The sequence below is a fragment of the Stomoxys calcitrans genome, chromosome 4, assembly GCF_963082655.1.
Source record: "Stomoxys calcitrans chromosome 4, idStoCalc2.1, whole genome shotgun sequence".
In the NCBI taxonomy this organism is placed as follows: Eukaryota; Metazoa; Arthropoda; class Insecta; order Diptera; family Muscidae; genus Stomoxys; species Stomoxys calcitrans.
In genome coordinates this window covers 161,783,178-162,071,535 of record NC_081555.1, presented here as the reverse complement: position 1 = coordinate 162,071,535, position 288,358 = coordinate 161,783,178, and the positions used below count along the sequence as shown (strand labels likewise).

The 288,358-nt window shown below is 37.9% G+C and overlaps 9 protein-coding genes across 10 annotated transcripts; 3 read left to right on the top strand and 6 right to left on the bottom strand.

Moving 5' to 3' along the window:
- Positions 1 to 20,144: 20,144 nt before the first annotated feature.
- LOC106087823 (T-box transcription factor TBX1) lies at positions 20,145 to 49,035 on the bottom strand. Its single transcript, XM_013252999.2, has 7 exons — positions 48,972 to 49,035; positions 47,761 to 48,157; positions 34,466 to 34,979; positions 34,240 to 34,396; positions 30,282 to 30,443; positions 25,094 to 25,161; positions 20,145 to 21,486 (listed from the first exon to the last, which is right to left on the bottom strand). The coding sequence occupies exons 2-7, from the start codon at positions 47,963 to 47,965 to the stop codon at positions 20,502 to 20,504; spliced, it is 2,091 nt and encodes a 696-aa protein (XP_013108453.2). The 5' UTR covers positions 47,966 to 48,157; positions 48,972 to 49,035; the 3' UTR covers positions 20,145 to 20,501.
- A 31,270-nt stretch (positions 49,036 to 80,305) lies between these two features.
- On the bottom strand, positions 80,306 to 89,683 carry LOC106087833 (uncharacterized). The gene is made up of 3 exons (XM_013253009.2): positions 89,541 to 89,683; positions 81,408 to 81,521; positions 80,306 to 81,332 (listed from the first exon to the last, which is right to left on the bottom strand). Exons 1-3 carry the CDS (start codon positions 89,599 to 89,601, stop codon positions 80,863 to 80,865), a joined length of 645 nt encoding a protein of 214 aa, XP_013108463.2. The 5' UTR covers positions 89,602 to 89,683; the 3' UTR covers positions 80,306 to 80,862.
- A 15,730-nt stretch (positions 89,684 to 105,413) lies between these two features.
- On the top strand, positions 105,414 to 106,573 carry LOC106087815 (uncharacterized protein F58A4.6). Its single transcript, XM_013252985.2, has 3 exons — positions 105,414 to 105,899; positions 105,975 to 106,089; positions 106,150 to 106,573. The coding sequence occupies exons 1-3, from the start codon at positions 105,553 to 105,555 to the stop codon at positions 106,420 to 106,422; spliced, it is 735 nt and encodes a 244-aa protein (XP_013108439.2). The 5' UTR covers positions 105,414 to 105,552; the 3' UTR covers positions 106,423 to 106,573.
- Positions 106,574 to 108,231: 1,658 nt separating this feature from the next.
- On the bottom strand, positions 108,232 to 121,777 carry LOC106087831 (bleomycin hydrolase). Its single transcript, XM_013253006.2, has 8 exons — positions 121,654 to 121,777; positions 114,773 to 114,939; positions 114,462 to 114,707; positions 113,138 to 113,275; positions 112,825 to 113,073; positions 112,542 to 112,768; positions 112,356 to 112,476; positions 108,232 to 108,817 (listed from the first exon to the last, which is right to left on the bottom strand). The coding sequence occupies exons 1-8, from the start codon at positions 121,655 to 121,657 to the stop codon at positions 108,602 to 108,604; spliced, it is 1,368 nt and encodes a 455-aa protein (XP_013108460.1). The 5' UTR covers positions 121,658 to 121,777; the 3' UTR covers positions 108,232 to 108,601.
- Positions 121,778 to 123,446: 1,669 nt separating this feature from the next.
- Positions 123,447 to 124,704, top strand: LOC106087814 (uncharacterized). The gene has a single exon (XM_013252984.2). The coding sequence runs from the start codon at positions 123,487 to 123,489 to the stop codon at positions 124,699 to 124,701; it is 1,215 nt and encodes a 404-aa protein (XP_013108438.2). The 5' UTR covers positions 123,447 to 123,486; the 3' UTR covers positions 124,702 to 124,704.
- Positions 124,705 to 127,738: 3,034 nt separating this feature from the next.
- LOC106087813 (uncharacterized) lies at positions 127,739 to 129,189 on the bottom strand. Its single transcript, XM_013252983.2, has 2 exons — positions 128,905 to 129,189; positions 127,739 to 128,841 (listed from the first exon to the last, which is right to left on the bottom strand). Exons 1-2 carry the CDS (start codon positions 129,043 to 129,045, stop codon positions 128,392 to 128,394), a joined length of 591 nt encoding a protein of 196 aa, XP_013108437.2. The 5' UTR covers positions 129,046 to 129,189; the 3' UTR covers positions 127,739 to 128,391.
- Positions 129,190 to 130,270: 1,081 nt separating this feature from the next.
- On the bottom strand, positions 130,271 to 132,050 carry LOC106087810 (U4/U6.U5 tri-snRNP-associated protein 2). The gene is made up of 3 exons (XM_059367339.1): positions 132,038 to 132,050; positions 130,688 to 131,918; positions 130,271 to 130,621 (listed from the first exon to the last, which is right to left on the bottom strand). The coding sequence occupies exons 1-3, from the start codon at positions 132,048 to 132,050 to the stop codon at positions 130,375 to 130,377; spliced, it is 1,491 nt and encodes a 496-aa protein (XP_059223322.1). The 3' UTR covers positions 130,271 to 130,374.
- Positions 132,051 to 135,568: 3,518 nt separating this feature from the next.
- LOC106095381 (uncharacterized) lies at positions 135,569 to 264,859 on the bottom strand. Of its 2 annotated transcripts, XM_059366616.1 has the most exons (7): positions 264,335 to 264,859; positions 258,335 to 258,664; positions 178,606 to 178,618; positions 139,006 to 139,264; positions 138,705 to 138,931; positions 138,051 to 138,640; positions 135,569 to 137,981 (listed from the first exon to the last, which is right to left on the bottom strand). In XM_059366616.1, exons 4-7 carry the CDS (start codon positions 139,198 to 139,200, stop codon positions 136,123 to 136,125), a joined length of 2,871 nt encoding a protein of 956 aa, XP_059222599.1. In that variant the 5' UTR covers positions 139,201 to 139,264; positions 178,606 to 178,618; positions 258,335 to 258,664; positions 264,335 to 264,859; the 3' UTR covers positions 135,569 to 136,122. The 2 variants fall into 2 exon arrangements, with proteins under 2 accessions (XP_059222599.1, XP_059222600.1); XM_059366617.1 differs by lacking the exons at positions 178,606 to 178,618; positions 258,335 to 258,664; positions 264,335 to 264,859 and adding an exon at positions 178,507 to 178,598.
- On the top strand, positions 145,634 to 156,291 carry LOC106087832 (caspase-1). Its single transcript, XM_013253008.2, has 4 exons — positions 145,634 to 146,236; positions 149,200 to 149,375; positions 149,446 to 149,605; positions 155,883 to 156,291. Exons 1-4 carry the CDS (start codon positions 145,867 to 145,869, stop codon positions 156,155 to 156,157), a joined length of 981 nt encoding a protein of 326 aa, XP_013108462.2. The 5' UTR covers positions 145,634 to 145,866; the 3' UTR covers positions 156,158 to 156,291.
- Positions 264,860 to 288,358: the final 23,499 nt, after the last annotated feature.

Genomic DNA, 288,358 nt, shown 5'->3' with positions numbered 1-288,358 from the left:
GTTCAATTTTGCAGAACAAAATATTGGCTTTTTTGGTAGCCATATACAACTATAGACCGATCTGAACCATATAAGACTCGGATGTAGAAAAGTCTAATATAAGACACTGTGTCAAGTTTCGGCAAAATCGGATTATAAATGTGTATTTTATGGGGCCAAGACCATGAAAATCGATAGATCGGTCTATATGGCAGCTATATCCAAATCTGAATCGATCTGGGCCAAATTGAAGAGGTCTATGGAAGAGCCTAACACAACTCACTGTCCCAAATTTCGGCGAAAGCAGACAATAAATACGCCTTTTATGGGCCCAAGACTTTAAATCGAGAGATCGGTCTATATGGCAGCAATATCCAAATCTGGACCGATCTGGGCCAAATTTTAGAAAGTTGTCGAAGAGCCTAAGGCAACTCACTGTCCCAAATTTCGGTAAAATCGGACCATAAATGCACCTTTTATGGGCTCAAAACTTTTTATCGAGAGATCGGTCTATATGGCAGCTATATCTAAACCTGGACCGATCTGCGTCAAATTGAAAAAGGATGTCGTGTGGCCAAACACAACTCACTGTCCCAAATTTCAGCAAAATCGGATAATAAATGTGACTTTTATGGGCCTAAGACCCCAAATCGGCAGATCGGTCTATATGGGGGCTATATCAAGATATAGTCCGATATAGCTCATCTTCGAACCTGCCTATGGTCAAAAGAAGAATCTGTGCAAAGTTTCAGCTCAATATCTCTATTTTTAAAGACTGTAGCGTGATTTCAACAGAGAGACGGACAGACGGAAGGACATGGCTAGATCGTCTTAGATTTTTACGCTGATCAAGAATATATATACTTTATAGGGTCGGAAATGGATATTTCGATGTGTTACAAACGGAATGACAAAATGAATATACCCCCATCCTTCGGTGGTGGGTATAAAAACGACCGATTGGTGTGGTTTATGGGCTGGTGGCATCATTGGTCCATTTTTCTTGAAAGACGACCATGGAAGAATCTCGTTACCCTGAACTACAATCGATGTAAAATCCCGTTTACACTGCTCTTTAAATCCGGATTTAGTGGCTCATTCATCTTTTTTCCTTTATAAAATCAGCTGACGAGAGCCTTAAATCCGGATTTTATGAGCAGTGTAAAAGGGGTTTCAAGCCACAATATGCGACTTTTTTTTGAACTATTAAAGCTACAAATATTTTTCCTTCTTGCTTTGGCCTCTTCCACCCCAATATACATGTGATGATATGTTGCAGTATTCTGCCAACTGGTTTGATGCTTGAATTTTTGTCACTCTTGATGTTGATTCTGCTCTCCTGCTGTTGTTCTTTTGTGTACTCCATAATGAGTTGTTGGTGTTAATTGAAGTGTAGGAGATGGTGATGATGATGGCAATACTTTACCGCGATCATCTCGTAGCGTACGACAGCTATAAATTCTAAATTCTGTCGGTTTTCGAGTGACACAGAAGTGTTGTAATAACGTTTTCTTTGGCTCGTGTACAGCCTTCGTTGATATAAAGGAATTTTATATAATTTTATTGTTTCGTTTTTTTTTTAAAGATGACTTTTATGGCTGGATTTAAAAATATGACTTGTTTCCAATCCCACATTGTCCATTGTAGTATGAACATATTGATATAATTGTTTTCAGGAGTTGAAAGCTCTTATGAACCTATTACCAACGAATGGGTATGGGCTAAAACAAATATCTACAAATGAAGTTGTCTTAAAAATTTGGTGTGAAGTGTGCCAAATTGCTTTTCATGAACTTGTACTCAGGATTCACTGAATAAGGTTAAGCCAAGCAATCAACCGAAATATAATTTTTTTAATTTATGGCAGTATCTGGATTCACTAATAGAAGTTAGGTCACTTGCGAAACACAAAGTGGATAGGCCCCATGAACATCATTAACGATTTCAAATCTGCCGATTGAAAATGTCATCAAATAGGAGAAAACGTAAACAAAGAATGAATGCAAAAAGAGAACAATTTGACATCTTCAATGCCAATTACTATCAAAAATTACAAAAGTTTTATGTCGGCTGATCGCTTAGCTTAACCGTATTCAGTGAATCCTGTGGCAGTACTTGTCAATGCCAAGCATGACATAATTACCAGGTAGTGTACCGTAAACAGCTGAGTACAATTTTTTCTCGCGAAGTGCACTGCTTGTCAACGAGTTTTGGTTGAGTGTGTGTTATATAGTTAAGAACCATAACACACACAAACAACGAAAAATGACCGGAACTAGTTACATACACAAAATCAGAGTTGCACCAATCACTGATTTTGACAGATAGTGCACTCAATATTCTGTTTTGGGCAACTGCCACTACCTGTAAATAAATATATCTTGGCATTGAGAATTTCAACTTGTTTTCTTTTTACATTCATTTTTTGTTTATGTTTTCTCCTATTTGATGACATTTTCTATTGGCAGATTTGACTTAATTACGTTGATGGGACCTATCCACTTCATGTTTTCCCAAGTGACTTAACCTTAACCTTCAGCCCAATCGAAAAAAAATTGCGGCTTCTAAGGACTCAAGAAATCAAATCTGCAAATCGATTTATATGGAAGCTATACCAGGTTATAGACCAATTTTGACTTTACTACGTCCAGTTGTTGAAAGTCAAAACAGAACACTACATGCAAAATGTCAGGCAAATCGGACAAAGATTGTGGCTTGTAAAGGCTCAAGAAGTCAAATCTGGAGCTCGGTTTATATGGGAGCTATATACGGTTATAGACCGATTTGGAACGTACTTGGCACAGTTGTTGAAAGTCACAACAGAACACTATATGCAAAATTTCAGCCAAATCGGACAAAAATTGCGACTTGTAAAGGCTCAAGAAGTCAAATCTGGAGATCGGTTTATATGGGAGCTGTATTAGGTTATATTCATAACAGAACACTTTGTCCAAAATTTTAGCTAAATCGGACAAAAATTGCGGTTTCCATGGGCTAAAGATGTCAAATTTGGAGCTCGGTTTATATGGGAGCTATATAAGGTTATAGACCGATTTGGACCGTACTTGGCACAGTTGTTGGAAGCTATGATTTGCAAAATTCTAGCTAAATCGAATAAAAATTACGGCTTCCAGGGGCTCAAGAAGTTAACTCGGGAGATCGGTTAATATGGGAGCTATATCCAAATTTGAACCGATATGGCCCATTTGCGACGACCTATATCAATAAAAATATCTGTGCGAAATTTCGACCGCTTTCGCGATAACGACAGACTGACGAACTTCACTAGATCCACCTAGAATGTCGAGACGATCAAGAATATATATATGTTATGGGGCCTTAGATCAATATTTCTGTCTTAGTCTGACATCCTTTATGCTGAAGACTCCTGAGAGGTTGATGGAAACATATCTTAGGGCAAAGATCACTGGAGATCCCTTGTCGCGGCAGCAGCACGTATATAGTAAAGGAAAAATACTGCAGTTATCATACCTATAATGCTATATGGTGTTGTGGTCTGGTGGACGGCGCTTCAAAAGTCCAACTACTGCTCAATACATAACCGGATCCAAAGGATGGCTTGTTTGTGCATCGCAGCCGCATTGAGGACGATTCCATCTGATGCACTGAATTTAATGCTCCCTTAACCTTAATGTCGTGAGGTTAAGTGAGCTTTCTCATTGTTCATGTGGCGACTACGGACACTGTGTTATCCTTGATACAATATGCGATGTTCCAGGCAGTGTGGATTACACCCTACCTGAGCCGCTTTTTGATAAAAAGTACTGTACCACTATTCCTGATAGAACCGATTGGAACTACGATATCCCTGGACAGAAGTTACATAGACTTCTATACAGATGGTTCCAAACTAAACGACCAGGTGGGCTTTGGGGTGTACTCTAAAGATCTAGAACTGGTCAGATCGAAAAGGTTACCCGACCACTGCAGTGTGTATAAAGCGGAGAAACATACAATTAAGCAAGTGGAGGAGTGGCTAAGATATAATGTCATTACGACGATTGACATAAATATTTTCTCAGACAGCCAGGTAGCCATGAAATCCCTGGAGAACGTATTTCTGAACACAAAAACGACCTTTGACTGTCGCAGATCTCTCAACCAGATGGCTGAACAGTTCAATTTTTTTTTTATCAGCCAACACACACTGGATGTCTCCTTTGAAAGCAGTGCATTGCGTTGGCGAGAGGAAATTAGGAATTGGACGGGGGAAAAGGATGTAGTGCTTATTGACATTTGTCTTAAATCTTTGGATGTCAAAGTGGGTGGGAAAAACATTAGCCGGAGGTCGATTCCACATACGAACGGTTCGGGCGAAATAAGAATTCTCTCTATAATGCATTGTGCGGTCCGCTGGCCCAAACGGGTGTGAGTTCTTGGAATGCCTAATATCCCTGACATATATCCTTACATCAGGAATAAGAAGACGAATATCAGACGAACACACACCATGAAAGTACCGATAGAACAGAGTCAAACAACCTACATTGCGACTATGATAAAGGGAGGCAATAGAGTTGGATCCCCAATCAACGCCATTGCTCTTCTCTGTACACGGTCCAGTAGCTCCATGGATGATTTTGAAGCTCCAGCAAATCCAGGCAGAGTGTATCGTCCATAACCCGCCTCTTGTTCTCAATCTCTCGAAGACTCGGCGTATGGTCGAATGAGTACGAATGACAGAGATTACTGTCATCCGCAAATGAGTAGATCGGATTCGATGCCTGCCCCAAAAAATCGTTGATGAAAATAAGAAAAAGAGAAGGAGAAAGAACAGAGCCCTGGGGTACACCTGCGGTCAATTTGTGCTCATTGGATGAGAACAAGTCCATCCAACCATCTATAACAAGTCGACTAGTGCGATTTCTGAGAAAGCTCGAACCCATACAGTTGGTCGCTAAGAAGGCCATTAGACTCTAAATACCTCACAAGATGGTGATTAACCATGCTCTCCATGACCTTGGAGAGAGCGGAGAATATGGCAATTGGCCGATAATTCGTAGTGTTGTTTGCCTCACCTTTCTTGGGTATTGGCTGAACGTTCGCAACCTTCCAAAGCGCCGGGAAGATTCCTGCACGGTAGGCAAGGTTGAAAAGGTTCCGTAATGGACGAGCGAACGTCGAAGAACACTTGCGTAAGACAAGTGTTGATATTCCATCCGGGCCCGGGGATTTATTTACGACTAGATTCTCAAGAGCCCTTTTAACTCCAGAAGTTCGAAAAAATATTTGGGGCATGACGCTAGATACTTGTTCGATTGAGGGGAGTGGTTGATTGATATCCGGCAGGGAAGAATTCCCTGCAAATATATCATCCAACAGGTTAGCCTTATTAACCGGGTCAGTGAACGTTTGATCATCCTTAAAAAGAGTTGGAATATATGAAGAACTACCCTTTACTCTTTTCACGAACGACCAAAAGCTCTTACTTCCTCGTGTAGAAGCAAGAACTTTAGCACGCAGACGCTGTTCGTAAAGAAATTTTTCGCGCCTAGGCACATTGGCACACGAAGATCTTGCCTGCTTGAGCAGCAGTTCAGTATTGGCATTTTTATCCAAGCGCCAGTTCCTGAATGCCACCTCCTTCGATCTGACAGCATATCTGCATGTCTGGTTAAACCATCTTTTGTCGTCTGATTTAGCCGTTATAGTCTTATTTGGAATAAATGTTCTCATTCCATTTAAAATTATCTTCTCAATCATTTCAGCAGTAGCATCATTGGCTAGAACAGATGTGGTGGGTATAAAAATCGGATTAGATTTGTATAAAGCTCACTTATTATATGTTCGTCCGATTTACATTAATATTGAAATTATGTATTTCTTGACCGATTTTCTCAAAATGTTGTACAATATCTTCTTTTATGACTTTACCTGTGTACCGATTTTGGAAGTGATCGGTTTAGATTTAGGTATATCTCCCATTTAAAGAGTGATTTGTTAAGAGCTTGATATCTTTTTTTTAAAAAAACGCATAAAATTTGCAAAATCTCTTCGGTTCTTTATTTGAAACGTTAGATTGGTCCATGGCATTTACTTTTTGAAGATAATTTCATTTAAATGTTGACCGCGGCTGCGTCTTAGGTGGTCCATTCGGGAAGTCCAATTTTTGGCAACTTTTTCGAGCATTTCGGCCGGAATAGCCCGAATTTCTTCGGAAATGTTGTCTTCCAAAGCTGGAATAGTTGCTGGCTTATTTCTGTAGACTTTAGACTTGACGTAGCCCCACAAAAAATAGTCTAAAGGCGTCAAATCGCATGATCTTGGTGGCCAACTTACCGGTCCATTTCTTGAGATGAATTGTTCTCCAAAGTTTTCCCTCAAAATGGCCATAGAATCGCGAGCTGTGTGGCATGTAGCGCCATCTTGTTGAAACCACATGTCAACCAAGTTCAGTTCTTCCATTTTTGGCAACAAAAAGTTTGTTAGCATCGAACGATAGCGATCGCCATTCACCGTAACGTTGCGTCCAACAGCATCTTTGAAAAAATACGGTCCAATGATTCCACCAGCGTACAAACCACACCAAACAGTGCATTTTTCGGGATGCATGGGCAGTTCTTGAACGGCTTCTGGTTGCTCTTCACTCCAAATGCGGCAATTTTGCTTATTTACGTAGCCATTCTGTATTTTATACGGTTTTACACCAAGATCTTTGCGTAAAATCTTCCATGTGGTCGAATAACACAAACCCAATTGCTGCGAACGGCGACGAATCGACATTTCACGGTCTTCAGCAACACTCTCAGAAACAGACGCAATATTCTCTTCTGTACGCACTGTACGCATTCATGTGGTTGGTTTAATGTCCAATAAAGTAAACTGAGTGCGAAACTTGGTCACAATCGCATTAATTGTTTGCTCACTTGGTCGATTATGTAGACCATAAATCGGACGTAAAGCGCGAAACACATTTCGAACCGAACACTGATTTTGGTAATAAAATTCAATGATTTGCAGGCGTTGCTCGTTAGTAAGTCTATTCATGATGAAATGTCAAAGCATACTGAGCATCTTTCTCTTTGACACCATGTCTGAAATCCCACGTGATCTGTCAAATACTAATGCATGAAAATCCTAACCTCAAAAAAATCACCCTTTATATTTTCGGTCGTCTTTGACTAATACTATAGTATTGGAAGCAGCAACTTTCTTAGTTTTGCTTACTTCAAAAGTTTTCGGACACCGTTGAATTCGTGAGGAAAATCACGCAATATGTAAAGTTTTCTGTGAAAAACATCGCAAAAACCAATATTTTTTGGACGTAAAAATTCAAGGTCGTTTTCAAGCCCAAAAACGCTGTAACTCCTTCATTTTTTTCGAATTTCGAAAATTTTCTAGCATTCCGCAGTTCAAAATTCGAAGACGATTCGAACAATAAACAGAATTACTTAAAATTTCACATTTTATTTTTTTTAATTTTTTTTAGCAAAGGCCCCCTTATGAAAATTTTCAATTTTTGATGAGAAAATTTTTCGAGTTGAGTATACAGTATTGAAGATTACGGCAAAAAATTCGGTTTAGTGCAACTCTAATGTTTTTTCTTCAAAAAACAAGCTCAAAATCGCATAATTAATATCCAAAAATTGCTAAAAAAAAACATTTTTTAGCCAATCCTTACAAAATTTGGGAAGAAAGTTTTACTTGTGAATTTCAAAAATATACATATGCATCGCCCGATTTTTACTTCAAGAGCCTTTGCAAGCGTATTTCTTGCTTTCTTCTACCTCTACCACAATATGTGCGGTTATTCGTCGGAATCGGTTCAGATTTAGACATAGCTCCCATATATGTGTTTGTCCGATTTTAGCTTATACCGCAATAATTTTGTTATTTGTGGACCAGTCTTTATGAAATTTCGCATGAAGGTTTCTCTTATAACTCTACATATAACTGCTAAGTTTCTTAAAAATCGATTCAGATTTAGATATAGCTCCCATATATACGTATTTTCCGATTTTAACTTTTACGTTCTCTACAAGCGCATTTATCGGATCTACCGATTCTCCCGATACAGGGTATTGAGCTAATAAAAGGAACATTTTTCATCCGATTTAGATGAAATTTGAAACAGTGCGATTTGATAGACTTGTTTGCCGAATGTCGTCCAGATCGGACCATATTTGGATGTAGCTGCCATATAGACCGATCTCCCAATATAGAGTATTGTATAGAATATTGTGTAGAGTATCAGGTTCACATTCCCTATTTGGCCCAATCTGGACGTTATTCAACAAAAAGGTTTAAAGGGGTGTCAAAACGCACTGTTTCAAATTTCATCAAATCGGTTGAAAAATGCTCGTTTTACGGATCCAACACTCTATTTCGGGAGATCTTTCTATATGGTAGCTATATCCAAATATGATCCGATCTGGACGATATTCCACAAAAGGGTTAAGAGGGGTACTAAAACTCGCTGTGCCAAATTTCATCGAAATAGGATGAAAATGCTCCTTTTATTGGCTCATTACACAATATCGGGAGATTGGTATATATGGCAGTTATATCCAAATTTGGTCCGATCTGTACCATATTTGACAGGAACACACTATGCCAAATTTCATCGAATTCGGATAATAAATGGATCCTTTATGACTTCAATACCCTACATCGGTAGATCGGGTGGTCGGTCTATAGTCAGCTATAAACAAAAATAGTCCACCCATCTCTATGCATACTCAATCTGGTGTAGGGTATCAAATTGATAAATTTAATATTATGCCGGGATTTTTTCTGAAAATAAAAAATTAAAAAAATGTTTGATGCAATAAATATTTTCCGTAGAAATTGTAATTTTTTGAAATTTTAGACTTTACCGCCTCATCCAAAAATTCCTACCATCTCCATAGCCAATGCGTTTTCATAATTTTCAATATCCCAAAAAAAAAGATTGTGAAAACAAATTCTCAAATTAATTTTACAGCTATCACAACTGACACATAATCTCAAGTAGTTTTGCTCTCCTTTCTATTCCTTCCTGCAATAGAAGACTCAAACTAATAGTTTCTACAGTCCAAACTAAGATAAATGGGAAAATATGTTGGGTGGCATAAACAGATTTGTTTATTCAATCGTAAATCATCGAACATATCCTTGTTTGAAAGGACTTTCCTCCTACAGCCCAGCCAAAGTTACATAAAATCAGTGACCAATGTTTGAGTTGATAAAACTGAAATTAGCTACAAAAAATGAGAAAAAAACGAGAACTCCCCTCTTGACATCCCGTTGTGTTGATGTTAAACAGTTTAAATTTTTTCATTGCCACTATCACAAGGATTTGTATATGCCGTCTGTCCGGGCCTTGTAAGGTGGCTAAACATAATCTTAAGATTTACAGTGCGGTAGGTACCTTCATTCATTCTTTCACTCACTCAGTCACTCATGCTGAAGTGTTTTGGTTATGTGCCTGGATTGTCATTTTGGCATCTTGCATCTAAACAAATGCGCCGAAAAGTGTCACATTTCAAGGCACATCATCCCTGCTCACAAAATTAATTCCTTGGCACTCTCCAATGGTGTGTTCGGTTTCTTTCCAAACATTGATCTTGCCTTGGCGTTTAGATTACACAGCCACTTGAGATTTCCTTGGGGCTCTAAATGTGCAGTGTGTGTTGGAGTATCTTTTGTATGTGTCGGCTGTGTGTGAAAGTCTAATCACTTTCACAATGTCATTTTGGGGGTTAAAGGGAGGTGAGCGAGTGAGTGAGGGAGGGTTTTTAAGGAACGTGTGTAACTGATCTATCCATTTGTTTATACAATTAGCTGCAACATTGTAGCGTCAAGTCATCTCATGTCAGTCATAGTTAAATGCTTTACGTGATAAGATAGAGAAAAAGGGGTGTCTAAGGTCCTGGCGATATCCTCTCTTGTTTTGATTTAGGTGATGAAGATTTTGCTTCAATAAATAAATTCTCAATTTTTTTTTTGGAGCGAAGATCATCAAATTTTACAATTTTTGTTTGTTTCTCTTTCGAGACGAGCTCAATGATCGGAGATTGCAAATGGAAAAGGAAAGCCAAAGATTGGCAATTAAACTACTTCCGTGGTACACACGATTCTGTGCATCGGTTGAAGTTGTTTTGATGGCTTCCAACGCTAGACAACGGCAACGACTCTCACTATTGTGGGTGTGTGCCCAAGTTCGAATTCCGGCCTTACTCTGCCAAATTTTTTAATTTTGTTCCCCTTTTAGGGCGAAGATCATCAAATTCTACAATTCTAACCAGTTCCTCTTCTCACTATTCCTCCGTGTGCCCAAGTTCGAATTCCGGTGTGCTCTGCCAAATTTTTTAATTTTGTTCCCCTTTTAGGGCGAAGATCATCAAATCCTACAATTCTAACCAGTTCCTCTTTCGAGAACTGGAAAAGGAAAGCCAAAGATAGCAACACACACCAACCACTATGGGACGCGTTTCGTCTCTTGTTAGAAGATTTTTCAACCATATTAGGTATGATGGCTTCAAGGGCCGTGCGTTGGTATGTTGTATTTGAATCGTATTAATTGCGAAAACGAATCTATGATACAATTACCACATTAACCACGCTCGGCAACCCTGTCTATTAGCTGTACTTTTTCCCAATGCATGTGTTTTTGTGTGATGACAGACTTTTTTTCTGTGGCAATTACACTTCTTTCGTGGTAAACAGGATTCTGTGCATCTCTTTTTTTTAATTTGAACAAAATCACAAACATTAAAAGGAAAGGGGGTGTTGGAAACGGAATGACGAAGTAAATGTATGTACCACCGTCCTATGATACAGAGTATAAAAACGTGATTGAACCAGTATTCCACCCTGGTAAAAAATAAAAATACTTTAAAAAAAAAAAAAAAATAGAATCATGACAAAATCTTTAATTATCTACCTGTTCTCTTTGTTATGTGTGTTGCAAATGTTTGCATGCGCTCAAGCGCAGTGAGAAACACCGGAAAGCTGCAAAATCAACAGTTTGTAACCATATGCTCCACTCAACTGACTTAATTTTTGAAGAAATCACCGTTTGTCCCGATGATATAGCGGGGCTATGGCAAACCATAGGTTACTCCAAATCCGTACATGGGTACCAAAAGACTCCCTCAAGAAACCAATAATACGACAAGATTGTCAAAATGCCACTGAAGACAAGAATGCGGCTATATGCGAATATAAAGCAACCCTGTAGTCAGTAGCAATGCACCAGGCAAGATATAGGAGAGAAAGGACAAACATCTATGTCGCAGGCAGAAATAAAGGGAAGAAATTTTACCACAGAATTAAACACCAAAACGCATAGTTAGAATAAGATCAGCATACACCCAGAGAAATTAGCCCACTGATACCTTTTTTCTGTTACAGGAAACATTTTTGTTTTTTTTTTACTAACAAATTTCACTGAGTGTGGTAGTAATGCGGCTGAAAAACAATAAGGCAGTAGGAGACGATGGGTTACAAGCTGAACTATTAAGGACCGGGGGCTGAGGTGGTAAGGAATGTATATATGTCAGTCAGAATAGGTAAAGGACAACGAGAGCTCTTGATTTGTAAGTTGAACTATTTAAGACCTTAAGCGACATGCTAATCAGGAGTGTGCAACAGTTTGTCTGTGTAATCTGGTACCTGATGGTTGGAGCCTCATAATACTATCTCCCGTATAGAAGAAGAAAGACATGAGATTGTGTAACATTTAGAGGGGAATAAGTCTCATTCCCATCGTATGAGAGATTAAAATTTAGAGGCCCAATCTGGACGTTATTCGGTAAAAAGTTTAAGAGGGGTTCCGTTTCAAATTTCATCAAAATCGGATGAAAAATGCTCTTTTTATGGGCTCAATACTCTATATCGGGAGAACGGTCTATATGGCAGCTATATCAAAATGTGGTCCGATCTGGCCGATGTAGGACACAAAGGTGTAGAGGTCCATCAAAACTCATTGTTTCAAATGTCATCAAAATCGGATGAAAAATTTTCCTTTTATGCGTATTAGGCTAGGCTGGATAAGAATGAGGATGATACCAGACTTAGTCGTCTAGTTATACGCCGAGGTCGTAATACGGCCCATTGTGATCTCTCAATAGCCTTTCTCTCTCAGATCCAGATAGTTTAAGGGACACCGCCAATGATTCCGGCACATTTCATCAATGTACCCCTTCGTACCACTTTGATGATAACTTCAATGATAGGATGAAAGATTTTAATCCATCTAGATAACTCCTCCAATACCTGAAGACAAAAGATTCTCATATAAATTTTTCCTACCGTGACTTATGCCGAATGAAGCAGAGGAAATGACAAAAATCCTCCGCAGAGTCAGTTCCCTGGCTTTAGTGGTAGATGTGATCATTTCTTATGCCTATGCGAGTCATATGTGTAACTTCTTATATCCTGTTATAATTCTTATAACCGTTCCTAGATGAATCTTCTTCCATTATTCTTTGTATGCCTATAAAGAGATACTGGGCAAAGAACTATTGTAGAAAAACTGAAATATAGGTGATGGAAAATGAGCGATAGTATCAATACCATCGATATTTATTATAAGAAATATCGAAAACATCGTACGTTGCGATTATCGATAGTTTTCCAGCTCTACTACAGGATCCGATACCCTGACTTAATTCAATCTCCATCTGACCTCTGCAAATTACCAGCAAAAGGGACGTCCTTTGCCATCAATTTCCTTAATCTCGAGGTTTCATTGTTTAATTCCTTCTTGTAGACCCTCAGTTTGTCCCTATAGATCACCCATAACTTTCTGTCGGCACTTATACTTGCCGCATTGAACGCCTTTCTTGCATCAGTTCTGAGTAACCTGAGATCCCTATTCTACAATGTTTTGTTCTTTCTATTTCTGGGCCTCCTGGCCAAACAAGCTAGCTTATAGCCGAATGTCATCTCTCTATTGATCTTTGTTGTCTGTACCACGTAATCAATGTCAGTTTGAAGGTTTTTGGGGTGGAAGTTAACTGCGGTGCTCTGATTGTTGGGTTACTATAAGGGTGCGAACAAAAATTTACTTTATTCGGCACAACCATCTCGGAGTTCTTGAATTTGTCATCTGGCTGGACACCACTGTTCCGAAGCACAAAATTATATTTTGATATCAACAAATATAAAATTTTAAACTAAAAAATTTAAAATTTCTTCCAAGATCCATCGCTTGCCTCCCCTGCCATGTGCCTATGAACGTATTCCCATTAAAATTGTACAGCTCCTGCTTATATGTGGCAACAACATCAGAGGTAAATTAAAGAACAGCGCCAGAACATTCAGCTCTAGGATTTGTTTCCCCTTCCTGATATGCTGCATATTTGCTGCACCAACATCATTGTTTCTCATTTCGTTTGGTATTCAATGCATTTGGAATTTTTACATTCAACATTCAAGTGGTTAAATGATCTTTGATGTTACCAAGTCAAGCATTACACACCTCCTTCTTGTTTTTTGTTTAGATTCTATTTTGTGGTATTTTATGAGGTTTTCTGTTAAGAAAAAACTCCATAAATGTTTATGCACCATGCCATAACCCATACCCCAAGTTTATGAAGGAGGAGGTATCTGCTCGCTCTCAGCCTTATATGTGAAGTGTTTATTTTTGGTAGGATTTTGAGTACTTTTTTATGTAGGTTCGCTCAAGGTATGTTTACACTTTAATTTTCAACGCTCCGCCCCCTCCGAGTGAAACATTGTATGGAGTTTATCTCTATGGGTAGCGTTGAAGCCTTTTGGATATGGCACGTGTAATGCAATTGAAGTTGGATTTTTGTTATTGTTCTGCATCTTTCAATGCTGATATATGTTTTACGAAAAAAATAAGTAGTAAAGTTGGGAAAAAAACAATATCGCAATAGGAAAAAATTGCTTCTTATGCAAAATTACTAATCTTCTTATATATAAAATGGATTTGTGTTTGTTTGTATGTATGTTCCGTATAGACTCAAAAACGGTTGAACCGATTTTCTTGAAATTTTTACAGATGGTGGATAACGATCCCGTGGTGAAAATAGCGTAATTAATTTTTTTTATATCTGAAGGGGGGACGGACCCTCCCCCTTACCCTACTTTTTAGAAACACCAGATCTCAGAGATGGGTACTGCGATTTAAGCGAAATTTTTGTGTGCTCTCTTATAGTAACCTAAAACAAAAATTTGGTATCCAAATTTCGAATGGGGTACCTAGGGGCCCGCCCTCACACCCAAAAAACTACCGAATATATATATACACCATTAACGACAATATGGGACTCAAATGAATGGTATTTAAAATTAGAAAGTGTATCTGATATTCAATTGTTGGACCAAGTGCGTGGGGGACTATCCTAACCCCCAAAACACCCTAAATCGGACATATTTACTGACCATCAAATGAAAGGTATTTGCGAGTATAATACGAATCTGGTATCCATATGGGACCAAAAACACCCCCCAAACAGTACCTATTTACTGAACATGGCAATATGGGGCTCAAATAAAAGGTATTTGAGTTCAAAATAGGAATCTGATATCCAAATGTGGGATCAAGTGTTTGGGGGGCCACCCCTTCCCAAAAAACACCCCAAAGAGGACAAATTTGCGACAGTAGCAATATGGGGCTCACATGAAGGGTCTTTGGGAGTAAAGCACAAATCTGATATCAATATTCGTGAAAAAGTGCCTACGGGGCCACCCGAACCTTATAACATCACCCAAATAAAGCTTATTTGCTTACCATTGCAATCTGGGGCTCAAATAAAAGGTATTTTAGAGTAGAACCTGAATTTAATATATATTTTCAGGGCCAAGTCATTGAGTGGGCGCACCATCCCCGAAAACACCCCCCAAACCGGTCATGTTTGACGACTATGGGAGTATGGAGCTCAAATAAAAGGTATTTGGACGTATTTGTTCACCTTGACAATTTGGGTCTTAGAGAGTGTGGAGCTCGATTTTGATAGTTTTTAGGGCCCATACCCCAAATCGGACATATTTGCTGACTTTTGCAATAAGGGAAAGGTATTTGAGATTGGAAAGCAAATTTAATATCCAACTTTGAGGCCAATGGCAATATGGGGTTCAAAATAATCATATTTGAGGGTAGAGCACGATGCTGATGTATTTTCAGGGCAATGTGTTTGGGGATCACCCCACTTACCGACCTTGTCAATATGGGGCTCAAATGAAAGGTATTGTGGAGTAGAGAACGAAATTGATACCCACTTTCGGGACCAATTTTCTACCCATTCCAATAACACCCCTCAAAGAGTACAAATTTACCGACCATGGCAATATGTGGCTCAAATAAAACGTATTAGAGATTGGATAACGAATTTGATAAGCAACTATGGGAACAAGTCATTGGGGGACGCCTCATAAAAGGTATTTGGACGTATTTGTTCACCTTGACAATTTGGGTCTTAGAGAGTGTGGAGCTCGATTTTGATAGTTTTTAGGGCCCATACCCCAAATCGGACATATTTGCTGACTTTTGCAATAAGGGAAAGGTATTTGAGATTGGAAAGCAAATTTAATATCCAACTTTGAGGCCAATGGCAATATGGGGTTCAAAATAATCATATTTGAGGGTAGAGCACGATGCTGATGTATTTTCAGGGCAATGTGTTTGGGGATCACCCCACTTACCGACCTTGTCAATATGGGGCTCAAATGAAAGGTATTGTGGAGTAGAGAACGAAATTGATACCCACTTTCGGGACCAATTTTCTACCCATTCCAATAACACCCCTCAAAGAGTACAAATTTACCGACCATGGCAATATGTGGCTCAAATAAAACGTATTAGAGATTGGATAACGAATTTGATAAGCAACTATGGGAACAAGTCATTGGGGGACGCCTCATCCCATAAACTCCCCTTAAACCAAAGGCAATATGGGGTTTAAATTAATGGTATTTGAGAGAAGAGCATGATGCTGATATTATGCTCTCATCCCCGAAAACACCCTTAAATCGGACATCATGAGAAAATCGGGCTCAAATAAAGTATTTTTAGAATGGAGTACACCTAACATCCATACTTAAATAACCCAATCCAAACTTAGACCAATAGAGGTCATTAGGGATTCAGATTAAGGCATTTATATTGCTACACTGTTAGTCAAGAGATATACATTTACTATTTTCGTAGCATGGCATTCAATTAAACCTCTTTAATTGTCGAAAATAAATATTCAAAGGATAATTTTGTTCCATATAAAGTAAAAGAAGGCGCAGAAGGAGCCGGCCCTGTCCAGCAAGTTATATATAAAATTAAATAGTAAAATTCAACGTTCATCATCTTTTCATATAACTTATTTGATGCAAACGGATGATTGAGATATATTACCAATAACAAAAAGGAATTATTTCTTTCTTTTTCTTCTGTTTTTTTTTTTATAAATTGTAACCAGTGATTCTTTCTATACACAAAGAAAAAAAATAAAAATCGATTTCAATCACAAAATTAATTGATCCAATTAATGTTTTAATTGAACCAGCTTCAATCACGAAAATGATTATATCAATCAACGTCATTAGAAAAGTGATTAAAAAAAATTTCATTAAAAAAAATCGCATATTCGATTAAAAATTATTGAAAATTAATCCGTGTTAATCCAGTACGTAGAACCGGCTGCCATAGTATTGCTATTTATTTGTCGAAAGGTGGGACGTATGGGACTTTTAAATATCCTTCCCTTTAATTGTAGGGAAAAAAGTCTTTAATTAAATTTTCTTAAGCATGATACTTGAAAATGTTTTAAGATTCGATTAAAAAAATGATTGAATCAATTAGTTTATAATTACAACGATTATGATTGGAACCGAATTTTCAGGTTCAAATAAAAAATTAATTGCATCAATTATATTGTTAATTTAATATGATTGAGTCAAATGATTTTTTAATTGAAACGATTTGATTTGCAATTAAATTTTTAATTGAAAAATTTTTTGGGATTTTTTTCTGTGTACACACCAAAACATCCATGTTCATGCTTTGGTTCATGTAATTTTTGTCTTGGTATGGTTTGGTATGTCATGGCTAATGATAATTTCCATAACCATCTGTGTAACTAATGATGTTTTACAATGAATTCTTGACATTTTGTTACGATTGCCGAGATTTGTGCCTGTCAAAAAACTGTCACATGAAGAAGGGCATCACTTGATTTGACAGTCAAATGATGGAACACCAGCAATACACACTTACATATGGTCTTTTTTTTTCTCTTTACAGGGAAATATTGAAGAAAATGACACTACAAATCGATTAATGTAGTCAAGGTCAAGGGTGAGTGTGAAATTCCTTTAATTATAATTTGAATTTGATCTATGATGTTTAAGTATAGATGCATCTACATCGCACCAAGTCCTTATACGGCTTTGCGCTGTGTTGTATAAATAATTTTAGTGTTTACAAAACGAAAACAAAATATTTTTGTTGTTGATTTCTTAATGTATGATATGTTTATTCCAATAAAAATAAAATAGAGAAAATATAACATGTACACAATTGGAGTCAGAATAAATCGGGAGTTGGTGTTTATGGCAATTGTACCTGTAGATTTTTTCAAAATTTTGAAAAATACATTTTTAAATCTAATTTCTATCGTAAAAGGTATAACATTTTTATTATACCCTCCACCATAGGATGGGGGATATACTAATTTCGTCATTCTGTTTGTAACTACTCGAAATATTCGTTTGAGACCCCATAAAGTATATATATTCTTGATCGTCGCGACATTTTATGTCGATCTAGCCATGTCCGTCCGTCCGTCTGTCTGTCGAAAGCACGCTAACTTCCGAAGGAGTAAAGCTAGCTGCTTGAAATTTTGCACAATTACTTCTTATTAGTGTAGGTTGGTTGGTATTGTAAATGGGCCATATCGGTCCATGTTTTGATATAGCTGCCATAAAAACCGATCTTGGGTCTTGACTTCTTGAGCCTCTAGAGTACGCAATTCTTATGTGATTGGAATGAAATTTTGGACATAGTGTTTTGATATCACTTCCAACCACTGTGCTAGGTATGGTCCAAATCGGTCCATAACCTGATATAGCTGCCATATAAACCGATCTTGGGTCTTGACATCTTGAGCCTCTAGAGAGCTCAATTCTCATCCGATTTGGCACAAATTTTGTACAACGGCTCCTCCCATGGCCTTCAACATACGTGTGCAATATGGTCAGAATCGATCTATAGCTTGATACAGCTCCCATATAAACCGATCTCCCGATTTTGCTTCTTGAGCCCCAGTTTTGCAAACGATTTGTTTGATTAGTTCATGTTTTGAAAATGACAACGAGGCGCTTTCATATACAGTGAGTACAGCGAGTAATTTCTTATAACAGTGATTAATGCTATAAGCTATGAATTCGAGATAAAAATACTCCCTAGTGCTGAATGGTGGCTGTTTTTCAAGATTATCTACTCAACATCAACTTGTTCGTTTTACTCTATCTTTAGTGTCTCGCTCTTCAGCTTTTGTGCAGGTCTTTGCTATGTATATATCGCCCGATTTTCACTCCTAGAGCCACTGCAAGCGCATTTATTGACAAATCTTCCAAAAATTTTGTACAACGGTTTTCTCGACGACTACAACAAAAAAAAAAAAAGATTGCTTGAAATCGGTCCAGATTTAAATATAGCTCCCATATATATCTTCGACCGATTTTGTGAAATATTGCAATAAAATGCTCATTTGTTAGCCGATTCTCTCACTTAGAATTACTTGCAAAATTGAGATAGTTAAAAATGATCATGTGATGAAAATTGTGCACTTTTATATTTCAATGCCAGAAGGGGGTTGTGTGAGGAATTTCGCTGCAACTGAACAACCCAAAACGGTATGTAGCGCGATCTGGTAATATGGGGTCTCGAATGTAAGGCGAACGAATCTGACAAAAAAAAATGACGTCAAGTGTTGGTGTTGAAGGGGTCATCCTATTTTCTTAGACACCTATCTTGACAATGAGGTTTTTACAAGAAGACTACGAACCTTACTTTGAAATATGGATTCAACCTTCAGAAATTTTTACCCCAAAAAACCACCAACGGACATGTAGCCTTACTATATATAGAATAGAGTAGGAGTTTGACATCGAAAGGGTCTCCAAAACTGCTCGAAGGACATATTTCCGATTCAAAAAAATCAAGGTCTAAATGAAAGGATTTTAGGAGTAGAGTACGAACGTAACATTGAAACATTTAACAAGCGGCTGAGAGTCCGTCTTATACCTAAGTTGGCATGTAGCCAAATAATGGCAATATTCAAATAAGGGTATATGGCAGCAGTGTAAAAATTTGTTCCGTCCACATAAAAAAGATCTAAACAGTAAGCATGGTAAGCACCTGAAATGGCTGGCCACCTTCACTTCCCACCAAACGGATATATAACCCGATAATAACAATATGGGACATTAATTATGCTGATCACTTATATCCGAATAACTGATAGACAAATAAAAGAAGATATACTACTCACTGTTCCAAATAAATCCTATACCGGGATATCGGTCTATATTTATACCTAAATATAATCCGATCGAGAGGAGGCCACCGTAGCGCAAAGGTTAGCATGTCCGCTTATTAAGCTGGCGTTCGAATCCTGAAGTGAACATCCTCCCCTCCTTATGCTGGTGACATTTGTGAGGTACTGAACCATTTGGTATGGCAGCCATGTGTAAACTTCTCCACAAAGAGGTGTCGCACTGCGGCATGCTGTTCAGACTCGGCTATAAAAAGGAGGCCCCTTAACATTGAGCTTAAACTTGAATCGGACAGCACTCCTGTTCCTTAATGGAACGTTCATGGTCAAATTTGCATAATCCGATCGAGGCCATATTGGCAAGGATGATGGGCCTAGAATAACTCGCCGTTTGAAATTTCAGCAAAATAAGATAATAAATTCGTCTTTTATGGGCTCAAGACACGAAATCGTAATATTGGTCCATAGGACAGCTATATCTATATATACAAGTTAAAAAATTATGGAACATACATTTCGCCATTGGTGGCATTGCAATTTTATTTCGCTTGTTGACCAAAAAATTTTTGGCTCATACATAGAAAAAAATTTGCTCATACCTGTACTAGTACCGGTTGGATCCACCTACTCTTAGCGCACATTTTGCTAAAGTTACCTTTCTTCTTTTTATAAAATCCAATTTTCCACAAAATAAAATCAGGAATATATCTTTAAAATTAAAAATATTTACAATTTATTAATCTTCTTTTCTTAATAAAATTATCTAAAGAGTAAAACATACAGATGGTGTAAGAGAGACAGGGAAAGAGAGAAATTATGACAACAGATGTCAGGGATGCTTTCTTTGGCTTTAATTTTGGCCGAAGAGAAATATTCAATGTTAGAGATTACAGAGATGGGGTTTTAATACTTTGTTCTCTTATCGTGAAATGAGAAACTTAAATACACATAGATTAGATGACACACATTGAAATACTATTGAACTTATCGAACCTTTAATACTATAACATTGTTACTGTTCTTTGGCGGCCAATGAGAGATGGTTGGTTGGAGAAGGCCCTTTTATCTTGGCACTAGGTCAATATAGCCACCAGGTCTCATCATTTGATGTGCTGCAGATCCATAAAAAGTCTGATAACTACTCATGCCATAGGAATTGGCTGAAGCAGAGACACCATTGCCTCCCAGGACCCCGCTGCTATTAGGGTTGCCAATGCCATGAGCATGGCTGTGGCTATGGCTTTGTCGCATATGTCCTGCAACCTTTATTTTCTCATAGGGATTACCATAGCTGTGACCATGATAGTGAGGATTGTGATAGATGGGTCCATAATTACTATTGTCTGCGGCATAGGCCTGACCCAAAGAGGAGTAGAGATTGGCCGAACTCATTACCTGGCTGGTAGCTGAGGCGGCGGCGGCAGAGTGGCTGTGATGGTGGTGCTGTTGCGGCGAGCTCTGTGATATAACCTGAGAGTTGAGATTCAAATTGAGATGAGTGTGATGGGCATGAGGTGAGGAGGTCATGAGGCCTGTGCTGGATGAGGAAAGCGATGACGCAAGGCCACTATTGCCCACTGCAGCTGCCGAAGAAGCTGCCGCCGTTGCGTTAGCATTATTCTGGCTGCTGTGACCATATGGCGAACTGCTGCTGTGATGCGAATGATCCGTTTTGGGTGAAATGCAATTGCTGTTTAGCAAGCCATTATGTGCATGACCATTAGGCGTTTGATAGCTTATGAGATCGGGCGAGGTGCCAGTGGTGGAGGGTGTGGATGGTGTATTGCTCATGGCATGATGAGAGGGTGATGTGACGATCATGGCACTGTGATTGTGGCCATCAATATCTGTGGCACTTGCCGTGGTGGCATCTTTGTGACCATTCTTCAGTGGGTGCTGTGCATGTTGATGGCTGTGGTGATGCTGATGCTGTTGATGGTGTTGTTGCTGCTGTTGTTGCTGTTGATGATGCTGCTGTTGATGTTGTTTCATTCGGGCATGACTTTCATGACTCATTTGATTCATTGCCATGCCGCTGTTTGGTGGTCTGGAAAAAACAAAACGACAAAAGTAAGAAAAAAGTAAAAAAAAACATATTCCAACATCAGTACGAGTATCTTCAAAATTTATATCTCTTTTGCATATTGATTTCGGAATGAACAAGAGAAAAAAAAACGTATAAACAATTATAATTGTTTCTTTGCCCGTCCACCAAGCCAAAAGATTGTGCGACTTTTCTTCACATGTATGTATGTATATACGACTGGGAGATGGCCGCATGTTTGTGTATATGCATGTGTAAAAGTATTGTGTGCTTTTATTGTTGTTATTAATAATATTTTTTTGTTGGCTTCATTTCGTTATTATTTCAAAAAAAATCTCTAAGAAAATATTAAATTGTGAAGTGTGTTTGTTATTTTTGGCTTCCCCAGAAAAAGGGCCCTTTTCATTTCAATCGTAAATTGTTTATAAAATGGCCCATTTAATAGCATCAAAATACGCAGTAGACTCAAATGGCCTATCATACACTAAGGCCTCGTTTAACGAGTTTCATGTGATTAATAAGGATGCAGGGTCTTTGGAAGTAGAATACAAATCTGGCATCCAGTTTTGAAACAAGCATCTAGACTTGTAGATTATGTAACTCAAATACCTGTGAGAGTAGAGATTGAATCTGTCCTGGAATTTTGGGACCAATTATCTGAGGGCCGCACTAAATTCAAAACGGACATCTTATATTGGGTTACCCAAAAAGTAATTGCGGATTTTTTAAAAGAAAGTAAATGCATTTTTAATAAAACTTAGAATGAACTTTAATCATATATACTTTTTTTACACTTTTTTTCTAAAGCAAGCTAAAAGTAACAGCTGATAGCTGTGAAAAAATTTGTCAACGCCGACTATATGAAAAGTCCGCAATTACTTTTTGGGCAACCCAATATATAAAAGTCACAAGTGATTCAAAATTTTCCGATTCCGTAGGTTGCTGCGGGAGGATCCAAATAGCCGACTATATTAAGTAGATTTATATTAGACTGTCGCATGCTAAAAAGGAAAATTTTTTTTCTCGGTGTCCACATACGGACAATCGGTACATAAAGGATACGCGGACAGGCGGACATGGCTTAACCTAAGCAGGACGAACTACTGTGTCGAACCATACACTGCATTGCAGCTACGGTGGTGACGCAGGGTACAGTTTACGTTCTGACTAGGGTGTAGATTTATTTGTAGTTTTAGATTGTTCGTATAATCGATCATTGGAAAATTCAACATTTAATCGAAAAGGACCGAAAGATGTTGTCGATTAACTGATTAATCAATTTGTATGTCTAATAAAATAAAACAGCATATTTTCTGAGATGTTATCCCTCAAATATTTTGCATATATGTTAGGTTAGGTTGAAAAGAGGGTGCAGATATTAATCCATGCCACTATGGACATACACCTAAGTCAGTAATCGGCTTGTTGTGCGCTCTTAAGACTATAAAGTAACCTCTAAAAAGAAAATTTTAAGTTAGGAATTCCATGCTACTTACAAAATCCTAAATTGTTTTCACTACCACTCCCCTAAGTTGGTGTCTGGTATTGTGTCTCCACCTAAGTGCCAGTATCTTTTAGACGCGAAAACCGGGCAATGACAAAGGAAATGCTCCAACGTCTCATAATCTTCCCCGCATGCCCTACACATGCTATCACTCGCTGCACCGATTTTACATAAGTGAGTCCGTAGTCCTATGTGTCCCGTTATGACGTTAATAGCTATACTGACCTCCTTCTTACTTCCTGTCAGTAATAGCCTCGTCTTCTCCTGATCTGGATCCCCCCATAGGATTTTCGCCGTCCTTCCAATCGTTTCGCTGTTCCACAATGTTGCATGCGCCGTCCTCGCCCACTCCCTTAACTCGCACTGCGTCGGCCCGAAAGGCTTCGGATTAACCAAGTTTATTGAGGGCAGTCCTTTGGTCTTCACCGCTAAATTGTCTGCGCTTTCATCGTTTTTTATCGTTTTGTTTATATTTCGAGACGAGCCAGAGATCACAGCACACACCAACCAATATTGGACGCGTTTCGTCATTTGGTTCGAATAGCTCATCGGCCATATTAGGAGTGGAGGCTTCAAGTACCATTTATTGGTAGGTCGTTCTTATACCGTATATACCGCGAAAACACGTCTATGGTGTAAGCACGACACTAACACAACTCTGGCACCTTTCATACTAATGTGACACTTTCACTATAACTAAGATATTTCCAAAGACAACCACACTTTGAAGGCTTTGAAAGATTTGGATCGACCTATTAATAGTGTGTTGGCAATCAGTGCAAGATTCAGCGCGGACTTTATGACCAAATGTCACCGCCGATGGGTCAGTTCTTGCTCCCAATACCGACCACAATCTTAAAAAAGAGATATCTTTACCAATTTCACAGTAAAAGAAGAATTTTGGCAATTTTCGATTTTGAAAAAATGTGAGGTGTGTCAACCGCCAAATCGGTATATGTTTTGATATAGCTGCCATATAAACCGATCGTGGGTCTTGACTTCTTGAGCCTCTAGAGGGCCCAATGCTTATCCGATTTAACTGAAATTTTGCACGTAGTATTTTGGTATCACTTTCAACAACTGTGCTAAGTATGATTCAAATCGGTACATAACCTGATATAGCTGCCATATAAACGGATCTCGGATCTTGACTTCTTGAACCTCTAGACGACGCAATTCTAATCCGATTTGGAAGAAACTTCGTACAACGGCTTCTTTCATGACCTTCTACATACGTGTCTAATATGGTCTGAATCGATCAATAGCTTGATGCAGCTCCCATATAAACCTAACTCCAGATTTTGCATCTTGAGCCCCTACAAGGCGCAATTCATATCCGAATGAACTGAAATATTACACAGCTGAAAATATTTTGATGTTTTCGACAGAATTCAAACTCAGACGTTTTTTGTCTTAGACACACCTCCTGGTGCATAGATTCACCAGGGTGGCCATAATCATAAATTCAAGAAAGTTCAAATAAGTTGTACGATTTTCTTACTAATTTTTAACTCTTTGCTTGCTTTAAATTTTTGACCACCTCAACTCACAACTACTCGTCAATCGAGGCCTCAGTGTTTAAATAAATTTGAATTATGGCTTCGTCAAAGCAGAAAAGTGGGGGCGCATATCGTTAACACTTGGCCATAATTCACAAGAATTCCTTTATTCTTTTGCAGTTTGTGTGCTTTTGCCAGCCACATTTGATGGAATTTGTTTAGTTAATGAATTGTTTGGTATTTGCTTGGCTTTTGGTTTCATTTCGTTTCAATTCAATTCAGCCACAACACACTTAAATTTTTCTCACTCTTAGGCTTCTCCACAAATTTTGGGCATTTTTTGTTTTTTGTAGTGTGTTTGGGAATTCCTTCAGATGCGCCGAGCTAGAGCAGGCTAACACACTAGCCTGGCACACACGGCGCATCTGTTTATAAGCAGATGTACCATCATCACCATACGAATGGATAAATCAAAACAAAAATCCGTTTAGTTTTTTTTTTTTTTTGACTACAAGCGCAATAAATATTGGATTTTATTTCCTAATGTATTGGAATTTAATAAAAGCAAAAAACGAAAACAACAAAAATTGAAAAATGAGGTACTTACGCATCACTCGTTCCATCATCTCTAAAGCCCTTGGCAAATGGATTGCTGACAATTTTCAATTGTGTAACCTTAAAAACAAGGGAAATGAAGAAAATTAAAACAAAATCTCATTATTACAAACTCATGTAATTGAATTTTATTATTTGAACTTTGAAATTGCTCTTTTTTTGCCACAAACACTTTCTTGGCTATGAACAGCCATAATAAAATGCCAAGAATTTTAATTATTTTAGACTATCAAAAATGCTGTAGGTAGTAAAGATTGTACAGAACAAAGACCTGCATAAAACACTGCAAGTGAACAACAAATTCTTACAAAATTTCACAAATGCAAACATTACACTTATAAGAATATGCACTTTGTACATGAACACTAGGGGGGGTTAAAAAAATTATTACTAAACACGTAAAAGCGTGCTAAGTTCGGCCGGACCGAATCTTATATATCCTCCATCATAGATCGAATTTGTCGAGTTCTTTTTCCGATATCTCCTTTTAGGCAAATAAAGGATAAAAGAAAAATAATTGATTCAATATTGGAGCTATATCAAATTATAGTCCGTTTCGGACCATAATTGAATTGAATGTTAAAGATCATAGTAGAAGTCATTGTGTAAAATTTCAGCCAATTCGAGTAAGAATTGCGCCCTTTAGGGCCTCAAGAAGTAAAATAAAGAGATCGATTTATATGGGAGCTGTATCAGGCTATAGACCGATTTGGACCATATTTAAGAAGTATGTTGAAGGTCATGGGAGAAGTCGTTGTACAAAATTTCAGCCAAATCGGAAAAAAACTATGCCCTCTGGAGGCTCAAGAAGTCAAGATCCCAGAACGGTTTATATGGCAGCTATACATATTTGAACCATATTTGACACAGTTGTTGGAAGTCATAACATAACACCTCATGCAGTCAAATCGGATAAGAATTGCGCCCTCTAGTACCTCAAGAAGTCAAGATTCAAGATCGGTTTATATGGCAGCTATATCAAGTTATGGACTGATTTAAAACATACTTAGCACAGTTGTTGGAAGTCACATCGAAACACGTTGTGCAAAATTCAGTCAAATCGGATAGGAATTGCGCCCTTTAGACGCTCAAGAAGTCAAGACCCCAGTTAGATTCATATGACAGCTATATCAGGTTATGGACCGATTTTAACTATACTCAGCACAGTTGTTGGAAGTCATAATAAAACACCTCATGCAAAATTTCAGCCAAATCGGATAAGAATTGTGCGCTCTAGTGGTTCAAGAAGTCAACATCCATGATCGGTTTATATGGCAGCTATATCAAAACGTGGACCGATATAGCCCATTTACAATTCCAACCGACCTACACTAATAAGAAGTATTTGTACAAAATTTCAAGTGGCTAGCTTAATTCCTTCGAAAGTTAGCGTGCTTTCGACAGACAGACGGACGGACAGAGGGACCGACATTGCTTTAATTTGACTTAAAATGACATGACGATCAAGAATATATATACTTTATGGGGTCTTAGACGAATATTTCGATGAGTTACAAACAGAATGACGAAATTAGTATACCCATCCTATGGTGGATGGTATAAAAAGATGTGTGGCTTACAATCTACTCTAGATGGAATGGCATGTGAAACACCATAATCCATTTGACATTGCCCGGATGATATTTCTTGGTCGAAATTGAAATCGGGAAACGGATAGTCAGTGAAATGCTTCTAGCAACAAATCACTTTTGTTGACTTTATGTTCTTTGCTATGCTATTGTTTGAATAGAAAGCATTAAACAATGGTCTAAAGCCGGACAATATCCAGCAATGGAATCTCAAAAAACAAATAAAAAGGCGTTAAGTTTGTTCGTTAGTAGCAATATCAAAAAATAAAACGATCTGAACCATATACGACGCGGATTTCGGAAAGCCTAACATAAGTCACTGTGTCGAATTTCGGCGACATCGGACAATAAATGCGCCTTTTATGGTTCCAAAACCTTAAATCGAGAGATCGGTCTATATGGCAGCTATATCCAAATCTGGACCAATCTCAGCCAAATTGAAGAAGAATGTCGAAGGGCCTCACACAACTCACTATCCCAAATTTCGGCAAAATCCGACAATAAATGCGCCTTTTATGGGTCCAAAACCTTAAATCGAGAGATTGGTCTATATGGCAGCTATATCCAAATCTGAACCGATCTGAGCCAATTTGAAGAAGAATGTCGAAGGGCCTAACACAACTCACTGTTCCAAATTTCGGCGGCATCGGACAATAAATGCGCCTTTTATGGGCCCAAAACCTTAAATCGAGAGATCGGTCTATATGGCAGCTATATCCAAATCCGGACCGATTTGGGCCAAGATGCAGAAAAATGTCGAAGAGCCTAACACAACTCAATGTCTTTAATTTCGGCGTAATCGGACAATTAATGCGCCTTTTATGGCCCCAAAAACCTTAAGTCGAGAAATCGGTCTATATGGCAGATATATCCAAATCTAGACCGATCTGTGCCATATTGCAAAAGTATGTCGAGGATCTTAACTTAACTCACTGTCTAAAATTTCGTCGAAATCGGACAATAAATGCGCTTTTTATGGACCCAAAACCTTAAATCGAGAGATCGGTCAATATGGCAGCTATATCCAAATCTGGACCGATCTGGGCCGAATTGCAGAAAGATGTCGAGTCCCAAATTTCAGCAAAATTGGATGATAAATGTGGCTTTTATGGCCCTAAGACCCTAAATCCGCGGATCGGTCTGTATATATATAGACCGATATAACCCAATTTCGATCCTTACCTATAGCGTGATTTCAACAGATAGACGGACAGACGGAGGGACATGGCTAGATCATCTTAGTATATCATCAGAATATAAATACTTTATAGGGTCGGCAATGGATATTTCAATGACAAAATGAATATACCCCCATCCTTCGGTGGTGGATAAAAAAAAAAAACAAGTAAATGCGCGTAAACTTCGCCTACTGATTTTTATATATACTCAACCATGGACTGCATGGTGTGCGTTCTTTGAATGAATTTTTCAAATAAATAGGCACTCTAGGAAATTATGGACCGTATTTGTCATGGCTTTCAGAAGTCATAAAAATAACAAGTTACAAATTTCATCCAAATCGGATAGTAATTGGGCCTTCAAAAGGTTCAAGAGGTTAAACCGGTCGATCAGATTATATGGGATCTACTCAACACAGTCGTTGGAAGTCATAACAAAAAACCCTTCTTACAAAATTTCAGCCAAATTGGATAAATGTTTCGGCCTATAGAGGCTCAAGAATTCAAGATCTGAGATCGGTTTGTGTGGCAGCTATATCAGGTTATGAAGAGATTTCAAACATTCTTAGCACAGATATCGGAAGTCAAAACAAAACACTTTGTGCAAATTTCAACCAAATCCGATTAAAATTTCGGCCTCTAGAGGCTCACAAAGTCAAGATGCTGCTATATAAAAACATGGATCGATAAAGCTCATTTGCAATTGCGGTTAGGAGAAAGTTTCCCAGCACTCTAAGAGATATACTTCAGGAAGCTCTACGTGCAACAGTGAAGTGGGCTACCGAAAGTGGTCTAGGTATACATCCGTGCAAGGCAGAAGTAGTTTTCTTCAGCAGGAGATACAAGTTGCCTATAGTCTCACCTGTCTCCTTGGGAGGAGAGAATGTTCCATTCGCAGAAAGTGCAAAATACCTGGGTGTTTTGCTGGACAGGAAATTGAACTTCAAATCCAACATTTTGGAAAGGGCAAGAAAGGCAACTTTTGCCCTATACACCTGCAAGAGAACCATTGGCATAAGTTGGGTGGTTTTGACCGCGCGTCATGCATAGGGTTTATATTGCAGGTGTCAGACCTATGATGCAATATGGTGTTGTGGTCTGGTGGACGGCGCTAAAAAAGTCCACCTGCTATTCAATAGTCACTGTGAACGACACCATCTGATGCACTGAATTTAATGCTACATCTAACGCCTCTGGACATTGTTTCTAGGCAAATTGCTGCCACCAATGCCGTGAGGCTATGGGAGCTTTCTTTTTGGTCATGTGGCGGCTACGGACACTGTGTTATCCTTGATACGGTGTCCGATGTTCCAGGCTGTGTGGATTACACCCTACCTTAGCCGCTTTTTGATAATAAGTACTCTACCACTATTCCTGATAGAAACGATTGGAACTACGATATCCCTGGTAATAGAAGTTACATAGATTTCTATACGAATGGTTTCAAACTAGATGCCCAGGTGGGCTTTGGGGTGTACTCTTAAGATCTAGAACTGGTCATATCGAAAAGGTAACTCGACCACTGCAGTGTGTATCAAGCGGAGATACATGCAATCATGGAAGTGGGGGAATGGCTTAGATATAATGTCAAAACGACATCTGGCATACATTTCTTCTAAGACAGCCAGGCAGCCAGGCAGCCATTAAATCCCTGGAGAACGTATTTCTGAACACAAAAACCGCCCTCGACTGTCGCAGATCTCTCAACGAGATGGCTGAACAGTTCAAAGTTCACCTGTTCTGGATGCCGGGCCACAGAGATATCCCAGGGAATTGTAAAGCGGGCGAGCTTGCGAGACTAGGACTACCTTAAATATTCCAGGGATACTAGAATCTGTGGGTATGCCTCTAGCGACATGTAAGCTAAGTTTTAAGGATCAGGTCCTAAGGACAACGAATGATGGTCGTAAAGATAGGGCTGTGAGCATTCCAAAACTATGTGGCCTAATCTAGACGTGAAGAGGTCTACCCGCTTTGCTGTCGTTGGCTTCAACAGATGTCTCAGTCATTGTGTCCGTCATGACAGGAAAACATGCTGACAGACTGAAGGTTGCCAGCAACGACTTTTGCAGAAGCTGTGTGTGTCCCGCGCTAGCAGAAGGAGTTCGACTTTAGGTTCTCATTTCTTTGAGAACCTGTCTGCTTTAGCAGATGTGAACATTCGCAAGTTCTTGGTCTTTTTACAGCGACCTGGATGGTTCAATGGTAGGAACTAGAAGGCATCTTCCGTCTTCTGTTCCTGTGGTATCACAATAATTGAAAACGTCTAAGTGAGTCTGATGGCAGACTGCCACTTAAACCTAACCTAACCTAAAGGGCAAACAAAATTAGAAATAAACAGAACAAATTGAATTTTATATTTAAGTAGATTGGAGAATATCTCTGGAATCATATTTTTTTATTTTCTACTTACACGTTGATTTTGGTAGGCAGTAACGGCTGTAAAAGATGTCTCGGTAAATACAAATGTTCGATAATGGCTCGAGTGTTCACTTTCATCCATAGATGCGTTCTTTGGTGGCAAATACACGATGTGGAAACGAGGCTGGTAACGGTGCATGGAATTTAGTATAATCTAAAAAAAATTGTTAAAAAATTTAAAAGTCAGTAAAATCTTTAAAAATGAAAAATGGAGCATAGGTATTTGCAGGTTAGGTAACACAAAGTGTTAGCAAGTTCACACTGGTATATGTCTGTTAAACTAGAAATGACACCTACATGATATTTGTTTATTGTTTATAAACCACCAAATCGTTTGCTATTGAATTTATTTTAAGAAAAAGTTATTCCTGATGGAGTTTAATAGCGTGATTGGGTTTGTTTTGGCTAAAAAATCGCAAACAGCCATTGTTGGCGAACTTAAACACCTCAAAGGGTGTTTAAGTTCGCACCATAAATCGTTTTAATGATACTGGTAGTGAAACGCCATGGTGGTGGTTCAGAAAAAACTGAAACAGCACCTGAAAGGGTTAGGCGAGTATAGGTTCGAATGCCGTAAAGGCAATCGAAAGGCTAGAAAAGTTACCCAATTGAGCAATTCGTATTATCCTAAAAGGTTCGTGTTTACTCAACCGAGCGCGCGTACGTGAATTTGAGTCTACAAACTGCCACCCAAAGTAATTTTCCATCTCAGGTTATGGTATGGACAGCTTTGACCGCCGAGCCTGGCGTCAAAATAAATGCGACATATTATTGGGAAAACATTTTGAAAGATGCTTTGGAGCGTGGGCACGCAAACCTTTCGGTCGTAGTGCATAGACAATCGAATGACTCATAATTCATGTTTCGAACTTCATTTCGTCCACACAGTGGCTGTCCAATGCCTACGGGATATGTGTAGTCAATTGCCCCAAATATACCGGTCCTATACTGGAGAATTAGTTACCTGTCACATGACAAATCCTACAGGGAATGAAAAGTTTCATGCCATAACTTATGATTCTTAGTTATTACCTAAAAAGTTGCTTAATTATTGTTAAAATTTGTTTATCCGTTAAATATATTTGACAACTAATGTTATCTCCCTTAAAAATACTTGCAAAGTATACTCATCCTCTTCGAACTGTCCCAGGACCTATCCTATGGTGTTCGAATGGTGGTAATTCGTCACCTCGATCGATAAACCCTTATAAAAGAGATAGGGTTTTCTATGTTAGGGGACGAAAACTGGGACCGGTCCTTATCACCAGAGGACCTATCCCGTGGCAGGTTTGGGACCTGTCCCACTTCCCGTAGGGATTCGCCAGATGCCAATCCGAGAAACTTTGACCCCATTATAGAAAGCAAGGCAAGGACTACAAGTATGCCAATATAGATGCCCTGTAGCAATCCATTGTACGAGAATGGTCCAAATACCGGCCGATAAAACTCGTGCAGCTTGCAATTTTTGACCGACTCAGAGTAAGGTTTTGAAATTTAGATTACTTCCACATGTTTTTGTGATTTGAATCAATAAAAAAATTGTTCACACAAAGAAATACTTGGTAACACTCCTTGTCAGCTAACCTGTATATTGTCAGTCTGTAAGCTGGAGTAACATACCACGCGCAGCACTTATGCGTGCTTAAGCAATCAAATGCGCCCACATGCGTTTTTTGGGTTAAATTACATACCATGCGCTTTTTGCTTCACACTAATTTGTAAAAATCTGCTTATTTTTGTCATTTCCAATGTTAATTTTAATGGAAATTGTCAATAATCGTGTTTTAATATTAAAATCGTAGAAGAATTTCTCTAATTTACGATACTACAAAGCAATTTTTGAACAGTAAACATATTCAAATCATGTTTTGCCTCCTGAAACGCGTTCAAAGTTGAGAATTGGTAAACTAAAGGTGGAGTTACATACAATGTGCGCGCACTAAAAACGCATCAAAATGCAACTCTGCAAATTAATCCCACAAATGCAAAACGCAAAAGTTAAACAATTTTTAACTTTGACGCCTAAAAACACTTCTTCACGCATGGCAACACAGAATGGTGCTCGAGTTCAATTGCCAAAGTTGAAAACTTTTACGCGCCGCTATTGTAGAATTTGTTGGCAGAGTTGCATTTTTTAATGCTTTTTTAGTGCGCACGGATGGTATGTAGCTCTACCTTTAAGGTGAAGTTACATACTATGCGCGCCCATTACAAATGCAACTCTGCAAACAAATCCCACAAAAGCTACACGCAAACGTTAGAGAACTTAACTATGATGCCTTAAAACACTACTGGACGTATGGCAACATAGAATGAAGCTCGAGTTCAAACGCCAAAGTTAAAATTGTTTAACATTTGCGCGTTGCTTTTGTGGGATTTGTTTGCAGAGTTGCACTTTTAATGCGCTTTCAATGCGCGCGCATAGTATGTAACTCCAACTTTATTCCGCCAGATACGTGCGTCCATTTATTATGTAACTCAGACAACACAAACAAACCTATTTAATTTTTTTGACATGCACGCATAAGTGCCACGTGAGGTATGTGACATTCTTCATAGATACATCTCATTCATTTATATTCATTTAGACATTCCGTTTGCAACACATCGTAATATCAATTTCCGACCCTACAAAGCATATATATTTCGGATCGTCGTAAAATTCTAAGACGATTTAACGAAGTCCGTGTGTCTGTCCGTCCGTTTGTTGCAATCACTCTAGAGCCTTCAAAAATTGGGATATTGAGCTGAAATTTGTCACAGATACGTCGTTTTGATGCATCTTTCTTGAACGGGCCAAATCGGACCATATTTGGATATAGCTGATATATAGACAGATTTTCCGATAAAGGGTCTAATGCCCATAAAAACTTTATTTTTCATCCGATGAGATTTTAAACAGTGAGTAGTTTAAGGCTTTCCGACAACTGACCCAAATATTTTTTAGATCGGACTATATTTAGATATAGCTACCATATACACCGATCTTCCGATAAAGAGTCTGAAGACCATAAAAGCTTTATTTATTACCCGATTTCGTGAAAATTAGCAACAGTGGGTTATTTTAAGCCTCCCGACACCTGACCTAAATATGAATTAGATCGGTCCATATTTAGATATAGCTGCCATATAGACCGATCTCCCGATAAAGGGTCCGAAGCCCATAAAAGCTTTATTACCCGATTTCGCTGAAATTTAAAACAGTGGATTATTTTAAGCCTCCCGATATCTGACAAAAATGTGGTTCAAATCGGACTATATTTAGATATAGCTGTCATATAGACCAATCTCCCGATAAAGGGTCTGAAGGCCATTAAAGCTTTATTTATTATCCGATTTCACAAAAATTTAAAACAGTGGGTTATTTTAAGCCTCCCGACATCTGACCTAAGTATGGTTCAGTTCGGACTATATTTAGATATAGCTGCCATATAGACCGATCTCCCGATATAGGGTCTGAAGCCCATAAAAGCATTATTTTTTATCCGAATTCGCTGAAATTATGAATAGTGCGCAGTTTTAAGCCTCCCTACATCCGACCCAAATATGCTACAGATCGGACTATATTTAGATATAGCTGCCATATAGACCGATCTGCCGATAAAGGGTCTGAAGCCCATAAAAGCTTCATTTTTTAACCGATTAGGCTAAAATTTGAAACAGTGATTTTTTCTGAGCCTCACGATATCCGACCTTAATATGGTCATGTCGGTTTATATTGAATATATCTGCCAAAAAGACCAATATTTTGTTCTACAAAATTTAATAGTCTCATATATATAGTAGCCCACTCAATATCCGTATCGAATTTGGGTGCATAAGTTATCCAATTTTCACCGGATTGTGACAAAAGGGGGTTTTCACCCACCGAGGTGGTGGGTATCCAAAATTCGGCCTGGCCGAACTTACTGTTTATTTTAGCATTTAAATTATTTAAGCACTTCACTTACATGACCATTTTCATCCAATTGATTATTGGTCAATTTCAATTTATCAAAAGAGATGATTTGTTTCATCCAATTCGCTCCGGGAGCTGGTGAGTCGGGATGGACATGTATGCGTGGCGGTGAGATGGGATCTGCTTTTCCGGCCACTACCCAACTGGAACTGTTTGGAAAAGAGTGATTATAAATTACATACTACATTCCCTTTGTTTAGATATTTTTTCCAACTTACTTATGGAACGCATAACGATAACGCTTGTCATCGACTGGTACAAAATCCATCATCATTATATAGGTCGCCTGAGGATCGAGGCCACCAATTCTAACTTGAAATGTGGGAAACATGCGACGACCCGATTTGGTGACTATCATCTCGGTGCCTTGTTCGTGAAATTTGTCCCAAAGCGTTTTGGTTTCCAACACCACCACCGCCTGGGCCAATGAGGGATGTAAAGTTTCTTCATCTTTATTGCTGCTACCGTTTGTCGCATTGCCGTTTGTGGCTGTCACATCTTTTTTGTTTTTGTTTGACTTTTTATTATTATTGTTGCCATTGCTATTGTTGTTGTTATTATTATTATTATTGTTGTTGTTATTGTTATTGGTGTCATTGAAATGGGCGTTTGTGTTGACAGATTCATCTTTTCCGCTGCACGAACTGTTCGTCTCGATGTCTGACATTTTGGATTCGGCACTCTCGAGTGGCTTATAGCTGCCGCGATCTCTTCCTGCCGTTTGTATGCACGCTGTAACGATGCCAACCAAATAAATGTGAAGGTGTGAAAATGGATATTTTATTTTTATACATATATTAGATGCACGTGTCAAAGGTCATTAAAGGTGGCAATGACATTTAGTTTGAAAAAGACATAACATTTTAAGAAAGAATAGGAACATCTTAGAGACTATATAGTTATCGATATCATGCGATAATAATAGCCCAGAGCATGAGGTCATGCGAACAGCTGAGTACAATTTTTTTATATATGTTTTAATTTTGCAGTAAATCTAAATGTCAAAGGCTTGGTAACACAGCTGTGATTTTTATCTAAAATCTTAAAAAGAATTTCTATTTTATCCGATATTACACACATAAGCAACAAAACAGTGTTCTAATAAAGAAAATACTAATATAAAACAGATTTAAAGAAGATAAGTTGTAAAACAAAATTTTTTTCTAAAAGCACTTTGACATTTCAATTTACGGCATTTGCCACTTAAGGTAGTTTCTTTCGGGGTAGATTTTTGTTGTTGTGCTATTGACGCTACCTCTTAATTATATCATGAACCCAGATAAGCATAACCTATTTATTGTGATTAACTCCGTGTAGTAAAGCATATAAAAACGAAAAATAGTAAACTTCAAACCGCTGTTTGTCAATCTTTGCTCTGTTTCATTTCAGTACAGGATAGAAAAGCCGTGAGTGCAAAAACAAAATGCAGAAAACGTTTCCACTGCAATTCTGTTTGTCTGCCAAGAGGTGGTAACGCTAGGCAAATGGCGTTGTCCGAAACAATACGAGGAAAAGGTGTAAATAATTGTAAGATTTATAAATACAACTTGCAAAATCTGTGTGGGCACAGAAGTCAAATAAAATTTATTAATTTTTGCACGCAATTTTATAATTCACAATAGAGAATTTCTGCGAGTGGCCACACTTATTTGTTCAAAACATATAATGGCAATCCTGACGACAGATGTTCTACATAAGCCTTCACTGGTAATTTATCCAGAACTTCGTTGTCCTGGATAGATGCAATTTTCATACAAATTCCATTACACTGCACTATAAGTACTTAATTAAAATACAGCTATTTAATCAATTCAATTGGGCAACACTATCGATTGTATTTTTATACCCGTCACCGCAGGTAGAAGCACGACGATATATTAATTTTGTCATTCCGTTTGCAACACATCGAAATATCCATTTCCGAACCTTTTTCGTATATTTTGGCTGTCGAATATATAAGGGCTGGTTTATCATTCTCCAGTTATAATTTATCGTATCAAATGTGCTCAAGATGTCAAATCGAAAGATCGGTTTATGTGGGAGCTATATCATGTTATAGACCGACATACTTGGCATAGATGTTGAATGTCATAACAGAAGTCTTCGTGCAAAATTTCGTTGAACTGGTGGCTTGGACTCCAGGTCTTCTTTTTGATTGGCAAAGACACGCCATTCAAAAAGTGACCTGATGTCAACTCGCTCCACCTGCATTTCATAATTGAAAACCCGCTGTCGCTCGTGCATCGTGTTAGAAAATTTCAAGATCTTAAACTTTCGTTTTATATTCCATGGAAGGAGGAATTTCTTAAAAAGCCACACATGCGGTAGTAGTTGAATTCCGCAGTCGAAACCGCATAGCTGTCATACGCATTGGTGAAAAATCCCGCTTAAGTTAAACTAGATGGAGTAATTTTTTTTTTTAATTTTGGTGTTATTCAATGTATTTGAATTCGCAAAAGTGAAAATCGTTTAACTGCAAATACCGCTAAACTGAAAAAGTTTTTACACCCTAAATTCCATTTTAATATAAAACTGAAATCGCGTGAATGAAAAAGTTATTTTTATGGAAAACTATATGGAGTTTTAAAATGCCAATTTGCTAAAAATTTGAACAAGGGCAACATTCCATTAAGGGCAAACTTCTCACATATCAATGAGTCCTGTCCGATTCCAGTTTTTTAAGCTCAGTGTTAAGGGCCCTCATTTTTATAGCCGAGTCTGAACGGCGTGCCGCAGTGCGACCCCTCTTTGTGGAGAAGTTTTTACATGACTGCCATACCAAATGGTACAGTACCTCCCAAATGTCGCCAGCATTAGGAGGGGATAACCACCGTTGAAAATTTTCATGATGTTCTCGCAAAAATTCGAACCCAGGCGTTCAGCGTCATACGCCGACATGCTAACATCTGCGCTATCTGCGTTCAGCGACGAAGCTCATTTTTGGCTCAATGGCAGTATTGTCGACCTTGCAAGAGCTACCAATGCATCTAGAAAAGTCACAGTTTGGTGCGGTTTATGGGCTGGTGGCATCATTGGGTCGTACTTCTTCAAAGATGATGCGAATCGTAACGTAACTGCCAATGGTGAACGCCACCGTGAGATGATATCCAATTTTGTTTGCCCAAAATGCAAGAGCTTGACTTCCATGACATGTGGTTTCAACAAGAAAGCGCCACATGCCGCACAGCACGCGTAACAATGGATTTATTGAGAGGCGAGTCCGATGAATATTTTATATCACGTTTGGGACAGGTCAACACCTTCAGAGTTTTTTTTGAAGAGCTATGTTAAAGTTCATGTCTATACAGACCGCTTCAATTGACGCATTGGAAAACAACATTGAAGCATTTATTCGTGAGATACAGTCCGAAATGTTGGAAAGAGTATGCCAAAATTGGACTAAGCGGATGGACCATTTAAGGTTATTTGTAATTAAGTCACCATTTGCATGAAATAATCTTCAAACAATAAATTATATGGACCGTACTATCGATTCAAATAAAGATTTCATGCATTTTATACCCACCACCGCAGGATGGGGGTATATTCATTTTGTCATTCCGTCTGAAACACATCGAAATGTCCATTTCCGACCTTAGAAAGTATATATATTCTTGATCAGCGTAAAAATCTAAGACGATCTAGCCATGTCCGTCCGTCAGTCTGTTGAAATCACGCTACAGTCTTTAAAAATGGAGATATTGAGCTGAAACTTTGCATAGATTCTTTTTTTGTCGGACTACATCTTGATATAGCCCCCATATAGACCTATCCGCCGATTTAGAGTCTTAGGCCCATAAAAGCCACATTTATTATCCGATTTTGATGAAGTTTGGGACAGTAAGTTGTGTTAGGCCACTCGATATCCTTCTTCAACTTGGCCCAGATCGGTCCAGATTTTGATATAGCTGCCATATAGAACGATCCTCCGATTTAGGGTCTTAAGCCCATAAAAGGAACATTTATTATCCGATTTTGCTAAAATTTGGGGCAGTGAGTTGTCTTAGACCGTTCGACATCCTTCGTAAATTTAGCTTAGATCGGTCTAGATTTGGCTATAGCTGCCATATAGACCGATCCTCCGATTTAGGGTCTTAGGACCATAAAAGCCACATTTATAATCCGATTTCGCAAAAATTTGACACAGTGACTTATGTTAGGCTTTTCGACATCCTTGTCGTATATGGTTCAGATCTGTCTATATTTAGATATTTGATAGCTATATCCAAATATAGACAGATCTGAACCATATACTTTGTTTTACACAATTGAACAATGTCTTGTACTTATCCACTCAATATTCGTGTCGAATTTGTTCCAAATCGGACCATATTTCGATATAGCTGCTATGGGGTAAATATGCATAAATTATGCATTTTTCACCGGATTATGATGAAAGGTGGTTAACATATATACCCGAGGTGGTGGGTATCTAAAGTTCGGCCCGGCCGAGCTTAACGCCTTTTTACTTGTTCCAAATTGTATATGTTTTTTTCAACTTTCCTAGAGCTCTTAAAAAACACCCCCTCTACGTAATCAAAATGTGTTTAAAGTACCTTTAGCTTTTCCTTATGGGAAACATTCAATGGGTCTAACCTAGATTTAAGTGAAAGCAATCCTTATCGAAAAATAAATCTAAGCTAATTTAATGAATAAGGGCTTGAATTCAGACTTTCATTTATTAGTCGATTTACATCGATATCGATACCGTTACTTAACGCTCTCAGATGTGGCAACATCACCTAAATTCGATTATTTTGTTGCTACCATTCCCCAAAATTAAAACTCTGGTGCGCTATTTAAAGCAATCACACAAACATTGAAGAAAAATGTTGTTTGGTGGGGAATAGCGTCAAGCTTGACAGAAAAACAATTATTTGTGCCAAATACTAATTGATTTTCGAATTCATTAAATACAACAACGAATGGGGCAGCCACAATGGCAACTATCGAATATCTTTGTGTGTTGTGTTATACTATATGGTGTACGTCTTTCTGTCTGGCCATAGATCTTTCCAAATTCCTCTTTCACTTCTCTCCCTTTGTTGTTGTTTTTGGATTCCCCCAAATCAGTGCAAGAATCCATGCATGCCATCTGGTAAGATAATACGAGTACCAACAAATCACATACAGATTGTCGCTTTGGCCAGACGGTTGATATACATAACCCATGCAATTTTATAGTCTGGTCGGTGCTACAGAAATTCCCTTGCTATTCCCTTTTATTTGTTGCCAGCAATTAGGTTGATGATGGTGGCATAACAATCATTAGGTCATGGGTCATAAACAGCAATGACTTTGAAATGAACCGAGGGATAGATTTGAAAAGTATTTTTGAATTGTTTTGAATTTGTTGTCAACGATACATGGAGAATCTAATATTGATCGTAGGGTTCTTAACAATTTTCTAATGGATTAATTCTTCTTTTACCCAATATTCTCATTAAATATCTAAAACTAAAGCCTAATTTCGTTTAATATACCATGGAGAGGATTGGAAGACTTTGAGACATTTAATATTCTGATCAGTATAACCCACTATGATATGAATACACCAATTGTTAGATTACTTAGAGAATTTAATATAAATGAAGCTACTAGCATTAGCCAATACTTCTTTCCCATGGAAAACTTCTTTATTTACTTTTGAAGTTAAGCCAATGGTATAGTAATCACACTGCAGATTTTGTTTCCATCACAAAAAAAGTTGCCTTAATGCCTAACGTAATGTAAGATTGCTGAACACAATGAAACCATATACATATATCTCTGAGACATATTGCACATAAATATATCATATTGAAAGTTTTGAACATTCTGATGTGTACTCATATTTGTTTTCCTCCTATGACTGATTAATTTGACTCATGTTCTGGTGGTGAATGTTCTTCTCCACCACCTCTTTCACTTTTATGGCCGAGGGTTTCTTTTGTCTTGCAGACATTGTAAGCAAACCCCAATGTTGTATTTTGGAGTTGATCGTTGATCTATAGACAAGAAAAAGGGAATAAATTCAAAGTGGCCCCCCCTTTTTGCCCACTTTGGGTGAAGTTACTTTCAGATGATGTGATGCTCGAAAGATGTTTTCGAAATTTGTGTGTAAAGTGTCTAAATTTAGATAGAATACAACTTGTTGTTACAAGCACGCGGCAGTAATATCATCCATACGATCACTGATCATCCATTTCATACCAACACAAAAAATAAAAGGAATGATGCAGTAGCTGATAGTACTACGACGCATATTTATGAGGATCATCCATCTATCTATCTCCCCGCCATGGTATCGACTGCAAAGAAGCCAAACATTACAGATCGACTTAACACAAAAAGTAAAAAAAAAATAAAAAAAATGAAAACTTGTGTCGGTGGCGTCGTCGGTGTACCATTGTCACTCAACACTTTCAGAATATGACTATAAATTGCTAATTAAGTGCTTCAAAAATAAATTTCAATTATTTTATGCGCTGAAACATTTATGGCGGTCGATTATTAAAAACTACACAAAAATAAAAACAAAAACTAAAATCAAGGGCCAAGATTATAATGCTTTTAGAATCTTCAGTTGAAAAAGATATTCATTTGAATTTATGTGGGACAAATTACTCTAAGTATATACGAGTTCTTTGTAGTGTAGCCAAAGAAAATATAAAATATTAAAAATCTTCTCTTTAACAACATTGAATGCATAGAGTATTATAACATATACATAGCCTTAAATTTCTGGGGATGAAGATAAAAGTTAAGGCTTAAAGGCTCATCGCTTCGAAAATAAGATTAACCCAAACTACATGAACTGGCGAGATTTCCAAAAATGTTGTCTGACCAGTTTTAACGTCGCAAGTCTCAGGTCAAGATGAAGAGCACGCAGATAAAAATAATTTTCAAAAACAACAACTCTGGTCGAAAAACAACTACGAAAGTTGTTAATTTTCCTGCAACAATTTATTTTGAATCTCAACGATCCAAAGTACAAATTTGTTTTTGAAAAACACTCTTTGTAAGCCAAAATATAACAACAACAACAATATATCCATAAGCAAGGCAAAAAACCATCGAACCAGCCAACGCATGTGCTTTGCTTCGATTGGTGGTGTTTTTGTTTTCTTTGTTCGGATCGCGCTGCTTTGTCTCGTTCGTTTTACTGCTGCTCTCGGGTTTTCCTCCGTTGCTCTCTACTACTACCCTTAAAAACAAATTTTAATAATTTTGGTGCCGCAGAGTATTGAACTCATTATCTCATGTTTGGTAGTCTTGCACGCATCCTCTAGCCTACCGAGAAGGAAAAAACCACTCTAAAATTTTTTTTCTGAATACGAAATTAATATTTTTTATGCTGAATTTTCCAAATTAATGAAAAAAAGAATTATTTTTTTTTTTTTGGCCGAACGAGGGACTCTGACCTTGGTTTGCAAGTGATGAATGGCATGGGAGTTTTGTGTTCTTCATGGTAGTACACCTATTTTAACAACTACCTCAACTAAAGAGTTTATTGGAATTCCAAAAAATTTTATTCAATTTATTTGTCAAGTCTCTTGTAGAGTCTTACTTACGTTCTTAAAAAAATAATGCCTTCGATTCAATGCTAAAATTCGTTGAGAATTTAAAGTTTCCCATACAAATTTGGTAGTTTTTTTAAGAGTTATTTTTTCCTGTATAGATCTTAACTATGAACACCCTCCTGTAGGAATAGGTGAAATATTGGTTTGCCCAAAAAGTAATTGTGGATTTTTCATATAGTCGGCGTTGACAAATTTTTTCACAGCTTGTGACTCTGTAATTGCATTCTTTCTTCTGTCAGTTATCAGCTGTTACTTTTAGCTTGCTTTAGAAAAAAAGTGTAAAAAAAGTATATTTGATTAAAATTCATTCTAAGTTTTATTAAAAATGCATTTACTTTCTTTTAAAAAATCCGCATTTACTTTTTGGGCAACCCAATACTTACTTGTTCACACAACTGTTTCTAAAAATCAACCTTGTCCTCCCCCCGTCATGCTATCGATGCTTAGATGGCCAACCACTGGCCATATAACCTAAATACTAACACATTAATGACAAACGAATAGAAAAATTAACTAATAACAAGTAAAAGCGTGCTAAGTTCGACCGAGCCGAATCTTGGGAACCCACCACCATGGATTCTGCTAAAAATTTATACAAAATAAATTAAGTTGTAGGGCATAATTTTATTCTACAATACATACTAAACATCTGTCAAACCAAAAAAATTTAAGCTTCTAGGAATTGAAAATGGATGATCGAGAGACCGGTATACATGAGAGCTATATCAGGTGAAAGACCGATTTTGGCCGTACTCGGCACAGTTGTTGGAAGTCATAACTAAACACTACATGCAAAATTTCCGGCAAATATGACAAAAATTGAGGCTTGTAAGAGTTCAAGAAGTCAAATTACTTGGCAAAATTGTTGGAAATCATAATAAAACACTAAATTTCAGCCAAATCGGATAGGAATTGCGCCCTTTAGAGCCTCAAAGAGTCAAGACCCTTGATCGGTTTATATGACAGCTATATCAGGCAATGGACCGATTTCAACCATGCATAGCACATTTGTTGGAAATCATAACAAAACCCCTCATGCAAAATCGAATAAGAATTGCGCCCTCTAGAGGCTCAAGAACTATCATCAGGATATCGGGTTATATGGGAGCTATATCAGGTTTTGCAACGATTTAGACCATACTTGGCATACTAACTGACACAGGCTCCTCAGTTACAGTCTGAAAGAACCTCTACGAACCGTTAAATACCAAATGAGGTTTCCGCTAGGAAGACAGCTTATCGTATTTAAAATTTCCGCTGAAAAAGATATTTCGAGATGCAGGTGTGATAGGCATGGCACACTATTCACAAAATAATACCACACTGAAAAAAAGTTGGCCCAAATTGTTTTTTTATTCGTTGGATTTTTGTAGAGAAAATGAGCCAAAGAAACAAAACTTTAAAATAAAGATGCTATCTTTAAATTCAATTTCTAATTTACTAACGGACATGACCATCCGTTTCAAGTTTTGGTCGCTAATTTATTCTTATTTTACTTCATAGATGACTGTCAATTTATTATCTTTTGGAAAATTCTTTTTTTAAACTAAGCAGATGTTTAACCCAAAAAAATTACACATTTAAAGACGCTGCTATTGGTAAGGCTATTTTGCGTCTTTAAAAACGGTTCACTGTTGTCTTGTCCCAAGGTCAATTTCCTAACTTTCAACGATATTTTGAGCTGCATTGTAGATTTTTGTCTTTAAAAACAAGACAAGCAAAGTTAAGCATTAATTAACCTACCATTTCAAATAAAAAATTCTTAATATGAAGAAAAATATTTTTCACCAAAGGGAATGTTTACTTAAAAAGTTGGAAAGTTGAACATTTTTAAATTAAATTTGTTAATCTTTGGCCCGAATCGTTAAAATTGGTACAACATTTTTTCATCGCATATTCCTCGCCTAGCCGACGGACCGATATTTTTGATCGGAAAATACTCCTTAAAAGTGGGTCTAACAGTGAATCGATAAAAACACAGTTAATGGTAAAAATCCTTGGAAAATTGTGAATCGAGCAAACATCAAAAGTTGAAAACTAATGACTCGACTATGAAAAGGAACACAACTTCAGTTGAGTTGTCAACGGCAAAATAAATATGTTATAGAAATATCCATTTCTGTATTAAATTGCAAATGTTTTTACAGTTTTCTTAGTAGTTGAACGTTAAAAACACTGATATTGAATGAAACTAAGAGAGTTTTTCAAATTTGTGCTGATTCTTATTTCATGGTTTTATCTCCTGCCAACGCAACTATAGTTGAGCGACAATCCATAATCGACTCCTAAAACTTTGAGAAAGAAACTACTATAAAGAAATGAACAACACTCGTTTTTAAATAAAACGAAGAATAATCACCCTTATTCCCGTTGTCAAAGGCGAATATTACACTTCGTTGTATTCTGTAACTTATTCGCCTTCGACAGTTTGATAATAGAAAAATATTGTGGTAAATAGAAAAAATCTATAAAAGTAAGTTCATACTCTTTGGACAAACAGCCCGATATAATTTAGAATTTTCGTCAAATGTGACAGTCGAATTTGACGTGATACCAAAAATGTAAACGAATTTTCGTCTTCGAAAACCGTAATACCATTTTGTAAAAATGTCGACATTCGACTACGCCATCGCCAATCGGAATAAGGGCGAATATTGGCTAATAAGTGTACTTTGAAATATACTATAGGCAGATTAGGATTAAAGCACAATACACCAACACTACCAGTGTTGTTATGGGCATATGGATATTATGATGTATGGATATGAGGAAAAACATCTCGAAATTATGTGCCGCCGCGAAATTTGGTGATGAAGCGACGGATATCAAGAAATCTATTCAGCTAGTCGAACAAACTACTGCTATGAGCATCTAAGTAAGAAAATTATCGTCTGAAAATGATGGCAAAGAGGATGCGAAATCATTCCGAGGGATTGCAAATGCAAATTGGTCCATGAACATACCATCAAGAAACAGGGGCAAACTTCTCACATATCAATGAGTGCTGCCTATTCATGTTTGAGCTCAATGTTAAGGTAAATTTAGAAGTAATACATTATACATACATTCAAGATTTAAGTTCTTGGGCCTATACAAATGCAGTTTTTAATCAATTTTGCTGAAATTTATGAGTTGTAGTAGATCCTAACATATCCTTCCCGAATATGGTGGAAATCGTACTTCATTTAAATATAGCTGTCATACATATAGACCAATATTCTGTGTTACCGTCTTGAACAGTAAATTGTATTAGACCCTTCGACTTCCATGCAAAGTTTGGTCCAAATGGGACCATATTTCATGTAGCTGCTATTAGTTCATAAATGATGAATTTTTCACCGTCAAAAGGTGGTTAATATATATTTATATCCTAGGTATTGGTCATGCAAATTTCGGCCCAGCCAATTTTTATGCCATGGTTATTGTTTACTCTTTCACATTATTCCTTATACTTTCAAAATCATCTTCATCGACTCCTGTGAGCTTATTGTTCATACTGTTTTCAACCGATGACCTGATTCCAGGTTCAATATTATTTCTGATATCATGCATTTGACCCAGGATTCACTGAATAAGGTTAAGCCAAGCGATCAGCTCACATCATTGTTTTATAATTTTCGGTAGTACTCGGCATTGAGGATGTCAACTTATTCTCTTTTTACGTTCATTCTTTATTTATGTTTTCTCCTATTTGATGGCATTTTCAATGGGCAGATTTGACATCCTTAATGATGTTCATGGAGCTTATCCACTTTATGTTTTCGCAAGTGACTTAACTTTCTACTAGTGAATCCTGCATTGGTCCAGTGTTCAGTAATATAAGGTTGTGTCACTTGCGAAAACAAAGTGAAAAGAAAAAAAGCCTTCCGTGTGATCTCTTTAATATCCTGCTGGAGAAGATTATACGAGATGCAGATGTGAAAAGCTAGGGCACACTAATCACGAGAGAACACATGCTGCTCGCCTACGCCGACGACATCGACATCATAGGTCGGTCACTGGAAGTAGTGACTGCAGCCTTTGATAGAATTGAAAGAGAGTCAGTGAAAATGGGTCTGGCAATAAATGGAGATAAGACTCTCAAAACGCCTTGTAGAACCGAGCAGATAAAGAATATGGAGAAAATTGGGAACCACAACTTTGTGATAGTCAGTAACTTTATCTACCTTGACACCGCCGTAACCGAAACGAATGACATCAGTTTTTTGATAAAGTGAAGAATAATCCGGCAAACAGATGCTACTTTGGACTAAGTAAGCAGTTTAGAAACAAGGTTACCTCTCGACAGACGAAGATTACAATGTACAAGACACTGATATTACCCGTGAAGCATGGGTACTTGTGAAAGCAGATGAGGCAGTGCTTGGAGTATTTGAGAAAATGATTCTTCGTAAAATATATGGACCAGTTTGCGTTAATGGAGAATCTAGGCGACGTATGAACCACGAGCTGTATAAGCTGTATGACGACGATAGCATAGTTACACGCATCAAAATACATCGGCTGCGTTGGCTAGGTCATGTTGTCAGAATGGATGAAGAAGCTCCAGCAAAGAAGTCTTTTGAAGGCAAACACGGTGGTACACGCAAACCGGGAAAACCAGAAGCCCGATGGAAAGATCAAGTGGTGGGAGACACCTCGAAACTTGGTGTCAGAGATTTTAGAATAAGCGCAGAAGATTGAGGCGCTTGGAACGCTATTATACGTTCGTGAAGTGGAACAAATGTTCTGTCATTGCCAATTAAAGTAAGTTAGTAAGGATATTGGAATAAATGTGCAACTTTTTGAATTTCATTGAATATACGGGTAGACATATGTCTCAAAAAAAAACTACAATACATATGAGAATATATGCTAATAAGAGCGCGCTCTACATAAGACAAGTCTTATGAATACAGAAAGTGGCAGCTCATATGACATATCTGATAATGTAATAGGAGTTTTAATGATAAAAATTCAATAAATTGTATTGGGTTGCCCAAAAAGTAATTGCGGATTTTTTAAAAGAAAAAGAAATGAACGTTAATCAGATATACTTTTTTACTCTTTTTTTTAAAGCAAGCTAAAAGTAACAGCTGATAACTGACAGAAGAAAGAATGCAATTACAGAGTCACAAGCTGTGAAAAAATTTATTAACGCCGACTATATGAAAAATCCGCAATTACTTTTTGGGCAACCCAATATATTGGCTGATCGCTTGCCATAACCTTGTTCAGTGAAACCCGGCATTGGTCTTCGTTTTTAAGACAAATTACAACCAATTGTGTAATGTTCGTTGGACTGCCCTTCTAATGAAGGTTATGATCTGATGCTATATATTCAGGAGATGGATAAGTTGAGCATTTACAAAAAATCTGTTTATAACTATTTAGTCGATTCGATTTCGTAGAGTGTACTACAGATCCTGTATAGTTTTTCATGTTTTTACTCGTCTGGTGGGTAAAAGAATTGAAATAGAATATAACTCCCACATGTGGACAAAAGCTTCAAAATCATTATTTAATCATTTTACACGATTCTAAGAAGACCAATGATAATACTAAATCGAATGTACAGCTCTATATTCTCCTTGAACACCGTCGGAACTAGGTTGCTTTGAATTGTTGTAAGTTGTAGTGTTCCTTTTGAGAGGTCGGAATGTTTGTGAGAAATACAAGAAACTCACTACTTTGCTATATAGCCGGACCAAGAATTTGTTTTTAGAAAATGAACACGACTTCCGTTTAATATTGTTCTACCATCTATAATATGATATGTCAGAATCACACATAATTGCCATTATCATGATGGAAAGTATTGCTTATTGCTCAAGATGGGATTCTACTATTTATCGTGTTGAATCCCATTTCTACGCTGTGAAAACTAGTATTTTTGTTTCCAATAACATCGTACATTATAGCGTACATCACTAGCAACTTAACAACTAACTGGTTAAAATGTAGAAAAATACCTTCAATTTGTTTCATTGGACTCAATGCACTCATATAGGGTGAAGACCAATGATCCGTGGTGGTGTAACAACCATAATCCGTTATATTAGCTGTAAGACTGCCATTATCCATGAATGGCATAGAGGACATTAGGGCACTGGAACATTCCGTAGGACCCATAATGTTGGAGGTAGGCGGAGGACGCATGTAAACAGTTTGATGCATATCACTTGGCGAATATCTTCTAAAGTATTTTAATTATATTTTATTATAAACTTTTCTCAATTCAACTAAATTTTCAATTTTCCATTTGATTAGAGATCACTTGTTTTTATGTTACAATGCCGTTAACAGATTTATGTTCTCTTTTAATTTGTTTAAACATTTAAAAGTGCCAATTGATTTGACAGATAAGAGCTAGATCGGTCGAGTGTAAAAAAATTTGCACTGGGGGAATTTTAATTTGATTAATTTGCTATGCCATGGCTCACATCAACAACATATCAATCACAATTCTCACAAAAACACCTGTGATGTTGTTTGGGGCAGGGAGATTTGGTTTTTGGAACAACAAATCGGCTTTTAATCTCACACCTAACAAGTATTTCGCACTGATGTTCTGAAAATCATCACCGCTGTTCGATTAGAGACCAAATTGGTTGTATACTTTATATGCTTTAGCTTTGATTGCTGTTTGGGGTTGTTTGCTATTTTTTGACACTTTTGCTTTTCGTTTTTTATTTCTTTTGGTTTTGCCGATCAGCGAATTAATTAAACTTTCAACAAGTCGCCGAGGATCAGTGATGGAGGCCCGCTCGCTCACTCACTACAATTGTTGGTATTTAAACACCGACGTTGTCGTTGTCTTGAATACTCGCAAACATCACTATTGGAACGCGACGCGGCAGCGTAAGATGGCTGTTTTTAGTTTTAGAACTGATCAACCGTTGTGAATTGACACTTCACTAAAATTTGCATTTGTTTTTCATTTCTTTCATTCATTCATTGGTGATTTAAGTGCGAACTGATCCATGCGAAAGCGTGGCACCAATCAACAAAAATTATCTCTTTAATGACACCGAGTGTGAAGGTTCCTTTCTTCTTTATATGTGCACAGACAAACTGGCTGACTGACTGATAGGCAGAGTTAGCGAGCGCGTTCTACCATCCAAACGATCGAGTGATTGTGCTTGGTGTGAAATTTTTCCTAAACCTGTGTTTTTTTCTTTACTTCTTTGGATGTTTCTTCCACATCCCCGAATAGCAGCAGAAGAACGGGCAAAATTGGCTTGCTTGCTATCTTAGTAACGGGTTAGACTAAAATAAACAGACTTGCATGTTTCTCGAGATCAGAGAGTCGTTGTTGTCGTCGTCGTCGTTCTTCAGATCACCATCATCGTCATCATCATCATCTTCACCATAGCCAGCATCAGTTCATCAGCCAAGTAGTGCCACAGCACAAGCAGAGCAGACATGCTCAAAAGGGGATCTGTTTTTAGACCAATAGCACCTCACATGCCGCAGATGGCGGCTACAGCATCAGCATTATTTGTATATGTGTATAGTGTTTGGCTGATTGTGTATTTCCCCCTAAATAGTTTTTGTTGCTATAGTGCTCACTTTCACTCACCACATCACTTGAGTTTTTGCTGCATGCTCAGCCCCCGCCTGCCTGTATGTTAATTGTGGCCTGAGAGATTTACTATTCATAACCATGTGTAGGTTGTCCACTCACATATCATCAACAACAACAGAAGCCACAGTGTAAGAACACTCATGTTTTTGATTGGCTAGCGCAGGCAACCCAATGACCATGACTTCACTTGAGTGATAGCGGATTTGTGGCGGTGCTTCTTTAAAAAACGACATTAGGAAAAAATTCTTTTATAGGGCCATAAGAAAATCTCAAATTTTGTGGTGTGAATTAAAACCTTTTAACTGACGTTGCTTATTACAAGAGTTACATTTGCATTAGCACAAAATCCTATTTTCCATCTTACGATATGCTGAACGCTTATAGCGAAAATAGACCCGTTATTTTAAAAATAACTTGATCATTCACAATAGATTCATTTATAATACTTGTTTTCACAGTAGATATAATATCATTAGATGTATTCACAATAGAGTTATTCGCAATAGACGTATTTCTTGAGTTGGCCACATGTATTTGTGACAACATAGAAAAAAATCTGTTATAGGTATATATTTGCTATTAAGGTTCACAAACAGTTTTCCCGAAAGAGGTGTTTAAGATTGAGTAAAATTATGAGTTTTTTCTTAAGCGGTCCTTTTTTTGGCATAAGAAGAAAATAGGTGTTCGTACGAAAGAGGTATTCACTCGACTGATAAGCCTGCACTGGATACCTTTGTAGAACTTTATTGTGTTGAATAGGGGTCATTATAATTTCACTTTATAGCACTGTACACACCGTATGCAGAGGTTAGCATGTCCGCCTATGACGCTGAACGCCTGGGTTCGAATCCTGGCGAGACCATAAGAACATGGCAACCTTTGTGAGGAACTATGTCATCTAAAACTTCTCTCCAAAGAGGTGTCGCACTGCGGCACGCCGTTCGGACCCGGTTTCAAAAAGGAGGCCCCTCATTATTGGGCTTAAACTTGAATCGGACTGCACTCATTGATATGTGAGAAGTTTGCCCCTGTTTCTTAGTGGAATGTTCATAAAAACTGGAAACAGATGTTGTGCTTTATTTTAGTCCTATCCAATACATGTCAGTTATATCCTGGCTAGAATATGAGTGCAAAATTTTACTGGCTAGTTATCCATAGCTTTCGATAACAGATAAAAATGACCTATTAATCGTGTTTTGAACTTAATATTGGGTTGCCCAAAAAGTAATTGCGGATTTTTCATATAGTCGGCGTTGACAAATTTTTTCACAGCTTGTGACTCTGTAATTGCATTCTTTCTTCTGTCAGTTATCAGCTGTTACTTTTAGCTTGCTTTTGAAAAAAGTGTAAAAAAAGTATATTTGATTAAAGTTCATTCTAAGTTTTATTAAAAATGCATTTACTTTCTTTTAAAAAAAATCCGCAATTACTTTTTGGGCAACCCAATAGTACCAGAATAAGACATCAAAAAGAATTGTGTGAAAAAAGCTTTTTTTTAACAGAATCATATTCGACGGTTGCATTTTATATTTCGGGATTGGACAACCCTTGTGTTGCAATGCCAACTGACAGCTCTATCGTAAAGCTTGACATTTTTGAGATTATATGTACTCAGAACGTTTTGACATACGAGCGCTATTTGCGTTGTTTACAGTAACTTTAAAGATTCATCTCGCCCAAAAAAACGGAACTAAATCGTGAACATTTTCGTGCGTTTATTTTTTACAACTTTCGACGTGGATTAACTAAACAACAGTGTTTCGATGACCTTAATTAGATTTTTGGCGATGAAGCTCCATCAAGGACCAGTGTTTATAGAGGGTATGGTGAATTTAACCAAGGTCGTAGTTCAACACGAATTTCGTGAAGGTCGTCCAAAATCAGTTGCTGTTCCAAAAACCTTTGATGCTGTGCGCGAAGATCGTCATGTGACTTATCGTGAGATTGAGACAACCTTAGGCATTAGTGAGATCAGCATACATTCAATATTGCATGAACATTTGGACGTCAAAAAAATTTGTTCGCGTTAAATTCCAAACAATTTGTCAATCGCTAAAAAAAGGCTGGTGTCTTTTGGTCGAAAGAAATGTTCCATGGCATAGTGAGGGGTGATGAATCGTGGATTTACGCGTATGAGCCCGAAAGTTAAGAGCAGTCGACTGTGGGTGTTCCAAGATGAGCCAAATCCAACAACAGTTGGTCGCGCACGAAGTACTTCCAAGCAAACGATCGCCTGTTTTTTTTTGGAAAAACTGGACATGTCGCAATCGTACCACTAGAACAACAGTCAATTCTGGGTGGTACACAACCATTTGTTTGCCAGTTGTCTTCAAAAAACACACCGCCGTAGACGTATCACTCGTCACCACGACAATGTGAGCTCTCACACATTGGCTCAAACATTGATAAGTCATCCGCCGTATAGCCCTGATTTGGCACTGAATGACTTCTTTTTATTCCTGTACATAAAAAATAAAATGAGTGGTCAACGTTTTTCGACACCTGAAGGAGCAGTAGCATTCAGAATGCATGTTTTGGATCTGATTAGGTTCCATAAAGTATATATATTCTTGATCGTCATGTAATTTTAAGTCGATCTAGCCATGTCCGTTCGTCTGTCTGTCTGTCTGTCCGTCCGTTTGTCTGTCGAAAGCACGCTAACTTTCGAAGGAATAAAGCTAGCCGCTTAAAATTTTGCACAAACACTTTTTGTTAGTGTAGGTCGGTTGGGATTGTAAATGGTCCAAATCGGTTCATGTTTTGATATTGCTGCCATATAAATCGTTCTTGGGTCTTGGTTTCTTGAGCCTCTGGAGGGCGCAATTCTCGTCCGATTTGACTGAAATTTTCCACGTAGTGTTTTGGTATCACTTCCGACAGGTATGGTCTAAATCGGTTAATAACCTGATATAGCTGCCATATAAACCGATCTCCCAATTTGACTTTTGAGCCTCTAGAGAGCGCAATTATTACTCTATTTGCCTGAAATTTTGGAGGTGGTGTTTTTCTATGACTTATATTTTTCTATTTAAAAATATCATTCAAAGAACTTAACAAATTCGGTCCATGGTGGATGGTATATAATATTCGGCCCGGCCGAACTTATCACGTTTTTACTCGTTTTCATTTTATTTCTCCATCCAGGTTCCTCATTTATATCTTATTCTTGGCTTCATTTGAATTTGGACCTTCTTGATGTAGCAAGGGCAAGCATCTTTCATGGATCCCACTTTCGCTGCAAGATGGTAATGATCCAAGTTGAGGTTCGCTCCTCGGATCGATCTACGTACGTCTAACGTTTAGTTACTGTGTTTTAATTTATTACTATTATTTTTTTATCTATTGTTGCCTGATATCGATAACTATCCAATACAAATTTGGACTGATATTCTTTTCAGAATATCTTCCAGGCACTGGATAGAACTTAAATAAAATATTTTCCACCTATCACAACGTCATCAATTTATTTTCTAACATCTTGATCGGGGACGACAATGTGATCTTGTGATAATCACAATGTTGAAATCTGGAGCTGATAACTATAATGTTTTAACCTATGGCGTATGGGGACTAAATTATTCTTCTGCCGGGGCATGGGAAGATGCAAATGAGGAATGTGACTAGTCTCTCATGCATCGGAGTTAATGTCTCCACACATTCACAGCCAAACTCATGCATCGTCTCATGGCAGCTACAGGACAACGCGTCAATTTTCGGTGTTATTGTGGCGCCTCTCCCGATCCATTGCACTTCTTTTAAGGCGGTAATGTCGGCCTTGTACTTTTCCAATACATTCGCCAGTGCGTATACTGCACCTGCTTTATAAAGAGTTAGGATATTCCGCGTGCAGATTTGTAGATTGTGGTCCATAATTCGTTTGCAGGATTGTCAACGTTGGGCGAGTTCATTTTTATACCAAAAACCTTAGGATGGGATTATACTAATGTACCATCTCAAAATATTAATATGGGACGCTATAAATTATATATATATTCTCAATCGTCTTGACATTTTGAGTCGATCTGGATACGTCCGTCCACCCGTCTGTCGAATCGCAATAGCGCTCGAACGAATGAAGATATCGGCTAAATTTTGCACTGATACTTTTTATTGGGTTGCCCAAAAAGTAATTGCGGATTTTTTAAAATAAAGTAAATGCATTTTTAATAAGACTTATAGTGAACTTTAATCAAATATACTTTTTTTACACTTTTTTTTCTAAAGCAAGCTAAAAGTAACAGCTGATAACTGACAGAAGAAAGAATGCAATTACAGAGTCACAAGCTGTGAAAAAATTTGTCAACGCCGACTATATGAAAAATCCGCAATTACTTTTTGGGCAACCCAATATTAATGTAGTTCATTGAGGATGGCAAATGGATTTAGATTTGAATGTAGCTCCCTTATAAATTTGGCGCCCAGAAATTGCAAATTTTGTCCGACTTTGCTGAAAACATATAAACAGATCTCCAGACTTGTCATCTTGAGCTCCTCGAAGCTGTAATTGTTATCCGAGTTGTCTGAAATTTGAAATGTATTGTTTTATTATGACTTCCAACATCCTTGGTAAGTATTTTTAAAATCGTCCAATAACCCGATGTAGCTGTCACATAATCCCATCTCCCGATTAGTTTTCTACAGCTCCATTAAGCTTTAATTGAACAGGAAGTACGTAAACTACACACGTGCCCTTCAACTAAGTTCATTTGTGAACATTTTTAGCGGAACTCATGTTTGTGGGTTCCCAAGTTCGGCCCGGCCCAACTTAGCGCATTTTTACTTGTTTCAAAGTAATGAAAATTTTCTACAAGTACAGGTTACTAGCACACCGTATTAACCATGAAAACATGTGAGTTTTGTGGAATTCCATACGTATGCCTTGCCGTAGCGAGCCGCATGCTTCCAGCCGCCCCTAACCTGGGAACAGAGGCTGATGATGGCCATTTTAAGGCGCCATTAGCTCTCAATTTCATTTCGAGTATCGCAGGCAGCCAGTTTTTAGTTTGGTATTCCTAGGTCGTTGCGAGGCGACCGCAACTGCCACGTGGTGCAAAATTTCAGCCAAATCGGATGGGAATTGCGGCCTCTAGAAGCTCAAGAAGTCAAGACCCCAGATCGGTTTATATGACAGCTATATACGGTTATGGGCCGATCTAGCTTTACTCCTTTGAAAACTAGCATGCTTTCGACAGACAGACGGATGGACGGACATGACTAGATCGACATAAAATGTTATGAAGATCAAGAATATATATACTCTAAGGGATCTCAAACGAATATTTCGTTTAGTTACAAACAGAATGACGAAATTAGTATACCCCCATCCTAGGGTGGAGGGTATACAAAATTTTGGACCAGCCGGGCCATCGGAGCATGTAGAAAAAAACGTAGATGATCGTGATGGATGATGATGATGATAGATTTTGAAAACTGAATCTGGGAAGTTATGGCTAGAACCTTGGAAGAACAGTCATGAGGTTATTCAAACGCCAATTTATTAAACAAACCACGAGACTGATAGGACAAGGACAATATCCATTCGTCGCATTCATGGTTTTCAATGCACAACTTGTGAACAAATGTCATTCCCAGCGTCAAGTCTTACAACTCGCTTTAGCTCCAAGTTATCTTCACACCGATTCTGAAGAATCTGAATACACTGGGAGTCGAGTATCTGACAAAGGTCCTTAACCTGCAGCTTACACTTTTATGGGTTCAATGGGGTATCCCCTCTTAATGCTGGGGAAATTTGCTAGGTATAAACTCACACAAAAACGTATCCTCAAAGAGGTGTTCCCTGTGCCACGCTGTTCTGACTCGGCTATAAAAAAAGGCCCCTTATCTTTGAGTTTCCACTTGAAGTTATATCTATGCAAGGAGCTTAATCTATGGAATAGTGTATATGGTTGGTTAAATAAACACCAAATACCATTTTTTAAATATAGGGTTTTCCATAAGAGCTCTACAAAAGATTTTTTTCGGTTAGGCTAGGTTGAAAAGGTGGTGCAGATATTAATCCGTCCCATGTCACTTTGGACATACACCTAAGTCAATAATCGGCTTGTTGTGCCCTCTAAAAGCTATAAAGAAACCTCTAAAAGAAAAACTTAAGTTTGGAATTCCGTGTTACTTACAAAATTCTTAACTGTTGTGTCTCCACCTAAGTGCCGGTATCGGTTAGACGCGAAAGCCGGGCAATGACATAGGAAATGCTCCAACGTCTCATCATCTTCCCCGCATGCCCTACACATGCTTTCACTTACTGCAACGATTTTACCGATTTTACATAAGTGAGCTCGTATGTGTTCCGTTATGATACCAATACCAATCCTTCGTCGACCCGAAAGGCTTCGGGTTAACCAAGTTTATTGACGGCAGTCCTTTGGCCTTCACCGCCAAATCGTCTGCCCTTTCATTTCCCCTTACTACGCTATGGGCCGATGGGGATTTTGCCAACCTCAGAGAAGGCGTTAATCTTCTTCTTACACTGAAAGACTGTTCGTGTGCTTACCGTCCTGGTTGTTATTGCCCTTATGGCAATTTTACTGTCGGTAAAGATTATCATACTCGACGTCCTCGCGTTAGCATCACACCACTTCACGCATTCCGTGATCACCCGGATCTCCGCCTGCAGGACCGTATTATGGTCAGGCAGTCTAAAACAGATCTAAGTCCCTGGGTTCTCAATGTATTCCCCAGGTCTACTCTATCATCTAGCTTTGATCCATCCGTGTAACATGATCTTCCTGATGGCAATACTAGGGTTCCGTTAATTCAAGTCTGTGCCGATGGCAGCAGTGCCTCGCACTCGACAACAAGGTTCATCGCAGGTATCCGATCGGAAACCCCTTCCCTTCCTTCCAGGTTCCTTATCTTCGCCTCGATTAAACCGTGGAGGTATGAGCTGCTCTCAATCCATTCTTCCATCGCCTTAAGTCTCATAGCCGCAGTGGCTGCCTTACTCCTAATCTGTATGTCAATGGGTCGGATGTCTAGAATAGTCTCCAGTGCTCTAGTGAGCGTGGCCCTTATCGCTCCGCCTATGCCAAGACAATATGTTTTCTGAACCTGTTGTATGGTCCTTATGTTGCACTTTTTCTCCATAGCAATCCACCAAACTACTGAGGCGTAAGTATATATTGGTCTAATAACGCTCCCGTAGAGCCAGTGGACTATTCTCGGATTCAGGCTCCATTTCGAGCCAACGGCCCGTCTACATAGTGTCCAACATCTGTGAGCCTTTTCAGTACGCTCCTGAATTTGACACTTCCAATTCAGTTGCCTGTCCAAGATCACACCTAAGTATTTGACCTTGTCAGATATCGAAATCGTCTTATTGAGGAAACATGGTGCGATAAATTGGCCCACCTTCGTCTTCCTCGTGACCAGGCATATTTCAGTCTTCTCTGGGTTAACATTGAGACCTCTGGGTCTAGCCCAGTCATATGCCGTATGCAAGACCCTTTCGGCTCTTCTGGATAACTCGTTCTGATCCTTACCCCTTAGAAGTATTATAAAATCGTCTGCCTAGCAGACGGTTCAAATTCCTCCTCAGTCAGCATCCGTAATAGGTAATTTATGGTGGTCACCCATAGGAGTGGCGATAAAATGCCCCCCTGTGGCGTGCTTTGTGCCACTTTCTCCCTTATATTTATGCCATGGGACACACAATTTATCTGTACCTGTTCCTTAGCCAGTCTCTAAGGACCGGGTCCACCCGGTACTGGTCTAAGGATTGGATGAGTGTGTCGGTCCGCACATTGTTAAAAGCCCCCTCGATGTCAATGCATACCGCCAGTGAGTACATTTCGGCATCGAAGGATTCTTCTATTTTAATTAAGATTTTTTTAAATGGATAACGGTTTTGGATATCAATGATATTCTTTATTCCTGTAAAAGTAGGTTCGATGTCAATATGTATGGAACTCGATTTCTTTTGCATAACCACCATGGGCACGCTTGCAGAAGTCCAGACGCTGAACCCGTTTTTTTACGGTTTCAAGCATAAATCGGCTTTGTTTGATGTCCCTATCGGTTTACTTTTGTAGCGTCCCTGTTTAAAACCCCCTTTAAAAATTAATTCAATTTGCTTTCAAATTGTTCCTTTGTTCCAATTTGCTTATTTCCGTCGTTATTCTCCTTTATGGGTGCACTTTTTCCTTGAAAATACATTATCGCATAGCTTAAAACAGGTCCATGAGTGTTTCTTCCCTTTGTTAGTATAACTCATAAGGCACATAACAAAAACAACTCACATCAGTGAGAGCAAAGACTCAAACAATGAGAACTCATTGACTTCTCACTCAATGGCAACTAAGAAAGTAACGCCCACATTCTCATACATGTCTATGCAATTGAGGCCCAACTCTCAATTATTCCTAAAAGAAATGCTCTACAAACAAACAACACAGGGGCAGCTGTATTGTATGTGTGTAAGCATGCATGGATTTTGTAATTAAAACAGCAATAAGCCAAAACAAAATGGTTATCGATTGTTTACTAGAACGACAACGATAGCATTAACTCAATTGATCGATAATAATAGCTCTTTCGATGTCTTTTTGCCTTCTGTGTTGCTGTTAATGCCATGGATGGTGGGTGGGTGGTTGGCTGGCAGGCTGTGGGTGTATAGTTGGGTGTTTTGTTTACACTACTGCGCAATGTTGTGTGTTTGCTTTTCGGAAAAAATCGAATGATCTCGCTCTTAGGTAAACAAAAGAAATGGAATTGTTTTAATTGCATTCTATGGTTATTGATTGGATTGCTGCTGGGGGAGGTTTTCCAAATCGTAAATATTAATGGAGCACAGTTATGATGCCAAGCTAAACAAATTATCACAAGAGCCATAGGGTGTACTCGTTGGCAGCAGCGGTGTATTCAGTGGTGTCTGTCTTACAAATCGATAAACAAAATGGAGTTTGGCTCTTGCCTGTTCTGTTTCATGAAATTTATTTCTTCCAGGCTATTGATGGTTTCTCTGGTAGTGATGTTGTTCTGCCCCAATAATCTTTTGGGGCCAACATATGTATGCGGCATAATGTCTGAGTGGTAGGTAGTTGGTCTGGTTTATGGATAATTTAAATGCAATCGATTTTCCTTTCGCTTTAGTTTACTTGTTTTGTGTCTGTTTCATGTCTTTGGCACTATAATTTTGTTTTTCACCTGGTCCTGATCTACCCGAGTACTAGCACATAAACTTACCTGTTGTTATTTTTAATTCTTGCGGTTGTTTAATTAATTTCTTCGTTTAGAGAGGTGGGGGAAAAAAGTTCAATGTTTTTTCCCAAGGCAGACATTCCAAAATTAGTATGAGTTCTTTTTTTCTTGTCACGGGTAGAGGTTTCACTAAAAGGGCCCTTGTGAGCATTTGAGGTAGTTAAAACTTATTCAAATTGCTGTCCTTGTATCAAAAATTAAATATCAAATTTTGATCGAATCATAGCTTCCTCCAGTCACAAAGAAGGGAATTCGATATTGGCTACATATGCCGAACCTTAGATTTAGAAAAATATTTTTTCAGCTGCTGATATCAGATAATGGCGTTCCGGAGAATACCACAGAACCAATCCATGATGTATACCGCCTAGTCAGAATCTGGTGATGAGGCGTTGCAATAACCTGCTGAAGAACAACAACGCAGCGAGTACCGATGGGCTGCCAGCTAAACTATTCAAAATCGGAGGCGACAGATTGATGCATCAGTTTGTCTGTGTAATTCTACGAGAGATTGATTATTGGTCGTGGACATGAAGAAAGACAACTACAATTGAATTAGAGTGAAAATTAAAACCGTATAGTGTCAAAGGCTAAAATCTAAACGAAATGATAGACCGTTATCAGTGCGACGATGTAGCTCCTCAAAGAAAAAAAATATATGTATCCATATCTCGGAATAGGTACTACCTATAACGAAAAAAAAATTTAAAGCCTTTTGGAGTAGGCTAGAAAAGGACTCCAAAGAGACAACATCTGCGGTGGTGGCGTCAGACCGCAGCGTGTTGTCCTCCCCTCCTATAGGTGTGGGTGCCTTGGCACCTGTAGTCGAGTGTAATGCTTCAAGCGCACAACTAGTCGTCAGACTTATTAATGAGGAAGAGACGGATAAACCAGAGGGATGCACAGTTCGTCCGCGGCCTTTAAGTAAAGGTGGTGTTTCTGACTCGGATTCAGACAGCGACTGTGTCAATGAAACATTCATCGCAGCCGAATCGAGAGATGACGGCAGAAGTGAGCGATGCTCACAAGCAGACCGAGAAAGCCATCCGGTGCACGACGAAGGAGACAGAGGAGTATGTACCGGCAGCGTAATTGGGCGAAAGTGTAGGATGCTGGTAGGGATAGAACTGACATTCCAACCACTTCTACGGAAGCTGGAAAAAGAATCAGATCTCCCGAAGAGCATAACACTGCTAAAACACTGAAGAAGAAAAAGAGCTGCCCGCTTTCAAGTACTCTGGGTAAACCAAGCCAGCCATCCCGCAATGGAGACTCCAGACAGTGTCCTGCGGAGGTAGACAAATTTGGAACAGGAACGAAGGAAGCGCGCACGGCCCCTGAGTCTTCATGGAGGACTGTGATTTCCAATAGGGGGCCGGAGCCGCCCTCTTACGCCAGAGTGGCAAGGAAGCATAACAGAGATGAGCTGACTTATGCAGTCATCAATATCGGCTGTGCATCCGGTAGAATTCCACCATTTTTGATTATTGAACATGTGTGGAACTCTGTAGAGGGTCCACTCATACAAATGATGAGCTGCGAGTTTAGAGGGGACATCTTTACGCTGCGTTTTGCGTCGGCGGAATGTATTGATACCGTCAAACAGCTCGTCAGAGGTATTCACGCTCCCTGGGAGGACGCAAAGCTCGACCTGGTAAGAAAGATGGATATCCCCCAGCTCACAAAGGCTACGGTCTTCATCAAGCGATGGAGCAGTAAATTTGCGACGGAACGCATGTTGGGATTCTTGGGCAAGCAAAACGAAGGTTTGGTCGCAGAGAAGTGGGGGGTCTGCCACAGGGAGGAGAAGGAAGAATGAACTCTCTTTGTGGTTGGCATTGATCAAGTCTCCGTGACAAGTTTGGCTAATATTAAAGGCATGGCGCACTACGGGAGCAAAGCTGTCTTTTTCAAGATTGGGAAGACTAGGATTGGCTGAAATTTTAATTCTGCGACATCAGGCCGTGCAGTGGCAGGTGACTCAACACCGCTCAACAAACAAGGGACCGACAACGAAACAATCACGGCATCTCTCAATATTGGAAAGACTAGGAGAAGCAAAGATCCTAACACTAAAATATCAGGTAGTGCAGTGGCGAGAGACCCAACACGGCCTAACAAACAGGAACCCGACGACAGACCCATCACCTACTTAATGATTCGGAATACTGCGATAGGTAAAGATCCTAATATTGGAACATTAGGGAGCGCAGCGACAGGAGTCAGAATGCAACCCAACGAACAGGGAGCTGATGATGGTACCATCACCTACTCCTAAGAAGCCCATTTACTTACGATTTGGAAGGCTAAGATAGGCAAAGATCCTAGTATTGAAACATCAGGCTGTACAGGGAATGGAAACCCAATACAACTTAACGAACAGGGACCCGACGATGGAACCATTACCGACTTTATAAAGAGTCGGAAGACTAGACTAGGCAATGAACCTAAAACGATGACATCAGGTAGTGCAGTGACAGGAAAGTCAATGCAGTCTCAAGAGCAGGGAGCAGACGATGAGATCATCACCTACGCCCAAGATGCCCATTTATTGGAGGACCAATGATTGAGGTAATCCAGATAAACCTCCATAGGATCAGGGAGGAGGTATTAGATGTGACGATAAGTTCGGAAAATCTTATCGATGATGTTCAGGATTGGAGGGTCTCCATGGAACACTCTTTCTCTGACCATCGCTACATTAAGTTTAGAATAGCACGGCCAGCGCCGAATCTGATAAGCTTCCGGAATAAGTTGAAAATCAACTGGACAAAATTCGGAAGGCTACTCAGAAGAAGACTTGGGCAAGATAATTTAGATTGTCCAAGCATAGAAGACATGGACGAAAATGTCAACAGGATTACGACTGCACTGGTGGGGTCCTTCGAAGATAGTTGTCCTCTTCGGGAAAGGAAATCAGCCCAAGAAAAATCCTGGGAGATTCGCAATATTGGGAAAGAGGTCCGTATTACACGCGGCTCAAGGACTACAAGAAGATTATTAGAGCGGCAAAACGTGTCTCCTGGAAGCTTTTCTGCGAACAGGTCGATAGCGTTAATTAAGATAAAAAAGTTTCTATCAAAACCCATCCAAACTGAATCTTTAGTAGACGACATTAGAGCGAGTGCAGAGACAACGGAGGACATGGTGAGGCTTTTGATGAAAACTAATTTTCTTGGAATAATGACGTTGATCGAGGATTTATAATTACGGAATGTATGGTGAAGGAATCCTTGAGGAGCTTCAAACCATTTAAGTCACCCGGACCTGATGGAATAATTCTGGCGTTACTACAGAAAGAGACAGACTATCTGTCGCCTCATCTGGCCACAGCGTGACTAGGACATATACACTCCGAAAGACTGGCAGAAGGCAAGGGTGGTATGTATACCCAAACCCGGCAAGGCAAGTTATGTGACACCAAAGGTCTACGCCTTACGACCTTTCTACTCAAAACCATGAAACGTATTGTGGACACCATGGGTAAAGAGTAGGACATCCAGCTGACTGCTCAAATACGAACTGCATGCCTATGTCAAGGAAAGGTCGGTGGGGACTGTCCTGCACGAGGTTGTGCATAAAATGGAAGAATCCTTCGATGCCAAAACGTACACCCTGGCGGTATGCATTGACATCGAGGGGACTTTTAACCGACACACCAATCTTTAGACCAGTACCGGGTGGACCTGTTTCTTAGAGACTGGATAGACCATATGCTAAAGAACAGGTACAGATTAATTGCGTATCCCATGGCATAAATATAAGGGAGAAAGGCATCCCACAGGGTGGCATTTTATCGCCACTCCTATGGGCGACCACCATAAATGCCCTGAGGAGGGTTTTGAATCCGTCTGCTACGCAGACGATGTTATAATACTTCTAAGGGGTAAGGATCCGAACGAGCTATGCAGAAGGTCTGAAAGGGTCTTGCATATAGTATATGACTGGGCTAGACCTAGAGGTCTCAATGTTAACCCAGAGAAGCTGAAATATGACTGTTCACGCGGAAGACGAAGGTGGGCCAATTTAACGCACCACGTTTCCTCAATAAGACGATTTCGATATTTGATAAGGTCAAATACTTAGGTGTGATCTTGGACAGGAAACTGAATTGGAAGTGTCACATTCAGGAGCGTACTGAGAAGGCCCACAGATGTTGGGTACTATGTAGAAGGGCCGTAGGCTCGAAATGGGGCCTGAATCCGAGGATAGTCGACTGGTTCTACAAGTGCGTGATTAGACCAATACTTACTTACGCCTCAGTAGTTTGGTGGACTGCTATGGAGAATAAGTGCAACATAAGGACCATACAACAGGTTCAGAGAATATGTTGTCTTGGCATAGGCGGAGCGATGAGGACCACGCCCACTAGGGCATTGTATTTTAGATATCCGACCCATTGACATACAAATAAAGTGTGAAGCAGTCACTGTGGCTATGAGACTTAAGGCGATGGGAGAATGTATCGAAGATGGGAGCAGCTCATACCATCACGGTATAATATAAGGAAAGAGGTTTACGATTGGATACCTGAGATGAACCTTGAATTCGAGAGTGAGGCACTGCTGCCAGCGGCACAGTCTTGGATTGACGAAACCCTAGTATTGCCATCTGGAAGATCATGTTATACGGATGGATCAAAGCTAGAGGATAGAATGGGCCTGTGGTCTACATAGAGAACCCAGGGACTGAGATCTGTTTTAGACTGTCTGACTATAATACGGTCCTGCAGGCGGAGATCCGGGCGATCACGGAATGCGTGAAGTGGTGTGGTGCTAACGCGAGGACGTTGAGTGTAAACATCTTTACCGACAGTAAAATTGCCATAAGGGCATTAACAACCAGGACGGTAAGGTCACCAACAGTCTTGCAGGGTAAAAAGGATATTAACGCCTTCTCTGAGGCTGGCAAAATCCGCATCGTTTGAGTACCGGGCCATAACGGAATAAGGGGAAATGAATGGTCAGACGATTTGGCGGTGAAAGCCAGAGGACTGCCGTCAATAAACTTGTTTAACCCGAAGCCTTTCGGATCACCGCAATCCGAGCTAAGGGAGTGGGCGACGAATGCGCATGCATTATTGTGGAACAGCGAAACGGTCGGTAGGACGGCGAAAATCCTTTGGGGGGATCCAGATAGTGAGAAGACGAGGCTATTACTGAAAGGAAGCAAGAAGGAGGTCAGTATAAGCTATTGGTATCATAACGGGACACATAGGACTACGAGCTCACTTATGTAAAATCGAAATCGGCAAGTGATAGCATGTGTAGGGCATGCGGGGAAGATGATGAGACGTTGGTGCACTTAGTTGGGGACACAATACCAGACATGTAACAACTTAGGGGAGTGGTATTGAAAACAATTAAGGATTTTGTAAGTAGCAAGGAATTTCTAGCTTAAATTTTTCATTTTAGAGGTTCCTTTATAGTTTTTAGAGCGCACAACAAGCCGATTATTGGCTTAGGTGTATGTCCATAGTAGCATGGGGCGGATTAATATCTGCACCCTCTTTTCAATATAACCTAACCTAAAAATTATACCAAGCTCCAAGCCTTAGCGTAGCTTAACTTAAGTTTTAGGGCCTTCGGTTCATTTTGGCCTTCCCGTTTGCAATGACGTGAGTGTTAAAAAAAATTGTTTTCATGGCTTATTTAAAATCACATCATAACCATGTACTTTTATTTTCTTCTGGAACCTCCATTTGAATTGTGTAATTAATGAAGAATTTAATTAAAATAATTTTTGTTTACTTTTATTTAATCTTCTTAAACAAACAACGCCAGGAGGAGGCACAGCAGTAATAGCAATTAAGGAAACACGCAACAAAATCAAAATGTTTTGGTTTTTATACCCACTACCGAAGAATGGCGGTATATTCATTTTGTCATTCCGTTTGCAACACATCTAAGTATCCATTGCCGACCCTATAAAATATGTATATTCATGTCCGTCCGTCTGTCTGTTGAAATCACGCTACAGTCTTTAAAAATAGAGATATTAAGCTGAAACTTTGATCAGATTCTTTTTTTTTTTTTGTCCATAAGCAGGTTAAGTTTGAAGATGGATATCGGATATAGCCCCCATATAGACCGATGCGCCGATTTAGGGTCTTAGGCCATTAAAGCCACATTTATTATCCGATTTTGCTGAAATTTGGGACAGTGAGTTGTGTTAGGCCACTCCATATCTTTCTTCAATTTGGCCCAGATCGGACCAGATTATAGCTGCCTTATAGACCGATCCCTCGATTTAAACCCTTGCGCCCATAAAAGGCGCATTTATTGTCCGATGTCGCCGAAATTTGGGATGGTGAGTTATGTTAAGCCACTCGACATACTTCTGCAATATGCCACAGATCGGTCCAGATTTAGATATATCTGCCATATAGACCGATCTCTCGGTTCAGGGTTTTGAGCCCATAAAAGGCGCATTTACTGTCCGATTTCGACGAAATTTGGGAAGGTAAGAGCCTGACGCTCTTCGACATTTTTCTGCAACTTGGCCAAAATCGGTCCAGATTTGGATATGGCTGCCATATATACCGATATCTCGATTTTAAGTCTTGGACCCATAAAAGGCGCATTTATAAACCGATTTCACTGAAATTTGACACAGTGACTTATGTAAGGCTTTTCGACATTCGTGTCGTATATGGTTCAGATCGGTTTATTTTTAGATATACCTACTTAAAAGACCAATATTTTTGTTATACACAATTGAACAATGACTTGCACTTATTAGTATTTGGTCCAAATCGGAACATTTTTCGATATAGCTGCTATGGGACATAAGGTATAAAATTTTCACCGAATTTTGATGAAAGGTAGTTTACATATATACGCGAGGTGGTGGGTATCCAAAGTTCGGCCCGGCCGAACTTAACGCCTTTTTACTTGTTCTAAAGTGAATAGAAAGTCTTCTGCAATTTGTTTTTTTTTTATTAATGTTTTAATATTCATTTCTTGTGGGCGATTTTAAGCTAAAGGTAAATCGCATTTCTTTATCAATAATGGCTGCAAAAAACTTAATTATTCGTTTAAGTTGTTTCAATATAAACATTTGTAAACATTTATATGAAACAAGTACAAGAAAATTAATTTTGTATTTATAAAACATAAAAAGAAACAAATTTAAATAAGAATATGTGGGAAAATATTGAACAAAATTTTTATTGAACGAAATGTCTATTGTTTTCTTTTAGTGGCTTTAGAACACTTTGGTGTTGTTAAGAACAATACTTCGTTGAGGACAGCACCTGCAATGAAGATGAAGGAGGGACTAAGATTAGTAAATTTAAGGTCCTTGTTTTAAAGTCTAGCTTCTTTAGTTCGAAATCCTTCGAGCAATGATAAAATCTTAAACATTTGGTGGTTTATTCGCACAAAATTTTTAGATATGATATGGTCTAGAAAACTCGATTCATGGCGGGCTTGTTCTTTAAATCTGCGTGCTTCTTTATACCCTACATCACTACTGTGGTACAGCGTATGATAACTTAGTGAATTTGTTTGTAACACCCAAAAGGAAAAGAGATAGACCCATTGATTAGTATACCGATCGACTCAGAATCACTTTCTGATTTGATTTAGCTATGTCTGCCTGTCTGTCTGTCCATATTAATTTGTGTACAAAGTACTGGTTGCAGTTTTCATCCGATCGCCTTAAAATTTGATATAAACATGTTTTTCGGCCTAGAGACGAAGCCTATTGAAATTGGAAAAAATCGGTTCAGAGTTGGATATAGCTCCCATATAAATGTTCGTCCGATTTGCAGTAATAATTCAATAAAAAGGTCATTTGTTAACCGATTCTCTCGAAATTTGGCAGGAAAGATTTTCTTATGACTCTCATTGGTGACATTGTTGGTGAATTTCATAGAAATCGGTTCAGATTTACATATAGCTCTCATGTATATATATAGCCCGATTTTCACTCCTAAGAGCCTGTTGAGGCGCCGATTATCAAAAAAAAGAACGAAAGCGTATTTTCAGCTTATTTATTCAGACAGCTAAAATCTGGAAATTCATTTTATTATTTCAATAATTTGTTACAGGGGTTTTCTTATTACTCTTTCTTTTATACATACACTTGTGCTTTACATTAGGAGCTTATTTTAATCGGTCGCTTTTACATTGACGTCACAGTCTCGATGAATAATTTAATTTTCTTTTCAAGAGATGTTAGACGAAAGAGTGAATGTCTATACGTTTTGCATTCTCTTTCTTCTTCATCATTTTTTTCCGCATATCATGTTGTCAGTGGTGGAGTGTTGTAAAGCGTAGCGTCTGGTTGTCATGATTGACAAGCCAAGCCAGAGTTGTACAATTTTGCACCGCAACACAATCTCCCCCGTAAACTTTGTGCTTCAGCTCATGGTTTACCTTCTCACATCTAGTTTTGCCAGCTTTACCACTGGACGAGTGAGTATCCCATTCTCCGTCCTAACCACTGCGCTGCGTACGACTCCATCTTTGCCCCTGTGCGTGTCGAGCACAATACCCTTCATCCACGTATTGCGCTTAGTATTCTCATCCACAATTATTACAACATCATCTATATTTATTGAACTCTCCCCACTGCCATGCCATTTTGTGCGTCTGGTTAAACATGGTAGAACCTCTCTCACCCATCTTTTCCAAAAGTTGTCGGCAATGGCACTGGATATTCTAAACATTTTGCTCAATGCCGAACCGCTGCTGTTTACGTTTGCTCGCTCTCTTATTCCACCGGACGAACCAATTAAAAGGTGGTTTGGAGTTAATGCTTCACTCTCCGAAGAGTCTAGAGGTACATACGTTAGTGGCCGCGAGTTTAGAATGTTTTCTACGTCAGCTAGTGATGATCGTAAGACTTCTTCGCGTAGTGCGGCTTGTGGTAGAATATCCATCAAAATAGATTTTACTGACCTAATCATTCTCTCCCACGAACCTCCCATGTGGGGAGAAGATGGGGGATTGAAGAACCACTCAATCATCGGGTGTTCTCTCTGAAGGTCATTTGTGGATATTTTTTCAATTTCTTCTTCCAATACTCGGCTTGCACCACGAAAATTCGTTCCATTATCTGACATAATGCGGTTTGGTACTCCACGACGGGAAATGAATTGTTTCAGCACAAGTAGAAAAGAGTCAGTGGATAATGACGGGGCAATTTCTATATGTACTGCACGCACCGTCATACAAGTGAACAAAACGCCCCATCGTTTTTCTCTGCGCCTTCCAACAACTACTTCAAAGGGGCCGAAGTAGTCTACGCCTGTAAAGTAGAACGGAGGTGTAAACGGTGAGAGTCTTTCCATTGGCAGTCCGCTCATTATTGGAGGTATAGGCCGAGCAATCTTATTTTTGCAGTATTGGCAATTTTTTGCAATTTTACGAACCGTAGCTCGTAATCCTGGTATCCAAAATCGTTGGCGGACTTCATTAACGACGATTTCATTATGATGGTGATGGTACTTGCGATGATAGAAGTCCAATAATAGCTGTGTAACTCTATGTTTCTGAGGAAGAATAATAGGTCTTTTAGTGTCAGTTGGGATATTCTGAACTAAATCGATACGGCCTTTAACGCGCAAGATACCAACTTCATCCAAATAGGGTGAGCATTTAAACAATGAGCTACTTGGTAACAGTGATTTGTTTGATTTCAAAGTTGAAATTTCCTCAAGATACGCTTGCTCTTGACAGGATTTAAATATGAACAGCTCGGCCATATATATCTCTTCATATTGGATAAGTTGCTTAAATTCGATTTTGAAAGTACATTTACCCATTACTAAGTGGATAAATTTAAACACCAATTTTTGACTTAAACGAAGTATTTCCCATTTACTTATTCTGTTTGGGTCAGGAACTAATGTCGACAAGGGGAATCCCGCTTGCTTAATTTTTATATGACAGCTTAATTCTGCATCTACGTGAGGAGTGTAGGATAACTCAGAGGTTGGCCAATCCGATTCATTAGAATATAAAAATGGTGGGCCTGTAAACCATCTTGTGTTGGAGCTTAAGTTGGGCCCACAGTTCCATTTTGTGGCTTCGTCTGCCACATTTTGAACAGATGGAACCCACCTCCACTGATTGATGTGTGAGCGTTCTAAAATTTCTCCGACTCGTACTGCCACAAATTGCTGGAATTTCCTCGCGTCTGATCTAATCCAGTATAAAACATCTTTGGAATCAGACCAAAATGTTTTACGGTGTATCTCGATAGACATCTCGCTTACGACAAAATTAGACAGTCGCAATCCAATGATAGCAGCCATTAATTCCAGTTTTGGCACAGAAATAGGCTTTAATGGCGCCACCTTGGTCTTAGAAGCGATCAGGCTACATTTTACGTTACCTTCGCTTTCGACCCTTAAATAAGTCACCGCAGCATAAGCATCGATGCTTGCATCTACAAACGTGTGAAGCTGAACATTTGAAGAATGGCCGTGACATCTTGGTATGCGAACATTTGATAAACTCGGTAACAAACATGTCCAAGCTCGCCATTTCTCACACTCTTTGTCGCAAAGGGGTTCATCCCAATTCACTCCTGACCTCCAAATTTCCTGCATAATGATCTTTCCTTGAATGACAAACTGACCCAAAAGTCCTAATGGGTCGAAAATAGACATTATCACCCGTAAAACGCTTCTTTTTGTAGGTATGATACTTTCGTCAAACACTTCAGCACCAAATTTTCCAATAAAGGTAAGTTCGTCATGCGATGGGGTCCACCACATACCTAAGACCTTCTCAAACTTTCCATCCAGATCTGCAATAGATTTTTGTAACTGCGTTTTAGGCTTCTGCAACTCGCCCAGAACTCTATCCGAATTAGAAAGCCAGTTACGCATTTCGAATCCCCCTTCTTCGTGAATAAATCGAACAATTTTTGCCATTTCTATCATCTCCTCATCTGAGTCTAGGCTTTGAAGCCAATCGTCCACAAACATGTTATTTAAAATTGCATGCACAGCTTTCGGATATTTAGATGCAAAGCGCTCGGCATTTTTGTTTTTTATAAAGTTGGCCAAAGAAGGGGAGCAGGAGGCACCGAAGGTCATGACTGTCATTGCATACACATCAATTTTATCTTTATCCATTCCATTACGCCATAAAAACTTTTGAGCCTGCTGGTCTTCTTTTGCAATGCGGATTTGGTGAAACATTTCACGAATGTCACCCGAGATAGCAATTGATCTCTCACGAAAACGCAGCAAAACACCCAATAAATTGTTAAGCAAGTCTGGCCCTTTTAAGAGTACTGTATTCAGCGAAGTATTATCAACTGCGGCCGCGGCGTCCCAAACAATGCGTGTCTTGTTCTTGTTCTTATTAGTGACTGTAAAAATGGGGATGTACCATGATTTCCCGCCTGAGGTTATCTCATTTTCCTCCAACTTCCTTATGTACCCCTTTTGTCTATAGTCATGAAGCGATTCCAGAAGAAATAATTTCAAAGGAGGGTTTTTATTCATTTTAGCTTCAAGACAATACAATCTTCGACAAGCCATAGAAAAGGAATTTGGAAGGTTTATGTTGTCATACTTCCATAACAAACTAGTCTCCCATACCTTTTCCTTTTCAATATATTTAGTGTTTGATTGCATGATTTTTACCGCTCGCTCGTCGTTTTTAGATCGAAGAGGGTCTTTGCTTATACTTATGCCCACCGAGTCTAAGGAAAAGTAATGTTGCAATAAGTCATCTAAGCGATCGTCTATTTTATGAGGGCAGACGTGCATTAACCTGTGTATGGGAGTTTTATCGGCAGTAGGTCGTCCATATACACCCCATCCGATTCGACTTCTTGTAGCGATTAACCCATTATTTGTGCCTTCTCGAATTTCCAGAGGAACACAAAGCTTTGCATTATCGATTCCGATAAGAATTCTTGCTTTAGCCGATTGATATGGTGTAATCGGCAAATTTGCCAAATATTCACAGCTCTCTATGTTTTCTTTTGTGAGGGTTTGTATAGGCAAACTAAGATTTGCAATAGTTCTTACATTTCGCATTTCCATTTTGCTCTCTGGTTGCAAGTGTGATGATACACGTAACGAAACTATTCTTGACATCTCATCTATTTGTGTAACGTCACCCGTCCATTGCAAGCACAACTCCTCTGTGGGCCCGCTTAGGCCTAACTGCATGGCGAGCTCGTTTTCGATGAGTGTACACGACGATCCCTCATCAATGAGGGCAAACGTGTTTAATGAATGCGATTTTCCATAAAGTGTAACAGGAATGTAGCGAAATAGCGCCTTACTTTCCCTTTTATGAAACATGACAGAAGTATTTAAATTCAAGTGTGGCTCTTGCGATTCGATTGTTTTATTTTTATTTTCACTAGATCCGTTTTTATGTAGTAAGGGGTTGTGTGGTTTTGTGCAGTCGTCCACTCCGCATTGTCTTTTCCAATAACAACGTCGCAGTGAGTGTTTCTTGAAGCAACGCAAGCAGAGATTGTTTTCTCGTATATAATTCCATCTTTCGTTGATAGTGAGCAACAAGAATTCTGGGCATTCGGCTAGTCTATGGCTTTGTTTACATTTAGAACATACAATTGCTGTGTTAGCTCCCTCTTTTTTGTCATCCGTGACGTCATGTACGTTTATGCGTTCTTTTGTATGCTTTTTAGATTCGTCATTGCATGTTGGCACAAATGACGTCACTTGGGATGCGCAAGCCGCTAAATTGTAAAGCCACCCATCAAATACAGAAATATCAACATGAGACGAAGAGAAACGGTATCTACCCCAATCTAGTTTCAAATCGCACGGCAATTTGTCTACCAGCTCATTTAAGAGCATTGGGTCATTTAAATACTCAGAGAGACCCATTGCCTGCATAGTAGTACGATAATTTTGTACAGCGAGAGCAAAATGAATGAGAGTCTCCAATTTTTCTTTTCGAACAGCTGGATGCTCTTTGAGTTTTTTTTGCAGAGTCAGGTGAATTATCTCCGGCCTACCATATAACATGCGCAAAGTCTCCACTGCAAAATTTACAGTAGCGGGTACCATAAGCTTCCCCCTTACGGCCTCCAAAGCCTGCCCTTTCAAACTTTTCTGCAAACGTATTAAATTTTCTTGTTCTGTAAAGCCGCACCTTTCAGTCGATTGCATGTAATTCGTAATGAAAACTGGCCACTCCTCGGGGTTGCCATTAAACACTGGTAAATCTTTGCTAATGACTTGCCGTGCGGCTATTTGGGAAGTGGACAGTGTTATGTCAGCTGTTGAATGAAAAAGAGATTGTGCAGGTATCGAAGATGGCATGTTGCTGTAGTTCATAGAGGGGGCAGCAGGTAGATAACCGTAATGTCCAGACTGATTATGGAATTGTGCATAAGGGATGGAAGCGGAATTATTGTTGCATGAGAACTGGGTTGAAGCGAGATGAGGAAGTGCCTGGGACGGAGGACATGCGAAGGATTGAGAAGGTTGAGAAAATGGAAGACTAAAAGTGGGATTATGTAAAGAATTGCTGACGTTGTTCTGCACGGACTGGGTGTTGTTATTCTGACGCGAACCACCAAATAACGAATTTGAACTATTAAATAGACCTCTTTGATGATTAACTCCAGTCCCTGCACCGTTGAATAAATTCTGGTTGCTTTGATACGCACTGGAAGAATTTGTTAATACGTAACCAGTCTGCGGTGCAACAGCCGGTTGTCTTCTACTAGTTTGTTGACTGTTTTGTATTTCAAAAACTGTCGAACTGCAGGCGCTCGGAACAAACGTACCTTGACTTACAGTGGTTGTGAATTTATTTGGAGCAAGTGTTTGGTTCACAGAGCTTTGAATGGAGAGTGCAGACATTCTACTGACCTGGTCCTGAATTTGTTGTGCGTTCGCCGGTAGTTGAGAGTTAGGGAGAGCAGTTGGCAGACTCTGTGAAGACGATTTCGAGGAAGAGGGGGCAAGCCAACTAACGTGATGTTCCTTGTCAGTAGACTTAACTTTCACAAGCTTAGCCGTAGAGCGAGCTCGCATTATTGGAAGTCGTGCCAAACCAGAGCGTGTGCGAAGGGGTGTAGACGATGTCGTTTTTCTTACCTTAACCTTTCCCTTGGCTGGAGGTGGATCGGCATTTTCATTGGGGGAAACATCTGTCGGCAAGTTTTGTCCGTTTTCAGTTTTATCCTCCGCGCCAGAGGTAGTTGAAGTGGATGGGTCTTGCGCGGTTGATGCTGCAACCGGCGATGAATGCTTATCCAAATGGTTCTCAGCAGCAGTGGGATCCAATGTTTCTTTAGAGTTTGACATAATGAGTATGTTTGAGGTTATGTAGCAGAATGAATCAGCGTGTTTGCAGTCCACTTAAACCTTCAAAGTTGAAGTTGTAGATAAACTCCAAGTATTTTAGTTATGTTGAGGCGCCGATTATCAAAAAAAAGAACGAAAGCGTATTTTCAGCTTATTTATTCAGACAGCTAAAATCTGGAAATTCATTTTATTATTTCAATAATTTGTTACAGGGGTTTTCTTATTACTCTTTCTTTTATACATACACTTGTGCTTTACATTAGGAGCTTATTTTAATCGGTCGCTTTTACATTGACGTCACAGTCTCGATGAATAATTTAATTTTCTTTTCAAGAGATGTTAGACGAAAGAGTGAATGTCTATACGTTTTGCATTCTCTTTCTTCTTCATCATTTTTTTCCGCATATCATGTTGTCAGTGGTGGAGTGTTGTAAAGCGTAGCGTCTGGTTGTCATGATTGACAAGCCAAGCCAGAGTTGTACAATTTTGCACCGCAACAGAGCCATTGCAAGCCCATTTATTTACCAATCTTCCCAAAATTTTGTACAACACCTTCCTCGACGACTACCAAAATATCTGAGAAGATTGCTTGAAATCGGTTCAGATTTGGATATAGCTCCCATATATATGTTCGTCCGATTTGCAGAAATATTGCAATAAAATGGTCTTTTGTAAATCTATTCTCTCAAAATTTGGCAGGAAGGATTTTTTCTTGACTCTCGACATTACTGATGAATTTCATGGAAATCGGTTCAGATTTACATATAGATTTTTAACTTCTGGAGTCACAGCAAGCGCATTTATTGACCCATCTTGACAAAATTTTGCAAAACGCTTTCCTCGACAATTGCCACAGTATCTGAGAAGTTTGCTCGAAATCGGTTCAGATATAGGTATAGCTCCCATATATATGTTTGTCCGATTTTGAGAAATATTGCAAGAAAGTGATCAGTTTTAAACGGATTTTTTCGAAATTTTGCAGGAAAATTTTTCTTATGACTTGCTTTAGAAAAAAGAGTAAAAAAAGTATATTTGATTAAAGTTCATTCTAAGTTTTATTAACAATGCATTTACTTTCTTTTAAAAAATCCGCAATTACTTTTTGGGCAACCCAATATATGTATTAATATCAATTTCGCCCTGAATCTTAATAATTCACAAAAATTCTTTCAAATTTGTTAGTTCAACATTTGTTTAGTATCGATATTACTGGTGAATTTCGTAGAAATCGGCCTAGATTTAGATATAGCTGTCATATATGTTTATAGCCAGATTTTCACCCCAAGAGCTACTGCAAGCACTTTGTTTGACCAATCTTGCCAAAATTTTGCACAACGCTTTCCTCGATGACTACCACATTATCTGAGAAGTTTGCTCGAAATCGGTTTAGAATTAGATATAGCTCCTATATATTGGGTTGTCCAAAAAGTAATTGCGAATTTTTCATATAGTCGGCGTTGACAAATTTTTTCACAGCTTGTGACTCTGTAATTGCATTATTTCTTCTGTCAGTTATCAGCTGTTACTTTTAGCTTGCTTTAGAAAAAAAGTGCAAAAAAAGTATATTTGATTAAAGTTCATTCTAAGTTTTATTAAAAATGCATTTACTTTCTTTTAAAAAATCCGCAATTACTTTTTGGGCAACCCAATGTATGTTTTTACATCAATTTGGCCCTGAATCTTAATAATTCACAAAAATTCTTTCAAATTTGTTAGTTCAACATTTGTTTAGTATATTTGCCATTTCGAAGAAGTATTTAAAATACCAACTTTAAGGCCAACTTCCAACTTTCATGCACTCCCTCACATAGGCCATTGAAATCATATTCACAGGACATAGTAGTCTTCAGATGGATGTAATAAACATTTATTTTATTGTTACGACACATATAAACGGGTCTTTAGAAGAGGTGTTGACAAAATAGTATGCCACTCTTCAGGCAGCAGCAGCATCCTCACCAGCACTCAGTCACATGCCTTTCTCACCCTCACTCCCATTCACCCTTGCTTCAAGTGTTTTTGGGGGGATTTTGCTTTTGTTGTTGTTGTGTGTGTGTGTGCATGTTTCATTTTAGCTTCAATAGATGTCGATTGGCCTGGAATTCCATAGAGTTTTGCTTTCCTTAACTTCCAATAAGAATTCAATTAAAAACTCGGAAAAAGTGTGGTGTTGATACATTTACGCTTAACATTTGCTTTTGGGGCCGCCTGCTTTTGGTGTGCCACAATTTCATTTCGTTTGGTTTGTTGTGCCTCCAGAAGCACCCAATGCTGATGGTATGGTATCGGTGGTAGTTTTTTTACCACAAAGACATATATTTATGATATGAATAAGAAGTGGCAGTGGTGGGCATATGTGAACCGAGTATAAATAAAATATGAATAGTTTCCATTGGAGTTGACTTGTGGAGATCTCCACAGAGAAACGATTTGAACCAATCAGTTAGGCAGATAATGTTATAATACTTCTTGGAAGGTGGGGGTTGATCTCTCAAAGTGAAGGAAGTAGGGATTTAAAGATAGAAAAAATCAATTCGAGTAATCAACTTTTTTCAATTGCATAAAAGTCAACTTTTCGATATTTGTAAAATCGAGTATTTTTCGTAAAAAATCTAAGGAATTTAGCAGCAAATTCCAATTATATTTCGACATGCTTAATCTTCGGCAAAGATTTGAAAAGGCTCTTTTGCCTGTCCCAAATTTTACCAAAGTTGGGAAAACTTTGGTCTTTTAGGAATCTACAGTAGTTGCTCTGCAAATCAAAATTTTGGTTTTCCGCCAACATTTTGGTCCTATCCATCCAAGTCAGATGTTGTGGATAACATATCAGTGCAAAGTTGCACTGCTAAGTTATCGGTAGCATGCTATAACAGGTAATAAAAAACGATTAACGGGGTGATTTGCACTAGGCTAGGTTCAAGTGGCAGTCTGCCATTAGACTCACTTAGATGTTTTCATCCATTGTGACACCACAGGAACAGAAAAAGGAAGATGCCTTCTAGTTCGTACCGTTGAACCATCCAGATCGCTTTAAAAAGCCCAATAACTTGTGATTGTTCTTATCCGTCAAATCAGACAGGTTCTCAAATAAATGAGAACCTAAAGTGGAACTCCTTCTGACTGCTATTGCTGTACAAATACAGAAATTCGTTGCTGGCAACCTTCAGTCTGTCAGCATGTTTTCCGATTAGACAGTGATCTGTCATGACGGACACAATGACTGAGACGTCTGTTCTAGCCAATGACAGCAAAGCAGTAGACCTTTTCAAGTCTAGATTAGGCCACATAATTTTGGAGTGCTCACAGCCCACTCTTTGTGACCATCTATCATTCATTGTCCTGGTCTTAGCTAACATGTCGCTAGAGGCATACCCACAGATTCCAGTATCCCTGGAATGTGTAGGGTAGTTCCTAGACTTGCAAGCTCGTCCGCTTTACAATTCCTTGGGATATTGTACAGTGTCCGTAGCCGCCACATGACCACTGCAATTTGGGTACCCACAATGTCCAGAGGCATAAGATGTAGCATTAAATTCAGTGCATCAGATGGTGTCATCCTCAGTGCGGCTTTGATACACAAACAATCCATCCTTTGGATCTGGTTAAGTATTGAGCAGTAGATGGACTTTTGAAGCGCCGTCCACGTAGACCACAACACAACAGCATTATATGTCTGACAACTGCAGTATATATCCAATGCATGACACGCGGTCAAAACCCCCAACTTTTGCCAATGGCTCTCTTGTAGGTGTATAGGACAAGAGTTGCCTTTCCAGCAAAACACCCAGGTATTTTGTGCTTTCTGTAAATGGAACATTCTCCCCACCACCACCAGGTTCCACTGTAGGCAACTTGTATCCTCTGGGGAAAGAACTACTTCTGTCTTGCACGGATTTATGCCTACACCACCTTCGGTAGCTCACTTAGCAGTTGCACGTATAGCTTCCTAAAGTATATCTCTTAGAGTGGTGGGAAACTTTTCCCTAAACGCAATTGTCACGTCATCAGCATACGCGACCATTTTACACCTTTTTCCAGAGACAATAATATACTGCTAATGGCTACATTCTAAAGTAGAGGAGAGTATACCTCGTTGAGGTGTTCCTCTTCTGAACCACCCTTTTAGATCCACACATCCCAAGCCAGCTGTCCATCCATCCATCTTTTATTGGGTTGCCCAAAAAGTAATTGCGGATTTTTTAAAAGAAAGTAAATGCCTTTTTAATAAAACTTAGAATGAACTTTAATCAAATATACTTTTTTTAAACTTTTTTCTAAAGCAAGCTAAAAGTAACAACTGATAACTGACAGGAGAAAAAATGCAATTACAGAGTCACAAGCTGTGAAAAAATTTGTCAACGCCGACTATATGAAAAATCCGCAATTACTTTTTGGGCAACCCAATAGTAAGTAAGTTATTAATAAACTTTCTTACGGCAGAGTTGATGACTAGAAACTCTAACTCCTTCATGATTGACGTCGGTTTTACATTATTGAAGGCACTTTCAATGTCAAGAAATGCTTGTATATACATATATATATTTTTTATTCCCTGACAGCGAGAGAACCCTCTATGTAGCCGACTAGGACGTGAAGGGCTGTTTCAGTGGATTTGCCTTTACTATATGCATGCTGCTGCCACGACAGGCGATCTCCATGTTTCTATCAATCTCTCAAGAGTCTTCAGCATAAAGGATGACATACTAATAGGACAAAAATCTTTCGCCTTCGTATGGTAGGGTTTTCCTGCCTCCATCCCACAGATATATATTACATTCTCAAACAAGCAGAGGGATGGAGACAGCTTGTAATTCAACCGGTGATACATCATCAGGGCCTGGCGACTTAAAAGAATCGAAACATCTGATCGCCAAAAGGATTTTCGCTGGCTCGTACAATCTCTTCTTGGCTTTGTTCGCTCGATGGTAGGAAGGTTTCTTAAGAGCATATTCTCTCTCTTAGTGACTTGTACGCCTAGTTCGGATGTAAAGAGAGAGACTTCCAATATCAAAACGACGCCTCGCAGCAACTTCAATTCATTTTCCAAATGCGCTCGCTATCAAAGTCTTATACCACAGATACACGCAACAGAGGCTGACTCTGTCTTCAAGGTAACTGCCGACTATGTGTTGCAAAATCACTTTCCAATAAAGACAGTCTTTGATGGTTAAAAAAAAAGTCAAGTGAGAAACACGTTTGCCAAAAATTCCACAATGGGTGGAAGAAACCCTAGATCGTACGTCTTTAACTTTTGCAAAAAGGGTATGTGTATGTACATTATAGAATAGAAAATGAGCTTTCCTTTCCCCTTCCTGATCATAACACGGCTAGCGGAGATCCAAGCGATTACGGAATGTATGAACTAATTAGCACTTTACCACATGAGGTCAGCAATTGTGGCATAGAGGACAATGAGATGGCCGACAATTTGCTTTTAGACAACTCGAAACCCCTCTTGGGAACTCAATCCCAGTTCATGGGCGATAGACGCGCATATCAGCATATATCTAGGGAGAGATCCCACAACGACAACATGATTCGTATGCTAAGGGAGAGAGATCAGTACGAACTTTGGCATACACATGGGACTACAGGCACGGTGCGTCTAACAAAGGTTAGGTGCATCACCTTTCCATTAAATTCTGTCCACGAGCTTATTTATCTGCAACAAAGGGAATAACCCAACTTTCCACCACCGTATCAGGGAATGAGTTTTTCAAGAAACGCTTGTGACGACCATAGACTCCTAAAAAGTCCAAATAATGCCTCTGTTCGGACATCTACAAAATAAGTTTCCAGAGTTAGACCGCGATAGGATGTAGAAGACAAGACAATGATCATGGAAAGATCAACTGGAGAAGTTCAGGGGTCCATTAAGGGCTTATATTGGATCGTCTTACAGAATGTCTAAACGAAGCTATTCTGAAAGCATGTCCAGAAAGAACACCGCCGCACAAAAATCAGAGAAAAATCATCTGGGCGATATTTAGGCAACATATGCTGAAGCTGGTTCCCCTAGGGGGCTATCCGGCCCAAAGGAAACTGGAATCCGCTGTGATTATTGTTATAAAGGCAATTGTATTCTGGATTTGATTCTCTTACAGAGTGCCTAAACGAAACCTTTTCCAAAGGCATGCTCAAAACGGGTGCCACAGCGTAAGTTCAAGGTGGAAACGAGGAAAGCAAAGATGAGTTGCTGCGAAATTGTTCCGCACTGGTAAGGCATCTAACCAATTAACTTGCCGAGAAGCCCCTTCACAAAGTGGTGCAAGAGAATGAGACATCTCTCTAACTCAAGGAGTACGCCATGGCGCCCTTCGGGGACATCAAGCGGGCCTTAAACAGCGTGAAGAAAGGTCATTGTTCCCGCTCTAGATCGCACGGGGGCCAGTGAAATCTTCCCAGTGAACAAACTATATGCTATGCGGTAAGATTTTTAATGTAAACTTTGGAGGTAGTGTGATCATAAGGCTGGATAAACAATGTCCTATTGGATCTCAACAAGGATGTCACGAAATTAATCGCGGTGAGCCAAGGCTGGTTTTTATCGAGGATAAGCGAGATCAAGGCAAGATTACTGAGGAGACGTCAAGATTGGTTACGGTAAATGGTTTGGGACAAACACAAAAAAAAATCAGAACTTGTGCTTTTTATTTGGAGATAAGAAATTGAAAGGAATGACGTAAGTCGGAGTCACCAGAGAATTGAAATCCACATGCAACTCTGTCAGGTTTATATTCGGAACTGTACCGTCAAGATTGCCTCGAGTGCAATCCTGAAAAGTAATTGCTGCTTTCGAAACTCAGGAGTCATTTATGTGCTCAGTATAGCGTGGTTTAAGACCTTAAATTTGAGGACAGTTAAGTCGTGGCAGAATATTGAAAATCTCTGAATAAACTTGACAGATGAGATACTAGTCGCGGTGTGTGTTGACGCTCAGAACTACACTCCGAGTAGACACTTAAGAGGGCGTGGACCCTTACTCCTCCAGGGATGCAAACACATGTATCTCATCTCTAGGTCTGGTTTAGGGAATCACACCTTTTCTTTACGCTGTCTACTACATTTGTTTTCTCTCCGACCTCCGAGTCAAGAAACTTGTTGCTTTTATAGGAGAATAACCTAAATATACCACAGTTTTGCCCATTACTGTACAAATTACGCATGTAAAAATGTAGAGAAACTATTGGAGCACATATGGGCAACCTAATACGCACATACTGTTACAAGCTGATAAATTCAGTCGACAAATTTCCCCATTGATGACTTATAAAAATATTTGGTTTTAAAGAAAATAAAGGGACTCCATAGACAACAAACCAATGGACAGACAGACTGAAACAACACTAATAAAGATCTTTGTGTGTTTCACTTCAATGGGATTTGGAACTTCTTGGAGTGTAGGAGCGTCATCTTCTGTTGCTGCTCTCTGAATGAAATAAAAGAGGACACGGATTTTCTTTGCACTTCATAAAATTTTATTATTGCTTTTAAAAAGACAGTCTGTAGAAAAAAAGATGGCATGGATAAACGTAAAAGCATCGATCGATCGACTGACTACTTCCGGTAAACATTTCAAATGGGTATCTAAAAATTCATTCATTCATATAAAATTTCCTGACTGAGGTCAATGCTTAATAATAAGTGGTATAGATAATTAAGAACAAGAAAAAGTGTGCTAAATTCGGCCGGGCCGAATCTTAAATACTACCCTCCACCATGGATCGAATTTGTCAAATTCTTTGAATGACTTTTTCAAATATATATGAGCTATATCAAGGTATTGACCGATATGGACCGTACTTGCCGTACATGTCATAATAAATTATCACCTCAACGGACATAACTAGATCGACTTCAAATGTCATGACGATCAAGAATATATCTTAGACGAATATTTCGAGGTGTTACAAATGGAATGACGAACTTAGTATACCCTATGGTGGAGGGTATAAAAACAAAAGGCTTAGGAAGGGTTGAGGGCTTATAAAACTAATGTATCTTCATTTAAAATTGTCTGGTAACAAAGAAAGCCATCAAAACTATGACCAATGAGGAGCCATAAGCCAAGGCTGAATCACGAGCCAAAGGTATATAAGTGCTATTGGCCTCCAAGAAATTGCAGCCAGCTCCCTCACAGGTATAACAGTTGGCTTCGTTTTTGCACACACCCCTGTCTTGGGCTGAGGACAAGCAACCACGCTGGAATGATTCGGTGTTGTTCTTGTCATCACGGCGTATATAGCACTTGTCGCCCAATTTGTAATTGGGACAAACCACAGGTTTGGCAGTGATGACGGTGGCACAGGTGCTGTTGTAGTCGCCGGAACATTGAAGACAACTAAGACGATGCTGGGGGAAGATGGCTCCATTGCAACCCTCCATGAAACCGCAAATCAAGCATTCCATATTGTTGTTGCAATTGGTGGCTGTGGAATTATCCAAGTCAGTGGCACATCCGCGATAGGTGACACCATCTATGAAGGGTATGAAAGAAGAAAATATTTGAAAAATTTCCTACTTTAAAGGAAAATCGTTCATATTAAACTTACCCTTGACACGAACATAGCATTGTGAGGTAGTATTAGCACACTGCTTGGCCAAGAAGAGCTCGGGATGTGTGGCACATTTGGGATCAGAGGAAGAGTTACATTGCACACAAGAATCTGTTAAAGAAAATAAGAACAATTGAAATTATTCTGGTAAAACAATAATCAGGTAAGATTGTATGGGTTGCCCAAAAAGTAATTGCGGATTTTTTAAAAGAAAGTAAATGCATTTTTAATAAAACTTAGAATGAACTTTAATCAAATATACTTTTTTACACTTTTTTTCTAAAGCAAGCTTAAAGTAACAGCTGATAACTGATAGAAGAAAGAATGCAATTACAGAGTCACAAGCTGTGAAAAAATTTGTCAACGCCGACTATATGAAAAATCCGCAATTACTTTTTGGGCAACCAATAGTACATTGTTATACTACAGGAACAAGAGAAGGTAAATTTCCTTTGAGATTCCAAAGCTAACGATTTCAAAGTGTCTCCTACAAAACTCCTCGATCATTTAATTTAACCTCCATTGTTGTATGGATTGTCATTCTGTTGAATAACAATCAAAACCTCATAACTGTAACACGCTTTAGTGAAAAAACCCGCTTAAGTGAAATATCGTAGCCGCGTCTGATTTTAGACTGCCTAATAACCTAACCTAGAGATACAGAAAATGCGTGTTCGATAAAGCTTAAAAAAAGTTATTCTCAATAACGTTCATTGCTAGAAATGGGTGATAGGAAAATAACCAAAAGCTATTTACCTGGTAAATTGGGTAAATACCCGGGTATTTACCCATTTATACTCAAAAACTGGGTATTTATAATTTTGCAGATATCTTGGGTACAAAAACATTTTTCAAAAATTTTTTAATTATTTCGTATTCCTTATATATAAACCTGATCTTCTAATCTCATGAAATCGGATTTTAGTTATATATAGCCGCTATATAGAGCGATCTCCAGACTTAAAGTCTTGAGGCAATAAATTGGTTATTTTTCATCCGACATCTATGAAATTTGGCACAATGAGTTCTGGTAGACCCCTATTCATTTCTGTGAAGTGCGGTTCAGATCGGACTATATTTGGATATAGCTGCCCTTAGACCGCCCACTCGATTTTCCGATATAGGGTATTGAGGCCATAAAAGATCAATTTATTACCTGTCTTCGATGAAATTTGGCACAGTGTGTTCTGGTAGACCCCTACCCATTCCTGTCAAATATGGTATAGATCAGACCATATTTAGATATAGCTGCCTTATATACCCATCTACCGATATTGTGTAATGAGCCTATAAAAGGAGCATTTTTCAACCTATTTGGATGAAAAGTGGTACGGCGAGTTCAGGTACTCCTCTAAACCTTTTTGTTGAATATCGTCCAGATTATAGTCATATATTTGGATATAGCTCCCATATAGACCGATCTCCTGAAATAGAGTATTGACCCCATAAAATAAACATTTATTGCCTCAAGACTTTAAGTCTAGAGATCGGTTTATATAGCGGCTATTTATAACTAAAGTTCGATTTTATGAAATCAGAAAATCAGGTTTATATACAAGGAATACGAAATCATTAAACAAATTTTGAAAAATGTTTTTATACCCAAGATATGTGCAAAATTATAAATACCCAAAAAGGGTATTTATTGGGCATTTACCCAATACAGATAGGACCATATTTGGATTTGGACAGATCGGACCATACTTGTTTTCACACCTGTATGTTATTTTCTGTATGACCTAAACTTCGTCATAACCTGACGAAGGTGGGTCAATTTAACGCACCACGTTTCCTCAATAAGACGATTTCGATATCTGACAAGGTCAAATACTTAGGTGTGATCTCGGACAGGAAACTGAATTGGAAGTGTCACATTCAGGAGCGTTCTGAAAAGGCTCACAGATGTTGGACACTATGTAGACGGGCCGTAGGCTCGAAATGGAGCCTGAATTCGAGGATAGTCCACTGCCTCTACAGGAGCGTGATTAGGCCAATACTTACTTACGCCTCAGTAGTTTGGTGGACTGCTATGGAGAAAAAGTGCAACATAAGGACCACACAACAGGTTCAGAGAACATGTTGTATTGGCATAGGCGGAGCGATGAGGACCACGCCCACTAGGGCACTGGAGACTATTCTAGATATCCGACCCATTGTCATACAAATTAAGTGTGAGGCAGCCACTGCGGCTATGAGACTTAAGGCGATGGGAGAATGGGAGCAGCTCATACCATCGCGAATCGAAGCGACGATAGGAAACCTGGAAGGAAGGCAAGAGGTTTTCCGATCGGATACCTGAGATGAACCTTGAAGTCGAGTGCGAGGCACTGCTGCCATCGGCACAGTCTTGGATTGACGGAACCCTAGTATTGCCATCTGGAAGATCATGTTACACGGATGGATCAAAGCTAGAGGACAGAGTGGGCCTGGGGGTTTACATTGAAAACCCAGGGACTCAGATCTGTTTTAGACTGTCTGACCATAATACGGTCCTGCAGGCGGAGATCCGGGCGATCACGAAATGCGTGAAGCGGTATGGTGCTAACGCGAGGACGTCGAGTGTGAACATCTTTACCGACATTAAAGTTGTCATAAGAGCAATAACAACCAGGACGGTAAGGTCACGAACAGTCTTGCAGTGTAAGAAGGAGATTAACGGTTACTCTGAGGCTGGCAAAATCCGCATCGTTTGGGTGCCGGGCCATAACGGAGTAAGGGGCAGACGAAAGGCCAGACGATTTGGCGGTGAAGGCCAGAGGACTGCCGTCTATAAACTTGGTTAACCCGAAGCTATTCGGGTCGACGCAGACCGAGTTAAGGGAGTGGGCGACGAATGCGCATGCAACATTGTGGAATAAACGGTCGGTAAGACGGCGAAAATCCTATGGGGGTGATCCAGATCGTTAGAAGACGAGGCTATTATTGAAAGGAAGCAAGAAGGAGGTCAGTATAGCTATTGGTATCATAACGGGACACATAGGACTACGAGCTCACTTATGTAAAATCGGTAAAATCGGTGCAGCAAGTGATAATATGTGTAGGGCATGCGGGGAAGATGATGAGACGTTGGAGCATTTCCTTTGTCATTACCCGGCTTTCGCGTGTAACAAATACCGGTACTTAGGTGGAGACACAATACCAGCTGTGAACCAATTTAGGGTAGTGGTATTGAAAATTGTTAAGGATTTTGTAATTAGCACGGAATTCCTAACTTAACTATCGTTTTTAGAGCGTACTTTATAGTTTTTGGAGCGCACAACAAGCCTATTACTGGCTTAGGTGTATGTCCATAGTGGCATGGGGCGGATTAATATCTGCACCATCTTTTCAACCTAACCTAACCTAAAAATGTGAGCAAATCTGATTTTTTTTATGCATAAAACTGTTAAAGTTGTGAAAAGATACTTTAATCATAAATTTGTGAAAACAATTTAATTTGGGTTTGCTTTCATTCGACTGACAACAAAAACAGCTGCTTTTTTATGTTTTTGACAGAAGGATTAAAACACGCTCTAATCGAAAAAATTAGATGTACTATATTGAAAAGTGATTTTCATGTGTTAGTTTCATTTGTATCACACAACATGTAGATGTGCTAAATTTGACATGTCATAAGACACTTACATACCGTGTAATAGAGCCTTAAGTGATTCAGTAATACATTGTATATGCCCATGGTGACGAAATTAAAAAAATTTCTGTCCCGAAAGTGTGTTCAAATACCCTCAATAAAATGCAATTATTCTAAGGTATGCTTTTGATCGCAAGCATAGTTAGGTTATCATCCGGATGTTTGCTAGATAAGAAAAGCTTTCAGGCATATGACTCAAAGACGCTTAACCATGACTAACATCGATCCTGGTCTTTGGTTATGCAAACAAAACACACATAGGCATACATACCTACAATAATAAAACTAAGCAAATATGTACAATAATTCTAACCCTACCGAAATTGCGTAGATAAACTGTGCTAGCGTATACACAATTAAATGATGGTCTTTATGTCTACGTATTTATGTAAAGAAACATATCGAACACGACGACAATGATGTCAATAGTGTTATCAGCATTTTCGATCAACACCCCTACTACTATGGGTCTCTATTGCTGATAAGATTAAATGCTAAACAAAAGACAGGTTAAGTAATTTATAAATACAACATACAAATATATATTTATATATATACACGTATAAATACACACATACATATGTACATATATTTATTTGATTTTGGTTAGATAGGTTCTGCAATCGACTAAATATGAATAGCCCTCAGTAACGAAAGCGAGAATAATATACCCAAGCACCAAAGATTTATGAATCATTTATCGCTCGAAAACCGTTATTCTAAGAAATAATTTAAGTAAACATCGATAAAATTGTTATGTACAATGTCACACGAAATATTGCCTAGTTCTCACTGGTTTATCCGTCAAACTAAATATGGCAGCTGCAGGAGTTCAAGCGTAATATGTGAATGAGTTATATTTAACAGGGAATTCACTGCCGGCTATTGATGGCGAACTTAAGCACCTTAAAGTTTAAGCGTAATAATGTGAATATGTTATATTTAACTGGGAAATCACTGCCGGCTATTGTTGGCGAACTTAAACACCTCAAAGCAAACGAATTCTTAGTGTAAGGCACCATAAATCGTTATAGTTACACTGGTAGCCTTGCCAAACGTCATATTGGTGGTCCAAAAAAAAAAACATGCAAGAAGACTCGAATTTCAAAAAGCATGCAACATATGTTGAAAAATTATCTTACACTAAAGCAAAAAAAGGGAAACAAACCTTAGGACTTGAAAGAGCAAAGGTGTTGCTGTGTTGCGAATGTTGCGAATGTTGTGAATTTCCGAATATTGTGTTCTCTGAAACATGAGCAATTTTGGTCATCGACCTTAGACGTTCCGTCCAAGAATGGTTAACAAATCAAATCACTTATTTCATCCACATAGTGGACACTATTCTATTTTGGCTATTTTAGAGACCGAAGTAGGTTAGGTTAGGTTGAAAAAAGGGTGCAGATATTAATCCGCCATGGACATACACCTAAGCCAGTTATCGGCTTGTTGTGCGCTCCAAAAACTATAACATAACCTCTAAAAAGTAAATTTTAAGTTAGGAATTCCGTGTAATTTACAAAATCCTTAATTGTTTTCAATACCACTCCCCTAAGTTAGTTCATGTCTGGTATTGTGTCTCCACCTAAGTGCAAGTATCTGTTAGACGCGAAAGCCGGGCAATGACATAGAAAATGCTCCAACGTCTCATCATCTTTCCCGCATGCCCTACACATGATATCACTTGCCGCACCGATTTTACATAAGTGAGCTCGTAGTCCTATGTGTTCCGTTATGATACCAATAGCTATACTAACCTCCTTCATACTTCCTGAGACTCTAAGTCTTCTCACGATCTGGATCCCCCATAGGATTTTCGCCGTCCTACCGACCGTTTCGCTATTCCACAATGTTGCATGCGCATTCGTCGCCCACTCCCTTCACTCAGACTGCGTCGACTCGAAAGGCTTCGGATTAACCAAGTTTATTGATGGCAGTTCTCTGGCCTTCACCGCCAAATCGTGTGCCCTTTCATTTCCCCTTACTCCGTTATGGGCCGATGCGGATTTTGCCATCATCAGGGAAGGCGTTAAGCTCCTTCTTACACTGCAAGACTGTTCGTGACCTTACCGTCCTGGTTGTTATTGCTATTATGGCAATTTTACTGTCGGTAAAGATGTTCACACTCGACGTCCAAGCGTTAGCACCACACCAGTTCACGCATTCCGTGATCGCTCGGATCTCCACCTGCAGGATAGCATTATGGTCAGGTAGTCTAAAACTCATCTCAGTCCCTGAGTTCTCAGTGTAGACCCCCGGGCCAACTCTGTCCTCTAGCTTTGATCCATCCGTGTAACATGATCTACCAGATGGCAACATTAGGGTTCCGTCAATCCAAGATTGTACCGATGGCAGCAGTGCCTCGCACTCGACTTCATGGTTCATCTCAGGTATCCGATCGGAAACCTCTTCCCTTCCTTCCAGGTTTACTATAGTCGCTTCGATTATACCGCGATGGTATGAGCTGCTCCCATTCTCAATTCATTCTTCCATCGCCTTAAGTCTCATAGCCACAGTGGCTGCCTCACACTTAATCTGTATGTCAATGGGTCGGATATCTAGAATAGTCTCCAGTGGGCGTGTTCCTCATCGCTCCGCCTATGCCAAGACAACATGTTCTCTGAATCTCATTTTTAGCTTAATGACACAATATTTGTTATTGGTCAAGCAAAAATTCACATGTGATTCACGAATCAACAATTCATCCGGAAAAAAATAACTGTTTACAGCGGTTTGCATGCCGGCGGCACCATTGGGCCATACTTCTTCGTCCACGTCACGTTACCTTGAACGGTCAACACTACCGCACCATGCTCACTGGTTATTTTTATCCACAATTAGATGATATGGACCTGTAAGACATGTGGTTTCAACAGACGGGTGCCACAAGCCACACAGCACACCTTACAACGATTAATTGAAGAGTAACTCAAGAAATGGCCCAGTCGATTGTGGGCCTCGTTCGTGCGATTTAACGCCTCTAGACTATTTTCTTTGGGACCACGTCTAGTCATTGACCTATGCCAACATGCTGACGATGTTGGAAGAGAACAGTCAATATTGTACGGGAAATAGCAACCGTTTGTATGGGAGCTATATCCAAGTCTGATCCGACCAAATGGTCCTTTTTGCAATACCCAATGATGTACATGAAAAAAGACGAACACGTACACTGAGCCTTAAGGTAGATCTACATGATCTAGAGCGTGAGGTTCAGAACAACAAGAGAGACCTCTAGATCAAGCAGCATATCAAGCAGGTCTAGACAACATTTATTCAGACACGGTGGCAGATGAAGTAAATGGCTACCGGGTGAATGTAATCCTTGGAGAACGACCGCCTTCCATTGCACCTGCAGAAATTTACCTCCCCGGGCAAACCAGAGTAGTTCTGGCTGAATTACGTTCCGGCAGATGCAACCGCCTCAACAACTACAGAGCAAGGATTGATGCCGACGTGCAGGGTGTATGTCCCGATTGTAACCAGAGACCGCACGATATACGTCACCCGTTTAACTGCCCATCCAGACACACTCGACTCAGACCCAGATCCCTGTGGACGCACCCCATCTTAGTCGCAAAGTTCCTGGGTCTTGACACTCAACAGAATCAAGCTGACGAAAGATAGAACACAACAAACTGCTACAACAACCGCAAAAACCTACATCAAAAAGAAGTATAGAGCGGATATCTTTAAGTGTTCCACCGCTGTTGTGATTTTCACAGCCAGACGGACATGGCTAGATCGACCAAGAATGCCAATATGATCAAGAATGTATATCAATCAATATTTCGAGGTATTATACAAACTGAATGAGTGGTATGAGTAGTATTAACCCTCCCTCCCTCCTATGGTGGTGGGTAGGCAAATATTGTTTGAAATGGTAACGCTGGCTTTCAGCTACCCTGTATATAGTTCTCATATATGCTGATCTGGCATTGTAACATCTTGAGGACCTATGTTCATCGACACAATTAATGACCGTTATGTCCTCCAGTATCCATGCCAAACATGGTTCGAACTTTTTACTGTTCCTCTTTCATAATCCACTTCGTTTTTCTGCCATTTTTTCTGTCTTCCACACTGTTATCAGCCAACTGATTACAATTTATATAGTTTTGTTATTGGACAAATCCCCGAAAGGGCAACAACAATATTCTGTATCTAAAATTGTGTTAAAAATATTCGAAATAATATTTACTGCATTGAACTTTGTACTTGGTGTGGAATCAGAAATATTAATGGAATAATACTTCCGATCGATAAGGAAAACTTTTACTAAAACATTATGAAATAAAAAATTTTCATCCAAAATGTTTATAGAGAAACTCAAAAATTCACAAAGAATCACATTGAAATATATCGATTATAATAAACACACACTTTTCCATTTCCAACTCTACAATATTTTCAATAGTTTGTTTGTTTTTCAGTTTTTTAATATTGCTTATAACTTAATCCAATTATTTCTTAAAGTTTTTTTTTTTTTTTTTCATTATTACCGGAATGCACATAGGCCAAATAGACAATAAACACTACACCAATTGAGAGTAAGAAACGCATTTTGATTTTATTTTTCCTCGAACTCGGTGTTATACAACGATGCGATCGGTGTTATACAACGAACTGTACAAAAGATCAAATGTTAACTAAAATCCCAATAAGTGAAGTACAACGTTTTCACCTACAATCGGAAGGCAATCGTTTATGACGACTTTGCCAACCAACAACAAACATTACGTTGTCGATAGATATTGCTAGTTAATCTTATCTTTAGTTTCGGAACAAGCAAGGGGATAGGTGAAGAGCGGTTATCATACCCAAAGAAAACATGTAAAAGCGTACCAAGTTTGGCCGGGCCGAATCTTGGGAACCCACCACCATGGATTCTGCTAAAAATGTATGTAAAATAATTTGAGTTGAAGGGCTTTATTTAATTCTGCATACCAAACTTCTGTCAAAACAGCAAAACTTCAAGCTTCTAGGAACCGAACAAGGATGATCGAGAGACCGGTTTACATGGGAGCTATATGAGATTATAGACCGATTATGGTCGTACTTGTACAGTTGTTGGAAGTCATAACAAAACACTACATGCGAAATTTCAGACAAATCGGATAAAAATTGTGGCTTGTAAGGGCTCAAGAAGTCAAATCGGGCGATCGGTTTATATGGGAGCTATAACAGGTTAAAGACCGATTTGGAACGCACTTGACATAGTTGTTGGAAGTCATAACAAAACACTACATGCGAAATTTCAGACAAATCGCATAAAAATTGTGGCTTGTAAGGATTCAAGAAGTCAAATCGGGAGATCGGGAGATAACAAGTTTTTGACCGATTTGGACCGTACTAGACACAGTTGTTGGAAGTCACTACTAGTAGTAGAACACTACCTGCAAAATTTCAACCAAATCGGACAAAAATTGCGGTTTCCAGGGGCTCAAGAAGTTATTGGGCTGCCCAAAAAGTAATTGCGGTTTTTTCATATAGTCGGCGTTGACAAATTTTTTTAACGGCTTGTGACTCTGTAATTGCATTCATTCTTCTGTCAGTTATCAGCTGTTACTTTTAGCTTGCTTTAGAAAAAAAGTGTTAAAAAAGTATATTTGATTAAAGTTCATTCTAAGTTTTATTAAAAATGCATTTACTTTCTTTTAAAAAATCCGGAATTACTTTTTGGGCAACCCAATATATCGGGAGATCGGTTTATATGGGAGCTATATCAGGTTAGAGACCGATTGACACCATATGGAAAATTTCAGTCAAATCCAAAAAAAATTGCGGCCCGAGGACCCCCCCCCCCCCCTGGCTACGTCCTTGATGGAAGCTGTATCTAAATCTGAACCGATATGGACCATTAGCAATTCCCAACGACCTACATCGATATTAATTATATGCGCAAAATTTCAAGCGTCTAACGTTACGCGTTCGACCTCTATCGTTATTTCGACAGACGGACGGACGAACAGACATGGCTAGATCGACCCAGAACGTCGAAACAATCAAAAATATATATACTTTTTGGGGTGTTAGAAGAATATTTCGAGGTGTTACAAACGGCATGACTAGATTAGTATACCCCCCATCCTATGGTAGTGGGTATAACAAACCACTAAAATTGACCAAAGAAAGAACATTTTATAAATTATAACCTCATACTGATAAAGTACAAGTCTTAGTATACCCACCACCGAAGGATGGAGGTATATATATTTTGTCATTCCGCCTGCAACACATCGAAATATCCATTTCCGACCCTATAAAGTATATATATTCTTGATCAGCGTAAAAATCTAAGACGATCTAGTCATGTCCGTCCGTCTGTCTGTTGAAATCACGATACAGTCTTTAAAAATAGAGATATTGAGCTGAAACTTTGCACAGATTCTTTTTTTGTTCATAAGCAGGTTAAGTTCAAAGATGTGCTATATCGGACTATATATTGATATAGCCTCCATATAGATCGATCTCTCGATGTAAGGTTTTGGGCCCAAATAACGCGCATTTATTGTCCGATGTCGCCGAAATTTGGGACAGTGAGTTAAGTCAGGCCCCTCGACATCTTTGTGCAATATGGCACAGATCGGTCCAGATTCGGATATAGCTGCCATATAGATCGATCTTTCGATTTAAGATTTTGGGCACATAAAAGGCGCATTTATGGTCGAATGTCGCCGAAATTTGGGATAGTGAGATGTGTTAGACCCTTCAACATTCGTTTTCAATTTGGCGCAGTTTGGTCGAGATTTGGATATAGCTGCCATATAAACCCGTCTCTGGATTTAAGGTCTTGGGCCCATAAAAGGTGCATTTATTGTCGAATGACCCCGAAATTTGGAACAGTGAGTTGTGTTAGGCCCTTCAACATACGTCTTCAATTTGGCTCAGATCGGTCCGGATTTGGATATAGCTGCCATATAGACCGATCTCTCAATTTACGGTTTTGTCCCCCTTAAAAGGCACATCTATAATCCGATTGCGGTGAAATTTGATATATGATTCAGATCGGTCTATATTTGGATGTGGCTACCAAAAAGACCAATATTTTGTTCTACAAAATTGAACAATGACTGCTATGGGTGCATTAATTTTAAATTTTTCACCGGATTATGACGAAAGGTGGTTTACATATATACCCGTGGTGGTGGGTATTCAAAGTTCGGCCCGGCCGAACTTAACGCCTTTTTACTAGTTTTTAAATTTACAAGTACTTCGTTATGTGTTAACGTGGCAATGACTTCAATCTACAAAAATAGGGCAACAAAATCATCAAATGTTATGAGCACATTCCCAGATTCAATGAAGTCCATTCTTTAAAAGGAAGTTGAGAGGTATAATAAGTTCTTCATAGGCAGAAAAGAGAACAGATATAATTGGAGGAAATAAGAGACGACCACTTGCATTAGCAATTTTCACAAATTCGAATAAAATTTAGTGCTAAACATCTAATCAGGAGATTCAATAATATGGGAGTTATATTACGTTCTGATACCCACTACCGAAGAATGTTGCAACACATCGAAATATTAATTTGCCATCCTACAAAGTATATAGTATATATATTTTTGGTCATTGTAAAAATCTAAGACGATATAGTCATGTCCGTCTGTCTGTTAGAAATGAAGACAATGCGCTGAAACTTGCACTGAAACGGATATGGGAATATCGGACTTAATCACCATATAAAGTGATCTTCCGATTTAAGATCTAATGGCCATAAAAGGCGCATTTATTATTCGATTTCGCTGAAATTTAGTATTATGCAGCTCGACATCAATACCAAGTATGGTCAATATCTGACAAAATTCGGATATAACTGTCATATATATCGATATCCCGATTTAAGGTCTTGGGACCATAAAAACCGTATTTGTTGCCTGATTTGACTGAAATTTGGCACAACAAGTTGTATAAGGCTCTCTAACATTCATGCAGAATATGGTCTAGTTTAATTTATATATATCTACAGGAATTCAGTAACCTTTTTTAAATGTTATGCAGAAGTTAGCATGTCCGACTATGACGCTGAACGCCTGGGTTCGAATTCTGGCGAGACCATCAGAAGAAACATTTTTCAACGGTGGTTTTCCCCTCCTTATGCTGGCAACATTTGTGAGGTACTTCTCTCCAAAGAGGATTCGCACTGCGGCACGCCCTTCGGACTCGGCTATAAAAAGGAGGCTCCTTATCATTGAGCTAAAACTTGAATAGGACTGCACTCATTGATATGTGAGAAGTTTGCCCTGTTCCTTAATGGAATGTTCAAGGGCAAAATTTGCAATTTGCTTATTTATAATATTCTACAAAAAAAAAAACATTTTCCTGAGACCAGGGCCGCTTTAAAATTATTTCTCTTATGGAAAAAAACTGTAATAAAATTCTTAGTAAAAACCAAATTTTCCAGCATGGGCCGGACCCTCCTAAAATTATTTTGTTTAAAGACAACATTTTTATAAGAAAAAAAAATCAATAAAAATTTTTCTTAAGACAAAATTTTAATGATTTTGACTTAAAATCGCATCTACTGTCAATAGAAGTAGGATTATTGCCATAAATTGATTTCTTTAATATAGAAACCATCAAATGAAATAAGACACTAACAAGTAAGAAGGCGTTAAGTTCGGCCGGGCCGAACTTTGGATACCCACCACCTCGGGTATATATGTGAACCACATTTCATCAAAATCCAGTGAAAAATGCATACCTTAGGCCCCATAGCAGCTCTATAGATATCATCCGATTTATCCGATTGGATATAGCTGCCATATAGACCGATCCTCCGATTTATGGTCTTAGGCCCTTAAAAGCCACATTTATTATCCGATTTTGCTGAAATTTGGGACAGTGATTTGCCTTAGGCCCTTCGACATCCCTCTTCAATTTGACCCAGATCGGTTCAGATTTGGATATAGCTGCCATATAGACCGATCTCTCGGTTTAAAGTTTTGGCCCCATAAAAGGCACAGTGACTTTTCACCGGATATGACGATAGATGGTTCACATATGTCCCCGAGGTGGTCGGTATCGGCCGGGACGAACTTAACGCATTTTTACTTATTTTGCGATAAATTCTTGCAAGAATTTGTGACAAATATAAAGTTTTTTTTTCTACATTAACAATACTTTTCATGCTTGATATATAGGACATGTTATTCGCGGTTTCAACTAGTTTTTCTTATTTATAACTTAATTTAGCGTCATGCTTATGTGTAACTATATTCTTTCAATTTAATGTTATAACATAACTCAAACTCAATATTTGACCAATTACAAGCAGATCTCAGTTGCTAATTCAAACTCTTCCATAGTTTATTTGGATTTATATATTGTTATGATACACAATTATATAATAACCCTTCCGATTTTGCACAACTCCATTATGTTTTTGTATTATGATCTTCTGTATTCATATATAATCTTCTTATATATAAAATTCAATTTGTGTTTGTTTGTTTGTCGGTTTGTTTGTTTGTTCCGTATAGACTCAAAATCGGCTGAACCGATTACCTTGTAATTTTCACAGATTGTGTTGGTTAGTCTGGAAGAAAACAAATGATATATAATTTTTTGATATCGGGAGGGGCGGACCCTCCCCCTTACCCCAAAAGTACTACCCAAAAATAAAAGTGGACCCACCGGGACAGTATGGGATTCAAATGAAAGGTATTCAAGAGTACAGTACGAACTCATAATAAAAGTTGAGTACAAGTAACTAGCCCCAAAACCCCTTAATATAGGTTTATTTAATACAGGACTCAAATGAAAGGTATTCGGGAGTAGATTACGAATATGGTCAGGAAATAGGAATAGACTTTATAATTTATTGATAACGGAAGCGGGCGGACTCTCCACCGTTATCCCAAAAACACCACCCAAAATCTAAATTGGGCACATTAGCAATCACGGATATATGGGACTCGGTTTGTTTGTTCCGTATAGACTGAAAAACGGCAGAACCGATCTTCTCGAAATTTTCGCTTTTGTGTGTGTTGATCTGGAAAGAAACATAGGTATCGGAAGGGGGCGGGAAGCTGGCATACAAAATCAGATCGAAGTATAGGGGGTCACGCCACTCCTCAAAAACGCCATTAGACCCATATATGTGCTACTTGGCTGAACCGAGTTTCTTAAAATTTTCATAGATTGTGTACGTTTGTCTGGAAGGTAACATAGGCTATATAATTTTTAGATATTGGGTGGAAGCAGACCCTCGCCTTTACCCCAAAAATGGCACCCATATCCGAAAGTGTTCCTATAAGGGTATCAAATGAAAGGTATTGGAGACCAGAAAACGAATATGATTTAAAGTTTGGGTCCAAGTACCCAGCGGGCCCAAATTTTTACCCATTATGAAAATATGGGACTCAAATGAAAGGTATTTGAGAGTAGAAAACGAATTTGATATCCAATTTTTGAGCCGAATGTCATGTCTGAGGTGCCATCTCTCCCCTAATGAGAACATTACCCTAAGGAAGAACATTACCACCGGGTGCCGAGAAGGGGCAAATTCTCACACATCAAAGAGTGCTTTCCGATTCAAGTTTAAACTCAATGATAAGAAACCTTCTTTTATAGCTGAGTCCGAACGGCGTCCCGCAGTGCGACTCCTCTTTGGGGTAAATTTTTTAAATGCATTGTACCTCGTAAATATCGGCAACATTAAGAGCGGATAACCACCGCTTTGTCCGATGTTCTCGCCAGGTTTCGAACGCGTTCAGCGTCATAGGCTACAATGGCTTGAATTCAATATCCGCATTAAGGGCGAAGTGTCCCCATCCTAAAAAGAAGGCGCAGCGGAGCGACCCCGGCTCGGCTAGTAAAACTAAAAAAAAAAAAAACAAAAAATTACTTATGGAAGATGTTGTTTTCGCACATTTCAATACTAACTTTGGGATGGATAGAAAGTTCTTTATGGCGAAAATGTTGCAAAACAATGTATGTGCCATTTATGTGTTGCACTATTGATTTTTGTCATTGGACATACCAACATTTTTGTACTTAAGGTAAAGTTTTAAAAATTTTTCACTTTCCGAGTTTACCAGCCACACTTCACCGACCTGCTCAATATATTGGGCTGCCCAAAAAGTAATTGCGGATTTTTCATATAGTCGGCGTTGACAAATTTTTTCACAGCTTGTGACTCTGTAATTGCATTCTTTCTTCTGTCAGTTATCAGCTGTTACTTTAAGCTTGCTTTAGAAAAAAGTGTAAAAAAAGTATATTTGATAAAAGTTCATTCTAAGTTTTATTAAAAATGCATTTACTTTCTTTTAAAAAATCCGCTATTACTTTTTGGGCAACCCAATACTTGTTCAGTTAAAACAAAAAAAAGGAAAATATTGTGTGTGAGAGTTTGTCTATACCACTGGTCTATACACCCAAGAACACAGCCTTTCTCTCTAGTAGGAGAGAATAATTATTGGTCCGGTACATGAAAACAAAGCACTTTTGCAAATTAAAAAATTTTTAATTTTACAACAAAAGAAAGGTGATTTTCCGTAGGCGAAGCGGCTAAAGGATTTACAATAAACAAAGTTAATTACGTTCAATAATGCTACGTTTAGCATTACGTTTAGGGTATAAAAAAATATAGAAACCGTAATACTGGTAGTTGACATTTTTGTCGATTATCAGGCATGTCATTCCATGATTAAACGAATTTTTCACAAAACCTTATTTTATTTTAAATATGTATGTACATATATCTATGTATGTAGATGCCACATTTTACCATTTATCAACTTTCTTTGGCAGCGATTGAATTGTTCTAACTGATATTTACCTAAAATCTTAAAGTTTGTAATCCGCTTATAGATAACGTCTGCCAAGAAATTATATGACAATTAAAAGCGTGGTAAATTCGGTCTGGCCGAATCTTATATACCCTCCACCATGGATCGCATTTGTCAAGTTCCTTGGCCGGTATCACTTTATAGGCAAACAAAGTCTGTTGGGAAAGAAATGCTTTGCTTATGGAGCTATCAGGGCTTGAAACGATTCGAACCATACTTGGTTTGGTTGTGCAAAATTTCAGACAAATCGGGGCTTAGGAAGTAAAATAAGGAAACAAAACACTTCATGCAAATTTCAAACAAATCGGATAATAATTGCGCCCTCTAGAGGCTCAAGAAGTCAAAATCCAAGATCGTTTTATATGGCACCTATATCAGGTTATGAACCGATTTAGACCATACTTAGCTGAATTGTTGGAAGTCACAACAAAACACCTCATAGAAACTTTCAGCCAAATCGGATGCGAATTGTTCGATAAGTCAAGATGCGAGAGGGGTTTATATGTCAGCTATATGAAAATATGGAACGATTTGGCCCATTTACAATCCAAACTGAGCTATGCTAATAGGAAGTATTAGTGCAAAATTTCAAGCGCCTTGCTTAACTGCCTCAAAAGTTAGCGTGCTTTCAACAGAGAGAAAGACGAGCAGATAGATGATCGGACATGGCTAAATCGACTCATAATGTCGGGACGATCAAGAATACATATATACTTTAGGGGGTCTCAGATCAATATTTGGAGGTGTTACAAACGGAATGACGAAGTTAGTATACCTTACAAAGCACATTGTCACGGATACAATGTGCTATGTAAGAATCGCTTAAGGAATGGAGGTGGCTGATTGGCCTTCGTGATACACCATTCTGTGCAGTATAGACCCATCTCATCTGCGCCTGGCGCTGGTGACCCCAACATGGAGTGCATGGGGATAGCAGTCAGGCCTGGTACTGTCGAGATAGTGCTGAGCTGAGCGCCGGACGTTTATCAATCAAAAGAAGGCCGATTGTGTCGTCTTCAGAGAGTACAAATGTAAATTTGCCCATGAACATTCCATTAAGGAACAGGGACAAACCTATCACATATCAATGAGTGTAGACCGATTCAAGTTAATAAGGGGCCTCCTGTTTTTTAGCCGAGTCCAAACGGCGTGCCGCAGTGCGACACCTCTTTTGAGGAGAAGTTTTACATGCCATAGTACCTCATAAATATCGCCAACATTAGGAGAGGATAGCTACCGCTGAAAATTTTATGATGGGCTCGCCGGGATTTGAACCCAGGCGTTCAGCGTCGTAGGCGGACATGCTAACCTCTGCGCTACGGTAGCTTCAGAGAGTACTAGAGAAAAGGAACGGGGGCAAACTTCTCACATATCAATGAGTGCAGTCCGATTAAATTTTAAGCTCAATGATAAGGGGCCTCCTTTTTATAGCCGAGTCCGAACGGCGTGCTGCAGTGCGCCACCTCTTTAGAGAGAAGTTTTACATGGCATAGTACCTCACAAATGTTGCCAGCATTAGGAGGGGAAAACCACCGCTGAAAATTTTTTTTGATGGTCTCGCCAGGATTCAAACCCAGGCGTTCAGCGTCATAGGCGGACATGCTAACCTATGCGCTAGGGTGGCTCGGTTTATACTAGCCGGTCGAATACCCCAAGTGCGGCCTTATTCACCGGCGCAGGCAGTGGTACTTTCAGACGAGCATGATGGGATTCGTTGCAGGCACCCCACTAACTCCAGAATCAGCGAGCTGAATCGGAAAATTTAGAGGGTAGTCAACGAACATAAGCAGAATTTGTGGCTGAAACACTTGGAGAAATGTAACTTAGGTACCGGTTTAGGCAAGCTGTGGTCTACGGTTAAGTCACTCTCGAACCCCGGTAGACGGGATGACAGGACCTTAGTCGCTTTTGGCGACGTAACCGTGATTGATCCGAAGATTTGCGCCAGGTTGCTCAGCCATCAATTTTTTGTGCATCCCAAGAGTGACAGGGCTAGGAAGAGAGTCATTCGTCGTATCCATGGTCTCCGAGCCGAAGAATAGCCATCACAATTTACCGCGAACGAGGTTACGAATGTCATTTATGGCGCCAAGGCGTTGGGTCTACAGGTGTCAAAATATCGATGGCACCATCGATACTATCGATGTTTTATTTTTTCTCCGAATATCAATTGATATTTTTCTTATCAAAACTATCGGCAAAGTTAATTTTTTTTTTTTGCAAAATTTAACGAAAATAAGCCTTCCGACACTGAATATATCCTATAAGACACATTGCGCCTGAAGAGGGCGCAATTTTCATCCGATTGGTCTTAAATTTTGTACAATGATTTCTCTCATGACTTCCAACTGACTTTATTACATTTGGTTTTATTTGATACTGCTTCTATATAAATCGATTTCTTGATTTTTAGTTCTTTTTGTTTGATATATAGGTGATGGGAAATAAACGATAGCATCGATACTTTATTCATAGATATGTATTAGGAGAAATGTCGAAAATATCGATTGTTGGTAATAACGATAACGATAGTTTGCCAGCTCTAGTTGGTTCCCGACGGAATCTCTACCAAGACATAATTACCAGGTAGTGTACTGTGCAAGAGCTGAGTACAATTTTTTCTCCGGAAGTGCACTATCTGTCAACGGGTTTTCATTGTGTGTGACCAAAAATGGCGCGTACTAGACATATACAAAAAATCAGAGTTGTACTAATCACTAATTTTGACAGATTTTGCACTCAACACTTTGTTGAGTGAAGAATATGGATCAAAATGAAGTCGAGTACCTTTCGACTGTCCTCAATCTGACTCGGAGCACTCTTATAGTACCCGATGTCTGAAAGATGGGCAGAGTGATCCCAGTCCTTGTGGCACTGGACTTATCGAAGGCATTCGACAGTCATGTCAAAGTATTTGAGGACATCGCCAATACGCCCCTCTAGTAGAGCTGGCAAACTATCGATAATCGCAACATTCGATATTTTCAATAGTTTTAATAATAAATATCGATAGTATCGATTCTATCGTTAATTTCCCATCACCTATATTTCAAACGAAAACGTGATGTAAAAGTCAGGAGATCGATTCTATAGCAGCAATATCAATGCACAGATAAGGGGCCTCCTTTTTATAGCCGAGTCTGAACGGCGTGCCGCAGTGCGACACCTCTTTGGAGAAAAGTTTTACATGGCAAAGTACCTCACAAATGTTGCCAGCATTAGAAGGGGAAATGTTCATGGGCAAAATTTGCATTTGCATCAATGCACAGACCAAATAAAACCAAGGTTAATAAAGTCATTTGAAAGTTGAGAGAAATCATTGATGAAAATTGTGCCCTCTATAGGCACAATGTATCTTAAAGAATACAAAGAATACAGTGTCGCTTATTTTTGTTCAGTTTTCAAAAAAATTTAACTTGTGCGATTTTACCTATCGGAAAAATATCAATCGATATTTAGTCAAAAAATTAAATATCGATAGTATCGATATTTTGCCATCTCTACCCACCAGCCAGGCCTGAAACGCTGAGTAGCGAATTATCTGTGTGGTTGCCAGTCAGTGAAATAGGGATTTCCCCACAGCAGTGTGATATCTCCCGCACTGTTTTACCTCTACTTATTCTCCAATCCACCCCCTCCAGACAGCATAGAGATCGTGTCACATGCAGTCGATTGTACGATCATGGCATCAACCCCCCATCCATTGATGACATCTGCGATAGGTTAAACGTTTACCTTAACAAACTTGCCTTCTATTTCGCTGCAAGAGATCTGAAAATATCTGCCACCAAATCTTCATCCACATTGACCACTACATACAAGCATGAGGTGCGTGGGGAGCTGAGAGTGATGGTCGACGGAGTGACAATTCCGACCATCAAAAGTCCCAAAATACTTGGTGTCACATTTAACAGCTCTTCAGATTGCTTACTATAATTTTTCTGAATCAAATTTAGATATCCGATTTTTCAGTCAAAAGATATGGGTAGATATACCAAGATACCCAAAAGGTATTTACCCGGTAAATTGGGTAAATACGTGGTTATTTACCCATTTATACCCAAAAGCTGGGTATTTATAATTTTGCAGATATCTTGGGTATAAAAATATTTTCCAAAAATATTTTGATGATTTCGTATTCTTTATATATAAACCTGATCTTCTGATCTCATAAATTAGAATTTTAGTTATATATAGCCGCTATATAGACCGATCTCCAGACTTAAAGTCTTGAGCCAATGAATTGGTCATTTTTCATTCAATTTCGATGAAATTTGGCACAGTGAGTTTCGGTAAACCCTTACCCATTTCTATGAAGTGTGCTTTAGATCGCACTATATTTGGATATAGTTCCACTTAGACCGACCACCCGATCTCCCGATATGTGGAATAGAGGTCATAAAAGATTCATTTTTAACCAGAATTCGATGAAATTTAGCACAATGTGTTCTGGTAGACCCCTATCAATTCCTGTCAAATGTGGTCCAGATCGGACAATATTTGGATATAGCTGCCATATAGACCGATCTCCCGATATAGTGTAATAAGCCTATAAAAAGAGCCTTTTTTGATCCGATTTGGATGAAATTTAGAACAGCGAGTTCTGGTACCCCTCTAAACCTTTTCGTTGAATATCGTTTAGATCGGACCGTATTTGGATATAGCTGCCATATAGACCGATCTCCCGATATGGAGCATTTTTCATCCGATTTGGATGAAATTTGAAACAGAGAATAGGAAATCATGAAAAACTGTTTGGAAAATATTTTTATGTCCAAGATATCGGCAAAATTATAAATACCCAAAAAAGGTACTTATGGGGTATTTACCCAATAAATACCCAAGCGTTGGGTATTTACCCGGTAGAAACCCATCTCTAGGTATGGGGGTTATAAATCTCTTATTTAGATTGTTTAAAGCATTGACTATTTGCACATCTGATGGCGTAAAGTTTGAAATATTCGAGGAAAAATTCCTTTCTTCGAGTGTAACGCATACACATAATCAGGATTCACTAATAGAAGGTTAGGTCACATGTAAAAACATAAAGTGGATAGGCCCCATAAACATCATTAAGGATGTCAAATCTGACGATTGAAAATGTCATCATATAGGAGAAAACGTAAACAAAGAATGAATGTAAAAAGAGAACAAGTTGACATCCTCAATGCCAAGTACTGTCAAATATTAAAAAAAAAGTATATCGGCTGATCGCTTGGCTTAACCTTATTCAGTGAATCCTGACACATAATGATGACTAATAGAATGCTTGAGAATTTTAATTGCAATAATCGCACTTAGTCACAGGTGCTAACATTACACATGCGTATCATATATGCCACCCAGATATGACTACAAACAAGTTCATACATGCAATGAGAATTGGATAAGGGTTGGTCTATATTTGTTTTTTGCTTTTTAAATAGGTGATTAACACTATTCATGGCCTATAACCACTCATTTGTACGTTGTGCACTTCATTGAAAAAAATACCGTTTCACAGTAAGAAGGTTGTGGCAATTCGAGGCAAATCATTGTCTGTTTGTCACATTTATTTGCATTGGGGTAATCGATATCACAATTATTAATATTATTCTTACATAATATTGGACATATATTGCCATATTTGTCTATTTTGTTTCCAATGGCATTAACTAAACTTTCGGAAAGATTTTTATGAAACCCTAAATTCGATTTTTTTATACCCACCACCAAAGGATGCGGGTAGACTTATCTAGTCATTCCATTTGTAACACCTCGAAATATGAGAAGTAAAAAATCGTGAGATCGATTTATATAGAAGCTATATATCAATGCACAGACCAATTAAAACCAAGGTTAATAAAGTCAATTGGAAGCCATGAGAGAGTAGTCTAATCGTATGAAAATTGCCCGCTCTATAGGCGCAATGTATCTTAAAGGGTACATTCAGTATCAGATTGCTTATTTTCGTATAGTTTTGCAAAAAATTTAACTTTTGCGATAGTATCCATTGGGAAAATATCAATCGATATTCAGTCAAAAAATTATATATCGATAGTGCCATCGATATATTACCGGCTCTATCTAGGGCCCCATAAAGTATATATTTACATCATATATCGTATAGCAAAAACGTAAACTACATACATTTCTCCGAAGATACCATGTACCAAAAATAAAATCCTAATCCCCGCCTCTCGACTTCAAATGGTATTTCCTGTTTTTTCGATATTGGGTATTTTTGTGATCAGGTTACAGGTCTCATTTGTAGTTCGATTATCGTAAGATTTCGCACGAGTTACTTTTTTGATCCAAGGACGAAAGCAATTGATTTTGAACAAAATCGGTTCAGATTGAGATATAGCTCCCATATATATGTTTCATCCGATATTGCATTTTTAGGCACTAGTAGCCATAATTTTGGTCCGATCTTTACAAAATTTTGCACAAAACGTTCTCTTTAATGTTCCAACATGTATGCATAATTTTGTCAAGATCGGTTCAGTTTATGTTAGCTCCCACATATATGTTTCATCCGATATTGCATTTTTAGGCTCTAGTAGACATAATTTTGCTCCGATCTTTAAAAAATTTTGCACAAAACGTTCTCTTTAATGTTCCAACATGTATGCATAATTTTGTAAAGATCGGTTCAGTTTAAGATATAGCTCCCACATATATGTTGCATCCGATATGACATTTTAAAGCTCTAGTAGCCAAGGTACACTTAATCACTAAAATATTCAAAGAACAGGGTTTAGGGTTCTATTTTAGATACATGGTTTCTTCGGAGAAACTTCTACGAGTTTTCACATTTTTTTCAACCCGGCCTAATATATATTCTATATAATATATATTCGTATCGACATTCTGAGTCGATCTAGCCATGTCCGTCTGTCGAAATCAAGATAGCGGGTGAACGCGTAAAGCTAGCCGCTAAATATTTTGAACAGATACTTACTGTTGATGAAGGTCGTTGGGGATTGTAAATGGGTCATATTTGTATAGATTTGGATCTCTCGATTTGACTTCTTGAGTCGCTGGAAGCCGGCATTTTGTGTTCGATTTGGATGAAATTTTGCATATACTGTTCTGTTATGACTTCCAACAACTGAATCTAGTACAGTTCAAATCGGTCTATAATCTGATATAGCTTCCATATAATCCGATCTCACGATTTGACTTCTTGAGCCGCTGGAAGCCGCCATTTTTGTCAGATTTGGCTGAAATTTTGCACAGTGTTCTGACTTCCAACAAAAGGAGGAGCTCTTTGACCATTGTCAGCTTTTTTAGGCTATAGAAGTAGTGAAGACGAGAGGACATTGTGTTTGAAGCCAATCCAGACAAGAAAAAATGGGTTTATATTAATTCTTTTGCGGCACACCAAGTCCGTACATAACAGCGAGTAGTCATCTTAGGAAGCTTCTATCCTACCAAGGAGCTCACACAGTTGTAGATTCAATGATTCCGTAGCTAGATCATTCAAAAGTCTACATGATAACTTAACTCCTAAAAACTGAATAAAAACCACTGCTCTGGTACCCCAATCCGAAGGTCCAGGTAAGGCGGGATGTCTCCAGCCCATTTTTTCCTTTATAGTGAAACAACGTCCTTGTAGTCGACGAAAAGTGATATCTCTTGTGCAAAGTCCTCGCGCACCCTATACTCCACAACAAGATATATATGGAGGCTATATCTTAATCTGGTCCAATTTTGATGAAATACGCATATTAAGGCCTCATACAAAACCCCTCATGAAAAATTTGGTGAAGATCGGACCAAAAATTATTGCTTATACAGCCTCAAAAGGCCATATCTTTCATCTGAAATGGGAGCTGTATCGAAATCTGATCCGATTTTAATGAAATTTTGCACACATATTGGGACGTCAAATAGAACAATTCATAAAAAAGTTTGCAAAAATCAGACAAACATTTTGGATTCTACAGCCTTAATAGGCCATATCAAATGACAGATATATATGGGAGCTATATATAAATCTGATCCGATATTAAAAAACACACGTATAAAGACATCAAACAAAAGATTTCATGCTAACTTTTGTAAAGATCAGACCAAACGAGTGGATACTAAAGACTTAAAAGTCCACATCGGATGAAAGATATACTTATAAGGGATTTAAATCTATATCTGAAACGATTATGATGAAATTTCGCACACGTATTGGGACGTCAAAAATAGCACTTCATGCCCAATTTTGTAAAGAACGGATCAAAATTGTGGCTTCTTCATCTATAAAAAGTCATATCGGATGAAAGATATATATGGGATGAAAGATATATTTTGCGAATATGGGAAAATTAATTTTGATAGAGAAGTTGACATCCTCAATTACAAAAAAATTTTATGTCGACTGATCGCTTTCCGCAATCTTATTTAATCATCATATATGTCTTTAAAGTCTGTTTTTCTATATGTAATTTTTACCATTAAATTTTTATCGGTCATAGTTTCCTAATTGGATTCTAGTACGTTTAAAACATTTCCATTGTTTCGATAACTTAAATCGATAACAAGTGTTGCTAACAAGGACATGGCAACTCTACAGTCTGTTCTGACAATTATTAGCGAGTTTGTCATTACCTTCACTTTCATAACAACAAAAATTTTGCAATCATGCAGGCCGAGCCGCAGTGCAAAGTTTGTTTAAATTGTAATAAAACTCCATCAGACTGAAATAGAAAAGCTGAAAAACAACAATCACACAACAACAACAATGGAGTTAATTATTTGTGTAAGCAACTATTGGCAAGAGAGAAAATTCTATCGTTTATATGCCGCCATTGAGGAACCCATACAACAAAGGCCCTCACCTGACAAGAGCTCATATGAAATTGAGGTTGTGCCTAGTCTAAAAAGCTGCAAAAATGCTGCCTACCAACATCGTATTTTAAGGCGAAGACAAGTTTCAATCGATGGCATACAATTCTTTTATTTGCTCAAGGAGTTATTCCATTTTCAAGCATTTAAACGGCTGTTGTGCACGCATCCGCATATGAACGATATACATTTATTATGGCTTCAAATAATTCCACCAGCCAGGGATATCATAGACTGGAAATGGTAAGTCTGTGATTTATAAACAAAACATAAAGGGCATTTAGAAGTATTTGATCAATAGTTTTATCTTACCATAAGGAATCATATGCTGGCCCGTAAGTTATGGGAAAGGATAGAAACCGACTATCTAATGTCATGGCTGTCCACCTTAGGAGGAGGTTATTCTGCTTTAGGCGAACAGTTTTCTACATGTGTAAGTTGAAAAATAACTAAAGAAAGTCCTATTTGTCATATCTATTCTCTGATTTCACAGGCCGAAGTTGCTGGCAAAATATCCCAGAAACAGCTTTGCATTGGTATTCAATTGGGTGATCCATTTTTGCAGTCACGTTGTTTACTTTATTATAGCATATCTCTAATACAAGTGGGTCGTTTAAGAACAGCCAAGTATTTAATACGCAAACAGTATGCATTTGCCCTTGCTAATGTAGAAACGGATGGACGTTTATTGAAAATGTGTGAAGGCATTTGGATGCGTCTGCAGTATGAATATGGTCTAAGGTTTAAAAAGAAACCTAAACTGTAAATTATGTTAAATTAAGAGCAATATTGCTGGACAAATGTTAAATGATATACTTACTGCAGAAAGATGGTTTTCCAAAAACTGCATCTGGATACCTTAAGTTGGCTTGAAACTCAGGGCTGTTAAATAAATGAGAAATTTTGTAAAAACGCTATTACTCTTCGACTTACTAATCATTAAGGAACAGCAAGGAGAATTAGTGACACCATACGTGCATTTAGCGCATTGAAATTCAGCTTAATCATCTAAACATTTAGGCTTCTAGGACCTACAGAAGTCAAATCGTTCCTTTTGATCCCCTTCAAAACTTGGTAAAATAGGGTACCCTTAAGATTTATATTAAAAAAATATATAACAACACAAACTCCTGTTCTATGCTGATCTGTACTTATCAATAGGGCGTAAATAGCTAAAAGTTTTTAGAAAATTGCTGGAAATTTTAAAAATTCCAAATTCAATCAAGTTTCCCCAGGTTTAGTTGCAATTTTTGTGAAAATACATCGAAACGCAATGATATTAAACACTCTTGAATGTGATGGAACGATAAATATGCAAATTATAATAGGAGTTCCTCAACCACCATAAAAATTACTTATATGACAGTTCTTAAAATTTGCCTTCTTTTGCTCTGTGGTTCTTTGTGTTAGTCCCGGAAAGTAATTAAATAAATGAGAAAGATTAATGTAGGGAAGGGATTACTCCGGCATAAAGACACGCACATGCGCTTGAAGACAAAGATTAGGAGAGAAGCGAAAAACTGTCCCGTCGGCCATCGGCCTCATTTCCAGACACCTAACATCGCAATTGCCGGTTAGGACTCGCACCAATAATCAAAGGTCCCCCCCTCAGCTCAAGGATAATCGAATCTCGTTTCCGAGAACATCGGCCACAGGACCTTGGCAGTTCGCAACGCCAGCTTACGCCAAGCCATCGGATTCGCTGTAGTAGGCATCCGTCATCCTAAACAGCCAGCGCAGATGGGGTTCACCGTGGCATCGCAGAATTCATCCACGATCCAAACCTGGCTCACCCCTTGATTGTCCGGTATCCAGGACAATCTGACAGCCCGCAAAGGTCCGAGAAGCTTATTGCATCTCCCGACAAGCCTCAACCTCACATAACACGCAGCCAGGGCTTCATCGCCGCCTGACTGTCTGCATTAAAGGTGACAGTCTGCAGATGCGTCGAATGCACATTTGCCCATAATCATTCCATCAAGGAACAGAGGCAAACTTCTAACATATCAATGAGCGCAGCAGTTCTCAACGCCGCTCACTCCGCGTATAGGTGCAAGTGTATCAGATTAAGTATCGCCTTCACTGTTGCTCTCGCAGCACTCCTCCTCACCCCTCATTATCAGCATCGCCCCTATACCCTTTATTGTACCCATTGCACCTGAAGAAATTGACCTCCCTCGGCAAACCAGAGTAGTTCTGGCTCAATACATTGCAGCAGATGCAGCCGCTTCAACTCCTACAGCGCAAGGATTGATGCCGACGTGCAAGATGTATGTCCCGATTGCAACCAGGGACCGCACGATACACGTCACCTTTTTAATTGCCTAGCCAGACACACTCGACTCAGACCCAGATCCCTGTGGACACACCCCATCTTTGTCGCACAGTTCCTGGGTCTTGAAACTGAACAGAATCAAGCAGACGAAAGATAGAACACAACAAACTGCTACAACAACGCTTTATCGTCATAAAGGTTCGGCCAGAGTTTCGTTCTAGTCTAAAAATTTTATTAAAATTTGGTTTTATTTCCTCTCACCACAAAAATACTTCGAAAAATCAAAAGGCCTTTGGTAAGTACTATCTTATATAGATTTCATGTATTTTTATAAAAATGTATGTATAATAAGGTTATATATGTTTCATGATGGGGATTTGGGGGGATGGTGATGGTGCTGCATATACACATCATTAATATTTTCTTTAAATCTTTTACAGTAGTGATGCTTAGAAAAGTGTGTGTGTATGGATATGGGGAAAACACCATGGTTTCATAGACGAAAAGCATGATTTAGCGGTTTTGGTTATTACTTTCTCGTGTGTTTTTTTTTTTTTTTTTTTTTTTTTTTTTTGCTTTGTTTCTCTTAAAGTTGATTTCTTTAAATTTTTTTAATTGAAATATATTTATTTATATATGTATATAAAAATGTAGAATAGGTTTCATCATTCTATTGGGCCAAGGTACCCATGGGATCCCAGGCGGGCAAAACTATGGGATCCTGATCGAATACACTTAGAACGGAGGCAGGCAAAAATTTCTTATCGACCACAACCTCGAAACCGAATTCCTTGAACCATTCCGCAGACATCACCAAATAACCCTTCTCGCCTCGATCCTCGCCCCAGGAGTTTTCGACACGCAGTTTCTTGGCCAGACCGTTTTCCTGAAACAAAATATTATATTAGATATTATTTAAAGTTCAAAATAGGCAGGCTGAAAAGTATAAATAGTGTTAGGATCGACCAACAACGCCAACAACGAAATTTGGCCACTAGCGACCTTTGAAGTTGAGAAACACCAATTTGTCTATTTGTTCAAAATATATTTTCTAGTGTAAGCTACAAGCTACAACAATTTATTTAAAGGATATTTAGAACTGTTGTTTTTTTTTCTTTTTTATATAACATCTGTTGTTGTTGTAGCAGTGTTTTGTACACTGAGGCGGCCGCCCTTGCCCATGAAGGGCGTCATCGGGTCAATTCGGTACATACAACCGGCTGCCATGGGATAGATTTTTTTTTATCCACCACAGAAAATCTTTTTGCATCCCCAGACACTTCAGACCCTGACCCTACAACAGATAACATTGTTGTTGTAGGGTCAGGTGTCTGAAGTATTTAGGGAACCAAAAAGATTTTCTGTGGTGGATAAAAAGCAAACACTGTATGAATTAAGAAATGAATGGCCGATTTCCTGGGACAAGGGTTCCGATTTCTTAGCACGGGTACTAATCCTATCCTTTTCCAAAAAACGTGTTCTAAAATTGCCCTTTCCCATAAGAAAGGATACTCAATCTACCCTTTCCCATAGGAAAGGGCGCTAAAACTACCCTGTCCCAAAGGAAAGGCTACCAGAACTACGCTTTCCCAAAGGGAAGGCTACTAAAACTACACTTTCCCAGAGGAACAGGGTACTGAAACTACCATTTCCCAAAGAAAAGGGTACCAAAGCTAACCTTTCCCAAAGGAAAGGATACTACAACTGTAGTTTGGTGCCCAAAGGAAGTGATACTGAAACTACACTTTCCCAAAGGAAAGCGTTCTGAAACTACCCTTTCTCAAAGGATTGGTAACTGAAATTACCTTTTCCCAAAGGAAAGACTTCTAAAACTTCCATTTCACAAAAGAAAGGGTACTAAAAATACCTTTTTCCAAAGAAAACGGTACTAATACTGCCATTTCTCAAAGGAAAGGGTACTAAACTACCCTTTCCCAAAGGAAAGGGTACTAAAACCAACTTATCCCATAAGAAGGGGTACAAAAACTAACCTTTACGCAAAGGAAAGAGTACTACATCTACTCTTTCCTAAAAGAAAGGGTACTAAAACTACCCTTTCCCAAAAAAGGGTACTAAAACTACCCTTTCCTAAAGGAAAGGGTACTAAAATTTCCCTTTCCTAAAGGTAAGGGTACTAAAACTACCTTTTCCCAAAGGTAAGGGTACTAAAACTACCTTTTTTCCAAAGGAAAGGATACAAATTCCCTTCCTCAAAGGAAACGATACTAAAACTATCCTTTGCCATATGAAGGGATAAAAAACTACCCTTTTCCCAAAGGAAAGGGTACTAAAACTACCCTTTCCCAAAAAGGGTACTAAAACTACCCTTTCCCAAAGGAAAGGGTACTAAAACTACCCTTTCCCAAAGGAAAGGGTACTAAAACTACCCTTTCCCAAAGGAAAGGGTACTAAAACTACCCTTTCCCAAAGGAAAGGGTACCTAAAACTACTCTTTCCTAAAGGTTAGGGTACTAAAATTACCTTTTTTCCAAAGGAAAGGATACAAATTCTGCCCTTCCTCAAAGGAAACGGGTAGTAAAACTGCCCTTTCCAAAAGGAAAGGGTACTAAAACTACCCTTTCCCAAAGGAACGGGTACCAAAACTACCCTTTCCTAAAGATGAGGGTACTAAAACTCCCTTTTCTCAAAGGAAAGGATACAAATACTGCCCTTTTTCAAAGGAAAGGGTACTAAAACTACATTTTCCCAAAGGAAAGGGTACTAAAACCATCCTTTCCCAAAAGAAGGAATACTAAAACTAACCTTTCCCAAAGGAAAGGGTACTACATCTACCCTTTCCTAAAATAAAGGGTACTAACCTACCCTTTCCCAAAGGAAAGGGTACTAAAACTACCCTATCTTAAGGGAAAGTGAACTGAAATTACCCTTTCCCAAAGGAAACGGTACTGAAATTACCCTTACTAAAACCACCCTTTCCCTTTTTGCATATTTCGAATATTTGCTGACAGGAACGCCCCATCCCAAACTGATTCAGACAGATCGGGTCAATAAAAATAAAAGATATTTGAGAGTACAATACGAATTTGGCAAGCAGTTATTGAACAATCAGAGCTATATGGATATATCTGTCATATAGACCTATCTCCCTAGAAAAGGTTTTGGCTCCATAAATGGTACATTTATTTATCAATTTCGCCGAAATTTTAAACAGTAAGTAAATGCGCCACAAAATGCGCATTTATTTCGGGATTTCGATGAAATTTAAAACGGTGGGTTTTACTGAATCCTTCGATATTTTTCCTGAATTTAATCGGATCATGTTTGGATATAGCTGCTATATATTCCGATCTCCCGATTTAAAGTTTTTCGTCTATAAAAGGCTCATTTATTACTCGATTTGTGTGAAATTTGAAATACTGGGTGTTCCAAACTTCAGCGAAATCGAAAAAAATGCAACTCCTATGGGCTCAAGGCTCTAAAATATCTAAATATGGTGCGATATGGACAATATTTGTTTTAGATGTCAAGTGAACTAGTATAGCTTTAGCTCTTTCAAATTTTAGCGAAATCCATCAACAATTAGGTTTTTATGGGCTTAAGACCTTAAATCGAAAGATCGATCCTTAGGGGGGTTACATTAAGATATCGAACGATTTGGACCATGTTTGCCATGGATGTGAAGGATCCCAAGGCCGGATACCAAAGTAGCGCTGAGGTTACCATGTCCGCCTATGACGCTAAACGCCTGGATTCGAATCCTTGCGAAACCATCAAAAAAAAATATTCAGCGGTGGTTTTCCCTTCCTAATGCTTGCAACATTTGTGAGGTACTATGCCATGTAAAACGTCTCTCCAAAGAGGTGTCCTCTGTTGCACGCCATTCGGAATCTGCTATAAAAAGGAGGCCCCTTATCATTGAGCTTACACTTGAATCAGACTGCACTCATTGATATGTGAGAAGTTTGCCCCTGTTCCTTAGTGGAATGTTCATGGGCAAAATTTGCATTTGTGAAGAATCTCAACGAAACTCCTTGTGCTAATTTTCAGTGAAATCGGGTACTAAATGCGCCGTTTAAAGACTCAAAAATTTCAGCGAAATCGGGTAAATATAGGTCTAAGACCCTAAAAAAAGGAGATCGGTATAAATTTGAACTTTGTTGGTCCTTTGAATATATCAGGAAAACATTTTTAAAAAGCGCTTTTACATCCATAAAAATGCCCAACAGGTAACTTATTTAAGGTTTTAAACTTATCTATTTTGGCTCGTACATTGTGCATATTTTTTGCATAAAAAATGCATATTTCAGATATACAATCAAAATTCGTTTTTTTAGACCAAATTATGTCTAAAAACAAATTTCCGCTTTCTACAAATCAGAGTACACAATGTTATCATTGTTTTGAATTATATCAAGTGGGGTGTTAGTTAAAATGTTGATGATTTAATCGAATTTAATACTTACATCCAATGAAATGGCTGTGAATACCATGGCATGAGTCATGGCTGATTCGCCATAAATCAGACGATCAGCTTTGGTCATTGTATTTTGGATATCAACATCGAATACCAATTTGAAATCATGTCTGTAAATAAAAAAAAACATTTTGGCTTAAGGACATTTTAAATGACGATGATGACAAGGACTTACACATTCAAGTCTTCAATGCCTTGTTTGCCGGCGAAACGTTTGCTAACTTCACAGCCAAACCAAACGGGTTCGCCAGCTTTTAAGCTAGCCGCCACCATTTCTAGCAAAATTTCAACAGGCTGATTATTATACAAGACGGGTCGACCATCGACCACATTGCCCAAACAGTCCACGGTATAGGCCTGATTGTATTCACTGGAGGGACGAGGATCTGTAACTAAACACATCTAAAAGAAAACAAAAAAATCAACCTTTTGTAATTTTTTTTTATTTGGATTTTTACCTTATCCTCCACATTGAATAACGGTTTAACCTTGGTATTGTAGAACTCTAGAGGTGTAATGGGCCCCACGGCATTATAGTTTTTGGTTTTATCGTAATACTCCCAGGTAAATTCTTTGGCCGGTATTCCCAAGCAAATGCCAACAACTTTGTAGATTTCTTCCATCATTTCATCGATCTTAGCATTAACCTGCTCATCGGAGGGATTGGTATCCATCAGGACACGCAGCACTTTGGCATATTCACGTAGCTAAGAAGCAGAAAACACCACAAATTATCAAAACCACGTTACCGATTTGTTTTGCCATACCCACCTTGCTTTTCAAGACTCCATTCATGCGCATACTCGACTCACAACTGAAACTCTCGGGAAAACATTTCTTTGGCATAAGACCATGTTTGGTAATCAAATTAACTAACATATCCCATTGACCTCCATCGGATGTAGGATCCTAACATACAAAACAGAAAACACATAAAAAATTAGGCAGGAGGAAAAGAAGAAAGGAAATAAATTGAAAAGAGAATTAAATAAACGAAAAGTTAATATAAAAAAAGGAAAAATAAGAAGAAACAGAAAAAGAAAAACAATTATAAAGAAAAAAAAGAGAGAATAAAAGAAGAAAAAAATAGAAAAATAATCAAAATCAAGATAAAAAAACAAATATAAAAAAGAAAAAATAAATAAAAAAACGAAAAAATTAGAAAGAAAATAAATTAAATTAAATAAAATAAAAATAAATGAGAAAAAGAAAAAAAATAAATAAAAAGGAAAAATAAAATATAAAAAAATAATATAAAAATAAAAAAATATAAAAAAATAATAAAAAATATTGAAAAATAAAAAACGGAAAAAATATTAAAAAAAAATAAAAAACAAAAATAAAAATAAAAATAAAAAAACAAAAAGAAAAAAAATAAATAAATAAAAATTAAAAAAAAATATATGTAAAAACAAATGAATAAATAAAAATTTAAAAAAAAATTAAAGAAAACAAAAAAAAAACAAAAAAATAATAAAAAATAAAGAAAACAAAAAAAAAATAATAATAAAAAAACGAGTAAAAATATTAAAAAAAATAAAAAAAACAATTAAAAATAAAATTTAAAAAAAAATATAAAATAAAAAAAAATATAAAATAAAAAAAAATATAAAATAAAAAAAGAAATGACAATAAAAAAAATTAATAAAAAATAAATAAAAATAAAGAAAATAAAAAAATTAATAAAGATAAAGGAAACAAAAATAAAATAAAATAACGGGAAAAAATATTAAAAAATAAAAACAAAAAAAAAACAATTAATAAAAACAAAACAATTAAAAAAATAAAGAACAAAAAATTAATAACAAAAAGAAAATAGAAAAAAAAATACAAAAAAAATATTGTAGAAAGAAAAAAAAAAAACAAAAAAGGAAATAGAAAAAAAAAGAAAATAAAAAAAAAATAAAAAAAGAAAATAGAAAATAGAAACAAAAAATAAAAAAAGAAAATAGAAAATAGAAACAAAAAAAAAAGAAATAAAAGGAAAAAAAGAAGGAAAAAATTATGAAACAAGAAGAAAAAATCAGAAAAAAATAAAATCAAATAAGTAATTTTAAGCTAATGAAATCTTTAGGAGCTTATAAAGACCACCTACATTCAATAAAAATGACACTAGACGACCATCGACTTTTTCGCCACGCTTGGATGTCTTTACGATGTTATTCAAGAAGTAATTGCAACGTTCAATTTTATCCCAATAGAAGAGATATGCCTGAGAGAATTCAAATTCATCCAAATTGTATTCTTTCATCAGTGGCAAGCGTAAGCAGTTGAGGGCGGCAAATAACCAGCATCTGCCCGAACTTCTTTGATTGGTCACCGGTTTGCCCTCCATTTCCACCTAAAAATAACAACAACAAAAAATTCAATTTTTTTTTCACTCATTCAAAAATCATTCAAACTTACTTTGTGGGTGAACACATGATTGGTGGTCTCCAAACATTTACGCGATAGACACACATCGAACGGATCAAAGCGTGAACAGACATTTTGCGCCAATACATTTTTTGGCTCACTGTAGAAATTCTGGCGCCATTTGTCCAATTTATCCTGTGTTATGGCCGAGGTAGAGGCTAAAAGAAAATTTGTTCCTTTTGATGAGTTCATTGACAATGTGTTTGGTGTTGCAGGCACCTTTACAAAAACATTTGTCAAAATACTACGGGTCATGAGCAGAGAACGCCTACAACTATTTGTCACTGTAAAAATTTTATAGGGAGAATACAGTTGTGCTCCTTGTTAGTCCAATTGTTTGAAATGGAATTTTGAAGGGGATGGAAGCGAAAGATTTTTGTGAATGATTTGATTGAAATAACAAATAGTACAACAAGAATGGCACAAACACTAAGAAAATGAGCTGAAGACCCATGTTAAAATTAGCTTAGAGCATGTCAAAGAACATAGACTATTTGTGACATTATGTGAGAAGTATTAGATTTGTATAGTCCACCACTCACCAGATATTAATCCCTAAACGAAAGCTCAAGTAAAAATATCCCCCCTTTTAGCCAAATGCCCAAGATGCTACTCGCCTATGCGGACGACATCGACATCATAGGTCGGTCACCGGAAGTAGTAACTGCTGCCTTTCAAAGAATCGAAAGAGAGTCAGTCAAAATGCGTCTGACAGTAAATGGAGATTAGACGAAATGGATGGTTTCAACTCCCACAGATGCTACTTTGGACGAATCAAGCAGTTTAGAAACAAGGCAACCTCTCGACAGACGAAGATTACACTATACAAGACACTGATACTACCCGTGTTGTTATGTGGCTCTGAAGCATGGGTACTTGTGAAAGCAGTTTGCGATAATGGAGAATATAGACGACGTAAGAACCACAAGCTATATGACGACGATAGCATAGCTACACGCATCAAAATACAACGGCTGCGTTGGCTAGGTCATGTTGTCAGAATGGATGAAGAAGCTCCAGTAAAGAAGTCTTTTGAAGGTAAACAAGGTGGTACAAGCAAACCGGGAAGACCAAAAACCCAATTGGAAAGATCAAGCGGTGGGAGACACTTCGAAACTTGGTGTCAGAGATTTTAGAATGAGCGCAGAAGATCGAGGCACTTGGAACGCTATTCTACATTCGACTAGTGGAACATATATTCTGTCAGAGCAAATTAAAGTAAGGTAATTTATAATTTTGCAGATATCTTAGTTAAAAAAAATATTCCAAAAAATTTTTGATGATATCGTATTTTTTGTATATAAACCTGACCTTCTGATCTCATAAAATCGGATTTTAGCTATATATAGCCGCTACATAGACCGATCTCCAGACTTAAAGTTTTGGGGCAATAAATTTATCATTTTTCATCCGATTTCGATGAAATTTGGCACAGTGAGTTCTGGTAGATCTCTATCCATTTCTGTGAAGTGCGGTTCAGATCGGTCTATAGACCGACCAACCGATCTCCCGATATAGGGTATTGAGCCTATAAAAGATCCATTTACTACCCGAATTCAATGAAATTTGGCAGTGTGTTCTGGAAGACCCCTACCCATTCCCGTCAAATGTGGTACAGCTCGGACCATATTTGGATATAGCTGCCATATATACCGATCTTCCGATATTGTGTAATGAGCCTATAAAAGGAGCATTTTTAATCCGATTTGAATGAAATTTGAAACAGTGCGTTTTAATATATCTCTACCCCTGTTTGTTGACTATTGTCCAGATTGGAACATATTTGGATACATATAAACCGATTTCGAATCTAGAAGACACAATTATAATCCTATTTGGCTGAAATTTGGCTCCATGAAGTATTTTCTTTAAACTTCCAACAACTATGATTAGTATCGTCCCAAACAGTTTATAACCTAATATAGTGCCCATATAAACCGAATTCTGATATTGACTTCTTGAGCCGATACAGGGAACAATTATTATCTGCTTTGGCCGTCATTTTGCATGAAGTGTTTTGTTTTAACTTTCAACAACTATGCCAAGTATGGTCCAAATCGGCTCATTATCTGATATAGCTCCCATATAAACCGATCGCAGATCTTGATTTCTTAAGCCGCTAAAAGGCGCCATTTCATCCAAAGGCCATTTGGATGAAAATTTTTTAGGAAGTGTTTTGTTATCACTTCCAGCAACTGTGCCATGTATGGAAGTTATCACTTCCAACAACTGTGCCTGAGCTTCCATACAAACCGATCTTCCGATTATACTTTTTGAGCCTATAGAGGGCGCAATTCTTATCCGATTTTGCACATTTTTTGGTCTGCAACAGCCTAATCAAATATGGCCCCAATCGGTCTATAACTAGGTATAGCTCCTATAGCAAAACTATGTTTTATCCATTATCATTGGTTTCCCTATTGAGAGTATCGAGCAAAGAACTTGATAAATGCCATCCATGGTGGAGGGCATATAAGATTCGCACCGGACGAACATAGCACGCTATCAGTAATTTAGTCAATCCCATGGCAGCCAGTTGTACGTACCGGATTGACCCGATGAAATTCGTCATCGGCATAGGCTGCCGCCTCGGTGTATAACACTGATACAACAACAACTAATTTAGTCTATTAAGTATCTTGGTACGGGAGAAAACGTGCCACTTGGCGACATATCCCAACGATAGACTAAAAGGGATGTGCAAAAAGTTTAAAATTCGATTAAGAGCGTTATTAAAAAAAGGAGTAAATTCTCTTTTTTCCAATTTTTTCGGCTGTTAGGGCTAAGGTAATTTTATTTATATTTCTTTATTTTTTTTTTCTTGTCGATCTTAATGATCGAAGATTTTTTGGCAATGTTTCAACCCGACTGGGATTTGAACAGCCTACCTCCCAATTGCGTAGCGTATGCTCTCCTCTGTGATATACGCCTTACTTGATTACAGATGGATAAGTAAGGGGATATGGGATTTTTGAGTTAATCTATTTTTAGATTTGTACCAATAACAGTCTATGATATGAAACTATTTAGCGAAACATGAATGACGGAATGCCGATAGTAATGTATTTTGTTATTTTATATCATGAAATCTCTGCAACTATCTTTAAAAATTACTTAAAAAGTGTGAATTCAGAGAGTAAGTGAGAAATGAACTCCCCAATGTTTGGAGGGTATTTCTCTCGCATACCTGCCAGTCACCTCGCATATTCTCACCTATCTAATGCACCCATAATCTGACATTGTATTCACACTAATAACGGCTGCATATGTAACCAACAATTTGTTGTGTTTCTTCTTGTTGTAAATTGAAAATTAATTCGACATTTTCATGGTTTTTTCTTAATGAAAATTTATTTTAGTATATATTATGCACATCTGAAGATATTGTCAGTATGTGTGCCCACTGCTGTTCACCATTAATGGCTTAGAGGTTGCTGACACAGAAAAATGCTAACCTGCTGTATAGGGAAGCTCAAGAAAACATAGTCCATTTAGCTTGCGTGGTATTTAATTTTCTAATTCACCCTCCCGTCTTTTGTAAACATCTGTGATGGCTGCTTCAGAATAGCATTGGCGACACATACAACCTTTCCCGTTCATATTCGTATGTAGTTCTTATTTTTCTTTTTTAACCTAACGGGACACTATACGAGTTTTCTTAAATATTTACGATTAACAAACAGTGCCATAATTGTTATTAGAGACCACTCAGACCATTTCGTGCAGTGTAGGCCTATCTCGGCTGTACTTAACACTTGACCCCCTACTTGGAATGTATGGGATTAGTTTTAAAGTTTGAGTATGTCGAAAATAGAAAAAAAGCGGTGAACAGCTACCAACAGAATGATAACCTCACAGCTGTCCCGTACGGGATAACTCCACACAGGGTGGAATATTGAGGTTCGATCTGTGTGGTGTTCATTTCTGTCACGAGAAGCTAAGCTGCGAGCTGCCGGCCTCGTCTCTATACGGAGTAGCTGCAACGGCAGTCGCGGATAATCAGCGGTATAGGGCGGAGAGAGGCCGGGCGGCACCGGCTTTTGCACAAATACTGATGGCCTATGATGCTCGATATGACAAGGCGAGTTTTTGGCGTCTTTAAATAACCAATAGCCAGCCTGTTCCCGCGACGATCGGTCCTTTGGACCGGAACGAGTTCACCCACAGTAGATTGGCGAGGATCGCCACCTCCCTATGGAAATGTGGCTACAACAACAACCTCCTTCGGATTACCAGAGGAGTTCTGCTCAATTGCGCTCCGTTAGATACAGCCGTTTCAAATCCTACAGGACCCTGATTGATGTCAACGTGTTGTATGACTTTCCCGCTTGACCCGGGGACTTCACGACACACGTTAGCTTTTCAAATGCCAAGCCAATCCAACTTAACTTAGAACCAGTTCCCACTGTCGCAGAGTTTCAGAATCTAGATATTCAGCAGAATTTAGCTTTTTTACACTTTTTTTCTAAAGCAAGCTAAAATTACAGAGTCACAAGCTGTGAAAAAATTTGTCAACGCCGACTATATGAAAAATCCGCAATTACTTTTTGAGCAACCCAATACTTTCCGAATATCCAATTTAGGTTCCGAGCAAAGAGTGATGCTCGATAAAAAGGCGAGTTATTAGCGACTTGCAATAGCCAAAGCCATTTTATTCCCACGACGATCGGTCCATGGACCAGAACGAGTTTGTGCAACTATAGGAGCTTCATGAGAACCTCCATCTCCACTACAAATGTAGCTACAACAACAAAATTAGAACAAATGGTTAACCCTATTATAAAAAAGTGTTAAAGATAAGACAAATTTTTACAAAATTTGTTGACTTCTAATGCTAACATTATATCAATTTGCAGCACAAAGTATAGTAATTGCGGTTGATAAACAATCGCACAAGCGGCAGGCGAGCTAGAAAAAAATGCAACTATAACATATGATAATGGCCAACTGATAAGAGTCCAACTTATGGGAAATTATTCGTTATATTGATATAAAAACGGAAGAACCAATGAAGGCAATGCAATGTTCCATGCACGAAGACCATGATTGGTGAACAATTTAAGGGATTGAAGGGGTTTGAAAATTTTAAAAACTCTAGCTATAGCATTATTTATTTGCATTTAGAATCTCGTTGAGGTCATTCAACCAACCAGTTTTTACTACAGATTTGTTGAGTTTAGCTACGAGACAATCTAGAACACAAAGATCCCAGTAATCTAATTCATTATCTAAAGCAGGGTTTCTCAAACTGCTTTATTCCGTTGCTTTGGTACCGAAGGGAAATCTCATAAGGCCAATGTCGCTTACGATCACTAAAGTCCACTTACGTCCAATTAATTTGCAAATTAGACTGTATAAGCAAAATTGCTAAGGGTATACGAGATTTAAGATTGCAGAATTATAAACAAAAAAAAATTTAGGCCAACTATATGGCGTTGAAGGAGGCCAAAGTCACAATGTCTGCCTACGACGCTGAAAGCCTGGATTCGAATACTGGAGAGCACATGAAAAACCTATTTTTTTGCGGTGGCTAAATCCTCCTAATGCGATGTCTGTTCCTTATGGCAATGTTCGTAGCCAGCAGTATGACAAGCGAGGGGCTTTGCGTTAAAAAACCATGCTTTTGAGGTTAAAAAAAATATTACATAGAAATAATACAAAACGCTGCTCGCATACAAGTCCACACAGTTGTCATTGTATGTGAATGGGGTCCCAAGTAGCGAATTTTGTCTGTCATTCTGCTATGTATGTTTAAGATTAGCACTGAGTAATGCAGGAGGTTTCGTAACCATCTTATTTCTAAACATTCTCTCAACTAGACTTGAAAGAAAAAAAAAAGGATAAAAATGCAAAACTTTTTCAATAACTTTGTAAATTATCATGAACTTAAGATCAAGAGCTCTTTTTAGATGAATTTGCTAATAGGAAGCCGCAACTTGTTATTTGTGAATCCCTGACTTGGGAGATGTGGGTCATATCAATTATATCTCCCTTCTCTCCCTTAGACGGCAGAAGTCTCTGGCTTGTGCACCCCTTCCTATAATTGAATAAATAATTGCACTGCCCCCCAAATCGTCGGACAAAGCAATGCAAGCAAACGCCTAGAAATTCCACAAATCTTTTATCCAACAAACTATATATACTTTCCGAGTGAATGGAAACAAAGAGTCTACCCATGATATAGATACGCATATACATACATAGCAAATAAGTATGTACTTTATATTTGCATAAGTATAATTTTTGGATTCATTGTTTGTTTGCACTATAGATGGATGGATGGTTGGATGTGGCAATAATAGATTCTCTTCTCTTCTGTGACGGCATAACTTGTTATTGTTACGAAAGATTCATTTGCTGGCAAACAATGCTTATTGTCTCCAGTGTGAGCGAAATAACCAAGAAGTGAGGGGAAGAAGTGTTGACACAATTGTGGTAAAACTGACAAAAACACATAACGACACCCTCTCATTACTTTATCGATCCTAGTCACTGACGATCGATCGATCATTGCAGCGCAAAGTTGAACTAGAAAAAAAAATGGAAGACACATATTTCCTTCTCCAAAGTGTGCCTCCCCCTAGAAAAATAAAAAAAAAAGAAAGCAACAACAAAGGCAGCTGCCTCTATAGCTGCACACTTGCCAAAAAAAAAATTACCAAGAAAAGCTAAAGCTCAAATTCACTTTCATTTTTTCTTTATTGGATTGTTTGCGTGTATTGTTGGCTAATGCACAAAGTAGTGGTGGAACAACAAGAGAGACCTTTTATGGAATTGCATCTCCTGCCCTACATTTTGGATTTTGTTAATAAGTAATATTTTGTCTTGCTTTTTTCACTTTGTTAGCATCTATGTACATTTACTTTACTTACACATTTTGTCTGTATAAAATAGAAATTTATAAAATTAGCTTTTTATCCAAATTAAACTGAATGAATGAATGTCCAAATCTTCTGCTGCTCCGTTTGGCGTTTTGCTATGAAAAAAAAACTGCGTGAAGTTAATAACGTCGCTAACTTTCGATAACAAAAAATTTTCTAACTTTACAGGGTGACACAAAGGACAAAAATCCAAAAGTACGGAAATTATCAACCATTTTCTGTCGCTAGCGAAAAATTATGTTTGAATTGAAATTTTTATGACCAGAATTCAACTCAATCCAAAAACAAGTCCCGTCCGTTTATACTGCGTTTTCGGGGATTTAAGTTGTTGCTTCTATAGCAGTGTGTTGTACACAGAGGCGGCAGCCCTTGCCTAGGAAGGACTCCGGGTCAAAGCGATACGTACAACCGGCTGCCATGGGATTGGGGGATTTACATGACATACATACACAAGCGTACATGCGTATACATGAATGTTCATACCATACACAATTCTTGAAAACAGTTGTATATTTTGGTACTTTTATCGATTATTCATCGATTGGGTTTATTTGGGTTTTAAAAATAAATCCTGCAAAAATGAGATTTTATTTTGTATGGTAAAGAAGGCCACCGTAGCGCATAGGTTGCATGTCCGCCTATGACACTGAACGCCTGGGTTCGAATCCTGGCGAGTACATCATGAAAATTGTCAGCAGTTGTTTTTCCCCTCCTAATGCTGGCGACATTTGAAAGGTACTATACAATTTGCCATGTAAAAACATCTCCACAAAGAAGTGTCGCACTGCGGCACACCGTTCGTACAGCACTCATTGGTATGTAAGAAGTTTGGCCCAGTTCCTTAATAGAATGTTCATGGGCAAATTTGCATTGGCATGGTAAAACCTGCAAAAAAAAGGATTTAGCCATGATTGAATTAAGAAGGTTGGCTCACTTGCCCAGCTGATGGAATTGTCCAACTCCAGTCTGGTATCCAAATCGCACTATAACATTTACAAATAAATTAAGAAAAGCGTACCTTAGAAACCAATAAAACATACGAAAATGATGCCGGCAATGGTTTTAATTGTTGTCACTTTAATTTTTTGCCATTTTGCACACTATAAGGATAGTACTACTTTTCCGCCTATTTTTAGCCAACGTTTCGTCACTTCAGAACGTTTAATCAATCAGTGAATAAATATGTTGCGTTCTTCCTCTTTTAGTTTTGTCAATCAAATTGAATGATGACACCATCTTTAAATAAACGGCGATAGTAGTTGGCGATAAGTTTAGCCGCTTAGCTAAACGGGGATAGCATTTTCTCCATTCAAACTAATGGCCGGTACTATGTTCGTTTTTCACCGTTGAAACCCCGTTTTAGAAACATTACGAAAATAACAATGATAAAATAAAAGTTTTATTTAAATTTTACCATACGTAATGAGGGAATGTCCTACTAAATGAAATCAGTAAGTTTCTTTGCTTTAAAATCTATTGTCCAAATAAGGTAAGTGGCAAAAAATATCGGGAAAATCGAATATAGACCAGCTTTAAGCGAGAAAATCCGCTTAATGGGTAAATAAAACACCCCTAATGGCAATTAGGAAGTGTCCAGAAAATTGACATCCTAGAGGAATTTTCCCCTACATTCCCACTGGATAGGTTAGTCGATTTTAGTGTTGTTGGGCTTATGACTTTACCTTGTATAAATTTGCCTAGGTTTTCGCCTTATTACAATCGATAACACTGTATAGTTATGTTTCCGAACCCTGTCGTCAGCCATCCCCTGCCAAATGTCAATGTCAAATTTTCTCTTTTTTGGCTCGGGCTCGCAATTTCGAAATGCTGCGTTTTGTTGTCATCGAACTTCGTCAACATCTAAGCTGTGCAAATGTTTTCCTTACTTTTCAAGAATCTATGGATGCTCTGGAATCTCTCAGAATCAATGTGGAAGATAGTCTGATACGCCTAAGGCACTCATGCGATTCCACGGTGTCCGAAGTGAATGTGGCAAAATATTTCACAATATTAACTGAAAGCTTCAGCAATCTGGTGGTTGAAGGTGAGAACGTTTCATTTCGCATAAGTGTGCAGAATATCAAGGATGTGGATAGACAACAGAATGACATTGATAAGGCACTGGAGAATCCCAAGTTTCAATTGGAAGAAGGCCAAATGGCATCATTGCACTGCAAACAATGTGACTCCAGTTTATGTGGTGGAGAGGGCTCTGCCATGAGCTACAATAAGGTTAGAGAATTTCCTTCGGGTTCAATCGATATGAGTGAGTTCTTTTGCCATCATGGACCAAATTTCGGTGATGTACTTATGCCTCGCACACAGGATATGTTCTATGGATTTCTTTTCATTATACTCAATATGGAAAATATTCGAAAATCCACCAAAGAGCGAGAGGGGCATTTGTATTGTGGACGTTGCAATAGATATTTGGGAGAAACTCAATTCGAAGGCAAAGCTGCCAAGCTGTGGACAGAATCTGTAGTAATGAAACTTAATAGTGTGTTGGATCCCTTAGAATTGTTTGACCACAAACCTCAACAGTTAATTCAAATGTTAATGCTTAAGATTATTAATGAGACATCGCTACCATCCCCGGAGCCTTTATTACGAAATTTGCATTTCACCAAAGTTCTATTGGAGGCATGCAGACCCAACAGACAACAACAATATCTTTTGGTACAGATATTGGAAAAAAATCTACCCATATTAAAGAATGACCAAGAACTGGATCATGTAACACCCAGCAAGGATGTATTCATACATTTACTGAAGGTGCATTTGGAAACACACTTTGCTTTTAAGTTACTCTATCGGCTAATTGAAGTTACCCAACCCAACGAAGAGGAAGCAGAGGAGTCGTCAACTGAACCAGCGATGCTATCATACTGGCAGCAGGACATAAATATACTTAAAATGAGAATTTCACCATTTCTTTTCCAAAGTTTGGTGGATGAGTTGAACGTGAATTCTGAACTACTTCCTGAAATGTATCGCAACAATAAAGATTCCTTTACGATGAGTTATATTTTTCAATAGAAATTACAAATAATTGTTTTTATTACGAAAATATGTTTGAAGGCAGAAGTTAAATGAATATCAAAATTTTCCATGCATATTTATGAACAAAGTTTAAAAACAAACCTCCAAAAATACACATCGGGTTTCGCGATGGATATTCTAGGCAACATATTGGCAAGAAATATCACTCAGCCCAAGGAGAGTGGCAGGTATTTTTGGAAGACGTTCAAAAGGATATAATCCATTAGAATATAAGTAATCGCTTTACGCTTTGGCCTCTCACACGTATATTTAAGAACCCTTAATGGAAGTTGACTATCACATAACATGCAAATATATTTGACAGGAGGATGTGTATTGGCAGCACCTCATCCGCTGGTAGTATAGTCATCGCTAAGACCTTAGTGCCCGAAAGTGTTCGTTCGAATTAAGCAGTCTTGGTGGGCTTTGTTGACTTTTGGGAGCATACAAACATTTTAAGTTATTTTCTTGAGATCTATGTACAAACTTTTCATAAAGCGAGATTTAAGCCAAAGTTCTCAATTTTGGGGGTCAGTTGATTTAGAGAAGTTTACTCCATTAAGTATAGCTACTATTGCATTTTCCTCCAGGCGGTTGATGAGCTGCGTCTGCTCTCATTGGAGCGACAGATCTTAAGGATCAGAAAGGATTCCAGAGACCTAACAGCTAAGGTGGTGGCATCAGACCGTAGCATGTTGTCCGCCCCACCTGCAGGAGTGGGTATTTGCCTTGGCACTTGTAGTCGAGAGTAATGTTTCAAGCGTGAGTACAACCAGTTGTCAGACTAACAAGTGAGAAAAAGACAGATAGCCCACAGGGATGCGCAGTGCGTCCTCAGTCTTTAAGTAAAGGTGGTGTTTCCGATTCAGACGCAGACAATAGCAGTGTCAAATGAGACAGTCATCGCAGCTGAATCGAGAAATGAGGTCAGCGGGATGAATGTAGAAGTTAGCTAGGATATTGCTAAGCTCACAAGGAGATCGCGAAAGGTATACGTAGCAAAACAAAAGAAACTGAAGAGTATGTATTGGCAGGGCAATTGGGTGAAAGTGCTGGGCGCCAGTAGTGGTAGAACTGACATTCCAAACCCTTCTAAGAAAACTGAAAAAGCATCATAGGCACTCAGTAGTTAAGTAAGTGCCGGTGCCACCCGGCCTGATTGCTGCGATACCGCTGATTGTCCACAACTACAATTACAGCTACTTCGTATGGAGCATTACACTATCCGCAATTAAGTTTTTCGTGATAATAATGAAAACACACAGATCGGAGCTTAAAGGTCCAGCCTGTGTGGTGCTCATAGTTATCACGTGCCGGTTGAAGATGGTCGTTGGAAAAGGTAGAGAGCTGTCCCCTTACGCTTTTGGCCAGGAGGCACAACAGAGATGAACTGACGTATGGAATCATCAATATCAGCAGTGCATCTGGTGGGGTTCCACCAGATCATCAGACCCAAGTAGAGGAACTGTTATTCATAAAATAAAAGAAACCTTCGACACCAACATACATTTTGGAGCTATGCATTGATATCAGGGGCTTTTAGCAATGTGAGGACCGACACACAAATCCAATCCTTAATGGGTGGACCGTGTCCTTAGGTCCAGAACAGATATGGGAGAAAAAGCCACAGGGCATTATTATTGCAACTTCTAGCGGAGACCACCATAACCTATTACGGATCCTCAATGGGGCATACTACAAACGGGTAGGGATCCGAATCAGCTATAAAGAAATGCCGAAAGGGTCTTGGAGATAACATATGACTGAGCTAGATCTAGGGTTTGAATGTTTATCCAGAGAAGACTGAAATATGCCTGTAGATGGCAAGACATGCAGATAAAGTGTTAGACATCCACTGCGGCTGTAAGACTTAAAACGATGAGAGAATGGATAGACGACAATAGAATGTCATACAATCGCAGAATAATCGCGACCACGGTAGAGAACCTGAAAGAAGTTTTAGATTAGGTCAAGAGGCACTGCTGACAGCGGCACAGGATTGACGGAACTCACGTATTGCGATCTGAAAGTTCATGCTGCACAGATGGATCAAAGTTAGAAGACGGAGTGGGTCTGTGGGTCTACATTAACAACCCAGAAACTGAGATCTATATCCGACTTCTTGGTCATAATACGGTCATGCTGGCAGAATTACGGCGATCACGGAATGCGTAAGGTGGTATGGTGAGGATGCTGAGTGGAAACATCTTTACGGACAGTAAACTGCCCATCAGGACTGTAACAAGCAGGACGGTACGATCACGAACAGTCTTGTAATGAAAGGAGATTACAGCCTTTTCTCGGGATTGTTTGGGGGCCGGCTCATAGCAGAGTGTGGGGGAATAAAAAAGCAGAATTTGTCGTGAGGGTTGTCGTCACTAAATTTAGTTAACTCGAAACTTTTCAGGGCGCCCCGTAAAACGCGTTGTAGTACGACGATAATTCTCTGGAGAGGTGTCAATCATGAAAAGACGAGGCTATTGGTGAAGGGAAGTAAGAAGGATCACTAGAGCTATTGGTATTATAACGGGACACATAGGACTATGGTCGAACTTATGCGGTGAGTGTAGGGCATATGAAGAAGATGAGACGTTGGAGCATTTCCTATTACATTCCTCGGCTTTCACGGATAACAGACTCCGGCATTTAGGTGGGGACCCAATATCAAACTTGTTTAATATTCGCATCCTCTTTTCTTTTTGTCATCGTAACCTATCCAATACCAGCCGGTTGTAAGTACCGGATTGATACGATGAGGTCTTCCATGGGCAAGGGCTGCCGCCTCAGTGTACAACACACTGCTACAACAACAACAACTTTCGATTAGAAGATACAAACATTTTAACTTATTTTCATCACGAAATTTTCATTTTGAGAAGAGGGAAGCATTTACAGAACTCATGGTTAACATACTCCCAATGCAACTAGGTCGTACAAACCTATTTATTACAAGCTTATAGTCATACCAAATATGGGTTTTCTATTTTATTTAGACCTTTCTATACCCTAAAAAATACACAACGCAGCCTTTAAATGTGATTCGTAATGGATTTTATTTGATTCGTTTTAGGCGTTTTGGTGGTGATATTTTCATTTTCGGAACATATAGCTTATAAACCTTAAACAACTGAAAGTATGAAGGCTTTGATTTATGAAGTTAATAGATGGTGGTGCTAAGTTTATATCGTTGCAGGTAACACAGATGATCATATAGATACTTACAGATAGAATCTAGTGAATTGACATTTAGATGTACTTTGGAGTTCGTTCTTATTTTTCAAAATCGATTCCCTTACAGCAACTGATGGCAGTTGACCAATCATTTAATCTTAAGGCCCTCTGTTCTGTAAACGAGATTATTGGGTGTTAAACAGCATTTGGAAAAATATCAAATCCCAACTAATATGATGTTGGTGTTTTTGGAATGTTTTAGCAAAAGCTTATGGAAGATATGCTGCTGGATTTACAGGAACATTGTGGAGTCTTCTTCCTGATTTCCTTCCAAGTGACAATGACTGTATATGTTTAAAAATGGTGGTGGTAGTTGGTGCTACACTCAATGAGAGAAAGAAGGAAACACAACATTAAGTTCGTTGATGGTGGATTTTTTGATTGCGGTATGTCACATGATTTGCTTTGTAGTCTATGACTTTGATTGACTTTCACCTTCATTTTCTTTTCATACATCTACTTTGCCATTTGACGCATTTGTTTTGTTTGCTCGGACATGGCAATTTCAGCTCTATCCGCTTTATTAATCATATCATCCAAACGATCCAAATGTGAAGTCATCTTTTTGTTAATATCCATTTTAGCCTGGCGTATCTTTTCTGTGGGTATAACAGGTTGACCCTCTTGATGCTTCATTTCATCCAAAGCATGCATGGCTTCATTGATATTTGAGGTATTCGCTGTGGTATTGCGTCTACTGGTGCCGGCAGAAGATGCATTGGAAGAAGAGCCAGCGGCCTCATTGGCTACATCTACGGAACCAGAACGACCAAATATATTTGAAAGACTACCAGCAGCACTCTGTTTAAAACGGAAGATTTTCTGCTGTGTCGATGAGAGTATGGTGCCCAACTCATCCAATTTGCTGTTGGTGTTTTGCATAGACTCATCCTGCTCCTCTAGGGCCTATTTGGTATAGTGGTAGCACAATATAGCAGCGTATGTTGTGTTTAAGACATTTAAAATTACCTGGGCCTCCGCTGCCAACTGCTCCTCTTGTTCCCTTAATAAACGCTCTGCACGGGCCTTTTCAAATTCCTCCTGATCGGGTTTGGCAATACCCAAGAGTTCAGCTCTCATGCATTCAAATTCATAAGTTCCTTCAGCCATTTCCGTTTCTGTGCTTAGAAGGACTCGAATAATTTGTTTTGGAAGTTTTCAGTGCGTATGGAATTGATTTTTTTTCACGTTTCGATTAACTGGAGCAAACACGTTTGATGGGCCTCTTAATTTATTTGCCTAATGTTTGAAACTGGCGCATGTGCAATGCGGACCATAACAGAAATTACACCATTTCCTAAGGTAGTGAAGTGACAAAAAGGAAAAAGAGGAATTACAGAATTTCTGCCATTTCCTTTAAAAAGTGGAACCGAAACCAGACGTCCAAAAAACTCAATATGGCAGAGTGCTTAATGGGATCCACACCAGGTTACGAATGATTCTCCCGATACTTACCTCTTTAATCACATGCAAACTCACAGTCGAACCGAATAAGAATTGTGCCCTTCTGGGGTTTATCATCGCATCAAATCAAAAAATCAGTGTATAAGAGAGCTATACCATGCTATTATTTTATTCAGTTCCACTAGGCATGCATGTTATAATAGAACATCGGCAAGCTTAGCCAGTCAACTTGAACGAACGATACATTTGGTAGTCGAATTTAAGTGGTCTTGACTAACGATTGCATATGTAAATTTACCCATTAACATTCCATTAAGGAACAGGGGCAAGCGGTGGCTAACGATTAGGGACATACAAACATTTTAAGTTATTTCCATCCCAAACTTCCCATATTTGTTAGAGGTAGTTCCATTCGAAGGTCATACTTTTCTACCATTACACTTGCACTAATTAGTGAGTAAGTGGAAACAGGGACCATAAAAACCAACGGGGCCATAAAAACCACATAAAATTTCAGATGACAATATCAAAATTCCGTCAATCCAAGACCTTTCCGCAGACATACTATCGCTCGATCTCAAATACGGTCTCAATCATTCGATCCGAAATCTCTTGCGTTCTATTCAGTTTTCCAATATGAATTTTATTAAGTCTTATATTTTATCTGTATGTCTATGGGCTAGATATCTAGAAAAGTCTCCAGTGCCAAAACAACATGTTCTCGGAAGCTGTTGCAATTTCCTTGTACTGCACTTTTTCTCCTTCGCCGTCCACCTAACTACTCATGAGTAATTAACGTAACGTGATTGGATTGGATCCGACTTACGAATCACGCGACTCATGTGTGATTAACTCGTGACACGACAACTCTCACATCACACATCACACCTCACATGCACACCGCTATACTAAATAAAATGACATTTGTTCCTTCTTCTTACATCATAACTTTATTACAAAAATCCTTAAGAAAACACCCAAAGAACACAATTTTTAGTACAGAAAGATCTTACCAAAAGAATGCAAAATTTCTCCTCAGTCGGCACATCGTTCATAGATTTGTATATAAGACTCCGTCAAGGTAATCATTTGTGGTAAAATCTCTGTGACATGCAGATCTTGCATTTCATACCATTGGCCATTGGCTTTGTGCAGCATATGGGCACGATAAGTGCCCTTATTGGGTTCTCCGTCATGTACAATATTGGCCACTAAGTTGTATTTACAATTACCGAATTTCTCACGATTCTGTATGGACAAAATATCTCCAAAATCCACATTTCTAAAAAAAAAGAAGGAAATACAATTTAGAAACACTCTACAGCTTGTCCAAACTTGCAAAACTTACTTTATGGGAAAATTCACTATAGTTGGATTCTTTTCCAGGAAGAAAGTGTTCTTGGTAAATCGCTTTATGTACAAAATTATGAAATGAGGCAATCGACTAACTTCAAATCGCTTCAAAAAATTATCCTTGTAGGTTTTATATTCCTTTTCGGTTTGACCATTGAATTTGGCCAATAGTTGATACAGATTCACCTGAGGTATAATGTTTTCTCTGAACTCATCGGTGAACAAAGGTGGAGGTGGCAAATCACATGTCAGATAAAGAAAATTTGTCGTCTCACATTTTTCTTGATACTCTTCGGTGGCCAAGAGCAAGGATTTTTGTGTATCATCCAATTCTACAGGAGGTATTTTACGTGTGAATATCTTCATCTCACCCAAAAAGGTTTTGTATATGACAGAAGAATCTGGTTTTTTATTGCCCTTTAAGGCCCTATGTAAGGTATGCAGAAACCATGATAGAAAATCTATGGGATCTCCCTGTTCGGTTATTTGAAATCTTTTGTTGGACCATAGCACCACAGCTTGCAACATTTCATGAGGCGAGACATGAGCCTTAAAGTTACGAGGATTCCATATCTTGCGCATAAGTTCACCAAAACGTTGAACCAAATTGAATATGGAATCTCCGGGAGGCCTTTTAATTTTGGCATAACGTTGTTCACGCAAAAAATAATTTCTCAGGGGACCCACATGTGAGAGGGCATGTAGCACAACATTACAATAGTCATTGGCCTTGATGTTATTCAAACCCACCACTCCAGGCAGGTAGAGAGTACCGTCTACGGTACGTGAATATTTGGGGTCCGCTTTATCGAGATTATTAATATCCGTCTGGGAGAATGTGGGATTTAGTACAAATTTAATATCATCCAGCGATGAATCTATGATTTCATAATTGTCTGGTAAGCAATAGAAACGCAATGTTTGTAAATTCAGGAAGACGTGGTGGGCTTCGGCAACTGAATGGGTGTATGCATGGGTATTGGTTCCTCTACCCTGGAAATATTTACCACACACCAGGCAGGCGTAGACATTAATGCGTGTCAGCGATATGGAACATAGCTTTTCAAAATCGAAATCTAGCAGAGGGCGGTTGATGGTATCCAGATAAGGGCATACACGATATTTGGGGTTGAAGGCAGATGGCGTCTCTAACTCTTCTGGGAAAAGAGAAAACACATTTACAAAATAAAAGTCTGTAACGGAAGGGGCAACAAAGTATACCAACCATCATCGTTGGAGACTTCCATTTTGGACTTCTTTTCAACTGGTTCGTCCTCTATAAGACAAATTTTAATTGTTTATTAAAGTTTTTGCATAAAATTTTTGTTAAATATGCCAAAATTACCATTTCCACCCATGATTAACTAAATTTAATTATTAAATTTGATAAAATGCTCTTCAAATCTTGTTTTGTTTACAATGCGTTTTTGACGTTTGCATTAATCACATATCGATAAATCCCGGATATTGTTATCGAAATCGAACCCAAGGTTTTTTATTGAGGCTTGTTTTATAGGCTCTTTACACTTGAAGATTTTTTAAGAAATTTGCGCAAGTTTAGAACTCAAAACCAATACGGCCCAATATTTCCCGACAGCTTGTCCTCCATACAGGATTCACTGAATTTTTTTTTAATATTTGGCAGTACTTGGCATTGAGGATGTCAACTTGTTCTCTTTTTACATTCATTCTTTGTTTACGTTTTCTCCTATATGATGACATTTTCAATCGTCAGATTTGACATCCTTAATGATGTTTATGGGGCCTATCCACTTTGTGTTTTGCATGTGACCTAACCTTCTATTAGTGAATCCTGTCCTCCATACAGTATTATATATTTGCTTTAGGATGTCGGTGTCGGACGTCGAAAAAATATGGGAATGTTCAGAGACATGTTTAGGACTGGGTTAGACACACGAAAGGCTCAACGCGCTCATTCTAATTTGGCCTATAGAAGGTTGTGTCGCTTGTAGAAAACAAAAAATGTGGAAAGGCCATATGCATATCGAGTATGTCAAAATGTGTTGCATAAATACTTTATATTGGGTTGCCCAAGAAGTAATTGCGGATTTTTCATATAGTCGGCGTTGACAAATTTTTTCACAGCTTGTGACTCTGTAATTGCATTCTTTCTTCTGTCAGTTATCAGCTGTTACTTTTAGCTTGCTTTAGAAAAAAGTGTAAAAAAAGTATATTTGATTAAAGTATATTTGATTCTAAGTTTTATTAAAAATGCATTTACTTTCTTTTAAAAAATCCGCAATTACTTTTTGGGCAACCCAATATATAGATCAAAAATAGTATGTCGGCTGATCGCCTGGCTTAACCTTGTTCATTGAATCCTGTTTATAGATAAAGAATTTGAACTTCCCACATTGACTTGTTGGTGGCATTTGTGAATATAGTTAAATGAGAATTATCTAAGAACATGCCGTAAGCAGAATTCTGCTCTAAATGGCATGAAGTTTGCGTCATTTACATTTTCTTAATATGCATTATTTCCTTTCTAGTGAAGGAAACTATGGCGCAATGCACGTACACAGAAAGAAAGAAAAATGTTCATGATATTAATTATTTTGACATAATATTAATGAAAAAATGTTTAAATACGTCCCAATTAAGACTTTTCATAGCATTTATGAAAACGTTTCATAAATCTTAATTCAATGAAACGTGTCATAATATCTATGACAATTAAACATATAGTTTAGGAAAATTTGTAATAACATTTATAAAAACTTTCATTACAAAAAATAACATTTTTCATAAGATTTATGAAAAATTTCATAAAATTAAAAATAATTTTTATTGTTTTCATTTTATTTATAGAAAAGAAAAATAAAACCAAAAGCTTGGATATTTAGTTAAATTTATTGAGATAAAATATAAATCTAGGTACTATGTATGGCGAAACATTAAAGGTGGTCTCATTTGTACAACAACCACAAATCATATAATGCAATCCGCCATGTTGTTATCAAGCTGATCGACGTTTTGCCAACACACACAAATAAATATGTGTGCATGTGTGTATACATGTGCGTACATGAGCAGAGAATATGCGAGAAAGAAGATAACAAAAAAGAGAATGCAAACAAAAAATCGGTAATTTTAGTACCGTCAAACCTGGCCGACTTTTAACAGCTGTTCGCGTGAGAACACCTTTTTAATCCGCCTTGATATGCATATTGTCAAGTTGTGCATTGTTGTAATGTAACACATGCATGTAAATATGCGTGTGTGTGTTTTTTTATTTTTTGTTTTGCACAAAACGAAAGAATGTGAGCAAAAATGGACAACAAACAAGAAATACTGAAAAAATGCTGAACCTCTTCCAAGTATACATTAAGTTGTTTACTTGAACTTGTCTTGGAAAATTCCCCTATCTAATTTTTTATAAATGAGTTAATTTTTATTGTATACCAACGTCGACATATTTCAATAACATAATTTTAATATTTATGTACAAATTATTAATGTTATGAAAATTTTCTTTACATTTATGAAAAATTTTTATAAAAGTAAGTACTTTTTCATAAACGATCATATTCATACATTTTCTTTCATTAAGAATTTTCATAATATTTATGATTATTCATTAATATAATGAAACTTTTCATAATATTTAACATAGTACCAGCCATAAGAGAATTACAATAAAGATACTCTAGGGAATACTAGAAACAATAGCTGTGTTCGGGAACTCAAACATTTGTGCAAATTTGCACAAATTTTTACTGGAAGTCGTTTGTTCGTACTTTATTTGCCAGCAGAAGAGAGCGCGAGAGAGTCCAAATTTTGACAGTTAGAAAATAGAGAACCTTCAAATTTCTACTGGTTTTTTTGCCAGCAGAAATTTGCAACTTTGAACAGATGTTTTGTAAAGGTCAGCTGTTGTATGAAAAGCAGCCGTTACATGAAAATACAAAAGCTAATTCCAAAATGGTTCAAAAAGGCAGAGGAAAGTAAAATATATAAATACTTTTTATTGGTAATTATTAAATTTGTTTAATTTTTATTTACTTTTAATGAAGATTCATGGCAGCAGCAAGTGTTCGGGTACAGATAAACGTATAACGTACTCACCCGTAAGAAGGCTATAAGGGGAGCCATTCGTATATCCGTGATCAATACGTTATACGTTTATCTAAGCAAAATACCTCATAAGTATCGGCAGGAAGATACCTCCAAGCAAGCAAATAAAAAAACAACCAAAACAAAAATCAGCTGTTTTTCTGCAAATTTCGCGTACTTTTGGAGTCGTTCGCGTACTTTTACTTGCAAATTTTTTGAAGAGAGTAAAATGGCTCTTGCTCTCCTGCAAATTTTTACTGGAAAATTAGCCGAACAGACCTTATAAAAATGCATATCACAATGACAACGCTGTCAAAAACATCCCTGTTGACAAATACAAGTTATTTGAATCGCAGTGTAAACGGGGTTTGGAGATTATCTCAAATCAAGTGGATTTGGGGTCTAGTGGAAAGTGGTTTAAACTAAGAAAACTATCGATGACGATCGCGGCTGATTGCTTGTACAAATTAGACAACCTTCTATTGTTGAGCAATGTTTGATCAGGTAATCATTCATTCTGTCTATATCGCGACTCAAGAAAAAGGCCTTCTGCAGGGCCTTTTGTAAATGTGGTTATACTCTGAGCATTCATGCCACTAGTGGGCGCATATGGACTACGGCCCACCACAAACTTCATCTACCAGTTCTTCTAATAGACTCAAACCATACGGACAAAAAACAAGAAAACTCGCCTGATTAGCCGCAAAAAAAAAAAAAAATGAATAATTGAACAATTATTTTTGTTGTTGTTGAATATGTGTGTATATTTATTTGTTTATTTCTGGAATAAAAATGTTTATTCTAAATACTACGATACGATACGATAAGTACATATGAATACACTTGGAATCAATAACCAACCACAAAAAAAGAATGTGTTCAGGGAGAAAAAACACAAATAGAATAATCTTTTTACGAGATAACTTTTTTACAATTACAAAAATAAGCTGATACTAATAAATGTCATTCAAACAAAGGAAACGATATTGTTCCTACTACATTTCCGTTTCCGTCATAGGCAGTGCTGCCAAGTATCTATATGTCCTTCGGTCCGTCGATTTATCGTCCATGTAATAATTAATAACGCGATTAAGTTGATTAGTGTTGAAGCATTCGATTCAAAGAACCTTTATGGATTGGAGTTACCTCAGGCAGCTAGATGAAATATTTTCAAAGATAAAACAAAAAGAAAATTAAATAATAATAATATAAAAAAAAAACATTTACAACGTCTTAATGTGTGTTTAAGAGAGTGAGTCTGTGTAACTGATTGTTCGATAGCCAAAGTGTTTAACACTCTCGATTCAAATCTTTAAACAAGCGTTTGCATGATCGCTCTGCTCTTTTGCTCACTGTTCAGTAGGGATTAACAGCTGCCAAGCCTACACGACCAGCTGATCGCGAGAATACCGGTTCAGCGTAGCTGTGACGATAACCACCTTTGGTCATATTGGCGGGCATGCCTCCTTTGCCATGCGCCGCCGATGGTATGCCTATGCCACTGCCAGGTGGCGAGGCCTTACCATTCGCTGGCGGATAATGTGCTTCAACGGAGCGTTCCGATCTGTGATGTGTTCGTTCTGGCGTATAATCACGTCTACTCACGTATTCGCGCGTATGCTCATGCATTCTCTCCTCATTCGCCGCCCTATGGTGATGATCTTTTTCACGATAACGTGTTGGCTGTTGTTCCCTATAATCGCCATTGTCTAAACGATTTCTAGAATCTCCACGTTTGCCAGAGGCCTCTCGAGGCCTACCATCACGCCCATGAACATCTACAGGTAAGACTTGAGTGGGTCTGCCACCGCCATGATCCATCCATTGCTCGCGTGATCTTTGACGCGAACGGAATTCCGGTGGGGGACTGTCGTATAGATGCTCCTCATCACTCCAATCATCGTAAACTCTTGCCGACGACTGTTCAGGTGTGTGGGAGGGTCCTCGTTGGCGCGATTTATATTCCTGTTGATCCTTATCATCTGCCAACTCGTAACGGCTGCCTGAACGTTCCATGGAACGGAATTTGTCCTTAGCATCCTTGAAACGATCCTTGTTTGAAGAGCCCACAAACTCACCTCCTCTACCTCCTCTTTCTCCTCCATGACTTGGATAGTTATTGTAATTGTACTCTAGATCATCATCGTGATGTGAGTGGGTCTTGCTGCGTTGGCTCAGTTTATTCTGCAAAGGTTCCTTGCTGCGGGGAGCACTAAGATCTGCGCTATTGTCATAGGACTTGTAGCGAATGGCAGTGGACTTCATCATCTTCTCCATACTCTCAATGTAGGGAATGCTCTCGGGTTCCCTATAGGGATTGCGCTCCTTGCTGTGTGACAGATGTTCCCTTTCGTCGCGCGAATGATGTTCTTGTTCGGGTTGGCGTTCGTGCGAACGATGTCTCATGCGGCCACCATCGCGCACATCGCGTGATTTGGCACCTGGGCGTTCGGCAGTGCGATGACTCAGCTCTGAGTGATCTGGAGAATGTGATTCGCGATGGTAGCTGTCGTATTTACCAGTGCTGGTATTTTGCTCGAATGGCAGATCTGCGGGATCGACATAGCGATGCTTGCCACCGTATCTCTGCACCTCCTCGTGGGCATAGCTTTTGGTTGGCAATGGCTTGGATTTGCTCGAGTATTCCATGTATTTCTGTTTATCGGTCAGATTCTCTTTGCGATGATAGCTCTGATGCCCAGCATTGTTGGGAGCCACCATGCCATCGTCGTAGTCGTCCACCGGTTTTGTTGGCTTGCTTTTGTAACGTTGCTCTGGGACTTCCACATGATTCAAATAGCCACCCTTGCGTTCTTCATGCACCTTGGGACGTTCCCGCATCACCTTCTCCTCCAAGCCAAACTGTTGTTCACTCTGCAAGACACGATTGATTTTCGAATCATAGTTAGTGGGACGTACTATTATTGGTTTAATCTCATCCTCTCGGCACCACGAATTGGAAGCTGGAGTCTTGGCTCTGGAGTCGCGTTCAACAATGGGAATCTTTTCATTCTTTGTGGTTGTGGTGGTGCGTGGTGTGTATGGCTTAGCGGGAAGATCTCTCAAATAACCATCGTCTCTTGGATGTACTGCATTTTTACGTGATAGATTGACATGGTGCTGAGTGATGGCGGCCGTAGTCCTTTCCACCGATATCTGAGAGGGTTTCAGGGCAATCACCGAATTGTCGGCCTCATTGCTCCAGTGTTCGTCCTCTGCAAGAGAAGCCAACAGCGAGTTAGAGTTGTTGTAAGGGGTAGGAGGGGAGAGTGAAGGAAACTTACCGCTCGAGCTGTTGATATCCTGTCTTTCGGGGCTGGGAGCCAAATCGGAGCCTATGCCAGAAGAACCTCTTGAGGAGACCTGTTTTCCCCCTCCACCACCACTTCCTATGCCACCACCCATTATATTGCTAGACATGTTCTGTGTGACATTGGGCCCTGGCCTGTCACTGCCCACAATAAGAGAATTGCGGCAACGGCGCAATTCGATGGCCGCTAGATTACCCTTTGATCTATGCACCGTATCATAGTCCCTAGGGGGCAGCAGCAATGGCGGTCCATTGCCATTGAGTTTGGCCCTCAATTCGGCTGCTAGGGAATCGAATAATTCATTGTTTTGCTGCAAAGGCAAAGGTTTGAGGCCCGAAGGAGAACGGGACATTGGCGAGTTACCATTTATGTCTTCGCTGCCTTCTGACTCTCGAGTGCTATTGCCAGTATCACTGCCCATAGAGGATAAAAGGCGCTTGGGAGGGGCTTCATGTCTGGTCCTAGAGTGTTGCTGCTGCTGTTGATGATGTATTTCTTTTTTGTGAATCATTTCGTCGTGATTGGAACTTTTGCTGGGAGGCATGCCAGGAATTATGCCCAGTCTGGGGGAAGGATTTAAAAAATCTAATTATAAGACTGCTTGAAAGACGCCTTAGTTTAGTTTACCTTGATTCCAATTCCTCAAAACGCTTTTGATTCTCGGGACGATTTATCAAAATTTGTAATTGTTGATTTAGGGCCTCGGCTGTGGTCTCCGAATCGCAACGATAGGCATGAACGTGCAATGGACACTTTGTGATTGGATTATAAAGTAGCAGGACGCATGCGACTATGTCATCGGTTTGAACCGAACTAGTTATGGCACTGTGTGGTATAAAATGCTTAGAAGAGCCCTAGGGAGGGAGAAAGCGAGAATTTGAGTTTATTTATGTGGGTTATATACAATTTTGGGGAATTCAATGTTCACCTGTATAATTTTGATTCCTTTGTGTGATACTTGTAGAGTTACTTTAATGGGTTCCTGTGACCGTGATCTATCGATCAGATACGGCAGCACGGAATTTATGACTCGATTTCCACGTAAGCCTTTGGCTTCTTCGGCTCCCAAGAACCAGACATAATAGGAAGCCTTTTGTACATCACGACGCAAACGCAGCGCCATTGTCTTCAACTACTACTCCAACTACAGTGTGTGATGAAGTGTCGTTTTTTGAAGGATGATCGAACTGTAAAAGAACCAAAAAGAAGAGAAGAATTATGAGAATATATATATTTTGGAAGACTGATAATAGTTGAGAGGGTGCTAGTTATGTAGATATGTAATGATGTTGCAATTCTAAAGTTTAGTTGAATCTTTAGTTGGACCAAGACCTGCAGAAGCTTGGTTACGAGTTTAATAAAGTACCAACGGAAAAAAAAGCCTGTCAAAGGAGGGAGCGTCATAAGACACCATCCTCAGGAAAATCAGGTTCGACCCAGACCTGCAGAAGCTCGGTAATGAGTTCACTAAGTACAAACGAGATAAATAAGCCTGACACTGTCAACTAAAGTAGCCAGTCGAGCTCTTTAAATGAGAACTATTTTTGGATATATTGCAAAATTCTACATAACCCAGGTAGATAGATACAGATTCTGCCGAAAATGCGGAATGGAGTGATACTTAGCTGAGACTTCGACAAGGCGCCAAATTTTGTGCTGTGTTAAAACAGCAAAGGCACAAACCGAACAAAAATGTCAAATTAAGATGAAATTTATTCAACTGAATATAAACCACTGTGGAATAGCTTAGGAACTTCTAGCCCAACCGAATAGAATACACAAAAAAGATATAGACCTAAACTTGACCGATTAAATATTGTATTGTGGACTTATAAAAAACTTTTCAAACAAGGTGCTTTTTGCTTTCATAGATATTAGATTTGACATAGCAATTAGATTTTCTTTTGTATCACAGCATGTGCTTGGTAAACAAGACATATATTAACACATTTTTAATTGTACGAATTAAATTGTTATTTAATAGTATCAATTGGCCATTGACCAAGATTATATTGTGTTCCCTTTCACACATATGTAATGCGAAAAAAGTGAGAATGAGTCAAATATATGTCTCGCTTCTATCATATACAGACACAAAGTGGCGTCGTAAGATAAAACAAGTAGAAAGGCAGCAAGTTCGGCCGGGCCGAACGTTGGATACCCACCACCTCGGGAATGTGTATGTAAACCCCCTTTCGCCCCAATCCGATGAAAATTGGATAATTTAAGCATCCATATAGGCCACGGACATTGAGTGGAAAGTATATGTAAAGTAAACGGACCTCGGGAAAGTATATGTAAACCCCCTTTCGTCACAATCCGATGAAAATTGGATAATTTAAGCATCCATATTGGGCACGGACATTGAGTGGTCTAATTAATATAAGTCACTGTTCAATTTTGTAGAACAAAATATTGGTCTTTTTTGCAGCTCTATCCAAATATAAACCGATCTGAACCATATAAGACACAGATGTCGAAAAGCCTAACATAAGTCACTGCGCCAAATTTCAACGAATTTGGATAATATTGGGTTGCCCAAAAAGTAATTGCAGATTTTTCACATAGTCGGCGTTGACAAATTTTTTCACAGCTTGTGACTCTGTAATTGCATTCTTTCTTCTGTCAGTTATCAGCTGTTACTTTTAGCTTGCTTTAGAAAAAAAGTGTAAAAAAAGTATATTTGATTAAAGTTCGTTCTAAGTTTTATTAAAAATGTATTTACTTTCTTTTAAAAAATCCGCAATTACTTTTTGGGCAACCCAATAAATGCGCTTTTTATAGTGCCAAGACTTTAAATCGAGAGATCGTACAATATGGCACCTATAACCAAATCTGGACCGATCTGGATAAAATTAAACAAGGATATAATAATCATCCTAATTTATTATAACTCCACTACTATATCCGTAGTAATATCTTAATAGTGGCTGGTCTCTCGATCATATTTTATTCAGGACCCGAGAACTCATACACAAGCATTATTTTCAGACAATAAATCTACTTTTAATGGGATTAGGACCTTAAATTGGAAGATCGGTCTATATGACAACTATATCTATATAGTCTGATCTGACTCATATGTGGGTCGGATGTCGGGAGGCTTAAACCAACTCACCATTTCAAACTGCGACAAAATTGGGTAATAAATAAATCTTTTATGAGCTTCAGACCCTTAATAGGTATATCGGTCTATATGACAGCTTTATCTAACTACTTTCCGATATTTACTATATTTGGGTCACATGGCGGGTGGCTTAAGACAACTCACTGATTCATATTTCAGCGAAATTTGGTAATAAATAAAGCGTTTATGTGCTTCAGACCCTTTATCGGCAGATCGGTCTATATGTCAGCTATATCTAAATATAGTCCTTTCTGAAACATATTAATGTAATATATCACTGTTTCAAATTTCAACGAAATCGGATAACAAATGAAGCTTTTATGGGCTTCAGAACCTTTATTTGGAGATCGGTCTATATGGCAGCTTTATCTAAATATAGTCCGATTTAATCCATATTTAGGACAGATGTCGGGAGTCATAAAATAGCCCAATGTTTCAAATTTCAGGGAAATCGGGTAATAAATAAAGCTTTTATGGGCTTCAGACCCTTTATCGGCAGATCGGTTTATATGGCAGCAATATCTAAATATAGTCCGATTTGAAAAATATTTGGGTCAGATACCGGGAAGCCTAAAACTACTCACAGTTTTAAATTTCAGCAAAAACTGGTAACAAATAAAACGTTTATGGCCTTCAGACCCTTTATCGGCAGATCGGTTTATATGGCAGCTACAGTCCGATCTGAACCATATTTAGGTCAGATGTCTGGAGGTTTAAAATAACCTACTATTTCAAATTTCAGCGAAATCGGATAAAAATAAAGCATTTGAGGGCATTAGACCCTTTATCGGCAGATCGGTCTATATAGCAGCTATATCCGAATATGGTCCGTTTTGGCCCGTTCAAAAACTTAACCAGCGTGCATCAAAAAGACGTATCTGTGCCAAATTTCAGCTCAATATCTCAATTTTTGAAGGCTGTAGAGTAATTACAACAGACGGACGGACAGACACACGGACATCGTTTATTCGTCTTAGAATTTTACGACGATCCGAAATATATATATATATATTGGGTTGCCCAAAAAGTAATTGCGGATTTTTCATATAGTCGGCGCTGACAATTTTTTTTCAACGGCTTGTGACTCTGTAATTGCATTCTTTCTTCTGTCAGTTATCAGCTGTTATTTTTAGCTTGCTTTAGAAAAAAAGTGTAAAAAAAGTATATTTGATTAAAGTTCATTCTAAGTTTTATTAAAAATGCATTTACTTTCTTTTAAAAAATCCGCAATTACTTTTTGGGCAACCCAATACTTTGTAAGGTCGGAAATTCTTATTTAGATGTGTTGCAAACGGAATACCTAAATGAATATACCCCCTATCCTACGGTGGTGGGTATAAAAATCCCTAATCATGGCATTTCAATTTCACCACCCTAATATATTGTATCATTTCATATGAGATATCTTTATTCATTTTACACATATGTGTGATATAACCAATACACAGGTACTTTAAAGCGTGAACCAATTCTTGGGGCTCTGCTTTATAGTGTTGGCGGTTGTAAATGTGGTTCTTTCTGTTTGTTGGTGGTGTCGTTGTCGTCGACGCCAACGTCTTCGTTGGAATATTTTTTGGTGGGCTTTAAAGGTGGTGTTTTGTTATTTTATTATTGTATAGCTCTTTTAAAAGAGAGACTCTTGAAATCAATTTGGTTAAATCTTTGCGGTTAAATGTTTAGCCTCAATTACCATTTTACACATGCGCACACTGACACTATTATTTTTAAATGCTACGTAATCAAGTTATAGGGACACATACATATATACTACATACTATATCGTTACATTTTTAACAAAAGTGTATGGATACTCGTATATGCAAAAGTACATTGACATAAGCATGACTGTTTTACTGTTAAATATGTAGGTATGTATTAACAAACATTTAAAGTTCATATCTTCACGAAGTCCATGTTAGCATTCGTGAGGGGAGAATTGACCCCCACCCACACCAAGGTTTACATTTCCTAACTGTAATAATGCCATTATGAGCGTTTTGTTTCATGGAAGCCATTTAAATATTTCCTAACGATTTTGTAGTAAAAGAACAAAAAAAGAAGCTCATTAATAGTAGCAGTAAGATTTTATACTATTAAATGTATAAAAAATTATGCGTAACCCTTATCGGCACGAGAGTGGCTGCCTCTGAAGCCTAGGATTGATATGTTTTGCCAATGGAATTTATAAGCATGAAAGTAGCACGTTTTCTGGCTAGTAAATACGTATTTTGGATTATTTTTAAAATTTTGTTGTCCCCACCCCACTGATAATGCTTTAATTAAATTTTCTTCATATCTATAGTAATGCTAGGGTAACGGTTTCTAGAAATCAGCTGATTACTCATATCCCCTACTGATGCCTTAATAAGGCAAGCATAGAGATGTTATAAGCAAACACAACGGTAGAAAGAACAATTACGGCATGGATCAGCTGCTGTTTTTGTTTATTTATTTAAAACCCGCTAATTTGTGACAGATAAGCAAGTGATTGAGTGGCGTGTGGGTGTGTGAATGTGTACTCCTAAAAAGCAAACAGTTGGTAATGACTCTTGATATAAAGAACTGGCATTCTCTTTCTCTCTTTAAAATTTGCGAAGTTATCTGTTCAATAAAATGTTAACATCGATTAAAATTAAACAAACAAATAATAATTTATTTATTATATATAGGCATAAACATTTGTGTCATTCTAAGGAACACTCCAAAACCTGCAGTAATCAAGGCATTAATTTTATATGAAAAAAAAAAACACAAAACAAACAAACAAATCAAGTTCGACTTTTCCTTTCCATTTTTTCGTAGTGTATTTTGACAGTTGTTCGGGCGAAATGCCATAGTCTCTTCGTGCTAAATGGTTCGAAATAATCAGGTATCAACAAAACAAAAAAGAAAATAAGATCCTTTGTAAAAAATTTCCGATCGTAAGCTCGTATCAAAAGAGGAACAAGCGAAAATTTGTGAAATAAAAATGATCTTCGCTCTAATAGCTGGTACTATATTCGCTTTTCGCGATATTTTTCGCCGATTACTTTTTTAGATAATAGATTTTAAAGCAAAATAACTTGCTGATTCCATTCAGTAGGATATTCCCTCATTTCTTATGGCAAAATTTTAATAAAATTGTTATTTTATCATGTTATTTGTGTAGTGTTTCAAAAAAGTAATCGCGAAAATATGAGTTTTTAAAAACAAACATAGTGCCAGCAAGATATATTCATTTGCAGGTAGTGGCAGTTGCCCAACAACAAAATGTTGAGTGCACTATCTATTGTGTGTGTTATGATTCTTAACTATAATATACACAAACCAAAACCCGCTGACAGATAGTGAAAAAATTGTACTCAGCTGTTTATGGTACACTACCTGATAATTATGTCATGAATGCCAGCCATAAGAAGGAAAAGTTATCAACATTTGTTGCTCCTATCCGCATCAATTTGGTTGTAAGCTGAATATGCAATTCAAGCGAAATTTTTGGTGGCAGCAAAGACATTTATGTCGCCACTGAAAAATACATAGTTGTGTAGAATACATAATGGTGTCGCCAGTAACGAAAATTTCGTTTAGGATATGTCAGTGCGTTTTTTATCATAAGGAAAAGTTCGCCAGTGGGTGCATACTGTGCTTTAGCTATGTTTATTTTCATGCCTACTTTGACTGCGTTTTCATTCAAGGGTTTCAATTTTGTCTTTATGTGCTAAGAGGCGTTTATCATCCGCGTAGTCGATGTCACTAAGGAAGACATTTACACCATCTTGTTCCTAATGTTCATACATTTTATATAGTTTTATATAAATGTGTAGTTCTATCGTAATTTTATAAATGGGCCAAGCGGCTTAAAATTACAAAATTGGGCAAATAAATAAAAACGTTCACATTTTCTTCTACTAGTGACATTTTCACAATTTGACATTCTCAATGTTCATGGGGCCTTTCCATTTTTTGTTTTCGTCAACCTTGAATTAGTGAACTTAGGGTTGGTATTCTATTCTGCTTTCGGAATAGTCGCGGAAATCTTTGATTGCTTCGCGAATGGGATTTGACAGTTAAGTTTTGTTTTTATTTTCTTAATACTTAGGGTTTTATTAATGTTTTTTTGCAAGTGAATAAAATTACAAAAAAAAAACGAACCATTGAAACCAATAAAACGAAAATGATGCCGACAATGATGTCAAGCGTTTCCACTTAAATTTCTTTTTGTCATTTTTCTCACTATAAACAGAGTACTACTTTTTCACCTATTTTCTTCCAGCGTTTCGCTGACGTTTTTTTATATGGAGTTTGACAGCATTCCGCCTGAAAATCTGAACAGAATACTCAGCTTCAAACACACAACCGATACTTTCAATTTCCAATTTCATACTGCTTTTTCTTTCAGTGTACTACGTTTGTTCCTTAGGAAATTTCTAATCATTTTTTATTTATTTTCTCTCCCTTGAGTATTTGATACTCTATAGAGAGTAAATAAACTAACTGTCATCAAATATTCATAAAATTCGAAATTTTACAAAACCTGATAAGATAACATAGTTCCCTACGAAAACTCTTCAAATATCGGCGGTGGTGGCGCTAAATGTCGAAGACATTGCTACGAAGAACATTAGTAGCTTTGCATTACTCCTACAATTAAGACGAACGCGAAAGACGGACGCTATCCCCAAAATGGATGAGTCAGATTTTTCGATATTTAAAAAGAATTCGAGCCGAAAGTCGAAACATGACAAGGCTGATGCCACCCGCGCCACTGGCAACAATTCTCAAAATGCCAATGACCCGTGGAACAACCAAGCGGAGGATGCAATTAAGAAGGTCATTATTTCCAGGCCCACCGATGAAGATGAGTATAATTGTTTTAATCCCAATGCTGGCATTGCTTTGATCTTTAATCACAAAGATGTCAAAGGACAAAAGCAACGTGCAGGCACCGAAAAAGATAGAGATGCCATGATAGCAACACTCCTTAATTATGGTTTTGATGTGCGCGTCTATGATGAGCTGACATTTGCTGAGGTCAGCGAGAAGTTAAAAGCAAGTAAGTGGTGTTGTATCGTTAGTATGTATCATTCAAAAATTGTTAATTTTTCTTTTTTTTTTAATTTGTATTCATATCTTGCTTGCACAGCAATGAAAAAGTGGTAGTTTAGCATTTTGTGTTTATATATATATGTGTCGTTACTGGTTTCTGGCATTGGTATCAATTGATAGGAATTCCCCCTCGCGACACCTGTAATTGTTGTTTGAAAACAAATCCAAATGGTTTTTTTTATCAGCAACTTGTGTTCTTGCACTCCACTTAAAAATGATTGTGGTTGCCTATAACTCACCAAACCCGAAAGCAATGGGTAAGGTATAGTCGTTATCTTCAAATTTTTACGCCGATAATGCGGCAGACAATGTTTGCCATTTGTTTACTCACTGATTTGAGCGACTGGGCCAATTTTTTTTTATTTTATATATAAAAATCCCCAATTGTTATTTCACAATTTTGGGGAATCGATAACTTAAAAAATACCTTTTTTTGCGGGAATGAGGCCCTTTGAATTCTGCTTCTTTGCTTTGCTTCTATTATACATCAGGAGTCACTAATAAAAGGATGCGTCACTTGCCACAAACAATTAGTGGAAAGGCCCCCATAAACATTGAGAATGTGAAAATGTATTCACTGAAAAATAAACAAATTAAGTCTAGTATTAAGTTCATTCGGACGAAAATTGTTTATTAATTTATTGGTTTATTGTTTTTGGACGACATAATACAAATAAAAGTCGTACAATGACACCCAACAAAAACTACTACATTGAAGGAGAGTCGTTTGTGACCCAGTTCTTAAACATTAAATTACATTTGCAATTAATTAAAGTAAAATTTGTATACTACTACTCTGCTCATAGAACTCTGTACCACATCTACGGAATGTGACCGCAATTTCTTCGTCCCCATCCATGGCTGAATTATTTATTATTGTGAATTATTTTTTAAATTCGCCTTGGTCATCATACGTTTTATAATGTCTTTTGACAGTTGTTCGAGCGAAAAGTTGAACTCAGTACTAGGTATAAGAAAAATATAAGCAAAGACGAAGATGACATTCTATGGGGAAAAGTTAGACAATCAACTGCCATAAAACTTTTTGAATTTTTGACAGTACATTGACGATGTAAAGTTAACTGGATTTTTATTTACATTATATGTGTTCGCGTACACAAAAATTTGTGCAAAATTTGCACAAATTTTTACTGTAAGTCGTTCGCGTACTTTACTTGCCAGGAGAAGAGAGTGGAAGAATGCGTGAGAGTTTGGTAACTGAGAGCTTACAAATTTCTACTGGAGGTTTTTTTCCCAACAGAAATTTGCAGCATCGAACAGCTATTTTATGAAAACTAACCGTTTATTTCAAATAAATACCAAAAAAGAGTAGAGGCTGTGCTTACTCTACTGGCATATTTTTAATGGAAAAGTACGTGAACCGGCCTATTAACTTACAATATTTTGACACCCTTAACCTTTCCACGTCTGGTACTCGGCATGTGATGTAAACTTCTTTAAGTGCCCTTAAGGGAATCAGAAAACCCTTTACCTAGTCAATGAGGATGTAATAATTCCGGCAAATACGTAAGAAAAAATTTCATCTGTGGTTTTCCCTTCTTTAATTGGCAACATTTGAGGTATCCGACCATGTAAAATCTTGTCTAGGAAATGATGTCGCGTCATGCCGGTTGAAGTCGGCACAAAAACGGAGGTCCCTTATCATTTAGCGAAAACTGCAATGGACAGCACTCATTGATAATGGAATATTCAATGGAATATATATATTTAGCAAGCAATGGTGTTATACGAAAGTTGCAGACCTATATTTCTATATAATGTTATGGCCTCGTGTACAACACTACAAATAAGCAATAATAATCCAAGGCGGATTTAAAAAGACGATCAAACCCGAACAGCTGTAAACAGCCGGTCAGGTTTGCTGCTATTAAGATGTCAGATTTTTGTTTGCATTCTCTTTGTTGTATACACGTATACACACACACACACACATAAATTACTTTGTGTTTGCTGGCAAAACGTTGATCTGTTTGATGACAAGATGGCGATTTTAACATATGGTTTTTATGTTGTTGTACGACATACAATTTTTTGGCAGCATTTGGCATTGAGGATGTCAACTTGTTCCCTTTTTACAATCATTCTTTGTTTACGTTTTCTCCTATTTGATGACATTTTCAATTGGTAGATTTGACATCCTGAATGGTCTTCAAAGGGCCTATACACTTTATGTTTTCGCAAGTGACTTAAACTTCTATTAGTGAATCCTGGCCACTATCAATACTCAGTTGGATTCAAAGGACAGCTTTTCTGTACATCACAACCGTACAGAGGACGACACCATCTGAAGAACTGAGTTTGGAATTGCACTTAATGACTTTGAAACCCAGGTAGAGTACAGCAAACAGTTGAGTACAATTTTTTTTTCACGAAGTGTCTACGAGTTATGGGGATGCGTGCGCATTATTGTTAAAAATGGTAACACACAACCATGAGGTAGCGGTAGCGTCACTAGCACAACAACAAATACCTAACCCTAACGAAACTACCTTGAGTAGCAAATGTCGTAAATTGAAATGTCAAAGTGGTTTTAGAATATAAACTTTGTTTTACAACTTATCTTTTACAAATGTGTTTTGTATTTGTATTTTTATCGTTATATCACCGTTTTGTTGCTTATGTGTGGAATAATGGATCGAATAGAACATATTTTTAAGATTTTAGAAACATATCATAGATGTTTTATCAAGCCTTTGACATTTGGATTTACTGCAAAATCAAAACCTCACCTTATTAGTGCATCCTGGTATTATGTTATAATTGAGTTTTTTTGTATTGTTTCAAAAACATGTTTTTTCATCTGTGAAACATAGTATCGGCCTTTACACAGTTTTTTGTCCTTGGATCATTAACGTAAACTTTTACTAAATTCTTTTCTTTTTTTTATAGCTGCCCAAGAAGATCATAGCCAAAATGATTGCCTCATAGTAGTTGTTATGTCACATGGCCTTGAGGGTAAGGTTTATGCGAAGGACATGTCCTATCCTGTTGAACGTTTATGGAATCCTTTTCTGGGTGAGAACTGCAAGTCGCTCATAAATAAGCCCAAATTATTTTTCATTCAAGTAAGTCCATATTAATTTACCTAAATAAAAAGAAAGAAAGCCCACTCTAAATATTGGATTTTTAATCTAGGCCTGTCGTGGAGAAAATCTTGAAAAAGCTGTCACCTTCACAGAATTTGCACCCATGTCCAGGCAAATTGAAGCCGATGTGATACCCCCAAAACCGCCAACTATAACGTATGCCATACCAAATACTGCCGACATGTTGGTTATGTACTCGACTTTTGAAAGTGAGTATACGAAAAGTATTTTTAGGCCCTCCTCTACAGGAAGAGGTGGTACTAACATCGTTACACTTCGAAATAAAAGTCTTAGACACCACAATGTGGCCTGTCTACCTGGCGAAAACATGCAATATTTCAGATGAGTTAAGCTAGGGGCCCACAAGTCTACATGACTTCCAATATTAAAGTCAAGTATAGTGCGAATCTGTCCATAATCTATTAACCTATCCCGCACAATTTTTATTCGATTTAGCTCAAATTTGCACGATGATTTCTTATAAAGGGTGATTTTTTTGAGGTTAGGATTTTCATGCATTAGTATTTGACAGATCACGTGGGATTTCAGACATGGTGTCAAAGAGAAAGATGCTCAGTATGCTTTGACATTTCATCATGAATAGACTTACTAACGAGCAACGCTTGCAAATCATTGAATTTTATTACCAAAATCAGTGTTCGGTTCGAAATGTGTTCATTCACCGTAACGTTGCGTCCAACAGCATCTTTGAAAAACCACAAACCACACCAAACAGTGCATTTTTCGGGATGCATGGGCAGTTCTTGAACGGCTTCTGGTTGCTCTTCACTCCAAATGCGGCAATTTTGCTTATTTACGTAGCCATTCAACCAGAAATGAGCCTCATCGCTGAACAAAATTTGTCAAAATTTGAACACATTTCGAACCGAACACTGATTTTGGTAATAAAATTCAATGATTTGCAAGCGTTGCTCGTTAGTAAGTCTATTCATGATGAAATGTCAAAGCATACTGAGCATCTTTCTCTTTGACACCATGTCTGAAATCCCACGTGATCTATCAAATACTAATGCATGAAAATCCTAACCTCAAAAAAATCACCCTTTATGACTTGTAACAGTTATTCTAACTATTGTCCGAATAGGCCTATAACATAATATAGCTTAAATATACCGATCTCCCGAATTGAGTTCTTGAGCATCGAAAACAGGGGTGCAGAAAACAAAAATTTGTTTACGCTAGCGTTGTGCTTTGTTTTTGAGCGTCGCGTTAAAAACTGCGACGCTCAACGTTCAAAAGTTGAAAATTTTTCAACTTTGACGATTGAAATCGAGTGTTATTCTGTGTTGCCGTACGAAAAAAGGGTTTTTTTAGGCGTCAAAATTAAAAATTGTTTTACTTTTGAGCGTTGCTTTTCCGGAATGTTTTTGCAGAGCTGCATTTTGCAACGCGTCTTTATTTTCTTGGCTTCAGTCGTTGCTGAGACAGAAACCAATGAACAAACGCATGAGTGTATGTTACACTCATGTTAATTTCAATTTGTATTTTTATACCCTCCACCATAAGATGGGGGGTATACTAATTTCGTCATTCTGTTTGTAACTACTCGAAATATTCGTCTGAGACCCCATAAAGTATATATATTCTTGATCGTCGTGAAATTTTATGTCGATCTAGCCATGTCCGTCCGTCTGTCCGTCCGTCCGTCCGTCCGTCCGTCCGTCTGTCTGTCGAAAGCACGCTAACTTCCGAAGGAGTAAAGCTAGGCGCTTGAAATTTTGCACAAATACTTTTTATTAGTGTAGGTCGGTTGGTATTGTAAATGGGCCATATTGGTCCATGTTTTGATATAGCTGCCATATAAACCGATCTTGGGTCTTGACTTCTTGAGCCTCTAGAGTGCGCAATTCTTATCCGATTGGGATGAAATTTTGCACGACGTGTTTTGTTATGACATCCAACAACTGTGATAAGTATGGTTCAAATCGGTTCATAAGCTGATATAGCTGCCATATAAACCGATCTTGGGTCTTGACTTCTTGAGCCTCTAGAGTGCGCAATTCTTATCCGAGTAGAATGAAATTTTGCACGACGTGTTTTGTTATGACATCCAACAACTGTGCCAAGTATGGTTCAAATCGGTTCATAACCTGATACAGCTGCCATATAAACCGATCTTGGGTCTTGACTTCTTGAGCCTCTAGAATGCGCAATTCTTATCCGATTGGAATGAAATTTTGCACGACGTGTTTTGTTACGATATCCAATAACTGTGCCAAGTATGGTTCAAATCGGTCCATAACCTGATATAGTTGTCATATAAACCGATCTTGGGTCTTGACTTCTTGAGCCTCTAGAGGGCGCAATTCTTATCCAATTTGAATGAATTTTGGCACGTAGTATTTTGTTATGATATCCAACAACTGTGCCAAATATGGTACAAATCGGTTCATAACCTGATATAGCTGCCATATAAACCGATCTAGGATCTAGAGGTCGCAATTATTATCCGATTTGCCTGAAATTTTGTACGACGGATTCTCTCATAACCATTAACATACGTGTTAATTATGGTCTGAATCGGTTTATAGCCTGATATAGCTCCCATATAAATCGATCTCTCTATTTTACTTCTTGAGCCCACAAAGGGCGTAATTCTTATTCGAATTGGCTGACATTTTACACAGGTCTCCAACATATAATTTAATTGTGGTCCAAACCGGACCATATCTTGATATCGCTCTAATAGCAGAGCAAATCTTTTCTTATATCCTTTTTTTGCCTAAGAAGAGATGCCGGGAAAAGAACTCGACATATGCGATCCATGGTGGAGGGTATATAAGATTCGGCCCGGCCGAACTTAGCACGCTTTTACTTGTTTAAATTCAATTTCAATTTGAAAACAATCTTTTAAGACCGAAACAGAATGTGCGTTGTGCTTCGTTTTTGAGCGTCGCGTTGCAAAAATGCAACTGTGCTCACAAATCCAACAAAATCAACGCGGAATCGTTAAACATAGTCAAATTTGACGCTTGAAAGCGTGCGTCATTCCGCGCTGTTACACGTTAGTAGTGTTTTTAGTCGTCAAAGTTGAAAATTGTTTAACTATTGCGAGTTGATTTTTTGTCATTTGTTGGCAGAGTTGCATTTTTCAACGCGACGCTTCCTAAACGCCCTCATTCTGTTTAGGCCTTTATTCTGTTTCAACGCTAGACACGAAAGGAAGAGTTATTTAATTTTCTTCTTATTATTGTGTTTCCTTTTAAAAACCTTCATTCGCTCTGTCAAATAATTTAATTTTTGTCACGGAGAGAATTAAAAAAAAAAAAATTAAAGAGCGTAAATCACTCATGCAATCTTTTGTGCACCTCTGCTCAAAAAGACATAATTCTTACCCAATATGGCTTAAATTTCGTACAATAACTTCTAATATGACCTTTAACAACTAAGCTAAGTATGACCCATATCGGGATTCCATATAAACCGATATTTTGTAAGTATTTTTATACCCTCCACCATTGGATGGGGATATACTAATTTCGCCATTCTTTTGTAACGCCTCGAAATATGCGTCTAAGACCCCATAAAGTACATATATTCTTGATCGTCGTGCCATTTTAAGTCAAACTAGCCATGTCCGTCCGTCCGTCTGCCTGTCTGTCGAAAGCACGCTATCTTTCGAAGGAGTAAAGCTTATTAGTGTAGGTCGGTTGGGATTGTAAATGGGCCAAATCAGTTCATGTTTTGGTATAGCTACCATATAAACCGATCGATGGTCTTGACTTCTTGAGCCTCTAGAGGGCGCAATTTTCGTCCGATTTGACTAAAATTTTGCGCGTAGTGTTTTGGTATTACTTCCAACAACTGCGCTAAGTATGGCTCAAATCTGTCCATGTTTTGATATAGCCGCCGTATAAACCGATCTTGGGTCTTGACTTCTTGAGCCTCTAGAGGGCGCAATTCTCGACCGATTTGACTGAAATTTTGCACGTAGTATTTTAATATCACTTTCAACAACTGTGCATAGTCTAAACCGGTCCATATCCTGGTATAGGTGCCATATAAACCTATTTTGGATCTTAACTTATTGAGGCACTAAAAGGCGCAATTCTCATCCGATTTGGCTAAAATTTCGCATGAGGTGTTTTGATATGACTTCCAAAAACTGTGATGAGTATGGCGCAAATAACCTGATATAGCTGCCATATAACCTGATCTGGGATCTTAACTTCTTGAGCCTCTAGAGAGCGCAATTCCCATTCTAATTGGCACAAATTTTGTACAACGGCTTCTCCTATGACCTTCAACATACGTGTGCAATACTTACTTGTTTATAATTTATTTTTATTTTTTTTATACCCACCACCATAGGGGGTATACTAGTCATTCCGTTTGAAACCGATCTCCCGATTTTGATTCTTGAGCCCCGAAGCGGACTATAACTTGATATAGCTACTCGTCCTACTTCTCCGTCCTTATTCGTTATTCTTTGTTTGTCTAAAAACAGATACTGCGCAAAGAACTCGACAGATGCGATTCATGGTGGAGGGTATATAAGATTCGGCCCTGCCGGACTTAGCACGCGTTTACTTTTTTTTATACCCACTACCGAAGGATGAGGGTATATTTATTTTGTCATTCCATTTGCAACACATCGAAATATCCATTTCCGACCCTATAAAGTATATATATTCTTGATCAGCTTAAAAATTTAAGACGATCTAGACATGTCCGTCCGTCTGTCTGTTGAAATCACGCTACAGTCTTTAACATAGATATATTGAGCTGAAACTTTGCACAGATTCTTTTTTTGTCCATAAGCAGGTTAAGTTCGAAGATGGGCTATAACGGACTATATCTTGATATAGCCCCCACATGGACCGATCCGCCGATTTAGGGTCTTAGGCCCATAAAAGCTACATTTATTATCCGATTTTGCTGAAATTTGGGACAGTGGGTTGTGTTAAGCCCCTCGATATATTTCGTTAGTTTGGCCCAGATCGGTCCAAATTTGGATATAGCTGCCATATAGACCGATCCTCCGATTTAGGGTCTTATTATCCGATTTTGCTAAAATTTGGGACAGTGGGTTGTGTTACGCCCTTCGACATCCTTCGTCAATTTGGCTCAGATCCGTCCAGATTTGGATATAGCTGCTACATAGACCGATCCTCCGATTTAGAGTCTTAAGCCCATTAAAGCGACATTTATTATCCGATTTCGTTGAAACTTGGGACAGTGAGTTGTGTTAGACCCTTCGGCATCCTTCGTCAATTTGGCACAGATCGGTCCAGATTTGCATATAGCTGCCATATAGACTGATCTCTCGGTTTTAGGTTTCGAGCCCATAATAGGCGCATTTATTGTCCGATTTTGCCAAAATTTGAGACGGTGAGTTGCGTTGGGCTCTTCGTCGTCCTTCGTCAATTTGGCCCAGATCGGTCCAGATTTGGATATAGCTGCCATATAGACCTATCTCTCGATTTAAGGTTTTGGGCCCATAAAAGGCGCATTTATTGTCCGATTTCGCCGAGATTTGGGACAGTTGGTTGAGTTAGGCTTTTCGACATCCGTGTCGCATATGGTTCAGATCGGTTTATTTTTAGTTATAGCTTCTAAAAAGGCCAATATTTTGTTATACACAATTGAACAATGACTTGTACCGATTAGTATTTGGTCCAAATCCGGAACCGGATTTTGATGAAAGGTGGTTTACATATATACCCGAGGTGGTGTGTATCCAAAGTTCGGTCCGGTCGAACTTGACGCCTTTTTACTTGTCTATAATTAATTTCTTTTAGACCCACCACCATAGGGGGTATACTAATCTAGTCATTCCGTTTGCAACACCTCGAAATATTGATCTGTGACGCTATAAAGTGTATATTTTCTTGATCATCTAGACATTCTTAGTCGATCTAGCCATGTCCGTCCGTCCGTCTGTGGAAATCACGACAGTGGTGGAACGTATAAAGATAACCGTCTGATATTTTGCACAGAAACTTTTTATCAAACTGGGTCGTTGGGGATTGCAAAGAGTTCAAATTTGGATATAGCACCCTTTTAAACCCAGTTTTGACTTCTTGAACCCCTATAGGCCTCCATTTTTATCCGATTATGCTGAAATTTGGCACAATAACTTCGGTTCTGACTTCCAACATCCTATAATCCTAATCGGTCTATAAACTGATATAGCCCCCATATAAACCGACCCCCTGATTTGACTTTTGAGCGCCTATCTGCCTGTATTTTCATTCGGATCGTCGGAAACTTGGCACAAAGAATTCTGTTCTGGCTTCTTACATTTGTGTCGAGTATGATCCGAATCGGACTTCTTGAGCCCCCAGCAGCCTAAAATATCCCCGAAATCAATTCTTGAAACCATGGAAGCCGCAAGCAATTCCAGATTTAAATGATACAAAATAATTCAAGCACAAACTGAGTTAATAACGTAAAATTTTAAGCGGAATTCATGGTGGTGGATTAATACTTGTGTAATTTCTTTAATTTTTTTTTTGTTTTCAGAGTACTACTCCTTCCGTAATGTGGAAAATGGTTCATGGTTCATTCAAAGCCTGTGCTCTGTCTTCGATGAAGCTGCTGCGAATGAAGCTCTCTCACCCAAAGGTGCTGAATTTTTAAGACTTCTGACTGCGGTCAATCGTAAAGTAGCCTATGAGTATCAATCGAATGCTAAAAACGAGGCCCTCAATCAAATGAAGGAAATGCCGAACTTTTTATCAACATTGACCAAAACATTTTATTTGCGAGTAAAACGCCGCAGCAAAACATCAGACTAGAGGAGTCTTTTTTTAGAATAGACACAAGCATAGCGTAAATAAACCAACAAACATATGCACAGAAAAGAACAAAAAAGAAAATATTAAATTATTAAAAGAAAAAAAGTAATAAATATACATGTATCGATGCCAACGACAAACATTAATTTATAACATTTAGTTTATGATGGATTTTTATCAGCGGACATCAATAGGCCAACTTTGAAACTAATCTCTGATATAAATGAACATTATTTTCTGTTTATAGAATTTGCGAAAAAATGTGCTTTATCAGTGACTAAACTGTTTTGTACATGCACAAAATGCAGTGATAACTGAATTTTATGATATGTGCGTATCGATGACTAAGTGGGCAGGGCACGGGATTAACACAACCGCTACGTCTAAATGCTGTTGAAAATCGCAATGGACAAAAATGTCTAAGGCCGCTATTACACGGCATGTAGTTGTCTTATGGCGTGGCACTTTTTGTATTCACATATAATTTAAAATGTTTGTTAATATTGTCAATTTACATATGATTCATAATTTTTACTATCACATCTGTATGTTAATTTCGTATGTTATAACCTACAAATATGAGCATCTAATTTTTTTAATGCATTTAAAGTGTTCAAGTTGTTAGAAATGTGGTTAAATCACAAATTTGTGAAAACAATTTAATTTGGGGTTGCTTTCATTCGACTGACAACAAAAACAGCTGATGTCTTTAGGTTTTTGCATGATGGAATAGAGTACGCTCTAAACCAAAAAATTACATGTGATATTTTGAAAAGTGATTTTAATGTGTTATTTTCATTTGTATCACACAACATGTACAACTGTACATGCGCTAAATTTGACACGTCATAAGACACCTACACACCGTGTTAAGGAGCCTTAAGAGGGTTCGATTACCTACTAAAATCTTATTGTATTACAATGAACTAAAATGCCTAAAGGCCAAACAGAATGAGCGATGAGGAGCATCGCGTTGAAAAATGCAACTCTGCAAATAAATATTAAAAAACAACTCGCAAAAGTTAAATAATGTTTAACTTAGACGACCAAAAACACCAATTCACATAATGAAGCTCGCTTTCAAGCGTCAAAGTTGAATGTTGTAACTTTTACGCGTTGCTTTTGGGGAATTTGTGTGAAGAGTTGCATTTTTGACTTCTTGTTTGAACCGTTGAGTGGAGCGGACGTATTGTTATTTTACTCCGCAAGAATTTTCCTGTAGCTCGTAATAGGTCATTATTTTTGGAAGAAAAAATTGAATTCACTCAAGGATAGCTGCGATACAGATATCCATTAGGCGGTAGATGATCTGCTTCCGTTTCCAGTGGAGCGGCAGAACTAGAGCCCGGGAGTAGGCTTACAATGGACTTCAAAGACCCAAAAACTGCGATGATAGTATCAGCCCGTAGCACGTTGTCGGCTATTGAAACTTTGACTGGTGGAGCGGCTGCTCCAGGTTCCACTAGCCGACAGGTCAGCAGGGGCTTTCTTTCTTGGCATGCCTATAATTTGCCTAGGCCATCGGCCTTTCCCGGCAAACCAACACGCTTTTTAAAGGGGTTGGAATTATAGAAGACGCATCGCTCTTAGGTTTATTAAGAGGCTTGGTGCGAATGATCCTAAGACTCTCACTAAATGGGAAAGAGACTCTCTAAATTGTGCTCGGGAATTTGCTGCACAGGCTACGCCAAAAACTATACGTCTAGATAGAAAAGGCTGCGGTCACCTGGAGGGCATCCCATGCCTAAAAGAACTAGGGCGAACAACAGTAAGATGGGTCCAAGAACCTTTGCTAATGTCGCTAATTTGGTGATGGCAGTTGTCAACAAGGGAGAAGAACAGGGCTGCATACCTAGGAATAACTGGAGTGGGATAGTCGATGGACTGTCATAAGGATACTTCGACGTCCCTGCGGAATTTCCTGGGTCTCCTCCAGATTGTGATTATGCAGGCTGGTATCGAGGCCGTTACAGGCTAATTGCCTTCGGCGATCAACGCTTAATTAAAATGTATCGTTGTGGGCTAAAAAAGATTGATGAAATCTGGCCAGGTGCTGCACTATATTAAGTTAAGAAGGATGATATACCTTCTGGTGGCGCATGCTTGGATACCAAGGAATCCCTCAGATCCTGAAGCGATACTTGGAAGACTAAGGAAATGTAGTCCCAATCTTTCAGCCACCGACTGGATGATTGGATGAGGCTGATGGTCACCGGAGACATGCAGTATTCCTACTAAACACCGGCTGTCTGGCAGACCTTAACAAGTCTGAAAGGGTTATATCCTACGGATTCAAAAAGTTGAAACTGAAGGCCTATTGTAGCGGTGGGGTTGGGGAATAGGGAAGACGACTCAGCAGTTGTTGCTGAACACTTGCCTGAGGAATTATCGACCACATCGCTAAAGTCTGGCGGATTGCAGGAGCCGACAAGCCCTGTGTTCAAAACAGTTCAAATTTCACTAGAACTAGAAGGCATCTTCCTTCTTCTGGACGAAAATGTCTATGTGAGTCTGATGGCGTCGACAGTTACCGCCCTGAATCGCACGGGGTTTGAACGGAGTTTCTCCCTGTCCTACCTCGTAGCAGAGAAACTCGGTTGAACACCCAGCGGTCCAAAGTGGTGACTGTCGACGCCATCAGACTCACATAGACATTTTCGTCCAGAAGAAGGATACTTGGATATTGCTGCCATATAGACCGATCTCTCGATTAAAAGTTTTGGGCTCATAAAAGACGCATTTATTGTTCGATGTCGCCGAAATTTGGGACAGTGAGTTGTGTTAGGCCTCTCGAATTCTTTCTGCAATATGGTATAGATCGGTTCAGATTTGGATATAGCTGCCATATAGACAGATCTCTCGATTTAAGGTCTTGGGCCCATAAAAGACGCATTTATTGTCCGATTTCGCCGAAATTTGGGACAGTGAGTGGTGTTAGGCCCTTCAACAATCTTCTTCAATTTGGCTTAGATCAGTCCAGATTTGGATATAGCTGCCGTATCGACCGATCTCTTGATTTAAGGTCTTGGGCCCATAAAAGGCGCATTTATTGTCCGATTTCGCCGAAATTTGGGACAGTGAGATGTGTTAGGCCCCTCGATATCTTTCTGCGATATGACACAGATGGGTTCAGATTTGGATATAGCTGCCATATAGACCGATCTCATGATTTAAGGTCTTGGGTCCATAAAAGGCGAATTTATTGTTCGATTTCGCCGAAATTTGGGACTGTGAGTTGTGTTAGGCCCTTCAACAATCTTCTTCAATTTGGCTTAGATCAGTCCAGATTTGGATATAGCTGCCATATTGGCCGATCTATTGATTAAGGGTCTTGAGCCCATAAAAGGCGCATTTATTGTCCGATTTCGCAGAAATTTGGTACAGTGAGTTGTGTTAGACCCCTCGACAATATAGCACAGACCGGTCCAGATTTGGATATAGCTGCCATATAGACCGATCTCTCGATTTAAGGTTTTGGGCCCATAAAAGGCACATTTATTGTCCGATTTTGCATAAATTTGGGACAGTGAGTTGCATTATATTCTTCGACAACTTTCTGCAATTTCTCCCAGATCGGATTTGCATAAAGATGTCATATAAACCTATCACTCGATGTAATGTCTTGGCCCCACAAAAGGCGAATTTATAATCCGATATCGCTGAAATTTGACAGTGGCTTATGTTAGGTTTTTTTGACATCCCTCTCATATATGGTTGAGATTGGTCTATATTTGGATATGGCTACCAAAATGACCAATATTTTGTTCTACAAAATTGAACAATGATTTGTACTTATTAGACCTCTCAATATCCGTGTCCAATTTGATCAAAATCGGATCATATTTAGATAAAACTGCTATGGGGGCATAAATTATGCATTTTTCACCGGATTATGACGAAAGTAGGTTTACATATATACCCGAGGTGGAGGGTATCCAAAGTTCGGCCTGGCCACCTTTTTACTTGCTTTTTTTTATTTTTTTAGTGTATGATATTCTCATGTTTAAACTTCCACCTATAATTACCTATTGACCACCTCCAGCAGGGGATAAAAAATTAATTAATAATATATTTTTAAACTATTATCAAAGATCTTGGTCAAGCCAAACTATTTAATAATTTTTTTTTCGTTTTCTTCAATTGCAAAAGATATATGGGTTAATTGGCTTCTGGACCCCTCTTTTGCAGAAGTATTTAAAAAAAGAATATTATTCAATGATTTGCAATGAATGATCACGGGCACCATTTAACAACATTTACTGTTGCTATTGTTGTTGTGGTTCTCTAGTTACCATTTTGAATGGGAGCAAGAGAAGGTATTCATTCAGTCAGTCATTCATTCGATCACAACATGCTTTTGTTTTTCCTGCTAAACTACTCCACATCAGCGATCCATAAAATTTGTTTGCCCTCCTGTATGTTGGGGAAATAAAAAAAAACGAAATAGACACTACCTACACTAGCTCTAGCTACAACTTGAACATTGGATATGCATGAGAGGTTCTGTGTATTAGATTTCCATCGGCATCATGATATAGCCACCACTTCAGGCTAGATCCATTCAGTCATTCATTCATGCATTCTTCATTTGCTAGCTCTCCGACAACAACTCACTTGTAGTCAGTCATTCATTTCAGTTATTCCAGTCATCCATTATTAGTTTGCTACCACATGGCAGCAGCATTAGCAGCATTGGAGAGGTAGTATGGGTCTAAGAATCCATTAAAAGAAAAGGAAAAGAACTTTCACAATTTTTTTCTAGCTTCTTTTTCGAAATAACGACATTTCACCATATCACTAAATGTTTGGTGCGAAATCTTTCTGATGAAAAAAAAAATATTTTTGGCTTTTGCCCAAGGGTTATTTATTGTTGTTATTTATTTGAAATCCCAAGATTCTTGCTTGGATTGCTGAGTTTTCGTTGTTTTGGCTTATTAGAGATCGATTTATATGCTTTTCAAAAAACTAACTTTGCACACCTTTTAATGGTTCTTTGGCTTGATGGAGGGTGATGGTCACTACATACATAAATACGTAAACGTCGCAACAGGTCTTGGGAATCAGAAACTGTTTTAACTCAGTCTTTAACAGCGAAACGTCGGGTTCACTGCCATTCCATTTCATACCATCTTAAAATTCATGCAAATCTCATGATGATGATGTACAACGGGCGCTCTTTAAGACTCCTTAATGGACTGCAGTAAGTCGTTAAACGAAATTTCAATTAACCAACTGGATTTTTCAACAACAAAAAAAAAATAAGAAAAAATAACTCAGGGTAATAACTTTGTTACCAAAACGGCCTTAACGAAAACAAGAAGCAGCCACAGCAGCAGCAGCGCAACAGCAACATAAGAAGAAATTGGCCTAAACCAAAATACCCATCAATAACAATCAGGTAATTGTTGTCATAGCTTTGGGCTTTAGAGTAATTATGGCCATAGAGTTGAAGCTGAAAGCGAATAATTTTGAAATATTGCTTACAACCAGCCACCTCTTTTGCACTTTTCTCTTCTCCTCTCTCCCACACTCGTTAACACGTGCAGGTGTAGCTGTATTTGTTTTGAGATGGATTTCAGTTAATTGGGCAGTGCAATGACTGCTTAACAAACATGAAATATTGACAATTTACTGTATAAATTTAGTTTTTTTTTTTTTTAACTCCATAAGAGGTAAATGACATATGCAGAAATAAATAAGGCCATATATCAATGGGAAACATGTTGAGCATTATCATAATTTTGATAAACTTTGATAATTGCCGTGTTTTATGTTCGTCCTATCCAGTGCAAGTAAGATGTTCTGGATAATACATCAGTGCAAAGTTGTAGTGATAAGTTATCAATAACAGGCAATAACAGATAATAAACCAGTAAGGAAAGGCAAAAGTCGGGCGGTGCCGATTGTTTAATACCCTACACCTACCCTATAAGTACAAAGTGGGAGCTGAAGCAATTTTGATGGACCTCGTCGGATGTTTTCAGATGGGTTATTAAACAATCCGTAACAAATTTCGAGCAAATATATTCAAACTGTAATAACTACGGTTAACATATGACAACATTATTGCAAGTTACCCAAAATATGACCAACTTATATATGAGAGCTATATCTAAATCTGAACCGATGTCGACCAAACTCTGTAGATATTGTAGTAATTGTTGAGGAAAGCGTTGTTCAAAATTTTGGCAAGATTGATCAATAAACGCGCTTGCAGTGGCTCTAGAAGTGAAAATCGGGCGATATTTATATATGGCAGCTATATCTAAATCTGAACCGATTTTCATGAAATTCACCAATAATGTTAAGAGCCAAGAGAAAATTCTTCCTGTCAAATTTCGCGAGAAAATCGGTTAATAAATTAACACTTTATTGCAATATTTCTCAAAATCGGACGAACTTATATATGGGAGCTATATCTAAATCTGAACCGATTTCGACCAAACTCTACAGATAATGTAGTAGTTGTTGAGGAAAGCGTTGTTCAAAATTTTGGCAAGATTGGTCAATAAATGCGCTTGCAGTGGCTCTAGAAGTGAAAATTGGGCGATATATATATTTGAGAGCTATTTTTAAATCTGAACCGATTTCTATGAAATTCACCACATTATTGCAATATTGGAACGAATATATTTATGGGAGCTATGTACGAGACTGTACCAAATTTAAAGACGATCGGACGAAAATTGCGACCTGTAGTTTGTACACAAATAAACATGGACAGACAGGCAGACAGACGGGCCTGGCAGAAAGTGATTCTGAGTCGATCGGTATACTTGTCAATGGGTCTATCCATCTTTCTTCTGGGTGTTACAAAAAAATGCACTAAGTTATAATGCCCTGTACTAAATAGTACTAAAATAAAACACAGCAAATAATTCCTTCAATATAGTGCAAACAAAGATAGGTAAGACAAAAGTGGGAGATTGGAGATAAACACAGAATGATTCATTGTACTTCATACAATTTGTATAAAAATCGATCATAACATGGGGGGATTCGTCATTCCGTTTGTAACACTTCGAAATATGAATCTGAGGCCCCATAAAGTATATTCTTGAACGTCATGACAATTTAAGTCGATCTAGCCATGTCCGTCTGTCTGTCGAAAATACGTTCACTTTCAAAGGAGAAAAGATAGGTGCTTGAAAATTTGCACGTCGGCTGGAATTGTAAATGCGCCAAATCGGTCCATGTTTTGGTATAGCTGCCACATAAACCGATAACGGATCTTGACTTCGTTAGCGTCTAGAGGGCGCAATTCTTAACCGATTTGGTTAAAATTTTGCATGACGTTTTTTGGTTTGACCATCAACAACGGCGATTCGATTCATAATCTGATATAGCTCACATATAAACCGATTCCGGATCTTGATTTCTTGAGCCGATATTTTGGATTTTGGATCTTGACTTCTTTAGCCGATAGGAGGTGCAATCAGAATCCGAATTGGCTGAAATTATGCATGAAGTTTTTTGGTTTGACCATCAACAACGGCGCCAAGTATGGTTCGGTTCATAATCTGATATATGGGTTGCCCAAAATGTAATTGCGGATTTTTCATATAGTCGGCGTTGACAAATTTTTTCACAGCTTGTGACTCTGTAATTGCATTCTTTCTTCTGTCAGTTATCAGCTGTTACTTTTAGCTTGCTTTAGAAAAAAAGTGTAAAAAAAGTATATTTGATTAAAATTCATTCTAAGTTTTATTAAAAATGCATTTACTTTCTTTTAAAAAATCCGCAATTACTTTTTGGGCAACCCAATAGCTCACATTCCGGATCTTGATTTCTTGAGCCGATAGAGTGCGCAATTATTGTCCGATTTAGCTGAAATTTTGCATAAAGTATTTTGGTTTGACCATCATCGACTGCGCCAGGTATGGCTTAAATTGGTTCATAACCTGATATAGCTCTCATGTAAACAGATATCTGATCTTGACTTCTTGAGCCTTTAGAGGGGCAATTCGCAATATCCAATTTGGCTGAAATTTTGAATCAAGTGTTTCATTTCGAATTCCTGTGACTTTGCTAAGTATGGTCCAAATCGATACATAACCTGATATAGCTCCCATATAAACCGATCTCGGATCTTGACTTCTTGAACCGCTAGAGGGCTTAATTATTATCTGATTTGGCTGAAATTTGGAACCAAGTGTTTTTTGTTTAAACTTCCAACAGCTGCGCCAAGCCTAATTCAAATCGGTTCATAACCTGACATAGCTTCTATATAAACCGATTTCGGATCTTGACTTCTTGAGCCGATATTTTGGATTTTGGATCTTGACTTCTTCAGCCGATAGGAGGCGCAATTATAATCCGATTTGGCTGAAATTATGCATGAAGTTTTTTGGTTTGACCATCAGCAACGGCGCCAAGTATGGTTCGGTTCATAATCTGATATAGCTCACATTCCGGATCTTCATTTCTTGAGCCGCTAGAGGGCGCAATTATTATCCGATTTGGCTGAAATTTTACACAACGACGCGTTAAATATGAATTGGTCCATAACCTGATATAGCTCCCATATGAACATATCTTCCAATTTTATATCTTGAGCCACTATAGGGCGCAATTCTTGTCCTATTTGGTTGAAATTTTTAACAATAAATTCCACTTTGGTCTCCAACAGCCAAACCAAATATGATACCAATTGGTTCATAACTTAGTATAGCTGAAATAGTATAGCATTTCTTATCCATTATCCTTTGTTTGTCTATAAAGAGAAATCGGCCAGAACTTGACAGATCCGATCCATGGTAGAGGGTATTTCGTATAAGATTCGGCCTGTCCATCTGTCAATATTAATTTGTACACAAAGTACAGGTCGCAATTTTTATCCGATCGTCTTCAAATTTGGCACAAGCATTTCCTTGAGACTAGACGAAAAAATTGGAAAAATTTCTAAAATTGCAATTATATCGTCATTTGTAAACCGATTCTCAAGAAATTTTGCACGAGTTATTCTCTTATAAGTCTCAACATTGTTGGCGAATTTTATAGAAATCGGCTCAGATCTAGATATAGCTCTCATATATATGTTCGTCCGATTTGGACTAAAATTGCAATTATATCGTTATTTGTAAACCGAATTTTACGAAATTTTGCACGAGTTATTCTCTTATAAGTCTCGTCATTACTAGTCAATTTCATAGAAATCCGCTCAGATTTAGATATAGCTCCCAGATATATGCTCATCCGATTTGTACTAAAATTGGGATTATATCGTTATATGTAAACCAACGAGTTTTGCACGAAGGGTTCTCTTATAAGTCAACTACTAGTGAATTTCATAGATAAATAGATATAGCTCCAATCAGGGACGTAGCCAGGATTTTATTTTTGAGGGGGGAGGGGGGACCACCCCACATTTTTCCAATATCGAAAATTCCTAAAATTCTTGTTACTGTGAAATTTGAAAAGATACCTCAATTTTTTTTCGGAAATTGTGGTAGCTATTTGGGGCAGGAACTGACACATCGGCGGTGTCATTTGGTCATAAAGTGAGAGCTGATTTTTATACTGATAACCAACACAGTGCAAATATCTTTTGGAAGTTGTATTAATGGCTTCGAACGCTAGACAACCGCAAGGGCTGCTTCGTGTGCCCAGGTTCGCATCAAGGACAAAAAAAAACCCAAGAATAGAGCTGCCCTAGAAAAAATCTACCTCGGGTTAGGAAAGAGGTATCGTAATGAAAATTGAAATTTGAATTTGACTAAAACCAGTTACAACAATTTTCCCGTCATGTTTTAGTGGAAAATTGGCTTGTCAAAAGTCGGCAATTTTTTATATCCCAAAAATCAAACGAAAAAAATTTTCAACATTCCTAGGAGTGAGATTTCTGGAATCCGTTTAAATGTTTGAACAGCAGGTTCTATTTTATGCCAAAATCATTAAATCCAGGTTTCTACGCAAAATGATCATAAAATATTAAGAAAATTATTTCCTTGTTGAAGGGGCTTAGGATATAGAAGATTTTACAATTTTTTACGTTTTAGTAACTAAATGTACAAATTTCGAAACTATGTACCTGTATCTCTTATTTCACAGATGTAGCTCGTCTTTAAATAAAGTTCCACTTTGTACGATTTAGTACCAAAATATAAGGATTTCGTAAGTAGCACGGAATTCTTAACATAGATTTTCTTTTTCGAGGTTACTTTTTAGAATTTAGAGCGCACAACAAACCGATTTCTGGGTTAGGTGTATGTCCCTAGTGGCATGGGGCGGATTAATATCCGCACCCTCTTTTCAACCTTACCTAACCTAACTCAGTTTGCATTTGAACAATCAAATTGGGTATTGATTGTGTCTTCTATGGCCTCAACCTATTGGGGTAGGACTGGTTGTGAGTATTGGGGCAAACAAGTGTACTTCATGTACCAAATTTCAACTAAATCGGGCAAAAACTAAGGCTTAGTACCGGAGATCGGTCTACATGGTGCCTATATATATTTATGAACCTATTTGGATAGGATTTGGCATGAGAGTTGAGGGCATAAGTGTACTTCATGTACCATATTTTAGCCAAATCAGATGAAAATTGAGGCTTCTAGGGCGCCAAGAAGTCAAATTCGGGGATCGGTTTTTAAAGGGGGCTATATCAGTTCCTAGACCGATTCGAATCTTAGATCAATGTTTCGAGAAGGATTAAGTACATACCTTCCCTTCTCTCACCCGTCTTCACTCAACTATGTTGGAGGATATTAAAACACTTTCTCCGAAACAACTTTGCGTTTTATTTAATTATCTAATTAAAATTTTACTTTTATAACTGTTCTTCCTTTTTCGCTGAGTTTCGCATCAAGTTTATAAAAATATTTAACCAAAACTTATAAATGTTTGCATAACCAGGTGGTTTAAATTGGGATAACAAGCCATTATTGGCATTAGATGGAGAAAACTGCAGAGATCGCATTAAACCATCGCTTTAATTATCTCATTATACTTAAATTTTTCTTCATTTTTTTTTTGGAATTTTTGTACTCAACTCATACATATATTGTTTGGCGGTAAGCTATCTTCAGCAACATCACGGAAGTGCACATATGAATGGCTGTGTAAGACTATTCGGTGCAATTCAAAGCCGCTTGGCCATTTGCGAAAATGTTGTCTATCGTATGATTACCCTAAATAGAATTGTCGACATCTTTTGTTTGACTGACAATTTCCTTGATAATGTTGTCCAGGCCATAGAAGGGGTGCATGAATGCAGTAAAACATTTTTTTTCATTTAATGTGATAACCACACAAAATGCGTGGTTATTGGATGAGATTGGATGGCATCACCACTGTCCCTGTTACGGGTAGTGGTTGTAGTGAATTATTTGAAAAAAAAAATTTTTTTGGAGTTTGGTTTTTTTTAAGAAATGGCAAGGATAAAGTCAGCCTTTGCCAAATTTTTGGGAAATATTTTTATACCTTCCGCCATATGTGTACTTCTTTCGTAATTCCGTTTATAAAACATCGAAATGTTGAACTGAGACCCAACAAAGTAAATATATCCTTGATCGTCTTGACATTCCAAGTCGATTTAGCCCCGTCTGTTTTTCGAAAGCATGCTAACTTTCGAAGGAATAAAGCTAGGCGCTTGAAGTTTTGAACCAACACTTCTTATTACTGAGAGTCGGTCCATGTTTTGTTATAGCTCCCATATAAACCGATCCTGAAACTTGATTTGTTGAGGTGCTAGAGGATGCAATTATTATCCGATTTGGCTGAAATTTTGCATGAAGGGTGTTGAAGTGACCATCAATAACTGCGCTATGTATGGTTCAAATCGGTTCATAAACTGATATAGCTCCCATATTAACCGATGTCGAATCTAGATATCTTGAGTCTCTAGAGGTCGCAATTAATATGGAATTTGGCTGAAATTTTGCATGTAGAGTTTTGGCTTAACCATCAACAACTGAGCTTAGTATAGTCGTCTAATCGGTCGTCTTGACATTCTAATTTAAAAGGACTGTCTGTCGAAAGCACGCTAACTTTCGTAGAAATAAAGCTAGGAGCCTGCACAAATACTTCTTATTAGTGAGCCGGTTGGGATTTTAAATTCTTATTCGATTCGGCCTTTAGCCAGATGTTTAATTTTACAACTGTGCTAAGTATGGTCTAAATCGGTCAATAAACTGATATAGCTCCCATATGAACCGATTTCGGATCTTGACTTCTCAAGCCGCTAGAGGGCGCAATTAATATCAGGTTTGGCTGAAATTTTGCATAGTGTTTAGTTTTAACTTCTAACAACTGCGCCAAGTATGGTTTAAATCGGTTCACAACCTGATACAACTCCCATATAAACCGAATTCAGATCTTGATTTCATAAACCTCTAGAGGGCGCAATTAATATCCGATTTGGATGAAATTAAGTGTTTTGGTTAGACCAACTGTGCCAAGTACTGTTCAAATCGGTTCATTACCTGATATAGCTCCCATATGAACCGATCTCGGATCTTTACTTCTTGAGCCGCTACAGGTCGCAATTATTAACTGATTGGCTGAAATTTTACATGAAGTGGTTTGTTATGACTTCCAATAACTGTGCCAAGTATGGTCTTAATCGGTTCACAACCTGATATAGTTCCCATATAAACCGTTCTCTCATTTACACTTCTTTAGCCTCTAGAGGAAGCAATTCTTATCTGATTTGCCTGAAATTTTGCTCAAAGACTTCTTCTAACCTATTACATTCGTGTTAAATATAAACAGATCTTCCGATTTATTTTAATGAACCATTTATCCGATTTGGCTGAAATTTTGAACAATGAATTCCACTTTGGTCTGCAACAGCCAAACCCAGTATGGCCCTAATCGGTTCATAACTTGGTTTAGCTGAAATTGCATAGCAATTCTTACCCTTATCATTTGTTTGCCTAAAAAAAGTGATATCGGCCAAACAACTTGACAAATGTGATCCATGGTGGAGGGTATATAAGATACGGCGCGGCCGAACATAGTAGTGCTTTTACTTGTTATATATAATTTGGTTCAGCTCATGAAACTAATTCGTTCAGAAAGTTTACTATTGGAGTTGTTCCACAGGGTCAGTTATTTCACAAATTCTGTAAGATTACTACAATAGATTCAATTAATTCACTAGTTCAGTTAGTTCTCTAGTTCACTCAACGCACTAAATCGGTTAGTTAACTTCATAAGTAAGTTCATTAACTTAGTTAGCCTTCTAGTTTAATTAGATCTTGCGTTTAGTTAATTCACGACATTAATTATCTCACTAGTTTGGATAACATACAAGATCAGTTAGTTCACCTGTTCAGTTAATTCAATAGTTCAGTTGCTTAACTAGTTCAGTTAGTTCTCTAGTTTGGAAAGTTCACTAAGTCAATTAATTCACTAGTTCAGTTAGTTCACTTTTTTAGTTAGTTTACGAACTCAGTTAGTTCACTAGTTCAGTAGGTTCACTAGTGCAGTTAGTTCTCTAGTTCAGTTAGTTCACGAATTCAATTAATTCACTAGTTCAATTAGTGCAGTTAGTTCTCTAGTTTAGTTGCTTTACTAAATCATTTAACTTAGTAGTTCACTTTTTCAGTCATATCACTAGTTCAGTTAACACACTAGATCAGTAAGCTCTCTGGGTCATTCAGCTCATTTAGTTCACGAATTCAGTTAGCTCGCGAGTTCAATTAGCTCACTAATTCGGTCAGTTGACTTGTTCAGTTGGTTCTCAAGTTCAATTAGTTCAGTTAATTCACTTGTTCAGTTAGGTCACTAGTTCAGTTAATTCACTAGTTCAGTTAGTTCACTAGTTTAGTTAGTTTACTAGTAGAGTTAGGACTGAACTTATCGCCTCAGTGAGGTCACTAGTTCAGTTAGTTCAATAAGGTCACTAGTTCAGTTAGTTCACTAGTTCAGTTAGTTCACATGTTCAGTAAGCTGCAGTAATCCACCACTTGCAAATGGAAATTTGCCCATGATCATTCCATTAAGGAACAGGAACAATCTTCTCACATATCAATGAGTGCAGTCCGATTTAAGTTTATGCTCAATTATAGCCCCTATCATTCCTTTTTATTTGCCGAGTTCGAATGGCGTGCCGCAGTGCGACATCTCTTTGGGAAAGAAGTTTTTACATGGCATAGTACCTCACAAATGTCGCCAGCATCAGAAAGGGATAACCAACACTGAAAATTTCTTTTGACCTTTTTTACCAGGATTCAAGCCGCCACTTCAATGAGGATATCTAGTCAGTATGAGATCAGGATATCTAGTCAGCATGAGATCAACATAGAAGTGTGATGGTTGTCCAACTATGGGGCAGCCGAAGCCGATTGTTTCTTTGCCAAAAGTAAGCAATTTTACATAGAACAAACATCTTAACATGAATTGTTCCGAAAATTGTGGGAGTAAGATTTCTGGACACCGCTTTGGGATTAGCCATGGCCATGGCTACACTATTTAGGTCTACAGTTAAGACTTTATGCCGAGAGCATTATAATCAAAATATCCCCCTATTATGACATTTCTCAAAATGCCCAACCTTCAGTATTCTCAATTTTCGTTCAGGGATTTGGGTCACGATGAGGTATTAAGAAATGTCTATAATTATGATTTTTTGTTTGCAAAAATAAAATAAAAAATCACAGAAATAAATCATTTAAATGCATTCGTGGGTGATGATTACAACGGTACGAGTATTGTGTTTGCCATTACCCGTACGTAACGGTGTGAAGGAATTTAAATTCGATTTCTAAAAAATGCGGTCGTATGTAGCTTTTTGTCAGAAGCCAAGCCCACACCAAAATTGCCAACTTGAAATATGACCAGAAAAAAGAAGAAAAATATCTCAGTTTCTTCTCATTCAACAACAGTTTTAAATCAATTTTTAAATAAGAAAAAAAAAAATCATTTGTGATGTTGCGGATTTTTTTTTTACTTTTGTTTGTTTAACGTATTTAGCCAAATATGTACACAAGAAAGAAATCATTAAGAAAAGGACAGACGGACTACAGATTTTTTGCTGTTTCCGATGATGTGTCTGATGATCACCTTTAATCAAGCAAAGATGCTTACAAAAATCAGGTAAAATTTAATTTCTTTTGCCTGGGTATGGGGAATTTATTTTATTTTTTTTTCGTTATTAATTTTTGAGCCTCTCTTCTTGTTCATATAGTGTGAGTGCAGCACATATTCGATACCATGATGATGATGATGACTTTCGCTAATTTCGCTATGAATGGCAACACCAATCAACAAAACCCAGAGCCATAGCTACAGCACACCTGTAGCAATGTTTTTTTTTTTATAAAAAAAAAATTATATATAGAAAAAATTGTTGCTTTGTATTGACTAACAAACAATACCACTTGTTGTTATTGTAGTTGTTTGTGCTGTTGGCAGACTGTTTGGCCGGTTTATTTGGTCTGGCGGCGTTACTATGCAACGCCACCTTTTGCCTGATTTCTGATTTAATAGCTCTCTATAGCTGGAGAGCAACAAGTTGTTGCTGCGCCTGCGCCCAGTTTTTGTTTTTCTGTTGTTAACCTGTTCAGCTTGTACTTGTCGAATGACTATTTTCGATGCTGCTGCAGGTTGGCCATACCACATAGCATAGCATAGCATACCACTCATCCATCCATCTATAAGAGTAGAAAGTCCAAAGCATTCGACTTTAAGCAAAAACAAAAAAAAAATCGAATGTGTGCTCATAAGGAACGTTGGGGTCGAAGAGACCCCAGGCGGACGGACGAACGAATGGATGTTTGCAGTCTTGGGAACATCTAAAGCAGGCTTTGTGCCAACATCTCGCCCAACTTTATACATACTGCCATCCATCTCGATGCAAAAGTGCGCGCGCGCGCCTTGCTCAACTTTATCAGCATCTTGGACTTCATTGTGTTTTTGCGCTAATGTTGTTGGCTTTCTGGGTTGCCTTTGTTGTTGTCGCCATACATTTTCGAATAGTGAAAGTTAAAAAAAAAAACGTCATTCATTCCCTCCTCATTCACTCACTCATATGAGAAGCGAGTGCGCCAGCCTGCAAGTGTAAGCCGTAGCTGAATGCTGTGTATTCACTTCCAACATCAATCGGGCGATTGAAAAGATTCAAAGGCCCAACCGTCAGAGACCCCAATGGCATTTCACACTTTTATCGAAGGCTGCACAACAACAAAAAAACCCCCGAAATGCCATAACAGCACTAACAACAACAGCAACCACAACAACAATAGCAATAATGCCATCATCAAGCTTGTCAAAATCAAATTAATTAACAACAGCTCCAATACATACATACCCCATCCATAACAATAACAGGGCTGAAAATGCTAAAAGACAACATGATGGCATCCCATCATTTCATCATTTGTAGATGGCATTCATTTCAAAGCCATATTACATGCCGCCTTATGGTTGTTGTTGTTGTTATGCCTTTTCTTCTTCTTCATCTTTTTGGTTACCAATTGGCCCCAAACGATGCTACTTTATCATCTGAGCATTGGCATTATTGGCCGCGACCTCATCCACATCCACATCCACATCCAAATCCCAAAATGCCTACAATTCAATTCCAAAATAGCCAGACTTTTACCTAGCCTTCATTAAATCACACCATACACTCAGAGAAATGTTGGGCATTTTGATACCCAAAAGGGCAATTAAAGGATTTGGACTTTTTTTTATACCCACCACCGAAGGACGGGGATATATTCATTTTGTATATTCTTGATCATCGTAAAAATCTAAGACGATCTAGCCATGTCCGTCAGTCCGCCTGTCTGTTGAAATCACGCTACTGTCTTTAAAAATAGATATATTGCACTGAAACTTTGTTTTTGTCCATAGGTAGGTAAAGGTTGATGATCGGCATTTTATGTCCTATTTCGCTGAAATTTAGGACAGTGAGTTGTACTAGGCCCCTCGATATCCTTCTTGAAGATGACCCACATCGGTCCAGATTTGAATATATATATAGCTGCCATATGAACCGATCTCCCGGTTTAAGTTCTTGACCCCATGAAGACCGTATTTATTTTCCAATTTCGCTGAAACTTGATACAGTGAATTATGTAAGACTTTACGACATCCGCGTCCTATGGTTCAGATCGGTTTATGTTTGATACAGCTGTCAAAAAGACCAATATTGAAATAAAATTGAACATTGTCTTGTTCATTAACTTAACTACTGGTCTGACTGAAATATTGAACTACCTGAACTAGTGAACTAACTGAACAAGTGAAATAGTTGAACTACTGAACATACTAAACTAGTGAACCAACTGAAATAGTCAACTAACTGAACTGGTCAAATTACTGAACTAGTCAACTAATTAAACTAGCGGACAAACTGAACCTTATCTGTGTGGTGTTCATAGCTGTCACGAAGAGCTTAGCTGCTAGATACAAGGCGCTTTCCACAGGTAGCGGAATAGAATGGAATGGTCGATAGGGAGTAGCTGAGGTGGTAGTAGCGGACAATCAATGGTAAAGAGTTGAGAGTCTCAGTGAGAAGCCGTACGGCTTCGGCTCTTGCGTAAATATTGAATGCCTATGATGCTCCTCATGACAAGGCGAGTAATTGGCGCCTTTAAATAACTAATGGCCAGCGTTTTCCCGCAACGATCGGTCCATTTGACCGGTAAGAGCTTTTTCACCTAGAGGTTAGCATGCCCACCTATGACGCTGAGTTCCACGGTTCGAATCCTGGTGAGAACATCAGAAAAAATTTTCGGTATTGGTTCTCCTAATGTTGGCAACAATTGTGAGGAACTATGCCGTTTAAAAAAATTGTATGGCAGCCATGTAAAAACTTTTCCATAAAGATGTGTCGCACTGCGGCAGGCAGTTCATACTCGTCTATAAAAAGAAAAACTGAATCGGCCAGCACTCATTGATATGTGAGAAGTTTGCCCCTTTTCCTTAATGGAATGTTCATGGGAAATTTGCAATGTGGCTACAACAATAACTGCTACAACAAACTGAACCAGTGAACTAACTGAACTAGTGAATCAACTGGACTAGTGAACTAACTGAACCAGATAACTAACTGTAATAGTGAACTAAATGAATTTGTGAAATAACTGAACTAGTGAACTAACTGTAATAGTAAACTAAATTAATTAGTGAACTAACTGAACTAGTGAATGAATTAACTGAACTAGTGAATGAACTAACTGAACCAGAGAACTAACTGTAATAGTGAACTAAATGAATTAGTGATCTAAATGCATTAGTGAACTAACTCAACTAGTGAACTAACTGTAATAATGATCTAACTGTAATAGTGAACTAAATGAATTAGTGAACTCACTGAACTAGTGAACTCACTGAACTAGTGAACTAAGGAATCAAGAGTTTAAAATTCGTTAATTAATAAGGGATATATATGTCTAAATAAGAGAATGTTCAGTATGGATAGATCTGTTACAACTAACTGTTTCAAATTTCAAAGAATTCGGATTTATTATCCGATATATTAGCCTTTCATTGGCTTAAGAGCGTAATTTGACAGATCGGACTATGTGACAGCTATGTCGAAATATGGTCCGGTCTCGATAGATGGAGGCCTTTTCCAACTCATTGTTCTAAATTTTTGCGAATTCGAGTTATAAATGCAGGTTTTATGAGAATATCCACAATCGGCAAATCGGCTTTAGCAAAATATGGTCAAATAGTCTGATCAGTCTATATGGCAACTATATCCAAATATGGTTGGATTTGGACCACATTTGGTTCGGATATCGACGGTCCTTACAAAACTCACTTTTCTAAGTTTTAGCGAAATCGGGCAATAAATGCGCCTGTTTTGGGCAAAAAATTGGTCTATAAGGCATCTATATGCAATTGTAGTCTGATATAAACCATATTTGGTTTGGATATCGGGGCCCACAGTCCAACTCACTGTGCCGAATTTCGGTGAAATCGGACAATTAATGCGATTGTTATGGACGAAAACCCCTAAATCGGCAGATCGGTCTATTTGGCAGCTATATTCAGGTAGGTGTCGTAAAGGTTAGCATGTCCGCCTAACTCTTGGCTTCAAATTTCGACATGAACATCAGAAAATTATTCAACGGTAGATATCTCCTTACCAATGCTGGCTACATTTGTGAGGTATCCTGCCATGTTAAAACTTCTCTACCGTCGCTATGCGGAACGCCGTTCGTACTCGGCATAAAAAAGAGGCACTTTATCATTAAGATTAAACTTTAATCGGACTGCACTCATTGATATGGGAGAAGTTTCCCTGTTCCGTAGTGGAATGTTCATGAGGAATATAACAGTTATAAACCATATAAACCGTATTTTACTTCTTGAGCTTCTAGAAGACTCAATTTCCATCCTATTTGGTTGAAATTATACACAAGGACCTGTTTTATTTCTGACATGATTACAATATCTATGCTACGGGTGATTCGAATCGGTCTATAAACTGATATAGCCAGCATGTGCACCGATCCCCGAATTTTGAGCCCCTAGAAACCTTAATTTCCATCCGATTTGACTGAAATTTGGCACAACTTTGGCTGAAACTTTGCACAATGACATCTACTATGGTCTGCAACATCCAAGCACTCGGTCCAAAGCTCCAATAGCATAGCAATTCTTATTCATATTCGGGCAAAGAACTTGACAAATGCGATCCATGGTGGGGGGAATATAAGATTCTACCCGGCCGAAATAAAAAACAAATTTAGAAAAAAGATTATTTAAAAAAATGAGTTTTTGTTTTTTTCAATTATAGAAATTTAGAATTTTTTTGGATTTTCTTTCTGTGTATATTTACTGGGTATAACATTGCTAGTATGACTTGTAGTCTGCAGTAGAAGGGTATTTTGTGCCTCACCATGACTTTTTCCTGTGTGCCACACAAATCCATATTTTCTGTTTGTCTGTTCACCTTTCTGTAGGCAATTTGCTTTTGAATATGTGTCGATATTTATTAGCGCCCCATGATATTTCAATGTTTCTACTCTGACTCTGACTAGCCGTGTTGGTTGGTTTAGCGCGCCTGCGCACTTTAAGCTGTTAATAGTTAATACTTTGCCATGGTTCAAAGTGTTGCTGTTATGCTGCCATTCTATAAAGTTGTACGAGGAGCTGTAAGTTGTAAACTGTAGCCTGTAGCTTCTTTCTTTGGAGTGGTTGGTTGTAATGTCAAGTAAAAACCTACTGCCAAGGCAGTCAGATACTTTGCCATTGCCTGCCTTTTACAAGAGGACAGCCGATAATGATGAGACCATGGCATGAGTGCCATGAGAAATGCGAAACAGAAGTTCATTCAAATACCCTTACAAAAACTAAAATGATTTCAGTTCAAGGAGAACTTGTTGGCGTTTTTATTTTTTTTGTTAAAATATATTTTCAGTACCTTTGAGCATTTCATGTTATGTGCATGCAAGGCAGACGGGCAGCCATACAATATGCTGCACGATTAATTATTATATCATAAAGAGTAGCAAATAAATATAATTTCGAAGAAAAATAAATATCATGGCAACAGTGTTTCGCCGAAACGTTAATTTCGTTAAAGGAAAAGAGGGGAAAACCAAGGCTGTAATGTGCAACATGTTTCTGGTAGAGCTGGTAGAATATCTAGGGGACTATCGATATTTTTTGTCTGAATATCGATAGATATTTTTCCTAGCGATACTATTGGACAAAATTCAATTACTTGCAAAAAAATTAGCAAATACATATATGCGATCCGACACTGAGTGTATGCTTTAAGATACGTTGCGCCTGTTCGCGTATATTTCCGTAAAAAACTGCAGAAGAGTAAGAACAGCCTTTACTCTCTTTTGCCTTTTATTTGAATTGAACAGCTGAATTTCATTAAACAGCTGTTCGATGCTGCAAATTTGTACTGGGAAAAAAACTCCAGTAGAAATTTGCAAGCGCTCAATTACCAAACACCAAAAATTGTGCTCGCTCTCAAGCACTCTCTAGCTCTCTTCTGCTGGCAAATAAAGTAAGCGAACGACTTCTAGTAACAATTTGTGAAAATTTGCACAAATTTTTGAGTACGTATTGCTTCTATATAAATCGATCACCTGATTTTTATACCCACCACCGAAGGATGGGGGTATATTCATTTTGTCATTCCGTTTGCAACACATCGAATATCCATTTCCGATCCTATAAAGAATATATATTCTTAATCACCGTAAAAATCGAAGATGATCTAGCCATGTCCGTCCGTCTGTCTGTTGAAATCACGCTACGGTCTATAAAAATAGAGATATTGAGCTGAAACTTTGCACACATTCTTTTTTTGTCCATAAGCACCTTAAGTTCGAAGATGGGCTATATGATATAGCCCCCATATAGACCGATCCGTTGATTTAGGGTCTTAGGCCCATAAAAGCCACATCTATTATCCGACTTTGCTAAAATTTGGGACAGTGAGTTGTGTTAGGCCCTACGACATCATTCTTCAATTTGGATCAGATCAGTCCAGATTTGGATATAGGTGCCATATAGACCGATCTTTCGATTAAAGGTCTTCGGTCCATAAAAGACGTATTTATTGTCCGATTTCACCGAAATTTGGGACAGTGAGTTGTGCTAGGCACTTCAACATTCCTTTTTAAGTTGGCCCAGATAGGTCCAGATTTGTATATAGCTGCCATATAGACCGATCTCTCGATTTACGGTCTTGGGCTCATAAAAGGCGCATTTATTGTCCGATTTCGTCGAAATTTAGGACAATGACATTCCTCTTTAATTTGGCTCAGATCGGTCTAGATTTGGATATAGTTGCCATACAGACCGATCTCTCGATTTAATGTTTTGGGCCCATAAAAGGCGCATTTATTGTCCGGATTCGCCGAAATTTGGGAAAGTGAGTTGCGTTAGGCTCTTCGAAAACTTTCTTCAATTTGGCCCAGATCGGTCCAGATTTGGATATAGCTGTCATATAGACCGATATATCGATTTACGGTCTTACGGGCCCATTAAAGGCGCATTTATTGTCCGAATTCGCGAAATTTGGGAAAGTGAGTTGCGTTAGGCTCTTCGAAAACTTTTTTCATTTTGGCCCAGATCGGTCCAGATTTGGATATAGCTGCCACATAGAACGTTCCGCCGATTTAAGGTCTTGGGCCCATAAAAGGCGAAATGGTGGGTATACAAAGTTCGGCCCGGCTGAACTTAACGCCTTTTTACTTGTTACTTCTCATTTACATTTGAAACTTAGGTGGAGGAAAATTAACGATAGTATCGAAAATATCGAATGTTATGGTTATCGATTGCCAGCTCCAGTTTCTGGTCTAGATTTATAAATGTTTAAGGAATACTTTCAGTATGTAGAAGACTAACAATTTCATCCATTTGCTTTCTAGCGACAATTAGTTCATATTCGAGTGAATTTCATGAGAGTTGTGATAACTTACCCTAATTTCTTTGTTGTAGTGTTAGAAATGTTGGTTGTATGTTGTTAAGGTTAGTTTGTGGAGGCATTTAGTACAGCTTTTATGCAATTGCCTACTTACAGTTCCAAGTTATCTGAAAACATAAGAAAAAAAAAATTAATTATATATAATGTAATAAATTATATGCAAACTAAAACAAAAAATAATTTAAAAATAAAATTATATATTACATATCGTTTGTTTTATTTTAGTTATAGCCTTTACAATTCATATGTTTACTAAATAGATTATAAGTGAGAATTTTTATTAGAGAGTTATCGGCATCATGCCAGCCGATAACACTCATGTTAGCACGTATAGAACTAAAATGGAATTAAACTCTTTTACATTGAAATTTGTATTATCTGGATTTAATTAAGTAAGTAGTAGTAAGTAAGTAAGGTATCTTTATTCAGATAAATTCGAGAGCTTAATACAATTTACATTATTTTACATTTCTAAATTTTGTGAATATTAGTCTGAAAAAAGATTTTACGGCTGTGACAATGTTGTCGTGAGCCGGTGCTAGTAACATTACATAATTCATAATATTATCGATATTCATTTATTATAAGTTTACGATATTGAGTCGCAGACTTCAGGTATGAGATAAGTTTTGGCCAGTCATCTATTTGGTTTCCATCAAGTATTTCAATAATTTCGGTATGCGTTAGGAATGGTTTTCCAAACACTCGATCTCTGATTTCTCTCAGAATAGGACAGTTTCCAAGGAAGTGATTTAGGTTTTCCAGCTCCCGGAGATTGCAGAGTGTGCATAGTGCGTTTTCTTCAGTAGCTCCGTTTGTACTGCCGTTTAAATAAATCAAATCGCATCTCGCTTTTAAAATCCATGTTATCTCCGATTGAGTATAGCAGCCATTCATGTACGATAGGCAGCGTGTATAATCTAGATATTTGTATATCCTAGTGTCACTTTCTCTTGCCCTTTCAATATTACTGAGTTTACTTGCTTTCTTCAGTTTTAAAGTAAGGCGCATAAAGGTTGATAGCCAGGTGTGTTCCGGTGTGTCGTTGGTAATTGGAGTTTCCTCCATTTCCACCAATTGATCGTTAATTGACTTTGCCCAAAATATATTTTTTGATAATATTAATTTGGTTAGAAAATTTGGTAAACGATTACTATCGTATTTAAACATCGTGCTATATATATAGTTAAGATGCAATTGTAAGGTATACATATGGCCGCTTTCCACGTTCGTTTCAATGCCTATTGCATAATTTGGGGTGCTTTCTGGTAACTTCAGGATTCGCTTCAGGAAGTATCTTTGTAGCTTGTCCACTTCGTCAAAGCATCCAAATCCCCAAACTTGGGCTGCATATCCTTGAATTGACCGACAAACTGCTTGAAAAAGTTTCCATTTCATTTCAAGGTTTATATTATTTTTTTGAAGGAAGTTTTTCCACGTAGAATTTATCGCCGCTTTTGCTTGTGTAATTCGACTACTGACATGTCGCTTAAAGCTTAGTCTTGGGGTCAGTACAACTCCAAGGTATGTATATTCGGAGACAATCTCAATCTCTTGTCCTTTGTAGAACCATTTTTCCCTGTCTGACAATCGCCCTCCATTTCTGAAAACCATTATCTTTGACTTGGACATATTTAGTTCCATATTCCATAGTTTGCAGTATTCTTCCAGGTTGATGATCATGTTTTGAAGGGAATTTATGTCACCCGACAATATTACAATATCGTCCGCGTACATTAATACACGAACGTTTTTTCCTTCTACATCAATACCTCCTTCTAGATGTTCATGCAGGTCATTTAGGTATAAAGCAAAGAGAAGTGGCGAAAGAAGGCAGCCTTGTTTAACACCAGACACTGTTTCGAAATCCTGTGAGAGTTCTTCTCCGTTCCATATTGTGCATTTTGTGTTTTGGTAAATGGCTTCTATCATATTTATAAATTTGGATGAGACTCGGTTAAGATAAAGCTTGTATATCAATGATTTTCTGCAGACCTTGTCGAAAGCTGCTCGGAAGTCAACAAAAAATGCATAGACTTTCTTCTTTTCCGCTAATTTTAAACTTACTATTGCAACTATGTTGTACACATTGTCCGCTGTGCAGTAATTTTTCCGGAACCCTGCCTGATATTCTTCCATTATTTGGTTTTCTTCAACCCATGACGTGAGCCTATAATTCAGGATGCCCATCAGAATTTTTGCAGCTGTGTTCATAAACGATATAGCTCTATAATTACAAGGATCATTTATATTTCCTTTTTTATGAATTGGGTAAATTATAGATCTTATCAGCGACTCATCAATAATGCTGTTGTCATAGAAGTTTGTAAAAACTCGCGCCACTTCAACAAGGAATTGCTCTGATGCGTTCACATAGAACTCATATGGAATCCTGTCGTCACCAGGAGCTTTATGAGGTTTTACTCTACCTAAGACATGTTGTATATCTGTTACTGTGATTTCTCTATCTAGATATGCATCAAAAATTAGCGGTTTCGCGTACTGTATGTCTTGAGACATTTGAGTAGGATTCAGAAGGTCGCAGAAATAGTCTCTGAACATTTCTGGTGTTATAGCGTTTCCAATTCTATGTTCCTTGTTATTAATCTTTTTTGCTAAATTCCACCATTCCTTTGTGCAGTTGGTCCTTTGAATTTTGATAGACAAACGGTCATAATATGCATGCTTAGCCGATAGACAAACTTCTCTTAATTTTTTCTTAGCTTGTATATATTCATTTTTATGCTGTATTGTGTTTGACTTTCGGTATTTATTTAAGCATTTATATGCTTTTCTCTGGGCCCAATAACAACTAAGATTAAACCAAGGATTTTTTTTTAAGAGTGAATGCTTTGGGGGTTTTTTTTCTGATGACACCTTGATAATGTTATTTAGGTCTTTGATACCAACCACAGTTTCTCGCTCATTAATTCTTTCCAAATTTGCGTTAAGCTTGTTTCGATATATGTTTTTGTTTTGCTGATTCCATATTAATTGCGGGAGTAGGCTTAGCTTGCAATAATTGTGTTGTAAGGAGTGTATTTTTAGCTGTAGGGCGATAGGTAAGTGATCTGACCACGGCATTTCCTCTACTCGAAAACTATCAACATTTTCCAAAATGGCGCTGGAGACCGCACAGAGATCAATGACCGAAGAGCCTACCGAATTTATAAATGTGAAATTTCCTTGTTCATCGCCTTCAGTTCGCCCATTCAGAAGAAACAAACCAATGTCATTGCAGTACTCAATGTACGCCTTCCCTTTCCAATCAGCTAATTTGTCTTTAGATTTCCGGATTTCTTTCCCAGCTGAAAACCCGCTTTCGATCTCCATATGGTTGCTTTGCTGCAATTCTCCGATTCTGGCATTGATATCTCCAATTACGATTAGATTAGTATCTTCGAGTTCATGTATATATTTTTTTAAGTTTGCAAATTCATTTGCCCAATTCGCCCCTCTGAGGTAAACTGGAATAAGAGTGATTTCTTCTTGATACCAGCTGATTTTAATAGTTAGTAGTTCATCTTGGCGGTTAAAGGAATATTTCATGCCTTTCTGGATAATTGTCCTCTTAACTCCCAACATTAGACCCCCTATTGCTCGACCAAATCTGGTACATCTTTTTGCATATAACCAACTTATATCATATCCTGGGAAAAATTTTTCGGCATTTTTTGATTTTTCCTCTATGAGGTGTGTTTCTTGGAGCAAAATAACTTCAAAAGACATCAGGTAATTGAAAAATGTTGGATACAAATATTTATTTTCAAAACCGTGTATATTATAAGAAACTATTTTCAAATTATTTAAACAATTTATTTCTGCAGCTTCTTGTACTGTCCCAGAAGCTGGCGGACTTAGTTTTTTGATCTAGCTTGGTTTAGCATTTGCTCTATGATAGTGGTATTTATTTCATCTGCATAAAGATGAAGGATTTAATTAAGTTCAATAAGAAATACAGTCGGTTTACACTGCGTTTTTGGTAATTTAAGTGACATACACAAGCGTATTGCGTATACGTGAATACCCAAACTTTTTTCATAATTTTGGAAGAGTGTACGTCCCCGCGATGAATAAAACAATCTCCTGAAAAATTTTTACGCAATTGTTTTTTCGTATAAGTCGCGAAACAATCTTCTACGATATTATTGGGCAATCCATTGCGTGTGCGGAAGTTTGAGCAACTGTTTGCAACGATTCTCTTACAACCCATTGCGTTATAATCGTCCCTATGACCCGTGAAACATTCTTCTACGATATCATTGGACAATCCATTGTGTGTGCGGAAGTTTTAGCAACTTTTCGCGAGGATTTTTATGCAACCCATTACGTTTTACTCGTTCAGAGGATTTTTGGGTGGACAACTTGCACAATACCAAACAGAATTCTCACTTGACGAATATGACGAGTAATACAAAAACTTTTTTATTTTTTTTTCGTATTTGTTACGTTTCTGATGAACAGCTAATGTTGATATGAGTTTTTAAATCTTCTAAGCGAATATTTAATAAACATTCCAAAACACTTATTTGTTACTCGTCCAGGCGAGTAATGCGCAACTCTTCTAGAAGACTATTTTATTGATCTTCCGAAATACTCATTTGTTATTCGCCCACACGATTCTTGTGCGATTCTAAGATCTTCCCAGACTCTTCCGACTTACTCTGCGCTACGGTGGCCTCCTAGACTAGAACGGACAATATTTCAATATAGCAGGATCTCCCAATTAATTAATTAAGGTTCCTAGGCCCAGCGCATTTATTACCCGATTTCGCTGAAGTTTGGGACACAGAAAGTCGCGTTGGTTCCCTCGATTGGTCTAGATCGGGTTATATTTTGATATAACCGATCTCACTATCTAACTTCTTAGGCCCATATGAGGAGCATTTATCAGAACATATTTGGCTATAGCCCGCATATAGGCCGATTTACCGATTAATGGTCATTCTTCTATAAATGGAATATTTATTTCTCAATTTTGCTTAAATTTGGCGCAGTGAGTTGTATTAGACACCAACATATCTTCTCGAATATGGTGCAGTTTGGATCAAATTTGGTTATTGCTGCCACATAATCCGATCTCCCGATTTTTGGACTTGCACCCTTATAAGGTCCATTTATTTCCCGATAATTGCTATGGGTTCATAAACGGTGTATTTTTTACCGGAGTTCAACGAATTGTGGTTTGTTTGGCCGGCCGAATTTAATGCCTTTCTATCCGCAAAAAAAAATATTCATTTCTCATAAAGAAAATTTTCGACAAATAAACTTCTATTGTGAAAAACGTTGGATTTTGTTAATGATGAAATGCGTTTTTTTTTATACCCACTACCATAGGATGGAGGTGAACTAAACTAGTCATTCTGTTGGTAACACCTTGAAATATTGATCTGCGACCCCATAAAGTACATATATATTGGATCGTCTCAGCATTTTGAATCTAGCCATGTCCGTCCGTCCGTCTGACGAAATCACGATAGCGGTCGAACGCGTAAAGCTAGCCGCTTGAAGTTTTGCACGAATACTTCTAATAGATGTATTGTTGTTGGGGATTGAAAATGGGTTATATCGGTTCAGATTTAGATATAGCCCCCATATAAAGCGATCTCCGGATTTGACTTCTTGTGCCGCTAGAAGCCTCAATTTTCATCCGATTTGGTTGAAATTTGGAACAAGGTTATAACTTGCAACATTCATGCCAAGTTTGATCCAAATCGGTCAATAAACAGATAAAGCCCCCATATAAACCGACCCCCGGATTTGAATTCTTGAGCCCTTAGAAGCCTCAATTTTCAACCGATTCGACTGAAATTTGAAACAAGGACTTGAGTTATAACCTCCATCATCCATGCCAAGTTTGATCCAAATCGGTCTATAAACAGATATAGCCCCCATGTAAACCGATCCCCGGGTTCATTTTTAGCGGAATCCATGGTGGTGGTTTACCAAGATTCCTAACCCGGCGAACTTAGCACGCTTTTACTTGTTTTTAAATATTACCAAACAATCAACAATCTCTGAGGAATGCTTATATCATATTTTGCCTGATACTGTTTGCGATGCTGGTGTACAAAATTCATTTTTAATGTGATTTCGCTATCTGAATAGTGGTCTTTTTGTTTGAGTTTCAGCTACAAGTACGAGTATATTATTAAATATTTTCATTTTTTTTCATTGTTAAGTCGATTCGATCATATATTTTGTGTACATTAAATAAAAAAAAAATTTTTTAAATGCGAAATACATCAAAACATAAGCACACATAATAAATAACACAAACTGGTACCCGTACAAAAATGCCAGTGTTTGTCTAAAAGTTTCTTTGGCTTATTATACATTTATTGATATTATTTGGCAATTATTTAATTTTTGTTGTTGAATGAACAAAAGCAAACAATTGACCACCCCATACACAAACATCCACATATACACACATCCGAAAGTATGCGTTAAACATTAATTGGTCATTAGGTTGGCGATTTCCATTTCGAAACGTTTTGATTTTCTAAAAAGAACAGGAAATGTTTTCATTTGTGTTTGTGTTAATGAAATAATGAATTCAATCGACGATTTCCAATAACAAGAATATTGAACTATTGCGGGGGGTATGACGTAGGGTAGCCAATAATAACACAAAAGCCTTTATTCAATTGCAAAGTATGCAGTGGAGGGTTAATGGTCGCCCATTCAACAATGGCTTGGTCTTGTAATAATGGACCCCTTCCATTTTTGCTCAAATAATACCAAACTTTCATAATTCAGGGCTATTGGGGTGATTGCCATGGCATAACGTGGCATGTGTTGGCATGCATTCGTCCATTGATTCAATTATTATGACTGAAAAAGTTTACCAAATATTGTATAGAAAATATCTTTTATATGGCTTTTTAGGAATTTGTGATACCTTGTCTGGTAGCAAAGGGTTAATGACTACTGACTTTACGGTAGTCTTAAGTTTTTGTTTTTTTTTTTTTTTTGGCTAGAGTTCCTGGTTCGTGTAAAGGAGCGTTCTTCAATGTCTCCCAGACAACCTTAAAGTTTTGCACGACGACAATCTCCATTTGGATTTTTCTGACTCACTGTGTTACTTAGTTTTGGGGGTAAAAAAAAGCTAATCATTGTTTGACTTCGCCTTGATCGATAAAGAAGACACACCCAAAAATCTCTTAAATTTTTTGTTTTGTTTTTTTTTTTTTATTATTATTTTTCATTATTATTCCATACAATTACTTTGGCAATATTTTTTGCATATTTTTTGTGAATGGGTGGGTTTTTGTGGAGGTTTTCGACCTGATGCCTTTTGTCATAAAAATGCTTAAAACCATTTATTCTAATGCTAATTTTGTCATCTTGATGAATGTTTGTTTTTTTTTTTTGCATAAAAAAAATATTCGAAAAGTAATAGATTTGGGCCAAGTTTAGTCAGATTATGTAAGAGAATAAAAAACAAAGCTCATAATTCATAGGCAAAATATTTGTATTGTTAACTTCAAGACCAGAAATTTAAGCAATTTTTTAAAAAAAAAGAAATGCTTTTAAAAGAACAACCAACTTTATTGTTTTAGCAAAAACGCTTTGAGTTCGGCCCGGGGAATAAACATTTCTTTTTTCAGCCAAAAACATTAAAATTGGTGATAAGGCTACATGGATGCTGTATCCAAACAAGGACTGATCTGGAATATACGCAGCACAGACGTCGAAGAGTGTAACAAGGCTCAGAGCTCCATATTTCAACGAAATTGAGTATTAAATGCGCCATCAATGAAATCGGCTTAAATGGCTATATCCAAGTTGAGCCCGATTACACGCAAACAATTAATTCATTAGTCATAATTGATTAGGCCACCGTAGCGCAGAGGTTAGCACGTCCGCCTATGACGCTGAACGTCTGGTTTCGAATCTTGGCCAGACTATCAGAAAAAACATTTTTCAGCGGTGGTTTTCCCCTCCTAATGCTGGCTACATTTGTGCGGTACTATGTCATGTAAAAACTTCTCTCCAAAGAGGTGTCGCAATGCGGCACGCCCTTCGGACTCTGCTATAAAAAGGAGGCCCCTTATCATTGAGCTTAAACTTGAATCGGACTGCACTCATTGATATGTGAGAAGTTTGCCCCTGTTCTTAAGTGGAATATTCATGGGCAAAATTTGCATTAGCAATTTAAAAATATATAAAATAAGCAGGTATTAGACCTGCCTCTAGACTTTAGGATCATAATGCATGTCGAAAAACCACTACTAACTATATTAGGAAGCTGAAAAACCAATGATTGACCAAAATGGAAATCCTAGGGCTAGTAGATATATTGCCATTGCTAAGAAAAGGAGGCTTAAAACCAATGAATAACCAAAGTGGAAATCCTAGGCCTAGGAAACAATGTTGCCGTTGGACCTTCATATCGCCCAAATCGCAAAACCAACCATTCATGTGATTTGATGTTTCAGATGTCAATTTTGTCAATTCCGTGGAATGTTATAACTCTGAAAGTCCTCAATTTTAAATCAGCTGGGCTAGTGACGATACCTTTAATTTTATTCTACCATGAAATCTCTCAAATTAATTTTAAACATTTTTGTTTAACAAATATGTAGATTTGTTTTTTAAAAATAATCAATTAATTTCTATGACATAACAGTTACTGGGTCATTCGATTTTCTTTTGTCTCCAATGTTTATTTATTTAATATCAAAAACTGAACTAAATTTGGTTTGTTAAAGTTTTTGTTTCCTAAACAATTGACATAATTTACCCGTTTTTTTTAAAGATTTCATTCACAATAGCTCACACTTCATTGATTAGATGGAAATTTATGGGTAACACCGTTATGCTTAGCTCATCTATCCTAAACTAAATCTCACTTTTTTGCATTCATTTAATGTGACAAAGAAGCTAAATTAATGAAGATCATTAACGTGGAAGCATGTACAGCTGAGTCAGAGCTAGCAATTTGCATAGAGAGGAAGACTAAACTTCGATTTTGATTAAAATTTGTCTCTGAAGATATGGAAGATAGACAAATGGTTTTAATGAAAAATACACTAAAAAGTTTTGCGTAAGAGAATAACATTACGATTTTTTACGATTTATATAAAAATGAAACAAAATAATAAATAAAATATAAAAAAATATTTAAAAGGGTAGTATCTTATATATTAAAATCAATTTGTGTTTGTTTGTTTGTTTTTGTTTTGTGTGTTCCTTATAAACTCAGAAACGGCTGAACCGATTTTCTTGAAATTTTCACAGATGGTGCATAATGACCCCGTGGTGAAAATAGAGTACTAAATTTTTTGATATCTGAAGGGGGGACGGACACTCCCCCTTACCCTAATTTTCAGAAACGTCAGATCTCGGAGATGGGTGGTGCGATTTAAGCGAAATTTTGTGTGCTCTCATATAGTACCCTAAAAATAACAAGTAAGAAGGCATTAAGTTCGGCCGGGCCGAACTTTGGATACCCACCACCTCGGGTATATATGTGAACCATATTTCGTCAAAATCCAGTGAAAAATGCATACCTTATGCCCCATAGCAGCTCTGTAGATATCATCCGATTTAGACCAAATGCTTATAAGTACATGTCATTGTTCAACCGAGAGATCGGTCTATATGACAGCTATATCCAAATCTGGACCGATCTGAGCGAAATTGAAGACAAATATCGAAGGGCCCAACACAAGTCATTGTCCCAAATTTCGGCGACATCGGACAATAAATGCGCTTTTAATGGGCCCAAAACCTTAAATCGAGAGATCGGTCTATATGGCAGCTATATCCAAATCTGAACCGATCTATACCAAATTAAAGAAGGATGTTGAAGGGCTTAACACAACTCACTGCCCCAAATTTCGGCGAAATCTGACAATAAATGCGCCTTGTATGGGCCCAAGACCTTGAATCGAGAGATCGATCTATATGGCAGTTATATCCAAATCTGGACAGACCTTTGCCATATTGCAAAAATATATTGAGAGGCCAAGCACAACTCACTGTCCCAAATTTCGGCGACATCGGACAATAAATGCTCCTTTTATGAGCCCAAAACTTTAAATCGAGAGATCGATCCATATTGCAGCTATATCCAAATCTGGACCGATCTGAGCGAAATTGAAGACAAATATCGAAGGGCCCAACACAAGTCATTGTCCCAAATTTCGGCGACATCGGACAATAAATGAGCTTTTTATGGGCCCAAAACCTTAAATCGAGAGATCGGTATATATGGTAGCTATATCCAAATCTGAACCGATCAGGGCCAAATAGAAGAAAGATGTCGAAGGGCCTGAGGCAAATCACTGTCCCAAATTTCAGCAAAATCGGATAATAAGTGTGGCTTTTATGGGCCTAAGACCATAAATCGGAGGATCGGTCTATATGGCAGCTATATCCAAATTTGGGCCAATCTAGGCCAAATTGACGAAGGATATCGAGGGGCTCAACGTAACTCACTGTCCCAAATTTCAGCAAAATCGGATAATAAATGTGACTTTTATGGGCCTAAGACCATAAATCGGAGGATCGGTCTATATGACAGCTATATCCAAATTTGGACCGATCTGGACCAAACGCAAGTCACTGTCCCAAATTTCAGTAAAATCGGATAATAAATGTGGCTTTTATGGGCCTAAGACCATAAATCGACGGATCGGTCTATATGGGGGCTATATCAAGATATAGTCCGATATTGCCCATCTTCGAACTTAACCTGCTTATGGACAAAAAAAGAATCTGTGCAAAATTTCAGCTCAATATCTCTATTTTTAAAGACTGTAGCGTGATTTCAACAGACAGACGGACAGACGGGCAGACGGACAGACGGACGGACATGTCTAGATCGTCTTAGATTTTTACGCTGATCAAGAATATATATACTTTATAGGGTCGGAAATGGATATTTCGATGTGTTGCAAACGGAATGACAAAATGAATATACCCCCATCCTTCGGTGGTGGGTATAAAAATCAATTTGTGTTTGTTTGTTTGTGTGTTCCTTATAGACTCAGAAACAGATGGTGCATAATGATCCCGTGGTGTAAATAGGGTACTACATTTTTTGATATTTGAAGGGGGAGCGGACCCTCCCCCTTGCACTAATTTTCAGAAACACCAGATCTCGGAGATGGGTGTTGCGATTTAAGCGAAATTTTGTGTGCTCTCTTATAGTAACCTACAAACAAAAATTTGGTATCCCAGTTTCGGAGGGGGTACCTAGGTGGGGCGCCCCACCCCAAAACCTACCAAATATATATATATATACACCAATCACGACAATATGGAACTCAAATGATAGGTATTTAAGATTAGAAAATCTATCTGATATTCAATTGTGGGACCAAGTGTTTGGGGGACCACCCATACCCCCAGAACAACCCTAAATCGGACATATTTACCGACCATGGCAATATGGGACTCAAATTAAAGGTATTTGGGAGTAAAATACGAATATGATATCCAAATTTGGGACGAAGTTTCTCGGGGTCCACCCATTCCCCCAAAACACCCCTCAAACAGGTCTTATTTACTGACCATGGCAATATGGGGCTTAAATAAAAGGTATTTGAGTGTAGAATACGAATCTGATATCCAAATATGGGACCAAGTGTTTAGGGGGGCCGACCATCCCTGAGATCATACGCCAAAGAAGACAAATTTACGACCATAGCAATATGGGGCTCAAATGAAAGGTCTTTCGAAGTAAAGCACGAATCTGTTATCAATGTTCGGGAAACATAACACCACCCAAATAGGAAGTTTTTGCTGACCATTGCAATATGGGGGTCAAATAAGAGGTAGAACATGAATCTGATATATGTTTTCAAATCCAAGTCACTGAGTGGCCGCCCTACCCACAAAAAAAAAAATGGAGCTCAAATGAAGGGTATTTGAGAGTAAACCATGAATCTGACATTAACATTCGGGATCAACTGTCTAGGGCACGTCCACCACCATAACATCCCCCAAGTACGACATATTTGCTCACCAAGACAATTTGGGTCTTCACGACAGTGGAGCTCGATATTCATAGTTTTAAGGATCCATACCCCCAACGGGACATATTTGCTGGCTTTTTCAATAAGGGGTTTAAGTGAGATTAGAAAACGAATTTGTTATCCAATTTTGAGGTCAATGGCAATATGGGGTTCAAATATTTTCAGGGCTTAGTGTTTGGGGAACCACCCCACTCCTGAAAACGCCCCTAAATCGGGCATATTTACCGACCATGTCAATGTGGGGCTTAAGTGAAAGGAATTGCGGGGTAGAGCAAGAATTGATACCCACTTTCGGGACCGATATTCCTGGGGATCTACCCCTTTCCCAAAATACCCCACAAACAGCAATTTTTTACTAACCATCGCAAATAAAAGTATTAGGGTGTAGAATACGAATTTGATATCCAAACGTAGGACGATGTATTTAAGGCATCACCCCTTCCCCAAAACACCCCCCAATGGGTGAACATTTTTCGACCATGTCAATATGTGGCTCAAATGAAAGGTATTTGAGATTAGAAAACGAATTTGATAACCAATTTTTGGGCCATGTGTTTGGGGGACGCCTCCTCCTGCAAACTCCCCTCAAAACCAATGGCAATATGGGGTTTAAATAAATGGTATTTGAGAGAAGAGCACAATGCTAATATTTTCCATGGCCAAGTGTCTGAGCGACCACCTCACCCCGAAAACACCCCTAAAACAGACATCATGAGAATATCGGGCTGAAATTATGTCTTTTAACCTTACTTTCAAACTTAAATTCGTAGACCAATAAAGATCATATGGGATTCAGATAAAGGGACTTTTATTGTTAAACTGTTAGTCAAGCGATATACTATTTTCGTAGTATTGTATTTCACAAAAAGCTCTCTAATTGTAGAAAATAAATATTCTAAGAAAAATTTTGTTCCATATAAAGTAAAAGAAGGCGCAGCGGAGCGGGCCTGGTCCAGCTAGTATAATATAAAAAAAAATATAAAAAAGTAGTATAAACAAGTAAAAGCGTGCTAAGTTCGGCCGGTTCGAATCTTATATACTCTCCACCATAGATCGTATTTGTGGAGTTCTTTTCCCGATAACTCATCTAAGCAAACAAAGGATAAAAGAAAATAATTGATATAATATTAGATCTAAATCAAGTTCGATTCGGACCATAATAGAGTTGAATGTAAAATTTCAGCTAATACGAGTAAGAATTGCGCCCTTTAGGGGCTCAAGAAGTAAAATAGAGAGATCGGTGTATATGGGAGCTGTATCAGGCTATAGACCGATTCGAAACATATTTGACACGTATATTGAACGTCATTGTATAAGCCGTTGTACAAAATTTCAGCCACATCGGATAAAAATTACGCCCTCTGGAGGATCAAGAAGTCAAGATCCCAGATCGGTTTAGATGACAGCTATATCAGGTTATGGATCGATTTGAATCATTTTTGGCACAGTTATTGGAAGTCATAACAAAACACCTCACGCGAAATTTCAGCCAAATCGGATAAGAATTGCGCAATCTAGAGGCTCAAGAAGTCAAGACTTAAGATCGGTTTATATGGCAGCTATATCAAAACATGAACCGATGTGGCCCATTTACGATCCCATCCGACTTAAACTAATAAAAAGTATTTGTGCAAAATTTGAAGTGGCTAGCTTTACTCCTTCGAAAGTTTGAGTACTTTCGACAGACAGACATGACATCACGATCAAGAATATATAAACTTTATGGGGTCTTAGACGCATATTTTGAGGTGTTACAAACAGAATGACAAAATAAGTATACCCCCATCCTATGGTGGGGTATGATGTTCTTCATAAGTTAAATGAAAAGTAGTTTTTTTGTTGAGATTAAGAAAATTTGTTTCAGTTTTTTTTTTGGTACTTCACTATACCTCACTCTTTAGCTTTGTTCACTAACATTTTATTTCAAGTGGTCTACTCCAATTGACTGTTTTGTTCAAAAATTTATTCTTCCAGTTTGATTTTTAGTTAAATCATAGTTTCTGTTCATTGGTTTTTGTTCCCATTTCTAATTAGCTTCAAAGCAAAACACAACAAATGCACTCATAACTATTTGAAAGGCCACTTCTAATAACATGCAATTAAACAGTGGTTTGTTATTCTCTAAGGCCAAATTTTGCTGTTGAAAGCCAAGTGCTATAATTTTAAGTTGAATCGATGATATTTGAAGCACTTCCATTTTCTACCACCCACGAAGTTTGGTATATTGAGCTGCACCAACCCATCATCATAATAACGATGTGTGTTGGGGTTAAATTTATTCAAAAAAATATATTAAGGTATGTTTCAGGTTCGAAGAACATTAAATGTGCAAAGAATTTATGGGAGTGGGTTGAAAACAAATGTCGACATAGAAAATTAAAATTAAAAAAAAAAAAAAAAACAATTCACGAAAATACACTCAAAGAAAAAAAGTTGAAGTTTAAAGTTTAGAAAACATTCCCTTTCCGCTTCAAATAGGAAGCATGAAACAGCAATCACTAAAGCGGTCGAACGAAGAAATAGATCCACACGAGGGTTGCCTTTTATACTTGGAGATTAGAGAACAAAAACAAATATTAATCATCGAAAACAGCTTTATTATTTTTCAAAATATTCCCCATTAAGATCTATACACTTTGGCATCCGTTTAAACCAATTGTCGAAGCACTTTTGTCACTCGGATTGAGATATCTCCAAAACATGCATTCTGAACACATCAACCGCTTCTTCAGGTGTCGAAAAATGTTTACCTCTCATTTTATTTTTTATGTACGGGAATAAAAAGAAGTCATTCTGCGCCAAGTCAGGACTATACTTCCGATGACTCATCAAATCGATGTTTTGAGTGCTCAACAAGTAAAAAGGAGTTAAGTTCGGCCGGGCCGAACTTTCGATACCTACCACCTCGGGTATATATGTTAACCACCTTTCGTCATAATCCAGTGAAACAAACATAATTTATGCCCCCATAGCAGCTATATGGAAATTTGATCCGATTTGAACTAAATTCGGCACGGACATTGAGTGGTCTAATAAGTACAAGTCATTGTTCAATTTTGTAGAACAAAATATTGGTTTTTTTGGCAGCTATATCCAAATAAAGACTGATCTGAACCATAAAGGACACGGATGTCGAAAAGCCTTACTGAAGTCACTGTGTCAAATTTCAGCGAAATCGGATTATAAATGCGCCTTTTATGGGGTCAAAACTCTAAATCGAGAGATCGGTTTATATGGCAGCTATATCCAAATCTGAACCGATCCGGACCAAATCGAAGAAGGATGTCGAAGGGTCTAACACAACTCACTGTACCAAATATCGGTGACATCGGACAAAAAATTCGCCTTTTATGGGCCCAAGACCTTCAAACGAGAGATCGGTCTATATGGCAGCTATATCCAAATCTGAACCGATCTGGACCAAATCGAAGAAGGATGTCGAAGGGTCTAACACAACTCACTGTCCTCAATTTCGGCAACATCGGACAATAAATGCGCCTTTTATGGGCCCAAGACCCTAAATCGAGTGATCGATCTATATGACAAATATATCCAAATCTGGACCGATCTGGGATAAATTGAAGAGGGATGTCAGGTGTCCTAACACAACTCACTGTTCCAAATTTCGGCGAAATCGGACAATAAATGCGCCTTGTAGGGGCCCAAGACCTTGAATCGAGAGATCGATCTATATGACACTTATATCCAAATCTGGACCGACCTTTGCCATATTGCAAAAATATATTGAGAGGCCAAGCACAACCCACTGTCCCAAATTTCGGCGACATCGGACAATAAATGGTCTTTTATGAGCCCAAAACTTTAAATCGAGAAATCGATACATATTGCAGCTATATCCAAATTGGACCGATCTTGGCCAAATTGAAGAAGGATTTCGACTGGCCTTTTACAACAACTCACTGTCCCAAATTTCAGTAAAATCGGATAATAAATGTGGCTTTTATGGGCCTATAATCCAAAATCGGCGGATCGGTGTATATGGGGCCTATATCAAGATATAGTCCGATATAGCCCATCTTCGAACTTGACCTGCTTCTGCACAAAAAAAAAAAAAGAATCTGTGTGTGTTCAGCTCAATATCTCTATTTTTAAAGACTGTAGCGTGAAAGACGGACGGACATGGCTAGATCGCCTTAGATTTTTACGCTGATCAAGAATATATATACTTTATAGGGCGGAAATGGATCCAAACGGATCACATCGAAATATCCATCCTTCGGTGGTATGTATAAAATGCAGTTGTTTGAGCCAATGTGTGAGAGCTCGTTTTGCCGGGGGGAAGAGTGATCCGTCTTCTGCAGTTGGTTTTCCTGATTTCTTGGAAGACAACTGGCAAACAAATAGTTGCGTACCACTCAGAATTGACTGTTCTGCATTGTTCTAGTGGTACGATTGTGACATGTCCAGTTTTTCCGAAAAAACAGGCGATCATTTGCTTGGAAGTGCTTCGTGCGTTAGTAACTTTTGTTGCATTTGTCTCTTCTTGAAACACCCATACAGTCGACTGCTATTTACTCTCGGGCTCATACGAGTAAATCCACGATTCATCACCTGTTACGTTGTCATAGACGTGTTTCAAAGCACCTCGATCGTATTTTTGGAGCTTTTCTTTCGACCAATTGACACAAGCCGTTTTTTAAGCGATTGACAAATTGTGTGGGATCCAACTCGAACAAATTTTTTTTTGATGGTCCAATATTGATGCATTATTGAATGTATACTGGTCCCACCAATGCCTAAGGTTGTCTCAATCTCACGATAGGTCACATGACGATCTTAAAATATCAATTGGCGCACAGAACCAATGGTTTTTGGAACAACAACTGATTCTGGACGAACATTACGGAATTCGTCTTGGAGTGAACTACGATATCGGTTCGATTCACCATACCATCGATATCACTGGACCTTAGTGGAGCTCTATCGCCAAATATCATCGAAAGCTGTAAAAAACAATCGCACCATTATGTTCACTATTTAATTCCTTTTTTTTTGCGAGATGAATCTTTTAAGTATTTGTAAACAATGCAAATAGCGCCCGTATGTCAAAACGTTTTGAGTACGTATTGGTAAATTTCAACACAAGGGTTGTCCAATCAAGAAATATAAAAGGTAACCCTCGTATTTTTTTATACCCTCCCCTCCACAGTAGGATCGAGGGTATACTAATTTCGTCATTCCGTTTGTACTGATATAGCTGCCATATAAACCGATCTCCCGATTTGATTTCTTGAGCCCTTCCAACTCGCAATTTCTATCCGATTTGGCTGAAATTTTGCATGTACTGTTCTGTTATGACCTTCAACAACTGTACGGTTGTTGAAGATCGATCTTTAACATGATATAGCTCTCATATAAACTGATCTTTAGATTTGACGTCTTGAGCCCCTGGAAGTCGCAATTTTTGTCTGATTTGGCTGAAATTTTGCACATAATGTTCCGTCCGTCTGTCGAAATCACGATAGCAGTCGAATGAGTCAAGCTAGCCACTTTAAATTTTCCACAGATACTTACAATTGATGTAGGGCGTTGGGGATTGCAAATGGGCCATATCGGTTCAGTTTTAGATATAGCTATATATAAAAACCAATCTCCATATTTGACTTCTTGAGCCCTTACAAGCCGCAATTTTTGTCTGATTTAGCTGAAATTTAGCACAAAGTGTTCCGCTAAGACTTCCAACAACTGTGCCAAGTACAATCTAAATCGGTCTATAACCTGATATAGCTCCCATATAAACCCATCTCCTGATTTGTCTTCTTGAGCCCTTACAAGCCGCAATTTTCATCCGATTTGACTGAAATTTTGCATATGCCGTTCTGTTACGACTACCAACAACTGTGCCAAGTACGGCCCAAATCGATACATAACCTGATATAGCTCCCATATAAACCGATCTCCAGATTTGACTTCTTGAGCTCCTACAAAACGCAATGTTTGTCCGATTTGGCTGATGTTTTACGGTGCTCTGTTAAGACTTCCATCAACTTCGCCAAGTTCCGTCCAAATCGGTTTGTAACCTGATATAGCTCTCCCCGATTTGACTTCTTGAGCTCTTACAAGCCGCAATTTTTGTCTGATTTGTCTTAAGCTTTGTTTTTTCCCGGTTTGGCATAGGTTTGGTTTGTAGAATAAAACTATGCCCTTCAAATAAATTTATTTTGTATAAATTTTTAGTGGAATCCATGATGGTGGGTATTCATGATTCGGCCCGGCCGAACATACCACGCTTTTATTTGTTTTTTTGTTCACCTCTCCAAAAATAACCCAAAATATTAGAAACCTGCCAAGTTGCTTAGTTTTGAATGAAAATAAAAGTAAAGCTATTAAATTTCCCACATTCCATACATTTCGCAATTCTTGATAGCTGCTGTGCAAGCAGCAGCAGTTTTCGACCATTGATTACCCAAATAATGACCAAAAGCAAAATTAGACCACATTATCTGTGCAAAAATTATTTGACTTAATTTCGCCACACGCACCACTGACGAGTGGTTTTCCGGTGGCAAAGATGATGATAGGCGTTAATCAAAGAGGGAGGGAGAGGGGAAGCCAACTGTAAAAAGAAGATTTTGCTTTTCCCAACAAGTTTGTCTTTTTCTTTCAATCTGAAGCAGTAATTTTTGTGGTTGTTTGTTGGCGGCTGCTGCTTGTTATTTTCGTGTAAAAGTAGATCAGCATTTCTCCTTTTGCAACATGAATGGGATGGGATAAAGTGTAAGCACCTCAAAATCTCAGCTAAACTCAACTCGACGCGAGTTGAGTCGACTCAATACAACTTCAAAGCAAAAGAAATTCAATGCAAATTGAATAATTACGTGTGAAATTGCGCAGAAGTAGTCGTGTCGTGATGTGTCGTTTTCAGTTTTCTACTCCAAGTCTGTACGTCCACCGGTCTGTCTGTCTGCTCCGCATTGTGTGTGTAGCACCCCACATGAAAGTAATCCACTTTTATTAGAGACTGTCAAAATCAGAGGCAGCACATAAACCAGCCAGAAGGAGAAAAGTCTGCCAACACACACGCACATGCGCATTAACAACGAAAATAATCGCAAAAAAACGACACTCACACACGCCAAATTTTAATGGAAAGAAAAAAAATATGTTTTTTTTAAATCTTTTTAGCAACACCGTCACTTTCATTTGACTTAATTCGCAAAACAAGTATTCTGACAATTTAAATAATTTCATTTGTTTTGCTTTGCAGTAGTAGTACTTGTTGTTGTTGTTGTTGTTGCTGCTGCTACTACTGTTGATATTGCTAAAATGTGCACTTTTACTTAAAAATCTCTCAGTTAATAAAAAATTTGATAATGTTTTATAAATGTTGATGTGGTCGTTAAAGAACATGTTTTAAAACGTCGTTAGTTATTTTTTAAATCAAAACAAAAAAAAATGAAATAATCAAAACACCCTTTGCAGGGAATAATGTCTTTGGAGTGACGAAGCCGACCTTTTGATACCCTACACGAAATTAGGTATGCAGGCTAAGCCGTCGAAATTAAAATTTGTTCAATTTTGAACTAAGGAATTTCAAAGAAAATTCGTTCATATTGTGAGAGTCATAGAGGAAATCGCTGGGCAAAATTTTGAGAAGATCGGTTGATAAATGCTCTTGCAAAGTCTAGAAGTAACAAGTAAAAGCGTGCTAAGTTTGGCCGGACCGAATCTTGGGAACCCAGCGCCATGGATTCGGCTAATAATTTATGTAATATAAATTTGGTTGAAGGGCATAATTTTTTTCTACATACCAAACTTCTGTCAAACCAGAAAAAAATAAAGCTTCTAGGAACCGAACAAGGATGATCGAGAGAACGGTTTATATGGGAGCTATATCAGGTTAAATACCGATTTGGACTGTACTTTGCACAGTTGCTGAAAGTCATAATAAAACACCACACGCAAACTTTTAGCTAAATCGGACAAAAGTTGCGGCTTGTAAGGGGTGAAGAAGTCAAATCGGAGAGAGCTATATCAGATTATAGACCTATTTGGACCGTATTTGGCTCAGTTGTTGGAATTCATAACAAAACACTACATGCAAAATTTCAGCCAAATCGGAATAATATCGCGGCTTGTAAGGGCTCAAGAAATCAAATCGGGAGATAGGTTTAAATGGGAGCTATATCGGGTTATAGACCGATTTGGACCGTACTTAGCACAGTTGTTGAAAGTTATAACAAAATACTACACGCAAAATTTCAGCCAAATCGGTTAAATATTGCGGCTTGGAAGGACTCAAGAATTCCAATCGGGAGATCGGTTCACATAGGAGCTATATCAGGTTATAAATCGATTTGGACTGTACCTGACACAGCTGTTGGAAATTATAATGAAACACCACATGCAAACTTTCAGCCAAATCGGAAAAAATGTTGCTTGTAAGGGCTCAAGATGTTTATTCGTGAGATCGGAATACTATATGCAAAATTTCAGCCAAATCGGAAAAAAATACGGCTTGTAAGGGCTCAAGAAGTCAAATATGGAGATCGGTTTATATGGGAGCTATATCAGGTTATAGGCCGATATAAACCGTACATGGCACAGTTGTTGGAAGTTGTAACGAAATACTATATGCAAAATTTTAACCAAATCGGACAAAAATTACGGCTTGTAAGGGCTCAAGAAGTCAAATCGGGAGATCGGTTTATATGGGAGCTATACCAGGTTATAGGCCGATTCAGACCGTACTTAGCACAGTTATTGATAGTCGTAACAGAACACCACGTGCAAAAGTTCAGCCAAATCGGACAAAAGTTGCGGCTACCAGGGGCTCAAGAAGTCAAATCCGGTGATCGGTAGTTGTCAGAACGGATGAAGAAGCTTCAGCAAAGAAGTCTTTTAAAGCCAAACACGGTGGTACACGCAAAATGGGAAGATCAAGTGGTGGGAGATACCTCGAAACTTTAAGTCAGAGATTTTAGATTTTAGACTAGTGGAAGAAATGTTCTGTCATAGCCAATTAAAGAAAGAGAAGTAGCAGAGCCTCAGGGGTCAATGTCCAAAATTAAAACTTGACCGTATGTGTGAATACTTTCTCTAAGCATTTTTCATTCTCTTACTAGTAAAAAATCTTTGTTATGGACTGAATGATTAATGTTTTCTAAAAGAAGCTAAAGCTTCTTCAAAGAAATTTTAATTACTTTTTTATATCCTCCAAGGGTTTAATCACCAAAAAAACATTGTTTTTAAAATAAAAACAGAAAAATGTAGCGTATACCACTGCGCATGTTCTTTCGTTGCTGTCTCAACAAGGACTATAACAAAGAGCGTAAGAACATGTGTGACTTGCCATCAACGCAACCGTAAAGAGCTGGTTATCACTGTATTAAACCTTTTATTTGACACCCGTTTTTTCCTTTTTAACTTGGACTGCATCTATGGTTCCAAATACATAACATGTGAAACCAATCATCACGTCCCTTTGAGGGTTCGTTCCCCCAGATTGCTTGACCCAATATTTACATATTTGTTTTGCGTTTTTAGGGAACTGTAGACATACAAACAAATATTAGAAAGCGACTGCTAGAGCAACATAGAGAAGAACTTCGTTTATTCGTATTTAAATTCGTAACTTCGGATTTAAAGCCTCACATTTAGGGGAAACGGAGTAGGTTGTCGTTTCATTGAAGTTTTGCTGAAATTATTATGATTTTTAACCTGATTAGATCAACGCTGGCCAAGGCGCCCTCTCTGCTCAAAGTCTATGCAGTTTATTTATGGCAAATGTGACTAAAAACTGTCATATGAAATTTTAGGGTGAAATTTAAATAGTTGCCAACAATTTCCTTTATCCATCCAACAAATAAATTACTTCCAAATTGGAACTATTTCAATCGCATTACTATGCGAAAGTCTTACAAGGAAAGCATTTCTTTGTTTAAACACCAAGTGGTAAGTAAGCCAGCTAAATATGACATTTGAATATTAAACTCATTGTAGAGGGATTTGATTCCTCGTTAATATTTCAGTCTCATGAGTATTTGCCTTGAAAATGTAGCCACTCTACCATGCCAAGGTTTTAAGTTTTTTTTTTTGTGTGTTATTTTGTTGCGTGGGATGTGACCAAATCCAAAGATATCCCCAACGAAAGTAAACCCTAGAAAACAAAGAGCAAAAACACCTTCCTTGTTGGCAATTCACATGCAATGCTAAGCATAGCCGCCAGGCATGCGCAATGGTGTAAATTTGTAAGTAGTCTCTTTTCATTCCCCCACTCGGTTGGCAAACTTTAAAACGTGATTATGGCAAAAGCCATAAAACATTTTACTAATGAACTCAATTTGCAATTAATGAATAAATAAAGTGCAAAAAACCTTAAAGCAAAAAATAAAAAAAAAAAACAAACAAAAAAATAAACAAATCCAAAAACTACGAATGTATAAACAATAAAATCATCACTCTACTAAACTTATTGCAAGTTGGGGATTACCTTACCAATGTCAGCTTGCAAAGAGACAATTTGAATTGTAACGAAATTATACGTACCTACCCCAGTGAACCTACATGGCAGAGTTGGAGTTCGTCATATGGCTGCCGAAAATCAACGCACTTTCCGATATGGCTAATTAAAGTTTTCAAGCGTTCATCCATACCATGCCCTCACTCTAGTTGGAAATTCAAAGGCAAGACTAATTATTTCAAGGCATTCGTGCTGCTGATGAGGATGAGAAATTTGGATAGGCCATAATATGACTAAACACGATATCACACCGCATTCATCTAAAGATGACATAATTTTCTTGTGCTTAAATAAAAAGGCCCATTTTGCATAATTTGGGGACAAGTGAAACAAGTTCCTAATTTTATTGGTCACACGAAATTATTGCGCGTGGACTTTGGGGGTCAGCTTAGAGATTTTAATTAAATATGTAATTTGGAATTCGGTTTCTTTTGTTGCCCTGCATTACGGGAAAGCTCATTTTCAGATTTGATATTCTCCTACTGAAATATTTTTGTGCTCAAACAAAATTTGTTATTCAAAATAGCAAAAAAATTTTCTGAAAAAAAAAAACAGTTTTTGTCATTGAAATTACATTTCCGACCCTACAAAGCTTACATCTATTTCTGATCATTGTAAAATCTTAAGACGATTTAACGATGTCCGTCTGTTGTAAACACTCTACAGCCTTCAAAAATTGAGATATTGAGCTAAAATTTGGCATAAATCCGCAGCACGCAGACTAAGTTCTTTAACCGGTCAAATCGAACTACATTTGGATATAGCTGCCATATATACCGATCTTCCGATTTACGGTCTTAAGTTCATAAAAATCGCATTTATTGCCCCATTTTGCTAAAATTTGAAAATGTGAGTCTAGATCGGTGCATATTTAGATAAAGTTGGCATAAAGACTGATCTGCCTATTTAACTGAAATTTGAGTAAGGGAGTTGTATTAAGCATCCCGACATCCAAATTTTCGTTTTTGTTTGTTTCTCTTTCGAGACGTGCTCAATGATCGGAGATTTTCTTTTGCAAATGCAAAAGGAAAACCAAAGATCGCAACACACACCAACCACTAGGGAACGTGTTTGGTAATTTGGTTAGAATTACTCATCGTCCAATGACAAGGGGCCTCCTTTTTATAGCCGAGTCCGAACGGCGTGCCGCAGTGCGACACCCCTTTGGAGAGAAGTTTTACATGGCATAGTACCTCACAAATGTTGCCAGCATTAGGAGAGGAAAACCACTGCTGACAATTTTTCCTGATGGTCTCGCCAGGATTCAAACCCAGGCGTTTAGCATCATATGCGGACATGCAAACCTCTGCGCTACGGTGGCCTCTGGGTGTGTTGTATTTATACCGAATTTGTTGCGAAAACGCCCGTTGGAGATAAATACCATATTAACCACGCTCGACAACCCTGTCCATTAGCTGTACTTTTCCCAATGCATGTGTTTTTGTGCAATGCCAGATTATTTGTCCACACAATTACACTACTCCCATGGCATACACATGATTCTGTGAATCTATTGGAAGTTGTGTTGATGGATTCGAACGCTAGACAATGGCAACGGCTTTCGCTGTTGCTCTGTGTGACTAGGATTAGGACCATATTTTGATATAGCTGGTATATACCGATCTGCCGATTTGGGGTTTAAAACCTATGATATCATTTTATTACCCGATGTCGCTAAAATTTTGAAGTGTGAGTTGGACTAGGCCTACCGTAGATTGAGCACGAAATGGTCCACATCGGACCATATTACGATATAGCTGCCATATAGACTGATCTGCCGACAAAGAGTCTAAAGTCCATAAAAGGCCCATTTATTATCCGGGTTCGCTGGAGATTGAAATAGTGAGTTTTATTACTACTGACATCCAAAAAACAGTGGGTTGAGTTGTGTATAGCTGCCATAAAGACCTATCTTCCAGTTGTAGGTTTTAATACCATAAACCTGATTTATTTCCCGATTTCGTTAAAACTGTGACTAGTAAAAAGTTTTCAGTAACTGAATCAAATGTGATAGAGACCAGCTCTCTCTATACCCACCACCGAAGGATGGGGGCACATTCATTTTGTCATTCATCCGATCGTCTTAAAAATCTAAAACGAACTAGCCATGTCCATCCGTCTGTCTGTTAAAATCAAGCTACAGACTTTAAAAATGGAAAAAATTAGCTAAAACTTTGCTTAGATTCTTTTTTTGTCCATAGGCAGGTTGATTTCGAAGATGGGCTATATCGGACTATATATTGATATAGCCCCCATATAGACCGATCTGCCGATTTAGGGTCTTAAAGCTAATTTTTTCTTCGATTTCGATGAATTTTGGCGCGTATGGTCAAAATTTGGATATGGCTGCCATATAGACCGATCTCCCGATTTAAGGTCTTGAGTCCATAAAAGGCTCATTTATTACCCGAATTCGCTGAAATTTTACACAGTGACCTATGTTGTAATTATCGTCATCCGTGCTTTATATGGTTCAGATCGGTCTATATTAAAATATATCTGCCATATAGAACGATCTTCCGATTTAGGGTCTTGCGCCCATAAAAGTCGCATTTATTGTCCGATTTTGCCAAAATTTAGGACAGTGAGTTGGGTTAGGCCCTTCGATACCCTTCTTCAATTTGGCCCAGATCGGTCCAGATTTGGATATAGCTGCCATATAAACCGATCTCTCGATTTAAAGTTTTGGGTCCATAAAAGGCGCATTTATTGCTCGATCTCTCCGAAATTTGGGACAGTGAGTTGTGTTAGGCCCTTCGACATTCTTCTTCAATATGGCTCAGATCGGTTCAGATTTTTATATATAGACCGATCACTCGATTTAAGGCTTTGGGGCCATAAAAGGCATATTTATTGTCGGATGTCGCCCAAATTTGGGACAGCGAGTTGTGTTGGGCCCTTTGACATCATTCTTCAGTTTGGCTCAGATCGGTTCAAATTTTGATATAGCTGCCATATAGACCGATCTCTTGATGTAAGGTTTTGGGGCCATAAAAGGCACATTTATTGGCCGATTTCACCGAAATTCGGGACAGTGAGTTGTGTTAGGCTCTTCGACATTTTTCTGAAACTTGTTTTATTTTATTTTATTTTATTTTATTTTATTTTATTTTATTTTATTTTATTTTATTTTATTTTATTTTATTTTATTTTATTTTATTTTATTTTATTTTATTTTATTTTATTTTATTTTATTTTATTTTATTTTATTTTATTTTATTTTATTTTATTTTATTTTATTTTATTTTATTTTATTTTATTTTATTTTATTTTATTTTATTTTATTTTATTTTATTTTATTTTATTTTATTTTATTTTATTTTATTTTATTTTATTTTATTTTATTTTATTTTATTTTATTTTATTTTATTGTTTACATTTTTTTTTTATTTTATTTTTTATTTTTATTTTTTTCCTTTTATTTAATTTTCTTTTATGTTATTTTCTATTTTTATTTCATTTTAATTGGTTTAATTTATTTTATTCCAATATAATTTAGTTTTCTTAATTTTTTTATTTTATAATTTTCACTAAACTTTTAATACAGGGACGTTCTTTACTCTCAACGTAAAATTTCTAAAGAAGCAACTGTCATTTACACCTTGGAGTTCTCTCTTTTCTCTTATCTGCTTATCGAAATGTCTACTGTCATAAAAATAGTTGGATGTCGATTGCGGAATCTACTATTATTTATTTAAAATCAATGAATATAAATTATGCATAGCAAACAAATTTAACAGTTTAACGGCCCTCATCAAATTGTGATTAAACAGTTAATTGGAATTTCACAACATCTTGGCAGAGTACTGTGAGAGTTTAGATTTTTGTCAATTAACTTAAAGTGATAGGCTGATATTTGCGCATGATACCTGCCTGCCTGACTGCTTGCTTGGCAGCCAGGCGGCATGTCACAATGGGCAAGCAAGCAAGCAATGGCAACAACAGCGACGACAATGGCCAATGGTGCTGACTGACAACGACAACGAACGACAATGCTGCTGCTGACGATGATATGATGGTGGTAAATCATCAAGTTGCCGTAAAAGTTGCCTAGATGGGTTACTCGCTGGGGTTGGGGATAGGAAAACAAACGGGTATATTTTTTTAGTTTTTTTTTTACTGGCATTTTTTCTACTTCTTGTGATTGGGCCTAAAGAGAAATCTAAATAAAATCGAGCTGAACAGCCTTTTTAGTATGCAAATACATGCGTTTCATATGAGCCGGTACTAAAAGCGAAACATCAGCATTGTCAGCCCACCAAAAACTACCATCAGCTATGCCAGGCCGCTGAGGCAGTTAAAGTCATTTGAGTGGTGGCAAAAAAAAAAGCGTCTACAGGCGACAATAATCGTTGACTTAGATCAATGTTGAGCCTTAGCGTTTAAAGGCTAATTTCGAAAGACAATGTGTAAGAGTGGCAAACTTACACACAGACGGACGGACAGACGGATTGTTTACGAGTACTATATCAACGCATATCTTTTGTTGAAATGCATTCGCTCTTGTGTCATTTACCCATTCCATCATAAATTGCGATCGGTTTTGGTATGAAACGCGACAAACACGTTTAAATGTTGCTTGATACACCTTAAAAAATGTTTCGAAATCCCCCCTCGAAACCAAAGACAAGAAACCAAAATTCAAATTTAAATAACAATTGTTGACATTTCTCTATGAAACAAGCCCCTGCTATTAAGTTTAAGCTTGGATGGTATTCTTCTTCAAAGTTTTTATACCCTCCACCATAAGATGGGGGGTATACTAATTTCGTCATTCTGATTGTAACTACTCGAAATATTCGTCTGAGACCCCATAAAGTACATATATTCTTGATCGTCGTGAAATTTTATGTCGATCTAGCCATGTCCGTCCGTCTGTCCGTCCGTCCGTCTGTCTGTCGAAAGCACGCTAACTTCCGAAGGAGTAAAGCTAGCCGCTTGAAATTTTGCACAAATACTTCTTATTAGTGTAGGTCGGTTGGTATTGTAAATGGGCCATATCGGTCCATGTTTTGATATAGCTGCCATATAAACCGATCTTGGGTCTTGACTTCTTGAGCCTCTAGAGTGCGCAATTCTTATCCGATTGGGATGAAATTTTACACAACTTGTTTTGTTATGATATCCAATAACTGTGCCAAGTATGGTTGAACTCGGTTTATAACCTGATATAGCTGCCATATAAACCGATCTTGGGTCTTGACTTCTTGAGCCTTTAGAGGGCGCAATTCTTATCCGATTGGAATGAAATTTTGCACGACGGGGTTTGCTGTGATATCCAACAACTGTGCCAAGAATGGTTCAAATCGGTCCATAACCTGATATAACTGCCATATAAACCGATCTGGGGTCTTGACTTCTTGAGCCTCTAGAGTGCGTAATTCTTATCCGATTGGAATGAAATTTTGCACGACGTGTTTTGTTACGATATCCAACAACTGTGCCAAGTATGGTTCAAATCGGTCCATAACTTTATATAGCTGTCATATAAACCGATTTTTGTCTTGACTTCTTGAGCCTCTAGAGGGCGCAATTCTTATCCAATTTGAATTAATTTTGGCACGTAGTATTTTGTTATGATATCCAACAACTGTGCTAAATATGGTTCAAATCGGTCCATAACCTGATATAGCTGTCATATAAACAGATCTGGGGACTTGACTTCTTGAGCTTCTAGAGGCGCAATTCCTATCCGATTTGGCTGAAATTTCGCAAGACGTTTTTTTATTGTTAATTTCAACAACTATTTGAAATAAAGTACAAGTCGGTTCATAACCTGATATAGCTGCCATATAAACCGATCTGGGATCTTGACTTCTTGAGTCTCTAGAGGTCGCAATTATTATCCGATTTGCCTGAAATTTTGTACGACGGATTCTCTCATGACCATTAACATACGTGTTTATTATGGTCTGAATGGGTCTATAGGCCGATACAGCTCTCATATAAATCGATCTCTCTATTTTACTTCTTGAGCCCACAAAAGGTGCAATTCTTTTTCGAATTGGCTGACATTTTACACAGGTCTCCAACATATAATTTAATTGTGGTCCAAACCGGACCATATCTTGATATCGCTCTAATAGCAGAGCAAATCTTTTCTTATATCCTTTTTTTGCCTAAGAAGAGATGCCGGGAAAAGAACTCGACAAATGTGATCCATGGTGGAGGGTATATAAGACTCGGCCCGGCCGAACTTAGCACGCTCTTACTTGTTTTTTTGTAAAATTGTTTTTTATGATGTTTTTACTTTTATCATTCCATTTTAAACACCTAGAAATATTGCTCTTAGACCCTAAAGTGGGGTTTGCGGGGAGAATATATTTTAGGGTTTTGAATAACTCCCTAAAATAGTCCCAGGAATATTGGGTCCAGATCCATCATTGCCACACTGGGCAATATGGTAAATGCTAACTTTCCGACGAACATTAAATTAAGGAACAATGGGCAAAGTTCTCTAACATCAGTGAGTGATGACAAATTTAAGCTCATTGATAAGGGAACTTCATTTTATAGCTACGTCGGTACAGAGCATAGTGTTGCCTCTTCATATATTCGTGGGACAAAAAATGAACAGAGTTAACATGGAGTTCTAAAATTTTGCACAGAGGTAAATATATTTGAGTGTAATATAGAAAAAAGTGGAGTATGGTCCAAAACGGTCTATACTCTGATATAGCTCCTATATAAAACGATCTCCCGATTTTACTTTGTTGAGCCTCCAGAGGGTGTAATTATTATCCGATTCGCCTAAAATTTTGCAATGACTTCTGTTGTGAATGTCAAAAATTAAATTATTTTCTGTTCTGCGGAGGATGCGGAGGAGTCCTTCCTTGTAGATGTCGCCCTTCCCGGGACCCCCTTTATACGCGGATGGTTCTAAATTCTGTGAAGCACTGTAGCGGGAGTCTTCTGTGAATCTGTGAATTTTATAGACTCCTGGACGGGTGCAATGTCTTTCAGGTGAAAATCTTTTGGAGACGATGTTGATGCGGGAACGGCGGCCCAATCAGACTGTCAGTGGATAGTTAGACGGCACAGAAGACTCTCGAGTCGAGTGAGGTCGAAGTTGGCTAGATGAAGCAAATAGCTTCTTCGAACCATAGGAAATTAATTCCGCAAAATTTGCAAATTTTATTGCTATACAAAGGGTTTGAGTCTCCCCCAGAAATTTTTGGGTGGCTACGCTAATGGCTGCCACATAAACCGATCTCGGATCTTGACTTCTTGAGCCTCTAGAGGACGCAATTTTTATCCGATTTGTCTGAAATTGTGCATGAGGTCTTTTGATATGACTTCCAACAACTGTGCAGAGCATGGTCCAAATCGGTTAATAACCTGATATAGCTGCCAAATAAACCGATGTATGTATAGCTCCCATATAAACCGATTTCGGATCATGACTTCTTGAACAACTTGAGGGTGCAATTATTATACGACTTGGGTGAAATTTTGCACATATCGTTGTTGAATGACTTCCAGCAACTGTGCCAAGTATTGTCATCTTGATCAAGACGATCAAGAAATCGGTTCGAAACCTGATATAGCTCTCATATAAACCTATATCGGATATTGACTTCTTGAGCCGTTAGAGTGCGCAATTATTATACGATTTGGATGAAATTTTACATGAAGTGTTTTGTTTTGAGTTCCAACATTTGCGCTAAATATGGTTCAAATCGGTTAATAACCTGATATAGCTCCTATATAAGCCAGTCTCGGATCTTGACTTCTTGAGACGCTAGATGGCGCAATTATTGCACGATTTGGATGAAATTTTACATGAAGTTATGACTTCCAACAACTGCGTCATGTATGGTTCAAATTGGTTCATAAATGGATACAGGTGCCATATAAACCGATCTCCTATATTGACTTCTTAAGCCGTTAGAGGGCTCAATTATAATACGATTTGGCTGAAATTTAGCAAACATTTTTTTTAAGTTTTGCTTTGACTCCCAACAACTGTGCCTTGTATGGTTTAAATCGGTTCATAAACTAATAAAGCTGCCATATAAACCAATCTCGTATCTTGACTTCTTGGGCCGCTAGAGGGCGCAATAATTATACGATTTGGCCGAAAAATATCATTGTGGAATGACTTTCAGCCACTGTGCACAATTATTATACGATTTGGATGAAATTTTACATGAAGTGTTTTGTTTTGAGTTCCAAAATGTGTGCTAAATATGGTTCAAATCGGTTAATAACCTGATATAGCTCCCATGTAAACCAATCTCGGATCTTGACTTCTTGAGCCGCTAGATGCCGCAATTATTGCACGATTTGGCTGAAAGTTTGCATGAAGTGTTTACAACGGGCCAATATAACCCGATCTCGATTTGACAACTTGAGCACCCAGAAGTCTCAATAAATATTCTATTAAGCTGAAATTTTGCATGTAGTATTCTTCTACGACTTTAAGCAATCAAGCTAAGTACGGTCCAAACCTGATATAGCTCATATATAAACTAATCACCCGATTTAAGTATTGTCCAAATCGGTCTATTACACATTTCAAGTCCTTGTTCGGAGAATTGGGTTTACGTTTTTCCTTTTGGCGGGTATAAAGGGATTCGGCGGGCTGAACTTTTTCTTGGTTTGATAATTTTTTTTTGTCATCGTCAAAGTCTAGCAACAACTTTATTTAATACGAAATTAAAGTTTACCAAACATGTGGATAATATAAAATAAACATTCTTCTTATTCTTCTTCTTCTTCTTCTATTTCTCATCCTCCTCCCGCTTAAAACTCTTTTTCCAGCTATGGTGAGAAATACCAAAAAGCCATCAAAAATCGATGTTAAAAATTGGGTTCGTTTGTTGCCTTCTTTCCTAAATGTTAACGGCAAATACCATGAACTTTAAAATGACACTAAAACTTATCACAAGCCAACACACAGACAGACAGATGTACGGACAGACAGACAAACAGACGCTTGACACGGCGTCAGCTTAAAGACCTTTACTATACACCTGAGCATGAGCATACATAACTCTTAATAACCAATGAAAACAACAGCAACAAAACAAAAATCTGTTATTGTTCAAAGCTTTAGAAATAAATTTTTTTAAATTGAAAAAAAAAAACTTACTTCGTAGAAAAACACACAGATTTTTGTTTGGTATTTGGTCTTACGAGTCTCAGTTATGGGTTTAACTGTAACCAAAACTTCAACAATGGTATTCTATTTCTTCACTCCACCCCACCCTCTCTGAAAACAAAATTGAACCATAGGGCTTTCCCCATTCGTTTTGCTGTGACATTATGATCGTTGTTGCTCCCCCTCTACCGCTCCGCTGTGTTTTATTGGAAGCGGAAATAGAAGTATGACAAGCAAAATGTCAGCAAGAAATCCAAATGGGGTCATCCATACAGCCAATGTTCAAAATGATTAACGAATATTAGTGGGAAAGTGCAATAGGAAAAAAGAAAAGAAAAACAAAAACGAAACTCGCCAACTAGTCAGTCAGTCAGTCTGTCAAAGTGGGACATTTAATTTTTTAAATTATTCCCTTATTCGTTAATCGCTTGCGATGCAACTCATAACTGTATAAATTTTTCATCAGACATAGTGGCAACCCTGTCTAACCTTCCACACTAGCCAAGCAAGCTGTTACAAAATTTTATAAATTAATTTAGGATTTATGTTAGATTTTCTATAACAAGAACAACTTTGCCTTGTGACCGCCCACATTTTGTTTTCTAAACTGTTGTATTTTTTTTATTGCAGTGTTGCGAATGGGTTTTTTCACAGCTAAGTGGGGAGAAAACCTGTAAGCATACTGAGTTTAACTATTTGTTTTGGTGGTGCTGCAACAAAAATTCTTGTTAGAGTCTAGAATCAAGAATTTTCGTCAACCTGTTCATCACGTAATCGTTACATAGTTCTGCAATTTAAAGACTATGCCAAACAAGTTTCTGTTATGGAATTTATTTTTTCAATATAATAAAGTTTATACTAGCAGAAAGAAAAAAAGGCATAGAGATTGCACAGCGGATAAAATGGCATAGATCTTAAGCGAGAAGTTATTTCTCAGAAATTCACTGAAAAGGTAGGAAATAATTGAGTTGAAGGGTCAAAAGAGCGTGGTTTTTTCTTCGAATTTATACAACATGCTAAACAAGTCCATCTGGGGATCCGTTCATGCAAATGTTGCCCATGAACATTCCATTAAGGAACAGGGGCGAACTTCTCAGATATCAATGAGTGTTGTCCGATTCAAATTTAAGCTCAATGATAAGGGGCCTCCTTTTTATAGCCGAGTTCGAACGGCGTGCCGCAGTGCGACACCTCTTTGGAGAGAAGTTTTACATGGCATAGTACCTCACAAATATTGCCAGCATTAGGGGGGGAAAACCACCGCTGAAATTTTTTTTCTGATGCTCTCGCCAGGATTCGAACCCATGCGTTCAGCGTCATAGGCGGACACGCTAACCTCTGCGCTACGGTGGCCTTCAGGGGGATCCGTTTATATTGGAGCTATATATGGTTATGCACCAATTCAGAGCAAACTTAGCACAGATGTTAAAAGTTACAACATAACGGCAAATGCAAAATTTCAGCCAAATGAGTCAATTGCTTCCTACAGATGCTCCCCCATTCTGTAGTGGAGGTTTTCAAAAACGATCAGAAGTAAAAGCGCATTCAGGTCGGCCGGGTCGAATAAAAACGCTGTGGGAAAGAGAGAAAAAGTAAAACTTTAACCCTAAACTGTACTTAACATTTAAGTGATTACAGGCGTTTAGGTTAAGTTTTGGATTTAGGTATATTCATAGTAAAATTTGATGTCAAATATGTTTATACCCACCACCGAAGGATGGGGGCATATTCATTTTGTCATTCCGTTTGCGACACATTGAAATATCCATTTCCAACCCTATAAAGTATATATATTCTTGATCAGCGTAAAAATCTAAGACGATCTAGACATGTCCGTCCGTCTGTCCGTCTGTCTGTTGAAATCTCGCTACAGTCTTCAAAAATAGAGATATTGAGCTGAAAATTTGCACAGATTCTTTTTTTTGTCCATAAGCAGGTTAGGTTGGAAGATGGGATATATCGAACTATATCTTCATGTAGCCCCCATATAGACCGATCCGCCGATTTAGAGTCTTAGGTCAATAAAAGCCACATTTATTATCCGATTTTGCTGAAATTTGGAATAATGAGTTGTGTTGGCCCTTCGATATCCTCCGTCAATTTGGCCCAGATCGGTCCAGATTTGGATATAGCTGCCATATAGACCGATCCTCCGATTTAAGGTCTTAAGCCCATAAAAGGAACATTTATTATCCGATTTTGCTGAAATTTGGGAAAATGAGTAGTATTAGGCCCTTCGATATCCTTCTTCAATTTGGCTCAGATCGGTCTAGATTTGGATATAGCTGCCATATAGACCGATCCTCCGATTTAGGGTCTTAAGCCCATAAAAGGAACTTTATTATCCGATTTTGATGAAATTCGGGACAATGAGTTGTGTTAGGCCTTTCGACATCCTTCGTCAATTTGGCTCAGATCGGTCTAGATTTGGATATAGCTGCCATATAGACCGATCCTCCGATTTAGGGTCTTCGGCCCATAAAAGCTACATTTATTATCTGATTTTGCTGAAATTTGGGACAGTGAGTTGCTTAGACCCTTCGACATCCTTCGTCAATTTGGCTTACATCGGTCCAGATTTGGATATAGCTGCCATATAGACCGATACTTCAATTTAGGGTCTTCGGCCTATAAAAGCCACATTTATTATCTGATTTTGCTGAAATTTGGGAAAGTGAGTTGTATTAGGCCCTTCGATATCCTTCTTCAATTTGGCTCAGATCGGCCTAGATTTGGATATAGCTGCCATATAGACCGATCCTCCGATTTAGGGTCTTAAGCCCATAAAAGCTGATTTTGTTGAAATTTGGGAAAATGAGTTGTTTTAGGCCCTTCGACATCCTTCGTCAATTTGGCTCAGATCGGTCCAGATTTGGATATAGCTGCCATATAGACCGATCCTCTGATTAGGGTCTTAAGCCCATAAAAGGAACATTTATTATCCGATTTTGATGAAACTTGGGACAGTGAGTTGTGTTAGGCTCTTCGACATCGTTCGTCAATTTGGCTTAGATAGGTATAGATTTGGATATAGCTGCCATATAGACCGATCCTCCGATTTAGGGTCTTCGGCCCATAAAAGCTACATTTATTATCTGATTTTGCAGAAATTTGGGACAGTGAGTTGCTTAGACCCTTCGACATCCTTCGTAAATTTGGCTCAGATCGGTACAGATTCGGATATAGCTGCCATATAGAACGATTCTCCGATTTAGGGTCTTAAGCCCATAAAAGCTGATTTTGCTGAAATTTGGAACAGTGAGTTGTGTAAGGCCTTTCGACATCCTTCGTCAATTTGGCTTGCATCGGTCCAGATTTGGATATAGCTGCCATATAGACCGATACTTCAATTTAGGGTCTTAAGCGCATAAAAGGCGCATTTATTGTCCGATGTCGGCAAAATTTGGGACAGTGAGTTAAGTTAAGCCCCTTGATATACTTCTGCATTATGGCACAGATCGGTTCAGATTTGGATATAGCTGCCATATAGACCGATCTCTCGGTTTCAGGTTTTGGGGCCATAAAAAGCGCATTTATTGTCCGATGTCGCCGCAATTTGGAACATTGAGTTGTGTTCGGCCCTTCGACATCCTTCTCCAATTTCACTCAGATCGATCGAGATTTGGATATATAGACCCTTCTCTCGATTTAATGTTTTGGACCCATAAAAGGCGCATTTTTTGTCCGATGGTGCCAAAATTTGGGACAGAGAGTTAAGTTAAGCCCCTCCACATATTTCTGCAATTTGGTCTAGATCGATCAAGATTTGCATATAGCTGCCATATAGACCGATATCCCAATCTAAATTTTTGGCCCCCTAAAAGGCGCATATATAATCCGATTTAACTGAAATTTGACACATTGACTTAAGTTAGACTTTTCGACATCCATGTTGCATATAGTTCAGGTCGGTTTATTTTTAGATATAGCTATTAAAAAGACCAATATTTTGTTATACACAATTGACCGATGGCTTGTACTTATTAGTATTTGGTCCAAATCGGATCTTATTTCGATAAAACTGCTATGGGACATAAGGTATGTAATTTTCACCGGATTTAGATAAAAGGTGGTTTAAATATATACCCGAGGTGGTGGGTATCCAAAGTTCGGCCCGGTCGAACTTAAGGCCTTTTTAATTGTTTTCTAATGTTTTCGCCAGGATTCGAACTCAGGCGTTCAGCTTCTAGGCGGACATACCAACCTCTTTGCTACGTGAACTCCAATGTGTAATAGGTTTAAACTTTGCAATACCTACACTTATTTACTGATAGGACCATAAATAGATATAGGCCCCATATCAAAAGATCGTGGGATTTTACTTCTTAAGCCCCTAGAAGTTTAAATTTTTTGCGGTCTTCCTGAAATTTAGTATCCAAAAGTATGTTTATGCCTATCTTATAACCCACACCAAATCCCGTCCAGATAGTTTTATAAGTAGATATAGCCCCCATATAAACCGATACCTGGATTTGACTTCTTAAGCCTCCATGGGCCTCAATTTGTGTTCTAAAAAATTACATACCAGTTTATCTTCGTCTTAGGTTGTTTAAAGCCAATTACATTTGTGTTGATGCTAACCTGAAACAAAACGAAAAATAAAAAAAAAATAGTTAATAACTTCGTACCGTTTTTTTTGAAATAAATTTTCCCATACATAAAATTCGTATCATTCTAAATTTTGTCCACTATTTTTTACTTCCTAGCATATTTTCTACAATTATATTATTTTGCAACTTCTTTATTTGTTCTTTAAAAGTCATGTTGAACTAAAAACGTCATTGGGGGTAAGCACTTTTCGCAATTGGGTCTTGGATCCCCAACTGTGAAATGTGTGAATAACCCTTGAATGAATACAAAGTGCAAATCATTGGCATTAAATACACTTGTAGAAAACATTTCAAAATATTTAAATAATTATGCTTGACCATGTATTGCCTTCCACTTGCCAAAAAAAAAGAAACACTTCCTTCAAAGTGCCTGCCTATGCAAAGAATTATGAAAAGGTGAAAAATCCGCTATTTATTTATTAAAAGAAACTATTTATGGACTTTTAATGACGTTTGGCAGGTAGTTGGCGTTTATGATGAATTTCTTTTCATGAGAGCGCATTTTTTGTTTTGTTTCTACAATTTCGCTTACAGCCAACAATGAGAGACAAACGCAGTTATTGTTGTTGTCGTTAGGTGGGGGCACATTTCTTTGGTAACAGGTAGAGGAGACCCAGAGTTTAAATAAATGAATGAATGATTGTATCTTTATATGTGACTAATATGCTATATGAATATGGAGATATGTATGTATGAATGTGGAGCTATGTGTTGGTGTACATAATGCAGGTTGGCATGGCATGGCATGTCTCAATGTATATATGTATGTATGTTATGGATTAACACTTTCTCCCCAAATGGCATGTCTATACAGTGTGGGTATGTGTTTAGAGATGGCCATATGAACACATGGCTACATGTGGTATGTTTAGATGATACAGAGTGTGTGTGTGTGTAGTTTTTTTTTCGTATGTGCATGGAAAATTCATTTATTTATTTATATTTAAGTTCACTTTTTAGTATATGGCTTTTTTGACTTTGAAGAATGTTGGCCTTTTAATGGCGTAGGCCAAAGATAGTTTTTTCAACACATGCATACTCATAAAGCATTTATTTTATTATTTATATTATAATACTCCTTGTCTACAGATCAACAACAAGTAAAAGCGTGTTAAGTTCGGCCGGACAGAATCTTATATACCCTCCACCATGCATCATGTAAAATAAGTTTCGTTGAATGGCTTTTTCAAAAAAATAAAATCTAAATAATGTTATGGACTGACCTGAACTGTATTTGAAGATGGTATTTAAAAAAAAATGATATCCTCAAAATTTTAGAGGCTCAAGAAGTAAAATCGTGAGGTTGGTTTATATGGGTGCTATATCAGGTTTTTGTCCAATTTGGACCAAACTTGGCCTGGTTATTAGAAGTTATAGCGCAAAACATTATGTTCGGGTGGCAATTGCGTCGTTTAGAGGCTCATAAAGCCAAATCGGAAGACCGGTTTATAAGGAAGCTATATCAGGTTAAGGACCAATTTATTGGGTTGCCTAAAAAGTAATTGCGGATTTTTTAAAAGGAAGTAAATGCATTTTTGATAAAACTTAGAATGAACTTTAATCAAATATATAATTGCCATTTTGTTCGATAACCTTTTGCCATCTTCCTGGCAAATTTAGTATTCCACGCTCATAGAACTTCTGGCCTTTATCTGCAAAAAACTGAACCAAGTGCGATTTTATAGCCTCATCATTGCCGAAAGTTTTACCATTTAAGGAGTTCTGCAAAGATCGAAATAAATGGTAGTCTGATGGTGCAAGGTCAGGGCTCAAGCTCACTCTGTTTTTGGCGAGTGACCAAAGATGTGTGCGGTCTAGCGTTGTCCTGGTGGAATATGACACCTTTACGATTGACCAATTCTGGTCGCTTCTCCTTGATGGCTGTGTTAAATTTGTCCAATTGTTGACAGTAAAGATCCGAACTAATCGTTTGGTCCCTTGGAAGCAGCTCAAAATATACCACACCCTTCCAATCCCACCAAACAGACAGCATAACCTTCTTTTGGTGGATATCAGCCTTTGAAGTGGTTTGAGCTGGTTCACCATGCTTGGACCATGATCGTTTTCGACTAACGTTGTTGTAAACAATCCATTTTTCATCATCAGTTATGATTCGTTTTAAAAACGGATCGAATTCATTGCGTTTAAGGTGCATTCACAAGCGTTGATTCGGTTTGTTAAATGAATTTCTTTCAATACATGTGGTACCCATATTAAAATTGGCGTCAAACAAACAAATGTAAACAAAATTTCGCGCACTTTTTTTCTAAACAAGCTAAAAGTAACAGCTGATAACTGACTGAAGAAAGAATGCAATTACAGAGTCACAAGCCGTTGAAAAAAATTGTCAACGCCGACTATATTACTACTGTATTACCGACAATTACTTTTTGGGCAACCCAATAGATCATACCTGGCATAGTTGGTGGATGTTGATGCAAAAGCCCCATGTGATAAATTTCAGCCAAATGGAAAAATAATTGCGCCTTCTAGATACTCAATAAGTCTAATCGGAAAATCGGTTTATAAGAAAGATTTATCAGGTTATGGACCCATTTAGACCTAGCATATTTGGTGGAAGTTGAAGAAAAATCCCCATGTGACAAATTTCAGCCAAATGGAATAAGTATTGCGCCCTCTACAGGCTGAAGAAGTCTAATCGGAAGACTGGTTCATAAGAAAGTTTTATTATACCCTCCACCATAAGATGGGGGTATTCTAATTTCGTTATTCTGTTTGTAACTACTCGAAATATTCGTCTGAGACCCCATAACACATATATATTCTTGATCGTCGCGACATTTTATGTCGATCTAGCCATGTCCGCCCGTCTGTCCGTCCGTCTGTCTGTCTAAAGCACGCTAACTTTCGAAGGAGTAAAGCTAGCCGCTTGAAATTTTGCACAATTACATCTTATTAGCGTAGGTCGGTTGGGATTGTAAATGGGCCATATCGGTTCATGTTTTGATATAGCTGCCATATAAACCGATCTTGGGTCTTGACTTCTTGGGTCTCTAGAGGGCGCAATTCTGGTCCGATTTGACTTAAATTTTGCACGACATATTTTGTGATGATATCCAACAAATGTGCCAAGTATGGTTCAAATCGGTCTATAACCTAACATAGCTGTCATATAAACCAATCTTGGGTCTTGACTTCTTGGGTCTCTAGAGGGCGCAATTCTTATCCGTTTTGAATGAATTTTTGCACGAAGCATCTTGTTATGATATCCAGCAACCGTGCCAAGTATGGTTCAAGTCGGTACATAACCTTATATAGCTGTCATATAAACCGATCTTGGGTCTTGACTTCTTGAGCCTCTAGAGGGCGCAATTCTTATCCGTTTTGAATGGCTTTTTGCACGAAGTATTTCGTTATGATATCCAGCAACTGTGCCAAGTATGGTTCAAATCGGTTCATAACCTGATATAGCTGCCATATAAACCGATCTTGGGTCTTGACTTCTTGAGCCTCTAGAGTGCGCAATTCTTATCCGATTAGAATGAAATTTTGCACCACGTGTTTTGTTATGATATCCAACAACTGTGCCAAGTATGGTTCAAATCGGTCCATAACCTGATGTAGCTGCCATATAAACCGATCTTGGGTCTTGACTTCTTGGACCTCTAGAGAGCGCAATTCTTATCCGTTTTGAATGAATTTTTGCACGATGGATCCTCTCATGACCATCAACATACGTGTTTATTATGGTCTGAATGGGTCTATAGCCTGATACAACTCCCATATAAATCGATCTCTCTATTTTACTTTTTGAGCCCCCAAAGGGCGCAATTCTTATTCGAATTGGCTGACATTTTACACATAATGTGGTCCAAACCGGACCATATCTTGATATCGCTCTAATAGCTGAGCAAATCTTTTCTTATAACCGTTTTTGCTTAGGAAGAGATGCCGGGAAAAGAACTCGACAAATGCGATCCATGGTGGAGGGTATATAAGATTCGTCCCGGCCGAACTTAGCACGCTTTTATTTGTTTTGTTTTATTTTATTTTATTTTATTTTATTTTATTTTATTTTATTTTATTTTATTTTATTTTATTTTATTTTATTTTATTTTATTTTATTTTATTTTATTTTATTTTATTTTATTTTATTTTATTTTATTTTATTTTATTTTATTTTATTTTATTTTATTTTATTTTATTTTATTTTATTTTATTTTATTTTATTTTATTTTATTTTATTTTATTTTATTTTATTTTATTTTATTTTATTTTATTTTATTTTATTTTATTTTATTTTATTTAGGTTATGGACCCATTTAGACTATACCTGGCATAGTTGTTGGAAGTCGTAACAAAACGCCATATGCAAATTTTCAGTCAAATCGGGTAAGAGTTGCGCCTTCTAGAGGCTCAAGAGTCACATCAGGAGATCGGTTTATATGGCAACTATAATAAAACATGGACCGATTTGGCCAATTTACAATCCCAACCGCAAACGCAAATTTGCCCATGCACATTCCATTAAGGAACAGGGGCAAACTCCTCACATATCAATAAGTGCTATCCGATTCAAGTTATAGCTCAGTAATAAGAGGCCTCCTCTTTTTATAGCCAAGTTCGAACGCAAAACAGGCAGAGGGACGTATGTGCGGACATGGCTTAATCGTCCTACAATGTCAATACGATTAAAAGTATACATTGTTGGGTCTCAGATCAATATTTCGATGAGTTGCAAACGGAATAATGATATTAGTAGACCCCTTTCCTATGGTGAAGGGTATGCAAATTAATTATGGATGTATTAGTACATTATAAATATTTATGGTCGTCATATAAAATTGTGAAACAATTTATTTGTTTTAATTTGCACTTCTTACAATTGTTGCCACATTTTTCGTGGCATAACAATTAGTATGTGATATCAGACACACAGAAGTATAAACTCATAAACAGTGATGGCAAAATTTTTAGCCTCCACATAAAGTCAAGCAAAAACAATGGTAGAACTGCACTGTACAGGGCGCACCTCCGATTTCGCTGAAATTTGGTATGCAGACGTGGTTTGACCCCAGAAACACAAATCTGAAATCCCGTTTTTGGGGCAAAGGCTACTGGATCCCCTGGGGGCCAAAAAACCCTTACTTGGACAAATTTGCATTTACAACCACATATAGTCCGATTACTCGATACGGATGGCGAGAGGTCTAAAACAACTCACTGTGCTAAATTTCAGCGAAATCGGGGAATAAATGTGAAGATCACTCTCTCTTTATGCCTGGAGATGCTCCATAAGTTGATGGTTGAACAGCCTGCCGAATTTTTTCGAGTCCGTCAATGTTACTACATCCAAACCGACTGAGGTCCTGTCATTCCTCTTACCGAGGTTGAAGAGTGACTTAATAGTAGATCACAGTTTAGCAGTATCGGCGTTAAACTACAAGTGCTCTTGCCATAAATTCCGCTTATGCATATTGGCCATTATATTAGTTTTCTGAAATTGTAGAGAGTAAGATCGAAGCATATAATCTCATCACGCTTGCTTATGAGTTCAGCTACCTGCAACGGGAAATTAAGCCGGTATTCAACCGGCTGGTATAAAGGGTGCGTGGACAGGATAGATGGTTTGATCTTAGTGAAATTACAGGTTCTCAGCATACATCTTTTGTCATACCAAGTGACGCAATAAAGATTTCTGATATTTCATTACTGCTCCTTCATTTCTCCTTACTCCACCATGGCCCGGCACCCAAACGCTGTGGATTGTGCCATGCTCCTTTTTACAATCCAAGACTGTTCGTGACCTTACCGTCCTGATTGTTATTGTCTTCGTCTTCACGTTAACACCACACCACCTAACGCATTCCGTGATCGCTCAGATCTCCGCCTCAGGACCGTATTATGGTCAGGCAGTCTAAAATGGATCTCAGTCCCTGGGTTCTCAATGTAAACCCCTAGGTCCACTCTGTCCTCTAGCATTGATCAAACTGTGGAGCATGATATTCCAGATGGCAATATCATAGTTTCGTGGATCCAAGACTGTGCAGCTGGCAGCAGTGGCTCGCACCCGACCTCAAGTGTCGTCTCAGAATCGGAAACCTCTTCCATTCCTTTCAGTTTTCCTATCGTAGCGTCACCTCGATTATACCGCGATGGTATGATCTGCTCTTATTCTCTATCCATTCTCATATCGCCTTAAGTTTCATAGCAGCTGTCGCTGCCTTGCGCTTAATCTGTTTGTCTATGGGTCGGATATCTACAATAGTCTCCAGTGCCCTAGTGCGCGTGATTATCATCGCTCCGCCTATGCCAAGGCAACATGTCCACCTGGTACTGGTCTAAGAATTGGATTAGTGCGTCGGTCCGCTCATTGTTAAACGTCCCCTCGATGTGAATGCATACCGCCAATGTGTACGTCGTGGCATCGAAAGATTATTCTATTTTATGTACAACCTCGTGAAGGGCAGTCTCCACCTAACTTTCCTTGACTCTTTATCATGGTATCCCCAATACGTTCCATGGTTTTGAGTAGAAAGGACGTAGGGCTTATAGATCTGTAGGCCTTTGGCGTCGCATAACTTGCATTGCTGGGTATAAATACCACCCTTGGCTCCGGCCGGGCATTCGGAATATAAGCAAGTTCTAGGTAAGCCGTGCAAATATTAACCGGATGGGGCGCCAGAAAGTCAGCCTCCTTCTGTTTACCAGAGGTACGATTGCAAGAATACTTATTTAGATCGGTCAAGAATCGTCCGCCCAATCGTCCATCCTACCCATACATACCCATAGGTATGTATGGGTAGGTAGGTAGAGTATGGGTCCTAAAAAAGTTGGGCCTAAGAATTCCAAACCATTTTGGAGTTTTAGTAAACGGATTAGAGCTGGCAAAATATCGATGGCACTATCGATATTTTGGTTTTGGTCTGATATCGATTGATGTTTTCCCATCGATACCATCGGCAAAGTTAACATTTTTGCGTGATTGAACAAAAATAAGCGATTCGACAAAGAATATATCCTTTTAGATACATTGCATCTATAGAGTATAGCTGGTAAACAATCGATAATCGAAACATTCGATATTTTCGATATTTCTAATAATAAATATCGATAGTATACTATAGATACTATCGGTAATTTCACATCAAAAATATTTCAAACGATAATGAGAAGTAACAGGTAAAAGCTTGCTAAGTTAAGCCAAATATATATGAGCTATATCAAGTAATTGACCGATATGGACCGGATTTGCCATGGCGTACAAGCCATCACTTCGATAATTTCAGGCAAATTGAGTAATATTTACGCCCTCAAGAAGCTGAGAAAGCCTAATTGGGAGATCAGATAATATGGCAGCTGTATCAGGTTATGAACCAATGTTGTTGGAAGTCATACCAAAACGACATATGCAAAATTTCAGCCAAATTGGATAAGAATTGCGCCCTCTAGAAGCTCAAGAAATCTAATTGGGAGATCGGTTTATGTAGCGGCTATATCAGGATATGGACTGAATTAGACCATACTTGACATAGTTGTTGGAAATCGTACCAAAACAATACGTGCAAAATTTCAACCAAATCGGATAAGAATTGCGCCATCAAGAAATTCAAGAAGTCAAGACCTAAGATCAATTTATATTGCAGCACTATTAGGTTATGGACTGATTTAGACCATTTTTAGCACAGTTGGTGGAAGTTGTAACAAAATGTCAGCCAAATCGGATAAGAATTGCGCCCTCTAAAAGATAATGAAGTCTAATCGGAAAATAGTTTTATATGCCCGCTATATCAGATAATAGACAGATTTAGATCATACTTGGCACAATTGTTGGAAGTTATACAAAAATGACATGTGTACAATTTAAACTAAGTTGGATAAAAATTGCGCCGTCTAGAGGTTCAAGAAGTCAAAACCTAAGATCTGTTTGTATGGCAGTTATATCAAAATATGGACCGATTTGGCACATTTACAATCCCAACTGACATACACTTATAGGAAGTATTAGTGCAAAATTTCAAGCTTTACATCTTCGAAAGTAAGCGTGCTTTCGACAGACAGACGGACATGACTAGATCAACAACATACTTTACGCGACGAATATTTCGAGGTGTTACAAACGGAATGACGAAATTAGTATACCCCCATTCTATGGTGGAGGGTATACAAATCAGACGGTTGATTTATATAGAAGCAATATAAATGCACATACCGAATAAAATCAAATTTAATAAATTCAGTTGGAAGTAACGAGAGAAATCATTTTTTGCCCAATGGAATGAAAATTGCGCCCTCTATAGGCACAATGTATTTTTTAGGACGGATCGCCTATTTTTGTTAAATTTTGCAAAAAATTTAACTTTGCCGATAATATCGATAGGAAATATTTCAATCGATATTCAAACAAGCAAAAAAAAAATATCGATAGCATCGGTAGTGCCATCGATATTTTGCAGCTCTACTATAGATACGACTGACGCACAATTTGAAAACGACTGACGTCCAACTGATGTTATTATACCCTGCACCACCATTTGTGCATTTATTTGCAACGCTAAGAAGGAGAAGAGCTAGACCCATTGATAAGTATACCAATCGACTCAGAATTACTTTCTGATTCGATTTAGCCTTGTCCGTCTGTGAGTCCATGTATTCTTGTAATCAAAGTGCAGGTCGTATTTGTTGTCCGATTGTCATGAAGTTTTGCAAATGTCACTTTTTTGGCCCAAGGACAAACGCTATAGATTTTGAAGAAAATCGGTTCAGATTAAGATATAGCTCCCATATATATCTTTCATCCGATATGGCTTTTTAAGGCTGTAGAAGCCACAATTTTCGACCGATCTTCACAAAATTTGGCATTGTGTATTTTATCACATATGTGTGCAAAATTTCATAAAAATCGGTTCAGATGTAGATATAGCTCCTATGTATATCTTTCATCCGACATGGACTTTTATGGCTGTAAAAGCCATAGTTATAGTCCGATCTTTAAAATATTTTTCACGAAGTGTTTTCTTTGACGTCCTAATATGTGTGGAAAATTTCATGAAAATCTGTCGATATTTAGATATAGCTCCCATATATATCTTTCATACGATATTTGCCTTTCCTTACTGGTTAAATTTTGTTTTATTCGCATTGAATTAAATTTAGCTTCTTCTTAAGTCGATCTGCTAAGTTTTACTTCTCATTTTCGTTAGAAATACAGGTGATGGGATATTAACGATAGTATCGATATCTATTATGAGAAATATCGCAAATTTCGAATTTGCAATTACCGATAGTTTGCCAGCTCTACCATGTAGCTACATAGCTCCCACATGACATCAAACATATAACCAAATTAAATTCAATTAGTCCTCAAGCTAAATTGAGATTACAATACTCGTATTTCATGGCAAAATTAAATCCCCGCATTCTTGTTATACAAATTTAAGAGTACAACCATTAAGACTCCGGTTGGATACCACTACAAAATCGTATTCAAATTATTTGCCTTAGAGTACTCTGTTTGTCTAACGTTTTCGTTGTCACTGTGACTGCTTCTGATTTCTGCTATATGGCTTAATCATACTTGAAAATCGCGTTTAAACGCCACACGACAAATCTAAGCCAAACAATAGACAAAGAATTGGCTGGCCATTAATGTTACGTCATTGGTAAGATTGTTGATGTTGTACATTATTTTTTTCAGACATTGCAAAATGTTTTAAGATTTCAAAATTACGTTTCAAGTGAATTTCTAAGAGACCCAAAATTCCCTACCAACAGCTAGAAGAAGGCAAAAACAAAATAAAAAAATAGCAGCAGTAAAGTGGATCGAGTAGCCAAAATAAATGGCAAACTGCAATTGTCCCAAAAAGGTGGCATTGTTTGTGTTGTCTTCAATGTGGAATATTTAAGCACTACTTACCAGTGTACAGCAGGTATGGCCGCTAAGCAAATTTAGTTGTAGGAGACCCCCCAAAAACAACAAAAACAAAAACTATTTTCACAGACTGGCTCAGCCAGGGGCCTTTGTTTTTTATTGGCAAATATGCAAATATTTGTTTGCTGACCACCGTTACCACAACTCAAATATGCATCGCAGCTGTCAGCTCAATGTCAGAGCCAACATTTGGCTCCATTTCAGAGCAAGGACAATTTTAATTAGCTATGTTTTTGTTGGGCAATTAATTCAAATTTGTATATTAAACATTATGCTAACAAGTGTAGGTTAAAGCCTATACAAATAATCATAAAAATTATGGTAGCAGTCTCAAAGCCATGGGAAACTTAATATACTTTTATGTCAATTTGTTGATTATTTGTGTTTATAAGACTAGGTAGCTCTAAAATTGGGTCTTGAAGGCTTCTTTTTTTTACCCACCACCGTAGGATAGGGTGGGTATTTCCGACCCTACAAAGTATATATATATATCGGATCGACGTAAAAATCTAAGACGATTAACGATGTTCGTGTGTCTGTCCCTCCGTCTGTTGTAATCACTCTAGGGCCTTCAAAAATTGAGATATTGAGTTGAAATTTGGCAAAGATACGCATTTTTGATGCACGCTGGTTAAGTTTTTGAATGGGCCAAATCGGAACATATTTGGATATAGCTGCTATATAGACCGATTTTCCGATAAAGGATCTAATGCCCATAAAAAAATTATTTTTCGTCCGATTTTGCTGAAACTTGAAACAGTGAGTAGTTTAAGGCTTCCCGACAACTGACCTAAATATGGTTCCGATCGGACTATATTTAGATATAGCTACCATATAGACCGATCTAATGATAAAGGGTGTGAAGACCATAAAAGCTTTATTTATTACCCGATTTCGCTGAAATTTGCGACAGTGGGTTATTTGCCTCCCGACATCTGACCTAAATATGAATTAGATCGGTTCATATTTAGATATAGCTGTCATATAGACCGTTCGCCCGATAAAGGGTCTGAAGTTCATAAAAGCTTTATTTATAACCCGAATTATTTTAAGCCTTCCGACATCTGACTTAAATATGAATTAGATCGGTCCATATTTAGATATTGCTGCCATATAGACCGATCTCCCGATAAAGGGTCTGAAGTTCATAAAAGCTTTAATTATTACCCGATTTCGCTGAAATTTAAAACAATGTGTTATTTTAAGCCTCCCGACATCTGACCTATATAAGATTTAGATCGGACTTTATTTAGATATAGCTGCAATATATTGGGTTGCCAAAAAGTAATTGCGGATTTTTTCAAAGAAAGTAAATGCATTTTTAATAAAACTTAGAATGAACTTTAATCAAATATACTTTTTTTACACTTTTTTTCTAAAGCAAGCTAAAAGTAACAGCTGATAACTGACAAAAGAAAGAATGCAATTACAGAGTCACAAGCTGTGAAAAAATTTGTCAACGCCGACTATATGAAAAATCCGCAATTACTTTTTGTGCAACCCAATAGACTGATATTACCCGATAAACGGTCTAAAGGCTATAAAAGCTTTCATTTTTATTCGATTTCCCTGAAATTGGGAATAGTGCGCAGTTTTAAGCCTCCCAACATCCTACCCGAATATGGTACGGATCGAACTATATTAAGATATAGCTGTCATATAGACCGATCTGCCGATAAAGGGGTCTGAAGCCAATTAAAGCTTTATTTATTACCCGATTTCGCTGAAATTTGAAACAGTAAGTTATTTTTAGGCTCCTGACACCCGACCTAAATATGGTTCTGATCGGACTTTATTTAGATTTACCTACCATATAGACCGATCTGCCGATAAGGGGGTCTAAAGCCAATAAAAGCTTTATTTATTACCCGATTTCGCTGAAATTTGCAACAGTGGGTTATTTGAAGCCTCCCGACATCTGACCCAAATAAGGTACAGATCGGACTATATTTAGATATAGCTGTCATATAGCCCGATCTGCCGATAAGGGGACTGAAGCCTATAAAAGTTTTCGATTTCGCTGAAATTTGATATAGTGAGTTTCTCTGAGCCTCACGATATCCGACCTTAATATGGTTGAGATCGGTTTATAATTGGATATATCTGCCGAAAAGACCAATATTTTGTTCTATAAAATTTAATAGTGACATATATGTTAGACCACTCAATGTCCTTGCCGAATTTGGGTGCATAAGTTATCCAAATTTCACCGGATTGTGACGATAGAGGAACTTTGGATACCCCGAGGTGGTGGGTGTCCAAAGTTCGGCCCGGCTGAACCTAATGCCTTTTTATTTGTTTACTATGCTATAATTTAGACAACAATTTCGTTAATTTTTTGTCGGCAGATTGTGAAAGTTGCCAGGCCAAGCCTAGAGTTGTGCTAAAAGTTATCCAAGCGTAATATAAGAAATATTTATAAGCTGCTTATTTACACATTTAATCATTTATTGGCGTGGAAGCCACATTTTCGATTTTATCAGTAGCTGTGCCATAAACATAGAGTTGGTTATAAAATGGGTTAGCTCATGGCTTAAATCATGTGTTATTTTCCATAGGTGGGCAGCAAGAGTTCAACTAAGAAATATAGGGTGATTTTTTAAGAGTATTTTTTTGAAAATTTTTTATTGCGAATCGATAAATTGCCCTTTGCCATGCGCTTTTATGCCCACTTCCATAGGATGGCAGTCTGGTCATTACGTTTGTAAACCCTCGAAATATTGATTCGCGACCTCATAAAAAGTCGATCTAGCCATATCCGTTCGTCGAAATCGCGACAACGGTCGAACGCTTGAAGCTACCCTCTTGAATTTTTTCACAGATAGTTCTTAGAGCTGGCAAACTATCGATAATCGTAACATTGGACATTTTCGATAGTTCTAATAATAAACATCGATACCATTGTTAATTTCCCATCACCTATATTTCAAATGAAAATGAGAAGCAATATCAATGTACAGACCAAATAAAACCAAGGTTAAACAAGTCAGTTGAAAATCATGAGGGAAATCATTGTACAAAATCTAAAAATAATATCGATAGTATCGAAAGGGCCATCGATAGTTTGCTTCGCTCTCGCTCGGGAGTGATAGCGGGGGGTGGGGGGCGGAGGTCACATAGTCCGCCGACGACTACGATACTGGTGACCCACTGTAGTCAATTTTCGCACAGCACCGTGCAACATATTCAGTGTTACTATACTTCCGTAGTGACGTAAGGCCAGAGCAGAGCGGAAATGTAACCACTTCATGCACCGGTTACACCTCTCCGACACCGACCGATGATGGATGCGGTTCTGGCCCGGCACGGACCGGAAGCATGCGAAGAAGGCACTCCGGGATATGCCTCTCCCATGACGAAAACACGTACACTGAGGAGGCAGCCCTTGCCGATGAGAATTCCATTCCATACCGGCCACCATTGAAGGTGATTGGATATTGCAAATGGGTCTTACCGCTCAAGATTTGATTATAGCTCCCATAGAAATGTGGTCATTCGACTTGACTTCTTGGACTTCTAGAAGCCTTCTTTGTTATCTGATTGGGTTGAAATTTAGCATGTATGTGACGACTTTCAACAATCGTAACAAATACAAGGCAAATCGGCCTATATCATAATCTCCCGATTTGAGATCTTCAATCCCTTGAAGATGAAATTATTGGGTTGCCCAAAAAGAGTCAATTGCAATTACAGAGTCACAAGCTGTGAAAAAATTTGTCAGCGCCGACTATATGAAAAATCCGCAACTACTTTTTGGGCAACCCAATATTATCCGATTTAATTGAAATTTTGCATGTTGTGCTCTGTTAGGACATCCAACAAACATGCCAAGTGGGATCGCTTCGCTAACGACGGTCGCTTCGCTAACCCCGTTCGTTTCGCGTAACCCGGTCGCTTCGCTAACGACGGTCGCTTCGCTAACGACGGTCGCTTCGCTAACGATGGTCGCTTCGCTAACGACGGTCGCTTCGCTTTTAGTATCTAAATGTCGCTTTTTAGTATCTTAATTCAAAATTTTCAAAAAAATTTAGTAATTGGCTGGGCGCCCCGGTAGGTGAGCTTGGATTACGAGTGCAGGGGTCGTGGGTTAGATTCCCGATAACCCCGGTCGCTTCGCTAACTCCTGTCGCTTCGCTAACCCCTGTCGCTTCGCTAACCCCTGTCGCTTCGCTAACCCCTGTCGCTTCGCTAACCCCTGTCGCTTCGCTAACCCCTGTCGCTTCGCTAACCCCTGTCGCTTCGCTAACCCCTGTCGCTTCGCTAACCCCTGTCGCTTCGCTAACCCCTGTCGCTTCGCTAACCCCTGTCGCTTCGCTAACCCCTGTCGCTTCGCTAACCCCTGTCGCTTCGCTAACCCCTGTCGCTTCGCTAAACCCTGTCACTTCGCTAACCCCTGTCGCTTCGCTTACCCCTGTCGCTTCGCTAACCCCTGTCGCTTCGCTAACCCCGGTGGCTTCGCTAACCCTAGTCGCTTCGCTAACCCCGGTGGCTTCGCTAACCCCGGTGGCTTCGCAAACCCCGGTGGCTTCGCTAACCCCGGTGGCTTCGCTAACCCCGGTGGCTTCGCTAACCCCGGTGGCTTCGCTTACCCCGGTTGCTTCGCTTTTAGTTACTAAATGTCGCTTTTTAAAATTTTCAAAATTTTCAAAAAAATTTAGTAGTTGGCTGGGCGCCCCGGTAGCTGAGTTCGTAGCGTGCTTGGATTACCAGTGCAGGGGTCGTGGGTTCGATTCCCGATAACCCCGGTCGCTTCGCTAACCCCTTCGCTTCGCTAAACCCGGTGGCTTCGCTAACCCCCGTGGCTTCGCTAAACCCGGTGGCTTCGCTAACCTGGTCGCTTCGCTAACCCCGGTGGCTTCGCTAAACCCGGTGGCTTCGCTAAACCCGGTGGCTTCGCTAACCCGGTCGCTTCGCTAACCCAGGTCGCTTCGCTAACCCCGGTGGTTTCGGTAAACCTGGTGGCTTCGCTAACCTCGGTGGCTTCGTTAAGCCCGGTGGCTTCGCTAACCCCGGTCGCTTCGCTTTTAGTATCTAAATATCGCTTTTTAGTATCTAAATTTAATAATTTCAAAAAGTTTAGTAGTTGGCTGGGAGCCCCGGTAGCCGAGTTGGTAGCGTGCTTGGATTTCCAGTGCAGGGATCGTGGGTTCGATTCCCGCCAGAAGCCAAGGTCTGTCGCTACTGTGTTATCACAATGGATTTAAAATTGTCTGAAAAATACTTCACGGTGCATCTGTATCCCAAGTTTCAGAGTTTTAGCTCAGTCCTTAAAGAATTTATCATTTACCATTTTGTACGTTTAAGTGGAGGTCACCGTGGCGTTGAGGTAGGCCGTTCGGCCGCCTATGACGCCGAACGCCTGGGTTCAAATCCCGGCGTGAACATGAGGTCCCATATAAACGGATCTCATTATTCTTGAGTCTCTAGAGAGCGTAATTTTATCCATTTTGGCTGACATTTTGCTCAATGACTTTCAATATACGTGCCAAATATGGTCTGAATTGGTCCATAACCTGAAAAAGCTACCATATAAACCGATCTCCCTTCTTAAGCCTCTAGAGGGCACCATAGTTCGTTTCCGATTTGGTTGCAATTTTGCACAGTGTCTTTTTCTATGATTTCTAACAAACGCGGCAAGTATGGTCGCAGTCAGTCCAAAACCTGATATAGCTCTCATATAACTGATCAAGAAGTAAAATCTCTCGATTTTACTTCTTGAGCCTCTAGAGGGCGTAATTCTCATCCGATTTGGTTAAAATTTTGCTCATTTAGTTTTTCTACCTTGTCTAATATTCGTACCAAATGTGGTCTGAATTGCTCCTTAACCTGTAGTAGTCCCATATAAACCGGTCTATTGATTTTACTTCTTGAGCCTCTATAGGGCGTAAGTTTTATTTGATTCAGCTGAAATTTTGCGTAGTGACTTTCTCTATGATCTGCAACATACCTGACAAGTATGGTTGGAATCAGTTCAAAACCTAATATAGCTCCTATATAAACCGATCTTCCGATTTTACTTCTTCAGCCTCTGGATGGCGTAATTTTTGTTCGATTTAGCTAAAATTTTGCAAAGTGACTTTCTCTATGACCTCTAACATACGTGATAAGTATGGTTGGAATCAGTCCAAAACCTGATATAGCTCTCATATAAACCGATCTCCTGATTTTACTTCTTGATCCTCTAGAGGGCGTAATTCTTATCCGTTGAAATTTTGCGCAAAGACTTTTCCTATTTTTTCTAATATAACTGCCAAATATGGTCTGAATTGGTCCATAACCCGATATAGCTACCATATAAACCGATCTCCTAATTTTACTTCTTGAGTTTGTAGAGGGCGTAATTTTTATCCGATTTAGCTGCAATTTTGCACTGTGACTTGAGTTTGTAGAGGGCGTAATTTTTATCCGATTTAGATGCAATTTTGCACTGTGACTTCTAACACACGTGCCAAGTATGGTCGGAATCAATCTAAGACCTCATATAGCTCGCGTATAAACCGATCTCTCGATTTTACTTCTTGAGCCTTTAGAGGGATTTATTCTTATCCGATTTGGCCGAAATTTTTCACAACGAGTTTTCATTTTTTCTCTAATATTTGTGCCAAATATGTACTGAATTGGTTCTTAACCTGATTTAGCTCCCATATAAACCGATCTTCCGATTTTACTTGTTGACCCTATAGAGGGCGTAATTATTATCCGATTTCATCGACATTTTTCACAGTGGCTTTTCTATGACCTCTAAAATATTTGTATAGTATACAAGTATAGTCCGAATCGGTTTAAAACCGGGTTTAGCTCTCATATAAACCGACCTCACGACTTTATTTCTTTAGCCTATAGAGGGTGTAATTTTGTCCGATTTAGCTGAAATTGCACAGTGACTTTCTCCATAACCACTAACATAGGTGTGAAGTATGGTCGGAATTATTCAAAAATCTGATCGTCTAGAGGGCTTAACTCTTATCAGATTTGGTTGAAATGTTGTACAACAATTTTTCATATCTTCTCTAACAAACGTGGCAAATATGGTCCAAATCAGCCCATTACCTGATATAGCTTCTTGAACTCCCATGGTTCAAAACCTGATATAGCTTCAATAGCATAGCAAATCTTATCTATTATTCTTTATTTGCCTATATAAAGATATCGGGCAAAGAACTTGACAAATGGGATTCATGATGGAGGCTTTCGGCCCGACGTACTTTGAACGCTTTTAGGGAATTCCATAAACCGATTAGATTTATTAACACATTCAAAAATTCCAAATATTCTCTAAGAAACTGGAGAAATGGCACAATCGGCAATCAAAATGCCATATTTCTACTATTTTTTTAAGACCAGCCGTTCACTGACCCTTAGCTGGCTGACATATGATCACTTTAAAAAAAATTATGGAAATATTGAAATTTTAAATTCGCTAACAACTGTTCAGAAAAACAAACAAAAGTTGAATAAATATTGGCATGTCTTCATCAATGGTCAATATGATGTTGGTGATTTTTGATCTCCCAACTGTCGCTTTTGTCAAACAATCGATGAATTTCTGATGAGAATGCTAATCGACAAAAAAAAAACTTTGCTCATAAAAATAAATTTGGCATTGTGTCATTTCTTTGCAAATGAAAGCAATAAAATGAAATGAAATTATCACCAATTTGTGGCCATTTTTCAAATTTGGGGTCAAACAAAGAGAAGAAAATTTTTCGCAATGTATTTTTTAGCCATAACCATCATCATCATAAATGGCCATCAGCTGGTGGTTATCATTACCATTATTTGGTATTTTGGTTTTTATAGGGATTTTCTTGTGGTCACTGCGATGAGTGATGATCATTATCCCCTTGGATGGCTAAAGAGATTTCAATGATGGGTTCACACACACACACACAGACAGATGGACAGGCAGACCTTGGACGCTTCAAAACATTCGGGATTTAATTAAACGAGCATTGACGGCTTGATGATTGAAATGACCCTGAAATGAGGTGGTTTGTCGGTTGGTTGGGTGGTCGGTCAGGTTGTATGGTGACTTGATTTTGGACCATTTACATTAAAAAAAAAAAACATTGTTTTGTTAACACATTTTGTGGGAAGTTTATCTGTTTGTCTTGCTGTAAAGTGTTGTAATGGCTATGCAAATTTTTTTACAATATTTAGGAAAATTTTAATTTTGTTAAAAAAAAAAAAAACCCAGATGAAGTTGTAATCGTAAGCCTGTCAAGTCTTCCAACGACAGGTTATTAACACCCGCTTAAAATCATTTTGCCAACAACAAATTGGGACCACCTGAGCTTTTTTTTGCGAAAAGAGACATGAAACCAAATGTTGGCCGCCACCATCAACGTTTTCCACTTTAACGTCATTAAAAGTGTTGAACACTTAATAGGCTCTTTGATTTGTTGCTGTTGGTGTATTTGTCATTGTTTTTAGCCTTTTTTGTAGTTGTTGCCAACATTTGTCTTTTGTAGAAGCCAAAGCGATTAGTATTGCTTTTGTAAAGGAAGTAAGTCAGCATAAATATTAACGCTTTAGCGGTTCATATATGTATGTCCGTCCGTCCGTCCGTCCATCCGCCTTTATGTCTTTCAGTCCCTCTCTCAACTGTTTGTCTTTTCATTAGCCGTCAGTATTTTGTACGAATGGGTACAACACAATGGATACCGGGGTAAAAGATACCATAATAGTGTTGTTTTCCAACATTTTGTCCATACAAAAAAAATAAATAAATAAAATAAAACTCTGAAACAGACGCAACAGAAACACCACGACAGCAAGGAGAAGTGATAAACCATAGGCAGCACAAAAAGGTAGACAATATTTACACTAAGATACAGTCAATGAAAACATACAACTTTTTTAAGGATGAGACATGTATGCCTTGGTAGAATAAACTGTACAATGTCCTCCATTACTCCAATACTTGAGCTGAAGATAAAGAAAAAAATTTAAAATCTTTAAAAAAAAACTAATTTGATGAAAAATTTTTACTTGACATTAGGGACTTTCTTACTTAAATGGTAGTCTTTTTTTGCTTAATATTAGGAATTTCTTACTTAAATAGTAATTTATAAGGAAACATCTGCTTTATTGCAATCTTTTCACTTTATGTAGGGTACTCGGAAACAGACGAAACAGAAACACCACGACAACAAGGAGAAGTGATACATCATAGGCAGCACAAAAAAGGTAGACAATATTTACACTAAGATACAATCAATGAAAAACACAAATTTTTTAAGAATGGGACACGTATGCCTTGGTAGAATTAACTGTAAAATGTCCTCCATGACTCAAATACTTGAGCTGAAGTTAGAGAACAAAATTTAAAATCTTTAAAAAAAACCTAATTTGATGAAATTTTTTTTTACTTGATATTAGGGACTTTCTTACTTAAATGGTAGTTTTAAGCAAATATTACACTTAGTAAATTTTTTACTTAATATTAGGAGTTTCTTATTTAAATAGACATTTTTACTCTGAAACAGACACATCAGAAACACCCAGACAACAAGGAGAAGTGATAAACCATAGGCAGCACAAAAAGGTAGTAAAAAGGTAGGCAATATTTACAGTAAGATGCAGTCAATGAAAAACAATTTTTTTTAAGGATGAGGCATGTATGCCTTTGGAAAAATTAACTGTACAATGTTCTCCATGACTCAAATACTTGAGCTGAAGATAGAGAACCAAATTTAAAATCTTAAAAAAAAAAGAAATTTGGTGAAATTTTTTTTACTAGAAATTAGGGACTTTCTTACTTAAATGGTAGTTTTATGCAAATATTACACTATTTTTTTAACTTTTTTTTTAATATTAATATTAGGAATTTTTTTACTTAATATTAGGAATTTCTTACTAAAATAATAGTTTTTAAGGTAACATCTGCTTTATTGTAATATTTTCACTTTATGTAGGATATCTTTCACTCAAATTGTAAAGTTTAAGTAAATATTTACTTGCGAGAAACCCATTTTACTTTGTATGAAGTCATTTCTTTCATAAACGGTAGTATTTAAGAAAATATTTCTTTAAGGTGAAGTTTTTTTGGTACCTAATGTTAAGAAAATTCTTACTTAAATGTTAGTATAAACATTGCCTTTAGTAAAAAATTTACTTAATATGAAGTAATATTTGCCTTAATTGATAGTGTTAATGAAAAAATTTTTTAGGCAAAATGTTTTTTACTTGGTAATAATAAAATGCTTACAGTAGAGGTGGTATTTAAGAAATTGTTTGCCTTAGAGAAAGTTGTTATTTCATACTAAGGACTTTTTTACATATATGGTAGTATTTAATACTTCATTTATTACTACTAAAATTTCCTTCAGTTAAAAATGTTTTACTTAATTTTAAGGATTGCAAATGTAAATTTTGGATTCAAGATTAAGCTCAATGATAAGAAGCCTTCTTTGACTGACTGACTCCAAATGGCGTACCTCCTTTGATACACCTCTTGAGGGAAAAGATTTAACATAACATAGTACCTCACATATGTCGCCAGCATTAGGAGGAGATAACCATAGCTGAACTTTTTTTTCGATATACTAACCTCAGCGCTATGGTGGCCTCCAATTTTAAGAATTATTTACATTAATAATAGCATTTAAGGATACAGTTACTTCAGTGGAGATTTCGACTTGATATTCGGAATTTTCTTTACTATTAACTTTGGGGCACGATTTTTTACTTAAAACTAAGTAATTTCTTGCTTAAATGGTAGTAATTTAAGACACCATTCGCTAAGTATAAGGCTTTTTATTTAATGTTACTGAATTTGTAACTTAGAAAGATAAACCAAAGATGTGCTTTGAGTGGCGAATATACCGATTTTTGGGGAAAAAGTGCACTGGACATAAAAATATAAAATTAACATTTCCTTTTTTTTAATTTTTTAAAAATTAGGTACTTGTTATTGAGAATTTATTTTCTTAAATAGTAGTATTTTAGGAAACATTGAATTCAGTGAAAGATTTTTTTACTTAATATTATGAAATTTATACAAAAAAATGTTTTTGTACCCCCCACCATAGGTTGGGGATCATTCCCTTTGTAACAACTTGATAGTATTGACATTCTAAATCGCTTTATCCCTGTCCGTCCGTCTGTCGAAAGAACGCAAACTTTCGAAGAAATAAAGCAAGACGCTTGAAATTTTGCAAGAATATGTAGTGTAGGTCGGATGGGATTGTAAATGGGCTATATCGGTCCATGTTTGGTTATAGTTGCCATCATAAGCACCCCCAAGTTCAAAGGGTTTTAGCATCTTCCTCCCCATCCCAGAAAGCTAGGCAGGCTTCGCTAATGGCAGCCATGTAAACCGATCTCGGATCTTGATTTCTTGAACCGCTAGAGGGCGCAATTATTATACAATGTGGCTCAAATTTTGCATGAAGTGTTTTGTTAAGACTGCCAACAACTGTGGCAAATATGGTTCTAATCGGTTTAAAACCTGATTTAGCTCCCATATAAACCGATCTCTTGATTATACCTCTTGAGGGCGTAATTAATATCCTTGGTGGAATGTTCATGGGCAAAATTTGCATTTGTATTTGCATTGCCACTATAGGGCGCAATTCTTATTCGATTTGACTGATAGTTTGCACAATGACTTTTACTTTTGTCTCCAATAGCCAAACCGAATATGGCTCCAATATTTTCATAACTTGGTATTTTTTTTGTTTGTCTATGAAGAGATATCGGGCAAAGAACTTAATTAAATTCTGTTGCCTGTTTAGGGCTAAGATCATTTTTATTTCAAAATTTTTCGTTTGTTTCTCTTTCGACACGAGATTTCTTCTTTTGAATTTTGGTCAATGACAGCGACCACTGTGCCATGGTGGAAGGTATATAAGATTCGGCCCGGTCTAACTTAGCGCTCTTTTACTTGTTTTACTTTATATTCAAGAATTACTGACTTAAATTGTAAATTCAATTTTTACTAAATATTAGGACAATTCGTAATTAAATGAAGGCAAACATTTTTAACGAAGTCAAACTATCGTTGAAGGATCGATCTGATCCAAGTCAATTTTCCAGTAGCCTAACACAACTCACGGTGTTAATTTTTTGTTGAAATCTTGCAATAAATGTGCCTTTTATAGGCCCAAGTCCTTAAATCTGCAGATCAGCCTATATGGCAGCTATATCCAAATGGTACGAATGGGTCGAAAACAACAAACCGTATTACATTTCAGCGGAATCAGGTAACAAAGTAAATTTTACTGTACCAAAACCTTACATCGGGAGAACGGTTTATGTAGGATCTATTGGGTTGCCCAAAAAGTAAATGCGGATTTTTCATATAGTCGGCGTTGACAAATTTTTTCACAGCTTGTGACTCTGTAATTGCATTCTTTCTTCTGTCAGTTATCAGCTGCTACTTTTAGCTTGCTTTAGAAAAAAAAGTGTAAAAAAAGTATATTTGATTAAAGTTCATTCTAAGTTTTATTAAAAATGTATTTACTTTCTTTTAAAAAATCCGCAATTACTTTTTGGGCAACCCATATATCACAATATTGTCCGACACAGTCCATATTCGAACTTAGCTGCCCAGTTAAAAAATTATCTTTACCAAATTTCATCTCAATATCTTAAGACTGTAGCGAGAGAGATTAACGAGAGATTATCAATTGAAGCACAGAATACCTCCTTTGGATCTGTTTAGGGGCAAACACTAACTTCAACTTTTGACTTAATATTTTTGTGTTGCCTAGTGTACTATGTCTTAACTCCCATATCTTCAACAGTTGAGAGTTGATAAAATAGCAGTGCCAACGCCGTTGTCATTTTGATGAATTGCCAATATGTGTGAATCTTAATATGTGTCTGTGTGTGTGTGTGTGCCATGCAATAATATATCTGTTAATGAAAGTGTGAAATGTGAAATTTCCTACACACTCACACACAATCTCACATGTCACCGCATTGTGATGACAATATTTCTTCTTTTCCTTGAAGTTTATTTATCACAATCCCCCTGCGCCAATGGCAGCTAATTATGCAAACTCTATGCGTTTTAAGTGTTTAAAACTAATAAAGTGATATGCATAATTATCCAGGAAAACAAAGTCTTGAAAGGCAGGCAGGCTGGCAGGGAGGCAGGCATTCATTCCATTACATGATATAATTTTATAGCATTTTTTCGCTTTACTCCTTTTTTTCTAAGTGATGGCTTTTTTAATTTTTCTAATGATGGATTTTTTTAATTTTTTGAAATTTCCTCATTGATTTCGAAATGTTAAGCTGTGTTATGCCATGTATTTGAAATAAAATAGTTTTATGGACAAGGTGTTAATAGAAAAATTTATAGTAGAAATAGTTTTTTAAATGAAAAAAGTTGTTTTGGTAGCTTTCAGTGCATTTCAGTGCTGTGGACAATTTTAAGATCTATTATTTTGGACTCTCCCCAAAAAAATGTCTGGAAGATCAATGTTTTTGACCACTTAGCTTGCTGGGATATTAAATTGTTATAACATTTGATTGCGACTTTAGGGCATAAGATATTTGAATTGAAACCGACGTTTAAAAACAGGCAATCGCCTCATAAGTGTCACCATCATTAGTGCGGTGAAAATGCTTTCTGACCAACTTGAGAAAACGCCTACCCCAAAAACAACAAAAACGGAGATGTAGTCCTCCAAGGGCATGTGAGGCGATGGACTAAATATGATGTAATATTGAAATACTTTTGGGAGCAGAGTAGTAATCTACTGAAAAAATTTGGTGTTAAGTAACTGGGGACCCATTCCCAAAATTCTCTAGTCGAGACAATATGGGGTTCAAATAACGTCGAAAGTTCAGGTCGTTCATTTTCACCTATTTACTCTTATTTTTTTCTTATTTTAAGGCATTTTTTATATTTACCTTAAAAATTAACTTAGTCTCTTTTTTCTCAAAACGGATAGGTTATTTGTCCTAGTGCCAGTTTTTTTGTCGCAGCAACAACTTATTTACCATGTTTTTGAGGCTAGTGTATTACCGATGTTGGAGAATGTCGGTGAATGTCAGCGCGAAAACACTGTCTTTTCGTCGACCAAAATAAAAGTAACTACCACGCAAACAGGTTGTTTCTCACATTCACCAACATTCTCCAACATCGGTAATACACTAGCCTCAAAAACATGGCAAATAAGTAACCGTTATCCTGAAGGGTAGAAAAGAAATCAGACGAAAAGGCAACATCAACATTAGCAGCCATGTACACAACAAGTTAAATGGAAGTAATATTAGTGCACTGAATGCATTAGCCTGACATTAGCCGCCTGTGTTTTGTCCGGTGTCTTTCAGACATAAGTGAACTTGCCTAGCTATCGTTCTGCCTTATCCTCAGACACAAAAGACGCTGAGCCATGAATCACACGTTCGCTCCATGCGTTTTTCCTCGTGTCTTTGTAACCTAGTACCACGATCACGCCGTGATTTAATCATACCTCTGTTACTAGCTTAGCCAGCGTTCTGCCCTTCTACCTCAGACACATGAGCCATTAACCACACGTTGGTTCTAACCACCAATTCCCGCGTCACGGTGAACAAGCGTCACGATCACTTCGTGAGTTAATCACGCTTGCCTAGCCAGCGTTTTGCACCTGTCCCTCAAACACAAGAACCTCTGAGGCATTGATCATGCATTCATTGCAAGTGCCTTCTCCCATAAATCTTGCATTTGTTTCATCCGCCTACTCCTGTGTCCCTATAACCTAGTGCCACGATCACGTCTCGGTGACTTGCCTAGCTAGCGTTCTGCCCTTGGCTTCCAGACACAGGAACCATTGACCACGCGTTTTTTCTAACCGTCAACTGCTGATTGCCGATGACCAAGTTTCACGATCTTTTAGTGAATCAGGTGATTTACTTAGCCTGTCTTCTGCCCTTGTCTCTCAGACATAGGAGCCAATGAGCCATTTACCGCGCGTTGGATCTAAACGCCTAACCCCAGCCTTCCGGTGACCAAGTGGCACTATCATGTTGAGAGTGAATCAAGTTTTGGTGACAAACCTAGCCAGCGTTCTGCTCTTGTGCCTATCACTGAGACACAGAAGCCACCGAGCAATTGACAACGGTTCCGTTCCAATCTTCTACTCTCTTGTGCCGGTGACCAGTGCCAAGATCATACAGTGAGTGAATCATGTCTTTGTGACTAACCTAGCTCTTGTCTCTGCCCTGCTTTTGTCCCTGTCCCTCAGACACATGAGTCACCGAGCCATTGACCACACTTTCGTTCCAACCGTCTACTCCCGTATCCCTGTGATGGATGAAATTTTGTGATTACCCCGTGAGTGGATCACGTCTTTGTTACTAGCCTAGCAGCAATCCCGCTAGCATAGGAGCCACTAAGCCAATTACTAGTCTTTAGATCTAACCACCAACTCCCGCCTTTCGTTGACCAAGTGCCACGATCATGTCTTAAGTGAATCACGTCTTGGTGACTAACCCTTCCCTTCCTGTGCCTTAGACACATGAGCCATCGAGCCACTGACCAAGCGTTCGTTCTAATTCTATATTCTAACATCCCTGTGATGAAATGCCACGTTCACGCCGTGGGTGGATCACGTCTCAGTTACTAGCCTAGCTAGCGTTCTGCCGTTTTGCCTCATATGCAGAAGTCACAGAGATATTGACCACGCGTTCGTTCTAACCGCCTACTTTCGCCTCTGGGGGATGAAGTCTCACGATCACATCGTTAGTGAATTATGTGTCGGTGATTTGCCTATCCAGCGTCCGTCACATTGTCCCTCAGACACTGGTGCACTGTGACATTGGCCACCCATTTGATCCAACCGCCTACTCCTGTGTTCCGGTTATCAAATCTCACGATCACACCTTTATTAAATCACGTCTAGGCTAGGCAGTTTGCCTGTGTTTCTCCCAGTATCCCGCTGATCACGCGTTCATTCTAATCCACTACACCTGCATCACGGCGATCACGCCGTGAGTGAACTACGTCTCTGAAACCAAAATAGCCTAAATTTCGCCAAGTGTCCATCTGAAACTGGATTCACTAAGCCATTGGCTACCCTTTCTATTCAACCGCTTACTTCCGCATCCGTATGACCAAGTGTCACAATCCCGCCTGGAGTGAATCACGTCTTTTTTACTAGCCTAGCCAGCGTTCTGTCGTTTTCTCTTTTATGCCTACCGCCTATCCTATGGCTCGCATTTAGTCCTTATGTTTGCAACGCATAGAAAAATCCATTTCCGATGCCACAAAGCACATAAATTCTTGGCCTCGTAAAATTCTTAGACGATTTAACGATGTCCGTGTATATGTCAGTCTGAGATATTGCGCTGATATTTGGTACTGACCCGCATTTTTTGCATACGGGAAAAATCGATCCATATTTAGATATAGCTGCCATATAAACCGATCTCCTGACTTACAAACTTGAGCTTCATAAAGGCTCATTTATTATTCCTTTTCGAATAAATCTGGAACAATGAGTTGTACTATGGCCTTTTTGTGTTCGAACCGAATTTGGCCGTATGGGACCGTACTTCGACAAAGCTGCAATATAAAGTGTTCTGCTGATTTAAGGTCTTGAGTATATAATAATCGCATTGATTACCCGATTTCGCTGAAATTTTAAACGGTAAGTGGCAGTTTGCCCGCCAATGTCGGAACCGTATGTGACCCTGATCGGTCCATTTTTATATATACATATCTACCCTATAGATCGATCTTCCGATTTAGTTATGGGTCTTAAGCCCATAACTGCTGTATTTATTAACCGATTTTGCTGAAATTGAAAACAGTGAGCGGTATTCGGCCACTTGACATCCGAACTTAATATGGTCCAGATTCCGTATAGACCGACCTGCCGATATATGGTGCTAAGCCCACAAAAACCTATTCCCCGAATTCCCTGAAATTTGAAATAATGATATGCATATGAGATCCGAATATGGTACACATACGACCATATTTGGATATATTGGGTTGCCCAAAAAGTAATTGCGGATTTTTCATATACTTGGCGTTGACAAATTTTTTCACAGCTTGTGACTCGGTAATTGCATTCTTTCTTCTGTCAGTTATCAGCTGTTACCTTTAGCTTGCTTTAGAAAAAAAGTGTAAAAAAAGTATATTTGATTAAAGTTCATTCTAAGTTTTATAAAAAATGCATTTACTTTCTTTTAAAAAATCCGCAATTACTTTTTGGGCAACCCAATATTAAATCGGGAGATCGATCTATATGGCAGCTATATCCATATCTGGACCGATCTTAGTGAAATTGAAGAAGGATGTCGAAGGGCCCAACACAACTCACTGTCTCAAATTGTGGCGACATCGGACAATAAATGCGATTTTTATGGGCCTAAGTCCATAAATCGGAGGATCGGTTTATATGACAGCTATATCCAAATCTGGACCGATCTGAGCCAAATTGACGAAGCACGTCGAAGGGACAAACATAACTCACTGTCCCAAATTTCAGCAAAATCGGATAATAAAAGTGGCTTTTATGGCCCTAAAACCCTAAATCGGAGGATCGATCCATATGGCAGCTATATCCAAATTTGGACCGATCTGGGCCAAACTAACGACGGATGTCAAGGGTCCTAACACAACTCATTGTCCCAAATTTCAGCAAAATCGGATAATAAATGTAGCTTTTATTGGCCTAAGACCCTAAATCGGCGGATCGGTCTATATGGCAGCTATATCCAAATCTTGACCGATCTGGGCCAAATTGACGAAGGATGTCGAAGGGCTTAACATAACTCACTGTACCAATTTTCAGCAAAATCGCATAATAAATGTGGCTTATATGGTCCTAAGACCCTAAATCGGAGGATTGGTTTATATGGCAGCTATATCCAAATCTGAACCGATCAGGCCCAAATTGACGAAGGATATCGAAGGGCCTAACACAACTCACTGTCCCAAATTTCAGCAAAATCGGATAATAAATGTGACCTAAGACCCTAAATCGGAGGATCGGTTTATATGGCAGCTATATCCAAAACTGGACCGATCTGAGCCAAATTGACGTAGGATGACGAAGGGCCTAACAAAACTCACTGTTTTAAATGTCAACAAAATCGGATACTAAATGTGGCTTTTATGTGCCTAAGACCCTAAATCGGTCTATATGGGGGCTATATCAATATATAGTCCAATATAACCCATCTTCGAACTTAACCTGCTTATGAACAAAAAAAGAACCTGTGCAAAATTTCAGCTCAATATTTCTATTTTTAAAGATTTATGTTCTTAAGCCCACATAAAACTCGCTGAAATTTGGAGTTGTGAGTTGCACTTTGCCTCTCGATATGTGATCCGAGTATGGTACAGATATAACCATATTTAGATATAGCTGCCATATAGACCGATCAGCCGATTTAGGGTCTGCAGTCCACAAACTTTTTTACCCGAATTCACAGAAATTTGGATTATTGAGTTGCACTATTCTTCTCGATATGAGATCCGAGTATGGTACACATACGACTATATTTAGATATTGAATATGGTTCAAATCGAACCATACTTTGATAAAGCCGCCATATATTTATACATAGCTTCTAAACCGATCTTTCGATTTAGGGTCTTAATCCCATAAAAAACAGGTTTATTGCCCGATTTTGGTGACATTTTCAACTATGACTTGCATAAGGGGAATTCAATAAAACTTTAACAAAGTATTTCCTCAAATGAAATTTCTTCAAAAATATCCTTTAAAATCAAATTTAGAGAAATATCTTTCATTAAAATCTAAGTTTAATGTAACACTTGACAAAATCTTTTATAGATTAAAGTTTCTATGAGAATTCTTCCTTTTCCGTAAACTCTACCCAGCCCCACCATTGCACTACACTTTTTAGATTCATTGAAGGTCATTAAAACAGAACAACTTTGTACAACTTCAATCAATTTCCTATTGCCAAATACCTATAAAGTAAAACCCCAAAGCAATTAATCCTCTACCACAGCTATATAATTGACCACAAGTGCAGTGGTATTATGATCAAGCGGATAGATATTCGCATAAGCAACAGCAACAGCACCACCACCACCACCAAGTGCAGTGATGTGAAACTGGTATTGATCATATTTCTGCAATGCAACCAATAATGCAGCAGCAACAAGAATAACAACAATTGCAGTAACAAAAAATTGTATGTACCTCATACCCGATTGCAGCAAGTATGAAATTCTCAAATTGTGAAAAAAAACTACAATTCACCTCAAATGAAACAACAATTCGAAAAAAATCAAAAGAAAAAAAAACACAATTCAATAATGGGGAAATAAAGCAAAAATTTACTTAACTTGGCCAACTTGAAATGCATAAACAAATCAGACCAGGCCAAGCCAACTCATTCAGTCAGTCAGTCAGCCAGGGAGCTGGCAATGATAATTACTTTCGGTTGCCTAAGAAAAGTTCAAACGAAAACAACTGACAAAGGAGATGAATGGGCAAAAGGAGGCACGGAGAGACGAACAGACTTCTTCAAAGCAGGTAAGTGGCCAAATAAACATGGTAACGGTGTTCTTAGACCACCGCCATGCACCATCTACAGAGTACTGCCAACAGCCCTGGCCAGTAATAGTTCCCATTGTTCTTGGCTACTTACAGCACTGCATTGAAATAGAAAACTAAGCTCTTTTTTGCTCATGACTTTCGATTTTTTCCGACTTGGTCCAAATAAGAAGCATTTGAGCTAATTCTTGTTCATGTGGCGCAATATTTCGTCATCGCCCAGAACAGCAACGACAGCAGCAGCCTTACCACCACTAGCAGCAGCAGCAACTGGAGAAGCAGAAGCCTTAGCAGCAGTGTTGGAAAATCAAAGTTCACATTCTGCCCCTTGGCCACTAGAGTGTTGTGTTTTTTTGTGTGAGCTGCTCTAGGGGCTTGTTGGGCCATAAAAGAAGATTGAGGGTTTTTATAGCAATCATCATCATTATTCCAAAACATTCTAAACATGGATGTGGCTAAGGAGGGGGGTGTGTAAAGTTTCTTTTTGGAAGGGATATATGTAGTTCTATATACAGCTATGCTCAAATATAGTTAGATCTAGACCAAATCGAGTATAAATGTCGAGAGGGCCAAAACTATTCACTACACTGAAAAAATGTTTGTCATAATGTTAAAAATTCGAGCCAAACTTCGATTAGCAAACTTAATTTAAAGATGATCAATTTTCAAACTTTTTAAGGAAACATTCTCTTTGGTAAAAAATATTTTCCTTCATATTAAAGATTTTTACTTTAAATGGTAGACTAATAAATTTGGGTCTTGTTAGTAGAGACAATAATCTAAAACGAGGGTCAAAATATTGTCGAAAGTACGAAAATTGACTTTGGAACAAAACAACAGTGAACCGTAGTTAAAGACGCATAATAGCCTTACATATAGGAGCGTATTTAAATAAAATAATAATTGGGCAGTCATCTATGAGGTAAGCTAAGAATCAATCAGCGATCGAAAATTGGAATAGATGGTAATGTCCGTTAGTAAATAGGAAATTTAATTTAAAGATAGTATCCTTATTTAATGTTTTGGTTCTTTGTCTCGTTTTCGTTGCTAAAATTCTACGTATGAGGAAAAATCTTAAATTTTGAGCCAACTTTTTTTCGGTGTATACAAAATTGTTATGATATCAGGTAAAATATTAGACTAAGATATATGCCAAGTACTGTAGAGATCGTACATATATGGATATATGTATCTGTCATATGGAACGATCTACCGATTTAAGCTAATGGGTGCACAAAAGCCTAATATTTTACTTGATATCATAAAAATTTTGTATACACTGAAAAAAAAGTTGGCCTAAAGGGGTCTTATGGAAATCACTGATCTAAATTTCAAAGAATTTTGATGAAAATTATTCTCTGATGGTCTCAAGGCCCAAAAATCGGCAGATCGATCTATATGGCACTTCTTGGTTCAAAGTTCAGCAAAACCGGGTAATGACTGCGGCTGTTGTGGACTCAAGTCCCAAAATCTACAGATCGGACTTTATGGCAGCTGTATCTCAATATAGTCCTATATGAACCATATTCGGTCGGTGCGGATATAGGGGAATATAAGAAAGCTCACTGTTCCAAATTTCCAGTAAATCGAGTAATAAATGAGGCTGTTATTGGCTCAAGTCCCAAACTCGGCAGATCGGTCCATATGGGAGCTATATATGAATATATATATTTCTTTGTTAAATCTATAGAAAGTACCTGTTTTTATTATACCCACCACCTTAGGTTGGGTATTATTTTGTCATTCTGTTTGCAACACATCGAAATATCCATTTCCGATCCCATAATCGAAGATGATCTAGCCATGTCCGTCTGTCTGTTGAATTCACGCCGCTACAGTCTTTAAAAATAGAAATATCGAGCTGAAACTTCGAGCTGATTCTTTTTTGTCCATGGGCAGGTTAAGTTCGAAGATGGACTATATCGTACAATTTCTTGATATAGGCCCATATAGACCGATCTGCCGATTTAAGGTCTTCATTTTCCGATTTTGTTGAATTGGAGACAGTGGGTTGTGTTAACTCACTCGACGTTGTTCTAAAGTTTGACCCAAATCGGTCCAGATTTGAATATAGCTGCCATATAGTCCGATCTCTCGATTTAATGTCTTGGGACCACAAAAGGCGCATTTTTTTGTCAGATTTCGCTAAAATTTAGGAAAATTAATGGTGTTAGGCCCCTCGATATCCTTCTTGAAGATGGCCCGGATCGGTTTAGATTTGGATATAGTTGTCATATAGACCGATCGCACCGATTTTGCTGAAATTTGAGACAGTAGGTTGTGTTAGGCCACTCGACATTTTTCTTAAGTTTGACCCAGATCGGTCCAGATTTGGATATAGCTGCCATATAGATCGATCTCTCGATTTAATTTCTTGAGACCATAAAAACGCATTTTTTTGTCAGATTTCGCTGAAATTTAGGAAACTGAGTTATGTTAGGCCCCTCAATATCCTTCTTGAAGATGGCCCGGATCGGTCCAGATTTGGATATAGCTGCCATATGGACCGATCTCATGATTTAGGGTTTTGAACCCATTAAAGCGATATTTATTCTCCGATTTTGCTGAAATTTGGGATAGTGGTTTATGTTAGGCCCTTTGACATCTTTGTCATATTTGGCTCAGATCGGTTTAGATTTGAATATAGCTGCCATATAGACCAATCTCCAGATTTAAGGATTTATGCCCATAAAAAGAAATTTTTCAACCGATTTTGTTGAAATTAGGCATAATGAGTTGTGTTGGGCTCCTAAACATTCGTGCTGAGAATGGTCAAGATTCCTCTTTATTCCGATATATTTGCCATATAGACCGATCACTCAGTGTAAGGTCTTGGACCCATATAAGGCGCATTTATTGTTCGATTTTGCTGAAATTTGACACATAATCCCTGTTAAGCTCGTCGACTGATTTGAATCGTACTTGGCATGGATGTTGGAAGTCATAATACAAGTCTTTGTTCCTAGTTTCAGCCATATCGGATGAAAATTGAGGCTCCTGGGGGCTCAAGGAGTCGAATCGGGACCCATAAAAGGCTCATTATTTGTCCGATTTCACTTAATTTTGGTACCTAAGCCCTTTTAAGCTCGTCGACTGACTCGAATCGTACTTGGCATGGATGTTGGAAGGAATAATACAAGACTTTGTTTCAAATTTCAGCCATATCGAATGAAAATTGAGGCTCCTGGGGGCTCAAGAAGTCAAATGGGGGGATCGGTTTACATGGGGGCCATATCCAAATCTGAAACGATATGACACATTTGTAATCCCCAACGACCAGCATCAATAAGAAGTATCTGTACAAAATTTCAAGTGCCTAGCTTCACATGTCGACATCGACATGCTTGTTATACCCTCCACCATAAGATGGGGGTATACTAATTTCGTCATTCTGTTTGTAACACCTCGAAATATGCGTCAAGTATATATATTCTTGATCGTCGTGTCATTTTCAGTCGATCTAGCCATGTCCTTCCGTCCGTCCGTCCGTCCGTCTGTCTGTCGAAAGCACTCTAACTTTTGAAGGAGTAAAGCTAACAGCTTGAAATTTTTCACAAATACTTTGTATTAGTGTAGGTCGGTTGGAATTGTAAATGGCCCAAATCGGTCCATGTTTTGATATAGTTTCCATATGAACCGATCTTGGGTCTTGACTTCTTGAGCCTCTAGAGGGCGCAATTCTCATCCGATTTGACTGAAACTTTGCACGTGGTGGTTTGGTATCACTTCCAACGACTGCGCTAAGTATGGCTCAAATCGGGTTGTGCTTTGATATAGCTGTCTTAAAACCGATCTTGGGTCTTGACTTCTTGAGCCTCTAGAGGGCGCAATTCTCAATCGATGTGGCGGAAATTTTACACGTAGTGTTTTAGTATCACTTCCAACAACTGTGTTAAGTATGATTCAAATCGATTCATAATCTGGTATAGCTGTCATATAAACCGATCTTGGGTCTTGAATTCTTGAGCCAATAGAGTTAGAAATTCTCATCCGATTTGGCTGAAATTTTGCACGAGGTGTTTTGTTATATCTTCCAATAACTGTGCTATGTAAGGTGCAAATCGGTACATAACCTCATATAGCTGCCATATTAACCGATCTGGGACCTTGACTTCTTGAGCCTCTAGAGGGCGCAATTTTCATCCGATTTGGCACAAATTTTGTTCAACGGCTTTTCTCACAACCTTCAACATACGTGTCTAATATGGTCTGAATCGATCAACAGCTTGATACAGCTCCCATATAAACCTATCTCCCGATTTTACTTCTTGAGCCCCTACAAGGCGCAATTCTTATCCGAATGAACTGAAATATTACACAATGACTTCTACAATGTTCAGCATTCATTTATGGTCCAAATCGGACTATAACTTGATATAGCTCCAATAGCATAACAGTTCTTATTCAATATTCTTTGTTAGCCTAAAAAGAGATGCCGCGCATAGAACTCGACAAATGCGATCCATGGTGGAGGGTATATAAAATTCGGCCCGGCCGAACTTAGCACGCTCTTATTTGTTTTTAATTTATTTTTTCTGTATATCCATAGAAAACGCAACATAGCAAAAATCTTCTAATACTTTAATATGACTTACTATTAAACTAACCCTTATGACATGGGCTACGCCCCTGATTCTAAACCCCTGAGGCAATATACATATGCAGTGTTATTATGAAGATGATGATGTTACTCTTGAGGACTGATGTTTGATCGGCAAAAGATTTTTGTTGTGCGCTTTGATGTATTAATTAAGAACTCAAAGCAACAACAAGAAAAACTTTATTTCATTCCTTTTCAAGCATTTTTTTCTACTTGTCTTGTGTTTTTTTTTTCTTTTGGGTTTCTTTAGTCATTTTAACCATTTTGGTTATTTAAACAAACAAAATGAACAAGATGAAGAAGAAGAAGACATTAATAATACATGATAATTTGTTGGTTGAATATTGTTTTTTAAATAAATTAAATATGATTTCAGACAAATGGCATTTGAAACTGATTTCAGGCGATATAAACAAGTTTCACGAGTCCATAAAAAAAAAGTAAAAAAAAAATCAAAAACCGCTGCTTATTTAAGACATCGGTTAAAGTTAAAAAGTAAATAAAAAAAATAAAGTTAAAAACCAGAAACGTACTCATGTGAGCATACACATCCGCGCCTCTGTTCGTCGTCTGTCTGTCCGCACAAGTATCTGATGTATTTGACCTTGTGAAATTCTAGAGACAGACTGGATTGAAATCCGTTTTTATGACAACAAACACAAAAAACAGCTCTCAAAACGAAAAAAAATGTCAAGATTGGCCAGTGCCAGAAGTGAAATATGGCGAGGTACTTTGTTTTAACACTCGATGTTATCAAGAGGTTTAATTGAAATACCTGTCTGGTTGAATGTGTCATAGGCTGCTGTTATAATTATCATAACTCCCAACCCAGGCTCTAGAAGGTCATGTCCCATTGTGCGCTAGGCTATGCATGTGCATGTGTGTGAGTGTGAGTGAGTAGATGCCACAATCAACTCTCAAGACGAGGAGAAAGTTCAATTGGTTCAAAGAACAAAGAATTAAATTGTTCAAGAATTGTAGAAAAAAAATTTATATTCTTATGTTATGTTTGTTGTTATAACAGTTTTGGTTTCCTACTTCATATATTTTTACATTTTATGTGACAGAATGACTTAATTGCCTGATTTATACAGGGCTTTTACTCTGCTTTTATGACCACTTTATGCTGATGCTGAAATGTGTTTATTTTATTTTATCTAACGGATAATTTATGGAAGTTTTTAGATATGAGTTGTTGGATAATGCCCAAGTTAGCATATTGTCCAAATAAATTATTTTACCCATTCGGCCGGGCCGAATCTTATATACCCTCCACCATTGATCGCATTTGCCGAGTTGAGAGAGTTGGGTGAGAATTCCGCCCTCTAGATGCTCAAGAAGTCAAAATCCCAAGTTAGCATAATGTCCAAATAAATTATTTTACCCATTCGGCCGGGCCGAATCTTATATACCCTCCACCATTGATCGCATTTGCCGAGTTGAGAGAGTTGGGTGAGAATTCCGCCCTCTAGAGGCTCAAGAAGTCAAAATCCCAGATCGGTTTATATGGCAGCTATATCAGGTTCTATACGGATTTACGCCATACTTAGCACAGTTATTGGAGGTCATAACAAAACACCTCATGCAAAATTTCAGCCAAATCGGATGAGAATTGCGCCCTCTATAGGCTCAAGAAGTCAAGACCCAAGATCGGTTTATATGGCAGCTATATCAAAACATGGACCGATTTGGACAATACTTAGCGTAGTTGTTGGAAGTGCTACCAAAACACTACGTGCAAAATTTTAGTAAAATCGAATAAGAATTACGCCCTCTCAGAGGCTCAAGAAGTCAAGATCCAAGATCGGTTTATATGGCAGCTATATCAAAACATGGACCGATTTCGCCCATTTACAATACCAACCGATCTAGACTTATAAAAAGTATTTGTGCTCAATTTTAGACGGCTAGCTTTACTCCATCGATAGTTAGCGTGCTTTCGACAGACAGACGGACAGACATGGCTAGATCGTCTTTCAATGACATGACGATCAAGAATATATATACTTTATGGGGTCTTATACGCATATTTCGAGGTGTTACAAACAGAGTGACGGAATTAGTATACTCCCATCCTATGGTGGAGGGTATAAAAAATTGTATCATTTTAACCCTTAATTTCATATATTTTAGGTATTCTTTTTCGCAAGAAAAGTTTGGGAGGAAAATGATCTCTAAAATTGGGAGGAAAATGATGTGATTTTGTTGTCCGTTGATGATTCCATGGACTTCTCTGCATCGAGTCGGAAACGATGTCAAAGATCTACTCCCATGTACCAGATTACGGTATACCGCATGATTGTATGATCTTTCAGGTAGATCCTTTACGAAAGCTGCAAGTAAATCATGTAAAAAGATTTTAATGTCCACCACCGAAAGATGGCGGTATATTCATTTTTTTCATTCCGTTTGCAATACATCGAAATATCCATTTCCTATCCTGTTTGGTATATATCTCTTGTAGTAAAAGTCTAAGACGCTTTAACTATGTCCGTCCATCCATCTTTCTGCTGAAATAACGCTAGAATCGTTGACAAGTAAAAATGTTCTTAGTTCGGCCGGGCCGAATCTTGGGTACCCACCACCATGGATGCCGCTAAAAATGTACCCTTATTAACTGAGTTTGCATTTGAATTCTTTTGTAGCAATCAAATCGGCAATTGATTGAGGCTTTAATGGTTTCAAGAAGTCATGTGGAGATATCGGTACTTAGGGGGCCCTATATCACCATATTGATCGATTAGGATAAAACTTGGCACTGATGTTGTAAGTCATAAAATAGGTTTTATGGTCAATTTTCAACCAATTAAGGTAAAAATTTAGGCTTCTAGGGGGGTGAAAAAGTTAAAACAGGGGATCGGTTTATATGGGGGCTATATCTGTTTATGAACCGAATCGGATTATACTTTCCAAGTCATAATGCAAGTCTTTGTTCAAAATTTCAGCTAAATCGGATGGAAATTTAGACTTTTTGGGGTTCCAGAGTTCAAATTCGGGAACCGGTTTATATGGGGGCTATATCAGTTTACAGAACGGCTAGGATAGTACTTGCTGGAAGTCATAACACAAGTTTTTGGTCCAAAGTTCAGCCAAATCGAATGAAAATTGAGGCTCTTAGGGGCTCAAGAAGTCGAATCAGGGGAATCGGTTTACTTGGGGGCTGTATCCAAATCTAAAACGATATGACCCTTTTGCAATCCCTATCAATAAGAAGTATCTATACAAAATTTCAAGCGGCTGGCTTTACTTGTTCGACCGCTACCGTGATTTCGACAGACGGGCGGACAGACATGGCTAGATCGACTCAGAATGTCAGACGATTCAGAATGTATATACTTTATGGGGTCGCAGATCAATATTCCAAGGTGTTACAAGCGGAATGACTGGATTAGTATACCCCATCTTGAGATGGTGGATATAAAAATAGAGATATTGAGCTGAAACTTTGCACAAATTCTTTTTTTCACCTCCCACCATAGAATGGGGGTATACTAATTTCGTCATTCTGTTTGTAATTCCTAACTCCGTTGAAGACCCCATAAAGTATAAATAGTATTCGTCTTGACATTTAAAGTCGATCTAGCCATGTCCGTCCGTTTTGTCTGTCGAAAGACGCGAACTTTCAAAGGAGTAAATCTTGCCGCTTGAAATTTTGAACAAATACTTCTCAGTAGTGTAGGTCGGTAAATGGGCCATATCGATCCATGTTTTGATATAGCTGCCATATAAACCGATCTTAGATCGTGACTTCTCGAGCCACTAGAGGGCGCAATTCTTATCCGATTTGGCTGAAATTTTGTACAACAGCTTTTCGAATTACCTTCAACATAAGTACAAAATATGGTCAGCTCACAAATAAACTGGTCTCCCTATTTTACTTCCTGAGCCCCTCAAGTGCGCAATTCTTATTCTAATTGGCTGAAATTGAACACAATGACTTCTATTATGTGCGAATGGGACCATAACTTGATATAGCTCTAATAGCATAGTAATTCTTTTCTTTTATCCTTTGTTGAAAAAGAGATACCGGGAAAAGAACTCGACAAATGCGATTCATGGTGGTGGTTTTGTACAATACATTGAGGTGAGTTAGATATTCGTACCGCGTATGGTCAACATCAGGTTTTTTAAGATAGAGCTGACATATCTCGATTTAAGGTCTTGGGCCATAATAGGTTAAGTCTTTCTCGATTTCGCTGAAATTTAGCACAATGTGTTGCTTTGGGCCTATGGACGAGTTAGGAGTAAGGTTATGATCGGGCTATATTTGGATATAGCCCCCATATGGATCGATCTCCCGATTTAAGTTCTTGGGAACGTAAAAGGCGCATTTATTTTTCGATTTCGCTGAAAATTGAGACAGTGAACTATGTTAGGCTTTTCGACATTCGTGCCTTATATGGTTGAGATGGGTCCATATTTGAATATAGCTACCATATATACCGATCTCCCGATTTAAGTTCTTGGGTACGTAAAAGGCGCATTTGAGTTATATTAGACTTCTCGATATTCATTCTGCGTATGGTTAACATCAGGTTTTATTTAGATATAGCTGCCATATATACCGATCTACCGATTTAAGGATTGGGCCCATAAAAGATACATTTATTATCCAATTTCACTGAAATTTAGCACAATAAGATGCGTTATGGCCTATCGACGTTCAAACCGAGTATGGTCAATATCGGGCTACATTTGGAAAAAGCCCCCATATAGACCGAACTCCCGATTTAAGTTCTTGGGTCCATAAAAGGTGCTTTTACTATCCGATTTCGCTGAAATTTGGCATAGTGAGCTATGTTAGGCTTTTCAACATTCGTTACTTATATGGTTCAGATCAGTATATTTTTTGATATAGATGCCATACATCCGCACGTCTGTCCGTCCATCTGTCTGTGAAAACACGCTAAATTTTGGACGGATAAAGCTAGGCGATTGAAATTTTGCACAAAAACTTTCTATTGGTGTATATCAGTTTGGATTGTAAATGGCCCATATAGGTTCATGTTTCGATATATCTGCCATATAAACCGACCTTGGATCTTGACTTCTTGTGTGTCTAGATGGCGCAATTCTTATCACATTGGGCTGAAATTGTATGAGGTGGTTTGTTGTGACTTCAAACAGCTGGGCTAAGTATTGTCTAAATCGAACTGTAACCTTACATAGCTCCCATATTAAACGACCTCGGATCTTGACTTCTTGAGCCTCTAGAGCCTCTAGAGAGGCCATGTCGGTTCATGTTTCGATATTGCTGGTCTAGATGGCGCAATTCTTATCCCAATGGTTTAATATTTTGTATGAGGTGGTTTGTTTGATTTTCAACAGCTGGTCTAAGTGTTGTATAAATCGGCCTGTAACCTTATATAGCTCCCTTGTGACACTAGATGGCACAATTCTTATCCCATTGAGCTGAAATTCTTCTTGTGACTCTAGATGGCGCAATTCTTACCCCATTGGGCTGAAATTTTTTATGAGGAGGTTTGTTGTGACTTTCAACAGCTGAGCTAAGTACAATTATTATCTAAATCGGCCTGTAACCTTATATAGCTCCCATATAAACGGACCTCGGATCTTGACTTTTTAAGCCTCTATAGAGCACAATTCTTATCCGATTTTGGTGAAAATTTGCTCAAGAACTTCTACTAAATATGATCTGCAAATACGGTCTGAATAGGTTTATAGCCTGGTATAGCTTCCATATAAACCGATTTCCCGATTTTACTTCTTGAGCCTCTATATGACGAACTTCCAATCCGATTTGACTGAAACTTTGCACAATGATTTCTTTTATTACCTCCAACATACGTGCCTAGTTTGGTCTTAAACTTGGTATAACTCCAATATAAACCGATCTAACGATAATACTTCTTAAGCCTCTAGAAAGCGCAATTCTTATCCAACTTAGATTCTTATAAAATCTGCACAATGACTTTTCCTATGACCTTCAAAATACTTGCCAAATATGATCTGAATCGGTTCGTAATCCTATAAAGCTCCCATATAGACCGTTTATTTTATTTTTTTTTATTTTATTTAAATTTATTTTGTTTTATATTATTTTATTTTTTACATAGCTAATACGCACCCATGTCCAAATACATAACTCATAATTATACGTATGAGTAATAAATTGTGTAAACCTTTGTAACTCATACGCTTCAAATGAATTAATTACCTATATTTTGTTATTTCTTTTTTTGATACATCTCGTAAGAATTTACCCTTGCTGTCTTTCCACTTCCTTGACCTAATTAGTTGACACTTATTTTTATTTTAATAGCAATCGCAATTGACACTTGTTAATCTTGAAATAACTTTACACCCGCAATTATGCAAATTTAGTCTAGTACCGTTTTTTAACAAGGACACACAATATGACGTTACCACCAATCACTTGAGGTTTTTTTATGTTTGCCCAGACAATTGACTTTTATTTAATTTCCCTTCACTGGGTGAAACCACAAAAAAGTGGCATTTAAGCCATTCAGCCTTTAGTATTGGCATGCAATGAAAATATTGGAAAAAGGAAAAAATTAATGGCAAACAGTCTTCAGTGTTTGAACGGCCAAACAAAGAGGGTAGGGAACAATGAAGAAAAGTCTAATCATAAACAGATATACAGTGTCTACCAAATCATATTCGGCCTAAGAGAGATATTTTGGAAAAATAGGCTTGCCATAAACATTTTTGTTTTTGAAGAAATTACAAGAAAAAGAAAACAAGTTCTAGTCCAATTGGGACCAAAAAGGAATGCCGAACATTGTTGAAGTCATTGTGTAATATTTCAGTTCATTTGGATAAGAATTGCGCCTTGTAGGGGCTCAAGAACCTAAATCTGGAGATCGGTTTATATGGGAGCTGTACCAAGCTGTTGATCGATTCAGACCATTTTAGACACGTATGTTGAAGGTCATGAGAAAAGCCGTTGTACAAAATTTCTGCAAAATCGGATGAGAATTACGCCCTCTAGAGGCCCAAGAAGTCAAGATCCCAGATCGGTTTATATGGCAACTATATCAGGTTATGTACAGATTTGCGCCATATTTAGCACAGTTATTGGAAGTCATAACAAAAAACCTCATGCATAATTTCAGCTAAATCGGATGGGAATTGCGCCCCCTAGAGGCTCAAGAAGCCAAGATCCCAAATCGGTTTGGGATTTTATGTATCGATTTGCGCCATACTTAGCACAGTTATTGGAAGTCATAACAAAACACCTCATGCAAAATTTTAGCCAAATCGGATAAGAATTGCGCGCTCTATTGGCTCAGGAAGTCAAGATCCAAGATCGGTTTATATGGCAGCTATATCAAAACATGGAACGATTTGGACCATGCTTTGCGCAGTTCTTGGAGATAATACCAAAGCACCAAGTGCAAAATTTCAGTCAAATTGGACGAGAAGAAGTCGAGACCCAAGAACGGTTTATATGGGAGCTATATCAAAACATGGACCGATTTGGCCCATTTACAATCCCAACCGATCTACACTAAAACAAGTAAAAAGGCGTTAAGTTCGGCCGGGCCGAACTTTGGATACCCACCACCTCGGGTATATATGTAAACCACCTTTCATCAAAATTCGGTGAAAATTTCATACCTTATACTCATGTACCTCATACCGATCTGAACTATATACGACACGGATGTCGAAAAGCCGAACATAAGTCACTGTCAAATTTCAGTGAAATCGGATTATAAATGCGCCTTTTATGGGGCCAAGACTTTAAATCGAGATATCGGTCTACATGGCAGCTATATCCAAATCTGGACCGATTTGGGCCAAGTTGCATAAACATGTCGAAGAGCCTAACACTAAGCACTGTCCAAATTTCCGCGAAATCGAACAATAAATGCCTCTTTTATGGGCCCTAAACCTTAAATCCGGAGATCGGTCTATATGGCAGCTATATTCAAATCTGGACCGATCTGGGCAAAATTGAAGAAGGACGTCGAAGAGCCTAACCAAACTCACTGTCTCAAATTTCAGCGACATCGGACAATAAATGCGGCTTTTATGGCCCCAAAACCTAAAACCTAGATATCGGTCTATATGGCAGCTATATCCAAATCTGGACCGATCTGTGCGATATTTCAGAAGTATGTCAAGGGGCTTAACTTAACTCACTGTTCCAAATTTCGGGGACATCGGGCAATAAATGAGCATTTTATGGGCCCAAAACCATAAATCAAGAAATCGGTCTATATGGCAGCTACATCCAAATTTGAACCGATCTGGACCAAATTGAAGAAATATGTCAAAGGGCCTAACACATCTCATTGTCCCAAATTTCAGCAAAATCGGATAATGAATGTGGCTATTATGGGCCTTACACCATAAATCGGAGGATCGATCTATATGGCAGCTATATCCAAATCTGGACCGATCTGAGCCAAATTAACGAAGGATGTCGATGGGCCTTACACAATTCACTGCCCCAAATTTCATCAAAATCGGACCATAAATGTGGCTTTTATGGGCCTTAGACCCTAAATCGGAGGATCGGTCTATATGGCAGCTATATCCAAATCTGGACCGATCTGAGCCAAATTGACAAAGGATGTCGAAGGGCTTAACACAACTCACTGTCCCAAATTTCAATAAAATCGGATAATAAATGTGGCTTTTATGGGCCTAAGACCCTAAATCGGCGGATCGGTCTATATGGGGGCTATATCAAGATATAGTCCGATATAGCCCATCTTCGAACTTAACCTGCTTATGGACAAAAAAAGAATCTGTGCAAAATTTCAGCTCAATATCTCTATTTTTGAAGACTGTAGCGTGATTTCAACAGACAGACGGACAGACGGACGGACATGGCTAGATCGTCTTAGATTTTTACGCTGATCAAGAATATATTTACTTTATAGGGTCGGAAATGGATATTTCGATGTGTTGCAAACGGAATGACAAAATGAATATACCCCCATCCTTCGGTGGTGGGTATAAAAATGTATTCGCGCAAAACTTCACACGGATAGCTTTACTCCTTCGAAAGTTAGCGTGCTTTCGACAGACAGACAGACGGACGGACAGACGGACGACATGGCTAGATAGACTTAAAATGACATGACGATCAGGAATATATAAACTTTATGGGGTCTCAGACGCATATTTCGAGGTGTTACAAACAGAATGACGAAATTAGTATACCCCCATCCTATGGTGGAGGGTATAAAAATAACACTAGAAAGACCAAGCCCTTTTAACACACTTTTGCCCTATTTGCAACATGACTGATTTGATATATTAGTGGAAAACGTATAAAATTCAAAATTAATTCCATACAAAATTAATTTATATTATTAAACGAAATTTATATAAAACAGCTCTAGCCGCTTGTTTTGCCTTCCCTGTTATATAAAAAAATAATATGCCAAGTTTTACTCTAAATCCGTTCAGATGTGGCAACCCTGATTAACTATGGCCAATATTGATGGCATTTGATCCAACACGAAGAAGACCAGTGAAACTCTCGACTTGTACTTTAACGAAATACTTGGAAAATTTGTTAAGAGTGTTTAAGAAACTGCAATTTTCTGACCACTTTGGTAAGACTCAAACCCATCTTTGAGCCGGGAGGGGGAGGAGTGTATCATACACAAATGATTATTGCCAAAACCTAATGAAAAGGCATAAAACCGCAATCTCAACTTACCTGATTAAAAGTATCCACTCAAACAGTGAGCGGTGAGAAGACGCGGCGTTGTTTACAATGCTGTCTCTCAGACTCCAATACAATGGCAGGAGGATTTTTTTTTACACGATGACGACTGCGATGACTGCGGCAAAATAGTTCCAGTTCAAGTTTTGGATATTTCACAACTGCAAACTTTTAAACAGAGTCTGAGAAAAACTAACGTTTTTCTTTTCTATTGTTTCTTGTGGTTGTCTTGGTTTTGTTGTTTTTGTTTTCGATGATGATGATGGTAGAGTGCTGTTTGGAGATGCCGCTGTTGTACAAACGTATGCGTCGCTGCTACTGAGTCTAAAACAATGTTGGTTGAAATGGTTAGAGGCCGTTGGAGATTAGGCTATACTTAATAATGATGATACCGATGATCATGTGTGGTGATGGTGAATACAGTACATGTTAAACTATTTCACCATCTCAACACACTCAACACCTAGCACAACGAAGATGGCAACAAACTAAAACAGCACAATGGCGGTTATGATGTTTGATGATGATAGCTACAGAGAGAGAGAGACCACTTAGAGATGGCAGATAGTAGTGATGTTTTAAATGTGGGGAAACTATGGGTGAAGGTAATAGTAATGGAATGGTATGGTATGCCATACCATAACTGCTAGTAGCTACAAAACCCCATTTCCCAACATATAAACTTTACTATGATCAATTATCACACACATATGTGGTTGCAGCGACCGCGATAAGATCTACGATTATCATCGTCACCATCATCCCAAAGAACTCGATGGCTGAGAACTTACAACGAATTCGAGTACAACACCATACCATTGCATTATCAACTAAAGCGCCAGTGGCAAGATCAGTAGCAACGACAATGAAGTTTGTGTGGCGTAATTACGTTTCCTTAATGCCATTTACAATGACGAAGAGAAAATGAAAGAGGAATAGAGCGAAATAATACAACAACAATCAAGGCAGAAACTAAAACAACAGATACATATATACGAGATGTTACACGTTAACGTAGCGGAACAATCAGCCACAAACATACATTAAATAGACGGATTGAGAGATGCTCGGATGGATGACTTGATGTTGGTTAAGTTGGGATACGATTATATGGTAGCTATATCAGTTTGAGTAATACGAGGCCATGTTATAAATTTTTGCTAAATAAAAAGTTGTCAGCTAAATTTGCGAGCGATAAATTAAATTTCGTGAACATTTTTAAAATATGAAACTTAAAGTTGTGGTATAGCTACTAAATATAATCATTTTAAAAATGTAAGCCAAATCGAACAATAACTGCGCCCTCTAGCTGGCTCACGAAGTCAAGATCCGAGTTCGGATTATATGGGAGCTATATCAGGTTATGAACCTATTTGAACCATACTTGGCGAGGTTGTTAGAGGTTGGAACAAAACACTTCATGCAACATTTCAAGTCGGATAATATTTGCGCCCTCTAGCGGCCCAAGAAGTTAAGATCCGAAATCGGGTTATATGGGAACTATAACGGGTTATGAACCGATTTTGGCCAAACTTGGCACAGTTTTTGGAGGGTATAAAAAGAATAAAATATAATGTTTGACCATCACTTGTAAACCCACCACACTGGAATCTGGTAAGAATTTTTATAAAATCAACATTGTTGAATGGGATAGTTGTACTTGGTAAAGAACCGGGTTATCAGGTTATAGACTGATTTTGACCGTACATGGTACGATTTTTGGAAGTCGTAACATAATATTTCGTAAAGAATTTCAGCTCAATCGAATGAAAATTGCCGCATCTAGGGGCTTAAGATGTTAAATTTGAAGATCGTTTATATGGGGGATAAATCGGGTTATAAACATATTTGTCACGATTGTTGGAAGTCATTACAGAACCCTTTATGCCAAAGGTTGGCCAGACCGGATAAAAAAATTGTGATTTCAACGGGCTTAAGATGTCAAAAATGGAGATAGGTCTAGATCAGGTTATACATCGTTTTGGACCATACTTGTCATGATTGTTGGAAGTAGTAGTCCGTGAAAAATTTCACCTAAATCGGACAAAAACTGCAGCTTCCAGGGGCTCCAGACGTGAAATCGGGGGATTAGTTTACATGGGAGCTATATCAGGTTATAGACCGATTTGAACCGTACTTGGCTCGGTTGTTGAAAATCGTAACAGAACACTAAGTTCTAAATGTTTGCCAAATCGCACAAAAAGTACATTTTCCAGGGTCTGTAAATGTCAAATCGGGAGAACGGTTTATATGAGAGCTTTATCAGCTTATTGAGCGTTTTGAACCATATTTTACACAAGTATTGGAAGTCGTACAAAATTTAAGCCCAATCGGCTAACAATTGCGTCTCGCAGGGGTCAAGACGTCGAGTCGAGGGACCATTTTGTATGGGAGCTATATCCAAATCTGAACCGATATGGTCAATTTGCAATCCCCAAAGACTTGTATCAATAAGAAGTATATGTGCAAAATAAAACGGCTACCTTTAGGCATTCGACCGCTATGGTAATTTAGAAAGATGGGCGGACATGGCTATGTTGACTCAGAATGTCAGGGAGATCAGTGATATATGGGGCCGCATATTATTATTTCGAGGTGTTACAAACGGAATGACTAAATCATTATTAGTACATGAAGTACACACTGAAATTTGATACATGAACACTTAGCGATTTGGCATGAATGCTGTTACGCCCAATCCCAACCAGATAAGTCCATACATACATAAAGACCCAAAAAATAACCGATCTCCGGATTTGATTCATAGATGCCTTCAAAGCTTTAGTTTATGCCCGATTTGGCTAAAATTGGTACGTGAAGTAATAATTTGTAATAAAACAAAAAACTCTTTAAAGGCATAAATTCTTCGAACAGCCTTGTTTTCCGATTCCACCAGTAGTTCAACATCACAACATTCGTTAAATTTTGTCATGATGAGCTTCCGTTTTCATTCAGGGGTTGGTGAGAAAGCTGTGGAACCACTCTTCCTCAGGACACTGGACTCTTGCGGTGTGGACGATTCCTCCTGAGATGCTTCACTAGCTGCCGCTGTCGAAGTACTTTTTGAGCTCCATGCTTCCCCGCTGGCACACACCTTGAGCCCAGTCCAACACCCACACAGGGCTTGTCGAGTCTCGTTTCGTTGCCTGCCCCCCCTGTCTCGATTGTGGCAGGGGATTTTCAGTCTCCTGCAATCCGCCAAACTTTAGCGACGTGGTCGAAAGTTTCTCAAGCAAGATCTGCCGCTCCACTGGAAACAGACGCAGATTATCAACCGCCTAATGGATACCTCAATCGCAGCTATACTTGAGAGATTAAAATTTTTCTTCCAAAAAAAATGACCTATTATGAATTACAGGAAAATTCTTGAGCCCTCAATTTTCGTCCTATTTGGCTGAAATTTGATACAAGGACTTATGTTTTGACTTCAAACCTCCAAGCAGAGTATGAGCCTCCATATAAACCGATCGCCGAATTTTTCTTCTAGAGCCCTCAATTTTTATCCGATTTGGCAGAAATCTGTTATGACTTATAGTATCTGTGCCAGGTATGATCCGAATCAGTCTACATACTGATTAAGGTTCTAAATACTGATACCCCGATATGCATTCTTGAGACCATAGACACCGCAATTCAAATACAAACCGATTTAATAAAATTAAATTTTCAATTTCGGAATTCATGGTGGTGAATACCTCAAATTCGGCCCGTTTGAATTTAGCTCATTTTTACTTGTTATACCGTCCACCATAGGATGTGGGTATGCAAATTATAATGGATGGCGCAATTCTTATCCGATTTGGCTGAAATTTTGCATGAAGTGTATTGTTATGATTTCCAAAAACTATTCTTAGTATCGTTGAAATCGGTCCATAACCTGATATAGCTGTCATTTAACCGATTTGGGGTCTTGACTTCTTGAGCCTCTAGAAGGTGCAATTCTTATCCGATTTTGGTGAAATTTTGCATTACCTGTTTCGTTGTGCATAGTATGGTTAAAATCGTTCCATAACCAGATATACCTGCCATATAAACCGATCTTGAATCTTGAGCTTCTAGAAAGCGAAATTCCTATCTGATTTAACTGACATTTTGCCTGACGTGGTTTGTTATGACTTTCAAAAACTGTGCCAAATATGGTTAAAATCGGTTTAAAATCGGAATTTTTTTGCAAAATTTTAAGCGGCTATCTTTACTCCTTCAAAAGATAGCGTGCTTTCGACAGACAGACGGATGGACAGACTTAAAATGTCACGACGATCAAGAATATTTATACTTTTTGGGGTCTGAGACGCATATTTCGAGGTGGTAGAGGATATAATAAAAATTCTAAAAATTAAAGTTTGTTGAGATTTTTAAAATTTTTTTTTTTTAAATTTTTTAATATTTCATAAAATTTTTTGTAAGATCTATATATATTTTTTAATTCTATATATCATATAATTATAAAAAATATGTACATTTTAATATTTAATTGAAATTTCTCTAAACATATGAGAAACCATAGCTATAAATTTCTTTTACACCAATCGTGACCCCTACTGTTGTTGTTGTAAGATTGTGTTTCGGCTGCTATAAATGCTGTTTTTAGCCACTCATATGTAAGTGTGTCAGTGTATGATGATCATTTATTGTTACAATACAGTGATATTAATTTCTTTTTTTTTTGGGGGGGGGGGGGGGGGGGGGGGCATTCCATGGTTCTTTTTGCAATTTAAATGAGCCAATTAAGGAGTTTATTAGTTAAAAGCACCTTTTACATGGAACGATTCTTTACGAACCTGGGTCATCATCACCATACGATTTGGGTAAATTTGTTTTAAAAACACATTAAGCAAGAGAAAAACAAACAACAAAACAAAAAAGTGTAAAAAAATGCCTTGAATGGATGTCGATGTTTGTTTTGAAAGCGATGACATTATGGTTTCATTTGTCGATATAGCCGAAGGCCATCACTAAACAACAATGTATGTGGATTGGTGGTAATGACAGTCGAAAACAGAACTGAAGACAACCGAGAAGAACAGAATCTTAACAGAGTAAATGTAAAAGTAAGCCAAGTCGTAAATGATTGAAACGGAAAAAACTGAGAAAACAAACCAATTTTAGTAGAATGTGACAGAGTTTTTGGTTACGCACCATCAACACCATACCCAGTAAATAGATTCGCATGTACTACGTGTGTATGGAATGAGGGGGGAGGGGTATATGAGACTAATTGATGGTTGGATGGTTTAGATGGTTGAATTATTAAAGTGAAGTTTATTTTGTTTTGATGATGACTATGATGGTTGATGATAACACAAAATCCAAAGATTTGCTTTGCTGGTCGTTAGCTTTGCGAGTTCTCTCGATTGGGTGCTGTATTGTCATCATCATTAAATAATTGCTAATTGTGTTGCAGTAGGGGCTCTGTTGCCATCATCGTTGTCGAAGTTGTATGGAGTCGATGATGTGGGTTTTGTTATTAATTTTAGTTTTTGCTATTTAGAACGTCACTGATTTGTGTGAAAATAAATTGCCATTGTTGTTATATTTTCCCGTTTGAAATGGCCAAAGAAAAAAAACTTTCTTAATGAAAAGAATTTTTTTTTAGCTATTTCGTGTGTGACAATTTTTGTTTGTTTTTTTCTCTCAAATAGGGTTTTTTTATTTTGTGAGTGTATATTATTTAATTAAAATTTTCCACCCAATTTAGTTTTTAGTGGTTTTCTTTCTTTCACATTTTCATAGTGTTGGCTAAAAATTAGAAGAATTCCAATAATTTCAACGATTGCTGTTATTCTGGTTAGTTTGGCTTGTTGCTTGAACAGGAGTCGGTGGGCATTCTGGGCCCCTTGAATTTCATGGCAATTTTCTTGTTTTGCTTTGTTTTGTTTATTATGTTCTCTGTTTTTCTTATGGAGTTTTCTTTTGCTCCTTTTGCACTTTTCTCTCTTCTCAAATGACATGAATATTTTCTAAAATTCTTTTTCTTTTGTGAATTTTTCTTACATTTTCTTTTAACGGCTCAACAAAGATATTCTTGTGGGCTAACCCAGCACAATGATAGAGTTGACTTAGGCTTTGACATATACACGCAAACTCGAAACTTGCACACACATTCACATTCACATTTGACTTTCATTTAATATTTCTTGCATATGCGAACCAATTCACCACAATCTCCCCCTCTATAAAGTTAAAGAAAAGGGTGCGGGGAAAGGTACCATAAAAAAGAGTATGATTTTTTTTTGTGGACTTTCTGACAATCGGTTTGTCTGTCCGTTTTGTTTTTTAGTTTTAATTTTCGTTGTTTTTGTTTTCTTTTTTTCGTTGTGATATCACTTGGGGTGTTTTGTTGTTTTCACTGGGCGACGGACGGTTTTTGGTTGTTGTTCGTTGTCTGTTTTAAGTTACGCTGTGCCGTGCACAACCATTCTCGTTTACAAGCGCGCAGCAACTGAATTCAAATTCAAATAACGAAAGACTTCGGACACAAACTTCAAGTTGGATTGCCACCACCAACAACCACCATCAGCACTAACACTAAGGCAAGCCACTACTCGCATACTCTCTTGCCCATTGTTGTTGAATGCCGTGTATGTGGAAGGAAAATCACTTGTTGAAACGAGTTGGGTTGTTGTTTGCGTTGTTGTTGTTGATTTATACAATATTTTACTTTGGTCTTTTCTTGTTCGTTTTGTTTGTTTGCTTCTTCTTTTTCTCTTTGCCAATTTGTATTTTTTTGTATTAGAAAAGTATTTACAGTGGTGTGCAATTATAGAGCAATTGTAATTAAATTTTATTTCATTAATAGAGAGGAAGGGTAAAGGTAGAAAACGTTTTAATTTAAACATTCACCTAAAGGACAAACAGCACTATTGGAAAATAAGTAAGGAAAGGAATATATAAGTACAATAAGGGAGTTATATTCAATAAGGGAGTTATATTCAACTCTGAACCAATTTTGATGGACCTCGGCGGATGTTTTCAGATGGGTTATTAAACAAATCGTATCAAATTTCGAGCAGATATGTTTAAACTGTAATAACTACGGTTGACAAATGACAATATTATTGCAAATTACTCAAAATGTGACGAACATATATATGGGAGATATATCTAAATCTGAACCGAGTTCGAGCAAATTTTTCAGATATAGTTGTCGATGAAAGTGTTGTCCAACATTTTGGCAAGATTAGTCCATAAATGCACTTGCAGTAGCTTAAGGTGTAAAAATCGGGCGATATACATATACGTCAGCTATATCTGAATCTAGACCGATTTCTATGAAACTCGCGAATATTATTTAGATTCAAAAAAAAAAAATCACTCCTGCCAAATTTTGAGAGAATCGGTTAACAAATGAACATTTTATTCCAATACTTCTCAAAATCGGACAAACATATATATGGGAGCTCTATCTAAATCTCAAACGATTTCGACTAAACTTCTTAGATATTATGGTAGTCATCGAGGAAGGCGTATTCCAAAATTTTAGAATGATTGGTAATTTTTGAAGGCTATAGAGTGATTACAACAGACGATTGGACAGACACACGTACATCGTTAAATCGCCTTTGAATTTTACGACTATACGAAATATATATACTTTGTAGGATCGGAAATGGATATTTCGATGGGTTGCAAACGCAATGACTAAATGAATATACCCTCTATACTATGGTGGTTGGTATGAAAAAGCATTCGGTCGACGACTAGAAATGTCAAATGCGAAACTATCGCCCTACAAATAGTCGAAAAACATCCAAGACTGGCATGACGAGGAATGTGCACGTGGCGCTTCAACTATTTTTTTGCTGTTCACGATAACAAAAGGATTTTGTATGTAATACTTAATTGTTATCCATGCCACGTCCCTTGGTAGGTTCATTTCTGTTATTGTTTCCCCACCTAAGTGCCGGTATCTGTTAGACGCAAAAGCCGGGCAGTGACATAGGAAATGCTCCAATGTCTCATAATCTTCCCCGCATGCCCTAAATATGCTATCACCTGCCGCACCATAAGTGAACTCGAAGTTCTATGTGTCCTATGATACTGAGAGCTATACTAACGGAACGAATGTGGCTTTCAGGGGCTAAAGATGTAAAATCGGGAGATCGGTTTATATGGCAGCTATATCAAATTATAAACTGATTTGGACCGTATTTGTCACAGTTGTTGGAAGTCGTAATAGAACACCGCATGGAGCAAAATTGGACAAAAATTGGGGCTGGTAAGGACTCAAACAGTCAAATCGGGAGATCGGTTTACATGGGAGCTATATCAGGTTATTAACCGATTTCAACCGTACTTGGCACAGTTGTTAGAAGTTATTGCAGAACACTACATGCGGCTTTCAGAGGCACAGGAAGTCAAATTGGGAGATCGGTTTATATGGGAGCTATATCAAGTTCAAGACCGATTTGGACCGTACTTGGCACAGTTGTTGGAAGTCATAAAAAACATTATTTGCCAAATTTGACACAAATTGTGGCTCCCAGGGGTTCAAGAAGTTAATTCGGATGATCGGTTTATATGGGAGCTATATCAGGTTATAGACCGATTCGATTCGATTGTAGCTCCCAGGGGCTCAAGAAGTCAAATCGGTTGATCGGTTTATATGGGAGCTATATCAAGTTAAAGACCGATTCGGACCGTATTTAGTACAGCAGTTGAAAGTCATAACAGAACACTACATGCAAAATTTTAGCCAAATCGGACAAAAATTGCGGCTTCCAGGGACTTAAGAATTCAAACGTATAATGGAGCTATATCTAAATCTGAACCGATTTGTATCCCATTTGCAATCCCAACCGACCTACATCAATACGAAGCATCTGTGCAAAATTTCAAGCGACTAGCTTTACGCATTCGACCGCTATCGTGATTTCGACAAACGGACGGACGGACATGGTTATTTCGAATCAGAACGTCGAGAAGATTATGGGTTCTTAAACGAATATTTCGAGGTGTTACAAACTGAATTACTAGATTAGTATACCCCAATCCTATGGTGGTGGGTATAAAAATCAAAATCGAACCATAGATTGCAAAATACGAAGCCAATCTCGGCCAAAGTTTCAATAAATAAAATTAATATTTGTATATCCCCGAAACCAGTGGAGATATTGTATGCCTCAAGCGGACTTTTTGTAGGGATTTTTGTAGAAAAAATTGAAAATCGAATCACAAATGAAGATTTGGCAGCCCGATCATATTTTTCGAAATGCCGAGGTAATCAACTTGAGGGGCCTGTACAACCAAGATCCTCAAAATTTTGCATACGACCTCGCTAGCTTATGCAAAATTTCAAAGAGATATCTCTGCCCGTTCTCGCCCGGGTTATTTTTTACTAGTTTTTTTTTTCAATTTTCTCCCACTGTGTGACGCATGTGTGCTGTGTTTTGACCATTTATATACCCACCTCCGTAGTATAGGGATTATCGAAATATCAATTTCCGACCCTACAAAGTATATATATTTTGGATCGTCGTAAAATTCTAAGACGATTTAACGATGTCCGTGCGTCTGTCCGTCCTTCTGTTGTAATTACTCTAGAGCCTTCAAATTGAAATTGATGGTTTAGATCGTACTATATTTATATATAGCTGCCATATAGAACGATTACCCGATAGAGGTTCTGAAACCCATAAAAGCTTTATTTTTTTACCGATTTCGCTAAAATTTGAAACAGTGAGTACTTTTAAGCCTCCTAACATAGTACCCAAATATGGTTCAGATCGGACTTTATTTAGATATAGCTCTCATATAGGCCGATCTGCCGATAAAGGGTCTGAAGACCATAAAGACTTTATTTTTTATCCGATTTCGCTGAAATTTGAAACAGTGAGTACTTTTAAGCCTCCTGACATAGGACCCAAATATGGTTTAGATCGGACTATATTTAGATATAGCTGCCATATTGACCGATCTGCCGACAAAGGGTCTGAAGCCCATTAAGACTTAATTTTTTAACCGATTTCGCTGAAATTTGTAACAGTGAGTACTTTTAAGCCTCCTGACATAGGACCCATATATGATTTAGATCGGACTATATTTAGATATAGCTGCCATATTGACCGATCTGCCGACAAAGGGTCTGAAGCCTATAAAAGCTTTATTTAATGCCCAATTTTGCTGAAATTTGGAACAAAGCGTAGTTTTAGTCCTCCCGACATCCGACCCAAAAATGGTTTGGATCAGACTTTATTTAGATATAGCTGCCATATCTCCCGATAAAGGGTCTGAAGCTCATAAAAGCTTTATTTATTACCCGATTTTGTTGAAATTTGAAATACAAAATTCGACAGTGACTTATATTTATGAGACCACTCAATGTCCATGCCGATTTGGGTGCATAAGTTATCCAATTTTCATCCGATTGTGACGAAAGGGGTTTTACGTACATACCCGAGGTGGTGGGTATCAAAAGTTCGGCTAAGCAGAACTTAATGCTTAATTAAGTTGTTTTACTTAAAACAGCAGGTTTTGTTTGCCAATTTAGCTGATCAAAATGTTTGCTAATACAGCATCCCTATGTTTGCATTTTCAGCAGACAAAACTGCTGTTTAGCAAACATTTTTGTTGTTTTGAATAACAAAGTGTGTGCACAATTTTCTATTACATTTGGTATGCTTTGATGTGGTATAACATGAAATGTTGATCTTTAATCATGAGCACCTTCTGGGCTTGTGGTTGTACTATCTGCTAGGACTTCAAACTACTCGTTTTTTTTTCAAAAAAAAAAAATCTAAAGAACTTGGCAAATTCGATCCACGGAGGAGGTTATATAAAATTCGGAACAGCCGAACTTAATGTGCGTTCACTAGTTTCACTTTTAATGTGTAAAGTTTAGTAGAGAAAAAAAAGGTTTTTTGTCACACAATAATTAAATCGCATAAAATGATTGAAGATTAACAGAAATTCTGTTTAAACACATTGACATACTCGTATGGTTGTTTTATTATTTTTTAAACTTTTTGTGCTTTTATATATTTTTTTTTTACTTTAAACATAGTAACAAGCAATTATTTACATTTCTGTTTCGATTTCAGCTCCCACAACCAAACATCAATAGCCAATTAATTCACAAAATGCGTTTGAAAAATGCCAATCCACGGTTAATACTAAAAATAAATACAAATTTTCAAACAAAATTACTACAGAGCAACATTTGTTCGTGACAAAAAGCAATATTGTCAGTGTTAAAATATATTTATTGTTTTAAAAATTATTTTGTTTTAAAATATTTTGTATGAACACGTCTAAAAACAACATCCCATCAATGCACTTATGCAACAAAGCCTAGACTAATGCAGGTAAAACATCACCCTCAACTATTATTTTGTACTCGAGTGTACGTCCTCTACTATGCTAAGAGTTGTAATGTCTACTAGCTTTGGGTGTGTGTGTTTGTGTATGTGTGTGCTTGGCTCAATTTTTATGTTGGCTCTTTCGTTTTATGGGTTTCTTCTCCACCTTAAGCCAACAACAGCAAGAGCTGAATTCAACAAACAGACAAAACTACACAATGACTGACCCAACGACAAACAGACATACAGACAAATCGCACTAACGCTCTTTTGGACACAAGAGCATATTCACACACACGGCATATAGTAGAAGTTGGCATGTGCGCTGACGTTAACTAGAAACGAAAACTACGAACACCGAAAATAGCCTCAGGGAGGGAGAGCAGAGGAAGTCACTACTAGATGCAGATATGGAAGAGAGTGAAATCATTAGAGAGTTCAAATGCTTAGGTTGAAAATATAAAAGAAATTAAATAACAAAACAAGTAATGAAAGGTAAAACAATCCCTACCAAATTTCTGTCAAATCTTTGCAAAATTGTATTAACTACTGTTCTATAATTGTATATATGGGAGCGGTGCATATATATGGGAACTATATCTTAATGGAGAAATATGCCAATAAGCAGAAAATAGTGATATGTGGCAAATTCCGCGAGAATCGGCTGAAAAATGGACACATTATTGTAATATTACTCAAAACTTGGGCGAAAATATATGTATATGGAAGTTATACCCAAATCTCTACCGTTTTCGACAGTTTTATTAAAAGTCATAGTAGAAGACATTTACCAAAGTTTTCAAAATAATCGGTTAAGAAATGCGCTTTCAAAGGTTCTTGAATTTAAAATCGGGAAGCCTACATAAATACAAGAGCAATATCAAAATCTGCACCAATTTTTCTGAAATTCATCAGTAAGGTCAAGTAGAGAAGTGCACGTGAGTGATTTCACGCACGACTTTTTTATGTCGACTCACGTTCACGAACGCTTACGAGACAAAAGTTTTACTCTCGCAGGACTCACGAAAAACTTGCGAATCACGGTTGAGGTTAGTTTTTTTTATTTATTGACGAAAAATAAATTAAATATAGAAAAAAATCACTGCAGATAAAAAAACGTGTTTTGGTATGGAAACAAAAACATTGGATTAGCTCGCGAAACAATTAAAAATGTTAGCGACTTTTCCGAAAATCTAATCTATTCATTTCTCCCGATTTGACATCTTGAGCCCCTATAAATCGCAATTGTTATATGAGTGGGCTAAAATTTTGCACGCAGTGTTCTGTTATGACTTTCAACGTCCATCGTAAGTATTGACCAATTCGGGGCATAACCTTGCAGGCCAATTAACCAAAACCAGATTTTGATTTTTATAAAATCATTAAAATTTTATTTAGTTAAACAATTTTTTTGGTAATTTCTGGGCAAAATATGTCCATCTATTTGTCATTCAATTTGAACATCGCCAACTACTAATTATTTTACGCTGGCATCTATATATGAAGTTTTATTTCATTCGGTTTGTGTCTACGATATGTAAATGGTATGCTACCTTTATATGATTCAAAAACATATAGTAGAGACGTCAACCATTACTAATAGCCAAAGGCCGAGATTACAATATGAGTTTGCCATTGGTCTAATATTATAGCATGCTTTTAGGAGCATATAATGTATTTAAAGCAAGGCAAAAATGCAATCGATAAGAAGACTTCTAAATTATCGAAATAAAGGATTCATTCAAACACTCGCTTCATCACGAATCACAAATTTTATTTAACGGAACCGGTGAATACAACAGCATAACGTTAAACGCAACTCCATATCTTAAAATGTAATAAATTTGAAAAAAAAAATGTGAATTATATTACTTAAAACTTTTATTGTGTAATGGTTTCGAAAATGGTTTGATGGCGTCGACCGAAAACTTTGAAATAAAATAAGACAAAACAAAAACTGCCCAAATACTTTGTTCTTCCCATGGCCTATAGCCATGGGAGAAATTTTATGGAAATTTGTTCTTAGATATAATTTCATGGAAATTATGTCTTTGGAGAAAATTTGATGAAAAATTTTGAGAAATTTTGCCTTTGGAGAATATTTTGTCTTTAGAGAACAAAATTCAGGGAAATTTCTTTTTTAGAGATTATTTCAGGGGGAATTTTGTTTTTCGAAAAAAAAATTCATGATATTTCATCTTAAAAGAAAATTTTAGGTAAATTTGGTCTTTAGTGAAAATTTCAGGAAAATTCTTTCTTTAGAGGAAATTTTAGGGAAATTATTTCTTTAGAGAAAATTTCAGGAAAATTTTGTTTTTAGAGAATATTACAGGGGAATATTGTTTTAGAGAATATTTCAGGGGTAATTTTGTTTTAAGAGAAAATTTCAGGATATTTTGTCTTAAAAGAAAATTTCAGAGAAATGTTGTCTTTAGAGAAAAAATTTCAGGAAAATTTTATCTTCAGAGAAAAAAATTTCAGGGAAATTTTGTCTTAAGTGAACATTATAGGGATATTTTTTTAGAGAAAATTTCAGAGAAATTTTGTCTCAAGAGAAAATTTTAGGGAAATTTTGTCTTGAAAGAAAATTTAAAGTTAAATTTTGTGTTAAGAAAAAATTTAAGGGAAATTTTATCCTTAAAAAAATTTTCTGGGAAATTTTATCTTTAGAGAAAATTGCAGGGAAATATTGTCTTTAGAAGGAATTTCAGGGAAATTTTGTCTTTAGACAGAAAATGTCCGGTAAATTTTGTCTTTAAAGAAAATTTTAGAGAAATTTTGTTTTAAGAGAAACATTACGAGAATTTTTTTTTTAAGAAAATTTTGGTAAAATTTTTTACTTTAGAGAAAATTTTAGGGAAATTTTATTTTCAGAAAAAATTTCCTCTTTAAAGAAAATTTCATGGGGATTTTGTGTTTAGATAAGATATGAGGGAAATTTTGTCTTCAGGGAAATTTTAGTTTTAGGGAAAAATTTTGCCTTTAGAGAAAATTTCATGAAATTTCGTCTTTAGAGAAAATATCAGGTAAAATTTATATTTAGAGAAAATTTCAGGGAAATATTGTCTTTCGAAAATATTTTAGGGAAATTTTGCTTTTGGAGAAAATTTTAGGGAAATTTTTTCTTTAGAAAGAATTTTAGGGAAATTTTGTCTTAAGAGAAAATTTTAGGGAAATTTTAGAAAATATTTCAGGGAAATTTTGTTGCTAGAGAAGATTTTTGGGAAAGTTTGCCTTAAGAGAATATTTCAGAAAAATGGTTTCTTTAGAAATTTCGTCGTTAGAGAAGATTTTTGGGAAATTTTGTCTTAAGAGAAAATTTCAGAAATATGGTTTCTTTAGAAAGAATTTCAAGGAAATTTTTTCTTAAGAGAAAATTTTAGTAAAATTTTATCTTTAGAGAAAAATTCAGGGAAATTTTTTTTTGGAGTAAAATTTTGTCTTTGTAGGAGATTTCAGGGAAATTTGGCTTTAGAGAAGATTTCAGGATAATTTTGTCTTTAGAGAAAATTTCAGGAAAATTTTGTCTTAAGAGAAAATTTTTAGGAAAATATAGCCTTTGGAGAAAATTGCTGGGAAATTTTTTCTCTAGAAAAACTTTTAGGGACATTTTTTCTTAGCGAAATTTTACTTTTAGAGAAAATTTGAGAAAAAAGGAAGGGAAGCTTAAGAGAAAATTTGTATTCTTAGAAAATTCCATGGACATTTTGTATTTACAGAAAGTTTTTCTTAAAATAAAATTTTGGAGAAATTTTATTGTAAAATTAAATTCTAGGCAAATTTTGTATTTAGAAAACATTTTCGGGAAACTTTTGTGTAAACGAGAATTTCAGTGAAATTTTGCAAATTTTTTTCGATACAATGTCATGGAAATTTGCTTAGAAGTATTCTTCAGGGACATTTTGTCTTTAGAGAAATTTTCAGAGACTTTTAATTTTTAGAAAAAAATTTCTGAGAAATTTTTAGCTAAATTTTTCTAAACTAAATTTAAACACAAGTTTTTGTCTATTTGACTTCATTTATTTTGATCTTTAAAATCTTTTCAGGACATTTAATTTAAAAAAAAAAAATTCTGCGAAATTTTATTTCTAGAGAAATTTTCAGCGAAATTTTTACTAGAGTAAATTTAAAGACAAGATTTTGTCTGTTTGCGCACTTTTATTTTGATCGAGATCACTTAAATTCATTACTTTTTATTTAAAGAAATGCATAGCAATGATCTGCAATGGAAGAACTTCACTGATAGAAAAATGACGATACTTTGCCAATACCGCCTGGTATTATTTTGTTCGCGTCATTGTCAAAGATTTGTAATACCATTTGGTATTAATTTAATGCCAGACAAAGGAGGCTATTAAGAATTAACGGCGTCACATTTGGTGCGGTGTAGGTCGGTTGGTATTGTAAATGAGCCAAATCGGTCCATGTTTTGATATAGCTGCCATATAAACCAACATTGGGTCTTGACTTCTTGAGACTCTAGAGGGCGCAATTCTCGTCCGTTTTGACTTGGTGGTGTTTTGGTGTCACTTCCAACACCTGCGCTAAGTATAGTTTAAATCGGTCTATGTTTTGATATAGCTGCCATATAAGCCGATCTTTGGTCATGACTTCTAGAGCGTTTAGATGGCACAATTTTTTTTTAAAGAAAATTTTACTAAATTTTGTCTTTTGAGAAAATTTCAGGGAAATTTTATTTTTAGAAAAAATTTTCTCTTTAAAGAAAATTTCATGGAGATTTTGTGTTTAGATAAGATATGAAGGAAATTTTGTCTTTAAAGAAAATTTCAGGGAAATTTTGTCTTTAGAGGAAATATCAGGGAAATTTTAGTTTTAGGGAAAAATTTTGCATTTAGAGAAAATTTCAGAAAATTTCGTCTTTACAAGAAATATCAGGGAAAATTTATATTTAGAGAAAATTTCAGGGAAATATTATCTTTCAAAAATATTTTAGGGAAAATTTGTTTTTGGAGAAAATTTTTTCTTTAGAAAGAATTTCAGGAAATTTTGTCTTAAGAGAAAATTTTAGGGAAATTTTAGAAAATATTTCAGGGAAATTTTGTCGTTAGAGAAGATTTTTGGGAGATTTTGTCTTAAGAGAAAATTTCCAACAACTGTGCTGATTCAAATCGGTTCATAATCTGGTTCAAAGTTGTCATATAAACCGATCTTAGATCTTGGCTTCTTGAGCCAATAGAGGGCGCAATTCTCTTCCGATTTGGCAAAAATTTTACATGAGGTGTTTTGTTATGACTTTCAATAAATGTGCTAAGTTTGGCGCAATTCGGTACATTACCTGATATAGCCGCCATATAAACCGATCTGGGATCTTGACTTCTTGAGCCACAGGAGAGCGCGCAATTCTCATCCGAATTGGCAGATATTTTGTATAACGGCTTCTCTCATGACTTCGAACATACGTGTCTAATATGGGCTGAATCGATCAACAGCTTGATACAGCTCCCATATCAACCTATCTCGCGATTTTGCTTCTTGAGCCCCTACAAGGCGTAATTATTATCCGAATGAACTGAAAACTGATACACAATGACTTCTACAATGTTCGGCATTCATTAATGGTCCGAATTGGACTATAACTTGGTATAGCTCCAATAGCATAACAGTTCTTAATCAATATTCTTTGTTAGCCTAAAAAGATATACAGCGCATATAACTCGACAAATGCGATCTATGCTGGAGGGTATATAAGATTCGGCCCGGGCGAACTTAGCACGCTCTTACTTGTTGTAATTATTAACATAAATAATCGAAAAAAATTAGATTAAAATTAGTTTCAAAGGTTTTATTTTTTGTTTCTTTAGGGGGGTGGAATAATCAATAACGGTTTGGTACCAAAATCAATAATGGTCTGGTGCTTAAACCAATAACAGATTGGTATTAAAACTAATACCAGTTCGGTAATAAGATTAGTACCAAACGGTATTAATCCTTTTAAGTTTCACCGCCTATGACGCTGAACGCCTGGGTTCGAATCCTGGCGAGACCATCAGAAAAATTTTCAGCGGTGGTTATCCCCTCCTAATGCTGGCAACATTTGTGAGGTACTATGCCATGTAAAACTTCTCTCCAAAGAGGTGTCGCACTGCGGCACGCCGTTCGGACTCGGCTATAAAAAGGAGGCCCCTTATCATTGAGCTTAAACTTGAATCGGACTGCACTCATTGATATGTGAGAAGTTTGCCCCTGTTCCTTAACGGAATGTTCATGGGCAAAATTTGCATTTGCATCCTTACCAACCGGTATTGCTTTTGTACCACACAGTGTTGCTTTACTATTGGGTTGCCCAAAAAGTAATTGCGGATTTTTCAGGTTGGCCAAATGAAGTTGATGATAACCAAATCAAAGCATTAATCGAATTGGATCGTCATGTAACTGAGCGTGAGATAGGAGAGAAGTTAAATATACCAAAATCAACCGTTCATTATCACATAAAAAGTCTTGGACTGGTGAAAAAGCTTGATATTTGGGTACCACATGTATTGAAAGAAATAAAACCGAATCAACGCTTGTGATATGCACCTTAAACGCAATGAATTCGATCCGTTTTTAAAACGAATCATAACTGGAGATGAAAAATGGATTGTTTACAACAACGTTAGTCGAAAACGATCATGGTCTAAGCATGGTGAACCAGCTCAAACCACTTCAAAGGCTGATATCCACCAAAAGAAGGTTATGCTGTCTGTTTGGTGGGATTGGAAGGGTGTGGTACATTTTAAGCTGCTTCCAAGGAACCAAACGATTAATTCGGATGTTTACTGTCAACAATTGGACAAATTGAATACAGCCATCAAGGAGAAGCGACCAGAATGGGTCAATCGTAAAGGACAACGCTAGACCGCACACATCTTTGGTCACTCGCCAAAAACTGAGTGAGCTTGGCTGGGAACTTTTGATGCATCCACCATATAGCCCTGACCTTGCACCATCAGACTAACATTTATTTTGATCTTTGCAGAACTCCTTAAATGGTAAAACTTTCGGCAATGATGAGGCTATAAAATCGCACTTGGTTCAGTTTTTTGCAGATAAAGGCCAGAAGTTCTATGAGCGTGGAATACTAAATTTGCCACGAAGATGGCAAAAGGTTATCGAACAAAATGGCAATTATATATTTAATTAAAGTTCATTCTAAGTTTTATTAAAAATGCATTTACTTTCTTTTAAAAAATCCGCAAATTCGGGCAACCCAATATTAATACCATATGGTACTGAAATGAGCACGTTTGGTATTAACTTTTCTCTATGTGTTATTGAGACTTGTTTCGGAACAAAAACGTGCTCTACACCGTACTCCATAGTGGTTGGGTATGTTGAGCACTTTAATCAATTTGACAAAGGTATAGATAAAAACACATGGGTATTAGAAATAGCGATCCACCATGTCGAAGTGTTTTAGCAACACCACACTTTGCTTAACTTTGATTGGAAGGCATTGGATTTACTTGATCTCTAGCGGGAATATGTCCGAAAAATTATGAATAAAAAAAAATTTTTTATATTAAAAATTTCTTGAAATTTTGTGTTTCGATAAATTTTCCCTGAAATTTAAGAGAACATTTTAAAGAAATTTTGTTTTTAAAGAAAATTTTAGGTACGTTTTGTCTTTAACTAAAAGTTTAGGAAAATATTGTCTGTGGAAAAAAATTCCTCAAAAATTTTTAATTGAAAATTTTGTCTATACAGAAAATTTCATCCAAGGTAAACTGCCTTTAAAGACTACAAATGCAGCTACTGCTGCGGGGGATGGTAAATACTGCAGCATAGATTGTTGTAGAATGCTCTGAAGCCGGAAATGCAAATTTAAAGCTGATATCTATATCAGAGTGCTTTATGATCCCACTTACCTTTTCTTTGGTTTTTACCAAAACGAGTAGCGTGTTTCCCTAAAGATTTGCCGGCTCTTGAACATGGAAAAAAAAGACAACTCGTAAATTCAAATGAAACCCATGCAGCAGCACTACTGGGACATGCACGATTAACTAATTGACATTGTTCGAACTTTCGATGAGTTAGGTTTGTTAAACAAATTTTGCCAATCTAGATCATTTCATTAATAATAGCATGTCCTCCTCTCTAACCCACACTTTGGTTTTTTTACCTTAAAGGTTGATTGTGGCAACGCCAACGAGGCCTTAGCTACAATCGCTGATAATGGCCAACCAGGAATAAACGTCAGACAGTCGGTCGCACCAAAAAGCGCTGGGAAACGCTCTGACATTTATACCAAAGAAAAGACAATACGAAACTTAAGTAGGAAAACTGAATTGGTCGGAGGTAAGCACAAAAAAAAAAAAACAAAAATCCCTATTCTTCCTTGGGAATCATCGCTCGAAGGAAGCACCGTCGAGAGTAGAAGAAAAACTGCAACCCATTTATTACGATTGAGAGATGAGCACGATAATGATGATTCCCAAGCGTCAACGATGCTCTTAGGTTGGGTTGCAGAAGTCAAGTGGGTGGATACCCGTAAGCACACCTACACTCTCGCTTGTGTAGGTCTCAGCAGTTTTGACAATGGATGTGCATTTTAGAGGAGATAGCAGTCTACCGCTGCTTACACAAGAAGAAGAAGAAGAACATCTTTTGTGATCTGCTTTTTTTTTTTGTTTTGGTTTTCCTATATGAAGGTAAACTCCTACCGAAGCGATGGAAAAAATAACAGCGGATGCGAATTTTTATGTGAGATAAAACAAATGTTTCACATACTACGTGTCGTTCTTTTTGTGTGTTTGCTTTTTTTCTCTCTTTGTTTTGTCAGACAAAGCTCATTCACATACTACACATCCTTTGTGGCAAACTTTAATAATGTTTTTTTCCTCCTCGACTTTTTCTCTTTTTTCTTTGAGTAACAAGGAATTGGGGAATTGAACATTGGCAGCGCTAGGAAAGCAAAGGCCTTAACTTAGCGTTCAACTTAGATTTCAAATTAAGTTTTTATTAATTTTTGTTTTCATTGCTCGAAACTGCATTTTTATACCCTCCACCATAGGATTGGGGTATACTAATATCGTCATTCTGTTTGTAATACCATCATGGCATTTTAAGTAGATCTAGCCATGTCCGTCCGTCCGTCTGTCCGTCCGTCCGTCTGTCCGTCCGTCCGTCCGTCCGCCTGTCCGTCCATCCGCCTGTCCGTCCGTCCGCCTGTCCGTCCGTCCGTCTGTCCGTCCGTCCGTCTGTCCGTCCATCCGTCCATCCGTCCATCCGTCCGTCTGTCCGTCCGTCCGTCCGTCCGTCCGTCCGTCTGTCAGTCCATCCGTCCGTCTGTCCGTCCATCCGTCCGTCTGTCCGTCCGTCCGTCCATCCGTCCGTCTGTCTGCCGAAAGCATTCTAACTTTCGAAGAGTTGAGCCCCATTTTTCCCATAGTCGGCCAACATGACCGGTTTGGGGGGTGTTTTGGGGGATGGGGCTGCCGCTCAGTGACTTGGCTTTGAAAATATATAGCGGATTCGAGTTCCACTCTAAAAACCCTCTTATTTGAGCCTCATATTGCAATGGCCAGCAAATTCTTCCTATTTGGGTGGTGTTATGGGGGTAAGGTGGCCCCATAGACACTTTCCCCGAATATGATATCAGATTCATTCTTTATTTCCAAAGACCTTTCATTTGAGCCCCATATTGCTATGGTAGTAAATTTGTCCGATTTTGGGTTGTTTTGGGGTGGTCCTCCAAACTCTTGGTCCGACAATCGGATATCAAATACGTTTCCTAATCTTAAATACCTTTGATTTGAGCCCCAAAATGCCATGGTCAGTAAATAAGTCCTGTTTGGGGAAGGGGTGGACCCCCAGAAACTTGGTCCCACATTTGGATATCAGATTTGTATTTTACACTCAACATACCTTTTATTTAAGCCCCATGTTGCCATGGTCAGTAAATAAGTCCTGTTTGGGTGATGTTTTGGGGAAGGGGGACCCCCAGAAACTTGATCTCATAATTGGACATCAAACCAAACACTTGTTGCGACAATTGGATATCAGATTCGTTTTCTAATCTTAAATACCTTTCATTTGAGTCCCATATTGACGGATTTTGGGCACCCCCCACATCCATTTGACGGATTTTGGGCGGCACCCGACCCCAACAATAGAAACCATGTTTTGTTTTTGGTGACTGTGAGAGTGCAAACAAATTTCGAACGAATCGCATTACCAATCTCCGAGATCTTATGTTTTTGAAAATAAGGGCGATGATAAGTGTTTTTTAGGGGAGACATTTCGACTTAAATATGGATATCAAATTCGTGCTCCACTCCCGAATCTCTTTAATTTGAGCCCCATATTGAACTTTCTTAACAGAGCACTCATTTTGATAATAAAATTCAATAATTTGCAAGCGTAGTTTGTTTGTAGGTTCGGTTCGGTTTAAGTGGCAGTCTGCCATCAGACACACTTAGACGTTTTCGTCTACAGGAATAGAAGAAGGAAGATGCCTTCTAGTTCCTACCGTTGAACCATCCCGATCGCTTTAAAAAGCCCAATAAGTTGAGATTATTCACATCCGCTAAATCAGACAGGTTCTCAAAGAAATGAGAACCTAAAGTGGAACTCCTTCTGACTGCTAGTGCGGGACACACACACAGAAGGTCTGCTATAGTCTCTTCTTCTTCGATGTCCTCACAGCTTCTGCAAAAGTCGTTGCTGGTAACCTTCAGTCCTTCTACTGTGGTCTCCAACATTCAATTCAATGAGCACAATTCTTTTTTTTTATCTTTTGTTTGTCTAAAAAGAGATACCGGGAAAGAACTCGAAAAATGCGATCCATGGTGGAGGGTATATAAGATTCGGCCCGATCGAACTTAGCACGCTTTTACTTTTTTATTTTGGCCCGATCTCTAGATTAAAAGTCTTGGCCCCATATTATCCGATTTCTCTGAAATTTGACACTCAATGCGGCCCGGCCAAACTTAGTGCCTTTTTACTTGCTAATCAAAATTTTGTCAAAATTAGATATTTTTAGAAAAATTTCGTCAAATTTGATTGTTGTAGAAAATTTTTTCACTTTCCTTAAGGCCACTGTAGCACAGAGGTCAGCCTATGACGCTGAACGTCTGGTTTCGAATCATGGCGAGAACATCACAAAAGTTTTTTCAGCGGCCACTGTAGCACAGAGGTTAGCATGTTCGCCTATGACGCTGAACGTCTGGTTTCGAATCCTGGCGAGAACATCACCAAAAATTTGTTAGCGGTTATTATTCCCTCCTAATGCTGGCGGCATTTGTGAAGGACTGTACCTTCTGCTATGGCAGCCATGTAAAAACTTCTCCATAAACAGCTGTCGCACTGCGGCACGTCTATGGGAGTCGGTAGAAATTTTTTCCACTTTTCTTTAGGCCACTGTAGCACAGAGGTTAGCCTATGATGCTGAACGCCTGGTTTCGAATCCTGGCAAGAACATCATAAAAGATTTTTCAGCGGTGGTTATTCCCTCCCATTGACGCACTGCGGCACGCCTATGGGAGTCCGTAGAAATTTTTTCCACTTTTCTTTAGGTCACTGTAGCACAGAGGTTAGCCTATGATGTTGAACGCCTGGTTTCGAATCCTGGCGAGAACATCATAAAAGATTTTTCAGCGGTGGTTATTCCCTCCCAATGTCGCACTGCGGCACGCCTATGGGAGTCCGTAGAAATTTTTTCCACTTTTCTTTAGGTCACTGTAGCACAGAGGTTAGCCTATGATGCTGAACGCCTGGTTTCGAATCCTGGCGAGAACATCATAAAAGATTTTTCAGCGGTGGTTATTCCCCCTCTAATGGTGGCGACATTTGTGAAGGACTGTATCTTCTGGTATGGCAGCCATGTAAAAAGTTTACCACAAAGAGCTGTCGTACTACGACACGTCATTCGGACTCGGCTATAAAAAAGAGGCCCTGTATCGTTGAGCTTAAAGAAGTTTGCCCCTGTATCTTAATATTGGGTTGCCCAAAAAGTAATTGCGGATTTTTTAAAAGAAAGTAAATGCATTTTTAATAAAACTTAGAATGAAATTTAATCAAATATTCTTTTTTTAAACTTTTTTTCTAAAGCAATCTAAAAGTAACAGCTGATAACTGACAGAAGAAAGAATGCAATTACAGAGTCACAAGCTGTGAAAAAATTTGTCAACGCCGACTATATGAAAAATCCACAATTACTTTTTGGGCAACCCATAGAATGTTCATGGGCAAATTTGCAGAAATTTTCTTCGACAATCATTTTAGAAATTATTGTCGAAATTATTTTCCTAGAGAATTTTATTGCCAAGGAAAATTTTGCTGTAATTGAAAAATTTCTAAAGCTTGAATTTTTGTAGAAAGTATCATAATTTTTTTTTTTTTAATTATTTTTATTTTTTATAAATTTTTTTTTTGTTTATTTTTATGAAGAAGGCCTTATCACCTTGAGCCTTGACAAATTCCAAGCCGATGGCTATGAAAACTTCCAAAAAATATTCTCAATGAATTTTTGAAAAGCAAAATTTTAATAGCATATGAAAATAAAAAAAAAAATAACGACAAACAAGTCGAAATATTAACAGCGCTTCATAATGAAGTGAATGAAATGAAATGGAGTGAAGTGAAATGAAATGAGCATTGTTTTGTTGTTGCTGCTGCTGGAGTTGTAGCTTTAGCTCTGGAATAAATCCACTTTGGCTGGTTGGTTGGCTGGTTGACTGGCTGGCTGGTTGGTTGGTTGGCACAAAACATATCCATAATATTATGACAGACGATTTTTCAACGCCAAGGAGCGGCAAAGAGTGAGGCAAGAAATCGCAATCGCATTGCCATAGTCGACGACGTCTTCTATTCAAATTGAATGAATTTTCAAAAATCCGAAATGCAAGATGAGCAAGACACAGCAAAAGTCATCAGCACGGCTACAATGGAACATAACGCCGGAAGTCTTTGAAAACAAGAGCAGCAGCGGCAGCAGTAACCACAACAACAACAACAACAACAACAACATATACACCATCCAAGACATTGGCATCTTCAGTCAGAGCATACAAAACATATGACTTATTAAAAATGTACCAAAAAACGCCATCCAGCCAGCCAGTCAGCTCCACCATCCACGTAAGCCACTCTGCCACGAGTGGCGAGCAACAACTTTCAAATATAATACGCAGCAGGGAATACTCTGCTGCTTCAAGTCATCTTGCATTGAGCCTCAATTTCGGCCAAAGTTAAACTTTACGAGGACGATTGCTTTGACTATGGGGCCATGGTACGTAAGTACGTACCATTTGTTTTGCGCCAAGCGTTCCCTGCTATCGTACGTGATAGCGCGTTTGCAGTTATTGCATACGCGCTGCCTGCTCTCCAGCGTATACCATTTCTATATGAGCGCCAAACGAACTTTTGACAGTTTGGCGAATAAATCTTGAAATGTTTTAATTTGTTCTTGAATCGATTTGCAACAGTCGTTGAGGGGAATAACAGGTCCCCCTTTGGCGACTATGTTGCATTGCCAAGACACTGAGAGAAAAAGTGTGATAATTAAAAGAGATTTAAAAGTTTAGCAGTATTTAAAGAAGAAACGAACTTTTTTCAGTCAAAATAATTTCAATTAACTATTCTTATAAAAATGTTGATTTGAAATTCCATAAAAAAATTTTTTATTTATTTATAACTAGCTGAACCGGGATCGTTCCGCTGCGCCTTCTTTAACTCTTTAATATCTTTTTAGATTGGGGACACTTCGCCCTGAATGTGAATATCGAATTCGAACAAGTAAAAAGGCATTAACTTAATGACCGGGCCGAACTTGGGATACCCACCACCTCGAGTATATATGTAGACCCCCTTTCGTCAGAATACGGTGAAAAGTGGATAACTTAAGCACCCAAATTCGGTACGGACATTGAGTGGTCTTATATATATGCCACTATTCAATTTTGTAGAACAAAATATTGGTCTTCTTGGCAGATATATCCAATTATAAACCGATCTGGACCATATTAAGGTCGGATTTCGGGAGGCTCTGAAAAACTCACTATTTAAAATTTCAGCGAAATCGGGTTATAAATAAAGCTTTGATGAGCTTTAGTCCCCTCATCGAGAGACCGGTCTATATGACAGCTATACCTAAACATAGTCCGATCAGAATCATATTTGGGTCGGATGTTGAACGGTCTTAACCTAATCACTGTTCCAAATTTCAGCGAAATCGGGTAATAAATAAAGCTTTTATGGCCTTCAGACCCTTTATCGGCGGATCGGTCTATATGGTAGCTATATCTTAATATAGTCCAATCTAAACCATATTTAGGTCAGATGTTGGGAGGGTTAAAATAACTCTCTGCTTCAAATTTCACCGAAATCGGGTAATAAATAAAGCTTTTATGGGTTTCAGACCCTTTATCGGCGGATCGGTCTATATGTCAGCTATATCTTAATATAGTGCGATCTAAACCATATTTGGGTCAGATGTCGGGAGGCTTAAAATAACCTACAGTTGCAAATTTCAGCGAAATTGGGTAATAAATAAAGTTTTTATGGGCTACAGACCCTTTATTGGGAGATCGGTCTATATGACAGCTATACCTAAACATAGTCCGATCTGAATCATATTTGGGTCGGATGTTGAAAGGCCTTAACCTAATCACTGTTACAAATTTCAGCTAAATCGGGTAATAAATAAAGCTTTTATGGGCCTCAGACCCTTTATCAAAAGATCGGTTCATATGACAGCTATATCTTAATACAGTCCAATCTCAACCATATTTAGGTCAGATATCGGGAGGCTTAAAATAATCCACTATTTTAAATTTCAGCGAAGTCGGGTAATAAATAAAGCTTTTATGGGCTTCAGACCCTTTATCGGCAGATCGGTCTATATGGCAGCTATATCTAAATATAGTCCGATCAGAACCATATATGGGTCAGATGTCCCATGGCCTAAGATTACTCACTGTTTCAAATTTCAGCGAAATGTGATACAAATAAAGCATTTATGGGCATTAGACCCTTTAACAGCAGATCTATATAGCAGCTATATCCAAATATTGCCCGATTTGGCCCGTTCAAGAACTTAACCAGCGTGCATCAAAAAGACGTATCTGTGCCAAATTTCAGATCAATATCTCAATTTTTGTAGGCTCTAGAGTGATTACAACAGACGGACGGACAGACAGCATGGCGTTGAAAATCATAGGCGAAGTCATTAAGCAAAAAATCAGCCAAATCGGATAATAAATAATTAAAATAAAATAAATCGGAAAATCGGAAGATTATATGGGAGCTATATCAGGTTATTGACGTATTCGGACCACACTTGGAATAAAGGTGTTGGAGGACTTAGGAAAGAGCATAGTACATAACTTCAGCTAAATTGGATGAGAATTGCCCCCTTGGAGGGGCTTAAGAAGTATTGGGTTGCCCAAAAAGTAATTGCGTATTTTTCATATAGTCGGCGTTGACAATTTTTTTCACAGCTTATGACTCTGTAATTGCATTCTTTCTTCTGTCAGTTATCAGCTGTTACTTTTAGCTTGCTTTAGAAAAAAAGTGTAAAAAAAGTATATTTGTTTAAAGTTTATTCTAAGTTTTATTAAAAATGCATTTACTTTCTTTTAAAAAATCCGCAATTACTTTTTGGGCAACCCAATATAATCGAGAGATCGGTTTATATGGGAGCCATATCAGATTTGGTGCCATACTTGGTACCAGAGGTCATATTGGATGTGATCCAGAGGCTAAATATGTCTAACCGAGATATCAGTTTATATGGGAGTTATATCTTAACATGGACCGATTTGACCCAGTAGCAATCCTAACCGACCTACATTGATAAGAAATTGGCTGTTTCTCACACGTGATGGGCTAGGATGTAAAACCTTTGACAGTTACTTATAAATGTTGAGCCTATGACGCTGAACGCCTGGGTTCGAATCCTGGCGAGACCATCAGAAAAATTTTCAGCGGTGGTTTTCCCCTCCTAATGCTGGCAACATTTGTGAGGTACTATGCCATGTAGATCTTCTCTCCAAAAAAGTGTCTCACTGCGGCACGCCGTTCGGACTCGGCTATAAAAAAAGAGGCCCCTCCCCATCATTGAGCTTAAAACTTGAATCGGACTGCATTGATATGTGAGAAGTTTGCCCCTGTTCCTTAGTGGAATGTTCATAAGCAAAATTTGCAATTTTCGATTTGAGAAATTTTGGTGAAAATTAATTTTTTGTCTAAAAACAAGTAAAAAGGTGTTAAGTTTTGCCGGGCCGAACTTTGGATACCCACCACCTTGAGTATATAAGTAAACCACCTTTCGTCATAATCCGGTGAAAAAAACATAATTTATGCACCCATAGCAGCTATATGGAAATAAGGTCCGATTTGGACCAAATTCGGAACGGACATTGAGTGGTCTAATAAATACAAGTCATTGATAAATTTTTCAGAACAAAATTTTGTTTTTTTTTGGTAGCTATATCTAAATATAGACATATCTGAACCATATACGACACGGATGTCGAAAAGCCTTACATAAGTCACAGTGTCAAATTTCAGCGAAATCGGATTATAAATGCGCTTTTTATGGGGCTAAGACTTTAAATCGAGAAATCGGTCCAAATCTGAACCGTTCTGGGCCAAATTAAAGAGAGAGACGTCGAAGGGCCTAACACAACTCACTGTCACAAATTGCGGTGAAATCGGACAATAAATGCATCTTTTATGAGCCCAAAACCATAAATCGAGAGATCGGTCTATATGGCAGCTATTTCCAAATCTGGACCCATCAGGACCAAATTGAATGGGATGGAGACTGGACTAACATAACTCATTGTCCCAAATTTCAATTAAATCGAATAATAAATACGCCGTCTATGGGCCCAAAATCTCAAATCGAGAGATCGGTCTATATGGCAGCTATATTCAAATCTGAATCGATCTGGGCCAAATTGAAGAAGGATGTCGAAGGACCAAACACAACTCACTGTCCCTAATTTTTGCCAAATCGGACAATATATGCGCCTTATATGGGCCGAAGACCTTAATTCGAGATATCGGTCTATATGGCAGCAATAACAAAATCTAGACCGATCTGGACCGATCTTGAAGAAGGATGTCGACTGGCCTAGCACAATAAATATGTCTTTTATGGTCCAAAAACCTTAAATCGGCGGATCGGTTTATATGGGGGCTATATCAAGATATAGTCCGATATAGGCCATCTTCGAGCTTAGCCTGCTTATGGACAAAATAAGAATCTGTGCAAAGTTTCAGCTCAATATCTCTCAGACCCCATCCTGCGGCGGTGGCTTTAAAAATGGAAAAAACCTCTCGAGTTCAAAAATTCCAAATTCCAGATACCCCATTTGGACAGACGTTTTTATACCCACCACCATAGGATGGGGGGTATACTAATTTCGTCATTCTGTTTATAACTACCCGAAATATTCGTCTGAGACCCCATAAAGTATATATATTTGTTATATAAAATGCTAGCCGCTTAAAATTTTGCACAAATACTTCTTATAAGTGTAGGTCGCTTGGTATTGTAAATGGGTCATATCGGTCCATGTTTTGATATAGCTGCCATATAAACCGATCTTGGGTCTTGACTTCTTGAGCCTCTAGAGTGCACAATTCTCATCCGATTTGACTGAAATTTTGCACATAGTGTTTTAGTATCATTTCTAACAACTGTGCTAAGTATGGTACAAATCGGTTCATAACCTGGTATAGCTGTCATATAAACCGATCTTGGGTCTTGACTTCTTGAGCCTCTGGAGGGCGCAATTCTCATCCGATTTGACTAACATTTTGCACATAGTGTTTAGGTATCACTTCTAACAACTGTGCTAAGTATGTTTTAAATCGGTTCATAACCTGATATATCTGTCATATAAACCGATCGTGGGTCTTGACTTCTTGAGCTTCTAGAGGGCGCAATTCTTATCCGATTGGAATGAAATTTTGCAAGACGTATTTTGTTATGATATCCAACAACTGTGCCAAGTATGGCTGAAATCGGTTCATAACGTGATATAGCTGTCATATAAACAGATCTGGGGACTTGACTTCTTGAGCTTCTAAAGGGCGCAATTCCTATACGATTTGGCTGAAATTTTGCAGGACGTATTTTATTCTTACTTTCAACAACTGTGTCAAATGAGGTTCAAATCGGTTCATAACCTGATATATCTGCCATATAAACCGATCTGGGATCTTGACTTCTAGAGCCTCGATATCCATATAGCACTTCTTGAGCCCCAAAGGGCGCAATTCTTATTTGAATTGGCTGAAATTTCACACAGATCTCCAATATATAATATAATTGCGGTCCAAACCGGGCCATATCTTGATATCGCTCTAATAGCAGAGCAAATCTTTTCTTATATCCTTTTATACCCTCCACCATAGGATGGGGGGTATACTAATTTCGTCATTCTGTTTGTAACTACTCGAAATATTCATCTGAGACCCCATAAAGTATATATATTCTTGATTGTCGCGACATTTTATGTCGATCTAGCCATGTCCGTCCGTCTGTCCGTCCGTCCGTCCGTCCGTCCGTCCGTCCGTCCGTCCGTCCGTCTGTCTGTCGAAAGCACGCTAACTTCCGAAGGAGTAAAGCTAGCCGCTTGAAATTTTGCACAAATACTTCTTATTAGTGTAGGTCGGTTGGTATTGTAAATGGGCCATATCGGTTCATGTTTTGATATAGCTGCCATATAAACCGATTTTGGGTCTTGACTTCTTGAGCCTCTAGAGT

What these genes read in the sequence shown, in the direction of transcription:
- LOC106095381 (XM_059366616.1), bottom strand. Translation starts at nt 139,200, where the DNA reads ATGGCGCTGCGTTTGCGTCGTGATGTACAAAAGGCTTCCTATTATGTC. An exon ending in AAGGAATCAAAATTATACAG is followed by an intron (nt 138,932 to 139,005) that starts GTGAACATTGAA and finishes CTCCCTCCCTAG; the next exon opens with GGCTCTTCTAAGCATTTTAT. An exon ending in TTTGAGGAATTGGAATCAAG is followed by an intron (nt 138,641 to 138,704) that starts GTAAACTAAACT and finishes TCCTTCCCCCAG; the next exon opens with ACTGGGCATAATTCCTGGCA.
- LOC106087833 (XM_013253009.2), bottom strand. Translation starts at nt 89,601, where the DNA reads ATGCGTTTCTTACTCTCAATTGGTGTAGTGTTTATTGTCTATTTGGCC. An exon ending in TTTGGCCTATGTGCATTCCG is followed by an intron (nt 81,522 to 89,540) that starts GTAATAATGAAA and finishes TTTCTTTAACAG; the next exon opens with ATTCTTGTGTGCAATGTAAC. An exon ending in ATGCTATGTTCGTGTCAAGG is followed by an intron (nt 81,333 to 81,407) that starts GTAAGTTTAATA and finishes TACCCTTCATAG; the next exon opens with ATGGTGTCACCTATCGCGGA.
- LOC106087815 (XM_013252985.2), top strand. Translation starts at nt 105,553, where the DNA reads ATGGAGTTAATTATTTGTGTAAGCAACTATTGGCAAGAGAGAAAATTC. An exon ending in GATATCATAGACTGGAAATG is followed by an intron (nt 105,900 to 105,974) that starts GTAAGTCTGTGA and finishes TCTTACCATAAG; the next exon opens with GAATCATATGCTGGCCCGTA. An exon ending in GCGAACAGTTTTCTACATGT is followed by an intron (nt 106,090 to 106,149) that starts GTAAGTTGAAAA and finishes CTGATTTCACAG; the next exon opens with GCCGAAGTTGCTGGCAAAAT.
- LOC106087813 (XM_013252983.2), bottom strand. Translation starts at nt 129,045, where the DNA reads ATGGCTGAAGGAACTTATGAATTTGAATGCATGAGAGCTGAACTCTTG. An exon ending in AGTTGGCAGCGGAGGCCCAG is followed by an intron (nt 128,842 to 128,904) that starts GTAATTTTAAAT and finishes TATACCAAATAG; the next exon opens with GCCCTAGAGGAGCAGGATGA.
- LOC106087814 (XM_013252984.2), top strand. Translation starts at nt 123,487, where the DNA reads ATGCTGCGTTTTGTTGTCATCGAACTTCGTCAACATCTAAGCTGTGCA.
- LOC106087823 (XM_013252999.2), bottom strand. Translation starts at nt 47,965, where the DNA reads ATGCATCAAACTGTTTACATGCGTCCTCCGCCTACCTCCAACATTATG. An exon ending in TATCGTTATGCGTTCCATAA is followed by an intron (nt 34,397 to 34,465) that starts GTAAGTTGGAAA and finishes TTTTCCAAACAG; the next exon opens with TTCCAGTTGGGTAGTGGCCG. An exon ending in CTGCCTACCAAAATCAACGT is followed by an intron (nt 25,162 to 30,281) that starts GTAAGTAGAAAA and finishes CTTGTTTTTAAG; the next exon opens with GTTACACAATTGAAAATTGT.
- LOC106087831 (XM_013253006.2), bottom strand. An exon ending in ATGGAGTCTTGAAAAGCAAG is followed by an intron (nt 113,074 to 113,137) that starts GTGGGTATGGCA and finishes TCTGCTTCTTAG; the next exon opens with CTACGTGAATATGCCAAAGT. An exon ending in TATTCAATGTGGAGGATAAG is followed by an intron (nt 112,769 to 112,824) that starts GTAAAAATCCAA and finishes GTTTTCTTTTAG; the next exon opens with ATGTGTTTAGTTACAGATCC.
- LOC106087832 (XM_013253008.2), top strand. Translation starts at nt 145,867, where the DNA reads ATGGATGAGTCAGATTTTTCGATATTTAAAAAGAATTCGAGCCGAAAG. An exon ending in CCAAATTATTTTTCATTCAA is followed by an intron (nt 149,376 to 149,445) that starts GTAAGTCCATAT and finishes TTTTTAATCTAG; the next exon opens with GCCTGTCGTGGAGAAAATCT. An exon ending in TATGTACTCGACTTTTGAAA is followed by an intron (nt 149,606 to 155,882) that starts GTGAGTATACGA and finishes TTTTGTTTTCAG; the next exon opens with AGTACTACTCCTTCCGTAAT.
- LOC106087810 (XM_059367339.1), bottom strand. An exon ending in ATAGTGAATTTTCCCATAAA is followed by an intron (nt 130,622 to 130,687) that starts GTAAGTTTTGCA and finishes CTTTTTTTTTAG; the next exon opens with AAATGTGGATTTTGGAGATA.